At 32.9% G+C, this 282,085-nt stretch overlaps 3 protein-coding genes across 5 annotated transcripts; 2 read left to right on the top strand and 1 right to left on the bottom strand.

Annotated features, from left to right (window-relative positions):
* The first annotated feature begins 39,864 nt into the window (after positions 1-39,864).
* On the top strand, positions 39,865-94,632 carry LOC118185757 (purine nucleoside phosphorylase-like). Its single transcript, XM_035355661.2, has 7 exons — positions 39,865-40,065; positions 48,720-48,743; positions 81,261-81,430; positions 81,566-81,669; positions 85,145-85,320; positions 86,843-87,033; positions 93,632-94,632. The coding sequence occupies exons 1-7, from the start codon at positions 40,019-40,021 to the stop codon at positions 93,832-93,834; spliced, it is 915 nt and encodes a 304-aa protein (XP_035211552.1). The 5' UTR covers positions 39,865-40,018; the 3' UTR covers positions 93,835-94,632.
* A 5,441-nt stretch (positions 94,633-100,073) lies between these two features.
* AIMP1 (aaRS-interacting multifunctional protein 1) lies at positions 100,074-143,229 on the bottom strand. 2 transcript variants are annotated; one of them, XM_085820002.1, is made up of 2 exons: positions 143,076-143,229; positions 100,074-101,077 (listed from the first exon to the last, which is right to left on the bottom strand). In XM_085820002.1, the coding sequence occupies exon 2, from the start codon at positions 101,057-101,059 to the stop codon at positions 100,100-100,102; it is 960 nt and encodes a 319-aa protein (XP_085676128.1). In that variant the 5' UTR covers positions 101,060-101,077; positions 143,076-143,229; the 3' UTR covers positions 100,074-100,099. The 2 variants fall into 2 exon arrangements, with proteins under 2 accessions (XP_085676128.1, XP_085676127.1); XM_085820001.1 differs by lacking the exon at positions 143,076-143,229 and adding an exon at positions 142,829-143,049.
* Positions 143,230-143,585: 356 nt separating this feature from the next.
* On the top strand, positions 143,586-254,761 carry LOC118186690 (putative phospholipid-transporting ATPase IIB). Of its 2 annotated transcripts, none has more exons than XM_035356814.2 (25): positions 143,586-143,680; positions 152,300-152,470; positions 168,440-168,581; positions 175,182-175,295; positions 182,422-182,589; positions 184,962-185,108; positions 187,347-187,427; positions 187,551-187,700; positions 188,633-188,722; positions 190,606-190,676; positions 191,856-192,021; positions 197,681-197,737; positions 199,797-200,072; positions 203,677-203,838; positions 203,957-204,049; positions 215,266-215,349; positions 219,051-219,221; positions 222,454-222,642; positions 223,269-223,413; positions 226,879-227,032; positions 228,564-228,695; positions 230,216-230,324; positions 239,906-239,963; positions 242,678-242,881; positions 247,455-254,761. In XM_035356814.2, the coding sequence occupies exons 1-25, from the start codon at positions 143,676-143,678 to the stop codon at positions 247,586-247,588; spliced, it is 3,273 nt and encodes a 1,090-aa protein (XP_035212705.1). In that variant the 5' UTR covers positions 143,586-143,675; the 3' UTR covers positions 247,589-254,761. The 2 variants fall into 2 exon arrangements, with proteins under 2 accessions (XP_035212705.1, XP_035212704.1); XM_035356813.2 differs by lacking the exon at positions 143,586-143,680 and adding an exon at positions 143,716-144,219.
* Positions 254,762-282,085: the final 27,324 nt, after the last annotated feature.

Raw genomic sequence — 282,085 nt, 5'->3', positions numbered from 1 at the left:
CGAACTTTCGGAGCAAGAATCGTAAAACACACATTAAGGAAAATATATGTTTTCTTATATTCGAGCCAGGAAAGTGAATGATAAATATCTGATTGCATTTCTCGGCTTCTTAAAATCCAACTGTATTTAAAGATGAGTCATATACACATAGAAAAAGAAGCTATCATCAAGATATTACTTATCATGACAAGGCAGCCCAGCTCTCTTAAGAGGTATGCCTTCGCTGAGTTTATAAGGGGAACACTCTCTTAATTGTGCTATATGCGGGTAACACTGCAAAAATTTCATACTGATAACCCATTCAGCCATCGGGAGTTCGAACCAAGACGAGCTACCGTATATTCCAGTGTATAACGTGCACCTGTAATTTCAAACTATATTTTTTAATTTTATATATATTCGCCGGATAACCCGCTCCCTTTGCAAAGAAACCTGAAAAATACATGTGCGATGCTGTTGTCTTTTGAAGTCATTCATTCGAAGATTTTTCTCAGGGTTTCGAAGAATTGTATGGTGAATTGACAGGCGAGGGGGAACAATATGTATGTGGGAGAAATGCTTGAGTGAGTGAATAATTCTGCGAAGAGGGTGGGTTGTACTGCAAGTATGCACAAGAATGTAGTTCTAGGGTTTCGAGAAAAAGGCAAAATAGTATGGGATAGGAATTGTCATTCCGATTCGAATGAATTCTCGGAATTAGGCGTCAGATGTTTTCTCTTTCTGCAGTCATTAGAAGCCGTGATTTTGAAATGAACATCGAAGGCCTTTAGTAAATCGTATTTTCTTTAGCTGAAATACATTTGACGTAATATTCCTTTTAGTAGCGAATATAGCTCCTCGAGAACGAAAAAAATATAGTGCTGGTTTTAAATGCAAAGTGATTTTTCAATTTGAGAAAAAAATGCAAATACGCTACAGCAAAAAGGTTTAGTATTGGTGAAAGTAATCACGTACGTAACTGCGGTTCATACGTAAAATGGAAAAAAAAAATTATATCACAGTAATTAATATGCCGAAGAATGAATGCGCTTTTCGGAAAGGAGTAAAGAAATGGCTTATCCTAGAAGATATTGTTACGAACTAATTTATTAATTTATTAAGGACTAATTTATTAATAAACTTCAAAAGACTTGCCCAATGATAATTGACATTATTTGTTGCCATTGCATCTGAACTCGGTTTTCCTAAAATATCGTTTGCTTACAGATGGAATGTTCTAACCAGTTAATTGTTTGTTTGATCCAAAATAAGCGTGATTCGTTTGTTTAGAAACCTGCTCTTATGGATTCGAAAGCTGAACGAAGAATTGTTATAAGGTTTTGCTGCAATGCGGGAGTTAATAATAATTTTTCAAACAAATTGTAATCAGAGATAAAAGATGGAGCTTTGTTTATGATCCCGCGACAGAACTACAATTACATGCTCGACTGGAGTAATTTCATCACGACAGGAATTAATTCCTGAGAATCAGAAAGTAAATTTCGTCTTTCAGAAAGATGTAATGGACAGATATCTGAACAGAATTCAGCGCAACAGACCCGAAAACATTCAATCGAATTATTGGTTTCTGTTTCACGACAATGTAACTTTGTGTATAGGTATTACATAATTCCATTCTCATCAAACAGTTTCGAACAAAGAAAAGTATCGAAACTGTCAACCATCCTAAATGTAGCACCTGCAGACTATTCATTCTTATTCTACCAGAAAGTGAAGTACTCGAAGTTCTCTATTTTAGCACTGAGGTGATTCAGTACCGCGAAGGAATCTAGCAGCTATAATGAATGTCTCAGGCATTATAATGTCTCATCATTTACAAAAATCGCCTCATGTCTCATCATTTACAAGAATCGTATATTGAAGGCTATGAAGTAACAGCGTTATTACTTTTAACTTTATATTTTACATGAATTTAACCCTAATTCTAAGTATGAATAAATGTTTAAGTATTAAAAATTTTGTACTAGCTGAAATGAGTGGCATTTGCTCAAAAAAGAACAAAAAATATTTGCTGGAATAGTAAGCTAAAGAATTATGGAAAGAGATATAAAAACGTCTAAAAGATACATTTGAATGAAATAGAGGAAGAGAAAAAGAATTATATCTTTCATTGTGTGATAATATTTCACAAATTATGACATTAGCTTCTTACGTCGGACCTGATAACGACAGAGATAAGAAAGTAGGATTTCATACACTTTTATACGCTGAAGAAGTGTAACGATTTACGTCAAGAATAATTTATAGCATCTAATTTTATGAAACAATTAAATTCCTCATTCCGTCAACGTCAACGTATGATGATTTACAATTCTATTTTACGATTGTTTTATTATTTTTCGCATTCAGCTTTTTTAGTACAGAATGCCAGCCTGCCTTCTGCACAACATTTGTAACATTCCTCACGAAAGTAGCAGTGTTGCATTGCTTAGTGTAAAGGAAATCATTAAAATGTATCATTAGAATCGATGCTCAAAGATATGATTAATAGGCAATTTAAGGTCAGGAATAATAATCGACTGAAATGAAAAAAAAAAAAAAGAAAGAAAAAGAAAAAGAAAAACTGAGAGAAAAAACAACTTTTTTCATCATTCTTTTCTCTTTATATTCTATTCCAATTCTCGGTCATTGATTTTTCACTGATTTGCTCAGTTCTTGATGTCTTACTGTAAATGACATTAAAAAACATATACTTCATCCACAGTTTTAAAAAGTTAATCAAACTATAATCTACAACATTTTAGAATAAAATCGAAAGCTGAGGAAAAACATCTTTCAGTATACTATGCCTGGCACGTTCATTCAGTTGCTTGATTCCTTTACTGTTTAAGTCTTTAACTAGTTTTCTGACACTATTCAGCATTATTAAAATAAGGAAATTTGAGCTAAGATTTTTCCAAAGATTTTTCGCGATAATTTTGTAAGCAGGCTCAGTTATCATTCAGACAGATGACTTCAATTTAGAGGTGTGAAAGTAGTTTGGCGGTGCCAAATCTCTTGAGTAAAGCAGATGGTTGAAAATTACGATTCTTAAAAATTGTTTGAGAAGAATGAAATTGTCTTCTAGCGTATTGTCATGCAAAATGAGCTGATTTAATGAGCTGGTTTTTGTTTCGAAAAGCTACCTACTATATTTTTATAAAAATAGGAGTCGCTATCTTTTCTTCGGGAAAAATTGCTAGTGAGTTATCTTTTTCCAGTCAAAAAACGTTCACCAACAATATTTTTACTTGAGATTTCTGAAAGAGCTTTTGTGGTAAAACTTCTGATAATAAAACAGATAATTGCCGTTTTGTCTCAGCAAAGCACCAGGTTTAAACTTCAATCACAATTATTTTTTAAATGAAATCACTATATGCTGAAATTTGGTCTTCTTTTTTGTGCTGCAATTAATATGTGAAGGGCAAACACCTGACAAAAAAAAAAAAAAAAAAAAAAAAAAAACGTATATTTTTCCAAAGATTTTTCGCGATAATTTTGTAAGCAGGCTCAGTTATCATTCAGACAGATGACTTTTTTAGCAACAGTTGGTGAGCGTTTTAAGGTAATGTAATTCCCTCCTGTTCGAAACTGCAAAAACGATCCCATTTATGTTCATCATCAACACCTTCGTTTATCACGAAATCGTCCAAGCCAACGCAAAATCCTGGATTGTGTTTGTAAGGATTATGTTAATTTTATTAACAGTTAAATTTTAAGTTTTTTTCCTATCAAATTCTTAACTTCAATTTACTACTTCCGGCCAGAACGTAGTTTTGGAATTTTTCTGAATATTTAATGAGGAGGAGCAGTATTTAAACCGCGAAGTTACTTACAGAGTCAGAGAGAATCAGTTTCTGATTTACGCGCGTCTGCCTTTTGGCTACTCTCTCTCTCTCAAAGCTGTCATTACGCTCGGCCGTACTCAGGCTTTTGATAAGCTTCGTAGTCAAATAAAGTTAAGGGGCCAACTCGATTTGAACTTGATAGCTTCGGCTATATTTCTTTAGTTAATCTTAGTTGTTGACGCCAGAGGCGCCATCTGTGAAAAATATGTAATATTTGTGTTCTAAAACGATGACACTGACGTTTTTATAGCGCCACCTGGCGGTCACTTGTATTGAGTGTGTTCTGAGGCGCCGCCGAGAGATGTGAAGTAACTATGCGGCTTTTTGATTAATTAATAAATTTTAGTATACAGTCCATTTTTGAGTTTTTGTGTGAAGTGATTTATTTAATTATGAGTTTTACTGAGCTATTGACAGGCCCATTGTTGGTCCTTACCGAGCTGGAGTTCGAATTGTGTGTCAAAGTCAAAAGACAAGTGTCGTGGAAGGAAAACTAGCGGATTACTCTTAAATAGAAAGTACGTGGCCTTAATTGTAATAACTGTGTAATTGAAAAAGTAGCTTCAAAATGTTTAAAAAAAGAAGATTATTAGCGTATTGCTGTAGAGCTGAATTTAAATATTTCAGAAGCGAAAACTATATCAGATTTAACTGATATAATTTAAAAAAATGAAAGCTATAAGAAGGATACTGTATTAGTTGAAGGTATACACTGGTGTGCAAAAATTAAGGACGAGACGGTTTTTTCAATATAACTTTGTACAAAAGCTTTCCAAATCAACACATTTAATACCGTAAGATCCCCAATACGTAAGGACATGAGTAATGTAAGCAACACTTACTAAAAGAGAAATCAGAGGGATAAAAAGAAGCTTTATTGAAAAAGTAGCATGGAGCGCAATGCGACTGAAGGCCGAAACATCCCTGTGATGGGTGTCCAGCAAGAAACATCCGGTCTTTAATAGGGGATATGATCTTCCCTGACTGCTAGGCAGGTTTCACAGCGTCTGCCCATGCTGAGAATGAGGGTGTCAATGAGTTGTTGAGGCATTGCTGCCCATTCGTCTTGCAGCGCCAATCGAAGCTTTGGAATCGTTACTGCTGGTAAGGTACGAGCTGCCAAGCGTCTGCCTAGAAAATCCCATACATGCTCGATGGGATTGAGATCCGGAGATCGTGCCGGGCAAACCATACGTTCAATATACTCACTCTCTAAGAGCTGTTCGGCAGCTACTGTGCGATGACATGGTGCATTGTCGTCCATGAAAAGGAACTGCGGACCCATAGCGCCTCTAAAAAGACGCACATATGGAAGAAGAATCTCGTTACAATAACGGGTCCCGTTGACTGAACCTGCGTCGAAGATGTGAAGGTCAGTACGACTACCAAGCATGATGCCTCCCCAAACGAGAACAACGCCACCTCCATACCTGTCCCTTTCAATGATGTTCGAGGGATGATTTCGGCTTCCCCGCTCTCTCCAGATGAGTATGCGATGAGAATCGCTACTCAGACTGAATCTGCTCTCATCTGTAAAGAGTACTCGTCCCCATTCATTGTCTCTCCAATTCCGGTGTTCCCGGCACCACAGAGAACGCCTTCTCCGATGGGCAGGCGTTAGAGGTACACACCGTACAAGGCGTCGTGCAAACAGACCACCACAGTGCAGTCTTCTGGCCACGGTAAAACGCGATATCGGTCATCCAGTCGCCTGTGTCGTGTGTTTAGCGATTTCTCCCGCTGTCTGCCGCCTGTTTCTTCTGGCCTGTAAGGCAATATACCGGTCATCTGCGGGTGTGGTTCCTCGTGGACGACCACTACTAAACCCCCGGATAGCTGTTCCTGTAGTTTGAAATTGTCTCCAAAGTCGTAAAACGATGCTGTGAGCAATTCCGAACTCTGCAGCCACACTTGTCGCACTGCGGCCTTCCTCCAACTTCCCAATGATTCGACCTCGGGTAAAAGCATCCAGATGTCGTCTAACAAATTGATTATTCGCCATTTCTCGCTGAGGCAGCAACTCGGTGTGATTTTAACTGCTATACGGCGTGCAATCTCTTTGCCAGAAATACTGATCTTACACCGACAACATGCTTTATACTACTCAGACACTCCCCCATTACGTCTACCTGCATATCTACGCATGTGCTACCGTACATCACCTTACTTAATATCCTGATTGGTCTTTCTGTTCGCTCTGCCTCTTCGTTCAGCTGATATGCTAATTTTTCGACTTCGTCCTTAATTTTTGCACACCAGTGTAGCTAATAATATTATCGACGAAAGGAAAAGTGACGAGAGCCGATTGCTCGAACTTGAGAAATTGAAAACGGAACGAGCGAAATCGGAACTAGAACTCGCGAAGTTGCGAGCAGAATCAAAGAGTGAAAACCTCATAGAATATGAGAAAAGAGAAAATGTAGAATCTCTTGACTCTCTTATTAAAAGTATATGCACATTTACGACTAAAATTCCAATTAGACCGGAAGGTTGAGGTTATTTCTTTTCATCGTTAGAAAGGGCGTTCATTTCAAAAAGTGTTCCAGAGAAATTTAAATCGGAAATTCTTCTAAATTTGTTGGGAGATAAAGCCACAAATGTTATTACATACATTGAAGACGACGAATTAGGAGATTATTCGAAGGTTAAAGAAATAGTGCTAAGAGAATTCGAACCATCCCCCCAAATTTGTTTAGAAAATTTTAGGAAGACACATCGAATGATGAGTGAAACTTATGTGCAGTTCGCGTCTAGATTAACCACGAGTTGGGATTATTGTAATAAAAACAGTTATCCTGAAAATATGTCAAAAGTTTTTCTAACTAATATAAAAAATTCGAAATGTATTTTATCATGCAATGAAATTCATCCTTTGTACAAATGCCCTGTTTATAAAAACATGACAGTTAGCGATAGAGTTGGGCTAGTGAAATCGAAACAGCTATGTTTCAACTGTTTAGGAAAAGAAACATCACGTGACTCTTCATTTTCCTCGCGAACAAAAAATTAACAAAGACATAGTTGCGCAGGTGGTGAGTCATGAAAACAAAAATACTCATTGGAATTTGGACGCTTCGGCTCCATCATTTGAACCTCTGCATGCTAAAACGAGTACTGATCAGAATTTATTATCAACAACTTGCAAATGAATTAAAAGCTGTCTTACTCAGCACTTTTGTTTGTTTAATTAAAGATGCATCGAGTGACTTTTTTAAGGTTAGAGGTTTGTTAGATGTCGACGCTAATTCAAATTTTATGAGCAAAAGGTTAGCAGATTTGCTTCAATTAAAAGAAGAAAAGACTAACATTTCTGTTTCAGGAATAAATAATTTGTCTTTGAATATAAAATCTAAAATTAGTGCAACTATTTTAAATAGAGACAAGAGTTTCGATTTAAGTTTACATTTTTTGGTGGTTCCTAAAATAACAGAATATACGCCCTCTAGGCCTCTTGAAATTAATGTTTCATCTTTAGATAATATCAATTTAGCAGATGACAAATTTTTTGAGCAAGGCTCAATTGAATTTTTGATAAGTGCAGAACATTTCTATGAGCCAGGTTAAATTTCCCTTCAGGATTCCAATTTAAGATTACAAAATAGTGTTTTCGGCTATGTTATAAGGGGGACTCTTCCTGCTAAAGAGGAAAGTAAATTACATTGTGGGCTTATTACAGATAATTTAAAGTTGAACAGTAAGAGAGTTTTGGGAAATCGAAAATGTAGAAAGAGAGTCTGAGATTTCTAAGAGTAAAGAAGCATAAATTTGTGAACAACATTTTCTCAAAAACTATTACAGGACTGAAACCTACCGTTTAAGGAAGATCCAATGTGTTTAGGGAATTCGAAACAAATCGCGCTTAAGAGGTTGAACTCGTTGTGGTCTCGTTTAAGTAAGGATGAAAATTACTTATTATTGTACTCTGATTTTCTACATGAATATAGTGAACTAGGTCACACGACTGAAGTGAAAGATGAAGATGAGCAAAAGAGGAAATATTATATTCCACACCTTGGTATTTATCGCCCTGAGAGAAGTTCGACACCTTTGAGACTAGTGTTCAATGCTTCGACTGCAACGTCAAAAGGTAATTAACTGAATTCAATTCAGTATAATGGTGCTGTAATTCAAGAGGACTTGTTTTCAATTATGGTACGTTTCCGAAAACGTATTTATGCTTTTACAGCGGATATCAGAAAGGTGTACCGAATGATATCGATTCATCCTACTCAACGGCAGCTACAGAGAATTTTGTGGAAAGAGTCAATTAATGGTTCAGTTAAAACTTTTGAGTTGAACACGGTCACCTATAGCACAGTAAGTGTACCTATTTTAGCCATGAGAACATTACGTCAGCTTGCTATAGATGAGTTCATAAATTTTCCATTAGCAGCTGCAATTATACAGAGTGATTTTTACATGGATGATGTTCTAACAGGGTCCAGTTCATTGAGTTCGGCAATAGAGCTACAGCGTGAATTAATTTAGATTTTAAAAAGTGTAATTATGACTCTGCACAAATGGTGTAGCAACAATCCGGAGCTTGCAGTTAACGTTGATGATGAATACACATTTCAGTGGGCGAATGAAGTGTCAGCCCTTGGTGTTTCCTGGAAATCAGATAAAGATTGTTTTAATTTTAAAGTGAAACTAGAAAATGAGTCTAAAATTACTAAAAGGCAAGTTTTGTCAACAATAGCGAGAATCTTTGACCCACTTGGTTTATTGGGTCCCGTGATAGCTAAAGCTAAAATATTTCTTCAGAGACTATGGGATTTGAAGCTCAATTGGAACGATCTTCTACCTGATAAAGAAGCCAAAGAATGGCAACGGTTTTTCTCTGAACTACCACATATATTAATTCAGAAGTCAAACAACAAAAATCAGCAAAATTTTGTAAATATAACGCTGATTTTTGTTGTTTGACTTCTGAATTAGTATTTATTCGGCGTGTTATTGTGCCTTAATTACCACATATGTGTAAAGTAGAAATTAACAGTTGCATTCTTGTCGCAGAAGCAATTGTTATTGAGTTACACGGATTTTGTAATGCCTCTGAGTTAGCTTATAGAGCTGTAGTTTATTGTAAATCCGTCTCCCGATATGGTGAAGTGGTGATAAAGCTGGTAACAAGTAAATCAAAAGTTTCTTCTATAAAGCAAGTTACCATACCAAGATTAGAGTTATGCGCAGCTGTATTGCTTGCGAAGTTAATGACTCGAGTAATATTTGCTCTGAAACTTAATGTGAATAATGTATTTTCTGGGGTGACTCTTCGATAGTCTTGGCTTGGCTGAAAAAGGAGCCCTGTTGTATGAAAACGTTTGTTGCTAATCGAGTTGCGGTGGTTCAAGAAATGACGGAGGTGCGACAGTGGCATCACGTCCCATCTAAACAGAACCCTGCGGATCTCATATCAAGAGGTGCTGATCCGGTCAAACTTCAACTGTGTGAACTGTGGTGATGTGGTCCCCCATTTCTTCTTCAACCTGTGATGACTAAGTACCAAGATGATATCCCTGAGGAGTCCGAAGAACTGTATCTTCGCGAATTAAACCCACCAGCAGTAAGTGACTATATGCACTTATTAACACTTATGAGCCATTAGATGTCATCAATAATTGTTCATCTTACAACAAATTGCTAATAGCAGTGGCTTGGTGCAAGCGATTCATGCATAACACCAGGCATCTATTGCATGCTACACGCGGAACGTTGACAACTAGTGAACTTTCTAGTGCGTTATTGTGTATTGTGAAAAATGTTCAAAGGACTTCATTTGTAAATCAGAAATCCAGTGCTTAGAAAAGGGTACTCGTATTCCTAATAGTAGAACTGAATTATTGGATTTGTGTCCATTTTTAGATCATGATGGAGTACTCAGAGTGGGTGGCAGACTGAGAAACAGTGACTTAAGTGAAATGAGAAAACATCCTATGATTCTGCCAACAAAACATAATTTTACTGCAATTGTGATTAATCATTTTCATGTTCTTTATTTTCATGCAGGTGCTGAAACAACCCTATCACTTATAAGGAGTAAATTTTGGATTGTTTTTGCAAGAAATGTAATTAGAAAAATTATATTTAATAGTATGATTTGTAAAAAGGTAAATTCTAGGTCTGCGCAGCAACAGATGGCTGATTTACCAGCTGCAAGAGTGACCATATCAAGAATTTTTGCTAGAACAGGACTCGATTCTGTGGTCCATTTGTGGTAAAAAATTTTGTAGGTAGAAGTAAACAGTTAAGAAAAGTTATTTGTATGTATTTTTGTATGTTTCACTACGAAGGCCTTGCACTTTGAAATTGTAAATGATTTAACAAGTGCAACATTTATTAGCAGCACTTAAACGCTTTATTGCCAGGTGAGGTAAATCCTCAGATATTTTCAGTGATGACGGCAGAAATTTTGTGGGTGCTCATAGAGAATTTAGAGCGATTTTAAAATCTTTATTTAAGGATAAAAGCGAGGAAGAAATCAAAGGTTATTTGGCTACTGAAGGCATAAATTGGCATTTTAATCCTCTCTCTACTCCTCACTATGGAGGTTTATGGGAAGCTAGTGTGAAATCTCTTAAATATCACTTGAAACGTGTGGTGGGAAAAACAATTCTAACTTATGAAGAATTTTTTACTCTAATTGTTCAAATTGAATCTGTACTTAATTCTCGCCCTCTTTGTCTCGTATCAAATGATCCAAATGATGTAGAGGCATTGACAGCTGCTCACTTTCTTATTGGTTCATCTTTAATTGCACTTCCTGAACCTAATTTTACAGAGATTCCTATAAATCGGATAACTAGATGGCAAATGGTTTAAAAATTAAATCAAAATTTTTGGAAAAAATGGTCGTCTGAATATTTAAACAAACTTTTAAATAGACCTAAATGGTATAAAGGAAAAGTAGAAGGAGATTTAGTTTTAGTAAAAGATTCGGATAATTACTCTCTTTTAAAGTGGCATTTATCACGAATTATTATGTAGGGTTTATATTTATTTTAACTAACATTTATTTTAAGTTTAAACTATCTTTCCTGTCAAGCCTTACTTTTCCCTGGAATTGCCAATGCCAAGATGTAAATTTTAGTAGAACGCGCAAGGATTCAAATTGTCAGCGGAAGTAATCTGAGTTAAATAGAAGGGAAACGAGTTCGAAAGAGTGCTTTCTTGCTTCACGAGCGTGGAGGTTGCTAGTTAGAAATTGAAGAACCACGCGTTTCGGCCTGTGTGCTTGCCTCAGTAGATAGTTAAATCTTTCAACGTAATATTCAGAAGTTTGCTGAATTGTCAGCGGTATCTTAGAACGCGGTTAGGTTAGTTACGTTTAGAGAGCCTCGTAGTTAGTCACTTGTTATTATTCTTTTTTTTAGTTTCTTATTTTTATTTTACCGCCGGGTCGGCGTGGATTGTGAGCGTCAAGAGCACGCATCTGTAATTTCTAAAGTTGAATAAAAAGGGATTTAAACCCTTCTCAAGACTTTGTATACTTTCCAGTTCATAGCAGTCACCACTATTATTGCGTGCAGGTTGGAAGCGCGCAACATTGCATTGGCGCCCGAACACTTGTCGAACTGAAATGGCCGAAAATTGGATGGAAGCTGCTGGACAACAACAAGAAATGGCAAGCCAATTGGAAGGATTTGGATACCTGGTCCAGACGAAAAAATTCGGTAACTTCTAAAGTTGAATAAAAAGGGATTTAAACCCTTCTCCAGACTTTGTATACTTTGCAGTTCATAGCAGTCACCACTATTGTTGCGTGCAGGTTGGAAGAGCGCAACATTACAATTAAAACCCATCCAGGTCAAGATATTATTATTCGAGTTGTGACACTTAAAGATAAAAATGGAACCTATAAAAGGCCAATGACAAAAACCGTACCTTTGCCTTTTGTTAATGAAAAAGTTTCAGTTACTTAAATTTTATTTGTGGTTAATTACCAAGTTTGAGTTTTGTATAATTGTATAACCGTCATTATTATTATCTTGGAGTGTTGAGTTTGAATTTTATAACTCGTGTTCTAAATTTATTGTTGAATGTAACATTCAAGGCCGGGCTGGATGTTGACGTCAGAGGCGCCATCTGTGAAAAATATGTAATATTTGTGTTCTAAAACGATGACGCTGATGTTTTTATAGCGCCACCTGGCGGCCACTTGTATTGAGTTTGAGTGTGTTTTGAGACGCCGCCGAGAGATGTGAAGTAACTATGCGGCTTTTTGAGTAATTAATAAATTTTAGTATACAGTCCATTTTTGAGTTTTTGTGTAAAGTGATTTATTTAATTATGAGTTTTACTGAGCTATTGACAGGCCCATTAGTTTTAGTTTGATTCTTAGTCTCTTAAGTTCAAGCCCAAGTGTCGGCTTTGATTGTACACTCCAAGACGGAGTTTTGATAAATCTTATTGGAATAATAAAGGGTTAGTTACCCTTCCATCTTGTTGTTTCTTGTTACACGAACTTAAGCGATTATTCGCTAACTAGTATATACGCCCGGGGCAGTTAACGCATCGGCTGAGAAAGGCGTATATATACGCCCGCGGCAGTTAAGGGGTTAAGATTCGTCACTTTCTACAGTAACTGAGAATTACACTAGTGAAAATCTTACATTTTAATGCTTTATTCCCATGACATTTTAAAAGCAAATTTTGCAGTTTCCTCACTTCACATTAAAATTTTAATGCTATTCTTTGCTCAGCTGCCGAATCCATGGCAGCAGCTAAGAATTGGCAATACGAAAAGTTTTGTCCATAAGTAGACGCTATCTTAGGAAAGGCATGTTGAGATGTCATAGCAATAAATGCTGTCCATTACTGCTTGTCAGGTTGCTGGAATGTTTTAAAAACAGTCCTAAAACTTCGTAAACGCACTGTATATGTTAGAAATGCAACATAATTTAATCATTATTACTACTGCCGTCAGTGATATAGGCTTGTATAAAATTGAGATTATATTTCCTCTCTGCGTTAAGTAGCAGACTCATACATATACTCGAGCGTACGAAACTTAATGTAATGCAAACTTTATTCAGTTTACAGAGAGTTCATATAATAAATTATAAAATTAAAAATATGACGCAAAATATTTCGTACGAGTTTATTTAGCTAGCTGTTCCCCTACTACTAATTCTCCTAGCTGAACTAAACGTGCAAGAGGGTGTAAAGAAGGATTTATCAAATATGCATGTTTTTCCCCTCTAGGTATTTCTTGTAAATTTCAAGGACGAGTTCCCGAGATTCGAGAATAAATTTAAAATTGTACAAATTTAGCAATGTTTATTGTTTTCCTTCACATAGTAAGAAATGAGAATCTTTATAACTAGAGTAGACCAATAAATAGACCAGAAAAATACATTATCTTATTAGAAATTAAAATAGATTTCTGAAACAGTAATGCAAAATTAAGCATTTTTTTAATAAGAACTTTTTTCCATTAGATTTTCAAACTCACATGTGAAATACATTTTGATGCATTTAAAGAATCAGTTTCTATGCTTTTAATTATAATATTAATTCTCAGTTTTGTTAATATGGACCATGACTGCTGAAAAAAATTTTCCTCTCTGCTTAGGTGGCAATAACTGGAATGCGTTTCAGAGAACATTACTACGCGAAAAATACTGAAGTCTGTTCTCGCCCTCTCTCAAATAACTAAATATTTCTTCAAAGCTATACCTAATCAATATTTCTGATTTTTGAAGAAAATATTGTTTATATCGTAAAAGTCTAGAGAGCTGGTGAAAAGAAGACCGAAGAAACATTTCTATCGTAAAACGAAGGCCAGTTTCAGAGGCAAAAATGTGTCATTGGAGGAATAAGAAAGTAGCACATATTTGAGTATCTGGTTAAGTGGTTAATCTTAAGTCAGGAAAGATCAAACCCATTATTCGGTCCCATTATAAGTCCTTTATTCGTCTTATCACTGAGGGTGTTACACAGGATGTACCATAAGTAGACCGTAATTACACTTACAAGAAAGAAGGCAGGATAAAAAAAAATATCCATGCCATTCCTTAGGAATTCGAACTGTCAGCCAAAATTGTGGAAACCAGCTCTCATATTATATAATTCCAACTAGACTGTCCAACTTTAATTTAACTTTAAGTTCCCAGGAAATGTTATGAAGTGAAAAATTGCTAGGAAATTGGAAATAAATAAGTAAATTTCTTTTCTTAGGAAAAGAAATACAAGTGCAGAACACATCATATGCCATAAGTCAAAGAAGCCTAAAAAAATAGGTTTAATACATTTTTGCGGTTTACGGATCCCGCAACAAATTATCAAAATTCAAAGAAGCTCATAAAAGACTTCTTACCTCAGAACGCCACAGCGAGGGTCGCTCATAATAATATATTCGAATTTATCTTTCAAATAATACCACAAACGGATTTCTCTAAATTTTGCAACAATAGAGAAAATGTTCGAATGAATCCAAAAATTCGTACAGTGTTGCAAGAAAAATATGCTTTGGTTTAAATATCATGAAAAAAATATAATCCATACAAATGGTTCTCAATAAAATTAGCTTCTATGTTAACGTTCTTACTGTGTTGCAAAGCTGCATGCGCACATCTGAAATGGAGTAATTTATAATCGCGGGATTGAATACTAAACAAATGTCATTTCAATACAGAGTGCTATTTAAATCTATTTTGCAATGAAAAATACTTATTGTTCAGTTTTCAAGTTACAAACAAGAATAAGTAAATAAAACTCTATGCCTACATACCATGAAGTTTTAATTACGAGTATCCAATTAAAAGTAACTTGTAGGATCTAGCCGTCTTAGGTAACTTAAAATTGGACTAGAACTCTAAAAGGCAAGTAGCGAATTATCAGTATGTCTTGTAAGTACCATAGAGACAGAGAAAGGGTGTGAAGGACCTTTTATGAATTCAAACAAAGTTTAACAGACTGCACCAACTTGTGCTTACAAAGCCAAAGCCAGAGCTATTGGCCTTAAATAAGAGAAAATGGATGAACTAAAACTAATGAAATTTAAGTGTATCCTAAAGGCTTCACAATAATCAAAGTTAGCATCTGGACCCCCAAAACTTTCCTTTAAATGCTTTTTTCTTTTTACCTAATTTCAATATCGCGCGAGCTAGAAATTTACTTTCTGGTAGGGAAATGGACGCGAGGCTGATAGAAAAGGAAATTAACATAAAATAATCGCATAGAAATTTAAATGATACTCTAAAAACTCATTAACGAAGAAACGAAAAATTACCTTAATATTATAAGTACTTTCTGCAAATTATTTTTAACAAACAATTATTACTCTTGTTTTAATGCAACGGTTACATGGGGAAATTTTAATTTCGCATTATGATTTTAGAAGCAAGAGAAGAGATCTTTTTAAGGACCTTGGAAATACAAAGAGAATGGAAATGGGATACAGATTTTCATTGGTGATTTCTGTTCTTTTCTTGAGCAGGACTGTTGGGCTGTATGTAAATACTTAAAGAAAAGAAGAAACGAAGAATAAGCATAAAAGTTAGAAATCAAACAAAGAGTTATTGATGAACTTAACGACTAGAAGACCGGATTTCTAGTTGGTAATAAACAGCCGATAAACTCGAAAACAAACTTGAGGTTCAATAGTAAAATTTATCAGAACGTGCAAAGGACATTAAATGTTAGTTTAAGAAGTTCGCGAGAAAGAAATTAACTCTCATAACGTATTTAAATTTCGTATACCATTCGGCATTCGACGAACCACAGGTTCAGGTGAGGAATCTGCTGAAACGTGCGAAGGTCGTCAAATGTTCGCGTATGAAGTTCGCAATGAAGAAGTTATTCTTGACTTATTTAGACTTCTTATATCATATTCCAGTAATCAAGATTTCGAATCTTGATAAATAAAATTACATGAATATTTCAACACCGTGGTAAATATTCAAATTAATATTTGTTAATTATGACGCAATGCAGTGTGAAATCAAACTCCGATTCGACAGAATCACTGTTAATTCAACGAACCAGTCGTTGAAAATGAATTGCAGTATCTATATCGATATATATATATTTAAATGTGTTTTGCCTTCGCAAAAAAAAAAAAAAAAAAAAAACTGAAAGTTTTGACAGCTGACGGCAGAATCAAATGGGGTGGGCGGGTGAAAAACACTATACAATGAAGTAGACGGCCCCACTTTCATCTGGTTTAGATCATTTTTATTAATAAATTTGTAAACTTTATTTAATTAGTTTAACCAGTTATTTTATGTTCAGAATCTTTATTCTTACTTCTCTCTTTCCGCTTTCCCGCCAGAATGCAAATTAGCTCGTGTGTACTTAAATGGTTTAGTTTGATTTGATTTAGTTGATTACGGCAAAACGTACTAAGGCTATCTTCCGGTATTTAAGTGGAGGTTGGAGATTGTGAAGGCAGAGCGTGTTTTGCGTAGTAAAGGCCACGTTGCTAGATGTGCTATTCTAAGAGTTCCTGTCTTTGGTCGTACTGATGTGCTATTCTAAGAGTTCCTGTCTTTGGTCGTACTGGTCGTACATTATAATTGCCGATAATATTTCACGCCGGTGAAGATTTAAGAGCCAACTTCGCGATTAATTTACTCCGCGTAGCCTTTAAGTAGCTTTTTAGATTCGCATTTACACTGAATTTCTATTTTCAGTTCTCGCTATAAATGCTGACTGATTTGTAAGAACCAGGTGAGCCTTCTGTCCATCTTAATTAGCTTTAAAATAAAGGGTCTTTTACGACCTTATCAAGTCTTGTCTTTTAAGACATAGAGATAATTCATTTAGTTTTACTGAGGTATAGTCATAAGTTATAAAAACTTAATATATATTTTTTTAACGTGAACGATGCATATGCATGAAAAGATTCAGACGTCCAGCCCATATATTTACAAGCATTAATTTTTAACTTCTAAGATGGTCACTAACACAGAGAACTGGTTGTTAAATTACTTATACTCCGTTATTGTTTTTATACAACTGGACAAAATTAGCTACATCGAATTTTATGCGACTTATTTATGCGTAGTGATAACAGAAAATCGCATCATAACTATATTTAATATCATGTGCCGCGTCAAAGCACATTTGTCATTGCATCTGAGTGTAATATAAAACTTCGTTGTCATAACTACAGTCATAAAATTCATTATATCAGTTTAATGTTTACACTAAATATTGAATTACAGCAATTAAAAAAAATCTAGAATTAAAAATATATTGTGAGAATATGACAAACCAACCCTCATATCTCTTCCTATACCCTATTCTCCTAAAAAGAAAAAAAATAACACGCTTACAATTTTCTTAAAACTCGAGTTATTGCATTTAAATTCAATATCTACAAAATTACATTACTTAAAATTACATTACTGTTTTTATGCTAGTTTTACCCAATTAGTTTCGTAATGTCCCATTTCTATTTTTCCCACTTCAGGCTTTCTAGAGGGCTGCAATAAAAACGTGCACCTTCAGGGTTTTTTTTCTTTCCATCTGAAGTTTTTTAGGTGAGAACTTAAAAAAAAAAAAAAAAAAAAAAAAAAAAATGCAACTTCAGCTTTCTTTTAATATCGTGGAAGTATTCTTTTTTTTCTTTTTTAAATAATTAACCATGGAAAAGTCAAAGTACATTGTATTTCAAAATGAATATATAAAAGTTATATGCATAATAGAGTCTTCATCTACTTTACGTTAAATCTGCTTTGCTTCTTGGCCATGAAATGTTTGTTAGTGAGAAAATTTCTCGCTGTTTGCTGTAGAAGTAGAAATTCAAAAAATAAAACGAACGTATTTTAAATAAGTTTGGTTTTCTTAGCTATCATAAATTTTATTCAACTTCAGGCAGACTGACAGTGAATTATCGCTAAATCTAAATTAACAATTGAACCTTGAGAAATGTGTAAAGAACCCTTTATTGTAACTAAAATAGCACAGAAACACTCACCTGGTGCTCACACGATCAGCCAATGCATATGGACAGATAACTTAAAACAATAGACAAATGTAAATTTAAATTAAACAACGTAGTAGTAACAGACTACATAATTCAATTTGACGCGAAGTTGGCTCTCTAACCTAACAGAGATAGATAATTAAATATTGGCAGCAACTAGTGCAAAGCCGAGAAATTCAGCTATCAGAAATGGGAGAAAAGTAACGTGCGCGCGTGCAAGCAGAAACAGGCTCGGTCTTAGAATCGACCGTTAAACGAGACTTTGAAACTGTCATGCAACCAGTTGGTTTTTACCTAAATTTGAGGGAGCTCTAGGCCGTTGGCTTTATGTATACTCGTACATATGCGCAAAGGAGCACCGTGATCAGTGAGAAAATTAAACTCTATGACAAATTACTGTGGCTACCATAGCAAACTACACTTTAAGTAATGTAATTTTGTAGATATTGAATTTAAATGCAATAACCCGAGTTTTAAGAAAATTGTACGTGTGTTATTTTTTCTTTTTAGGGGGAAGCGGTATAGGAAGAGATGTGAGGGTTGGTTTGTCATATTTTCAGCTTTCTTTATATTTCTTTATATTATATATATTTTTAATTCTAGGTTTGTTTTTTTAAATTGCTGTAATTCAATATTTAGTGTAAACATTAAACTGATATAATGAATTTTATGGCTGTAGTTATGAGAACAAAGTTTTATATTACACTCAGATGCAATGAAGACTGTCCTATGACGCGCACATGATATTAAATGTAGTTATGATGCAATTTTAAGTTATCACTACGCATAAATAAGTCGCATAAAATTCGATGTAACTAATTTTGTCCAGGTGTATAAAAACAATAACGGAGTTAAAGTAATTACTCTTTGATTCCGTTGCAGAGTAGCTGCTAATCCGAGCTGGTGGTGATAAAAGTTTTCCGAATGGTAGATAGGAGATTTACCACTATGTGTCAGCTCGTAGCTGTAAGAAACATGGAATGGAGAGATGCAAAAATCCTTGAAGTCTGTGATGCACACAGTAAAGGGGTAATGGGATAAGAATACAAAAGAAGTCCAATGCAGTTTAGATGCTAAAAGATGATATGAAATATATGCAATACACAAGGAGCAATCACAACGCAGATTAATATGCAGCATTGTACATTGTAATGAATTGTGCGTGGTCGTTTAAAAGTGTTTTCAATTGTAGGATCGTAGTCGGCCAACTGAGCAATATGGGCATAATTAGAGTTCATAATTTTCCTGAAGAATTTATGAGAACTCGCAAAAGTATAATCTTGTACATGCGGAATTTCAAGATCTTAGTAGAGCTGTGGATTTTGCACGTTGCGTTACTAATTGCACTCAGGACTTTAAAAAAAAAAAAAATATTAGAACTTTCTTCCTGTAAGTCTTGAGCGCTGCTGCCCACACAGGAACGGCGTAGAATAAAACAGGGTGAATCAGAGTGTTATTTAAGTTTCTTTAGATGTTTAAAATCTAAGCTAGATTTTCGCCTTTTGAGACTGTAAAACGCAATGTAAGCAGCGCTGGCTTTGTTTGAGGGATATATTACATGCTGTTCAGAATTTAGTTGTTCATTCAAAGCAGCAACTAAATATTTTATCGAATGGACAACCGGAAGATCTTGAAATTTAGATTCACTTGTTGCTTCTTCTTGTAACATCTAAACAGGATGACGCTATATTTATCCGCATTAAGTTTAAATTTCCAGCGTGAAACTATGTACAGTATCAACTGCACGGTTAGGCCTGATCGATTTTGCCATAATAGTCGTATCAATAATAGAGTCAATTTTGTTAATTAAAGCTGAAAGATAAATATATTGCATTTTAGCAACAGTCTCGTGGCGCTGGAGATAAAAATGTTTTATTCCGAACAGTGTTACCACTGCTCGCTTTCAAATCGCCGAGTTTGTTAATCAAAAATTCCTTAAAGTTTTACAAAATATGAAATAAATAATAAAGCAAATTCAAAATTCAAAACTCGGCTTCCAGCTGCACATGTTCGGCTGGAGGACTACGTTATTCAAAATTTTATGGGTCTAGCTAGCGTCTTTTTTTACAGTTTGAGAAGCATGCATACATTTAGATTCTTCATTATTTAATTTCTTTAAAAATATTACAGGGCGATAACGTTTGGGGGCAACAATTTGAAAAGTGATACACCGTTTGTAGAAAACCAACGCAAAATCCCATTTCTAAATTAATAGCCGTGTATGGACAAAAAATATCGGAGTTCATCTTATTTGGAGATCGGAGAGTATTCGAAGACCTTAAGCCAAGGCTCGAAGTACCAAAGCTCCTGTGAGCTCAGGATGAATTTAAGGCCTTGCTTGTGCCGAAGATAAATTATAGAATATCTTGAAGAATAAATAAATGTAAGCTTAATTTAAGTACGAGGGTTGCTATTTATATTTCTCGCCTAATAATGAAAAATCAAATTTTTATGATCGAAACTAGTTTTACTGTTATTCAAAATATTCCCCATGAAGATCAATACACTTTTGCATGCGTATGAACCAATTTTTGAAGCATTTTTTCCACTCCGATTGAGGTAACTCCAAAACATGCGTTTTAAATGTATCAACCGCTTCTTCGGGTGTCGCAAATCGCTGACCACGTAATATATTTTTGATGTGCGGGAATAAAATGTCATCCGGTATAAAATCGGATGTACAACAAGACCCGTACAGTCGACTGCTGTTTTGTTTCCGGCTCATAGGCATAGATACACGATTCGTCGCCTATGTAGATGCTATACACAGCCTTTGATGCACCGATTTTCGTTGAATATTAAATTATTGGAACGCTTAAAATAAGAAGAAGTATATAAAGTTTTGCTTTTTCAGTTGCAGTGTTTAATCATCAGTAAATTTTAAAATACTGCTTTTAAATTCTTCTTTTATTTACTTCAAATTTTAGCACATTGTTTAAGAACTGGTCGATAACATTTATTTCTCACGATAATAACTACGTAATGATTAGGACACAGTGTTATAAATGTCATAATAATAGGAAGGAAATGAAAAATTGATAATAATTAACTGTGCTGAAAAAAATATAAAGGGTTCGTAATGTATCTTTACTTATCTAACAGTTAATTTTTAGTTAAAAGTTACTCTCCTGAATTTCAGCTTACAACTTTCAGCCAGAAAGTGTTTTCAGAATCGCGGTTGAATGCAAATGAGGAGAAGAAGTATTTAACTGTGAAGTTCTGCTGACTTCGTGAGAGAGCCAGAGATTCCATGCAGCGCGCGTTAGCCTTTTAGGCTATTCTCTCTAAAGCTATTTTTGGCCCTCCAGTGGCCGAGCGGTAAAGTCGCTGAACACTGGTAGTTCGGTCCGAGGTTCAAATCCCGCGAACGGGCTAGCTGCATGGGCGTTTTCGTGGTTTTCCCCATGTGTAACGTGTATACGAGCCAGTTTCCTTTAGAAAGTCCTCCACGAAGGCATTTCTCCCCTTAGGCAGGTAGCCCTCGAGGCTTTGCCATAATCACACACACACTGACACACATCTAAAGCTATTTTTACGATCAACCGTACTTTAGGGCCTTGATAGCTTCGACTATACCTTTTTAGTTAAGGTTAATTAAGTTTTATTTCTTAGTTTCCCGAGTTCAAGCCCGAGTGAAGGCTGAACTCCAAGAAAGGAGTCTTCTGTTAAACTTTATTTGGAATAATAAAGGGTAATTAACCCTTCTCTAGTTTCTGTTCTCTGTCTAATGAACTAGAGCAATTATTCGCTTAGCAGTTCTCAACGTTCCAGACACATTGTAGTAACTTCTAGGTTTGGAATAAAAGCTGTAAAAAATTAAGCTACACATGTAACATCACATGTAAATAAACTCTTGAACGTAAAACGAACAATACATTCTGAATGAAAAAAGAAAATAACACAAAAAAGCACACTTAATAACGTGCTGGACGTTATACATTATTATTTATTGCAACAACAAAAGGTGAAGGTCCGAATGTATAAGAATATAACTAAATATTCGGTTTTTCACCGACGTATTGAGAGAATGTTGAAATTCTCCGATTTCGGTCTTTCACAGTAACATAAACAAACAAAAATTAATCTATCTAAGAATGATAACATATAAATCAATAGATCCAATCTGTGAAATAAAACGATAAGGAAAAAAAATTGACCCTATCATGTTTTATATATATTCAGACATTCCCGTATTCAAAAAGTTTTTTCTTTACATTTTTCCTTTTAGAAGATATAAGGAAACTCAGGGAAGCTTCCATTTATATTTATCTTATATTAATTTTATAATTTTGATAAACAGTACAAAAAAGTTAAAATTTATAAATTAAAAGTAATTACGTTATAAGAAATAAGTTATGCATACTTTTAAAATACTACAAAATATTTTTTTCCTAAACGTTTGTCAGAACGTTTCCATCTTAAGAGCTAAAGATGAATGAAAAAGTTTTCAAAATGTTTCTTTCATTTTAGAGATTTAGTGGAAGTTTTCACTAAATTTCTAAAAATGTAAAGAAAATATTTTTAACAACGACTGAAATTAAATTTCAAAATTTAGTTGTTGTTAAGATCAGAGGAAGCAAAGCTTCAAGAGTAAATGTTCTAAGATTTTCTTATGATATTACCACTTCTTTCGTATCGCAGTTGATAAGATAACATTAGATTTCAGTACTTAAAATTAAAAAAGTTTTATTTCATTAATAAATAACTATGCGGTTTATAAGGTATTTCTCCAGCCTTCTTAGCATGCCTTAGTGGCGTAATGGCCAGCACACTCGGCGCGCATTCGAGAGGTCTGTGGTTCGAGTCCCGGCGAAGGCATTGCACATTTTTCATGTCTCCTGCTTAGAAATAATCTAATATCTCTACAGGTTATTATTACAAGTTTCGCATTCTTTTTATTTTCTTCAGATAATTTTTGTTTCAAAAAACTGTATTCTGGAAACTTTACTTTCTGGAGAATTACAATCTAACACTTCGAAGGTTTTGTAGAAATTATTAAGTTTTCGATTAATACGAGTAAAATCTCAGAAATCAATTTGCCTCCGCTAGTTTTTGAGCCATGAATCTTCCCTTTACTAATTAGGTATGCTAATCACTTGCATACTGAAAGCACTTACGGAGGAATCCGATAACTCAGGTTTAATTTTAAAAATTAAAAGAAGTACTTGTAGTCGCGAAAAATTTCGGGTATCATATTTTAACGAAAATATCCATTTTGACCGCTATTGAATGGAATTTAACGATGTTTTTGTGTAACATCTGTTCGTAAGGACAGAATAAAGGACTCGTTTTCCTTCAAAAAATTATAAAACTGATTTAAAATGAATTCTGAAGAGATTTTTTCGTGGCGTCTTTACGTATGTATATGTATCGCGCATAACTAAAAAACGATTAGCCGTAGAATGCTGAAATTTTGTGAGTGGGACTGCTATAACATCTAGTTGTGCACCTCCCTTTTTATTGCAATAGGTTGCACCAAACATATATATATGTTTTTTTATTCTTATATGTTGGTAAGTTGTGTATTTTTCCCTTTTTGTATGATTTAATTATATTGTTCTTGTATTTCGGTTAAGGTTTTTATGCTTTTAGTTAATAATCGGCCTGTAATAGTTGTGGAATTATCAACAATTTCAAAGGGTCGCTAGGCCTTATGGAGCAGCTATTTTTTTACATTTGTAACTCTTAGTAGTATAGTGAATTAAGTCAGTTGATGCCCAAATTTGAGTGTCTTTTCCTCAGTGGGACCAAAGGTTGACTTTAAATTTTAATGCAGTGAAAATTTTCTCTTTCTGTCCGTTGGCCATGTTATTGTTTGTTTCCCGTAGAAACCCTAATTTTAATTGAATAAAAAATTATATTATTTTAACTGTATTTGGTGTTTTACGGTTTATATATTTTACAATTTTTGATGAAGATGGTTTGAGTTTTTATGTTTTTTGCCTTCCCGCTAAGTGAGAACTGATTTATTTGATTGAATGAGAACTATATATATATATATAATGAAATTCTAGGAAACAAGTTTAAATTAAGTGCAGCAAAAATTGTGTGCAATTTACTAGGCCGTACAAGGAAATGATGTGGTGTCCACGTCATATTTTCTTAGTATTAGTTCCCTAGAAATTAAAGGTATAGAACATAAAAACTTATATTTGGAAATCAGCTTTCAAAAATTTGCGAAATCAAATAACAAAAAATAAAAAAAAAGCTTTATTACTATCTCATCGTACATTAATGCCACGTGAAGACTTGTGTACTTATTTAATCGAAAAAAAAATAATTATTCAAGATATACCAGTGGATCGTTTGCGCACGAAACCTGCAACAAAGATTTGATTGAAGTGACAATACTTTTTATTTTGCTAGAACGTGAAATCCGGTTACTGAAAACAATACCTGTTCTCCAACTTTTCTGGTTTTAAAAGTGGAATCTGCAATAGTCGTTCCAGTTTTTTAAGTTCTTGTGATATTGTTTTTCTCAGTTGTAACGAAAAAAATGTAGAAAGAATAAATATATAAGGTATTTCTTCTTAGCATCCTTCGTGGTGTAGTGGTGAGCATGCTCGACGCGTATTCGAGAGTTCCGTGGTTCGAGTCCCGGCCAGGACATTGCTCATTTTTCATGACCTTGTTTAAAAAAAATCCTAATGTGTCTACAGTCCGAACTAAAAAAAGGTGGTGGATGATGATTCTCTATCAGCAGGATTTGGTGATTAGGTCCCCTAATCCTCAGTCGCTCTTTAAAAGGGGGAGTATATAAGGTATTTCTCCCACCTTCATAGTATGTATTCGTGATGTAGTGGTAAGCACACCCCGCGCTTATTCGAGAAGTCCGTGGTTCGAGTCCCGGCGAGAGCACTGCTCATTTTTCACGCCTCCCACTTCGAAATAACCTAATGTCTCTACAAATAAAAAAGAATATATTACGCTGACTTAACAAACCAGAGCTGAAATATAAGAAACGATATACTTAATTATCGTTTTAATAGCTATATGAACGCATTTGTACTGACATCATTCTAACTCATTTTAATGAATTGCTTAACTGAGCACAGAAGGAAAGTGGAGATAAGAACTCATTAATTTGCTTTCCAGATAGCTCAACTACAGCTGTTGGGTTTCATGTTTACTGAAGCAATGAAAACAATACATTTCAAAAAAAAAAAAAAAATCTAAAGAAGAAACTACTAACATTTACTTTTTTTTTAAGTGAAGGACGAGTGTTAAATACTTTTCATTTTTTCCCCCAGGAACATGTTTACTGTTTCTGCAAACATTCATACTTTCCAAGGGCAAACATTTAGTCATTTTGCGTGCTGCATTTACAACAAAAGAAATCAATGAACGTTCAGGGCCAGCCACAGCCCAGTCTTAATGAGAGTGAATATTCATTTCTTCCTGCAAGTTTTTATCCGTTTCTAAAAGCATTTACCCATTTAATAGACTGGAAATTTTTTAGATGGTTCTAAACTTTATTTTTCCAAAGCTAGATTCTTTTTCTTTTCGACACCGCACAGAAAGTTTATTCTTTACACTTTGTGACTTAATTCTGGCAAAATAAGTACTGCTGTCAGTTCATCTGCATAAAATATTTCTTACGCATATCATATGCAAGGGACAGCTATGTCTTCACTAATAACTGTTTTCTTCATTAAATAGTGAAAACATCTACCATTTACCATGAGATAATATCATATCAGGTTACAGCTAAAACAGCATGCCGGAGAGCAGCTGTTAAAGATTCTTAGTGGCAATAAGATCAGCTTGCTGCACGAGTACGGGTTCGCAATAGATTGAATGCACAAGTCTGATAATAGGTTAATAAAATTTATTCTTATCAAAAGAAATATATTGGAACTCAGGAATTTTCCTCAGAGACATTCGTACAAGTGTTCATACTATCACGCAGTAGTTATACTTTCAAACTATTAAAAACGTTAAATAGAACGCAATGCACAGCGCAATTAAAGAGAAAATTAATCTGATTTATCTCAGTTCGCGCGGAACTACAACTCGCAACAACAATAACTAAGTAACTGAGCTGAGATACTTTGTTACTTTCTATGATACTGGTCCACAGCAGAAGATTTCTTATTGTCACATTCTTGCCACTAGGTGGCGGGCATCTCTTCCTTTTACTTTTTGCTGTAATTAAGTTCCGAGAACCAGTGGAGATTGGAACCGCTCTGAGGAGCGTAAAGACTCAGAACTAAAAATGTACTGTCTTAAAATAATTATCACCTACCTTGTAAATAGTGTATATTAGCTTATTATTTCAATAAATAATTAAAAAACAAGATGGCTTGTTAGCAGTAATAGAAACTCTTACTGAAAACGTGATTATTAGAAGCCTGGCGTCGTGAACACTGAAGATGCAGCAGGTAAGGAATTTTACATTAATTTTATTGTAAATAGAAGAACCTGATGCAACATTTTTATGGCGCCCGAACAGGGACGCCAGGTTTTCTGAAAAGTTCTAATAAAGTGAATTCAAAAGCTGAATATTAAAATTGAAGATTTTAATACTTGTTCTTGAAGTATTCAGCAAAAGAATAATTTTGTTTTCTAAGTAAGAGTTAAATATTTCTTTTTCATGAGACGTATATTTTGTGTAAGTGTTTGAATCTAAGAAGATAATGGCAGAAGAAAAAGTAGATAAATTAAAAAAGAAAAGAAGTATCTTAAGAACTGCCGTTACGAAACTATTTAGGAAAATCGAAAGTGAATTAAATAAATCTGAAGGTAGTATTAATGAGCTCGAAGAATTGTTAGAACAGCTTAATGCTAAAACCGAAACGCTATCTAATGCCGATGTGGAAGTTGAACCAATTCTGAGTGTAGATGAATTCGAAATTACAGAACAATATCGCGAGAAGATAACGTTATGGAAATTCAGGCTTAAGAAACGGATTAAGGAACTTAATCATGACTTAAATGCACCGAACACACAGCAAAATATAAAAGATACACCTAATGTTAAATTATCAAAACTTTCGATTCCCGTATTTTATGGGAGCAGTAGTCAATGGCTTACTTTTTGGAATAGTTTTGAGTCCTCAATACATAATAACGAATCATTGAACAAAGTAGACAAATTTAATTACCTGAAAGCATATTTAGGAGGAACAGCTGCTAGTTGCGTTCAAGGACTTCCGTTATCGCCGAAACATTATGATTCAGCAATTCAAATCTTACACGACCGTTTTGGAAGGAGAGACATTCTTATTAATGCGCACATGAATAATTTGCTGAATGTTGAATCATTAAAAAATGCGAATGACATAAAAACATTTCGTAACTTGTATGATAAAGTACAAACGCAGATTAGATGTCTCGAAGCGTTAGATGTTGTATCGGAATCTTACAGCGCTTTGCTGTGTCCGATGATTTTGAAGTTATTGCCTTCAGAATTAACTGAATTTCATAGAACACAAAATGTTGGCACCGATTATAACATAAAAGATTTAATGTCATTTTTACACGCAGAACTTTCATCCCGTGAACGCACGAGGTCAACGGTTTCGCAACAGCAAAAAGTATCCGATCGGCGACAGTCTTCTTTCCCCCCTGCAACGGAAAGCGCATATGGTTTCTCAAACAGACATAATAAACCAAAGATTCCGACCGCTACAGATTTATTTACAAAATCCGAATGCAGAGAGGAAAATATGAACTGCGTCTTCTGTAATCAATTCCACAAGACTTATGACTGTAGTTTCGTTTCCGGATTATCATTACAAGAAAATTGGGACATTTTAAAAAGGAAATCTGCTTGCTATAAATGCCTTAAACCACACCATTTGGCTCAAAACTGCAGAACAAAAATAACTTGTTCTATTTGTAAAAAACAACATGCAACTATTATGTGTAATAAACAAAATCCTTCTGTCGAGGTTTCGGAAATTAAAAAAGACGAACAGATAGAAAATAAAGTACTTTCAAATCAAGCAGGATGTTCAGAAGTATATTTGCAAACTTTAATTGTTCGCATATATGGAAGAGGGAATAACCAATTTGTTCGAGCGATAATTGACACCGGAAGTCAAAACTCATACATAAGCAGGTATGCAGCAGAAAGGTTACAATTAAGAAGCTTAGGTGAACAAAGTGTAACCCACGGACTTTTCGGTGGCATAGAAGTTTCGGAAAAACATAAACGTTATAGAATAAAATTGGGTAGCGTAGATAAACGGTATAATTGCGAAATCAATGTATTGGATGAAAGAAAAATATGTTCTTCGGTCCCTAAAATCAAAAATATACACTGGATTAGGGAACTTAGAAGAAGAGGAATTTACGTCAGTGATGTTTTTGAAAATGGAAATTGCAGATTATTCCAGGAGAACCCTCAAGAGATTCATTTGTTGTTAGGGGCAGATGTTGCTGCAAATTTATTTACAGGTAAAATCGAAGTTCTTCCTTGGGGAAGATTAGTTGCTGTAAGTACAAGACTTGGGTGGACAGTCATGGGGAAAGCGAACACTGACAATTATGAAATAGAAAATTCCTTTTCCACGCTTTCGTTATCTTTACATATTTCTGATACCACGCTGTCAGAACTGTGGAGGCTTGATGTTATCGGAATAACAGATCCAGTTACAAAAAAGGCTAGAGAGGAAAGGGATTTGCAAGCAAAATTGCAATTCGAAAATTCTGTATCTCTAAACGAAGAAGGGCGTTATGAAGTCGCACTTCCGTGGGCGGAGAATCATGTACCACTCTCCACCCACAAGGATTTAGCGTTGAAACGTCTACAATCTACCACACAGAAACTTTTATCTCAAAATTTATTTTCTTCATACAATGCAATTTTTAATGACTGGTGTAACTTAGGAGTGATCGAAGAAGTTAAAGAAAATATTGCGGTTGACTATGGACATTATTTAACGCATAGACCGGTGATCAAAGAAAATAGCTCAACACCAATTCGACCGGTGTTTGATGCGTCTGCGAGGAAACAATCGTCTCCTTCTCTAAATCAGTGTTTGGAGTGTGGACCAAATTTGATAGAACTAATTCCATCTCTTTTGTTGAGATTTCGGGAAGGCAAGTTTGCTGCTATAGCAGACATTGAAAAGGCTTTCTTACAGATCAGTGTAAGGCCTCAAGATAGAGACTGGCTTCGGTTTTTCTGGTGGAATGATGTGGAAGAAAGGAAAACGAAAATATTTCGTCATACTAGGGTAGTATTTGGGGTTAAGAGTAGTCCTTTCCTTTTGGCAGCTGTTATAGAATATTCCTTTTGGCAGCTGTTATATCTACAAAAGTACATGAAAAATTCTTCATATGATACGGAGATAATAGCTAAACTCTTGCGTAGCTTCTACGTAGATAACGTTGTTGCCAGTTTTGACAAAAAATCCGAAATGATCCAGTTCATCGAAAAATCTCGAGAAATAATGTGTGAAGGAAAGTTTAATCTTCGAGGTTGGTTACATAACGGAGATAACTTGAAACATGAAACGATTTCACCCGTATTGGGTCTGTTATGGAACTGTCAGAAAGATAATTTAACTTTGAATCTGAATTGGCTAGAAGATTTGAAATGGGTATAATAACGAAGAGAACAATTCTCGCTGTAACACACAAAATATTTGATCCTATTGGTATTGTGAGTCCTGTTCTCTTGTATCCTAAAGTATTGCTAGCAGAACCTATGGAAAACAGGAATTTCTTGGGATACTGAAGTCGACGAGAGTACAAAACAAAATTTTGTGAATTGGTATAAAAGCCTTTTTCTCTTAAAAGAAATATCCCTCCTACGTTGGATACATTCCAGCAAGGACAATAGGAAGTTCTGCAGCATTCACACATTCTGTGATGCCAGTAGTAATGCGTATGCTGCTGCAGTTTTCTTGAGAACTGTGACGAATTCTGGAGTTGAAGTTCATCTGTTGGCATCGAAGTCTAGAGTAGCTCACGTAAAATCTATTACGAACCCTCGTCTGGAATTGATAGCTGCCACGATAGGTGCCAGACTATGCTCTTCTGTTTTAAATGGTTTGCAATGGCAAAATGTGGAAACGCATTTTTGGACGGATTCTACAACAGTTTTGACATGGATTCAAAGGGAAGAGATTGTCTGGGCTGTCTTTGTGGAAAACAGAGTCAGGGAGATTAGGAAACTGACGGATCCAAAAACGTGGAAACATATTGCTGGAACAAAAAATCCAGCTGACCTCCCATCAAGAGGTTGCACCACCAAACAACTTTTAGTAGTTAGATGGTGGGAGGGCCCCGACTGGCTGAAGAAAAATCAGGAAGAATGGCCTAGAAAAAGGGAAATACCGGATATGGAAATAGTGAATTCAGAAAAAAGGAAATCAGTCATTTCTGCACTAAATACGCAAAGGGTAGAACATTTTTTTGAGAAATATTCATCTTACCATAAAATGTTAAGAATAACTGCTTGGATATGCAGATTTATCAACAACTGCAGAAGACCAGATTCTAAACAATCAGGAGGACTCACGGTCCCTGAAATAGAAACTGTAGAAAAGAAAATATGTAAGATAATACAGATAGAAGCATTTGGCAAAGAACTTAAAGTTAGAAACCTTTGTACTTTTTTTGACTCAGATGGCCTTATTCGATTAAAGACCAAGATTACTAGAAGAAGAGAGGAAGAAGAAAATTTTCTCTGTCCAATTGTATTGCCCTCAAATCATGAATTAGTTCATAGGTTAATTTTAGATTACCATTTGCGACTATCCCATGCTGGTGTGCAATTCGTACTAGCTAATATTCGACAGAAATTCTGATACTGAGAGGAAGAAAAACAGTACGTAAAGTTCTTATGAAGTGTGTTCGCTGTAGAAGATATAGCGCAAAGAATATAGAGACTGTTCCAGCACCTCTTCCTGAAGGTCGAGTTCGAGATGCTCTGGTGTTTGAAGTGACCGGAGTCGATGTAGCCGGTCCTCTTTATTTACGAAAAGGAAAAAAGGCATGGATCTTGCTCTTTACTTGCGCGGTCTATCGCGCGATACATCTTGAACTGATAGAAAGTTTATCAACAAATGCGTTCATCTTGGGATTAAGGAGATTTATTGCCAGAAGAGATCGTCCAAGTATTATTTACAGCGACAATGGCACTAATTTCGTTGGAACTGAAAATCTGTTAAGATCGATAGATTGGAAAGAAATAGAATGTCATTCAACTAGTATGAGAATACAGTGGAAGTTTAATCCCCCAACTGCTTCATGGTGGGGCGGTTGGTGGGAGAGGTTGGTACAAACAGTCAAGAAGATGTTGAGAAATGTTCTCGGAAAGTCCTGTGTCTCTTACGAGGAAATGTTGACTATACTTTGTGATATCGAATCAGTGATTAACTCAAGACCCCTTACGTACCTTTCAGAAGATCCAAATGATCTTACGGCACTAACTCCTTCAATGTTTCTACAAGATGTGCACGACGTCGGAGTACCTGACTTAGACTACCTGGATACCATTAATCTGACAAAAAGATACAAGTTCTTGCAGAACTTAAGAGAACATTTTCGCAAAAGATTTCGTGATGAATATTTAGCTATCCTAGTGCAAAAACCATCTAAACGATCTACTCGGACTATCAACAAAAATGACTTGGTGTTTGTCGGCAGCGACAACAAGAAGAGAATAGATAGCCAATAGGTCGTGTTGTAGAACTATATCCTGGGAAAGACAACGAAGTACGTGTTGTCAAAGTGAAAACTGCAACGGGTGAACTCCTAAGACCTGTGAAACGTATTTATCCTCTCGAACTTGATAGACCTAACTTGTTTAGTGACTTCACCATGAACAGAAAAAACTCTGCCGATAAGTGTGACAGTGATATGAACTATCATACTAGATATGGACGTAAAACTGTAAAACCTGTTACATATTTTTAAATTGCTATACTAATTTTTGTTTCTTTTCAGTATTTTAGAAATTTAATTGTCCTAACAGTAGTCAATTGGAACATGTTATCTGGATATGGTATGAATGTAATGCAGAAAATGTTTAGATGTGTAATCTTTCTTTGTAAGTATTAATTTTAGAGCATTAGTTACTTTTCATATTTGTGAAAGTTGTACTTGAATTTTTGTTTAATTATTGATAAATTTTGTTTTGATTTTCCCATCTTATCGAGGTAAAATCAAAAGGTGGGAGGATGTCACATTCTTGCCACTAGGTGGCGAGCATCTCTTCCTTTTACTTTTTGCTGTAATTAAGTTCCGAGAACCAGTGGAGATTGGAACCGCTCTGAGGAGCGTAAAGACTCAGAACTAAAAATGTACTGTCTTAAAATAATTATCACCTACCTTGTAAATAGTGTATATTAGCTTATTATTTCAATAAATAATTAAAAGACAAGATGGCTTGTTAGCAGTAATAGAAACTCTTACTGAAAACGTGATTATTAGAAGCCTGGCGTCGTGAACACTGAAGATGCAGCAGGTAAGGAATTTTACATTAATTTTATTGTAAATAGAAGAACCTGATGCAACACTTATCCTGCTATTACCAGTTCCAAACGGGCCTGGAGGAGGTGAAACACACCAGCAACGTTTTCTCCAGGGAAAGTAAGAATAGATGCAGCAAATAGCGTGAACCACCTCGCTTTCGTTTAGAGATGTTTGATTGGAGTGTCAGGGAAGGCGAGGTCCAGAAAGCAGTCTGCTAGTCACGTGAGGAGGAGAGATGAATCCGGAACATTTGATCACAAAATTACAGTGTATGTGTTGAAGTACTGAATGAATTCCTTGACTAAGTAGAAAATGAAATCTACGATTGAGGGAAGTCAGTTTGTGAGGTTTTACTTTCTGATTGGTTGGCCTGGTCACGGAGATCATAATGCAAAGCATGTGCAGCGAATGTTCTGATTTTCTTATCCTCTGGTAAAATTTCGTAGGCTAGAAACATTCGCAAAATTTGCACGGTTATTACTCATGGTCCTATTGCAAAACTTTTCATTGAGTCTATTGATGAGATCTTGTATTGTCTCTATTTTAACGTCCGAGTGAAGACTTTTATTCCTGGCAAAGTAGGGAGCATTGGTGGCGAAACGTAAAACCCTACTTTGAAGAGTCTGAAGTAGTTTAATTTTGTTTTCACTGGTGTTCGACCATGCGGGCAACGCGTAAGTAATAATCGGCCTGATGATTGGAACTATACAGTCTCTTTTTCATTAGGCTGAGATTATATCAATGTCTATGTTTATGTCTTATCACTTAGTAAGAAGCAATCGGCCATTAACGGCCTTTATCAATATATTACACTTGACTTTTAAATGCGTGAAGAATCGAATAAGTTGTATCCAATAATATGGAAGTACTTGTGCACATGCTGTGCTAGAACTCAGAGGTTACTAGCGACGAGGCTCCTGTGCCGCCGTCCGTAGAACAAGGAACTTTGAAGAGATGAGGCTCTCTTGGGGCGCCATCTATTAGTATGGATGAAAAGCATTTTAGTTGACTGGAGCTCTGGTGGCGCCATCTGTTGCAGGATATATTGTAAGGCATTTTTAAACTTTCATAAAAATTATTCTTCTGATAAGCAATAATTGGCATGAAGTAAAAATGATGAAAAAATACAATTTGCAATACATTGAAACACGGTTCACAAGAGTAAAAACTATTTACACACAAAGTGTACCTGCTTTGGCAGGAAAAAGTTCATAGCGCTTTGTAATTTGATAAGTAAAACTATAAGTAAAGAAAATGAAGTAAAATCTTGGCTAAATAAGAAGACAACTAAAATATATACTACCAAAATATTACCACCGACTATTATGGTGAATAGTGCGGGGCTTCTTGTGGCATTGTTCAATTGTGAAATCATATTTTCCTAGTTTTTTGATGATATTCTTAGGATGACTGTCACATTTCGTAAAAAAGTTAAGAGAAGCTTTTTTTTAGAATTTCAGAGTCCGTGGGTTTAATTTTGAAGTCACTGTGAAGAGTGCTGTTTCGTACGAACCAAGGTGCATTTGTAATTATTCGGATGGCCTTGTTTTGAATTCTTTGTATTTTTTCGCGTTGAGTTCTTGCAGTTGCAGCCCACTCTGGCGAAGCATACAGTAAAATCGGCGGATAAAACTTGTAGATAAATAACTCTTTTGTAGCGAGACTAAGATTAGAATTTATCCCTATGAGTGCATAGATACTGCCTATTGCTTGGTTGGCTTTTTTACAGATATTTTCGATTCATTAGCTGAGATGTCTCTCTCCGTCAGTTTTCAACTGACCGGCGCGAGATAGTTCTAGCATTTTCTGTTTCTCGAGATTTCTAGAAACCAATAAGAGTATGGAATTACGGTTACAGGTAACATAGTGGTCAATTACATTTATTTAGTTTCAATACAAATTACCGAGATATCCATGTATTCATTGTTAACTGCACGTGCTCCTGTATTGTTACTTTTCCGACATACTACGTATTATAGCTTTATCTTAAAGTCTCTCGCTGCATTGCACGAGGAAATAAAGCAATTTAAATTATAATTCTACTAAAATTAGCTATCTAAATACAAAGTTCGTAAAAATATCCAAGGGACAGTTATGTCTTCAATAATAACTGCTTTCTTCATTAAATAGTGAAAACATCCACATGCGGCTTTGATTTACGATGAGATAATATCATATCAAGATACGGCTACGACTGCGAGATGTACTCCTGTGATGATATCTAAATCTTGGTCCAGACGATCATTTATTTGCAAATAATCAATTTTTTGTTCTAAGGAATCTATTCTTGCAAATAAAGCATCATTAACGTTTGGTGAAACAGCATAATTTTTTTTTCCAGATTTCATCTTATGAATTTTGTCAGTCATCGTGGCCAAGTTCTGTAAAATCTTTTCTCTGACAAAAGAATATTCTTTATAAATTCGCGCATCTTATCCAACCATAAAGATTTTAGCACTTTTTCTGGAAAATCATCTGCAGCTAGACTTTTCATTTGCAGCAAAAGTTGACTTAGTTTATAATCCCCGAGGTCTAATCCAGTAACTAGACGCTGAATTCACTTATTTTCACTTTCTTTAAAAAAACGTTTAAAAGTTAAAAGCCATAGAATATTTGTTCGGCTTACTGTCTTCATATATTTTCAACATACTTCGGTTCAAGCTGGGATATCAGATAATTGAATTTAGTCTCTTCAGTCGTGATTTTGTTTATTTGAAATTGGGCTTCCACTAGGAAAAACCAAATGTCGGGTTTTTCACGCCAAAATGGTGGAATTTTAATGCTTACTTTATTCGCTTCGGCATCTATTAACGTAGTTGCTTCCGTTATGCGTTCCGTAGTCATGTCAAATAAACAAGTCGAACACTGTCGGGTCACCAAGTACACCTGTTATGAATCCTCAGTTGATACAACGTAATAAGATGTAGACAAAATTTTATTATTCCAAGGATGTTTGATTGAACTACGAAAAAATATAAAGATTACCATGTTAACACCAAATATAATTTTATTCACCAACTCAGTAGTAGTCAAAACTCATCTTCTATTTTTTTAACAAATTGGATTCCAAAGATAAAAACTACTGCCTACGATAATACAATAATATGCAAAGTAAACATTTATAATTATTAAAAATATTTGTGAGTTACTTTCAAACTAATTACTATTTACATTTTATGCCGTTACAGAGTTAATTAATTAACAGTGTGATGCAAATATTGCTCAAAGATTTAAAGATATAGATATTATTATTTTTTTCTTCGTACTTATCAAAAACAACTAAGCTCAGTTACAAATTTTTTCACTAAGAATGATTTCTTTCTTTTGGAACACATTTGTTTATTCCTGAAGAGCTTTTTTTTCACAGTTGAACATGTAAAGATTCTGTACTGTGTACTTCTAAGTTACAGTTGAATGTGAAGAATCTTAAGAACTAATAAGCGAATAATTGCTTGTATTCGTGAGACAGTAAATAAACTTGGAAACAGTTAAAAGACCTTTTATTATTCAAATAAGATTTAACAGAACTCCGTCTTGGAGTTGTACAATAAAGCAGACACACGGGCTTGAACTTAAGAGACTAAGAATTAAAACTTAACTAATATACTAACTAAAGAGATATAACCGAAGCTATCAAGATTCTAACGGAGTTGGCCCTTTAAATGACAACGAAGCTCTCAAGGGCCTAAAAATAGCTTGAGAGAGTAGCCTAAAATGGCAGACGCGTGCTAACCAGAATCTCTGGTTCTCTCTGATTTTCGCGGTTAAATACCACTCTTCCTCAATTTACATCCAGACGTGATTCTAAAACTATGTTCTGGCCGGAAGTGATAAGTTGAAATTAAGAAGCTATAGGAAAGGATGTTTAACTCAAAATTTAACTCTTAATAAAATTATAAGAAACACTTATAAGAAAAGAATTCAATTGACTAATGAGCATTTACAATCCTTGGTGAAGATAATTTTTCGTCAAGATTGCAAACTTTATAACAATTAAAACACAATCAAATTGCAAACTGTAGTAAGAAATAGTGAAGTTCATAATTTTTTATACATATACAGAGGCACTTTTATTGGTGCGTCGAAGAAAAATTTAATAAATAAAAGAAATATAAAACTCTGTCATTAGTTACTCTCAAGTTTTGTCCCACTGGGAAAATTTTCTCTGAAGTTTTCACAGTTGATTTATTTTTAGTTTCAATGGAAGTAATGATTAGCTAAACATGTTAGAATTATCTAAAACAACTGTCAGTCAAAAAATTCAATATTCAGCTATCAATATATTGAACTACAATGTGTAACCATTAAAAATATCTTGCAGGTATAAAACTTTAGATTTAAGATAGAAAATTAATATAAATTTGAATTTTGGGATATTATTATTATTGATTATGCAAGTTTTGATGAAGGTATTGTAAGCGAAATTTAAAACTTATTTAAAATATGTTTTTATATTTCATTAATAAAAACATTTTTATTTTGTTGAAACAAATTCAGGTCCATGAGCTATTTTCGATAAACCTCCAACTCTTGGAAGTTAATGGTTTCCTTTCGTTAAACAATATGCATTATTACTTTATACTTGATTATATTATTCATAAAATTTATATTATTCATAAAATTAAGCACGTATTTACCGTTTTGCATGAGTTTGCTCTTTACTCTTTTCTAAACTGCTTGTATCCAATATGGAAAATAGCGCTGAACTCTTTATTGCTGATTATTGTTTTGAAAGTTTTGAACAGTACAGTTTACATTTTCAGTCGTATCATTCTTAAAAAACAAAAGGAAAAAAAAAATGTACGCAACAAAGAAAATCCGAAAGCCTTCAGATTTTAAATTATGCCCAAGTGCTCTTTTTCAACGTTCTGTGGGCTTTATTTATTAAATATCATGTTCTTCGCACTTAAACCATAAAATTCAGTTCAAGAGCAATATCGCAAAATAATTTTAAATGAGTATATCTTTAGAATTTCCGATACACAGTCTCGCGCGCTAAAGATAAAAATGCTTTTTTTTTTTTTTTTTTTCCGTACAGTTTTGACATTGCTCGTTTTGAAATCGTTGAGTTCCTTAATCAAAAATTCATTTAAAGTTTTAGAAAATATGAAAAAGATAATAAAACGAATTCCAAATTCCAAGTTCGGGCTTCCAGACCCCCATATTCTAGCGGAGGACAACTTATCGAAAATTTGATGTCTGCAGTTACCGTTGTTTTTCCGCAGCGCGAGAAACATACATACATTCATGCAGATTCTTCATTATTTCATTTCTTTAACCCGCGAGCACACGCACCGATCCGACGAACACGAGAACACGCGCCGAGTATGTCATACCCGAATAAAAAAATTGTAATTAAAAATTTGTCAAAAAAAATTAATCGCTTTTTTAAAAGAAATTAAATGTAAAACCAAGTTAATACTTCATTTTAGACAAAATAGGAAACAATAAGGACAGGAAAAATTATTTACTTACAATTTTTTGAACATTGTTTACAAAATGAGGTCATATGTTCCATACATATACTTTTGCTACAATTTTCACAAATGAATCTAGTCTTTCTATCTTTTTTCTTGGGGCACTCTGTACCCCTCTTGTAAGTCATTTTAGGTTTTTGGAGAACAGTTCATTGTTAACATATTCATCGGTGGTCAATGAACATTTTCTATTAGCTGCATCCCTAAGGCTTTGAGAAAAGTACTCATCCCGTTCACGAGTGAAATTTTATCGTATTGAATCAATATAAATATTTGTATTGTCAACTACATGTTTTAACATACATCTTCATCGATAAGCAATAACAAGGACTCTAAAGGTGTTGAGACGTCTTTAGAATACTTTGTATTTCCAGGGAGTTTAGTTATAATATTTTTGGCGCCAATTCTAACATTATTCCGGAATTTATTTTTGTTCCATTTTACTCAATTTTTTCCAACATAAAACTCATTGCTACATTCCAGAATTTCATTTTCTGTTTCTGTATCTGAATCACTACTCTATATGGATGAATCGTGATTACTAATTATATTCTTTGTCATCAACATCTTCCTCTTCTTCACTAAATGAATCCTCATCAGAAGAAACTGTTTCAAGGAGATTTTTCAATCTTTTCATCTCTTCATCGTAAGGAATATACGGCGCCATGCTTACAGCTCAAGAAAAGCTTGAAAACGACAAATGCGAAGTGACTCACTGAGAAACGCCAGTACACGCGCGGGTATGACATGCCCGAACAATGCTGGTCCTAAAAAACCGTTGCACTTGCCACCTCAGGAATTTCCCCCATTTAAGTATGTGACCTTGAACTCAGCTACACCAAGTTTCGTCCTTTTATGAAATAATGGGCGAGAAATATACAAAAAGAAAAATGCACATGGGTATGACATACCCGCCGCTTGTGCTCCCGGGTTAAATATAATGCGGGACTCTAATATTTTGTGGCAACAATTTGGAAAGAGAACCGACATTTATAGTGAACCAGTGCAAAATGGCAAAACAAAATTAATAGCCCTTCTGGCTAAAAAAATTTAGAAAATCAAAATTCGGGCTTCCAGGTGCCCATATTCGATTGGAGGACTACGTTATTGAAAATTTGATGGATTTGATATCACTGCTCTGCTCTTCTCTAATTTAATTTGCAAAACATTGTAGGTTCCTTCTGCACAAGGCACGTTATTCTGATTGTGGATATTGAAACAAATTACTCCTACACATATTTGCTGCTGTTATATGTCATTTTAAAAAATAAAAATAAGTAAATTTCGACATAACAGCAAAACAGTCTCACAATATTCACCGAAAACCCGATAAAGAAAGTCTGTGGCATTAGGCATGATGAGGAACTACTGAAGATTTTAGAAGCCCTAATATCTGTTGGTCCGATCCATATCTTAGGGACCTAGGAGTTAATCAGGGTCTACAATAGGGTCACTGGGGGAGGAACTTAACTTGCAAAACCAAGATAGTGTCGTCAGCATTGTAAACAAATCGCCTTTACTCCTTAGAACTAATTCGGGTTACAAAATAATCGTTGATTCGAAGTTGAAAGGGCTTCCAGGTCTTCAGATCTAATCATACTAATAAAATGCTTATATAAAAATGTTATTAATATAATAGATATATTTCCTGTTTTTAAATCCACATGTTTTGTTATTTATAGTCTTTATCACTCTCTAACTGGTGCCCCGAGTACCAAATATGTGCACGAAGTTCTATATAAAAAACTACTCTTTCATTTAAAGAATCTGTTTCACAACTTCATCTTACAATGTTTTCGAGAATTAACTGTTTTATTCATTATAGTATGCTTCTATCGTTTTTAAGAAATCCATGTAATTAATTGTTCAGGAGTAATGACTAAAAGGAATAGTCGAGCTTATGAATAATTTAGGTATTAATAATTGCTGATCCTAATCGATCTTGTTTTGACGAATTGCTGATCCTAATCGATCTTGTTTTGACGCTTGGTAAATACTACATTACGAACGCTACTAGTTAAGCTTACGCGCTGCGCGTAATCCTTCGATCGAACGATGTCTACTGTCATTTTGCATTGGCATGATTCCAAAATATGATTCGTGTGCTCTTGACTTTGATTTTGGGAAGTAGGTATTTCCCTTCATAGAAATGGCAACCTCTACGCTCCTCGCGTTATGAACTCCACCTTTCCTTTTCTCCGACCAAATCATATGAGCGACCCAAGTCCAACGTTCGAGATAAAAGGCCGTAAATTGTAGCGCTTCATCTTCTCGAAAGCAGATAAACGGCATTTGCAACTCCGGAGAAAATTTTTAACAGGAGGAAGCCAGAATTAATTAGAACAGGGAAAATGATTGAAGTAATGCGCGGAATGTCTGTGGATATCGAAGGAGACGGGTAAGGATTAAAAACTGCTTGATATAATTATGGAATTTAATCGATACAGTATCTGCTATGCCAGTGGTTAATCTTTTAATTTTTAAATCATACGGCCCATATTCCAAGGATCCAAACATCACGTCTAACTTAACGTTTAATTAATACTGTAACTTAATAATTGATTTATTAATATTAATTAATTATTAGTATTATTTACATGCTGAATACTATGCATGTAATTTTCAGTGAACATACAAACTGCATTTATAGATCATTTCCCATAAACAGCTGAGGACGAATATTCGAAGAAGCATAATAATTTTATTTATGGATCTGTAGGATTCGACTGTAACGTTTGTAGGCAATTTTTTCCTGCATTAGTAAAAGGTTAATTAGTTAATTTTTACAACCGAAAGAATTGCGTTTATATAACTTTCAGTTCAGGTATTCTGAGGCATGTTCGGAATTGTAATTTAATTTTTAATTTATATTCTTGCAGTTGTATGCTAGGAAAAAATGGTGAGCTAAAATGTATTTAGAATCAGATTGTTTATGAAAATGAAAATTTGGATTAACTAGCTGTCATTAATGCCTCTCTAATGGCCTTTGTATTCTTGTCACTCATGTATGTCATACCTCAGAATACTATAACGGTAATAAAAAATTAGACATTAAATGTTTTGTCATGAATTTTTCAAGTAATTTTAATTTATTTACTTTATTATGTATCTATAAATTAAGATTGCAATTAAAATGTATAGTTTTTTATATTCTTAATTGAGAAATATATAACAGGATAAATTAAATTATAAATTAAGAATGTAAACATTCGTTGTTAGAAAACGTACGAGCAGGTGACTCAGTCGCACCCTATCTCACGTAATTATCTTAAATTAAGATTTTAAACGTTTAAGTTTAAAAATATGCAAAATTAAATATAAATGCTTTTTAACCTACCCTCTAGTAAAATTTCATTTCAGAAATATTAGATTAGATTATGTAGTCCAACTTAGTGATAAAAATGAGAAAGAAAAGTTTTTTTTTTTTTTTTTTTTTTTGCTTTTTCGTTGTCAAAGTGCAATTTTTTTTTAAAGCGACTTTCCTGTTTTACCATGTTTTTACATTTTCTCAGTCAATACCTTTTAACTTTTTATTGTAGTTATCTTTATGCTTTGTATCAGTTTAAAGATCCCTTAAATTCGTATCTCCACATCTTAGCGGAGCTGAATGTATTGTGCTGCCATCTGCATTTGAAACATGGAATGTTCATGTATTTTTACGTGAAATAAAATATAATCATTCAGAATGGAATTCGGAATAATTCTATTTAAAAACTGAAAAATTAAAATTTGCTCAATATTTAGTAGTAAACTTAATCCGGAAAGCAAAAAAATCAAAAAGAAAATGTTATTTTTCACTTATTCTGCGAAATCTTAAAACTGCATAATTTACTTGCATAATACTGGAGAAGCTCTTAGGTATGTTACTGGCAAACAGTGGCATAGCCATGGAGGGTAGGAACCTTTCTTACCTCCATGGGCATCATGGAGGTAGGAAGTAAGAAGGAGTCGCCCTAAACAAGTTTCTCCGTACCCTGCTCTGAAGCATCAGCGATCCCTATGTGGTGACCAAAACATTGGGTCATTTACCATTGAGTTCTATGGGATTTGACGCGTTCGGGTGTAAATATTTTGTAATTACGTCGCAAATATACATATAAATGTATATATTTTCTTTTTCTACAACACTTCAGAGTCCTAAGTATGTGAAAACAACATATTTTTAAACAACATTTCATTCTGAACGGAATTAAATGCTATACTTTTCACAGGACAGTTTTCTCAGAATGGTTTAATTTGAATGAAATATTTTCACAAGTTTTCGTTAATTACATTAGAAAAAAAAATTAACTAAAATAATTCGATTTTATTCGGTTAAGGTACAAAAATTAAGATCAAAGTTTATTGTATTATTAATATTAAAATTATGCATTATTTCTTTTCTATTTATAGAGCTTCTTCCTAAAATACTTTCTTAAATATGACATGATTTTTTGGCTTCTTTTAAATCGAAAAATGTAAGTCAATTTATAATTAATGCTCTATTCGGTTCATTTTAAATTAGAGAATAATTAGGAAAATAGTATTTGACTTTCTCTGAACATTTCTGAAAGGGAATAAAATAATTTTTTTTTTTTTTTTTTTTTTTAGTATTATTTAAAACTTGTAACTGAGTTATTATAAAATGTAAAGGGAATAATTCTTTTAATTATACTTATCAGATTTTTTTTTTACCCTTCATTTCAACAATACATATTCCAAAACTCTTTATTACGTTCTTAAGTGCGCATCTCGTAGCATTTGCTTTACAATACCTTTTAACAGATTGCTTTCCAATACGAACAATTCTTGCTTAAATAGTTTTATAACGTATTTGTCAATAGGATTTCAATTTATGTTTACAATTCAATATTAAGGTTATTATATATTTAGATAACATTTATAATCATTATAAATTAGATACATTTAATCATTAGATTTCTTCACAGTACTATCACAGTTGTTTATAAGTGAATAAATTCTTCATTTCAAATACATTTATAAATAATTTAATGAATATTTAAGTATTTTGTCAAAGGCAGATACATGCTTTTTGCAAGCACATGCATAAATACCCATACATATTTCCTATTTATCATTTCCGGCATGTGCAAATCTTTAATTTCTGTGCATTCACTATATTTTTCGTGTAAAGTAATTTACACTAATTTAGCATACACCCGAAAGTTTTACATAAAAAATATATATGAATATAATTTGAATGAAAATTATAAGTATTATTTTTAATACCCACTCAAAGGTTAGTTTTTCTTCAAAATTCCCCCACGATGGCATCTCTCTCTTTAGGCAGATAGCCCTTGCATGCGTTACTCTATTTAATAAAAACTTAATCTGACCTATGTGCCTAATTACAAATATTTTAACATACATAATTTTATATTTACATTTAGCCATCAAGTTTCAAACTTTTCAAATCTTCTAGAAAATAAATTTTGGCAGATCTCTTTTAGCAATTTTCTTAAAATCTATATTTTTGTAGTGCAACAGCTTAGGATTTTATAAAACAAATTCATAATCAAAATCGCTGTTGTTAGTTATCGAAAAATAACCAAGATGTGATTTTTGCGTAAATGTCAGTAAACTATACAAATTGCTATTATCCATCACACTATGAATGTTTCTTTCATGCGAGAGTGTCCCTTTTTCGATTTCTATGGAACTGTCGTGTGTCGAAATACTATCAGAATTTTGTCAAGCGAGCTTCTGAATGTAAACAAAAAACACCCCGTCTGGTGACCCAAGCTTCAAAGCAGTGCTTCACTTCTAGCGCGAAATGGCCCCTCCTCCCTTTCCTACCTCCATGATGGGCATAGCGAGGGGGGCAAGGGGGTGTATCATGCCCCGGGCGCCGCTCGCAGGGGGGCGCCAAACGGTCTCCAAACAAGATTTTCATCATATCACTGTTTTTTTTTCTGGGGGGGGCGGCGCTAAAAAAGGTATTCTGCCCGGGCGCCAGTTATGTTTGCTACTCCACTGCCGGCAAAGTATGAAATCTGGCATTCTAAGAATACCTAGGCATTTTATGGAATGGCGAAACCTGGTTGGCAATGTATGAAACGGTTAAACATTTCCCACATTTCCTAGGCATTCTATACCATTCCAAATCACAAACCGGCAAATTATGAAATATATCTCCATATTATATGCAGTGCCTAAGGAAAGTATATAATTATTTGTGCCTATGAAACAGCAGTTTATTTTATATTCTAAGAACTTAGAACTGAGGATATTTCTGACCACGAAATTCCTCTCTGGTTAGTTGTAGTTAGTTGCTCAGTCCAGTAGAAGTGGCCAAAGATTTTTCAAGTATACGTGTAAAACAAAAAGCCGAAGGGCTAATGTATGAAACATTTTGTCTGAAAAAAGTAGTGCAGTGAATTAAAAATGTTATTCAAACCTACCTCAACAAATATGTTAATTTTAATTTCTTGTTTTTATATGAAAATTTTGTTTTCTATAATAAGAAAGGCATATATTTTGTTTCTTACAACTTTCATTTTTCTTTATGTATTCTGAATAAAATTTTTGATGGCAAGCTGTCATTATTTTTTCAAAATAACATTTGTATTTTTGAGGAATGAACATCTTTTAAATCAGGGTTTCTTAAACTTTTTTCAGTCGCGATCCCTTTTTATCACTGAGATTTTTTTGGTACCCCCAGGACCCCACAATATTTACAAAAATTTTGTAGGACCCCATAAGCATTGCGCAAATCCGACACACGCGTGAGTGAAACTGTCAATTTTTTTATTGAAGTTTTAGGTCAATTAACTTTAATTTCTAATTTTAAGACATAGAATAAAGGGAAAATTTTAAATAAGTAACAGACGAAATGACAGCGTCACGTGCAAAGCAAAGAAAATGAACGTTTATATTATAAAAAGAATGCGTCAAAACGTTTTCGTTTTTTTTTTTTCTTTGTCTGTATTGTCTTATCCTTATCTATTTTCAGATACATTGTATAAAAATATTTGGTAATTGTAAAATTATTATAAGTTAAAGATATATCAAAACTGCTAACATTTTTGGCGAGCCCCTGCTGCAGGTCCCGCGAACCCCTTTGCGGTCGCGACCCACAGTTTAAGAAACCCTGTTTTAAATAATAGCTTTTTTTCATACTTTGTGTTCTATGCAATGCCTAGGTAAAGTATATAATAATTCTCATATTTCATAGTTTGCTTATAAATGCAAGGCATTGTGTAAAATGGTTAGGTATTCTATAGAATGCCGGCGTTTCATGCTAACAGATATAAGAAATAGATCTATCGTTTTTTAGTTAAATGAATTTAATGTATTTTGAAATCAAAATTTATATGGTTTTAGCAAATGTATGACAGATTTGTAGCATATTCCAGAATTAGGTATAAGAGCATTGTAAACGCGCGAGTGTAGAGGGGGAGGACTTAAACCAGCGGCTTCCGTTTTATATGGTGAACCTACTATGGCCGCAACACTGTTCAAAGAATTTCTGTTTTATAGTGAAATTCTGGTGATACTCGAGTGATCCTTCATCAGTGACTACGCGCTTAAGATCACTAAATACTCAAAGTTGACTCGGGTTCGATCTCCGGATGGCTGCATGATCGGTTTTCGTTATTTCTTCATGTGTAACATGAATGCAAACTAATTTCCATTAAAAAAAAATCTTCCCTGAAGGCATCCTTCTCCTTCAGCAAATAGCCTTCGTGCTCTTTGCCGTATTCAAGTAATTTAACTAGTGATAACTCCCTTAATTTTCTACTTAAGCGTGTGCATTCTTCACACGCAGCATTTAGGATGGAAGGTGTCTCGAAAGTTTTCAGCACTTGGGAAAGGCGCCTCGTGTTTCTCCAAGGGCTTGAATTTTAATTATCTGGCATCCAGTAATGATTTGATTTCGCTTCAATAGTCCCGTTGAAGTCTAACTCAACTGCAGTAGACTTGTAATACTCGACTTTGAAAAAGTGACTAGAATAGCTATAGAAGCTCATTGAGCTATAGAGTATGTCAACTATCATCGAATAATTTCCACGTCTAAACTTGAATGTTTTTTCAATTTTTTAAACTGGATCCTCATCGGCCGAACCTAACCTTTCGTACGATAAAGTTCATAACAGGCATATTATATCCGAAGTAAATTAATCAATTTTTATTAATTTGCTTAGCTTAAAGTAAAGCACACCTTATCTGAAGAAAAATATATTAAAATTTTTTATATGAGGTAATGGAAAGCTTATTCAGTTTCTTGAAGCGTATTGATTTCAGAACTGAAATGTCACACAAATTGAATTCTATAAATTTAACCTTTAGAATTACTTTTCCAAGAGAGGCATCCATAATATTTTTTCTTTGGCGGTCAAAAAAAAATTGACAGTATTTTCTTACGGAATTTATAAAAAATATTGTTAAATTTCGTAGCTAAAAATGCACCTGTTTTTATGCATACGTGAGTTACTTGTTATAATTGTGAACTATGGCCGATAAGAAATACAATAAAGCAAAAAGTATCTTGAAAAAATTTCAAACGTTTTAAAGGATGAGAATATGTTCAAAAGCTCAGCGTTTATATTAATAAAAAGACTCAAATTCTATAATACAAAAATAATTTTAGTAACAAGATTCCAATTCTACCGTCTCGTCTGTTCCGCTCGTTACACTGGCTCTGATTCTGGCCCTGTATAATTCAAAAGTTCGGAGACTGGATCTGTGTAATTGCATTGCTGAACCACACTGACACTTCAGGTTTAATACTCTCCAAACTATATACTTTTGAGCATTTGTAATGATTTTCTGAAGCCATTCTCTGTAACCCACATTCTTTGAAAAACATGAGTTGAAAACTGAAATTATTCTTTTAATCTTCACGTTTAGGGAAATTGATGATATAAGTGTTAATTTAGGAAACAAAAAACATATTGCATTCTGAACGAACGGGCAAAACGTCGGGTAGAAATACTTTTTCGCCAAGAAATTTGGAAACTAGATGTATACGGCGGGAGTGTATTCGCGAGTTATCAACCTAAGCTCAGTTACAAGATAAAACCTTGACGCGAAAAATTCCCTATAGGATAATTTCTCAGCGATTTTTGTGGAATTTCTCTTTGCGTGGAAGATTGCTGATTTAGCTGATGCCTTCTTGCTGTGTTGGAAAGATAAGAAACACTACTTTCATTCGTATTTTTTATGAGACGCCTCCGTAAGGACGTGGTTACCCTTGTCTAAAGTCAGCTAATATTTGCCGACTGAGAACCTTCCACAAGGATTCAGGAGCATAAAAGTGGCAATATCTTTATAAAGATGAATTTTTAACTTAAAAATAAAAGCAGTCTGTTCATAAAGGTATCAATACTCTTTATGCCAGGGCACTTTTATACAAGTATGATTTTATTTTGCTATTTTTATTGATAAAGCAGAACCTAAAATCCTTCTTGAACAAAAGTGCTCTAACATAAGGGTGCCAGAACCTTCATGAAGATTACTTTTCTCGCATTAAAAACTGAATTTTATAAATAGGCTAGTTCCGTTACGCTTATGGACCACTCTTGTGAAGGTTTCGGTTCTGAATGATTGACGTACACTCTTATGCAGTGTCTCGATTTTGCTAAGCAACTAACTGAAAGCCTGTACAGTATATCTTTGTAGCGACAGCTATTTTATAAAACATCAGAATATTCATCAACAAGCTCAGTGAATAAACTCTTTCACTGTTTGCGGGATGGATACTTTATGAAACATCAGAACATTAATCAAAGAGAATTAGTGAATAAACTCTTTTGTATACTAATGTGGAAGGGCTACTTTATGAAACATCAGAATGTTAATAAAAACCATTAAAGAATAAATTCTTTCATATACCATTTGCGACGGAACGTAAGACTGCAAATGTTTGCTGCTATTATTTATGAAATTATGCCGTACAGTACACAAAAATATTAAATATTATTAAAACTTTTTCCCTTCATTTGTCATAAAATAATTATTTTTTTATCTTCACTAGGTTAAAACATATATTTATACAAATTATTATATTTTAAATATTCCTTAATTTAGCAAATTCGTTTTTCCCTGATTAAATAGTTAAACATAAAATCGTTATTTGGTTAATAAGCAATGCCCGAAGTTGACGTATAATCTTCAAATAACGAGGTCTAGCCGAAACATTTTTTTACATGTAATCTAAAGTCACTACATAGAAGGCTGAAAAAAGAAATTTGAAGTTTAATTTCGAATAAGCCATTGCTTCATTCTTGCGATAATTCAACATACTTGATCGTAGTAAAAGGAGATGAAACGTGCCGATTTCTCGTAAGATTCTTTGCGTAACAATTCGCTGATAACATTATCACTGACAAGTCATCAACTTTCCGCTGTTGTCTGTATTACGTAAAGCGAAATAATGAGGTTGTCTTCAATGGGAATTGTACTTCGAAATTGGACTTGTTTTTTATTTAATAGTTGTTAAGGATGCACTCGGTCAAATGAAGGCAGATTATTTCGTCAAGAGCAAATCAGACGAGTCTTCTTTTTATTCAGTTTGACATGATACTGCTGACCAAATGCTTAACTATAAAGCTAGAAATATTAAACCTGGTGATCACATCCGGGTCATTCAACTGGTAATGACATCTGTCTGGAAAGAAAAAGTTCTGGTTTCGAATCTTATACAGAGCCAAAATCGATACAGTAAAGCAATGTATTTATTAGAAATATATATGGCTCTTAAACTTGGCCGCACTGATCCAACGCAAAGTAAAGGTTTTTCAAGCTGGAGTTTGTGAAAGAGTTATATGTACTAGATCGAGAGATTCCGTCAATCAAGGTCAAAACACGCAAAATATCTCGTTTAGAGAAGTTAATTAACGCAGATAATCGGAATTTTAGTGCATTTTATATAAATTTGCTGCATTCGGATTTTTTTTTTTTTTTGGTTGTTGTTGTTGTTGTTGTTGTTGTTTGCTTTAAGAACTGCGTAACTTTGTATGTAATGTGCAATTGATTCTTATGGTCTGTATTCTAACATTAAATCACATGTTAAAAATGAGTTATCAATATAATATTTTTTTTTCTTTCCAGGACTGTTAGAGAAGATGGCAGCAAGTAAGGATTTTTTTTCGATCATTATTTTCGAATGTTAATTAATACAGTAGTTATCGTAATGATATTAGCCACTTATATTCTGATTTATTGGACAATATTTTATGAAAAATTGCCAACAGGGTGATACTTCTAAAGTTTTTAATTTTTTCACTATAATGGTTTCAACCAGTAATTAATAATTTTGTTTTAACTTTGGAGCCTTATGAAAAGCTTTAATTAAACCAGGGATTCTTCATTAAATTATTTAGTTATCAGTAATTTGAAAACGAAGTATCACAGAGCAGTACATCTCAAATTAATGGAAAATGCATTGCTTTGTTACTGTTTGTAGTACTTAAAAACAAACAATAACAGCAATAACAAAGTTAAGAAGCTGATATGTATAACACATGACTTCCTTGTACGGAATATTAAAATATACGCATTTTTTCCTGCTTTTCATTTAAAATTACGCAACTAAGTCTATTTCGTCAATAGTGCTAAACCGCAATAGAATAAATGCACTGTTTAAAATTCAACGTATTTATTTTCCATAGTGACACTAGGTTACAGCGTTACATCTGATTCATTTTATAACTCAAAATGCACAAAAATTATACTAATAATCGATGCCACATATAATATTAATCGTTGCCTAAAATTCTATTCAAATACTACAATAAATCTGAAAAGATGTACAAAAATTAAAGAAATAAAAAAGAAACAGTTTTTCATAGATGATTCAGCCCTGCTGACGTAATGCGCATGCGCTACTCGTAAACATTTTCCTCTGTCCGAAACAGACTGCCGACAATATTTCCTATTAATACGAAACACTTATTTCCTTGAATTTCATTAGAGATATATTTCTCATTCAATTAATTCAATTTTTATTAGTCACATAAAAACATACATACATAATCTTACTTAAAAAGTCAAAATTCATTTAAAATTGAAAGATATAGAAAAACATAAAACACAAATACAGTTAAAAAAATATAATTAAAATTAGTTTCTACGCAAGAACAAGCAATTCGGCCAGCAGGCTAGAAGGTAGATTTTTCGGTGCACAACAGTTAAAAGTTTCTTTTTGGTCTCACTCGGCAAAAAGACACTGAAGTGCAGAAAAAGTTGATTTATTATTCTGCTAAGTTTCAAATATATAAACAAATATGGCTGCTGTAGTTAAAAAAATCTGATGTGTACACCACATGACTTTCTTGTACGGAATATTAAATTATACGCATTTTTCTTGCATTTCATTTAAACTTATTGGACTGAATTAAATCTACTTCGCCGACAGCGCATAAACCACAATAGAATAAACGCATTCTTTAAAATTCACTCTAGTATTTGTTTACCACAGCGACACTCTGGCGCTAGGTTCACTTAACAGTATTATATTTCGTTCATATTATAACTCAGAATGCACAAAATTTATATTATTTAAAGAATAGAATTATCTAATCGTTGCCACAAGTTCTATTCAAATACTATAATAAAGCTAGAATGATGTATAACAGAAATTAAGCAAACAAAACAAAAAAGAAACAGTTTTTCACAGACGATTGAGTATTTCTCATTCAATTAATTCAGTTCTCACTTCCCGAGAAGGCAAAAATACATAAAAACTCAAAATATCTATATTAAAAATTACGAAGTAAATCTTAAACACTTATTTCCTCGAAAAAATTCCAGAAAGGATTAAGCATGATTTAATTGGTAATAATAAATGAAGGCGTTATCTTTGTTGTTGCGAAGCTAAGTTTCTCTAGATTGGCAACAAATCCACTAGTCTGCTGTTTCAAATGTAAACAAGCAATGGCCGCCATCAAAAAAATTATTAAGCTTAGCGGCACTTAAACAACTTTTGAAAATTGTTGATAATTCTAAAAATATTGCATACAGATTTACTAAAGGCATAAAAACCTTAACCGGAAGATAAAAATAACATAATTCAATCATTTTTAAAGCAAAAAATGTACAATTTACAAACATATAAGAGTAAAGAAACTGGGATCACTGAGCCGGGTAACAGATATTATAACCGGGTAATATATAGTATATATAAATATATTTATATATGTTTGGTGCGGCCGATTGCAACCAAAATACGAGGTGCACATCTACATGTTATAGCAGTCCTATATACAAAATTTCAACGTTCTGAGGCTACTCGTTTTTGAGTTATGCGAGATACGTACGTACATAGTACGTTCGTACAGACGCCACGAAAAATTCTCTTCAGAATTCATTTTAATTTTTTTGGAGGAAACGAGTCTTTTATTCTGTCCTTACGTACAGATATCACGCAAAAATATCGTTAAATTGCATTCGATAGCGGTCAAAATGGATATTTTCGTTGAAATATGCTGCCTGAAACTTTTCGCGATTACAATACTTCCTTTTTACATCGTAAAAGGAAGTAAAAAAAGGGCTTAGCCGCATTTAAACATCTTTTAAATTGTTCATAATTCTTCAGATATTACATGCAGAGTAACTAAAGGCATAAAAACCTTAACTGGAAGATGAGAACAACATAATCCAATAATTTTTAAAGAAAGAAATGCACAATTTTCCAACATATAAGAATAACAAAGCAGTTCGTTGAGCCGAGTAAGAGTGGGTATATATACATATCGATTTATATACGTTTGGTGAGGACGATTGCGACGAATAAAGGAGGTTCATAAATACATGTTATAGCAGTCCTGTGTACAAGATTTCAACATTCTGAGACAACTTGTTTTTGAGTTATGCGAGATACATACATACGTATGGGCGCAGACACGCCACCAAAAAAATCTCTTCTGAATCCATTTTAAATCAGTTTGTAAAGATTCTATACTTGTGTACTTTAAGTTACAGTTGAATGTGAAGAATCTTAAGAACTGAGAAGCGAATAATCGCTTGAGTTCGTGCGACAGAAAACAACAAGATAAAAAGGCGAAATAACCCTTTATTATTTCAATCAGGTGTAACAGAACTCCGTCTTGGAGTTGTACAATAAAGCCAACACTCGGGCTTGAACTTAAGTGACTAAGAACTAAACTAAGCTAATCTTAACTAAAGAGATATAGCCAAAGCTATCAAACTTCTAACGGAGTTGGCCCCTTAACGCTATGACTACGAAGCTACGAAGGGCCTAAATTACGACCGAGCGTAATAATAGCTTAAGAGAGAGTAGCCTAAAAAGGCGGACGCGTGCTAGCCAGAATCTCTGGTTCTCTCTGACTAAGACAGTAGAACTTCGCGTTTAAATACCACTCTTCCTCAATTTGCATTCAAACATGATTCTTAAACTACGTTCTGGCCGGAAGTGGTAAGTTGAAATTAAGAAGCGATAAGAAAGGAAGTTTAACTCAAAATTTAACTGTTAAATAAATAAATATAATCCTTACAAGTTTTATGATTCGTTTGGGGAAAAAGAGTTCTTTATTCTGTCCTTACGTACAGATGTCACGCAAAACATCGTTAAATTGCATTCGATAACGGTCAACGTGTATATTTTCATTGAAATATGATATCCGGAATTTTTCGTGATTGCAATACTTCCTTTAATTCGTACAAGGAAGTAAAAATTGCACTTTACCTATAAATTAAACTCACTAAAAAATTAAAACTTCCCAGATAGTTAAAAAATCCAGTAAATACCTTTTTATTAATCTTTTTTGTGTCATTATTGCAAAGATTTAACAAGGGTGCTAAATTTGTCTTCAATAAAGTAGTGCGTGCAATGTCGTACTAAGAATTTAATTCTGTGGGGGTACAATCACTACCATAAAGTCAAAACATTGTTGTGCATTTTATCTTATTTATAATTTTACCAGTTAAAGTTTTAATTTAGTATAGAAATAAAATTTAAGCTTCATTCGATCTTTGTAGATTGATCAGCGCTGGCGATATCGACTGCATTAATACAAAGAAGTTTTCAGAAACAAAATCACAGATTCCAATTGCACAAAGTTCTATTTTACGTAATGCTGGAATGAAGCTACAATAAAATCAACGCTCCTCTGCGCGAGAAATGGATTTTCATTGAGAGATAATCGTCATTCTAGGAAAATGAATGTAAATGATCGCGTTTAATCTCATCAAAACGATGAAAACCTTTTATCATCTCTTCAAATTTCAAACAGATGCAGGAGATGTCGCATTAAAAAAATCATTTGGAATCTTGCAACAATAACACCACGTATATTTCGCCAAAATTTCAAAATAAAAACATAAATGTTTGCAATAAAATTATTTTGGGAGAGATCGTTGAAAAAGTGAATACAAACAAATACTTTTAAAATATTTTTTAAAATTAAACTACAAACACTTCTTCACAAGAGCGAGTATTCATTTTTGTGTGTATGTAAAAGAAATCCAAGCAAAAATTATTTTAAGAGAACATTTTTTACAGTCTATACCTGTAGGAGAGATATGGAAATAAGATATGTTTAATGCATTATTGAAAATTTAACATCAAACAGTACATGAAAATTTGTAAATTTGAAGAACATGGCAGTGATGGTGCCGAATCATGTCCGACATAATCAAAGGCGTATATCTAAAGTGAGAGAAAAATTTTCTTCAGCACTCTACGCGCTTTGTGCACTCTACGTGCATTGTGCACTCTACGTGCATCAGCACTCTACGTGCATTCCCTCAATTTGGCAATTTCTAACATATGTCACATTACATATATCACATTAATTACATGGGAGTGATAGGAAACTTCTATTCTTTTATAAATGGCCTCAAAAGAAATTCTATTTTGCAAGAAAGTATATCAAATTTGTGCCCATCCTTAAGAGGAAAATGTCTGAAAACATTTTGTCCCACTTGTTTGGATAGAAAGACACGAATTTACTATTTGGAAATGTTAGAATTACTAAAACCTTTGTGTCATGTGCTAGAAATAATACAGAACTGGCATGATAAAGAATCCTCTGTGGCTTTTATACTCTTTAGTTAATTAAAATATTTTGTTTTTGTTTTACAATATTCTAAGTTTCAAAAGTATTGTCATATACATTGTCATTAAGTATAATTTTAAAATTTAAATTGATAGCACTGCAGTAAATCTATATTTGGCGATATTTAAGAGAAGTATAAAAGATTCAGAAAGCATTTTCCATACAATTTATTTGGAAAATGTTCGGAAGAAAAAATATATGATAAAGAATTTGAAATTTCTCTTCTGAAATCGGCAAAGAAGAAAATATTAAATTTTAATATTATAACTGAATCCAACGAATGCTATTTTCGTATAACAGTTTTCTTTTTCAATCAGAGCAAAGTAGCTTTTAATTCCAGAGCAAAACAGTTAATCTGTAATACAGTTATTTAATATGTTTTAAGAACCTAATATTTTTAAATATATCAATTTTGTTTGTAAGCGCAATATAAAAAAAAATACAAAAAAGGAAAATGCAAGAACACTAGAAAACACAATAAAAAGGTACGAGAAAGAAAACCTGGAATGGAAAACAACAGGCTGAATATTTTTGAACGAAGTGACTCAAAAATTAAATTGAGCAAAGTTGTACCAAATATTAAAAAAATGCATCAATTCATCAGGCGTAACTATCACATTAATTAAAATATAACTTTAGTGGAATTAGAATTTGGGATTTTATTTCTGTAAACCTTTTCATATTAGCTAAATTAAAACTAATATGATAATGCAAATAATGATAAACTAAATTTGATAATGCAAAAATAATTAAGCATAATTCTAATAAACCATTTTTTCAAATCTTTTGTTCATATTCTTAATCTAATTGACATCTTTATATTATTTATGGGCAATTATTTGTATTATGATTATGTTGTACACGGTAAAGCAGAGTTTCTTAAACTATGGGTCGCGACCCGAAATGAGGTCGCGAAAATTCAATTCGATTGTTGAATTTAAAGAATCTGCATTCATAGGACTTTTAAAGAAATTACATTAATTGACATTAATGAGATTAGACTTTTAAAGACATTACATTAATTGATATTAATGCGATTAATTACCTGTTATATGAAGTGCAGAAGGAATTTGTGAAGCTATGTAGCGATTCAAACTTAAAACTTGAATTTTTACAAAAATCCATGATGAATTTTGGATCAGAGTTACAAGTAGAATTAAATTTCTCACTATTTCTGAAATGGCATTAAATGTTCTTCTCTCATTCAGCCCCACATATTTTTATAAAACTATTTATTCAGCTTTAACGCTAATTAAAAACAAATGTCGTTCAACATTGAAACATATTGAAGATGCTTTATCTCCAGCAGTGTCAAATATCGCACCAATATTTAGTTTTTTGTGCAGCAGAAAACAAGCACATCTATCTCATTAGAATTTTCTTTAATTTTGTTTGCTTAAAATAAATCCTAAAACTACTTCATTTTATATGTATATTGTTTAACAAAGAAGTAAATTATTGACGGGGGTATATTTATTTTTATATCTTTATTTTATATTTAATATCTGGGATCGAGAAGAAAACCTCAGTGATAAAAAGGGGTCGCGACTGAAAAAAGTTTAAGAAGCCTTGTTATAAAGAAATCTATAAAGGAATCGATAAAAAAATTCTTTCATTTAAAAGGGTAAAGTAAAATGCAAGTAAAAGGTTAAGAATCTTTGATTTAGAGTTAGAGGTTAGCTGTAGAAACTTTGTTTTTAATGGTTCTGAAGTATACTTAAAAATATAACTATGCAAGCCGTGCTTTCTATCGTGAAATTAATCTTGGCCGCAAAATTTTAAGCCTAGAACTACTGCCTGTAGAGACAAAAACAACATTATCCTAAATGATAGAAAAGAGGTACTCCATAGGTGGAATAAGCACTTTAGTAACTTTTTGAATGACCACACACGGGATGGGTCTTCAACCTACCCAACTACCTCTGTAAACATCGATAGTATCCCGCCACCATCTTTGACAGAAGTTAGAGAAGGAATTAAAAAGTTAAAAAATAACAAGGCGCCAGGCCCTGACTCGATTACTTCAGAACTTATTAAAAGTGCTGCAGGTCAAAACATTGAGGAAATACACCACATCATCGAATCAGTTTAGAACCAAGAAATTTTACCTGAAGATTGGTTGGAAACTGAGCATCATCTGTCCTGTACACACACACAAAAAAAAAAAAAAAAAAAAAAAAAAAAAAAAATTTGGAATGTACCGACTACAGGGAAATCAGTCTCCTTTGTGTTTTCTACAAACTATTTTCCAATATACTTTTTAGTAGACTAATAACTTATACAGAAAATATTGTAGGTGATTATCAATGTGGTTTCCGCAAAGCAAGATCTACAGCAGAACAAATCTTTAACATTAGGCAAATTTTGGAAAAAACTAATGAATATGGCATAGCAACGCACCACCTTTTTGTTGATTTTAAGACTGCCTATGATTCAATAAACAGAAAATATTTAATTGAAGTTATGAGAGAATTTTCAATACCTGAAAAACTTATAAATTTGCTCACCATTACTCTTACTGAGACAAAACTTAGGGTTAAAATCCAGAATAATCTTTCTGAGCCTATTGTTGTTTCAAATGGGCTCAGACAGGGTGATGCACAGGCCTGCTTGCTTTTTAACCTTGCCCCCAACATTCATACTCGTGGAACTATCTTTAACAAATCTGTTCAGATTTTTGCGTTTGCTGACGATATTGACATAGTCGCACGCACTCCCGAGTCACTTAGAGAGACTTTTACATCTCTAGAGGCTGCAGCCAGCAAAATGCATCTAGAAATCAACCAAAATAAAACTAAATACATGCTAAGTGGTAATAACAGCAGCCCCTATTTTGAATTTGGGAATTACAAATTTGAAACCGTTAACAAATTTAAATGTTTAGGATCAGAAGTTAATACTCTCAATGATTTAATGCCCGAGATCCGTAGTAGAGTCATAGATGCTAAGAGATGTTTTTTCGGTCTCAAAAAATACTTGAAGTCTAACTTCACTAGCAGAAAAACGATAATTTTAATTTAAAAATGCTTAATCAGACCCATTCTTAAATACTCTGATGAGACCTGGGCAATGACAGAAAAAGCTAAAAGTATCATTTCTGTCTTTGAAAGAAAAATTTTGAGATGTATTTTTGGTGGCATAAAATGTAACAATATCTGGAGTAGAAGAACTAAGTCTGAACTCTATAAATCCTTTAAAGAAAGAGATATAGTAAAATATATAAGGATTCAGAGAATTAAATGGGCAGGACACCTGTGCAGAATGGATGAAAATCGAGTAACTGAAAAGATCTTCTCGGCCAGACCATTAGGCTACCGAAAAAGAGGGAGACCTAGACTTAGGTGGCTTGACTATTTGGAAACAGACTTAAGAATTTTAAAAATAACCAATTGGGTGTCCATGGCCAGGGATAGAAGAGCTTGGAATTCGGTTCTGAGGAAGGCAAGGGCCCATCCTGGGCTGTCTGGCCATTGAAGAAGAAGATATAATATAACTAAAATGTGGATCATTTAGTTGACACATCCCATTAAGTCCTAGTGTGCACTTTTAGCAAATGTAAATAGCAACTTCTTAACCCACATTCAACCATCTTTCAGCCATTCACTAGCTTCTTCACTACAGTATCATGCACTGTAATGTAAGTAATAGGGATATGTGTTTATAAAATACTAATTGGATAGAAAGTTGTTGGATAGAATATGTGATTTCAAAGACGTCTTACAATAATAATAATAATATCAAATAATAAATAATGGCATTTAAAATTTTTTTATTTAATTAATCTTAGTTTAATTAATTTTAAAATTTCGGAGGTTCATATGGTCCTTTGCAGTCCTCCTGGTTACACACTGAATGCATGTATGGTACTAAAAGATCCATTCAGTTTCTACATGCACTCTTTATCATCGAACATGAGAAAGGTCTCACCTTACAGAAGTATATCTCTATGATCAAACGTTTCAAAGCGTAAATAAATATATATATATATATATATATGATCGTTATATAAGGTTAAATTCAGTTTTGCTTAAACTAGTCTAACTTGAAAGATAAATTTCTGTTTTTGTTTTTACCACAATATCAAAACACTAAAAGAATACAACAGAAATAAAAACAGCTAAAATTTATTGTACCTTCGGCATGAAGTACAATATTGTTGTGAATTTTGTATTTAGATATATAATTTTAGTAGAATTATAATTAAAATTATTGTATTTCCTCGTGCACTGCAGCGTGAGACAAATTTTAAGAAAAGCTATGCCGGGAAAGTAAGAATACAGAGGCACGTGCACTTAACATTGAGTAAATGGATGTCTCGGTAATTTGCATTGAAACTGAATAAATGTAATTGACCGCTATGTTAGCTGTAGCCCACACTCTTATTGCTTTCCAATAATTTCGAGAAGCAGAAAGTATGACAAATATCTCGCAGCCGGTTGAAAACTATAAAAGGCCGGAGAGAGAGAGCATCTGAGCTCTTTAAGCTAGTTAATTACACCAGCTACTTGCGACGTAATAAAGTCATGTCTCATCTGAGTTCAGGTGCTTAGTTATTGTCGTTGCGAGCTGTTTAGTTCCGCGTGAACTTACATATCTGAGTTAGCTTTCTCTTTAGATGCGCTTTGCATTGCGTTGTATTTAACGATTTTAGTAGTTTGAAGTATGTACTGTGTGATACTGTGAACACTTGTACAAATACTTCTGTGGAAAATTCCGGAGTTCTTTTGATCAGAATAAATTTTATTAATCTGTTATCGGACTTGTGAGTTCAATCTATTACGAACCCGTAATAGCTTGAATTCACAAGCAAGCATTAATATTAAATTAATGAAGAAAAGTTGATTTTTCTTCTTGCAGGAATAACCGACAACATGGAATACAAATTACAAGATATGATAATAAAGTTTGATGAATAGCATCATAGGATGCGCATGCATGGTAGAGGGTAAATGGCAAATTATACAGACCCTTTATCTACCATAAAATGTCCGGGCGTGGCATAATAATAAGCGTTACTGATTTCTTTAGTAAAACTCCATTATGCAAAGGTTTAGCAGTGGAGATAAAATGAAGTAGTGGACGAATTTAAAGTTCTGGAAACAAAACTCTGTCCAATATTTATCTATGGTTGTCTTCCACCTTACCATTGGTGGGCGCAAAAATTGATTAAATTTCTAAAGCTTAAAACAGAAACATTAATATTATTTTCAGTTACTAAGTTCATACATTTTACAGGATACCATATGAAACCCATACCATGCTAAGTTCATTCGTCAGGTAGACTCCCTTACATTCGATAGCTGACAGGATACATACTTGGTCCAGCATTTACTACGTTTTTCACCATTGTGACTAGTCAATTCTCAGAGGTTTTAGGCATTCTTGTGACCAAACAGATGTAGTGTGTTTCATAGCTGAATGTTTGATCATTAGACAATAATCCGGCTTTAAGAATTTACAATTGTTATGAGGATGTTTTCAAACAGTTTTTATCAAATTGAAGTAATTCGCCATTTTTCTCCCTTCCTGAGAAACCAATTTAGCCTCGACCTTTTACAGTTAATATTAAAATCAGTTCCAACATGCAAATTTCTCCAGAAGAGATGTTTTCTATGAAATTTAATTCTCGTTCATCTGTCAAAGTTAAATTGGACTTCGATGAGCCTGCAATAACAAGTTCTCCATGCAGTTTCAAGGTATTAAAAGCTTCTTTAAGACATTAACACATATCTCCCTAATATTTCTTTTTATATAAATAGCCATTACTTCGGAATAATTTTAGTTTTTACCTTGCTCATGAGTTCTCAAATGTTAGAGTTTCCCTTCTTTGTTTTAGTGTTTAAAATTCTAGATAAAGGAAGTATTAATTTGCCATTTAAATAGTACATGTAACAGGTATGCAAATGTACTTTTCGTTCATTTACTTTCCTTCGGGTAAATTCGATTAAAAAATTTTAACATATCGATTGTAACATCCATCAAGTTGAGCATATTTCCGACTTCCGAGAAAAAATGAAATTATATCGATGATTTTAATGATTTTCTTATTAAACTGGCTTCACTTGATTAAAAATGCGTTTAAACTTTTGAAAGGAATGAAAATTTAATGCATACATGTATATTTCAGTAATTTGCTTGCCGTTTAAAAATTGTAAATAATTTTCAAAGAATTAAAGGACCACTGAATTAGTTAACTGTGAACTAGTATACCGTAGCTAGCGTATTCTGAGCTGTAATATTACTAAACCCTAATGACTTAGACTCTATAATTGACCGAGCTATTGCGAAGAGCAATGTTGCCGGTTCCAGAATTAAAGCCCAAGGGCACTTGATATAAAGAAATCCGGACGTGGAGAAAATCTCAGATGAGAAAACTGAGAAAAGGGAAAGAAGAGAAGTACCAAAAGGAGCAAGACAATCCAATCGGACAAGTTGGCAAAACGTGACGAGCGATCATAGCTTTCAAGGAGGACCCAAGACAATGCAAATCAATGACAACAATATTAACCCTAATGTTTCATGAATCCTTTTGATATAATGCATCACGTTAAGGACGAAAGTGGTTACTAAGGCAACCCACATCCTCTGTGTTATTTATAACTAATGACGCAATCCTAAAACAAATTATGTAGTGTTTTCACTCTGACCTTGTTTAAGTAAATGTTTCGCCAGGCATTCTAGTAATTAACGTCGATTAGGAACAAACGCTCTGTTCGTATGGTCAAAATGGAAGCAACATATGTTAGTTTTTTTAAATTGGCATATTTATATAAAAAAACATTTAATTAAACGCTAAAATTAATTCATTGCACAAAAATATATATCAGTCTCATAAAATATCATGTAAACTTTCATTTAAAAATTATAACAGTATTTCAGATATTTTTTTATTTTCAAAGGTAAGAAAAAAATTACACATTTTAGTTAAAAACCGCAGCAAAATAATGAGAAGTTTACATTACTAAGTTATATTTTCATGAATAATTATTATTTGAATTATTTCAAACAAAACAATATTTCAATAATTATGCTGCTTGAAATGGCAGCAAGTTTAAGATGGAAGTTATTAACTTCGAAAATGAATAGTGTTTTGAAAGTAGTTTATCTATGTTTTACTAATTTTGCAATCAATCGTTTGAATGATATAATTCAAATAATGCCTTTGTTCTTTATAGTTGGTTTATACATTTTTTATATGAAAAGCAGTGCTATATTAATTTTACTAACTCAATCCTAGAAGACACTTCACAGATCAAGACATTGCTTACTTGTCTTAGGATTGGACACGCTTTCAGTAGAAAATGCAGATTTAAAATACACAAACATTCTCTAAATGCTTTCTCAAGAAATTTTGGATTTCTGAGTTACGTTTTCCAAGTTCCATTTGATTTTTGAATACAATTGGCTCTTTGCAACCTACTTCAGTTAATATTGTTACGTGCTGCGATTCGTAATAGATTGAAAGCACAAGTCCAATAAAAAGTTAATAAAATGTATTCTTCTTACAAGAAATATAACAGAACGCTGGATTTTTCCTTAGAGATATTCATACAATATCACACTATCACGCAATATAATCAGTAGCTATACTTCAAAGTACTGAAACGTTAAATAGAACGCAATACACAGCGCAGAGAAGGTAATGCAAACAACAATAATAACAGGAGCTAACTAAGCAACTGAGCTAAGATGTTTCGTTCCGGCTTTTTAAAGCTTTCAATCGGTCGCGAGAGAGTTCTAGTAATTTCTTTACTTCTCAAGATTTCTGGAACTCAGAAAGAGGATGGATTTATAGTTACAGCTAACACAATAGTCAATACATTTGTTTAATTTCAATACGAATAAAAGAGATATCCATTTATTCAATATTAAATGCATGTGCTGTTATATTTTTACTTTTTCGTCGTAACTTTCTTTTAAAATTTATCATGCGCTCGGTTGCACAAGGAAATAAAATAATTTTAATTATGATTCTACTAAAATTAACTATCTAAATAAAAAATTCGTAACACTGCCCCCTTCCCAAGTATTGCACGTCGCGGGAAGTACAATGCCTGGACTGGAAGCCAAACTTACAACTAAGGCATCAATGCAATAATAAACATTACATTACAGAAACAAACAACATAAACAAAAATTGCAATAAATTAAAGCAAATCAAATACTTAATAAATGAGTGCACAAATTTACTAATTTAGAAACAAAACGGACCATAGTCTTATACTATTTACATTATATACACTATGTACTATGGCCATAGCAAGGAGCTAACCTGTCGTAATGAACGACTTTAGGCTTAGAGTTTGATGATTTATGGATCCAAACCCACGACGTCGTTCAGCCTTTTCAGGACTGTGTATAGACCATCCCAAGGTGGCTGTAGTTTAGGAGTCGTCCTTTCGAGTCGGATTCCACTACACCTTGCCTCATCGTTGAATCAATGTCTACTAGCTCTCGTGTCGCATCAGGTCTTCATCTTCTCCGTCGCCAAGTTGTCTCGCTCTCGTGCAAAATTGTGCATCACTTCAAACCGGGCTAGGAGATCTGGGGTGTATTTCCTCAGGCGATGAAGACGCATTCGGAGGGAGATAAAACAGAAGGTCTCGACCGAAGAGCATTTGGGATGGGGAATAGCTGGTAGTCTTGTGGATAGCACTGCGATAAGCCAGTAAAAGTAAAGAAATTTCTTGTCCTAGTCTTGTTGGTTTCTGGAAATTATCAACGAGAGGTTATTAAAGATGGTGCGATTAAACCTCTTTACCATGCCGTCTGACTGAGGATATAAAGGTGTCGTTTGCGTTCTGTCAATGCCCAATAGCTTGCAGAGTTCTTTAATTACAGACGATGCAAAAGTTTTTCCTTGATTGGAATGAAACAGAAGAGGCAGCCCGAACCTCGAAATCCAATGCTGTATCGTTAGCTCTGCTACTGTGAAAGAAATAGGATACGCTTCAGGCCAGTTAAGTGAAGTAATCAATGACAACCAGGATATATTTATTTCCATCAGCAGTTCGTGGTAGAGGTCCCAGGATGTCAAAGGCGGTACGTATAAAAGGCGCTTCTACATTGTAACTTTTCAGCTAGCCTCGAGTGCGTTTCTTCGGTCTTTTTTCGACCCGCACAGACATCGCAAAATCGGCACCACTTTTGCACGTCATCCTTTGGAGTACTCCAATAGAAGCGTTCTCGAACTCTGCAAAGTGTTCCTTATTCCGAAGTGGTCTCCTATAAGGCTGCTATGTAGTTCTGTAAATACGTCCGGTATCCGAGAACTTGGAAGGATCAGCTGCCATCGGAGTCTTCCCATCATCCTATTCGAATTTCCGGTACAAGACGCCGTTTCGAATACGAAGTGAGTCCGAGAGAGTTCAGTATTGTTTTGTTGTTTGACTGTACATCGTAAGCCCTGCCCAGGGAGGTTTCCTGTTTGAGCACTTCAATAGGTCAATTATGGGTTTAATGTCGCAATCTTCCAGCTGGTCTTTCCTGATTTCTTTGTCACTCCATGGGTCTCGATCAGCCGATGTTGATGTTATAATTTGTCGTGCGACGGGGTTAAGCAGCTGGTATTTCACTTCGACCCTGGAATAATATCGGAAGTTTTCTGGGCAAGGTCTTCTAGACAGGGCGTCGAGATTTCCATGTGATGATCTCTTCCGATGATGGATAGCGATGTCATACTCCTGAAGTGTCTGCATCCACCTGGTTATTTGACCTTCAGGATTCTTGAAATTTAGAAGCCAAGTCAACGATGTATGATCTCTGCGGGGCAGGAATTTTCTGCGTAGAGATAATGATCGAAATGTTCTGCGGCTTTAACTATAATGAGCACTTCTTTCTTGATGACACTGTAATTCTTCTCTGGTTTAGATACCACTTGCTCCAGTAGGCTACGACACATTCTTGTCCCTTAAATTTGTGCGACAAAACAGCACCGACACTTTCATTGCTCGAATCCGTTTCAAGAATAAATGATCTGTCCAGCTGAGGATACGTCAGGATTGGAACAGTTGTTAAAGCTTCCTCAAGTTGTTAACTGTATCCTCACATTTCTCTGTCCACAAGAACTTTTGCTTGCTCTCTGTCAGCTTGTGAAGGAGTCTTGCGACGGAAGAAAAGTCCTTCACGAATCTCCTATAGTAGATACAAAGTCCTAGGAAACGTCTCATCTGATGGACATTTTCGGGGCGTCTCCAGTCTTTAACTGCTGACACTTTTTCAGAATCCGCACACACACCTTCAGCAGAGATGACATGTCGAGATAAGCAACTTCCTGTCTTCTTGCACCTTGCCCAGCAACCTTGCCCAGAAAACTTCCGATATTATTCCAGGGTCGAAGTGAAATACCAGCTGCTTAACCCCGTCGCACGACAAATTATAACATCAACATCGGCTGATCGAGACCCATGGAGTGACAAAGAAATCAGGAAAGACCAGCTGGAAGATTGCGACATTAAACCCATAATTGACCTATTGAAGTGCTCAAACAGGAAACCTCCCTGGGCAGGGCTTACGATGTACAGTCAAACAACAAAACAATACTGAACTCTCTCGGACTCACTTCGTATTCGAAACGGCGTCTTGTACCGGAAATTCGAATAGGATGATGGGAAGACTCCGATGGCAGCTGATCCTTCCAAGTTCTCGGATACCGGACGTATTTACAGAACTACATAGCAGCCTTATAGGAGACCACTTCGGAATAAGGAACACTTTGCAGAGTTCGAGAACGCTTCTATTGGAGTACTCCAAAGGATGACGTGCAAAAGTGGTGCCGATTTTGCGATGTCTGTGCGGGTCGAAAAAAGACCGAAGAAACGCACTCGAGGCTAGCTGAAAAGTTACAATGTAGAAGCGAAGTCTCAATGATTTACATTTGGCGGGACTTAATTCTAGATTGGATTCTTTAAGTTTTGGAAGCACCTTTCTAAGATTTTCTCGATGTTTTTCAAAACTCTTCCCGGCGATCATGATGATATCCAAGTATATCGGGCAGACTTCATAGGAAAGACCTTTCAAAACAGTCTCCATGAGGGGGTTCGAATGTTGCGGCGCATTACATAGTCCAAACGGCATCTTTTTAAACAGCCAAAGTAGGCGTCTGGTAGTAAATGCCGTCTTTTCTCTTTGATTAAGATGTACCTTTACTTGCCAATATCCACTCTTTAGATCTAGCTTCGAAAAGTACATGCTTCTAGAAAGAGTGTCCAGAATATCGACAATTCTAGGAAGAGGGTAGGTTTCTTTATTCGTAACCTTGTTCAACCGGCGGTAGTCAACGCAAAATTTTCATTGAACCGTATTTCTTCCTGACGAGGACGATGGGAGATGCCCATGGACTTGCTGAAGGCGCGATGACATCTCTTTTTTCCATGTTCTTTAGAAGTTTTCCTACGTCTTCCTGTGTAGCAATCGATAGATGTCTTGGATGTTGCTTAATTGGTGGATGAACTCCAGTATCGATTCTATGTTTGTCAAACTGTTTTGACCTACGTCAGAAGATGATGGGAGAAATCATCTTGAATGACGCGTTCGGCAGCATTCCTTTCGTCATCATTTAATTGGGCATTCTGCAATAACTCCAACGTAATCTCTGAAGACACAGATTCTGGGGTGTTACTGTTTCGCTTAATACTGTTTACTTGAGTACATGTTGCAACCACTTGACCTTTCTTAATAACTCTTGCCTAATCTCAAATTTTATGACGTATTGGCAACTCTCACCGGGATAACTGTCCTCGATAGGTTGACGAGTGCTGAGGCATCTAGAACTCTTTCAAGCTGTTAACAGTTCTTGTAATATTCCATGTCACTGTAGTGGAATTTTCTATTTTCGGCTATGGATCCAGAAAGTAAAAATTATGTTCTTGCTAGTGTTGTGATATCGTCTTGAATTATGTGGACACGTTTAACTCTCATTAATTCCGAATAAGGCTATGTCCTCTGAGGCAGAATGCATTTCTTTATTTTTAAATTCCAAGGAAAAATTGTGTTTCCTTAGAAAGTCTAATCCGAGTATGCAAGAGTCTTTTATCTCTGCCACATATGCCGTGCGATGGTAGGTGGCGCTTTCAAACGTGATGTTAACGTTTACTTTTCCGTCGATTCCGATCTTCTCGCCGGACACTATCTGGAAGGTGACGCAGGGCGGCGTCCAGATAAGTTTAACCTTCCAGTTCTTGAGCCAGATCTTTTCTAATGATGGTAACGTTGGCTTCTGTATCGATGGTCATATTGCAGGGAACTCCATTGTTGTGTCCCATGATGAAGAGTCCATTACTACTGCTACTCATTGCAGAAATCTGAAGCTCTTTAGTGAGGCTTCTCATTATATGGTAAGTAACCTCCGCCCCGAAAGGCGGCCACTAGTTTCCCTCCTTCTTGCTAGGAACCGTCTTAACATCCGTCCCCTGAGGTATTCTGCAGTTTCTTCATATGTGACTTTCAGCACCGCAGTTTCAGCACTTTAGGGTCAGTTTCTTATCAATAATATTCCGTCTCAAGGCATTGAGTTGTCTGATTAAATTGTCTAGACGAGCAGCCATTTGATTCTCTGTCTTTTGGACTTGAGCAGTTCTGATTGAGTGGCGGTCTTACAAGTTGCTTGGTGGGCTGCCTCGAATTGTATGACGTACTCTAGAGCGCTTTTTAAGTCCTTGACATCCGCCATTCGCAGAGCTTTTTGCATTTCAGGATCCCGGATGCCATCGATGAAGTACTGCAAGGACAGAATTTCCCTCGCTTCTGCTGGGTACTCCAAAAAAGCGAGAAGAGATAGCCTTTTAACACACAGCTTCTGAACTGAATCCGTGGACTTCTGTTGACGGGATTTTAATTGAAGCCTGCTGTAGTCTTTTAAGGGGTGTTGGAACCCCAAAATCTTCAAAAAATTGTGATTTCGGATTTTTGCATTGTCAAATTCTCTACACTTTTTATCTTTCTAAAAATACCATTCTTTAATCTCTATGAAAAATAGAACTGTAAAAAAACTTAGTTTTAATTTGTCATCTACTGCTCTGATCAGTGAGGATTTTTACATAAAAACGCGTTTTCCTCCAAACGTGATTTTTTTATACTCGATGTACCTTTTCTCAGAAACTACTGCTCACAGGTATCTAAACTTTTTATGGCTTATTTATTAGGTTTCCTAATATTTACTGAAATGAGCTTTTTGTAATAAACTTGGAAAAAAAAATTTTAAAAAATTTTTTTGTGTGAGAAAAGTGCTAAATTTTATTATGCTTAACAAAATATTCTGTAATTTTTCAAAATGCTTCAAAAGCTCATTTCAGTATAATCAGGTAGGTATACTTTAATTACAGAAAAAATTTCAAGCTTGTATCTACATCAGATTTTGAGAAAAGGTACATTGAAAATGGCCAGTTTAACATTGTCGGTATAGGGGTTTCTGATACCCGTTAAGCATTTCTGCCCGAAGCTCAGCTCCAACGCCCTGGATAGAGTTTCGAAATCTAGCCCCTGGTTTTCGGGAAGAGTCTGAAGAATATCCGTTGCGTCTACTCTTAAAGAAGCGGCGAGATGGAAGGCCTTAGCTTGGAAATCCCATCCATTCATTTCCACCACTATAGAAAATTGTATCTTATACACTTGTCAGGAGGTTTTCCCATCTAAATGTGGATAGCTTCAGAGACGGTCAAGCAAGCATGGACAAAAATTTAAAACCCTCAGAATTGCTTCCTGCTGTCGCTATGCACTTCTTTAAGGTGTCAACTTCTTTGGCGACAGTAACAGAAATCCTGCCATTGATTTATTGTTGGACGGCAGAAAGTCTCTCTTCGTTTCGTTGTTCCAAAGTAGAAACTCTTTCTTCTATTTGCTCTTTTACAGAAGAAACTCTTCGTTTTCTATTATACAGGTAATCTCTCTTTTCATTGCTTCAAAAGCCATACTCTCTCTTTTCATTGCCCAAAGAGACTGCCATAAGACCTGCTTTCATCTCTGCATTAACGGATCTAGGCCAGCTTTTATCACCTTCTTTAACTAATTGTTGGCGAGCTTTCATCACTTTTTTAACGGAATCTTCACTTACTTTCATTTCTTCTTTAACTCTTTCGCATCGAAATCGCCCGTAGCGCCCGTTCATTCAGGCAACGGCAAACCGCCCCAACACCTCGTTTATTTTCTACCTAGTTCTTTCCCCTTCACGTTAGTGTATGGCTCATTAGTTTCGCGAGTTGTTAAAAGACATGTCAATCATTCTTTTGAAGCAAATAAAGGAGAAATACGGAAAGCTATTGACGTTCGCAGGTGCAATCCGGCTCTAAGGTGAAACTGCACACAACGGATGAATGGATGAAAGCGCAGAAGGGGGAAAGGAAAACTATTCCAAGACAAATTCGTAAACACGGGCGTTTTCGATGTTTGTTGAAAACAGATTTAGTCGTCTCTCGATGCGAAAGAGTTAAATGCAGCAAAGACTGCCAGCAACTGCCTTAACTGTTCCTTTATCGCTTTTGTTATTGGCATTCAAATCTCACTACTGACTCCAAAAAGTGTTTTGTGCATACGGTTTCGTAATAGATTGAATGCACAAGTCCGATAAGAAGTTATATTCTTATTACGAGAAATAAAACAGAACGCTGGGATTTTCCTCATAGATTCGTACAAAATAACAATAGAATAGAGCTGCATTGCACGGGAAAATAAAACAATTTTAATTATCATTCTACTAAAATTAGCTATTCAAATGCAAAATAAGTAACAGTATATATATATCTGTTGATACTGTTGCTTAAGTAACGACGCTATCCTTTTATCTTTAAAATGCTAAGGCAGTGCGCAGTGTTGAGATTGTGAGCGATGCTTAATTTGTGTAAGTCTCTAGTAATTTTAAGTGAAAACAGATCACTGTGTATATGCACAATGCCAACTTTGTGCAGTTCTCTGATGTAAGTGAAACAGATCTTTGTGTACATGGGGAGAACCACAGTAATGTATCGTATATTATGGAAAGCGTTTAATATATTGTTTATGTATTTTAAATTGTATTGTTATTTTAATTGTAAATTATTATAGTTATCATTTTTAATATTTAAGTTGTATTTGTAATTGTTTTCTTTTGAAATGTTAATAATGTTTTCCCACTTACGATAAATATTGATAGCTCAACTTTTGTTTTAAGAACAGTAGGGAAATTGCAGACTTGGACCCGCTAAGTAACTTTTACTTTATTATTTTAAGACGTTGTGTTTTCAGTTAATGGTACTATTCCGTTAGAGCGGCGTCAATTAAAAATGAAGATAAAATGAAAAGGGAACAATGCTACAAGAGCACGCCAACAGTCGAGGCTCTAGAATTTAACATTTGAATATCGTGGCTCAGCTTTCCAGTTTTCGTTTGAAATAACATCGCACGTAATTTTTTGGGGGCCATAGTTCGCCATTTTTTTTTACAATGGACTACACAATTAGGAAATTACATAAGGACGAAGAGACTGCCATAAGATTCCTTGAAGACAAAGGAATAATTCATAGCAACTGACTTTATTCTCAAAATCATTCGATGAACTTTTGACTCAAACAAAGCTCCTATATGGGCGTTGTTACGTACGCTCTTGGCTGTGGGGGGTAAATAAAAAAGGGGGATTGAGAACCAAAACATGGTTTGAAGGCCGACGTCTTTATTTACTCAATGGCGTTCGTTTTGTCTATCTGTGGAGTGAGGAATTGATGTCGATTGAGTTTTGCCACCTTCAGTTAGAAATCAGCACAATACAACAGTAGATTGGAATAACTACTTGAAGGAGGTAGTATGTGCAAATAGCTTCACAAAAGAAATAAAATCGGTGGAGCCAACAAAATCTAGAAATAAAGGAAAGTCTTTTCACACACACACACAAAAAACAAAACAAAAACAGAAACCTTTGGATGTGCTCTTCCGGAATAATAGGTATTTGGGGGTGTACGCCGGGAAAGCAAAGAATGTTTCGCGGTTGCCTTTCCCGATCGTTGTGCTGCAACATTGATGACAGCAATTCACGAAAGCATCGCGGATGGCAGCATTATATTTTCAGACTGCTGGAAAGGATATAAGAAAGAGGAATTAAGAAATGTTGAGTATAAACATTTCATTGTGAATTTCGAGACTGGATGCCATACCCAAACTAAGGAATGATTGTGGTGCTGTGCTAATTGCAGAAATAAACGCCAGCGGAGCACTGCTCGCCACCATTTATATTTGATAGAATTTATGTGGCATCAGTTATATTTAAAAACTTGATAATATTGAGTGGTAGATGTAATAGTATGCCACCTGTTTGGATAGCAGTTCTTTTTTTTTTTTTTTTGTTATTTTTTATTTATGTGTAGAATATTCTTTATTACACCTGTTTAGATTAAATTTCGTTTTCTTTTGTTATTTTATATTTATGTGTAGAATATTCTGAATTTTAAAAAAAAGGAAAATTTACTTTTTTTTAAGAATTATGAAGTTAAGCAAAAAATTTACCTTTTACAAAAGCAATTTTTTAGTCTTTTGAACTCTATTATTATTTCATAATTTTAAACGTGGCAACAATTTGTGGCCAAAAAAATGACGCATTTTTAACTGATGCCGCTATAACGGTATAGTACCCAGTTGATAATAAGTTTTCTACTTGAAGCATTACTTATTGTTCCAGATTTATAGTTTTTCTAATTTTATGTTTTATATTGTGAGAAATTAGACTTTATCAGCTATTTAATTTACAGAATTCGAATATGCGTATAGAGAATATGACGTGATTTAGTAATTTAAGAAACGTCATATGAAAGCTGTTTATGATATTACCATAAAAATATTTTTGTTTTTTTCAGTTAATGTTAAAGTTTAAAAGTTTTAAAAAGTAATGAAGATTGTCTACTTACTAGTATGTAAGGGATTGTGACATTATATAACTATAAAGTTATTTATTAAAACGATAAAATTAAACTGTTCCGGAAATCGAACTTAAATTTTAAAATATTTTCTTTTATTTATATGAATGCTAAAGCTTAAAAATCTTGATATTGAAACTATATGAATGGCAAGTATGAGAGATTGCAGGCTTAACTGATAGACATGAAAATTTAAAATAAAGAATTTAATGTTAATTTACAATAATAAGCAACGGATTATTGTTATTTTCAATACAAAATAGTAAACACATATACAGTAAGACCCCGCTTAACGCTGTTTCGTTTAGCGCTGTTTCGGTTTAGCGCTCTTTTATTTCAACCCGGGGATTCTCCGAAATTGTGCGCAGCGCTAGGTTTCCAAATAACATATCCGAAACAGTGTAGTTGTGTTTCTTGCTTGATGGACGCATTTTTATCATTTGAAACATTTGTTAACATTATCGTAAGTTTAAATTTATATAATACCTATAACGATTAATACAGTGACACATATTATGATCTTTATTTTTTATCATGGGTGATAATAAAAAACAAGAAAAGAAAGCAACCAGAAAAAGCATTTCACTGGAAACTCAAATGCTAGTGATTAGAAGATTAGATTCTGGTGAACGTCAATCTCAAATTAGTGCTGCATTGAATTTGGCAACTTCAACAATAAGGACAATTTTTAAGAATAAAGAAAAAATACTGTCATCGGCAACTGCAACTACGTCAAGCTCTGCAACTAGAATTACCCGTTCTAGAAATAACATTATAGAGGAAGTGGAAAAACGACTCTCTATATGGATTGACTACGAAATTGAAAGCAATATGCCATTAAGCCAATCTATCATAATGCCTTCTTAACAAAAAGGCAGAAAATTGGAAACCCAGAATAGACTGAATGATCTGACTGAGAATTTTATTTGTTTTTAAAAGTATATTCGTTTATATTTTTTTTATTTTTGTAAGAAATAAATGTTTGATTTTATTTTTATTAAAAAAAATTATTCAATTTAATACCTAACCATTTTTTATCCGTCTTCCCCTAACCCCATTATTTACACGTTAAAATAGCCTCGCTTAGCGCTGTTTCGCATTACGCTCTACTTTGATGGAACGTATCCCCCGCGTTAAGCGGGGTCTTACTGTAGTATAAATGCGAGAGTACCATGGACCTTGTAAGAAATAGACTAACTTAACGGGTTTTCTCTCTTGTCTGAGGCGTTGCCGGCTTAATTAACGTTCATAATTATTGTTCCAAATAATTATAAAGCTATTGCATGCTTTCAGGACTGGATATTTTTTTAGCTTTTCCTATGCTGTAAGGAAATTTGTAACTACTTCTTTTAGAAAATAATATTTTAAACCTGAACTAATAGGAAATTTCAAACAAGCAATTTTCTCTTGCAATTTTTATGCTTTTTATTGGTGTAAATAAGTAAAAAATACCAAAATATTTAAAAACGAATTTTCGAAAGTTTTGTTTAAAATTCTAAATCGTGCTACTTTTTTTAAATTATAGATGAGTATTATAGCACAATTTCTATAAAGGAGTTTTATTTCAATTATATTTCGTAATACATCATAGTGATAAAGACTTTTGACTCCTTAAAAATTTTATACATTTGATTCTAATATTAAAATTGTATTTAACCGTAATAATTAATTTTGCTTGTATTTTATAGTGATTATTTTTTTAAATTTATTTTTAGTTCTGCATAAGATTTTTTATTTATTGTTAATTTAATTTATTAGCTCAAAGCGGCGGTAGCCTAGAAAGGCTGTTAGTTTCGAAGCGGCATTTTGCGCTGTTTTACTATAAATGTCCGTGTCTCTTTGCAAATTGTTGTTACCAAATATTATCGCCCTGTATTATATGTAAAGAAATTAAATAATGAAGAATCTGCATGATGATTAAATAATGAATATGCATGCATGTATGTTTCTCGCACTGTGACAAAAACGACAGTATCTAGAGCCATCAAATTTTGAATAATGTAATCCTCCACCCCAACATAGGCATCTGGACGGCCGAATTTCGAATTTGTTTTAATCTATTTCATATTTTGTAAAACTTTAACGAATTTTTGATTAACAAACTCCGCGAGTTCAGAGCGAGTATTGTGCGGAAAATAACAGTTTTATCTCCAGTGCGGAAATTCTAAAGATATGCTGTTTTCAAGTGTATGTGGTTTACGGGCAAAGAACATGATATTCAATAAATATAGGTAACACACAAAACTTTAAAAAAAGAGTGCTTCTAGATTTAATTTATCTTTTTTTTTTTTTTTTTCATCATTACGCTCAGAAAATTTTATGCTCCGAATTTTATGAAAGATTAAAATAACTAATCCACTTTAATGTTAATAATTTAATGATCATATAATAAATATGATCGTTTTGTAATGTTATTATAGTTTAGAAAATCACTGCCTGAAAATGTTCATTAAATTTAAAAATATATATATATCAGATCTTGTTTAATTTTACCTTATTTATTTCAAAGCATCACGTACTATCAATCTTATTTAATTTTACTTTATTTTTACGAAAAATTAAGTTCATAAATTTTGTGCTTAGTTTTTACCGTTTTACCAAAGTAAAGATGTTTGTACAAGAATTATGCGTGAAAAAAATGCGCGAAATGCAGAAAAAAGTGCTTTAATGAGATATATTAAATCCTATTTGGATAAAACTGTGGCTTTCATAATCTCATCAGTATACAACGTATCACATTTAATAATGAAAAAGAGTTATGTGATACAAACGCCATAGGTTTCAGAGTAAAGTAAACCAAATCGTCCCTACTCTTTCTTGCCGTCATGTCAGTGACGCACGCCCCGCCCACTGGGTTAGTCTATTTCTTATAAGGTCCATGGAGAGTACATTGTGACGTCATAAGCTTAATCCCACCCATCTATGACATCACTTAGCTCCACCTTCGCAGTTTTGTTTATGCAGCACATTCTGAGCTTTTACCGTTATATAATTTAAATAAAAGTAATTTCAATAAAATTTTCTTCAACTTTTAATCGACAATTCAAAATAGTGCTATTATGGGAGCAGCAACATCCAGGAAAGATAAGTATGTGATGCTTAATATTCACTAAAACGTATGATTTTACAGCGGTGTAAATTTAAAGACGCCTCGAATTAAATTATCTTGATTTTCAGTCAATACATTTGAATTTAATAGTTTGGTTATTTTCCACTGTAATCTCTTTTAGTTATTTAATTATGTGATTTTCTTTCTCAAATTAGCTTGAAAATTTTCAGTCGGTGAGATATGATTTAATTTCCCTATGTTCAATTTAGGAGGGGGGGGGGAAATCTGTAAGGATTCAGATTTTAACGGTCTCCCCAAAAGGGTTTGTTAAGGTGTTTCACTCTCTTGTTGAGCTAGCAGTCTACTCACTCCTACTAAACCTTTTTTATTACTTTTTTGCTTTATTTTCATCATTTTCTTTGCAAGTACGCTATGTATACTATGTTTAGAATTCCCTATGCAGCGTTAAGTGTTGGCATACATTTTTCTATTTTTTTTTCAATCTTTTCTGAGTTCATCATATTAGTGTTCAGTTTTCTTAATAAGATGGCTTTGCGAAGTTTCTTTTCGTGTTTTTATTATTAACTTTTTATATGTTTATTTATTAAATATCACGTTCTTGGCGCTTACGTCACATAAAATTCGATTCAACAGCAAAATCACCAAATATTTAAAAACGCTATATCTTTAGAATTTCCGATAGGCAGTTTCGCGCGCAATGAAAATATTCTTTTCGCACAGTGTTGTCAAATACTCACTTTGAAATTGATGATTTTTTAATAAATAATTCGTTAATGTTTTACAAAATATGAAATACAAAATAAAACAATTCGAAGTTCAAAATTTGGACGTTCAGGTGGAGGTCTACGTTATTTAAAATTTGATGGAGTATTCGAAATATTCAAAATCTGATGGGTGCTCTAGGTACCGTTGTTTTCTCACAGTGCAAGAAACATGCATACGTTCATGCAAATTCTTCATTATTTAACTTCATTAAATATAATACAGAGCGATAATATTTGCTGGCAACAATTTTAAAAGTGATATGACGTTTATAGCGATTCAACGCAAAATGCCGTTCCAGACTAATATCCCATTCGGGACTAATGTCCTTTTTGGGATAATTATAAAATAAAATTTTTGGTTAATTTTCAATTGTGGGTGTAGGATTGACAAAATATTAATTTGGCGACATATATAAAAGTTATAATCAGTGTCCACATGTCGCCAGCAATAGATAAAGCCAATCTTATCCGCAGCTGAAGATTAACAAACCATTTAATATTACTGGAATTATAAAAAGTATAACTATACTTTCACTTCTTATCTATTTTGTACTACTTTTGCATAAAATAAGAATGTTTGTTTAAAGTTAGTATTATTTTGTGATTTGGAAGAAAAAAAAGTGTTATTGAAAACAAAATGATTAAGTTTGGATATAATTCATTCTAGATGACAAAATTAGTATAAAAACGTGACATTATTTTAAACATTCTTCTCGGATAATTATACATAACTTTTACACAGCCCAAATGTTCCTTTTTCTTTTCAAATTAATAAATATCATTGTTATTATGGTACTTACGTATTAGCGTCCCCACCTTAGCACAGATTCACGATCTTTCATTGAAGAAAAGGAATGATGACTTAATAACTGACTACAATATAGAATGATGACTTACAAACATTATATTCATATCCTTACGTACATATTTTAATTTTTAATTAAGTACTTATTCCAAAAATTAATCAATAAATCTACGCTAGTGTGCAAAACTTAATTTTTCTTATTTTGGCCGTCAATCCACAAAAATCAAATTGAAGACATGAAATTTATACTATAAAGGCAAAGTGTAGTACTCAAAGGATGAGGAAAGTATAATAGCAAAAATAAATAAATTAATTAATTAATAGGGCTCATACAGTACAAAATAAAAAAAAGTTTTATTGACAAAATGGCATTGATTAAAAAAAAAAAAAAAAAAAAAAAAAAAAAAAAAAACAACCTCTATGCTGAAGAGGGAGAAAGAACCAAAGAGCTTTAAGACCTGCTCCAACTGCACTGGCTGTGTTGCACAATCTGTCGATACTCAATACCAAATTTTGTAACAGTTCTGGGAGTAAGAGTTCCCATTCTTCTAGGAAGACGTTATTCAGCTGTCTGGTTGGTGTTGTCCAGAAGCTAATATTGTGTCGCCAATTGCCTCCCTGAATTATCCCACTTATGTTTAATGGTATTGAAATCAGGGGAGTACACTGGCCAAACCATTCCATTGATATCTTCACTTTCCAAAAACTCCTCAACAGCATGATGTGTCATCAACATCCTCAACATGCATGTGGCCGTGCATTATTATCCATACAAACAAAGTCCGGATGAATGTCATTCCGGAAAAGACGCTCGTGAGGAAGGGTGGCATCAGCACAATTATGATCTGAGGTAAGAGAACCTCTGTCGAAAATGTGAAACTCTGTGCCTCTGTTCATCATAACGGAGCCCATGCAAGCACGCTCCAACTGTCTCTTTCCCTGATGTTAGTGGGATGAAAGTGTGTACCTACCTCTCTCCATATCAACTGGCACCGAGAATCGTTTGTCAGACTGAAACGACTCTCATCGGTAAAAAGGACGTGATTCCACTGGTGAGGTGTTCCGTCTTTGTGTTCTGTACACCACTGTAAATGGTGTCGCCGATGAGCTGTTTTAGATGGTAAGTGGCATTCAGTACGGCGAGTGAATAGGCCACATTTATAAAATCGTCTGGCCACAGTAAACCGGAACACCGTGAGAAACTTCTGAGCAGTGTTGCTCGCGTTTGGTTACGATCTTATTTCGTCTGCAGGGAGATATATCGGTCATCAGTCACCGTTGTTTTCCTTGGCCGATTACCACCGACCTTTCTTACAGCTATACTTGTCGTGTCAAGCTCGTAAAACAACACTTTTATCATTTCGCAACTCTTGATTGACAGACGTCAAACTACGCATTTCCTCAAGCTTGGCAATCATTCTGCCACGCGTAGAGGCGTCTTGGCTTATCCATTTAGCCATGCTGCGCGTACAGTCTCACCTTTCACTTGCAGAAGAATGCCTGGAAATGCGCCTTCCTTTCATCTTTTTAAATTGCCTTGCACTGCGCGCAACTGTCTTAAGTCCTTATTCAGCCTTTATTTTTTGAATCGTTGGTCGCAGACGTATATGTCCATTTGTAAAACTGCATTAAATGATGGAAAGACTCCCATTTTAGCGTTTTTGAATTTGAAAAAATGAATTTTGTAAACATTACGAAATCTAATTTTTTACACGTTTCCTCGGGCACTATACTTAGGAAAACTTTCTACTCGCTATAAAAAATAAAACAAAAAAAGTTCGACTCCTGTACATAAAAAATTGGATGAGATACTTAGTATTAATTTCAGGGATCATATTTAGGAACCGTACACAAATTCACGAGCGAAATGTTTACACACATACCCAATTAAAACTAAAATATCAATTTAGAGAAAGGTTTCTAATGTTAACACACTAACGACGAGCATTTCTATACAGATTATTTTGAAAAGTATCGATTAGTATAATTTTTTTTTTTTTTCCCCGAAATTAACTTCCTATTTACGGAATCTTGTAGGATTCGTGTTGCAGATAGCACTGGCGAGGTTTAAGTATTGGTACGTAGGCAACTTGTAATATTATTTGCCTTCATTAAAAATGAAAAAACTTATATAGTTTAATGAATTTCTTGTATGTTTACCAGTCCCCTCCCCCCGTAGTTCGACTGGAAGCAATCCCGACTTTCTGGCTAGGTCAATATCTAGACAGATTCGACTTCTGGAGAAAAATTAAGTCTTCACATTGACTAGAGCCATTGTTTATTCGGTGAAAGGTTCAAGCTCGGCAGAGACCATATGGTATTGTCTTGTCTGCTTCTTGGTTGTGGGAACGTTATATGGTTTTGATATCGAAGGTTGCCCTTGGGTGTTTGCCTCACCTTGGGCACTAATGACTATGACTGATTTACACAGACAGTGAAACAAAAATTGTCACCCTGGGTTGACCGGGGAAAGGGTTATGCCTCCTTGGATCATCTCTAGAGGTTGGGCCGCTTAATTGTGTTAAGGCAAGCACGGGCTAGCCAGGTCTGGGTGCGTCTTCCTCCTAGTGTATTGTATGTTTACCAGATTATGATTCTAAATTAATAAAATTTTATAAGAATGTTCATAACGAATTTTTAGACTTATAAACTTAGAGAACTTATAAACTACTGATGTGAAAATTGCTTCGACATGCCTAATGTAGTAAGATTATAAGATACTAAAAAATCGTAAAAGAATATCGTGGAATGGCATTTAAGGGGGGGGATCAACATCGGTTGATTCTAATGAATTTATTAACCAACCCCTTAATGCAAACTGAATACGACGTCAAAAACTGCAAATTTTGAAATTAAAAATCTGAGTCAGTTTTTGTCGTACGAGTGTCAAGCAGTTTGTGTGTTATTTTTCATAACGAGTATAAATTTTCTTAGGAACCAGACGAACATATAAAAAGTTAGATTTCTTAGTATTTACGAATTTCTTTAAATTAAAAAATAGCAAAACATGAGTAATCTAAAACATTTTTATAACTACAAATCTATGTATACGACCAGCGGTTGCAAAAATAAAAATCGGGTAATGACTTTTATAGACACGGTGCATATGTGTCACTTTTTTAATACTGTTAGTCGTCCTGTATATGAACTAAAATCATCCACCACTTTAGAGTAAGTTAATACGTCAGCTTCATTAGAAATGAGAGAAAATAGCGTTAGCGTAATACTTTTAATTGGATCTTTGTTCATTTTAGTTGTGTTCCATCTCAAAGCATGAAATTCACAAATGAAAAAAGACATTATCAAACAGCCACTGCGCCACAGTTAAAAACATTTCAAACTTACCTGACATCAGGTAATATCTAAGTAAATAAAATGGAATTTCATGCTTTTCTTTTATTTTCCCTAATTTTGAAAGAATGTAAGGAAACTTTCTACTTTGAGCAGTGTTTTCATGTGAAAAAATTTAAATTGGTATTTCTCATGTTTTACTCGTTCTGAAAAAAAAGAAAAAAAAAGGGGGTGGGGGAATTGCGAAATTTTTTCCTTCAATTGCGATGCTCTTTTACGCCAAAAGATGTATATAGGTATCACAGCAATGCTGTATTTTCACGTAAAAATAAATTCATTAGTTCACGAACTAACATAAATACATCTTGTTTTATTTTTATAATAATATACACAATGAAATATTTTTATTCTTTTCCCTGAATCGCAGATACTGCTTTTAAAATTTATGCCGTTATTAAAACGCAACAGAAGGCACCAATAGAATAAGTGTTAATTTACAATATAAAGAGATCACTGTTTTATAATCAAAATTTATTCTAGTAATAAAATTCAGCATAATTCATAGACTCATTCTTTGTTTTACTTAACTCAGTTGAATTTAAATTCAGCATAAAACGAGAAAGTGGTAACTATAACATAAAGATATTTTAATGTACTTAGGGCTTTGCGGGATTTTCAGTATTACGAAAATTTATTTTATTATTATTACAATTTTCTACTTCTTTATTTGACACTTCTGTTTAAAGACACCATAAAATCTTCCCACTTGACTGAAATGTCAGTTTGAATGTTGCGAAGAGAACAAAGTAATAAAACTAATAACTGTGTCTCACTAAAATTATGTCAAGAACACTAACAAGGTTAACAAATTTTATAAACTGGAATATAATTTTTTGTACTTGTTTCTAGTGTAGAGAAAAAAATTGTGACAATCATCAATATACTCTATGTTTTAGCTTCATTTCCGCTTGGTTTGAATTCCTGGGCCTCTTTTTGTATTGAAAATCGCTTTTAAAGAAACTACTATAGAATATATAAGTAAATAGATTAACATGTCAGACGACGTTATTTTGCAGTCTTTGGCCGAATATTTTCTTCCGCTTTTGAGCTATATATGTTTTTATTCTCAGACCCCACTTAGAAATATACATACTTTTGAAGAAAAATTCATTTACATCAGTCTCAGAGTTTATGTTTTTATGCATATTTATACATTTCAAAAAATATAACAAAGTTTTATAGCTAAGTTTCTTAGGTTCAGAACTAAGTTTCTCAAGTCGAAAATTGAAAAAAATTAATGTTTTTGCTGCTTAGCCTTCAATACATAACCTTTCTAAATTTATAAAACCCTCGGTACTTTCATTCAGCTGTCCGATTCCTTCATAGAACTATTCTTTTGGAACACAGTTTAAGTTTTGGAACAATGCATTTCTTCAATGCTATCAAAATAATAACCTTTGAGGTGAAATTTCAAGTTAGGGGAGTGAAAGTAGGATGAAAGTTAACAATACTGAAAAATACATTATTCATGCAATTTTTGATTATATGCACACTAGTTGCATAGGAAATCATTAAATTTTATATATATCTGTGTGATGAGAAAGGGCTTTGTTGATGATATCGAACGTGGAATGTTGAATCCGTAATGATCAGCAACCTTAGCAGTCGAAGCAGATTAAATATTCATCTTTATTTCAGGTGACATTTGGAGCCATAATTTACTTGCCACTCTATTCGTGCCTATTCAAGAACGTTTACATTTTTTATACTGTTGCGATAGGAAGAGAGCAGAGAAGCGTCTTATAGGGAACAGAGGTAGAAGAGAAAGTGCGCAGTTATCCAATATGGAACCTTACTAAGAGTAAGGCTTCAATTCTCAAAATTTTGAGTTCAAGTTCCGAATTAGTTACGTCAAAGTTTCGGCTTAAGCTCCGCATTAGTTACGTCATGAACGTCATGTCATATGTATGGATTGATCTAGAAATGATTTTGATGCATTGCAATGCTAGGAGGAGGGCATATGTAAATCTAAAGAAGAAACTTAAAGAGCTATTGATAATTAAGCTATTAATTTATAAGAGATTTATTTTGTTACTCCCTTTGTAATTTGCAATAATTAATAAATCTTTTAAAATGAGCTTCAAATAGTAGTCAAAATTATATTTTAAAATTATTAATGAGAAATGTGTTTAAAATCGCTTTTATATTGTTTCGTTTTTCTTTTCTGACACCAGTTGTTACGTCATTTTCTTCCTTCACATTCGCACGGGCTTCGTGGGGATTTGGAGTGAATAACAACGATGAAGTATCGAAACACATTTATTGGCCGTTATTAATCAGGACAACTCCAAAATCTCGTTTACAGTCGTCGAACTGTTATAAACTTGCTGACACGATCAGCGATACAGCTTTCAGGTTATCAAGCTATCACGGTGGAAACAGCTTCACTGCAAAGCACCAGAGTACAGCTCCCGACTCTGCTTGGTCGTTCTCGAAACGACCAAGCAGAGTCTCCACGCTACAACTCGCGATGCACTCGATGACACACAGAGCACAGCTCCTGACTCTTCGGTTCAGTCGTTCCCGGAGATTAACACACTCTCTCACACTCACACATCAGATGGATAGCTGTCATGGACTTTTCCGTATTCAGTTTAACCAATAAACAAAAATGTCATGTATCAAGCTGCATTTCCTAGATAAATAACTATGCATGCGTAATGATGTTTTTATGTTTCTTTGTGAACTGAATCCCTATTTCCTCTTCTAGGTATTCATACGAGGCCATGGAAAGTTTGACTAACTACCTATTGAAAAGGACAAAGCATCGTCCACTTGTTGGAGTCATCTGCGGTTCCGGAATGGGCGGTCTTGCTGATATGTTGGAAGATAAAGAATCTTTTCCATACCATGAAATTCCAGGTTTTCCTACAAGCACAGGTAAACATTATCAAGAACTAAACTTTCCTTAAAAAACTATGACAGTGGCATCCTTATTCTAGAGCAGGTTTCCTTGTAAGGCTCTGCATAATCAAATAATCAAGTTCTTTTCATTTAAATAATTTTGTATTTTAGTTGCTGGACACAAAGGAAGATTGGTTTTTGGTGTACTAAAAGGCGTGACGACTGTCTGTATGCAAGGAAGGTTTCATGTGTATGAAGGGTATTCATTGTGGAAAGTAAGCACGCATATGTAATTTAAATATTTTTTAAAAAATGAAAGTTTGTAGATGTTTCATATTTATTCTCACTAATTTTCTGCTAATCTTCTACCAAACGATAACTGACATTTATTACTGTGACACCTCAATTTGCCTTTCTAAAATATCGTCTGCTTACGAAGATCTACTGAAGGCAGTTAATCATTTGCTCTCTCTCTCTCTTCAAAGATCATTAGTCATTTGCTCTTTCTCTGCAGTTAATCAGTTGCTTTGATCCAGTGAACATTTGCAGATATGGATTTGAAGGTTGAATAAATAGTAGAAGTACTGTTTTATTGTAAAGAGGGGCTTGTTCTTGATTTTTTTACCCAAATTATGACTAGAAAGGAAACTTAGTGCTTTGTTTATGATTCTGAGGTAAATTGGTTATCATTTGGCTGAACTGCGAAGGTTCACTATGATTACAGCAAGTTCGGTTTCAGAAATCTCGACTAAAAAAAATTGTGCGCTATTTTTGTTATTGGAAAGAGATTATTTACAAGGAATTAGTACCTGAGAGACAGTTAAGAATTCCATATTTTATAAAGACACAAAAAATACACTTCTGAAAGTAATTCTATGCATACAAAAAGCTCAATTCAGTAATTGATTTCTGACTCACAACAATGAGCCGTCATAAAATTCTTTTTGCTTTGATTAGTTCTTGCAAAGAATCCTCGACCACGCTCTTTATTCTTCTGATTTATCATGTACAGACTGCTTTCTCTTCCTTAAAGCGAAATCTTTCCTCAACTATCACTATTTCAATAGCATTGAAGTGATTCCAAACACCGTAACTAGAGAGTTGAATAGTATTTCAAAAGCTGATTTCTACAAAGTAATCGATCAGCTGCATGAACGTGCCAAGCATTTTGTCAACTTCAAGTAGACTAAGGACTGTATGTATATTGAAGGCTAAAACCTAATAATGTAGTTTTCTCCAGCTTCTGATTTTGTACGAACTTGATCCTAAGACCTTGTAGATGCACTCTGTAAGTTCTTGAATTCTAACTGTTGCAGAAATATTTTGCAATGAAAAATAAAATAGCAGAATATATCGGAAATTTAGGGCATAAAATATTAAAAATCTATAAGAACTCATTCCAAAAGGTAGCATTGAATTTTGAATTAAAATTTTACTTGACTTCATTTTATGTGCAACATAATTTATTTTGCCGAGTTTAAAAATTATGCATTATATGTGTATTCAATACTTCTGAGTATATCAAATAATACATCAAAAATAAAAATAAAGTCATCTACTACAGAAATGCTAATGCCTTTTGATTGCATAACTTTACTGGTTTTCAGTGAGCTTCTAACTTTCTTAGTTTAGAAATGTTAGTTCAGCGCATAATTTAAGTTGGTTGATTATTTAAATATGGCAGTTCGTATGGAGGCTATCATCATAAGAAGAGGAATTTCTTCATTGAGGACGACTATCTAAGGAAAAGTGGACATGGGGAAAACTATGAAAGCCAACCATACAGCATCTCGTTCGGCCAGGTTTTTAGTCTGCAATTTACCATTTGGTACAGACAAAAGTCGTTAATCCGGACTCGTTGGGACTTCGGCGATTCCGGATTATAGATCATCAGTTTAAATCTCGTAAGATGGCATGCAGAAATTCTAAAATTAAAAATATGAAACCGTAATTTATGAAATAAAGAACAATTATGATCTAAAGGGTATCAAAATTTACAAAAAAAAAAAAAAAAAGCTTAATATTTATTTGTTTACTTTATTAAACATTTCTTTTAATGTAAGTTGTTTAAGTTGCTTCATTTTATGTGATAATACTTTCTCTTTAATTCTATAAACAGACATAATTTCTTGTTCAGTTACAAAGTCCCGCTCTTCAATCCCGTTAATTGCTGTGCCGAGAATACCGACTAACTTGTCAATAGAAATTTTTTCGTTTTCACTAACCTCTCTGTCACATTCTTCATGTCTTTATCCATTTTTTGCAGCAATTCCACTTTTTGTTTGTTGGACATCGAAACATACTTTCGTTTTGTAGATCCTTTGGAAGTTCCAGCATCGGAAATTCTATTTGACATAATCAAAAGTTCAAGTTTACTTTTATAAAATTGCTCTTACAGTCTGCAAAAAATAATAAGCGGGATCCAATTCGAAGATTAAGTAACAACAACGCAATCATTAACATTAACTGAAATAGATAATTAGATAATTTTAGCTTACACTGTCCGTTATACATTAAACGCGCAGGCGAAAACGTATTCTGCACTTGCGCACACGCATATGCGCAGTAGTCAAGGTCTTACGCGCACGCGTAAAATGCCTGTGCGCATGTGCCAACTCAGCACATGCGCAGAAAGTTTTTAGCTTTGAGGTCCGGATTATGGGTGTCCGAATTAACGACTTTTGACTGTATTAATTTAAAATACTGTTATATGATTAGGGAAGGAAAAAAAAAAAAAGGATTTTCAGCTTTGTTGATGAATTAGCTTAGAAAAAGCCATAGTGCAAATGAACGTTTAGTTACATAAATGTTATTATTGTATTCATTTGATGGTCTTGCAATCTAGGCTAAAGATGGGACGATTATCTCTCTGCGTTATTCACTGGAGAAGATTAAACAGGAGTTTAGATTAAGTGACATTAGGTTTATTTTACAAGCCGTGGTGCCAAAACAATGCAGTTTTAAATGTTTGGCCGCGTAGCTGAAAATTAAGCAGATGATATTTAGTTTTAACGTTATTCAGTCTAATGCCTCACGATAATGAATCTTCCCACTGATACCAATAACAACTTCGCAGAGCTACTCTATCCTCAGATTAAGTATGCGTACTTATTCATCACCCATGTTCTCCATATTTTTCTCCTTTCGGTTTGCGAAATTTCTATTTTTTAGATGCGGAAGTTACGTATCCTTGCCAATTGGCTACATAACTATGCCTGTTTTACGATCTTTTGCTTAGATGAGTTTTTGCTTTCACACTTAATTGAAACTTTAAATTCTCAATAACACGGACAAGAGGTAAAACATAACTAAAAGCTTTATGTTTTATAATACAAATAAAATATAACAAATATTAGTCACCATTGTTTGTGAGGTTACCGCAGTTCAAATGTAAAAAATACAAGTTATCTTTTTTAAACACTAAATTACTTGGTTGTAGGTAACATGGATCCTTGTCCTAAACGCTACAAAAGTCACTCACCAAATACGCAGATCGTTTATGGATAGGCATCTCAAGAAAAGCATGTTTATTGGTAGGTTGCCACAGCTGTCTTCCTGTATCTTACAAATATATTTATTACTCTCCACATTCATTGCAAGAAGTGAGTAAATAATGTCATCTGAGCACTGCGACCAACTTGGATATCCCGAGGATCATAATAAAAATATTTGTGCTGTAAATTATATTTAAGCAATATGAGAAATGTAAATTACTTTGCTAAGTTGTAAAGACATATTTTCTTTCCACAGTGTGCTATGCCAGTTCGAGTCATGAAACTTATTGGAGTGAAGACTTTAATCGTTACAAATGCAGCTGGTGGTCTTAATCCCAAATTCAAAGTTGGTGACATAATGATAATAAAGGATCATATTAATTTCCCCGGATTTGCTGGAGATAATCCTTTAAGGGGAAGGAATGACGAAAGGTATATAATGCATAAATGAAGATTTTGTACTTTTTGGTAATGACTCATTTTATAAGCTTATAAAAATTTTATTCTTTTAGATGCGCCAATTAGGATATTTTGAGTTAACAGATCAATGCTTAGACTACTAATCTGTGATATGTTTCACTACTGTTTAGTATCAATGAAGCTATTGGAAAAACACTAACGGTTACTTTATTTTAATAACGCTCTTATGTGGTAGGATTGCATGAGTTTGGCAAAATGTTTCCTAAACTATTTTAAATTCGGTGAGCTGTTTGTTAAAAATTAATTTTTATTTTTATTTAAGCAACTTATTACTTCTTAATGGCCACATCTCTAATTTACACAACGAACCGGTTCTTAAAATTTTCGAATTTTCCCACTGCCTTGTTTGTGCTTGATCTGGTGCTTTTATGTGCCATTTAATTCAAATTTCTTGTAAAATACAAGACAGGATTTAATGAAATTATATACAGATACAAAGTAATATAAAAGTGAAAATCCTCATTCATGATTGTAGCTCTATGTTTGCTAGATAATGCCTAAAACAAGCCAAAGCTATGTTTGCAAGATAATGCCTAAAACGAGACTAATCGGGAGTATGGCCACTCAGGCCCATATCACACACGCATTTATTTCACACGAACAACTGCATTGGACATTTTTTCTGCCTGGTTTACAATTGAAAGAAAGGCGCGCAATTTTTTCCTTTCTTTGGAAAAAAATTACAATTTGTTCGTTTTCAGGCAATCAGCTATCACTTGTTTGTAATCGAGAACCAGTTTTCCCAGTGTTAACCCCAAAGCGATCTGTGGTAATTGGCTGTTGTGACAAAGCAGAAAAATTGTTCCAAACAATTGTTCTTCCGAAACAAACCGACGTGTGATAGCAGCCTAACAGACACGCAGATTACACAGTGTGGTCATAGTGTTAACAAGATAGCTGATATGCCCGTGTAGCAGCCGCAGTGTTAACAAGATAACTGATATGTCCATATGGCAGCCATTTTCATTAAACAGTCCTTACCTCTTGGATGGCTTGTGAAGGTGATTGGCAAACTTCAGTTGTTCTTCTAAGTGCACTCTAGACATGTTCAGTCGGGTTCAACTACAAATCGTTTTCTGCTGTATAATAACAATTTAAATAATTTAGCTTGTATCATCTGTTGTATCTAATTGGTTTAATCCGATCTATGGACTACAAAATTAGTGCTTTTGAACTTACCTTTGCTCTGATGGCACGAATGAAGGTAAATTTTAACCGGACTCTTGTTTTGTTATTTTTAACTTCTTTACAGAACAATGATTCTTCTGGTGTTATGTTTTATAAAAGATATGTTATATTTCAAAAATTAAATTGACTAATTTTGAAATCTTATTCCAGTTAATATTAAAAATCAATACTAAATAATAACTTTTGATAGTATTTGTTCGCCAAAAGAGTGAAATCTTATATTTTTATTAGCATTGTTTAAATGCTTGATTAAATTAGATGTGAACAAAATTAAAACTGTTTGCAGGTGGGGACCACGATTTCCAGCCATTAATAATGCATATGACCTGCAGCTGAGGAATCTTGCCAAGGAGATTGCTATAAGTTTAGGACTTGGTGAGTTCTTGCGTGAAGGAGTGTATGCTATGGTAGGAGGACCCTCTTATGAAACAGTGTCAGAACTTCGAGCTCTGAGAACACTTGGAGCTGATGCTGTTGGTAAGTTTTCAGACTGGTGCCAAACTAATTTATATTGCCCAGTTATTTTTGTATTATAATTCCAACTGAACCAGAATAATTAAACGATTGAAATCTAACATGTGTTGTATGTCAAGTGCAATTCTATAGACTTGATTGAACGAATGGAACTTGTATGCTTTTCACAGTTTCGAATGTAATATAGAGAATCAAAACATAATTTAACTGATTATATTTCTGCTTAACTAATGTGTATGAATATTTTTACAACCTAGACATATTTTTCTCTGTCATCAGCTAATAGATCAGTGATGGCGAACCTAATGTAATCAGTGATGGTAAACCATCTTATGTGATCATCATCAGTGATGGTATCATGCATCACGCATTTCATAGCAGTTGACGAAAACAAAAAATTGTATAATACAAAAACATTTCCCTCATGCCAACGGCCTTGTCATAGTCAATATGCGGTGCGCATTCTTGGCAGACAGATGATTCTATATGTGATACTAGTTAAGCTAGGCTTTTTCCGAATTTTGATACGCCGAGCTCAAAAGTTTGCCATGATTGAACAAAACCAATCAATGTCTCGTGGCTCCTATACCCAGTCCAAAAGATTTATCAATGAGTGGCGATGAAAATGGTGTTAATATTTACAATGGGTGGGTTGTGTCATAATGAATTAAGTGACCCATTATTTATCAAAAACACTCTTGCTTCTTCCTGAGGTTCATTTATAGCCGCAATCAGATCTAAATGATTTGATACATGATCTAGATTTATCTAAATTTCAAGCAGGTGTACTAGCTTCAAGATTGAAAGATACGAACCTACAAAAAGAAATACAAAAAGCTACAGAAAGAGACAAAAGGCCTGTTTCTGCCGTTAATATTGAAAAGAATTTGAATATTGCTGTTCTAAAGAAGACAGATTAGTTTCCTGCAAAGACATCGAAGGTCTTTTGAAGTTATTGAGGCTACATCACAAGCATAAGAAATGGTTGGTATTCTATCTATTCCAATGGTTTCTAACCTTTCTATGTCCCTCCCCCCCGGCATTTTGTAAAAAAAAAAAAAAAATTGTGCCACCTTCAATTTTAGTAACAATCTTATTTCATAAATACTCACTTGATATTGTAATTTATTAAATAGGCTACAAATTAATACAGTCAAAAGTCGTTAATTCGAACACCCGTAATTCGGAATGATCTATAATCCGGACCTCAAAACTAAAAACTTTTTGCGCATGCGCAGCACTGACACATGCGCATAGGTGTTTACGCGTGCGCGTAAGACCTTTTACGACTGCGCATATGAGTGTGCGCAAGTGCAGAATACGTTTTCGCATGCACGTTTTATGTATAATGGTGTATAAGCTAAAATTATCTAATTATCTATTTCAGTTAATGTTGATGATTGCGTTGTTCCTTAATTTTCGAATTGGATCCGGCTTATTATTTTTGCAGACTGTAAGAGCAATTTTATAAAAGTAAGCTTAAACTTTCGATTATATCAAATAGAATTTCCGATATATATTTGTTAATATGTAAAGGATCTAAAGCAAAAGTATGTTTTGAAATCCGAAATCTGTTTATCAATTTCACGCTGCTCGGCGGGGGGAACGCCGCGGCGGGCACGTAATGAATTGGAAGTTGATCTGTCAGCACTATCCTTATCTTCAGCGCAGATGTTTTTATTTTATTTGGCTTGTAATTCCTTACCAAATGTAGTATTTCATCTCGATATGCTCCGTCTTTGATATGATTTAAAACAAGTTCCTCGTCATTATAATTCACTTCCGATAGCGAAGAAAAGTGACAGAGGTTATTGAAAACGAAAAAATTTCGATTGACAAATTAGTCGGTGTTCTTGACACAGCAATTATAGGACTTGGACAGCGGAACTTTGTAACTGAACAAGAAATTATGTCTGTTTAATAGAATTAAAGAGAAAGTATTATCACATGAAACGAAGCAAAACTTAAACAACTTACATTGAAAGAAATGTTTAATAAAGTAAACAAATAAATATTAAGCTTTTTCTTTTCGCAAATTTTGATACCCTTTAGATCATAATTGTTCTTTATTTCATAAATTACGGTTTCATATTTTTAATTTTAGAATTTCTGCATGCCATCTTACGAGATTTAAACTGATGATCTATAATCCGGAAAAATCGATAATCCGGAATCGCCGAAGTCCCGACGAGTCCGGATTAACGACTTTTGACTGTATACCTAATTATGCATAAATATAATTTAAAGTTAAGTAGTAAGAACAAATGAAAAAAGACCTATGTGGTCAAAAATTTTGCGCATTGTGCTGCAAAATTAAGGAAATTAAAAGATAAATTTTAGTATGCACGCTAAAAAGTTACCAAAAACTGTGGCTCCGTGAAAACTTCAACATAAGCATATTTAGTTGCTATGAAATGTGTGAAAAAAGAGAAATATACAACATTTGAATATTTACAAGTAAAATTAATAAAAATACTAAGCTGTTTGCTAAACGAATTAAGTAGATTTAAAACACAGTAAAAAACTAATCAATTGATCAAGGTAAAAATAAAAATAGTAAGCTATATGCTAAATGTATCAAGTAGATTTAAAACACAGTAAAATACTAATCAATTGATCGAGGTAAAAATAAAAATTAAAAAGCGGTAAATGGTTAATTAGCCCAATTTGAAATTCATTTTGGCTCGTCAAGGGAAATTTTATTTAAATGAATTTCGAACTAAGCTAACCCCATTACGCGTTTCGCCGAAACAGACAACTGAAACTGTGCACGACAAATTTTTCAATGATTTAAATAAACTATGTCAAAAACTTTAGTCTCAATTCTCGTTCCAATTTCCCGACACGTCCGCTTATTTTGACACATTAAGGTGTAGAAAAGATAAAAAATAACTAATGGAAAGGCAATTACGGCATCAAAATATATTTATTTATTATAAGTAATAATGATTTTAAATGTAATAAAAACAAATCTTACAAAAATATAAAATATAGAATATGTAATTAATACAGCATAATAATATTTTAATGTGATGATTGGGCTTGTTTTTCATCTTAAATTCACTCAAACTGTGGTATCATTGAAGATATCGTGGAGTTCCTTTTCAGTCACTAAACGAGATCGACACTTTGTCTTTAAAATAGTAACTGCAGGAAATTAACATAAGTTTAACATAAGTAAAATGTTACAAATGGTAATAAAATTTCTAAAGCTTTGTTTCTTAAAGTAGGAAAATTTTTCTTTACTCTTAGCCAAAATGTAACAATATTATTTTCTTATTCAAACATCTGCTTTAATGTGCTGCCACAGCATACTAAATCAATTACCATTTCTTGTTCTGCTGTTGGAAGGCCAAAATCATATTTTTCAATCACAAATGGTTTTCTTATCCACTCGTATTTCGACATGTAAAGATCTTTGCAGTAAAACGAGAATTGCTTCCATAGACTGGTCAAGTGAGTATTAATAAGAACTTTACTTTCTTCTATTTCATCTGCAGGACAGGTGATTTTAAAATTGGGAAACAAGTCAAAGTTATTATTTTTCAGACTTATTTTCCAGAGGTCCATTTTTTTTCATAAATGCAGTAATCTTGTCATTCTGCATTAGAGCATTTGAGGCCCTCGCATTGATTTATTTAAAGTTCTGAGTTTACGTAAGTGCTACAATTTTGTGTCATATAACAAGCTTGCATCATTTCTATTATTATCAGTCAGAAACATAGCCATCTGTTTTAACTCAAACATGCTTCGAAGTACTTTGGAACAAGAAAGGCAACATGCGTCACAGAAGTGATTATATTAGAAGATTATTATATTCTGCACCCATTTCATCACACAATTTTGTGAAGAACCTTCCTCTTAATGGGCTATTATTAATAAAATTTACAGTTCTTATAATAACTGTTAGAAGATCTTCGCGCATATCTTTTGAAACAAGTGATTGTCTTATGAATCATGCAATGTGTCCAAATTGCACGAGAAGCCGCCTTTCGAACTAGAGCCTGTAGACCAGCGTTTTTTCTTGCCATCAATGGAATGCATAGCCCAATACAGTTCTACAGAATGTCATTTTCATTAAAAAATTTATCAGTCATATTACAAACTTCCCTTGCTGTAGTATCAAATTCAAAAGTTTCACAGAAAAAATATCTTCTACAACATATCTTGTATATGTAATCAAATGTGAATCTTAAAGTACATCTGTTGCTTCATCCACTTGCAACTCAAATAAGATGGTTTCACTTTTTCTATTAATTGATCGCAAAGATCTTCAGCTATATCGGAAATTCTTCTTCTCACCGTATTATCTGCAAGTGGAATTATTTTAAAGCTTGCATTGTAGCTACCATGTCAATAGCTGCAGTCAGCAACAAAGTTTGTCCTACTGAAAGATTTTTTTTTGCAATTCTATAAGAAACCTTATATAATCATAATATTTTTTCAAATTTTAAAAATATTACGCTGATTTTTGTTGTTTGACTTCTAAATTAATATTTGTTCGGTGTGTTATTGTATCTTAAGTAAGCAATGTTTTAAATTTATTGGTTTTCATGCTATCTGCGGCCAATTTATTGTGCAGAGCAAACACATTGATTGTTCTTGGCGATTAATAACCATACATATTAATCCCAATAATAATTACATTGGATCATATTTTCTATACTTAGGGCTTACTATTTATATTACCTTTACTTGTTCCGGCTTCCTGTGCTTTATTCAATTTTCTTTCAATCCAGTTACATATTTATCCATTTAAAAGGATAGCAATCAATTAATACTTTACAGAAGTTTTGAAATTTACCTCAATATTCATTTATAAGTGGGCCAAGAGTGAAGTGTTTCCGTTCTTCGCATTAACGTGGCTCTCGCAGGCACTACTGACAAACCACAGAGTATTGAGACTCCATTTAACAACTATACTACGAAAGATCTCCACTACTGCATAGGAAATCTTACGTATACCAGCTCTTCACTTCCACCGAGAACATCTGAGCACTGTCTTACACTTCCTCGCCGGTGTTTGGGAAATATAATATAATTCAGATAATATTAATATTATATTATTATATATATTCAATGATTATTATATTGTTGCGTGCGTACGGGTTCGTTATGAAATGAATGCACAAGTCCGATGAAAAATGAACAAAAATTTATTATTATCACAACAAAAATGCTTAAATTTTCTCAAATTATCATGCAGTATTACAATATCTCACAGTAGTTATCTTTTAACTACTCAAATATCCAATAGAACGTAATTCAAAACAGCTAAAGAACGCTAATCCGCGAATTCGCTACAATCAACAAGAGCAGTTTTCTAAACAACAACAAACTAAGCAACTACTAACTACAAACTGAGATGTTTTCCTCCTTTTATAAGATTTTACGCGCTAGAATTTTCCAGTACTTTCTCGAAATCAAAAAGAGATATTTATTTATTTAATGCACGCGCTCTTGTATTTTTAATTTTCCGGCTTAGCTTTCTTTTAACATTCATCACGCGCTGCACTGCGCGAGAAATAAAACCATTTAATTTGTAATTGAACTAACATTAGCTTTTTAAATACCAAATTCGTAACAATATATTATTGCTGTTGAATATTATCAAATTCCTAATATTATTATGTATGTTTTATTACATATATAAAGTATAATTTGGGAAAGATAATTTAATAATAATATAAATTATATATTATATTGTACTGTATTATTATATAGTATTTATTATACATAATATAATTAGTTATAATACAGTTAAAAATATTATTTCATTGAAATAGAAAGAAAATATATTATTTTAATAACATGTTTGTTTTAGAATATTGCTTCATTATTTGTGTTTATTCTTATTACATCCTAAAAGTTTTAAAGCTAAAATATATAAAAGAAATACAATTTTTATCATTTACAAAACTGGAATTCATTTTTAATCTTGGTAAGTATAATTTAATTTTTTTCTTCTACCCCTAAATGATCAGCCAAACTGAACATGAATCTTTACACAAGCTGACCACAGTTCAGAAAGACCAAAATCTTCACAAAGATACCCTCGTATAAATATGTGCTCTGATTGTGTGCAGATCAGTTTCTCACATGGAAAATGCAATCTTTGTGAAGATACTTGCACCTTTAAGCCTGAGCATTGTTATTGAAGTAGATAGAACTTTCATTTGCTTTGCTGATGAAAATAGCAAACTAAAACCTTACTAGCATACTGGAACCTAAGTTGCCCTTACTTTTAAAAAGACTGCTTTCTTTAAGAGTGAAACAGATTTGCACAAGGCAGTAAGTAGTTTTATACAGGGCAACCTTAGGAAGGTTTATGTTTTTCTGATCAGTGGCTGACTTACATAAAAGTGCAAGTACCTTTTTCTACATAAGGCACATTATGAATATTTAAATATGTGAGACTGTTTGAATGTAAATCACACATTTTATGCAAAGCCTGATAAATAGCAAAGGTAATAAATAACAGATGCTATATTATAGGATTACGAAAAGTAGCTTTGAGAAGTGTCTGTAATACATAAGAAATTACCATGCCTTATTTCGTCAATTTCAATTTCTTTAATTATAATCTAAACTATTCTTATAGGTATGAGTACAGCCCACGAAGTGATAGCTGCAAAACATTGTGGTCTACGAGTTTTTGGATTGTCCCTGATTACTAACGAGTGTGTAATGGACTATGATGTTGAAAGAGCTGCAAATCATGCTGAAGTGTTAGAAACCAGCAATCGCCGCAAATCAGACTTAGAAAATCTGATAACAAATCTCATATCAAAAATTGACCAATGATCATCTCATAATTAATCTGTCATCTAAATAATACATAAGTATTATTTAGTTTTACTAACAAAAAGAAGGGGGGAACCATAACTGTTACTTATATTTATTCAAAAAAAAAAAAAAATATATATATATATATATATATATCCAATGACTTTAAATAATTTTATTTATGAAACTATTGATGTTTTTTTAAGCTGAACATATTAAAAAAAACTTAATATCATAAGTGATATGTCACATACTTATCTCTAGAGGCAAAGTTTTTACTTATTATTATGTGTATAGAACAGCAAATTCTAATGACTTTTTCCCTGTTCTCATAATCCAATACAATGTTTCATTTTCAATTTGAATAAATTATTGTATCAATTTATAAATATTGGAGGCTTAAGTAAATTATTTGACTGACTAATTGCAGCACAATTAATTGTAGCAAAATATTTCATCATCTGGAATATAATTTTTCTTTTGTAGATAAGTAAACTGTCAACTATATAATATATATATATATATATATATATAGAGAGAGAGAGAGAGAGAGAGAGAGAGGAAATTTAAGCTTAAGTACTGTATTATGTATAAAACAGAGATACACTGCTTTTATAAATAATATAGCTGCTAAGGAAAATATCTGCATAAACTAAGAGGCATTATGTTTTTATACTTCTCTTTATACATGAAAGTATTTTATTACAACTGATGTAATTTTTATGCATTGTATTTTATATAATGAAAATGTTAAATGCTTTATGTATGCTCTATGTGTAAAAAAATATGAAAGAAAAATAAAACTATTCAAGCTATTGTACTGAATGAATAAATATGTTTCTAGCCAACAAAAACAAAACACTTGCTTTAAAAAAGACAAACTTTTCCAGCAGTTTTCCTACATTTTATGTTCATCTGTGCATACAAAAATATCCTGAAAAATAAATATTACAAAGATAAAAAAAAAAAAAAAAAAAAAAAAAAAAGAAATTAACTACAATTAAATTTATTAAATTGAAGGGCCTTCAGATGAAAGAAAATTCACAGCTTCTCAGCACAGAATCTACAGCAAAATTACTTCTACCTAGTAGAAAGCTTTAAAAAATATTCTGCAGATTGTATAATTTTCATTTAACTAGATAATGATTTTAAATGCTTTCCAAGCTTTAGAAAATTATTAATTTTTGTAGCCTTTATTAAAATATTGATTGTGCTAAGCATTATTTTAAGACAGAATATAGCACCAATTCAAAATGATTGGCTAACTGAAATTCTCCAAAAAAAGTTTTTAATTAAAAATATAAAGTCAGTATTATTTTTGGATACCTATATTAATTTACAAAGCATTCATCTTTTAAACAGCAAAGTTATCCTTAAATTAGTTCATCTAAGTATCACATTTTTCTTGTTGTGTCTTTAATAAACTACTTTTGACAACAGATAACTTTAAGCAAAGCAAATTGCACATCTGGAGGCTGGTGTATTTATATACACAAACAATTTAATAAATGGTTTTACTTTTGATGTAACTGAATCATCTCCCCTTAAGTCAGCAAAGTTCTGCTTAAGCCACCAATTTAAATTTTATATGAATGTAAGCTTATGATTTTAGCACAGTGTTTACGTAAATCCAACAACAAAAGAATATTTCTTTAAAGGAAGTAATTATTCCAAACTACCAACAACACTTCAGACTTTCTTTTTTAATGTTGTTTTTACTTTAAATTACGAAATAAAAGTTAAATATAACGATGGGATTTGAGAAAGTATCGCAAGAACAAAAAAGTAAAATTTGACTTTTTTCCTCAGCAGAAATGATTTCATATTTATTTATTAACCATTAGAAGAATAGGATACGGATTACTTAAAAAGGGCTGAGGAAAACCTTCATAAAAGAATTCTAAAGGGAGACTAGGCCATAAAAAAAAAAAAAAAAAAAAAAAAAAAAAAAAAAAAAAACGTGCAGCTAGTCCACTGGGAATACAATGCACAGTGAAAATATTAGAATTCTGTGGTTTTAACTGCTTCATTAGTAATTGATTTCTTAATTAAAATTAAAGGCAGAATGAGTTCTACATGAGGAAAAACTGTGCATTTCTAGGTTATTCCAAAAATCATACTCACCCTTTATTTCCATCATGCTTTTAATCTTTTTAAAATTACATCAAATTTAATGATACAAATATTTGAGGTCATGTGACTAATTTAAAACTCCATTAAAGCAATTCAGAGTTTCAAATTAATAATTTCTTTAATTCAGAGTTTTGAAAATGCAAAAAATCTTGCATTAAATGAAAGAAATTACTTAACTGAATCTTGATCATTTCTAAATAAATATGCACACCCATTGCTATTATTTTGTTAACTTCATTTTGATAAAATTACTTTCTAACTTCCGTTATAATGCAGAATTTTGATTATAAATAATAATATTTTTTATTATTTATTTTCTGAATTAAAAATTAATTTCTACAACATATAGTAAATATTTTTATTCCAGTAACTGAACCAAGTTCATGATTTTCCTACGCAAGTTATCTAATATTTTCAAGTTTTCATATACAATGATGATAACAATCACATAAAAAGTGAAACTTGAAATGTACTGAAACAAAAATTTAAAGATGCAAATTTACTATAAAATGTACTGAGAATATATATATATATATATATATATATGTAATATTTGAAGTAGATCGGCACTAGAAATGATGAAGCTTAGCAATCTGGTCACATCAGTAGTCAAGGTGTGGTCGTTGCAAAGTGGGAAGGCAGCCAATCCAAGACACCGAAGAATTTAAATTTTAAAATTCCATATCTTTCTTCACTTAAGAATGGCAGGTCATATTCTTTCAGATTCTCCAAAAACTACATATCCAATAATTATTTAAATTACGATAAGGTTAAATTTAAGCTTTCAACTTCATAACTATTCTAACAAAGGGAAGAAGCGACAGAGCACTGCAAGGCCTTATAGCAGTGATAGCAGGGTGCAATCTCATGAAAAATGGCACAAACTTCTTCATTTATAGCAGTGGTTATGTAACATGTCCAAATGTTCTTGAAAGTACTGGTCTAGAGGGAAATTGTGGAAAGTTAGAGGTTGCCTGTTCGCGTAGAGCAAAGCCATCACGTTTTTTATATTTTACATATATACACCTATCCCTCAAATTTATGGTATCGTTTTACAGAGTTTAAAAATTAATGGATTTTAAAAACTTGGTAAAAATGTATATCCGGCTGCATATACGCAAATACATATATTTGAAGTCATATTTGAATCTCATTCCTTTGGTAACAATGGTAGCAACAACAAGGATGAGGATTCTCCCCGTGGGTTGTAAAAGATGAATCCCCGTAGTATGCATATATATTTCACAACAGTAAAGCTATTAGGTTTATGTGAATTAGTACAGTATCAGTATTTTAGCAGCAAAGCTTGCATCATTTTTATCAACATATTTGAATGTTTACTGGTAAGTTTTGAACTTTTTATATTTTTTGTGGCATTTTAATATTTTACATAAATTTTTTAAGGTTTTATAATGCCAAAAGATTTGAGGGGAAAAATCAAATAAAAAGATAAGTTATTTCTTTAGAAACAAAAATTAAAATACTAGATCGTCTACATAATAGAGAAAGAGCAACAGATGTCGCTCATTTTTACTCCATGAATGAAGCCACGATAAGGATAATTAGTTTTTTTACCAAAGAATACAACTTCCTTATTACAGCCGTTAGATCAAGGAATAATTGCGAATTTTAAGGCATTGTATATCAAACACACCCTAAGGTATATTTTAGAACAAATGGAGAATGATGAATTCCTTACCCTTATGGATGCTTGGAAGAAATGTACAATCTTAGATTGTGTTAAGCATGTTGGACTGTCACATACTTAGATTAAAAAATCAAAGCATGCTGGAAAGCAGTAGGGCCGGATGCTGCTAAAGATGAGAATGATAAATTACCATTAGAACATGAATATTCTCAGATCACTAAATTGGCCCAAATTATAGGAGGAGAAGGTTTTGGGGATTTAGCTTAGGTAGATATTGAAGAAATACTGGCTGATGAAGAACTAAATGAGAATGAATTAGTTAACAAGTTGAAGACAATGATTCTGATGAAGAGCAATCTGAACCAGTTGTATTCACAGCAATAGTCATCAACGTAGGACTTGAATTGGGAAGAAAATAAGGTAATCATTTTTTACAATATAACATGAATGTTGAACGAGCTCTCCGATTCAAATGGGAGCTTAGTAACTGCTTATATCAACATGAGGAGGTTTACAAAGATTTAGGGGAAAAAATTGGCAATTGTTGACTACAGATTTCACTACAAAGTCCTGTACATCTGAGATCTTCCCTAATTTGTCAACAATTGAAGCAGAATCTAATCAAGAACACTCAAGTGATGAAAGTGACATCATACAAATCAAGAAGAAAAGACCAATAGTTCATGAAAATGTTTAAGCTTATAACAATATTTTTGAATGATCTTAGTTTCCCAATGTAAAATAAATTAAATATGTACTTCTATTACCTACATATATTTGTTATTTTATGAAAAAAGTATAACTTTATTTATTTTAAGATGTCTTACTTTTGTTTTATGTAAATAAATAATTAAATTATGCACATTTAGTATGGTTTTCATTTTACATGGTTTTAACATAGCAAAATCCAAGATTTCGATTTACATGGTTTTGTGCGGAACCTATCTTCTGTGTAATCGAGAGATTGAGCGTATATACAAAAACGCAGTTAACAGCAATTACCTTAAAAAATATAATTGAATACTACTGAATTACTACAGAGATCCGGTTTAAAAAAAAAAAAACACATATAAAGCAAACATTGATGACATTTTAAAGCAGTTACTGGGATAAAACTTTTTAATTAGATATATATTTGTATAAAATTTGATCTCTTACTTATCTCTTGGTTGGAAAGAAAAAGCTGATATAGATTCCTTGTTTAAATGGCTATAAAAGAAATCATCTATAAGAAAGAATATAAAAAATAAACAATTAAAGAAGTCAACACTTTTTTTTTTTTATCCCAAAGTAAGGATTTGTGTGGGCAGATTGAAAAAATGCAACTGCTTCTATCACTGTTGAAGTGGATTATATGAAAGCTACCACTGGCATAAGATGAGATAAAGCTTATAGAATATATTACTTTGGGTTAAATGGGGTTTCTATGAAAATTTAGCAATTCTATTAATGAAGTGTAATTACTTTTTGTCCTATGATTAGTCATTTTCAGAAAAACCCAGCTGAATTATTTAGAAACACATTATTAAAGAAAAAAAGATTAATTTGAATATTTTTTCCAAGAGTCGTAACATTCATTAGATCCATCCCTTGCCATTTAAACAATATCCAATTTTTCCCCTAGCCCTTTTAATTATATGAAATTTCAATAACATGCACAAAATTTAATAGCTTTCCACAAACAATTATTTACAATAATGAATATTTATGACATTAATGCTTATCGCAAATAAATGAAACAATGTATTATTTAATTCCTTTGTATTATTTAATTAATGCCTTTGTATTATTTAATTCTGATGACCAATTGTACAAATAAAAATTATTCTAATTTAAATTTTCTATTTAAAATAAATTTATTATTTTACTATTTTTTAATTTAAAATTTCTGCTATGTAAAAAACTCAACTGACTATTCAACTGCCTATAAACAATTATTCTGCATCAAAATACAAAATAACCTCTTTTATTAATTACAATAATGATATGAAATTTAAAATAAAAATCAGTCACATAAATTAAATGCTTTATAAATTACCTTAAGAATATTAAAATATAAATTACTACAGAGTAAATACGATATTTTAATAATTTGTTCAGTTTGCTGACCAATATTTCATTTTAAAGACAAAAAGGTTATGCCACATCAAAAGACAGCACTTTTGAGAGCTGGCATTTTGCCATACTGCAGGATTGATAAATTTAAGATCTCAGATGTCCTGGAATGTTAATATTTGCCAGGCCATGTGGGCAGTAAATTCCCGAGTAGTGTACAATGCAATGGTATTAAAAAAATGAACATAGAACATTACAGATATTTCTAATATCAAAATTTATTACATTAAATACTCTGAACCTTTGCACAATCTTATTTACTCTGATTTTTTCCATTAAATTTCAAATTTCTTAATTACATGTTATTAAATGCTAACTTGGAAAGTTTATTAAGACTTGAATAAATCACACTGAAAAAAAGTTGGCAATGAAAATTTATTTAGTATACTATTTTATTTGTACACCTGCTAATGTAGCAGCTTTTATTTCTCCCTTATCAGCTACTTTTAAAGAGCATGATTTATAAGTAGCAATGCAGTTTGCATCTGTTTTAAGATCTGGGGCAACTTGCTCAAAAATTTTTTTCTTTGGTGGAAGAATAGGATCTGGTTCCCCAGGATATTCATCACATAGAACACGATCACCAGGTACACTATCTGCAGGAGGGCACAAAATTTCTACTTTATCTGGAGTTGAAGCACACATTACCATTGCTTCTGATGTAATACCCCTCATCTTTGCAGGCTTCAAATTACAAAGAACTACAACTAAGCGATTTTGCATTTCTTCTAGTGGCACATATTTAACTAATCCAGAAACAACTGTTCTTGGTTTTTCTTCTCCTACATCTATTTCTTCCACATACAAGCTCTCTGCATCCGGATGTTTTTTTGCTGTCAGAATACGCCCAATGCGAAGATCCAAACGGCTTACATTTATTTCTTTATCTTCAGTTGGTTGTTTTTCAGATTTAGGTGTTGCTGACTGCTTTTCTGGCTTAGCTGCTTTTGCTTTCAATTTTTTATCATCATTAGCTCCTTCAGCTACATCATTCTTAGCTTCAACTTGAAGGCTAGTTTTATTGTCTGGTTTATTAATCTTTTGTATCTCTTCATTCTTTATATTTTGGATATCACTTCCTACAATATTTATCTTCCTTATATCAGTTGGAAGTGTGTACTGTGCTATGCCATTCATAATTTCTAATTCTACTACTTTGTTTTTCCAATATTCCAATTCCTTTTTCAGCTGTAAATTTTTTTCTCTTAGTTCAGCTTCCAAATTTTTGCAGAATTTTTCAGCAGCAGCATTTTTAAGCAATGACAGCTCACTTTGTATAAACTTGACAAGTTCTTCACCTCTTTTGTTATTCTCTTGAATACGCTGAAGAATTTCCTCTTGTCCCATTCTGAACCAATTTATGTTCTAGAAATTGAAACAAGACACAATTTTATCCAAATGTTGGAATTTAAAATAAAACAAATGAATTACAAATATTTTATATAAACAGAAAATAATTTAAATCTTAAAACAATATTTTAATAGTTTCTCACAAAACTCTAATGAATGGCAAAGACTTAATATAGATGGAAATTTCCCCTAGATGAATTTTAACTAAAATTCTGTCAGCTACAATTATTCAGTTTAAAATATAAACATTATTTTTAGAAGGTATTGAATAAATTTTATATTTTAACATTGTTTTCTATTTAAATTACATATTAACCACAGATATAACTATGATTTTTTATAATGGATGGGAGAAAGCTCTTTTTTTCTGTATAAATTTTTCCATAGACTTGTTATTTAATTTTGCATCATAAGAGAAATACGTTTGGTTTGGATAAAAGTCTCTTTAATAGAAAACAATAAATTTAATTAATAAGTTTTTAAAACAATAGTTAACATTATGGCCTGAAATTAAAAAACATGTTATCAAAAACTTTAAATCCTAAACAGTATTTCATTATTCAGTTAAAATTTCTGCTATATAAAAAACTCAACTGACTATTCAACTCAACTGACTATCTAATCTGTTTTGGAAGGCCATTACAATGGCCATAGTGTTTCCTGTTTAAAGAATGGAATGTCCACTATACTGATCATGTGTCCTAGGGTGAAATGTCTGATTTTATGCTCTAGAGGTGTAACTATTTATCTCCTTCAAATGTCTTCTATTAAGAATCTGGATTTTCTTAACTTTTCATTACTGTTGCTACAGAATTTGTAAAACATACACAGTGCCTTGTGTTGCTTTTGAGTATTCTGCAATTTTACAAGATTTCTTGCTAGTTACTTTGCTTTGTTTTATAGCAATATATCAATAAGAAAAAAAAAGGACTGACTGAAGAAGAAATACAAAAGCTTTTTCAAGGCGGTTGTGGACACTTAGCCGATGAGACACGTAACCGACAGGACATTTAGCCGACATGGACACTTAGCCAAATCAGACACTTAGCCGACAAGGAAACTTAGCCAACAGGACGTTTAGTAGGACAAGGAGACTTAGCCGACATAGACAGTTAGTCAACAAGACATTAAACCGACAATGAATCTCGCTCTTCCCAATGCTTTCAGATTTCTAATACTTTCACATTTCATTACTACTTTGCTCAACAAATTATGCTACATTCCTTCCTGTATAAAGTTGTTTCCCTCCTCCCACTAATGAAATTTCCTTTCCCTATCAGAAAGTACAGTGATTCGCTCTACTCCTCGCTACACTGGAACTACCTTTCCACCCTGAAATGCTATTTACATGTTAGGCATCATATACTTATTAATCTGGGATAGGACTCCGACCCAGGAATTCACGCCTTGTGGCCTGTGGCCACCTAACAGAAGTAGGTTTGGTTTCATTTGGTTTATGTAATTACGTCAAAGCTAGACAGTTGTCTGCCTACAGAGAGGGATACCCTCATGGAGGACTTTCTAAGGAAAACTGGCTCGTATTCACCTTACACATGGGGAACACCCCCAAAACACCCATGCAGCCAGTCCATTCGCAGGATTCGAAATTTGGACCAAACTACCAGTGCTCAGCGACTTTACCGTTCGGCCGCTGCTGGGCCTAACAGAAATAAAGTGACCATTTTACCTAATATATAACCAGTCTCTTCCAATGAAAGTTGCTTTTTTAGGCTAGACCTTTATAAATGAGTTACTAGAAAATGAGAAGACTGTTCCAAATCTGAATACCGAAGTAAAATTCGCTATTATTCTTGAATTATGCTTTTAAAGGAAATATTGGCAGTGAAGTGTTAGATTAGCAACTCTATTTTATTTTGTTATTAAAAAATACTAAAAATGAGATCTTTTATGATTATGGTGACTGACAAGAAATGCTTAAAAATCACTGTCACCTCATCTTTTTTTCTTTAAGAATAAGCAATTTGTCTCGTGTTTGTGGGATTAAAGATCTTGGAATTAAATACGCAGTTCTGTAACCACGCCTCTTACTTAAAATGTTAGTTAAAATGGTTTAAGTTTAGAGAAATAAATTGTTGTATAATGTTGTATAATGATAAATATTGTTAAAAGTCTTTTTATTATTCAGTATTGAAGCAAAACATAAATTTTCATTCTTCGTACTTTGAAAAAGATGCTGACATACAACTCCAGCTAGACTTTCTTTTACTTTAAACATACCCGCTAAGCAACTTGGGTTGGATCGTGTACACACATTTTCCGTATTTTTTACCAAAATTTGATGGCGCTAAAACGTATCTATAATAGTTAATTTAAAGAAGAAGCTTTACGGACACATTTTGCAGATCCTATATTAAAATGTAACTAAGTGACCGTCGTACTTAGGAAAAAATTTTTTTTTTCCTTTTGAAAATTAATTCATACTCCCTGATGAGAAATTTCAAAGCTTTTTCAGTCTGGCCAATATACTCCAAATAGCATGATATATATCAAACTATGCTAAATTATACAAGAACTAAAAGCATGTATGGGATCTTTAAGAATCGAAAAATGAATTTTACTGATAAGTGAAAAAAATGACTTAAATATTGAACTTATTGAGAAGATGACAAATTTTGTAATTGGTAGTAAGTTTAAATAATTACTGGGTATGTATGCCGTCACTGTTGGCTTAATGTCTTGACAGTTAAACGTCCTGTAGCTAAATGTCCTGATGGCTAATTCTGTGTTGGCTAAGTGTCTTTGTTGGCTAAATGTCTTGTCAGCTAACTGTCCGTGTCGGCAAAGTATCCTGTCGGCTAACTGGTCTTGGTTAAGTGTCACAGACCCTTTTCAGGGGCTTTGAATTGCTAAATTATATACCATCATAGTACACAGAATAATAACATATGACATTGAACACAACTAACTATTGCGTAACGTTTTTTCTTTCAAAAACTGTACTTCACACATTCTTCCCATCCAATTTAAAAGTGTTTTGTTATAAAAAAATTGCTGTAATTTTAATAATAGAGTAAAATCCATTTATACAATAAATCATTCTTTCTTAGTACAGCAGTGAAAGTAATTATACTTAAAAAAAGGCAAAAGGAATTTCCCAGTTAAATATGAAGATTTTCAATAGAGTTTTGTATTACTAAATGAAGTTAATACTTTTTACGAACAAAACTCCTTCTGTTATTAATAACTGAAAAATAATATTTGCTAATTTTAAATAAAAAATGTAAAATAGTATTTGTTCAAATGAGCCTTCATTTTCCAATTTTTAAAACTATAGCTAAACTTCATGAAGATATGAGCTGCGTGGTAGTGTTCATGAAAATTTGAGAACCACAGCTGGGTTTTCCAAGAGCCGCAAATCTATACTTAATCCATTTCGAAAACATGCATGCCAAAGAAGGTTAATACTTACTCTTAGACAGCTATATAAACAAAAATATTGACACTTAAATTGGAAGATTAAGTATATGTTCTTATGAAAATAATAATGTAAAAAGTATTTTAATCTGAGCAAAGCATAAATTATTAATTTAAAAATTGCATGAGTGCTTTTTTTTATTTTACTTCATGTAGTCTTTTACACAGAATAAAGAATAAAATAAGTGATACTGGACAGCACAGATACTGTTGTTTAAGTAAGAAAAATTTTAAAATACGGTATCAATTTTTTCAGTCTTATTGCTTTCCCATACAATTAACATGAGTACCAGCATACTGAGATCAAATCTAACTTTGAATATTTGAATTAATTCATTATATTCAGTTGAGTTACACATTACATTGTTTTTTATGAGGTTAGAGACCTTAAAATACCAACAAATTAAAGAAGCGTAGTGCCAACACACAGCCATGACAACCATACACTTAGTAGCGGAATTAAGAGGTGAAAAGAAAATGTTAGATTATCAGGTGGCAAAAAGTCTAACATCGGCCCTAAATAAGTGCGGTATTTGATGGTTAGAAAGAAAGAAGTTCATCAAGCAATATGTAAGAAAATATCCTGAAGTAAAGTGATTTCATCAGCATCACTATTCTGTATTTCGACTGACGTTTGGGTTCAGATAATCTGTAACTGCTTGATGCAACATCATTGAAGTGAAGATTTGATGATGAATGTGAAAGACTTCTGTCTTGAGTTACAACAATTGACAAAACATGAACTAAAAAGCTTTCACTGAAACTGAAATGGCTGTCAATCCAATATAGAAGTCCATTTTCCCAGTTATCAAAACTTTAACATGCTCAAGCACTGATGACATAAATGATGATCTCTGCCTAGGATTACCAAAGAATTATCACGAAAGATAATAGTTTAACGTGGAAGAAGTGTGACTGTTACATGTTGCTATGAATGGTTGCAAAAAAAGAATAAAAATGAGCTGACTTGCTTAGGGATGGAGAATTAGCTTTGAGGAACACCTGCACATCAGAAAATTGTGACTGGTCTTCTAACCAAGCACCAGCAGAATATAATTTAAGAAATTAAATCAGGGTTCGTACACATTTCCTTACATGAAAATTAAGGACTTTTAAGGACCATCAAAGAAAAAAAAATTAAGGACCTATCAAAAAAAAAAAAAAAAAAAAAAAAAAAAAAAAGAATAGAATAAAGCAATTATCCATACAACCGACTTCATGCTTGTAATTTCACTTTAAGAAACTAACAGAAGTGTGTATTATGCACTATTATTAAATTCAATTTAATACTTACCATAAAACAATTTTGAAAATTAAACTAACTCCCTACAAGTTATGAAGTAGATAATATTAAATTAGGAACATAATTTCTTGAAAAACATGTATAAGTGTATTTTACACTAATAACAGTCACTATTTTAGAGATTTACATGATTATTATTTAACTTATTTGATATTTATTTAAACACAGACAACTACTATTATAATCACAATGTAAGAATATTTTGCAGATTAAAATAACTGATTTGTAAACATACAATTTATTTCCTTGGTTTTTTGAAAGATACTAGATTTATAAACTGTACAATAAAAGATACAAAACATTTGTGCTTTTTTTCAATCTGAAATCTTTTCAGCTATTTTAACATCTAATTTATTTATGTCTATTTCCTTTTCTTTAACTAATCTTCTAAGTTCATTTGCTTTGATAAACAAATCAATGTTCCTGCTGGTCTCAGTTTCATCTGCTAAAGCATCTACTTCTTTATTAATATCTTTAATGTCCCTTTGAAGAAATTTTTTCTTCTGCTTCATATAATCAATTTCTTCCTCAATAATATTTCTTTTCCTCTTTGAATTTTCAGATTTAGTTAAAGATTTTTGTTCTTCTAAATACTGAACGTTCCTCTAAATACTGAACTTCTAAATAACAAACTCCACATCTTGAAGAAGCTGCTGCTGATCTCATTTCTTTATTAATTTCGATATTAAGAACACCCCAGAAAATTTTATGTAATCAAATACTGTGCGTTGAAAAATGTATGATGAATCACTTAAATTTTCAATTTCAATTGCTTTTATTACAGAGAAGCCCCTTTCCACAGAGGCCTATTCATGTGACAAGATAAGAATACTTGTCACAGTGAATACTTGAATAGTGAAAATATATATACAGTACAAAGTCCGAGATCCGGACACCCAATATCTGGAATGATCTAAAATCCGGACCTCAAAGCCACCACCAACCAATTTTTTAGGGCTTTTTTGAAGGGAAGGGGTGTGCTTTACGCACGCGCATTAGATTTTTTTCCTCATCATAAAAAAACATGTCGGAAATCCCGATTCTTAATCTCAGTTTGGCACTAAATAAAATATCTCATTATTGAAGAAATAATTATTTTAGCATAAATTTGTGTGATTAGTAACTTGACTCCATAGCTGCGTATCTGCTTGGCATAATCTCAAACCGAAACATTTGTTAATTTTACACCAACTAATATTTTATATCCTTGATGCCGAAATCGCGAATCATTATTTATTGTATTTTGCTTTCATCACCGCATGTTTATCAACGGATGACGACTTGAGTGATGAATAATGCAGCGACGCCAAATAACAGAGTATTACCCGATTACAGATTTAAGTTTAATGCGCTAAAATGTTGGCAAGGGGAGATTTAGCAGAAATTTCTTTCCTTATGCTAAAAATAGATTTTGTTAATGATACTCATAGGACAAACGATTATTAGTGCTATTTGAATTAAGAATAACTGATTTGTTATTCACATAAAGCTAGAACCAGCGCCAGAGCTCGCATGGCCGCACCAGGCGGCAGAATTTAGCGAAGTTAAACAGATGTTTTTCATTGCGATGACAATGCCCAATCATCAATCAATTAACGGAGGGCGAAATCTGTAGTATGGTTCTAAATCCAGAAAATACAGCTACCGATAGTGAACAGAGAGGTTACTGAACGAGAAAAAAATTTTGATTGACAAGTTATTCGGAATTCTCGACACAGTAATTACAGGACTTGAACAATGGAACTTAATAACTGAACAAGAAATTATATGTCTATAGTATTAGTCTAAAGTATAAGCAGAGAAAACAAATCAAACAACTCAAATTGAAAGAAATGTTTAATAAAGTAAACATATAAATATTAAGCTCTTTTCTTTTGTAAATTTTGATACCCTTTAAATCATAAATGCTTCATTATTTCATAAATCACGATTTCATATTTTCAATTTTATAATTTCTACGTGCCATCTTAGTAGATTTAAAATGATCTAATATCCGGAAAAATCTCAAATCTGGGATCGCCGAAGTCCGGACGAGTCCAGACCTCGGACTTTGTATTGTATAAATATATATATATATATATATATATATATATAATACGGAATGTATATTTTCAGTTAAACTTCTACTCAATAACTTTAGTAATTCATGAAAGTTAATTTTGCGTCTAGTTAATTCAGGAAAATTAGTTTCAATTAGTTGTTTTCAGCTTTAAAAATATTTAAAAATTTTTAATTAGTTATTTTCAACTAATAATTGTATCGCCATTAGCAAAAATTATGCATTACTATCAACAACATAGGTTTAAACCAAATACTTAATTATCTATTGAAGCTTCAAAACGTATTTCCGAACTTCACTTTTTCTCGGCTAGCGTTACCGAATTTGCCCTTGGCGACCTAAAATCGAAATGGAGCCAACAGATTTCCTGCGAAATCGATAACAGACCTTCTGCAGAAATAAACTCATAATCCCAATATCCCATACATATAGTATGTGCAAAAGAGAATAAACTCCGTAGAAGGTGATAAAAAATTAATTTATGGCTTAATTAAAACAAACACAGAAATTAAGCTAAGCAAAACCGTGTAAAAACAAATTGAAATGATAAAACGAAACTTAATTTTCATGTGAATTTTCAGCGCTGACTCTCCCATTCTAGAAATTTCAATTTGTTTCAGACAAAGACCACATTTAAGGATTGCCATCCATCAATATCCAGTCTTTGTAGTCAGCTTGATGAAGCCACAGTTTATTGAAAATGCACTTTCCCGGCATCTCGTTACTATTGGCGTCGGTAGGGTTGTGGGCTTCCAGGTTGGGATTGCTCTAATTTTGGCAAATATTTTCAGAATCCCCCCCTTTTTTTTTCTCGAGCACCTTCATCATCACTTTCGCCTCTTAAAAAACTTCCGGCTTCACGCTTTCGTCATAATCTGCCTAAATTTATTACTATTATTATTATTATTATTATTTTATCGTTTGCAACGCAAATCCGCCAACAGATTGGTTAAGAGCCATGTGATTTTAATTCCATATACATGAGAAATCGTAATTCACACTTAGAATGGCAATCATTAGAAATGATAAGAAATGTCAATTGAGCAAAATTAAGGACCGTTTATTCATTCTGGCCAAAATTAAGGACTTTTAAGGACCGAAAATCATTTTTGAAAAAATTAAGGACTTTTAAGGACCGTACGAACCCTGTAAATTAGTGATTACTACAGAAATGTATCATTACATGATTTCTGTTTCAAAATGCAATTATATCTTGAAAATTAAAATACTGTTTGTTACAAAAAAATTAAACTAATCACATTTAAGAAGATAAAGCCAAACTTTGGCTAGAATTAAGGCATCAGAGAGCCATATGCGACTTGCAAACTGGAGTTTGGTCAAGCCTGCTATAATATATTATTCTAGAAAATATTTTCATAGCTTCTGTTTTATTCTGCTGATATTTTGAAACTGAATATTAGAGGCACTCGGGTAAAGACCATTACATTACAAAACATTCACAATATCAGTTTTAAGATTTTTACTATAGGTTAATCTTAGATGTTTTGTTAAGAACAAATACTTTAAAACTCTCAAAGCATATTTGAAATGTGTCTCATCATAACAATTTTGAAATCTACTTAGATAATTTACGCTGAAGGATATGTCTGGTCTAGTGCCATGACTAATATATAAGAGTGCTCCTATTAGATTTCTATATTTGACATTTTAGTTATTGGCTTAGTTTAAGATTAACCTCCTTTGGTGTATCATAAAGCTTTGAATTTTCAATACCATACAGTTTAGCTAAAGATTTAATATAATTTTCCTGAGTCAATGTTAAGATATTACTTTCCTCATTATCACATTCAATATCAATTCCAATGTAGATTTTACTTTATTTAAATCCTTCATTTTAAATTTATTATGCATACCTGCCAACCTCTAAAGATAAAAATTCAGAAGATTTCTTCAAAATTCAGAAGAACACGAAGAATTAATATCATGCTTTGATATTAAAATATATATATATATATATATATATATATATATATACAAATAGAAAAAAGAAAATTGTACTTACATTAGTAAATCTCAATTAAGTAGTAACTAAAAAAATTTATTAGGAAACATAAAACAAGAACTTAATGTTACACAAAAAAATTATTGCAATGAATTTAGAGAGCATTTTTTGGCTTTAGCCAAAAATTCTTTGGAAACAATTAGTTTCCTCAAAATGCATCTTAGTGACAGGGAAGTAAGTATCCTCAATACTACCTTTTTGCTAGAAACCTTGAACGAGTAATCTAGCTTTAAAAATATTGCCTGGTTTTCTTTTGAATACCCACTTCACATCCAGAATTGCTTTATCCTCTGGTTTAATCACTAGTGTACAAGTGTCATTTTTAACAAGACTGTTCATTTCACTGTCCATTGCCTCTTTCCAATTTCCTCGCTGAATGTTGTCGCCTCCTCAAAGTTACCTGGAGTATCACAAAAATTTGCGCTAACACAGTACAGTCAAAAGTCTTTAATCCGGACTCGTCGGGACTTTAACGATTCCGGATTATTGGTTTTTCTGGATTATAGATCATCAGTTTAAATCTGGTAAGATGGCATGCAGAAATTATAAAATTAAAAATATGAAACCATAATTTATGAAATAAAGAGCAATTATGATCTAAAAGGTATCAAAATTTAAAAAAAAAAAAAAAAAAAAACCCTTAATATTTATTTGTTTACTTTATTAAACATTTCTTTCAAAGCACGCATGCGTAAAGCATATACAGTCAAAAGTCGTTAATCCGGACTCGTCGGGACTTCGGCGATTCCGGATTATCGATTTTTCCGGATTATAGGTCATCAGTTTAAATCTCGTAAGATGGCATGCACAAATTCTAAAATTCAAAATATGAAACCGTAATTTATGAAATAAAGAACAATTATGATCTAAAGGGTATCAAAATATACAAAAAAAGAAGCTTAATATTTATTTGTTTACTTTATTAAACATTTCTTTCAATGTAAGTTGTTTCGTTTTATGTGATAATACTTTCTCTTTAATTCTATAAACAGACATGATTTTTTGTTCAGTTACAAGTCCCGTAATTGCTGTGCCGAGAATACCGACTAACTTGTCAATCGAAATTTTTTCGTTTTCACTAACCTCTCTTTCACCTTCTTGATGTCTTTATCCATTTTTTGCAGCAATTCCACTTTTTGTTTGATGGAAATCGAAACATACTTTCGTTTTGTAGATCCTTTGGGAGCTCCAGCATCGGAAATTCTATTTGATATAATCGAAAGTTCAAGTTTAATTTTATAAAATTGCTCTTACAGTCTGCAAAAAATAATAAGCCGCATCCAATTCGAAGATTAAGGAACAACGCAATCATCAACATTAACTGAAATAGATAATTATATAATTTTAGCTTGCATTGTCCGTTATACATTAAACGCGCACGCGAAAACGTATTCTGCACTTGCGCACACGCATATGCGTGTGTGCGCAAAGGTCTTACGCGCACACGTAAACCTCTATGCGCATGTGTCAACGCGGCGCATTTGCAGAAAGTTTTTAGCTTTGAGGTCCGGATTATAGATCATTCCGGATTATGGGTGTCCGAATTAACGACTTTTGACTGTATTACACATAGTTGAAATTAGAAAATTGCAACCAGAAAACTATTTGATGTGTATTCGTGATATTCATAATGACGAGGAATTTGATTTAAATCATATCAAAGACGAGGTACATCGAGATGAAATACTACATTTAGTAAGGAATTATAAGTTGAATAAAAAAAAAAATCTGCCTTGAAGATAAGGATAGTGCTGACAGATCAACTTCCATTTCAACCCCCTCCCCGCAAAGCAGCGTGAAATCGATAAACATATTTCGGAATGGTTAGAGAAACAAGCCTTTATCCATTTTTTGCAGCAATTACACTTTTTGTTTGATGAATATCGAAACATGCTTTCGCTTTGTAGATCATATGGCAGCTCCAGAATTGGAAATTCTTTTTGATATAATCGAAAGTTCAAACTTACTTTTATAAAATTGCTCTAACAGTCTGCAAAAAATAACAAGCCGGATCCAATTCGAAAATTAAGAAACAATGCAGTCTGCAACATTAACTGAAATAGATAATTAGATAATTTTAGCTTAGCGCATACCGTCCGTTATACATTAAACGTGCATGCGTAAAGGTATTGTTGCGTGCGTACGGGTTCGTTATGAAATGAATGCACAAGTCCGATGAAATATGAACAAAAAATTTATTATTATCACAACAAAAATGCTTAAATTTTCTCAAATTATCATGCAGTATTACAATATCTCACAGTAGTTATCTTTTAACTACTCAAATATCCAATAGAACGCAATTCAAAACAGCTAAAGAATGCTAATCCGCGAATTCGCTACAATCAACAAGATCAGTTTTCTAAACAACAACAAACTAAGCAACTACAACAAACTGAGATGTTTTCCTCCTTTTATAAGATTTTAAAATCACGCGCTAGAATTTTCCAGCACTTTCTCGAAATCAAAAAGAGATATTTATTTATTTAACGCACGCGCTCTTGTATTTTTAATTTTTCCGGCTTAGTTTTCTTTTAATATTCGTCACGCACTGCACTGCGCGAGAAATAAAACCATTTAATTTATAATTGAACTAACATTAGCTTTTTAAATACCAAATTCGTAACACTGCCCCCTTCCCAAGGTCTGCACGTCCCGGGCAGTACAATCCCTGGACAGGAAGCTAAACTTACAACTGTGGCATAAACATTACATTACAATATCAAACAACATGAACAATAAATGCAATAACTAACTTAAACAAATCAAATGCTATCAAATACTAAATACAAAACAAATACTAAATACAAATCAAATACTAAATGCAAATCAAATACTAAATACAAATCAAATCAAATACACATTTAAAAACAAAAAGGACCATGGTCTGATACTATTTACAATTATTTACATTACGTACTATGGCCATAGTAATGAGCTAACCTGTCGTAATGAACGACTTTAGGTTTAGAGTTCGAAGACTTACGAATCCGAACCACGACGTCATTCAGCCTGTTTAGAACTGTGTACGGGCCATCCCAAAGTGACTGTAATTTCGGACAAAGTCCTTTCCGTCGAGTCGGATTCCACAACCACACCTTGTCTCCTTCATGGAATTGATGTTCAGTAGCTCTTGTGTCGTATCGGGTCTTCATCTTCTCCGTCGCTAAGTTGACTTGCTCTCATGCAAAGTTGTGCATCACTTCAAACCGGGCCTGGAGATCTTGAATATATTCCTCAGACGATGAAGGAGCATCTGGAGGGCGGCCAAACAATAGATCACAAGGCAGACGAAGGTCACGACCGAATAGTATCTGTGATGGAGAACAGCCGGTAGTCTCGTGGACAGCACTGCGGTAAGCCAGTAAAAAGAGTGGTAATTTCTTGTCCCAGTCCTGTTGGTTTCTGGAAACCACTAATGAGAGGTTATTAAGGATGGTTCGATTGAACCTCTCTACCATGTCGTCCGACTGGGGATGCAATGGCGTCGTTTGAGTTTTGTCAATGCGGAGTAGTTTGCATAGTTCTTTGATTACTGCCGAGGCAAAATTCCTTCCCTGATCGGAATGTAACTGAAGAGGCACTCCGAACCTGGAAATCCAGTGCTGTATCATTACCTCAGTTACTGTGACAGCCTCTTGATCAGGAATAGGAAAAGCTTCAGGCCACTTGGTGAAGTAATCAATGACAACGAGTATGTATTTGTTGCCATCAGCAGTTCGTGGCAGAGGTCCCAAGATGTCAAAGGCGATACGTTCAAAAGGCGTCCCTACGTTGTAACGTTGCAGCTTGCCTCGGCTGCGTCTCCTCGGTCCTTTCCGACCTGCACAGGCATCGCAAGATCGGCACCACTTTTGCACGTCATACTTTGCATTATTCCAGTAAAAGCGCTCACGAACTCTCTGCAAGGTCTTCATTATTCCAAAGTGACCTCCAATAGGGGTGCTATGTAACTCTTTAAGGACATCAGGAATGCGGGATCTTGGAAGTATAAGTTGCCATCGGAACGTCTTCCCATCATCCGATTCGAATTTCCGGTATAAGACGCCGTTTCGAATGTGAAGTGAATCCCAGAGTGCCCAATATTGTTTGGTTCTAGGACTACAGATAGAAATGTCCTGCCAGGTAGGTTTTCTGTTTGATGACTCCATTAAATCAATTATGGGTTTAATGTCGCGGTCTTCCAGCTGGTCTTTCCTGACTTCATCATCACTCCACAGTTCTCGATCAGCCGATGTTGATGTTGTAATTTGTCTTGCGACCGGAGTCAGCAGCTCGTATTTCGCTTCCACCCTGGAACAATATCGGCAGCTTTCTTGGCAAGGTCTTCTAGACAGGGCGTCGGCGTTTCCGTGTGATGATCCCTTACGATGATGGATAGTGATGTCATATTCTTGGAGTCTCTGTATCCACCTGGCTATTTGACCCTCAGGATTCTTGAAATTTAAAAGCCAGGTCAATGATGCATGATTGGTGCGGAGCAGGAATTTTCTGCCGTATAGATAGTGATGGAACTCTTCTACAGCTTTGACTATGGCGAGCAACTCTTTCCTGGTGACACAATAATTCCTCTCCGGTTTAGACAGGCACTTGCTCCAGTATGCCACTACACGTTCTTGGCCGTCTATTTCTTGGGACGAAACAGCACCAACACTTTCCTTACTCGCGCCGGTGTCGAGAATAAATGGTCGGTCAAGCTGAGGATACATCAGGATTGGAGCAGATGTTAAAGCCTCCTTTAAGTTGTTAAATGCATCCTCGCATTCTTTTGTCCACAAGAACTTCTGGTTGCTCTCTGTCAGCTTGTGTAGGGGTCTTGCGATGGAAGAAAAGTCCTTCACGATTTTCCTATAGTAGGTGCAAAGCCCTAGGAAGCTTCTCAGCTGATGGACATTTTTGGGATGTTTCCAGGATTTAATGGCTGATACCTTTTCAGGATCCGTGCGCACACCTTCTGCAGAGATGACATGTCCCAGGTAAGTCACTTCCTTTCGGAACAATTTGCATTTAGCGGGACTCAGCTTCAGATTGGCTTCTTTCAGTTTCTGAAGCACCTTCCTAAGATTTTCTAAATGTTCTTCAAAACTCTTTCCGACGATGATGATGTCGTCCAGGTATATGAGGCAGGCTTCGTAGGAAAGGCCTTTCAAAACAGTTTCCATAAGACGTTCGAATGTTGCCGGCGCATTACACAGTCCAAACGGCATCACCTTGAATTGCCAAAGACCTTGTCCCGTAGTAAATGCCGTCTTTTCTCGGTCTTCAGGCTGTATTTCTACCTGCCAATACCCACTCTTTAAATCAAGTGTTGAGAACCACTTGCTTCCAGAAAGAGTGTCTAGAATGTCGTCAATTCTAGGAAGAGGGTAACTGTCTTTCTTCGTAACCTCATTCAACCGGCGATAGTCGACGCAAAATCTTGTTGAGCCGTCTTTCTTTCTGACTAGGACGATGGGAGATACTCATGGACTTACTGAAGGCTCGATGACATCGCTTTCTTCCATATCTTTTAACAGTGTTCGCACCTCTTCCTGTTTAGCAAACGGTAGACGTCTTGGATGTTGCTTGATCGGGGGATGATCGCCGGTATCTATTCTATGTTGTGTCAAACTAGTTCGAACCACGTCAGAAGACGAGCAGGAGAAAACAACTTGAAGATCTTTAATGACGCGATCGGCAGCATTCCTCTCTTTATCGTTTAATTGCACATTCTGCAATAACTCCGATGTAATTCTCTCTGAGGACACGGATTCTTGGATGTTACTCTTTCTTTCAACGGTGGTTACTGGAGTACATGCTGCAACCACTTCACCTTTCTTAATAATTCTCCCCTTCTCATTTACATTGGCGACTCTCACCGGGATAACCGTTCTGGATAGGTCGACGAGTGTTGAGGCTACTAGTACTCCTTTTGGGCTATTACAGTTATTAGGATATTCTATGATGCCATAGCGGAAATTTCTGTTTTCGGCTATGGATCCAGGAAGTAAAATTTCTGTTCTTGCCGGTATTGTGATATTGTCTTGTGTTATGATTTTATGGACAGATTTAACTTCATCATTGACTCCAAATAACGCTATGTCCTCAGATGTAGAATGTAATTCGTTATTTTTAAAGTCCAAGGAAAAATTGTATTTCCTTAGAAAGTCCAATCCGAGTATGCAAGAATCAGTGATCTCTGCTACATATGCCGTGTGATGGTAAGCGGCACTTCCAAACGTGATGTTAGCATTTACTTTTCCATCGATGTTGATCTTCTCACCGGACACAGTCTGTAGGGTAACGCAGGGCGGCGTCCAGATAAGTTTGCTTCCTAGTTGTTGAGCCAAATCTTTTCGGATGATGGTAACGTTGGCTCCTGTATCTATCGTCATATTGCAGGGAACTCCATTAATATGTCCTATTATGAAAAGTCCATTACTGCCGCCTCTCACTGCAGAAATCTGAAGCGCTTTAAACTGGGGCTTTTCATGATCTGGCAACCTCCGCCCCGCGAGATAGCCACTAATTAGTTTCCCTGCTGTTTGTTAGGAGCGGTCTTAGCATCCGTGCCCTGGGGTGTTCTGCAGTTTCGTCGTATGTGTCCTTCAGCACCGCAGTTCCAGCACTTTACGGTCGGTTTCTTGTCACCAATATTCTGTCTCAAGGTGTTCAGTTGTCTAGTTAAATCGTCTAGACGAGCAGTGACTTGATCCCCTGGCTCCTGGACTTGAACAGCTCTGACTGGATGGCGGTCTCGACGGGTGGCTTGCTGCGCTGCCTCAAATTTCATGGCATACACTAAAGCGCTTTTCAGATCTTTAACATCCGCCATTCGCAGTGCTTTCTGTATTTCAGGGTCCCGGATGCCATCGATGAAATATTGCAGGGACAGGATTTCCCTTGTTTCTGTCGGGCACTCCGAAAAGGCGTGATGTGACAGCCTTTCAACATCTGTGGCGAGCTCCTGAAGCGTTTCGGTGAGCTTCTGTTGACGAGATTTTAATTGGAGCCTGCTGTAGTCTTTTAAACATTTCTCGCCGAAGCGCAGCTCCAAAGCACCGGATAGAGCTTCGAAATCTAGCCTTTGATTTTCGGGAAGCGTCTGCAGGATATCCGCTGCGTCTGCTCTCAGAGAAGTGGTGAGATGACAGGCCTTAGCTTGGGAATCCCATCCATTCGCATCCGCAACGATAGAAAATTGTGTCCTATACACCTGCCAGGAGGTCTTCCCATCATATGTAGATAGTTTCAGAACGGAACGAGCAGGCATCGATAAAAATTTGAAACCTTCAGAATTGTTTCCTACTGTCGCTATGCACTTCTTTAGGCTGTCAACTTCTTTGGCGACGGCAGCAGAAACCCTATCATCAATTTGTTTTTCGACGGCAGAAACTCTTTCTTCAATTTGTTGTTGGAAGGCCGAAACTCTTCCTTCGACTCGTTGCTCCACAGCCGACACTCTATCTTCTATTTCATCTTTGACAGAAGAAACCTTTTCTTCAATTTGCCCAACTTTATTTTCGACAGCTCCTATTCTGTCTTCCATATCCTCAAATTTACTTTCTATTACGCAGGTTATTTCTCTTTTCATTTCGTCTTGACCTGCCTCAATCTTTTCTTGTACAGCTTTTATGTCTTCTTTAAAAGTTAGTTGACCAGCTTCCAACTTTTCGTGAACGGCTTCCATTTCCTTTTTAACGGATCTCATCTCTCCTTTAACGGAATCTTGGCCCAATTTCATTTCTTCCTTAAATGCAGCAAAGGCTGATATCAGCTGTCTTAACTGCTCTTCCATCGCTCTTGTGATTGGCATTCAAATCCCACTTCTGACACTAAAAATTGTTGCGTGCGTACGGGTTCGTTATGAAATGAATGCACAAGTCCGATGAAATATGAATAAAAAATTTATTATTATCACAACAAAAATGCTTAAATTTTCTCAAATTATCATGCAGTATTACAATATCTCACAGTAGTTATCTTTTAACTACTCAAATATCCAATAGAACGCAATTCAAAACAGCTAAAGAACGCTAATCCGCGAATTCGCTACAATCAACAAGATCAGTTTTCTAAACAACAACAAACTAAGATGTTTTCCTCCTTTTATAAGATTTTAAAATCATGCGCTAGAATTTTCCAGCACTTTTTCGAAATCAAAAAGAGATATTTATTTATTTAACGTACGCGCTCTTGTATTTTTAATTTTTCCGGCTTAGCTTTCTTTTAATATTCATCATGCGCTGCACTGCGCGAGAAATAAAACCATTTAATTTATAATTGAACTAACATTAGCTTTTTAAATACCAAATTCGTAACAGTATTATGCACATGTGTAGATGCATTATGGGTTTATGCATGCGCAGAAAGTTTGTAGCTTTGAGGTCCGGATTATAGATCATTTCAGATTATGGATGTCCAGATTAAAGACTTTTCACTGTAGTACCCGAAATTTTCATGAAATTGAACTGGTGGTTTGATATGCCTTCTTGGTCTCATTCTACTTTTTGTTTCATCTTTATTTATCAGAATGTCCTTGGAGTTATCCTTACTCGATTCATATGACACTTCTTGAGGTTCATTCTTCTTATTTCTACCATCATTCTCATCTTCATCGTCACAACCTACACACATTATGTCTTCTTCAATGATGTCAACATGCCTGGCAACTATTATTCTGTTATTAATCAAAACTCTATATCCAAATAAAATTCCAAATTCAGCCTTTTTATCCCACTCACACTTTCTCTTTTCTGATATTCTTATATACTTCCATATAATTTCAATTTATTTGCAGATGGTTTCCTAATAAAAAATATTTCATATGGTGTCTTCTTTACAACAGTATTTGTTAATGTCCTGTTTTTTAAATAAACAGCAGCTTTAATCACTTCAGGCCAGTAATGTCTGTCAACTTTTACTTCAGCTAAAAGACATCTTGACATATCCATTATAGTTCTGTGGTAACGCTCAGCAGTACCATTTAATTCATGTACATATGGTGGGCATGACTTTATCTTGATACCTTTTTCTCTGGCAAATTTGTTATGTATCTTGCTATTCATATATTCACTAGCATTACCACATCTTAGTTCTTTGATTATCTTCCCTGTTAAATTTTAAATTTCATTTACATATTCAATTAAGCAATCACAGACTTGATCCTTATATTTGATACAATAAATTTTTGTCAACTTGCTATAATCATCAATAAAACTCACAAAGTATTTCTCACCATTACATCCACTTGTTCTGCGAGGTCCATTTACGTCTGTATGTATAATCTCCAGAATATATTCTGTTTTTCTTCTATTATTCTTGAATGGTAAATTGTGCATTTTATTTTCAATACATATGGCACACTTCGTATATTCTGTTTCTACTTCTTTAGGGATTCCTTCTAATAGCTGATCTTTGCACATAATATCCAGATATTTAAAATTTACATGTCCAAGTGACCGATGCAATTTTTCTTTTAATGTTAACTTACTGTTGGTCAAATCTGCAAATATTTTACTACTTTTAACATAACTCTTTACTTTACATAATCTTTCTTCACTATTGCTACTAATGATCCATTGACATCATAAATTTTAGAGAACTTTCCTTTTGAAACTATTTTATGATTATGAGTAATCTTCAAATAACTTAATAAATTTGCTTTCATTTCTTTTACATAAAATATGTTCTTCAATGTTACAATAGATTCAGAGTTATATACAGGAAAAGAAACTATTATATTGCCAACCTTTGAAGCTTTTAAAATCCTTCTATCACCGACTTGAAAAGGATCCTTCAAAGTGACTTGCTCTTTGAAATATTCATCACTGTTTATAATGTGGTCTGTGCATCCGCTATCCAGTAACAAATGGATTTCATTTTTATTTGTCACAGTATTGGCACTGAAACTTGATATGTTACTTTCAACAACAGTGGTGTGAAAACTATTACCTTGACAGGCACGTAGCTGGGAGGGGGTGCCCTGTGTGCCCGAGCACCCTCCCGCTTCAACACTACCTTTACTTAAAAGTACTAATTAATTTTCAATAGATTCTTTCTTCAAACTTTTAAAATATTGCTTTCCAGCTTCCCCAAAACATTCATGTGATTAACAAAGAATGAACGGGAAGTCTCTGATTTTCAATTTAGAAGTAAGATCTGGAAAAGTCAACGTTCCTCACCAAACAAGCGGCGGAAAAATGCTTCGAAGGTTAAGGTGACGCTTTCAAGTCGTAAAGCTTTTGTTCTTTTACAGTTTTGAATAGCCCTCCATATCAGGTCCCACTTTCCCTCTAGCTATTAAGCTTATGTCACTAAAGAACCAAAAGCCCTTTCGTTTCAGACCAAAAGAAAATAAGTATTTAAAAAAAAAAAGTGATAAGTTGGGGTATTTCATTTTGAGATTTGCTACTTATTATCTAAATATAATAATATCTAAATATTGCACAAAAGAGGGAAGGAAAGGTAGTAAAATTATTGTTACTTAAAATGATTTAATAGGGTACTGTTAAATATGCAAATAGGTCATTCACTGCCAAGTAATTTATTTTATTTTATTATTAGCTCAAAGGGGCAAATTTCCGAGAAGGGCTATTACTTTCGTTTTGGTATTTTGCGTTTGTTTAGTATAAACGTCATTTCACTTTTCAAACTGTTGCAACCAGATATTAAAGCCCCGCATTGTATTTAAAGAAATTAAATAATGAAGAATCTGAATGAATGTATGCATGTTTGCCGCATTGTGAAAAAACAACGATACCTAGAGGCATCAAATTTTGAATAACATAATCTTTCAGTCGAATATGAGCATCTGAAAGCCCAAATTTGGAATTTGTTTTATTATCTATTTCCTGTTTTGTAAAACTTTAACGAATTTTTGATTAACAAACTCATCCTTTTCAAAACGAGCAATGGCAACACTGTACTGTCGCTCAGATTGGGATCACGGGAGGCTTCAGAAGCAGAACTTTCATCTGATTGGTTGTATCTACCCGAGACTGAGGTCCAGCCGATACATTTTCGGTGAGGTTTGAAAAAATCCTGTGAAGCTGCAACATAGCTTCCCTAGCTAGACCGAATTTCGCTTCAGGCGGGGCTCTTTTTTCTAAGAATCCTCCTGCTTAAACCGGTGCTACCAAAATCTCGTTTCTCAGAAAAGTCTAGCAGGGACTGTAGCCATGTGTGATAACCTCTTTAGTGAGAGAGATACCAGGTATTCTGGATAGCACACCGTAATGTTCCCCTCTAAAAGAACACTTGTTCACCCACCCTAAAAGAAGGGACAGAGAACCCTCTTCTCGCCTCGGCCGGAAGAGGGGAGTGGATTTTCCCCCCTGGTCGCAGGTGGGAGTATAGGAGACTGAGATGTGAAAGAGAAAAGAGCGGATGCTAGTTGCGTACTCTACTGAAGTGAAAATGTAAGCCTAGAACAGGTCTGGTTTATTGGACGGAGATATGACTATGGTACAACTGGTGGCAGCAGCAGTGGGATTTTAAAAGGCCCACTAGTCAAACGAAGAAGTAATGCTTCAATTCGACACAGTTGAGTAGAATCATCCTGATTCTATGAGGTTTGCAGTTTCGAATCATCCTGATTCAATGAAGTTTTGACAGCACCCTCGTCATTCTGTGCAGTTTAAAAATCAGCTAAGTTCTGATGTTGATCTATATAAGTTGACAGAACGAAAATCATCCTGATTCTAGTTTCTTTTATGAAAAATCATTCTGATTTTTGTGTTGTAATCATACCAATTCCAGTTTTTCGTTTGATCTAAGTGATATTTTAGAGAACCACCACGATTCTGCACAACGAGTTTTCTTCATCAAAAATCATCCAGATTTTTGTGTTGTAATTTTTCCAAATTTAGTTTCTTCGGTTGATCTAAGTGATACTTTAGAGAACCGCCACGGTTCTGCACAACAAGTTTTCTTCATCAAAAATCATCCCGATGTTGTGAAAGAAGAGTCAGCACGTTCTACAAAAATTGATTACATAAATTCTGTGTTTGTGGGAATCTTGTGATTCCGAAGATCGTGTAAAATAGATATAGTGTCAATGAATCTTCATCTAACAAGTCATCAAACGGGGTAAGTACCTTGATTTTTACATTAAGGCAGTGACTTATCCTAAGTAGTTAATTTTGTTAAAAGTTGATACATTGTCTTCCTTGCTATGCATTTTAACTCGTATGTATGTGTATGTTATGGTGTTAGTTCATAATGATTACTCATAACAATTTGCATATTTGTTGAAATAATAAGGTAGAAATTCAGTAGCATAGAAAATACTGAAATTCTTTTTACTGTTGTTATTCATTAGTCCTGTTTTAACATTTTTGAATGTAAGATCCAACAAAAATTAACTGTTTGGAATTAATGTATATTGGTTTTATTGTTATTTAACAATATAAGATTTATTGACAATTTTATATTGTTTTTTTTTTTTTTTTTTTTTAATGTTTAAGAAAACACATCAGCACTACTGTAGTTGTGAAAACTGAGATTTACTAAATTAAGTACAGTTGAAATTTATTTAATTGGTTTGTTACTGATGTTGGGTTTATTGTCTACTAATTGTTATTGAAGTTGTGATTGAATTACTTACTGTTTTTATTAGTATGTACTCAGGTAAAAACTTACTAAATCTCAATTCATTAATTCTGTAAATGTTGCCATAGCGTGTATTAGATTTTAATAATATTAAGGAATTTCAAGCGTTTTGAAAATTGTAGTACTGAGTATACTGAATTCTTGTTATATTAAGATTCAGATCATTTACGATGTTTGTAAAATCACTGTGCATTAATGGTTACTATTAGTAATGATAATTTCAGTAGCATTGTATTTTTGATGACAATGCGATAATTCTAAGTACAGAAATTGAGTGTGGCACAAAGCTCAAAGACTTTGATAATCCCAAATGGCTTTCTTGGGAAAGGGAAAACACATTGACTTATATAACCTACCGATAGAATTAGGAGAGAAGGCTACAATGAGTCTACAGATTGTGGAGCTAAAATCTCTGATTCAAAAAAGTGCAGTGTATGACGAAGAGTTCGTTAAGGGTGTCTTCGAAAGAATAATAAATGATAGGTTGGAGGAGGAGAGACTTCGAGAACAAGAGAGAGAGAAGATTGCCGGGCTATGGAGATAAGACAATTTGAATTAGAAAAGCTAAGGATCGAAGCAATGGGTAGATCGTCGCCTGCGGTATTGGAAGATTCAAGATCGAGTAATAAGCAGTTTCATCGTGAGATACAAAAAATTATTCAAAAATTTGATTCGGAGAGTGGGGATATTAGTTTGTATTTGACAATGTTTGAGAGACAAGCAAAGAGGTTTGGTATCGAGGAGAGTGACTGCGTAGCTTATTTGTTAGCACTATTGCCCATGGAAATCGTTCAACTTATATCTAAAGAACTCGAAGAAAAGGCATATGATTATTGAGATTACATATGTGTAAAGGCTTTGCTCTTAAAAAGATTCAAATTGAGCACCGAAAAGTTCCATCTTAAATTCATTCAGCATCACCGAAAATCAGATGAAGCATGGAGGGATTTGAGTTTTGCTCTGAGAAATTATTTAGATAGAAACTAAAGGATTTGATGGTTACCGATCAAATGAAACGTCCAGTCGCCAGCAAAGTCAAGGAGCATCTCTTGGACGACTGGGTAAAAGTTACTTTGGCAGCTAAGTTGGCAGATATGTTAGATGACTACAAAGATGTCAGAGGAATTCGGAAGAAATCAGCTCATCCGGGGTATCAAGACCGGAGGAAGAATGATAGGAATTTAACGGATCCTAAAGATAAAACGGGGGATGACGAGAAAAAAAAAATGTTTCGTCTCAGGCAGAACAAACGAAGACCAGCCGAAACAAAGCATTTGAAAAAAGAAAGGCTTCTAAGTATTTCGAATGCGGCTCAGAAAATCACCTTAGGCCCCAGTGCCCAAAACTCATACAGGATAAATCACCAGCCATGGTAAACAACATATACCAATATAAAAGCACAGAGGAATTGTTGTCTCCATTTATCACGGACACACGAGTGAATGGTCATCCTATTAAAGTGCTATGGGATACCGGAGCAAACCTCGATTTGGTGAGTCGTAACTATATCACTCCGGAAATGTTTACGGGAGAAATAGTATGGGTGAGAAGTCCTTTGGATATGGAAGTGAAATGTCTACTATTAGCATGCCTAGAGCTTGAGATGAATGAAATTGGGTTCATCCAAACTCAAGCCGCAATCGTTGGAGAGGATTTAGACAGAGGTATGTATATTCTGGGAAATCAAACCACAGGAAGATTGCACTAACTAGTTCCAAACTCCATAAATGCCGTAGAAACACGGGCTATGGCCCGAAAGAAAAGTCAAAACCCACAGGAAGTGGCGGATTGGGTTTCGAGAAAAGCGACTTCTTGGGAAGACGGGGTCGGTGAATCCCCCCACTCCAATCGACCCTACCATGGGCACAGAAATTTTGCTACCGTAAGCCGAGAGCAGCGGAGGAGAAATTGCTCTAATAAAGACTGACCGAAGGACATTTAGTGACTCCCAGAAAAGGTGCGAAACGTTAAAAGCGATTTACGACTCTATTAGTTCAGGAAATGGAAATCAATCATCGAAACATACTTACCGTATTGAGAACGATCTTTTGTTTCGAGTCCAAAGAGATCGTTATGGAAATGAGAAAAAAATGCTGGTAGTGCTAATAGAATTTCAGAAGAAAATCCAAGCATTATGCCACGAAGGAACTTCGGCTCATTTGGGGGTTACAAAATCGAAGGATAGGCTTTTACGATATTTTTTTGGCCTGGTTGTTATAAGGTAATTGAAGATTACGTTCGATCCTGTGACAAATGTCAACGAGCCGGGAGACCAAATGAAATTAAAAAAGCCACTCTGAAACTAGTATCCGTCATTCAAGAAGTTTTCTCTAAATTAAACATTAATGCAGTAGGCCCCCTGCAGGTCAGTTCATCGGAAAAACGTTACCTAATAACAGCCATATCCTTGTCGTCTAAATACCCTGATGCTATTCCAGTGACTGATGTGAGTTCAGTTTCTGTGACGGATGCCTTGATTAATATTTTTAGTCGTATGGGTTTTCTGAAAGAAATCCAATGTGATCTCGGAACGTCTTTGGTAAGTGCACTTACTACGGAATTTTTCGATAGGTTTGGGATTAAGGTTAGTCATAGTTTGGTTAGCCACCCCCAATCGAATCCGGTCGAACGTTTTCATAGAACAATCAAACGACTCTTACGAGCTCTATGTCTGGAAGCTGGAACGGATTGGGAAAAACACCTTCCCTCGGTGTTGCTTGCCTTAAGAACGGTAACCCATGAAAGCACCGGGTTTTCACCTGCCGAATTAGTGCATGGTAGGAATTTAAGAACAGCCGAAACCTTATTATTTGAGCATTGGACGGAGAAGCAGAATGAAGAAAATCCAGTAACTGAATATGTTTTCGAATTGATTAATAAATTAAAACGGTGTCAAGAGATCGCAGTGCAAAGAATGGAAGAACTGCAAATTAAATGTAAACTATGACAAAAACGCTGTGAAGCGTGAATTCAAAAAAGGGGATTCGGTGTTGGTTTTCGCTACATCGAAACCGAATAAGCTGGCAGCCCAGTGGTTGGGGCCGGGAGTTATCGAAAATAAAATATCGGATACAAATTACATTGTAAAAATGTCTGGAAAGAAATCTCATATTTATCATGTAAATATGTTAAAACCCTATTATAAAAGACCTGAGGAAATCAATGCTTTATCATCTCAAAGTAAGAATGAAGAAGGTGTGGATCAAGAGGTAGATTTTCCGTATCTAGATCCAAATCCTAACATTTACGATTTCGAAGACATAATCTAATCTAGCAGGTTAGAAGATCGGTTGGAACCTTGCCATGTAGATCAATTACGAGATTTACTAAAGAGATTTTCTAAGAATTTCTCCAAAGAGCCGGGAATAACGGAATTAGTAGTGCATGACATTGAATTAATAAGTGACACACCAGTCAGATCTAGACCCTATAAAGCATCTCTAAGGCAAACGGAAATTTTGAAAACGGAGATTCAGAGGATGTTAGATTTGCACATAATCGAGGTAGGGGAATCGGACTACACTTCGCCTATGATTCTAGTGGAGGTGCCCGGGAAAGACCCGAGACCGTGTATAGATTACCGGCACCTAAATGAAGTAATATGCACCGAGTTCTTCCCCCTGCCAAATATAGAGAAAAGAGTGGAGCTTGTTTCGTCTGCCAGGTACATAACAATTCTAGATTTGGCAAAATCCTCTAAGTCCAAGGGCCCACAGATTGGCCACTTTCGTCACGACATTTGGGACATATAGACCACTGCGTATGCCATTTGGGTTGAAAAACGCTCCCTACTTTTTCAGTAAGTTGATGGCTGAGCTATTAAAAGGGTGTGAAGGCTTCGCTGTCCCACATTTGGACGATGTTGCTATTTTTTCCAATACTTAAGAAGATCATTTGAAGCATTATATTGCGTTTGGGGAAAAATAACTGCGGCAAATTTGACCATTAAGCCGTCAAAATGTCGTTTTGCTCAAAATCATGTAACGTATCTGGGGCACATTGTAGGACAGGGATCCATACGACCAGCTGAGACAAAGGTTAAAGCAGTAGCTGATTATCCCACTCCGAAAACAAAAACTCAAATAAGAGCATTTTTAGGTTTGGCAGGTTATTACAGCAGATATATTCCCATGTTTTCTGTTATAGCTTCTCCACTGACGAATGCCTTAACCCTTTGCGGCATGGTGGGTCAATATATGTCCCACCTAATTAATATTTATTTTCTCAGTTAGCAATTTCCGTTAGAAATTTTCTAATCTTTAAAAATAATCTATTTTAGTTATTATTTTTCAAAGTAGATGTTACTACTATACCAGGGCTTAAGTTTATAAGCAAAAAATATTCAAAATAGGATCACAAGAGTGATATCCATATATCTCGCATTTTTAAATAGTTTAAAAATTTTGGTATACAATTTATGATATGTATGATTCTTTTTAATATTCAAAGGTATTTTATTTTCAAAAATCTTAATTGGATTCAATATTTTATAACATTAATTTTGCAATTGAAATAAGTGGGTTAAAATTTGTCCCACCACACACTTGAATTTCCGCTCAATAGATGGCAGCACTCACGATTCTTTTTCTTTTCTTTTTTGCATCTACATTTTTCGTGATTGCTCCCGCTTTTACATCCGTTGTATGCTCTGATGTGCTAAAGTGTCTAGAAAAAAATTAACAACTCAGGAAGCTTTGGATCTTTTTGCTGAATTGCCATCCGATTGCGACTCTGCTTCAGATGTCAGTTCTGATTCAGATGAAATTGAAATCCAAGATAGAATAACTGAGGTTAAAGTTATTGCTGAAGAAGAAAGGGAAGTAGTTATAATTTGTTTCGCTTTTTAAAGACACAGACCCATCTATGCATGTGGCACTGTAAATATGGATCGGAAGTATCTACCCAAAAATTTAAAAGACAAATTTATATCAAGAGAATATATAGACTTTTCAGTTAGCGATGATTCAATTTATTGCATAAGATGGAAGGATAAAAGATAAGTTTCTATCCTGTCTTGCTTGGAAAAGGCAACTGAAATGAAAGAAATTAATAGAAAAGAACGAGATGGAAAGACAAAAAAAAAAAAAGTACTGTGCCCAAACAGCATTATTTCATACAATAAGAATATGGGATATGTCGACTGATTGATCAACTGAAAGGACTATATGAAATAGACCGCAAAAGCAAGAAAATGGTGGCACATGATTTTTTTTTTTTACTTTTTAGATGCGAGTATAGTAAACACATTTATTCAAGTTTGTTCGCGAACCTGATCATGATGTAAAAACAATGAAAGATTTTCTTCTCTCAGTTACAGAAGATCTAATGGCACTTGCAGGCAAGAAAGAGCTGAAAAGAAAACTGAAATCCCCAGTTCAAATGAAAACTAAAAACCCGTTCGTACAACCAGAAAAGAGACTAAAAAATGTAAGTAAAACGCCAAAGAGAACGAGCAGGAGAAGATGTGCATATTGCAGTATATCGAAAGAAGAACGACAAACATTTTGGATGTGTGAAACATGTGAAGTGCCTCTATGCTTACAAAAGAATGAAACAACATTTTTTACAAAGTTTCATGAAAAATGACTTTTTTCAATTTTAATCATTTATAAATGTTTTTGAATCAAGTGCCAATTTTAATATTTTATTTAGTATCATATGTACGAGTATCAAATTTTAATCTTAAAATAATATTCAAGAAAATATTTTCTTTTGTTCCTAAAATTTAAAAATATTAAATATATACTATATGCAAAATGCGCATATGCAAAATTTTACAAGTCATGCATATATGCAATAAGTACAAAATGCATTTTAGTGTGTTTATTATGAATATTTTAGAATGCATGCTTTATTTTGTTTATTCATTCCACATATGATTTTTTTTTTCCTGCTATACACCAATATAAGACATGTGCTAGTTGCATGGTGGGACAAACGGTATCCCACCTTCCACCGTAAAAAATAAAAGCGCAGAATTTTTTCAAGCCTTAAAGGCACTTAAGTAAGTCCATCTGACTTACTCTAAGGCATTTTTTTAAAGATTAAAATATATTTTAAATATGCGTGTCGCAAAGGGTTAAAGGGCAAAGAAGGGGGAAATTCTTTGAACAAAGGAATGCGGAGACACATTTATTCAGTTGAAGGAAAAATTAATGAAGGAGCCTGTGCTACACGCACCGGATTTTAATAGAGAATTTATGGTGCAAACCGATGCTTCCGATTTAGGGATGGGAGTAGTATTAACACAAATGGATGAGAACAACAATAAACATCCCATCTTGTACTTAAAAAGTTTTCAGTGACGGAAGCTAAGCACAGCACAACTGAAAAAGAATTCACATGTATAGTTTTTGCTCTAAAAAAATTGCATGATTATTTGGACGGTCCAAAATTTACTATAATTACTGACCACAACTCCTTAGTTTGGTTAAAAACTAATGCAGGCTCTATTCCCAGGCTAATGCAGTAGGCGAGAAAAGGGCTCTCTGTCCCTTCTTTTAGGGTGGGCGACCAAGTGTTCTTCAGAGAAGGGAAACGTTACAAGCTCTTCAGTAACATTTACGTCTATATTATTATGAATTCTATATTTATGTCAGTAATTTTAGTGACATTATATGCATATTGTGGTATCTCTTGAATAATGTTATATGAAGTACCTTGAAAATGCGAAGCTCCGGTGGGAAGGTAAGATTACAGGGGCAGGTCTATTTAACATTGAGGTGAATAACTATTTTTTGAAATTGGCTCGATAGTGCCAAGCTGGTGATGATTTGGGTGACTAATTTTAGTCTGACCTCTATGTAACTATAATTGGTCTGCATGTAACTGTATCTGGCCCTATACGTAACTGAATATGCCTTCTAGTAATTTCAAGAAATTATCAGTACTGGAAATTTCTCAACAACTGATGGTAAACTATATAAGACAGAAGACAGCATCAGTTTTCAGATTTTAGTTCAGAGTTGACTTTGGAATACTGAGAGATCACTGGATGGGGTTTGGTTTTACATGCACTTTGAATTTCATTGCGTTTAGTTTTCTTAGTAGTTTAAAGTGGTAACTACTGATTGTGTTCTATCATACTGAGGAGAGCTGTACGAGTACTTTTGTATTCAGGCCATTACAAACCCGCACACTGTCAGCTGTGTTATAATATATGTTAATAAATGCTAGAGGATAAGTCAGCTTTCCTCCATCGCATTCCTTAGATACATCTTCTCTCTTCTATATCTCTGTTGTCACTAGTGTTATTGCAACTATTCTAAATATCTCATGTATGTTGGGAAACCTCTTTCTCATATTCATTTAACATTTAAATTACTGATGATTAGGCGTCTGGAAATTTACTCATTTGTCTTTTCCTTAGTAAATTAAATATTCAGCACGTATTTGTTCAGGTGGTGATGAAGTTGCCATTATTAAGATCATTCTAAAAAAATTTGATCAATATGTTGAAATCATTGATGTTTCCTGAGCCATATAACCAAACAGGAAAAGGAAGATAGAATATGTTTATGAATTAAAAACCTATTCTGAATTTATGTAATCATGGCATCCAGAAATGGAAGAAAAAAAAGAGACATGATAGTAAGATTTGAGATCAGTAATATGGTTGTCAGATGGTAAAATTTTGGGATTGTTGGACCGATCCACTTATCGTTTATTGGTCCTCAGAATAATGATTAGCATCTCAAGTTTTTCACACCTACCTGTTGCTTTAGAAAAAAAGTGTCTCAAAATGATCATCTACATCTAAATTTTCAAAATCATCTGTGAAATACTTTGTGCAGTTAGTTGTAGAAGTGAGAAGAATGAAAAACACAAAAAGAAATTTTCACAAATTGCTCCTGGTCAAACTAACTAAGGTAAAACATTTGCTCGATAGTTGCAACATCACTTGTTTCGTTCGTAATAAAATCAAAACTGAGAAATATTTTGATTTTATTACTTATTCTATAATTTATGTTTGTATTAGAGAACTGAAAGTTCACAACACTTGTATATAGTGCTTTTTTTTTTTTTTTTTTTTTTTTTTTTTTTTTTTTTTTTAGTTCATAGATCTTCCAGATTGAATGGAAATCTTAAGATAGCCCTGAAATTTTCTTCAATGAGGGTAAGTTATGTAGATCAATTGGTCCTGATCCACATGCTCGCATGAAGACAAACCTTGTTTTCCACACAATATTATAGTTTTTATTATGGGCTTCAGTTGCTGTCGATTTTCTTTGATTTTACATTGATCCAATGAAACATCCACAGATTTTCGTCTGTTGTTGTGTATTGTCTTAAGTTGGCCTAATGCGAAAACTAGTTTTTGATGACACCCCAAGGTATTATAGGTACTGAATGTGTTCCTATTTCTTAAATCCTCCTTGCACCAAATAGCCCATAGGCTGTAAATATGTGTGTCTAACATAATGCATAGCCAAAAATATGCAAATTTCCAGTACGCTGCATAGAGTACACCAGCAAGGAATATTTTCTAAACCATGCATCCTGCAGTTGTAATTTTCAGACATCTTCGTCTAAGCTTGAAAACTCCAAATAATCTGATCCTATTTGAAGGTTTTATTTTTTTTTGGGGGGGGTAAAAAATTACACAGAGAAGTTTTCCCTTTTTTTTTTAAATCTGGAACCCTTTTTTATGTTTTACAATAATATGCTAATATAGTTAATCACATAGGAATTAATCTTATCATAAAATTAAAATTTTAATGTGTGAGGCCATTAAGCAACCATACTAATTTAATAACATACTCAAATTCCCATAAAATCGTACTTAATCATAATAATAGTTATTTTCAGTAATGTTCCATATTGGAAATTAAGAAATTTGGCAAAACATTCATCTTTATTACCAAAGTTATTGAGTATCAAACCTCATGGCTTGTTATGTAAATCAAAACACAGACTTACAGAATCAAAACAAAAACTTGCAATAAAAATCATAAAGGACACACAATACTTTCGAAAATTTAATAAAAACACAAAACAACTAGCCAAAAATTGTTCTCGACGGAGTGGAATGACTAGAAAAGTGGGAAAATTTCAGAGCCTGTCAAGCCAGAAAGCAGTGTTGCCTCATTTTTTCTTTTATTTTAAAGGAGATTAAGAACAAACAGGTGTAGTGAATTACAAAAATCAAGGATTCTGGTTTAGGTCTGAGGGAAGCTGCAGCCCCATAATAACCCCTTCCCTGGATTTGCCACCGACTTGACCTTTCCAGCATATGATTCAGAAGATAATGTTTTATGGAAGCAACCTAACAGGCATGGATGAATGATCAGCATATGATTCAGAAGATACTGTTTTATAGTAGCAACCTAACAGGCATGGATGGATGATGAAGTACAATGTACAGTCAAAAGTCGTTAATTCGGACACCCACAATCCGGAAGGATCTATAATCCGGACCTCAAAGCTACAAACTTTCTGCGCATGCACCGCTTCTTTACGGCTGCGAATATACGTGTGCGCATGCGCATAAAACGTTTACGCATGTGCGTTTAATGTATACAAGACAGTATAAGCTAAGCTAAAATTATCTAATTCAGTTAATGTTGCAGATTGCATTGTTCCTTAATCTTCAAATTGGATCCGGCTTATTATTTTTAGCAGACTGTTAGAGCAATTTTATAAAAGTAAGCTTGAACTTTCGATTATATCAAATAGAATTCCCGATATATATTTGCCAATACGTAAAGGATCTAAAGTGAAAGTATGTTTCGAAATCCGTTTATCAATTTAATGCTACTCCGCGGGGGGAACGCCACGGCGTACAATGAATTGGAAGTTGATCTGTCAGCACTACCCTTATCTTCAGGGCATATGTTTTTATTTTATTTGGCTTATAATTCTTTACTAAATGTAGTATTTGATCTCGATGTACTCCGTCTTTGATATGATTTAAAACAAGTTCCTCGTCATTATAATTCGCTTCCAATAGTGAAGAAAGCGACAGAGGTTATTGAAAACGAAAAAATTTCAATTGACAAATTAGTCGGCATTCTTGACACAGCAATTATAGGACTTGAACAGCGTAACTTTGTAACTAAACAAGAAATTATGTCTGTTTAATAGAATTAAAGAGAAAGTATTATCACATAAAACAAAACAACATAACTTACATTGAAAGAAATGTTTAATAAAGTAAACAAATAAATATTAAGCTTTTTCTTTTTGTAAATTTTGATACTCTTCAGATCATAATTGTTCTTTATTTCATAAATTACGGTTTCATATTTTTAATTTTGTAATTTGTGCATGCCATCTTATCAGATTTAAACTGATGATCTATAATCCGGAATCGCCGAAGTCCTGACGAGTCCAGATTAATGACTTTTGACTGTATAAACAAAATTGGATGATACTGGTCGTAATAATTTTAATTGATTTCTTAGAAGTGTAAAAAGATAATCATATTAGTGTATCTACTTTCTTTAATCCCTCCCTTTATTATTTGCATATATATAGTGTTTTAGCTGTCGATTTTTAAGGAATACTAATTTTTAAAAAAAATGAAAGAAAGAAAGTATACGATTAATTACCATATACATGCATAGGATTCAAAAAATGTATACATAAAAACAGTAATGACAACATAAATGTAAAAAAATAGGTTTCAATTTCGAGTTAAGTGGTAAAAGTCCCTGAACATGGGTAATTCGGTCTGGAGTTCGAATTTCGGCGAGCAGGCTAACTGTATGGTAGTTTTCGTGTTTTCGCCATGTTAGGTGGATAGTGCAAGTTTCCCTCAAAAATATCAGACAGTTCATCTTCATGTCGCTAGATGGCGACACAAGTTCACCATTTCTTCAGCAAAGCGCTCGAAAAAATTATTTTACATTCAACGCTGTCTTAGGGCATAATTGCAAATTATGTATTATAGCATAATTATGCTATATGCCCACCAAATCATTATGGTCTAGGGTGTTCTGAAACACAGTACTGAAGTTTATGTAGAACAAAAAATTTTTTAAGCTATGCTACTGTACGTAGGTAGATCCGAAATTTTCTAGCCTTACATACGAGGGCTATCAAGAAAGTAGATTACGTTTTGGAATAAAAAAATAAACAAAGTATAGGAAACAAATTTTATTATATACAGATGAAAGCCACACTCAAATACTACTTTTCTACATAGTCACCATACAAATTAAGGCATTTATCGTAGCGATGTACGAGCTTGGAAATTCCTTCGTCGAAAAATTCGGCCGCCTGCGCCTTCAACCACTTCGTTACCTCTTCTTGCCTTCCATCTTGCACAAAACTTGTGGTAACCAAGCTTTTCGCTGATGATTTCGTGCAACAAACTTCGCGAAATTTGTGGAAAACTCAAAGAAAGTTCCGTTATTGTGAAATTTCGATTTTCACGGACTTTAGCATCGACTTTTTCGAGAAGTTCGGCGGTCACTATGCTGGGTCTCCCACTTTGATCTTCGTCGCGAACATTGGTTCGGCCATTTTGAAATCTTATGACCCACTGACGCACTCCACCTTCAGTGATAATGTTGTCCCCATACACTTCACGAAGCTGCCGATAGATTTCTATCGGTTTACAGTTTTTTGCAGTCAGAAACCTTATTACTGAGCGCACCTCGCAGGATTTTCAATTAACGCAGACATTTCAAACCGTCACAGTATCTGAACGGAGCACAGCACGAACCTCTCACTAGCACGGCTAGATGCAGACTGAGCTGCGCAACGCTCTGACCCCAAGATGGCCGCACTAGCCCCGCCCCTAGCGGACACAGACGGAAACGTAATCTACTTCCTGGATGGCACTCGTATAAAAAACTGTTTGGCAGTAAATTTCTCAGTGTGCGATTCTGCACTTTCCCCTCAGCTTTTTCTGTTACATTTATGCATTGTTTTAATATTTATTTGGATAATAACCATTAAAAGTAATAATCATTATTTACTTGCTTATATCAAATATTCATACTCTACAGTTTGCTATCATCTTTTTCTGTTACATTTATGCATTGTTTTAATATTTATTTGCATAATAACCATTAAAAGCAATAATCATTGCTTACTTGCTTTTATGATCACACTCTATAATTTGTATTATTAAATATTCATAATTGTACTAACAGTACATTCAAACAAATATGCCTAGCATGAAAATTGACTGCAAATATATAATTAAGGTTAAAATCTAACTTTTTCAACAGAAACCATAAAAAAAATTCCACATTAAAAAGGAATTTATTTAATTATAAAGCACAATAATAATAAAATTACAAACGTTAAAGTGGCTGATTGGGATGACATATTTAAAAGTCCATCGAGAAGTCTTAACACTGCTTATAGCAATGCAACTTTTTTATGATTTCGATACCTAAATTACAATTCACATTTTGTTTCTCTCAAGGGTAAAAAACTTAAATACAGAGCTTAAAGTTTACTGATAACCATACATTTTTTGCAACATTTTCGCTACTTCAAATATCAAAATATAGCAATAAGCATCAATTGAGATAAATGTGTATAGAATTCAACATTCAAGGAATTATAACAGAATTCATTCACAAAATAATAATGCCCTAAATAATGAAAAAACCTCTGTAAAATTTTTAAAAAAATACTGAATGAATCACCTGACTACTGAATTTTTATCAATATAATAATAACTTGAGAAAAGTTTCAGAGGTGCAATTAATGCAAAGTAAGTTTAAAGTCTTGGATATACACTGATTTAATGTAATAGAAGAAATTGCAAGAAACAGATTTCAGTTTGTGCTTTTAAGAGTTTTAAACATTACTTAAAATGTAATTGATTACACTAGATTTTCCATCTTAGTACGAATTCATTGACAACAATCACATTCTCAAGGTTTCATTGCAAATGATTTTTGTTAGGTGATACTTATTTTTTAATGACAATGATGTCAGTATTTGTTTCAAAATGTTCTACACATTAATATTGCTAAAAAAAATTTTTTTTCCGGCAATTTTATGAAAGCTTTATGTTTTAGCGCACAAGTGTTCAATGTAATCTGGAATAACTATATCAGTACGACACATAGGGCACTTCTTATCGTACTTCAGATATACTTTAATGCAGTTAACACACATGCATTCATGTTTGCAAGGAATTATTCGTATATTTGCTTGCCTATCACAACATATCAGGCACTCCTCACATTTGTGATCAGCTGCTATGGAACTGCTGATTGACGGCCTGTTTGATCTCGATCTCGATGGAACGGCAGTAGGACGCATCAGGCACTCCTCTCATTTGTGATCAGCTGCTATGGAACTGCTGATTGACGGCCTGTTTGATCTCGATCTCGATGGAACGGCAGTACGACGCCGAAGCCAAAGTATTAACAAGAGCACAGCGACACTAGCCACACCAAAACACACCATAGCAGTATGAGCCATAATGGCAAACCTTTTTTCTTTTTTTGTAGAAAATAAATTGCTACATCGTATGTTTTGACTCGAAATCCAATTTCGTTTTATATCCACTTTATTTCACTTTACGAACACACACAGACTAACTACAGCTATCAAATGATTCGTATATACTAATTCAGATTCGTATATCTTAATGATGGAAAACATTTATTTTTGTAACGTAACTTAACTGCACAACTACTGCTTACTTCTAACGGGAATTCCCCGATCGCATATAAGCAAAATGTACACTGCTATGACAATGGCTTGAGTTTGGCCAATGACAATCCAGATAAGACTCCGCCCACATGAGTGATGTCACATTTCTAACGTTTGTTTACATTCTGCTGTTCGAAGTTACGAAGTGCGTTCTTTCATTGAAAAACATTTTTAATCTGCAATGTAAATTTACTCTAGTGATGCTACTTTTTTAATATTTTTCTTTAAAGTATTATTTCCTACTGTTTCAGAAGGAATATAAATTTATGTCACAAAATTTCTTTTTATATGCGTGTGTGTGTACATATATGCATGCATGTGTATACACACACATACATATATTTTCAATATACAATCATATATGAATAATATGTATCATTATATGTGTCTGTATGCATATAAATATGAGTGAGTGTGTGTATGCATGTATTCATTTTTCAGGATGTCAGATTTCTAGCAATAATCTTCTTCACATCTAGCTAGGGAAGGGGAAAAAAAAAATATTAAGATAAAGCTTTTTTCTCTTAATTTTTCACATCTTCACATTCAGTTTTTGGTACTTACGTATTAACGCAACCAGGCCAAAATTCGCATAAATCGCCAAATTTGGCGACCCTACTTACGGCAACCCTAACGTGTTATGGGGCGTGTACTACCACAGCAATAGGTTTTCAGCGGAATTTGCCGAGAAAAGAAAGAGACTTTTTTGGTTACAGTACCTAACAGAAATGCCGTTACCCTCATGGAGAAAATTTGCGAAAATATCAAGGAAAGAAGCATCATTTATTCGGATTGCTGGAAAGGATACAATACAAGTGAGTTCGAAATGCTGGATTTCTGCATGGAACTGTTAATCACAAATATAACTTTGTGGATCCCAACACGGGTGTTCACACACAACATGTAGAGTGCATATGGGGCTCAGCCAAACGGCGCAACAAAAAACAGAGAGGAACAGCCCGTCATCATCTTGACTCATACCTTATCGAATTTATATGGCGCCAAGCTCAAGCTGTTAATGGCGAAGATGGTTTTCAATCAGTGCTAAAAGCAATAGCCAAAAGATTTCCGCCAAAAAAATAATTCTGCAGCTTATTCAAATTCGAAACCGGAAGGGTTTAATTGCTATTTTATATTTTAAAACAAAATAATATAAAAAACTGTATTAAAAATTATCTGTAATTAATAAGTGTACATTTTCTTTCTATTCATACTTTTTTACTCAAACTTACAAATCACGCCAACCTGGTTGCGATAATACGTAAGTACCGACGAAATCAAAGACTTACACAAACTCAGTGTGTACACAAACACATCAACCTAATTTCACTTAAAAAAAAAAAAAAAAAAAAAAAAAAAAAAAAGACTTTCACAAACTAGGCTTTGCGCACTGCCTTTATCCATGTACACATAGATCTATTTTGACTTAAACAAAATCAGGAAGCTAAAACAAAGTTAGAACTATTATGGTAACCAGAAAAAATTCGCCACTATCTTAAAACACAGAGATGAACAAATAACAAAAAATACACAAAAAGGAATAAATAACCAAAAATACATATTTCCTAATAAAAACATTAAACAACAAATCTTTTAACAAAAATTAACACAGAGAGAAGAATAAATAAATGAAATGTCAATTTTTTAACATACCCTTTTTTCACGTGCATACGTTTAAGCTTCCCACCACCATCTCCTCAATCCTCCACGTAAGCAATTAAATTAAATTTTTTGTCGTTTCAGCTCATCTGCTGTTAATTAACATTCATCCTCTTACTCATCTCAGACATACTCAAATGATGATATCCACAGAAAAATAATAGCAAGTTTAAAATCCAAGACCATAACCACGCACGTGCAAGCAAACACAGCAACTGAAAAGAATAGTAAGAACCAAAAACCTGGATCCATACGAAAGAGTTACTATTACAAGAAAGTGTAGTGGGCTTCCAGATTTCATGAACAATCAATACCGCTTGGCAATTTTTTCAGAAAAAACACCAAGGGGTATCTTAGAGTAAAGATTAACTGTACTCTCAATCAAAGCAATTATTCTCAGCACAAAAATTCATAACTGAACTTATTTATTTGTTGACAAGTAAAAATAAAAGTTAATAAAATCCATATTAAAATCTTTTAATAAGATTTATATCATACTGTAAATTCATTAGCTTCATTTATATATATTTTTAGTGCATCGTTCATTTCCTTTTTAATGGCAATCAAAGTAATGTAAACTCATACTTCAAGTAACTAAAACCTTGAAATCTTTGCAACATTGCATGTAAAAAAATTCACAATTGAAATGCATTGGCCGGCCATATAAAACTGCTTCAGAAGTCGCATGCAGTTCATGGGCTGCCAGTTTGAGACCAATGCTTTAGAATTCACTTCAGAATTAGCTTCTGTGAATAAAAAAGAACTATTGCATAATTTTAGCATTCCTAATATTAAAAGAAAAACTTTGATTTTAATTTTTATTTACTGTACCAAATCAAATCAGATGACCTTAATTTTTTTTTTCTTATGCAGATAATGAAAACATCTCATTTAATTTAAAATTATTAACTGTATGAAAAGTGACAGCATTTTATTCCATTTTGAATGATGTATAGTTTAAGAATGCAATTTCTCTCGTTGTTAATATTCAGGAATATTGTATAGTACAGTTTAAAAATACAATATTTTTCATAGTTAATATGCCGCAATACAGTACAAATTCAAGATTCAAACCCATTGGGATTTCAGCTAGTCCAGATTTTAGATCATCAGTACATATGGCAAGATGACATACATTCATAACAATATTGGGATTTTACTTATTGTTTAGTTCAGATAGAAAAATGCTAACTCCCACAATCACTCCAAGTCCGAAAGTGGGATCATGGGTCAACATCAATATATTGTCACTGGCCACGGTGCAATTCCCTAGACAGCAGGTGTTTGAAAGTGACATGCAGAAATCTCAATTATTCAGGAGAAAAACCACATTTATGGTACATCTGCTTATTTTTATTGAGTATAATATTGTCCATCCTTACGTTTTTTTAATGGGAAGGGAAGATCTTTTTCTTTTGTGTGATGATCCACAGGTCCAGATATTAGATGTACAAATTCTGGGATTTGTACTGTATAAAAAAGAAAATATACACATTTGTCCAACTGACCAAACAAATTTGTCCAAACAAGTGAATGTAAAATTTAGGGAAAAAAATTAGTTCAGTATAGATATGGAGGTACTTATGTATCGACTATGAAATTACCGGCGGGAAAAGTGCAGAATCGCCCACTGCTTGGCACGTTTTTAAGAATTGCTCTAACTCGGTATCCATGTGCACACTGACCTATTTTCACTTATAAAAAAATCCCAGAATTGCACAAAAATGGCAATGCGCACTGCCTTTATCCATGTACACATCGACCTATTTTCACTTAAAAAGTCGAAGAAAATTGACAAAAATCCAATTCTTACTCTTGTAAAAAGTGCCAAACAAACGCCAAATAAAGAAGTGGGCGATTCTGCACTTTAGCCTTACTGGCAAGCAGTATGATTTAGCATCAGTTATGAGTAAGTGTGACATAACAACACACTCAAAACATCTGCACTGTCTGTTGTACCCATGAATAAATCACAATAAGCTATCTTTTGTTTTTATGAACAGGGATATAAATTAACCGTTACTACTATATTTTCCCTTGCATTTTGAAAAAAAGGAATGACTAAAATTTGGTATCTGTTTGAACATGAAGCACGAAGTTGTGGATTATTTTCCAAGCCTAACAAAATTCTAGATATTGACGAAAGGTTTTCACAAAGCACAAAAAGTGGGTTGAATACCGACTATTTATTAAATAAAGAGATGTCAGTTCTTTCAGAGTTCTGCAGGACTGACTGATGCAACTTTAGCAGGATCTCAGACAATTTTCATGGTTTGATAGTAACCAACTTTCATGGTCAATGGAATAATATTCAAGTAATGATTGTGAATATAACTCTATCAGGTTTAATTGCAGTCAGATACATGCCTCTTTTTCAGAAACAAAAGAATTTATGACAGAGAGGCATCTTATCCTAAGATGTAAGGTATGTTTACTATTTTTTAAAAAATTAACCAAATTGATTGGCAAATTTACCTAATGTTGTAGAACATACTTGTGATCATCATTTTTAAAACTGCAGAACAGTTGATAAAATATTTGGTAAAAGTTTACAATTGGGTGCCCCTTCTTTTTTAACGGCAGGAAGGCACAATTTCAAGATGGCCACTACATAAAACCAAAATAAGAAGTCAAAGAATTGCACAAACTCTGTGTCCATGTACACACTGATCCGTTTTCACTTAAAAAAACATCCTAGAATTGCACAAACTATGCATTGCACACTGCCTTAAATTTGTCCATGTACACATCAATAAAATCAGGAAGCTAAAACAAAATTAAAATTATCATGGTAATCAGAAGTGAAGTTTCATCGACAAAATTTTAAAAAAAAATTTCTGTAATCGAAGGGCCAATACTACACTAGAACCGCCATTCCTTCTGTCAGGTAAATAATATACAGTCAAAAGTCGTTAATTCGGACACCCATAATACAGAATGATCTATAATCCAGACCTCAAAGCTGAAAACTTTCTGCGCATGTGCCACATTGGCACATGCGCACAGGCGTTTTACGTGTGCCCATAAGACCTTGACTACTGCGCATATGCGTTTGCGCAAGTGCAGAATACATTTTCGCCTGCGCGTTTAATGTATAATGGAATTATCTAATTATCTATTTCAGTTAATGTTAATGATAGTGTTGTTCCTTAATCTTCGAATTGGATCCCGCTTATTATTTTTTCCAGACTGTAAGAGCAATTTTATAAAAGTAAACTTGAACTTTCGATTATGTCAAATAGAATTTCCGATGCTGGAACTTCCAAAGGATCTACAAAACGAAAGTATGTTTCGATGTCCAACAAACAAAAGTGGAATTGCTGCAAAAAATGGATAAAGACACGAAGAATGTGACAGAGAGGTTAGTGAAAACGAAAAAATTTCGATTGACAAGTTAGTTGGTATTCTCGGCACAGCAATTAATGGGACTTGAACAGCGAAACTTTGTAACTGAACAAGAAATTATGTCTGTTTATAGAATTAAAGAGAAAGTATTATCACATAAAACGAAGCAACTTAAACAACTTACATTGAAAGAAATGTTTAATAAAGTAAACAAATAAATATTAAGCTTTTTTTTTTGTAAATTTTGATACCCTTTAGATAATAATTGTTCTTTATTTCATAAATTACGGTTTCATATTTTTAATTTTAGAATTTCTGCATGCCATCTTACGAGATTTAAATTGATGATCTATAAACCGGAAAAGTCGATAATCCAGAATCGCCGAAGTCCCGACGAGTCCGGATTAACGACTTTTGACTGCACATAATTAATTAACTAATGTATTACTCTTTAGTATGTCTCATGAAAAGAAGTTTAAGAACATTGGTTATCTTCAAAGGAGGTAATTATAGTTCATAAATACTTTTCAAAAAAGGTCTAAATATTTGGCTTTACGGCATTTCTATAAAACACTGTATTTTAATTACTTCATTATCTAAAATTATGAAATTTTAATTTATCAGAAAAATTATGACAACATTATGCAACTAACTCATTTGCTCAGCAAGAACTGAATTTAGAAAGAAAAAACCAATGCTTTAGAAATTTAGCTACTGGTAGACTGTACCGAAATGTTGAGATATTGCTAGGATTGCCATATATCCGGGATGGACAAAACTATATTTCTATTTACATATGGGGCAGCGTCCAGGATTGAAGAAAACCTGAGGTGATTAAACCTGAGGTGTTAAATGAAAATCTTAACAGGAAAAAAAAATAATAATAATTTGACGAATAAAAGGCGAAGCTGTAACAAAACTGTGTGTCTGGTATGCAGATATTTCAGTATTTGCTTGGGGTTTTCATCCGCAGAGAACCCGTTGGCGCTTCGGGTAAGAACCCGTTGCATTTTTACTCACCAAGCTTGCGGTTCATCGACGATGAGCCGAGCGAGCCGTAAACGTAATTTTTAGTGCATGTAAATTCAAGTTAGCAGATAAAACAATATATTAAGCATATTGTAGTAAAAATTAACAGGTAATAAGCTTGTAGATGTAAAACTAACCGGTTAAACGTGATATATGAAAATTGTATTAAATTCAAGTTAGTACAGAAAAGAATATATTAAGCATAAGAGCATTTATAACGAAAATAAAAATTAATTTAAAAATATAAATTAGTATTAATATACTGAAATTAACCGGTTAAAGGTGATATACGAAAAAAATTTGTCTTAAATTCCAGTTAACACAGAAAACAATATATTCCTTACTCCAGCAGTGGTTTGCTAATTTTGATGACCATGGTGATGCATCAAACTATTCTGTCATCCTAGATAATGAATAATATTTTTTTATTTCAATTTAATCATCTATTTATGTCACACCTGCCATCCTCTGAAAGGTTATTGTTAGAAAAGCATTAACAATATATTATCTTATTAAAATTTTACGCGATAAAAATTGATTTATTCTCAGAATTTTCGATGACAATAACCAATAATAAAAATAAAAACATTACTTAATTATTTAAAATGCACATGCACATTTTTGCGGTCTACGAAAACAAATTATTTTAGACGTTGGAAACCTCATGTTAATGGAATGTTACAGCAAAAGATTTACCTGATAGCTAGTTATTTTGCATGAACAATTAACGAATCGCCGACATAAATTTTTGACGATTTCATGAGACACCACGTAACTAAGCATGTGAAAAATTTGCTAGTATAATTTTATGAATTTCATACACCTGCTTCACAAGCACGTATATGTGATTGTAAAAAAAGGTTCTAATTGGGCTTATTTGCAATGAAGGAATTAGTCCATTATCTTTCAGTAAAAATATAATTATGAAGAAATCCTTGTTTACCTTTCCGGCAAAAACACCAGTCACGTTGTCAATTTAAGAGGAATTTTATTCCTGCTTCAAGAAACGGGTGAATTAGTGGTTTTCCTGGCGAGTTTGGTTGAACTGGTTTATCCAATTTAAATACTGGATTATACAATTTAAATATTATTGGAAAATTAAAGAAATTATTTTAGGCATAAACCTTAAACTTATTCATTAATATGATCTGAATCATATGAAGCGTCTTTTTTAATATCTTTAGCTTATTAACCATATAAAGAATCTTGTATGGATGTTTGTACAATAAATAATAACTTATTTACATGTTTTAATGTAGCTTATTTTATTCCTGCTCAACATAAAATACATTTATGAAGGGGTTAATTTATTTTTTATTTTTATTACCAAATTTTGCAAAACAAAACAATTTTTCGTAAATTTTATCGTTTCTTTCTTTCATGCATACGTTTTTCAGTATCAAAATATTTATAATGCGATGTTGTAATAATTAATAACTATATGAATTAAGGTCATTGGTCACTTTGCCTAGAGGCTACACTTTAAAGACATTCATGCGAGGCCACATTAGTGCTTTTTTAGTTTCACTTTCGATGGAAAGAAATGAAGTGAGTAGGTCATTTTTACCTTATTGTTTTAAGTTAATTTTGAAAACTTTATGAGATACTGAGATAATCATTCTGTAAATCAAAGAGAGGGATTTATTTAGAATCCACTGTCATTTTTAAAAATTTCTTTCTATTTTTTATAGCTTGGTTTGATATTCTTTACAGTAGTATTTATTTTATATTGAGGTGAACTGTGTGTTTACTTTCGAACTAACATCGCATTAAAAGAAATTTAATTAAATTTTCATCATCATCTTCCAAAAGTGATAAATAGAAAGTGGTAATCTGAATTAACCGTTTTCTGAGCCAGAGAGCTCAGTGGTTATACGTTAATGTGATTCAAAGATCATCTGAAAACATCACGTGAATATACCATTGCACTTAAACACCTAAAGAAACTGACAGGTGGTTTTGTGATGTCATACAAATAGTACATAATGGTGAATGCCAAAATTATTAACGCCGAGAAGCGAAATGATGACTCATAAATTTTCTGTGGAAGGTGAAGCAGAGAGTATAAGTCTTAGAGATCGGTCTAGGTAACTATGAGATTGGATGATTTGATGTTTTAAAGCGTATGATTAAATACGGTGCGCTTTTAAAAGTTGCATTTTTTTTACTGATGTTAGATAAATTTTTATGCTTCTACATATATATTAATACGCAGAATATATCTTTAAACATATATATTTATAATAAAAAATTATTTTATCAGATGTATAAAAAATTAAATTTGATTTCAGTTCTGTGTAAAACGTCATCTTAAGTTAGAAAAATTTTTATTTCTTAAACTTCTTTATAGTGAATTGTTTAAATGTTTATTTTAAATTCTTCAGTTTTGATATAGTGTATCTCAAAAAATTAATTGTATTGCTAAGGAAATGGTGATTATAAAAAATTTTAAAGATTAAGTACTAAATTTCAAAGTACGTGTACTATACAGTTGAAAATTTAAATTTCTTCATGTTAAAGGTAGTTTCAATAAGTTTTATTAAAATATATTTATGCCTGCCAAAAAGTAAATAATTGTGTGAAATATTTATTCAATTATTGTTATATGTACAATAATTGCATTCCCACTGTTGGGTTGCACTCAGTTTTCATTATAAAAAGCAGAGAAAATTCTGTTTTAAGTTGTTAAAAGTGTCATTTCAGTATCAAATGATTTATATTTATTAATCGACAATGTAATTATTCAGAAGTCATTTTACAGAAACTCGTTAAACTTTGCATCTAATTTACCAGTAAAAATTTCACTTTTATCTTTTATGTATTCTTTGAAATAGTTTTCTTAATGTCAAATACTTTAATTTTTTGTTTATGTCTTACCAACATTTTTTCTCATAGAAATTTAGTGAAAGCTTATGTTATTTTCTTTTTTTCAAATTTCAAATCCATAGTATTGTTTCTTCAATGTATTGTGTGTTTCTATATTAAGACAACATACTATTGAAAAAAGTGAAACTATTAATAATGTCAAGCACTCTAATTTATTGAAAAAAAAAAAAGCTTGTCTTTGATCAATCTCTTAATCATGCTATCAGAAAATGAAGTAATCAAGTGAATCAAAAGTGATAAAAAGTCAACAGTTGTAGAAGGAGCCTGTTTACAAATGCTGAGCTGTAAGTTATTTAACTATTAACTCTAAAGAAGAGTTAAATGACGACATAATAATTCAAATTGTATTAAGTCAAAGAAGCAGGTAGTAAAAGAAATAAGGAATGATGAGGAAGATTAAACCAAGATCATTTGAGATGGAAACATTAAATTATTTGTGAAACTGGTAAAAGTTTACAATTGGGTGCCCCTTGTTTATTGGAAATTCTTTTTTGATGCCAAGATCGGTGCCAGGAAGGCACAATTTCAAGATGGCCGCTGCACAAAACCAAAATAAGAAGTCAAAGAATTGCACAAGATCTGTGTCCATGTACACATCGATCTGTTTTTACTTAAAAAACATCCTAGAATTGCACAAACTAGGCATTGCGCACTGCTTTAAATATGTCCATGTACACATCAATCTATTTTCATTTAAATAAAATTGGGAAGCTAAAACAAAGTTAAAGCTGTCGTGGTTACCAGAAAAGAGGTTTCACCGGCAAAATTTAAAAAAAAATGTTGCCAATCGAAGGGCCACCCAATTCTACACTAGAGCCATGAAACTTTTTAAAAAACACTAATAAAATAAAATATTTGAGAAATAATGACTACTCATATTCTGTGATTTTTTTTTTTTTTTTAATTTTTTCCTTGTTAAAGCAGTCACTACTTTCTATTTTTTCACAGCTGGTGGAGTTAATTCCTTGATCTGCAATGTGCACAAGTCAAATGCATCCCTATTTTTATTTGGTAGCTGCTTTAATGAAGAAAATTGGTACTATTCGGTTTCGAGGGCCGTAAAAAAATTGCAGCGAAATTGTACGCGCAAAAGCGCCAAATCTAGCAAACGCGTCCATTTAACAGCGTAAGTTTATATAGTTCTATATTTCTTAAGACGCCATTGAAATACTAGTTTAATTTTTAAATCCTTTTTTGATTTTAAATCCTTTTTTGATATCCTATGGATTTAACAATATTGGAATTGCCCATGATGAAAACTCGGAAATAGAATTTTGGGTAAAGTGCAGAATCACCCACTGCAAAGAATTGCACATACTTGGTATCCATGTGCACATCGACCTATTTTCACTTAAAAAAAAATCCTAGAATTGCACAAAAATGGCACTGTGCACACCTTTGACTTTATCTATGTACACATCGACCTATTTTCACTTAAAAAGTAAAAGAAAATTGACAAAAATCCAATTGTTTTTAATTGTAAAAAGCGGCAAACAAATAATTGAGCGATTCTGCACTTTACCGAGAATATTTTCAAAGAAAAGGCATTGTTCATTATAGAAAATTACGTTTGAACAACCAACAAGATGAAATTATGCTTTAGCGATAAGACGGTAGCGAAATAGCGATGCAGGCATCCATTCAGTTGTTTAGCAATTTTTATGTAAATTATAATAATGATCTGAAATAGTTATTTACTCTTATGCTTCCATTCAGTCATGTTTAGCCTTTTTCATATAAATTATAATAATAAAAAAGTATTATATGAAATTAACCTTTCATCTAAATTAAAACATCAATCTTAAATAGTTATTTACTATTATACTTCCTTTCTTGCCACAATTATTTTTGGCAGCATTGGCATCAACAATAGTTTGACGATTTTTTACGGCCCTCGAAACTGAATAGTACCGGAAAATTTTTAAAGTAAAATCCATAAACATTTGAACTCTATTTAAAAAGACTTTGTGCAATACTAATGACTTTAAAAATTGATCAAAGAAAATTCAGGTGTGAGTAAATTTAATTGTTAATGAGTTTTACCCATTAATATGTTTGTAGAAATATTGCATATAACTGTTTTTCAGTAATGCAAGAAATATTTTACTATGGCATTATGCAATTTCAAGTGTGCAGTCTGATAAAGTCCCATTTGTAGATTATTGGACTTATGTTATTTTCTTTTTTTCAAATTTCAAGTCCATAGTTATAATTTGAAGTTTGTTTCAGTTTGATAATCTAGTTATAAATAATCTCTTATGTGTAAAAATCATGTATCATTTTATATCTGTGTAATTTATGTATGTTTTGAAACATAAAGATATTAAAACATTTTAAGAGAGAAAAATATAATAATTATGAACATTTTAAAATTTTATTTGTAAGCATATATGATTCATGTCGATTTTTTGATTTATAAAAATTTTTATTTTTTTGAATTGAATAATAAAATGACAACACAAACAAGAACAATGGCCTCTAGTGTAGAATTGGATGCTTCTTTGATTAGCAACATATTTTGCTCAATTTTGGCGATGAAACCCCATTTCTGGTTACCATGATAATTTTAACTTTGTTTTAGCTTTTTGACTTTTTTTTTTAAGTGAAAATAGATCGATGTGTACATGGACAAAGGCAGTGACAGGGCCTAGTTTGTGCAATTCTCTGATTGTTTTTTTAAGTGAAAATAGATCGATGTGTACATGGACACCGACTTTATGCAATTCTTCGACTTCTTTTTTTCGTTTTGTATAGCGGCCATCTTGAAATCGGGCCTTTCTGGCACCAATTTTGGTGTCAAAAAGGAATCGCAAAAAAAAAAAAAAAAAAAAAAAAAAGGGCCACCCAATTGTAAACTTTTATCGAACAATGGTTTTTTTATTTTTTTATTTTACGTTAAAAAAAAAATTCGCTTGAGACATAAATGTTCCTTTAGGTTTCCTTAGGTCCTGCCATTAACTTCTGGTTCGATATTTTTTTATTTTATTATTTTTTTTTTATCATTACTTGAGTTTTCCAGATTCTCCTGAAGAAAATTACTTGGTAAAAGTATATTTTAGGTACCCCTTGGCAATTTTTGGCGGTACATGAATACCAAATTTGTGCAAGTCCTTGTCTTGTTATTTTGGCTTGCATAGTGGCGATTTTTGTGCCAAAAATACACAAAGCTAAAATTACAAGACAAAGAATTGCAAAAACTCAGTATCCATGTACACATTGACCTATTTTCACTTAAAAAAAAATCCCAGAATTGCACAAAAATGTCATCGCCCACTCCCTTGACTTTATCCATGTAAACATTGACCTACTTTCACTTAAAAACAAATCAGACAATTGCACAAACTAGGCTTTGCGCACTCCCTGGAGTTTGTCCATGTACACATCGATATGTTTTCACTTAAAAGTCAAAGGAGCAGCCAACTCTACAATAGAGGCAAACAAAAAATACATAATCTCAATAAACTACATTTTAAACCAAACAATAAAATAACATAAAAAAAGAAAAACCTGTTATGCATTTAAGCATTACACAAAGCAAATATCCACTTACCTCTATGGCACACATTTTTAAGAAGTTTTTAACAGCATCCAAAAACTTCTTAAAATTATCTGAACTAGAATCTGTCTATCGGCGTTGCCACTTAAATTCACAAAAATAAGAGTAAAACATATCCTATGTATTCCGGACTGTCAGGAAAATGGATACTAAGTAAACCTTCATTTACACACCAGCCAATTAATGCACTTTTCTCCTTTCATTCCAAATCGTAAAGAAACTTCAAATTAATCTTACTACATTCAGCCATTCTACCGACTAAACAATGAAACAAGCAATGTACTTCCTAACCACACACATGACAAAAGCTCTTACAAAACATCCCATGATTCAAAATTTCCTATAGTAATACAAATGATTACGTCAATAGGGTTTCCATAACATTCAACTACTCAGATTACCATAAATGAAACAACAACTTTGTTATGATACAAGGGGTTTAACCAATTACTTTCGTCCTTGTTGGATTCTGAAGTCATCTCTGTAGTGGGAGGGACATGTTTGGAACCACTTTATTGTGAAACGGATTCGCATCATCTTGACTCGTCCCCAAAATGATTAGCAAGCTGTTGTTGTTCTCTTCCTCTTTCTGAAAATATATGTATGCATTTAACAAACATTCTCATTTCATAAAAAGCAAATTTAAAGTTAACCTGACCCTTTCAAAATCCCGAAGAGTCCGGATTTTGGATTTTGTACTGGACATATTTTTATTTTTGAGCACACAAACAACAAAAACCAGCTGGGTCACATTTATCTCCAATGAGAATTTAAGAGGGACGTATATGTCCCATGTTGAAATTTTCAGCAAAAAGGGAATAAAAATATAATAAAGGATGTACCTTTTCATTTCAAAAGTAATTTGCAGTTTTAGCCGCCAATTTACAGTAAAACAAGAATAAAAAAACAATAAACAGACTTGAAGGTATAATTTAGGACACATTCACTTTGTTGCTGGATGTAGACTGACTCGGAGAGCATGATGAAATTGAGAGGGAACCTTTAGTCAAAGTCCAATACTCCAGTGGGACACAGACTCAGGCGTTTGTTATAGAAGCATTTCCCTTTCGAATTTTTTTAATATGCTATGGGGCTTATATAACCCCTTAGACGCAAATGTGTTAAGGACAGTCTAAATTTTTTATTTTCATTCTTTATAACTGTAGTCAAAACTTAACAACAATCATGATACAGTAAATGCATTGGTAGCTATATGAACTGGTAACTAAGTCATTGTCTCCATGGCTTGCCAAAAAATTGGTTTAAATAAGCTGCTCACCTAATGTCAAGAGGTAAACAGCTTGATGTGTCAATGCTACATAGGCCGGTGTAAGCTTTTATCAAAGATGCCAGAATATCTTCATGTGTTATTAATCAAAACTATTAATCTCTTTCAGTTATATGTATTCACATTTTTTTTTAATATAATCAGGTATTTTTTGTTTAAATCATCTGAAATTAGTTTCTTTCAAAATCAGAAATATGTTTTATGTTTTTCTCCAATTTTTTTGAGGTAATTAAAGTGTGAATTGTATACGTTATTGTAGGGAACAAAGTATTAACGATCAAGTTGCTGATGAATGTAAGTCCAAAGGTAGTGACTGGACTAAGTCTGTCGTGTTTTTGCTATGCTTATTTTAAAATAAGAATCTTACTTTGGATAATTCTATTTTTAAACTTTTAAAAATTAACAAAATAAAATGGTAAATATTAAACAGATATCAAAGGATTATTTCTGAGTTTTAATATAAAAACAATAGAGGGTGTTAGTTTGTCATTAAAAAAAAATTGAGGAAAAGTGAATGTAGCATCTAAACAGCAAAACAGATTTTCCAGTGTTATTTGCATGTTGTGAATTGTACGTAGTGGATTAAAGAATTGGTTTTAAACACCTGGCTTGTTAGGCTTTTTGGAATTCAGGAAGAATTATCTAGTTTCATTTCTTAGAGTTCTATAAATTAAATAGTTAAATATTAAACAGATATCAAAGGATTACTTCTGGCCTTTAATATAGAAATACCAGAGGGCATTAGTTTATCATTTAAAAATTCTTTTCAAGGAAAAGTGAAAATAGCTTCTAAACAGCAGAAATTTTTTGTTTGCATCATGTGAATTGTATGTAATGGATTAAAGAATTAGTTTTAAATAGCTGGTTTGCTAGGCTTCCAGATAATTGCTTCTTTCTAAAGACTTCTTCCTTTGGGGGTATATGAAATCTCAGAAGCCATTCTCACCTAAGCCTTCAAACCTAAATTAAATTTGAAAATGAGCTTCTGCTGTTTTTGAAATGACGACTATTAACAAATGGATCACATTTGTGTAAAGCTTTCATATTGCCTTCACATTATAAAAATTTTTAATCAGATGAATTTGAATTACCTTGTGTAATAAATGGTTCTGAAGAGTTATATTAGGCTGTTTGGAACTACTCTCATATACTCTCTCGGTTGGTGGCAAATTTCTCACCAAAAATTTTTGGCGAGAAACTCCACACCGCCATATTACTACCTAAATTTTTTTTGTTTACATTTCAAACTTTAAGCCTAAAATGTCTGCAAAAACGCGATTTTCGCACGTGCAAAAACCATGTTTTAAACACACAATTTAAGCTAAAAACCTGAAACAAAAAGAAAAAATTTGGATAGCAAAAACATGAAGTTTCTAACCAAAAATATTTGACAAGAATCCATGTACACAACGATATGTTTTAACTTAAAACATCACAGAATTGCACAATTGATGCAGCAAAGGAATCTACGAACTACCCACACCTTGCTTAAATAAATTAACAACAATAAATTTCAAAGAATACCATGTACACAGCGTTCTGTTTAAACTTAAAAGAGCATCTATGAATTGCACAATCTGGGCAGCAAGGGAATCTATGAACTATGCACACCTCGCTTTAATAAATTAACATAACGACAATAAATTTCAAGAATACCATGTACACAGTGGTCTGTTTAAACTTTAAAAGACATCTACGAATTGCACAATGTAGGCATTGCACACTAATTGACAAAATAAACTAAAATACATTTCAAACAATTAAAAAAAAAAAACAACAATAATGACAGAAATTCATATTAAAAAAATGAACATAACATTCTACAAAATAAGAACAAGAATAAAATACAATGTACTTATCATGAACGAATGCTTCTCCGAACAGCAGAAATACCAATATCAAACCTCACCAAAACAATTTCACCACAAATTTGTTAAAAGCATTTTCTCTCATTTCAGAACAACGATGGAAAAATATGTAAACCACCAAATAAAACGCAAAATTGCGTTTTGATTATAAGTAGGCAACGTAGCTTTAACATGCCGCCACGTAATCTCTATTATATTTATATGACAGCCAGACTCACTATCCACAAAATTGATACTGTGTTTCTCAAATAAATGTTCAAAACCTTCTCCTCCTAAATACCTGTAGAATTTTCAGCCACCCGAAAAAATAGTTGTACCAGGCACACGACTAAAATTTTGCCATCACGTCTTTCGTTGCATCAAGTTTCCATGTAAAAAGGGTTGCCATAGAAACCAACATCATCCCCAAAACCATCGCAGAACATGCAATTGCGCCAAAAACCAGCGCACAACACACATCACCGCATACCGCATTTGGCTACCTGAGGGCACATTTAAGAGCAGTAACCGGCTGTTTTTTAAAGTTTATAAATATCTTTTAATTGTATGTATTTTTATTAATTCTTTAGGCATCATATTATAAATGAATCTGCAGAGAACATTTTAAGTAGTGATGAAGGATTTGAAGCTGGAGAAGATGATTCTTTATTAGAGCCTCATTATTTGCAACACAAAAAAAGGAGTTTCAAATACAAGTTTTTCTGTTGTTTGTGCCATTATATGCAAGTGTTTTGTTCAAAGTAAGTTATGCTGTGTTCGTGTTTATTTACATTTTGTAATAGTAAATTATAAGTTTGTTGAAAATGGCATTTTTTAACAAATTTTGTGCAGTCATATGTTAAAAAAAAGAATTTCTTCTTACCTAGCAAAATACTTCATTTCTTGTAGTGAAGTTATTAATTTAATTTATTTATTTACTAGCGTTAGTTAATCTATAGATAGATAGATAGATAGATGTTTCCACCATATTTACCAGCTATGAAAATAGCTAGTTGTATTGCAAATTAATCACTAATTTAAGAAAACGTGTTTATATTTATTGGATATTGTTAACTTAACCACATTAATTGAAGATGCCAAATTGTCTGAATGTCCCAGACTGGCAACCATGCACATAATAATTCTTCAATTTTAACAAACATCATTTTTCATGTTTTCTTGTGTTCTAAATTCCAATGGCTTTTGTTGTCAAATATTGTTGATTTTAGTCTTGAACTGAGTTTTAAAATATGCTTTTGTGGTACTTTCCGGAAATTGAAGAAATAACAGTAATATTCGTACAGTAATACATTATTTCTCACAAAATTGAAAGAACAATTGCTTTGAATCTATCCTTAAAGTTATCACCAAACTATCTTAACAGGAGGGCACAAATTAAAAGCAATTGGAACAATAACTTGGAAGATAATATTGAAAGTAAACAAAAGTACTAAATAAATGCTTATTTAGTAATGTTTGCTAATACAATACTAAATAAGTAAAATAAATATAAGAACAAGGAGTTGTTTTATTTCTATATTAATTATTAACATTTAATATAAAAATAAAACAGTCATTAAATACAACATAATATTTAGTATATTTTGAATAATATTTGATTATTCCTTGGTCTTTATCAAGAAGCAGCTAAAATGGTTATTGTCAGAGGCATATTTCTGAATAATATCTATATAAAGGAAAGGAGATTAATCAAAGGAATTCTTTTTACTTCCTTGTATGAAGTAAACGAAGTATTGTGGGTTTGAAAATTTTGGGTTGCAGATTTTGAAGGAAATATCCATTTTGACTATTTGTTTTAGCATGACATCTGTATGTACAGACTCTTTATTCCAGATTCTAGAGATAGATTCCAAATTATTAAGCTAGATATATAATAAAAGACTGATTAAGCTAGATATATAAAAAAATCCATTTATTCCAAAATGGATTTTTTTCGTGATGTCTGTACATATGTCTCATGACTCAAAAATGATTTGCCGTAGAACACTGAAATTTTGTATATGGAACTGCTATATGATATAGCTGTGCATCTTTCATTTTTATTGCAATCGGCAGTATCTAAATATTTATACACGCAGAACACACCCTTACCCAGCTTGAAGTTCTTATCCAGCCTTTATTTTTCACAGTAGTTAGTCATGGACATGGACTTGGACTTCTAGTTACAGTAGTGTTTCAGATGATGAAAGTATTCCTTTTTTGGCAATTTCAAAACATACTTAAAAAAAAAAAAAAAAAAAAAAAAAAAGTACATTTTGGACATACAGTCAAAAGTCTTTAATACAGACTCGTTGGGACTTTGGTGATTCTGGATTTTCGGTTTTTCCGGATTATAGATCATCAGTTTAAATCTGGTAAGATGGCATGCAGAAATTATAAAATTAAAAATATGGAACCGTAATTTATGAAATAAAGAGCAATTATGATCTAAAGGGTATCAAAATTTACAAAAAAAAAAAGCTTAATATTTATTTGTTTACTTTATTAAACATTTCTTTCAACTTGCACAGCATAGAGCATACATTACGCATAGTCAAAATTAGAAAATTGCAACCAGAAAACTATTTGATGTGTATTCGTGATATTTATAATGACGAGGAATTTGATTTAAATCATATCAAAGATGAGGTACATCGAGATGAAATACTACATTCAGTAAGGAATTATAAGCCGAATAAAATAAAAACGTCTGCCTTGAAGATAAGGATAGTGCTGACAGATCAACTTCCAGTTCATTGCGCGCCGCGATGTCACCCCCCCCCCCCCGCAGAGCAGCATGAAATTGATAAGCATATTTCGGAATGGTTAGAGAAACAAAGGATATGCCTTTATCCATTTTTTGCAGCAATTCCACTTTTTGTTTGATGGACATCGAAACATGCTTTCGCTTTGTAGATCCTTTGGCAGCTCCAAAATCAGAAATTCTTTTTGACATAATCGAAAGTTTAAGCTTGCTTTTATAAAATTGCTCTAACAGTCTGACAAAAATAATAAGCTGGATCCAATTCGAAGATTAAGGAACAACGCAATTTGCAACATTAACTGAAGTAGATAATTAGATCATTTTAGCTTAGCTTATACCGTCTGTTATACATTAAACGTGCATGCGTAAACGTATTATGTGCTTGCGTAAACACATATGCACATGCGTAAAGGTATTATGCGCATGCGCAGAAAGTTCGTAGCTTTGAGGTCCGGATTATTGGTCATTCTGGATTATGGATGTCCGGATTAAATACTTTTGACTGTATAATAAAATCTAACTTTTATTGCAGTCTCCTTGTTCTTATATTTGGAAACTTGTTATGAAAAAATAAAAATAAAAGAAATTTGACTCTTTGTGACAGAAAAAATGAATAAATTTGTAAATGAATATCATACAAGAATGGCATATAGTTCCCACACCAGATTTTTTTAAAATTAAAATTTAAAATAATTGAATGAGAATATAGTAATTCAAAATTTAAATATTTAAAAAAAATATAACCTGCTTCAGTGCAACCTGAATGAAAATATGTACTAAATAAAAGAAAATTAAAAAATTTTAACAGGTAACATAAGTACAGAAATAACAGAACTGGATATAACAAAAATATACTTTTTGATGAAAAAATAAAAAGCTGTTTAACCTTTAATACCCAATAAACTGGAATCAAATATGTCTGTAAAAGAGTAATTCCCAGCACAAAAATTAACCAGATTTTAAGAATTGAAAAAGTTTGCAGAGGAATTGAAGACTTTCTTAAAGAAATTCACCTACTCAGAGTTACACTTATTCATAATAAAAGTCCTCCATAATAAAATTAAATATTTTTTTTTTTTTTAAATTTCTAATTTCAAAAAATTCTTCTTTAGTCCTAGTATAGTCATGTAGGTGAAGAATTTTCAATGTTAATTTACTATCCTCCTTGACGTTCCTCCTTCCCTGAATCAACTGATTTTGTATATTTGTTCTAAAACAAAAATATTTTCTATTTCTCATTTTCATCTGCTTTAATTTAATATTAAAATTAAAAAAATTCCTTTCTTAATTAAAATGTAAGTAATATTTTATTTTTTCTTTTCTTTTTACTTCTTTGTATGAAGTAAAGGAAATATTGTAATCACGAAAAATTCTGGTTATCATATTTCAAAGAAAATATCAATTTTGATCGCTATTGAATGCAATTTAACAATGTTTTTCCACGACATCTGTACGTATGGGCTGAATAAAGGACTTTTTTTCACCAAACAAATTATAAAACTGATTTAAAATGGGTTCAGAGGAGACTTTTTCATGGTGTCTGTACTATCTCGCATAACTCAAAAATGAATAGCCTCAGAACATTGAAATTTTCGGTATAGGACTGCTATAACATGTAGTTGTGCACCTTCCTTTTTGATCACAGTCGGTTGCACCAAAAGTATATATATATGTCATATTAAAAGCACAAGGAAAGGAAAAGCCGGAGCAGTGTCGATGCGTGATTAGACCCATATTGAAGAAGAATTTTGATTGCGTAGTATTTAAAGAACTTGGCAGTCGAGGCAGTTTTAATTCCATTTTTATTTCCAGCTGATATTTGTGGCCACAATCACTTGGCACTCTAGTCGTGCCTTTCCACAGAAGATTTACATTTTTGATATTGTTGAGATAGAAAGCAAGCCAGCGAAATTACATCTTAGCAGAGTAGAGGGCAAAAGCTGAAGTGCGTAGTTATGAAAGATGGAAGCACGCGAAGAGAAAAGTTTTGGTTTACAATTTGGTGATTGGTTGTCAAGAGGCATCTGGTATTAACGGTTACGTAAGATCGCATGATTAATCTGAATGACGCAATGCAGATAAGTTATTACGATTTTAGAATAGAGAGGAAGAATTAATGTTTATAGTTATATTATAATTCTGATTCATACATTTTTATCTTACATATTCCCCCCTTCAAAAAGAAAAAGGCGTAGCGACAGAGAAGCCTTTTTAAAGAGAAAGAGTTAAAGCACTAGCAAATCAAAAAGAAAAACATAAATCATAAAATTTTGATTCTATAAAAGTATAATTTATAAATATCAATTTTTTTAAAATAAATTTTTAATTTTTAGAGTCCTATTGCCTTAATATGTAGGATAAAAATGTATGAATCAGAATTATAATATAACTATAAACATTAATTCTTCCTCTCTATTCTAAAATCGTAATAACTTATCTGCATTGCGTCATTCAGATTAATCATGCGATCTTACATAACCGTTAATACCAGATGCCTCTTGACAACCAATCACCGAATTGTAAACCAAAACTTTTCTCTTCGCGTGCTTCCATCTTTCATAACTACGCACTTCAGCTTTTGCCCTCTACTCTGCTAAGATGTAATTTCGCTGGCTTGCTTTCTATCTCAACAATATCAAAAATGTAAATCTTCTGTGGAAAGGCACGACTAGAGTGCCAAGTGATTGTGGCCACAAATATCAGCTGGAAATAAAAATGGAATTAAAACTGCCTCAACTGCCAAGTTCTTTAAATACTACGCAATCAAAATTCTTCTTCAATATGGGTCTAAAAACGCATCGACACTGCTCCGGCTTTTCCTTTCCTTTTGCTTTTAATATGACAATTAAGCCGGCAGGATAGTTTCCTGCAGCCTGAAACCTCAATGGAAAATTTAGTTCTGCTCTTCAAATCATCGTTTTGTGATAAATCCAAGATAATGTGAAAGAAGTGAATCATCAAGTTTGTTTTTTCAGTGTTGAAAAAATAACAGATCATTCTTCTGCTGTGGTGTTTTGCAAGTGCTTCAAAAAATAATCACGCATAGTGTTTATAGATTGAAAGTAATCTCTCGATAAATTGAGAAGTTCGAATGCCTAGTAAAAAGGAATATTGAATTTGCTTCGCCGATGTCTACAATATTTAGAAAAAAAAAATGCTTTAAATCATCAGTGTATTACCGTTTAGGAATTTAGCATTACAGCGAAATTACATCTTAGCAGAGTAGAGGGCAAAAGCTAAAGTGCGTAGTTATGAAAGATGGAAGCACGCGAAGAGAAAAGTTTTGGTTTACAATTAGGTGATTGGTTGTCAAGAGGCATCTGGTATTAACGGTTACGTAAGATCGCATGATTAATCTGAATGACGCAATGCAGATAAGTTATTACGATTTTAGAATAGAGAGGAAGAATTAATGTTTATAGTTATATTATAATTCTGATTCATACATTTTTATCTTACATATTCCCCCCTTCAAAAAGAAAAAGGCGTAGCGACAGAGAAGCCTTTTTAAAGAGAAAGAGTTAAAGCACTAGCAAATCAAAAAGAAAAACATAAATCATAAAATTTTGATTCTATAAAAGTATAATTTATAAATATCACTTTTTTTAAAATAAATTTTTAATTTTTAGAGTCCTATTGCCTTCATATGTAAGATAAAAATGTATGAATCAGAATTATAATATAACTATAAACATTAATTCTTCCTCTCTATTCTAAAATCGTAATAACTTATCTGCATTGCGTCATTCAGATTAATCATGCGATCTTACGTAACCGTTAATACCAGATGCCTCTTGACAACCAATCACCGAATTGTAAACCAAAACTTTTCTCTTCGCGTGCTTCCATCTTTCATAACTACGCACTTCAGCTTTTGCCCTCTACTCTGCTAAGATGTAATTTCGCTGGCTTGCTTTCTATCTCAACAATATCAAAAATGTAAATCTTCTGTGGAAAGGCACGACTAGAGTGCCAAGTGATTGTGGCCACAAATATCAGCTGGAAATAAAAATGGAATTAAAACTGCCTCAACTGCCAAGTTCTTTAAATACTACGCAATCAAAATTCTTCTTCAATATGGGTCTAAAAACGCATCGACACTGCTCCGGCTTTTCCTTTCCTTGTGCTTTTAATATGACAATTAAGCCGGCAGGATAGTTTCCTGCAGCCTGAAACCTCAATGGAAAATTTAGTTCTGCTCTTCAAATCATCGTTTTGTGATAAATCCAAGATAATGTGAAAGAAGTGAATCATCAAGTTTGTTTTTTCAGTGTTGAAAAAATAACAGATCATTCTTCTGCTGTGGTGTTTTGCAAGTGCTTCAAAAAAATAATCACGCGTAGTGTTTATAGATTGAAAGTAATCTCTCGATAAATTGAGAAGTTCGAATGCCTAGTAAAAAGGAATATTGAATTTGCTTCGCCGATGTCTACAATATTTAGAAAAAAAAAAAAATGCTTTAAATCATCAGTGTATTACCGTTTAGGAATTTAGCGTTACAGCGAAATTACATCTTAGCAGAGTAGAGGGCAAAAGCTGAAGTGCGTAGTTATGAAAGATGGAAGCACGCGAAGAGAAAAGTTTTGGTTTACAATTTGGTGATTGGTTGTCAAGAGGCATCTGGTATTAACGGTTACGTAAGATCGCATGATTAATCTGAATGACGCAATGCAGATAAGTTATTACGATTTTAGAATAGAGAGGAAGAATTAATGTTTATAGTTATATTATAATTCTGATTCATACATTTTTATCTTACATATTCCCCCCTTCAAAAAGAAAAAGGCGTAGCGACAGAGAAGCCTTTTTAAAGAGAAAGAGTTAAAGCACTAGCAAATCAAAAAGAAAAACATAAATCATAAAATTTTGATTCTATAAAAGTATAATTTATAAATATCAATTTTTTTAAAATAAATTTTTAATTTTTAGAGTCCTATTGCCTTAATATGTAGGATAAAAATGTATGAATCAGAATTATAATATAACTATAAACATTAATTCTTCCTCTCTATTCTAAAATCGTAATAACTTATCTGCATTGCGTCATTCAGATTAATCATGCGATCTTACATAACCGTTAATACCAGATGCCTCTTGACAACCAATCACCGAATTGTAAACCAAAACTTTTCTCTTCGCGTGCTTCCATCTTTCATAACTACGCACTTCAGCTTTTGCCCTCTACTCTGCTAAGATGTAATTTCGCTGGCTTGCTTTCTATCTCAACAATATCAAAAATGTAAATCTTCTGTGGAAAGGCACGACTAGAGTGCCAAGTGATTGTGGCCACAAATATCAGCTGGAAATAAAAATGGAATTAAAACTGCCTCAACTGCCAAGTTCTTTAAATACTACGCAATCAAAATTCTTCTTCAATATGGGTCTAAAAACGCATCGACACTGCTCCGGCTTTTCCTTTCCTTTTGCTTTTAATATGACAATTAAGCCGGCAGGATAGTTTCCTGCAGCCTGAAACCTCAATGGAAAATTTAGTTCTGCTCTTCAAATCATCGTTTTGTGATAAATCCAAGATAATGTGAAAGAAGTGAATCATCAAGTTTGTTTTTTCAGTGTTGAAAAAATAACAGATCATTCTTCTGCTGTGGTGTTTTGCAAGTGCTTCAAAAAATAATCACGCATAGTGTTTATAGATTGAAAGTAATCTCTCGATAAATTGAGAAGTTCGAATGCCTAGTAAAAAGGAATATTGAATTTGCTTCGCCGATGTCTACAATATTTAGAAAAAAAAAATGCTTTAAATCATCAGTGTATTACCGTTTAGGAATTTAGCATTACAGCGAAATTACATCTTAGCAGAGTAGAGGGCAAAAGCTAAAGTGCGTAGTTATGAAAGATGGAAGCACGCGAAGAGAAAAGTTTTGGTTTACAATTAGGTGATTGGTTGTCAAGAGGCATCTGGTATTAACGGTTACGTAAGATCGCATGATTAATCTGAATGACGCAATGCAGATAAGTTATTACGATTTTAGAATAGAGAGGAAGAATTAATGTTTATAGTTATATTATAATTCTGATTCATACATTTTTATCTTACATATTCCCCCCTTCAAAAAGAAAAAGGCGTAGCGACAGAGAAGCCTTTTTAAAGAGAAAGAGTTAAAGCACTAGCAAATCAAAAAGAAAAACATAAATCATAAAATTTTGATTCTATAAAAGTATAATTTATAAATATCACTTTTTTTAAAATAAATTTTTAATTTTTAGAGTCCTATTGCCTTCATATGTAAGATAAAAATGTATGAATCAGAATTATAATATAACTATAAACATTAATTCTTCCTCTCTATTCTAAAATCGTAATAACTTATCTGCATTGCGTCATTCAGATTAATCATGCGATCTTACGTAACCGTTAATACCAGATGCCTCTTGACAACCAATCACCGAATTGTAAACCAAAACTTTTCTCTTCGCGTGCTTCCATCTTTCATAACTACGCACTTCAGCTTTTGCCCTCTACTCTGCTAAGATGTAATTTCGCTGGCTTGCTTTCTATCTCAACAATATCAAAAATGTAAATCTTCTGTGGAAAGGCACGACTAGAGTGCCAAGTGATTGTGGCCACAAATATCAGCTGGAAATAAAAATGGAATTAAAACTGCCTCAACTGCCAAGTTCTTTAAATACTACGCAATCAAAATTCTTCTTCAATATGGGTCTAAAAACGCATCGACACTGCTCCGGCTTTTCCTTTCCTTGTGCTTTTAATATGACAATTAAGCCGGCAGGATAGTTTCCTGCAGCCTGAAACCTCAATGGAAAATTTAGTTCTGCTCTTCAAATCATCGTTTTGTGATAAATCCAAGATAATGTGAAAGAAGTGAATCATCAAGTTTGTTTTTTCAGTGTTGAAAAAATAACAGATCATTCTTCTGCTGTGGTGTTTTGCAAGTGCTTCAAAAAAATAATCACGCGTAGTGTTTATAGATTGAAAGTAATCTCTCGATAAATTGAGAAGTTCGAATGCCTAGTAAAAAGGAATATTGAATTTGCTTCGCCGATGTCTACAATATTTAGAAAAAAAAAAAAATGCTTTAAATCATCAGTGTATTACCGTTTAGGAATTTAGCGTTACAGCGAAATTACATCTTAGCAGAGTAGAGGGCAAAAGCTGAAGTGTGTAGTTATGAAAGATGGAAGCACGCGAAGAGAAAAGTTTTGGTTTACAATTTGGTGATTGGTTGTCAAGAGGCATCTGGTATTAACGGTTACGTAAGATCGCATGATTAATCTGAATGACGCAATGCAGATAAGTTATTACGATTTTAGAATAGAGAGGAAGAATTAATGTTTATAGTTATATTATAATTCTGATTCATACATTTTTATCTTACATATTCCCCCCTTCAAAAAGAAAAAGGCGTAGCGACAGAGAAGCCTTTTTAAAGAGAAAGAGTTAAAGCACTAGCAAATCAAAAAGAAAAACATAAATCATAAAATTTTGATTCTATAAAAGTATAATTTATAAATATCAATTTTTTTAAAATAAATTTTTAATTTTTAGAGTCCTATTGCCTTAATATGTAGGATAAAAATGTATGAATCAGAATTATAATATAACTATAAACATTAATTCTTCCTCTCTATTCTAAAATCGTAATAACTTATCTGCATTGCGTCATTCAGATTAATCATGCGATCTTACATAACCGTTAATACCAGATGCCTCTTGACAACCAATCACCGAATTGTAAACCAAAACTTTTCTCTTCGCGTGCTTCCATCTTTCATAACTACGCACTTCAGCTTTTGCCCTCTACTCTGCTAAGATGTAATTTCGCTGGCTTGCTTTCTATCTCAACAATATCAAAAATGTAAATCTTCTGTGGAAAGGCACGACTAGAGTGCCAAGTGATTGTGGCCACAAATATCAGCTGGAAATAAAAATGGAATTAAAACTGCCTCAACTGCCAAGTTCTTTAAATACTACGCAATCAAAATTCTTCTTCAATATGGGTCTAATCACGCATCGACACTGCTCCGGCTTTTCCTTTCCTTGTGCTTTTAATATGACAATTAAGCCGGCAGGATAGTTTCCTGCAGCCTGAAACCTCAATGGAAAATTTAGTTCTGCTCTTCAAATCATCGTTTTGTGATAAATCCAAGATAATGTGAAGGAAGTGAATCATCAAGTTTGTTTTTTCAGTGTTGAAAAAATAACAGATCATTCTTCTGCTGTGGTGTTTTGCAAGTGCTTCAAAAAATAATCACGCATAGTGTTTATAGATTGAAAGTAATCTCTCGATAAATTGAGAAGTTCGAATGCCTAGTAAAAAGGAATATTGAATTTGCTTTGCCGATGTCTACAATATTTAGAAAAAAAAAAATGCTTTAAATCATCAGTGTATTACCGTTTAGGAATTTAGCATTACAGCGAAATTATATCTTAGCAGAGTAGAGGGCAAAAGCTGAAGTGCGTAGTTATGAAAGATGGAAGCACGCGAAGAGAAAAGTTTTGGTTTACAATTCGGTGATTGGTTGTCAAGAGGCATCTGGTATTAACGGTTACGTAAGATCGCATGATTAATCTGAATGACACAATGCAGATAAGTTATTACGATTTTAGAATAGAGAGGAAGAATTAATGTTTATAGTTATATTATAATTCTGATTCAAACATTTTTATCTTACATATATATATGTGTTTGTAAAATATAACAAAATACGATGATTTGATATTTGCGAAAATTAATATTGGTGATTTGTAAAATTCCAGTTTTTTAATCTTCTTCAGTATGCTTTCAAACGTCAGTCATTATGACTGCAAGCTACTCAAGGTACCGGATTCTTCCTACGTATTAAAATATTACATATATATACTAAACAGTAGAAAAAGGTATTAAAAATCGATTGACCTAGTAGGTCAAAAGTAACGTTCATAGCTGCTGATTTTTCATCATCAGATTTTTCTTTTTCCTAAGAGTGGTACTACTACCACTCAGTTTGTTTCTTTCCAACAATATGACCATTTAACTTTCATTTTATTACTTGGTACTTTCTCCTTGTTACAATCTGGAAGCTTTGAAGATACTCTTTATGTCCATTTCACCGTTTCTTTTATACAGTTGTTTTGATTTCCTATTTTAAGTTTTGCTTGTATTTTGTAAATTGTTTTTGTTACTAACACTATTAAAAAATTACAGGACTTTCTATTGGAACAATTATCTTTTTAACTAGAATTATCTTTATTTCGAAATTTTATTTTTGAGACTTCAGTTTTATAGATTTAATTTTAACTTTAAATTTTACTTTGAATTTCAACAAAATTTGTTTTTGGGTTTGTTGGTACTTGGTACCATACTTTATTCTCTATTTTGGTTTTACTTATTGTCTATTCATTTCTTAAACTAGATTGAAAGTTAAATTTTGAAAATTTAAGTTGCTTTTTGTAGGGCTAAGGTTTTTTTTTTTAATTTTTTTATTTATTTATTTATTAATTTATTTATTTATTTTTTTTTTTTTGATTACCTTATTTAAAAGGCTTTTGTAATTTTGGTTTTTCCAGTTATCTTATTCTTAGCAACATGTACATTCTCCATCTTTGGTATTCCAAGATGCTATTTTTTTAATATTAAAAAATTAAAAATTTTCTTCCTCCTGTTTAAAAAATTTGACTTACTGTGTTTCTTTTTCTTCTCTTTCTTTCTTTTTTTTTTTCCTTTTTTATTTTTATAAATTATGCACATATTTTTATTTGAGTCCCATTGAAAGAGGTTATATCTTTATGATTGCTGTTTGAATATTTTATTTCATTAAGCTAAACTGAAATATAATTTTTGAGAAGTTTATACTTCTGAATATTTTTTGATTTCACATTTAAAAAGTTTTGTTTTTTTGTAATTTTGTTTTTTCTGTTTGTCTTGTTTATAGTAGCATTCATTCTACCTCTTTGGTCTACCAAGTTCTTGATTTTTAAAATTAAAAAATTAATAATTTTCTTTCCCTTGTTTTGAAATAGGGATTTTTTAAAAAAATATTTTGTATATTATATGCATGTTTTCATTCGAGTTGCATTGAAACAGGTTATATTTTTATAACTATTTCTTAATTTCTTATTTGAAGAAATGCTTTCTAAATGTTGCTTATTTGTAGTGCTTTTGCAATAAAACGTCATGGGAATTCCAATTTTAATCATGTTTGTATCAATTTTATTTACACAGCAGCTTTGCAGATAGCAGCACAGTGCTTGTAATTTGATTATACAGCAACATCATGTATATTTAGAGTATTTTTTCATTAGAGTATGTTTTGAAAGGATTTGTTTTCAATGCTCATTATTTTTTTCATGTTTAATATTTGTAAAATGAATAGCTGAAGTGAACAAGAGGATTTATGTCTTAAAGAACCAGAAAGTTATTCAAAAGGCAGCTTTGTTTGAGATGCTTTTGATTCTAAAGTGTCAGAATTTGAAGAGAATGATAATAGTGACTATCCCGTACAATTTTAACCATGTAACAATGGAATAAAATTATGCTGAATGTCTCAGATATTTGTCCTCCACGTTTTCAGTTCATATTTATTGAAGTTAATATTTCATTTCAAATCAGTTCATGTGTTTTAAAGTATTATGAGCATTTTATAAATGATGAAACAGTGGATAATTATAAAAGAGACTAATCCTTATGCTGAGCAATAAGATAATGTTGTTGGTAAAAGAAAACTGAAAGGCAGAAGAGAATGGAAACCTATATCGCCATATGAAATGCATTTGTTCCATATGCTTTCAGTTTTACAGGGTATAATGGAAAAAAAAAAAAAAAAAATCTGACGTGTGATGACCATATGATTTTCTTGCACAGAATATTAAATTACATGCATTTTTCTTGTATTTCATTGAAATTTATTACATTGAATTAAATCTACTTCGTGGATAGCACATAAACCATGATAGAATAAATGCACTCTTTAAAATTCACCATATTTGTTTACCATAGCAACACTCTGGCACTAGGTTTACTTAACAGCGTTACACTTCCATTCATTTTATAACTACTTGAAACCAAGATGAATATTCAGTTCTTCATTTCATTTTATAACTCGGAATGCACAAAATTAATATCATCTGAAGAATTATCTAATTGTTGCCACATGCTCTATTGAAGTACTATAATAAATCTAAAATGTTGTATAAAAGAAATGAAACAAACAAGCAAAAAAAAAAAAAAAAAGGGAAGAAAGAAAGAGTTTTCTACACAGACGATTCAGTATTTCTCATTCAATTAATTCATTTCTCACTTTGTGACTAGGCAAAAGTACATAAAACTCAAATATTTATATTAAAAATTACGAAGTAAATCTGCGACACTTATTTCCTTGAATAAATTCCAGAATGAATTAGGCATGATTTAATTGGAAATAATAAATGAAGGCGTTATCTCTGTTGTTGCAAAGCTTAGTTTCTCTAGATTGGCAACAAATCCGCTATTCTGTCAAGTTTCAAATGTAAACAAGCATGGTCGCCATGGCAAAAATAATTAGGCTTAGCCGCACTTAAACAACTTTTAAATTGTTGATAACTCTACAAATATTGCATGCAGATTTACTAAAGGCATAAAACCTTAACCGAAAAATAAGAACAACATAATTCAATCATTTTTAAAACAAAAAATACACAATTTACAAAAATATAAGAATAAAGAAACTGAGATTATTGAGCAGAATAACAGAGTGGATATATATATAAATATATTTATAGACTTTTAGTGCGGCTGCTTGCAACCAAAATATGAGGTGCACATCATATTTTGGTTGCATCGTATCGTACTACATGTTATAGGAGTCCTCTATACAAAATTTTCAACGTTCTGAGGCTACTCGTTTTTGAGTTATGCAAGATACGTACGTTCGCACAAACGCTACGAAAAACTCTCTTCAGAATTCTTAATTCAGTTTTTATATTTTTTATGGTTGAGAGAGTCCTTTATTCTGTGCTTATGTGCAGATGTCATACAAAAACATTGCTAAATTGCATTTATTAGCCCTCAAATGGATATTTTCGTTGAAATATGATACCTGAAATTTTTCATGATTACAATACTTCCTTTTTACTTCATACAAGGAAGTAAAAAACTGAAGAAAGCATGAATTGGTCTAAGGAAACATTACTGGAAACTTCTTTTTTTCCATAACATTATGTCATATAATCCATACCATGAAATTATAAAATACTTACATTTTGTGAACAGTGATTCTCGTGATCCAAAAAATCATCTTAACTCAAAACTGTACAAAATATATAGCCTGTGTGTAAGTGTATAAAACAACAATAACCCTTGTAAAAGATATTACTATAGCTTAAACTTAGTTAAACGCCATTCATCCTGGTGCCAGTATGTACCATCAAGAAAAACAAAATTTGGTATTGAAACATACATGCTAAGCAAATCTAGTACTGGTAATTTTTGGTCGTTTATTATATATATATATATACAGTCAAGCGTCTTTAATCCGGACATCTATAATCCGGAATGATCTATAATCCGGACTTCAAAGCTACAAACTTTCTGCGCATGCGTAAACGCATAATGTGTTAACGTATGTGCATAATACCTTTATGCATGTGCATAATATGTTTACGCATGTGCGTTTAATGTATAACGGACGGTATAAGCTAAGCTAAAATTATCTAATTATCTATTTCAGTTAATGTTGCAAATTGCATTGTTCCTTAACCTTCTAATTGGATCCGGCTTATTATTTTTTGCAGACTGTTAGAGCAATTTTATAAAAGTAAGCTTAAACTTTCGATTTATGTCAAAAAGAATTTCCGATTCTTTAGCTGCCAAAGGATCTACAAAGCGAAAGCATGTTTTGATGTCCATCAAACAAAAAGTGGAATTGCTGCAAAAAATGAGTAACCTTTGTTCCTCTAACCAATTTGAAATCTGTTTATCAATTTCACGCTGCTCTGCGAGGGGGGGGGCGTCGCAGCACGCAATGAACTGGAAGTTGATCTGTCAGCACTATCCTTATCTTCAGGGCAGATGTTTTTATTTTATTGTGCTTATAATTCCTTACTAAATGTAGTATTAAATCTTGATGTACTCTGTCTTTGATATGATTTAAATCAAATTCCTCATCATTATAAATATCAGGAATACACATCAAATAGTTTTCTGGTTGCGATTTTCTAATTTCGACTATGCGTAATGTATGCTTACGCATGTGCGCGTTGAAAGAAATGTTTAATAAAGTAAACAAATAAATATTAAACTTTTTTTTTGTAAATTTTGATACCCTTTAGATCATAATTGCTCTTATTTCATAAATTACGGTTTTATATTTTTAATTTTATAATTTCTGCATGCCGTCTTACCAGATTTAAACTGATGATCTATAATCCAGAAAAATCGATAATCCGAAATCGCTGAAGTCCCAACAAGTCCGGATTAAAGACTGTTGACTGTACCAAGTTTATTATATATATATATCAGTTTATTAAATATACCATTTCATCCTAAATTCTAATCTCTATTAGTATCTTCATATGTTATTATTACTTTGATGATATCATTATTGAAACAAGGCTACTGCATCACTTTAAATAATTACTATACTTAGCAGAATTATATGATATCCTTGTGATGTATCAAACAGATGTGGTTGGAACTGTTAGGCATGAAGTTATATCATTTAAACATGGAAAATAAACCTCACTCTGAAGTGGAAGGATAAAAAAAGAAAGTAACAGTGTTATCATTTCATGATTCTGAAACTGTTGAAGTAATGGCAAAAAATAAAAAAATTAAAAGAAACCAAAGGTTGTAACTGATTTGCAATAAAACAATGTCAAATATTAAAATATTTTTCATGTATGAGGGTGAAGGGGGTAGATTAAAAATTTTACTTGTCATCTTCCTATAATTCAAAGAATAATAATATAGTATATATCTTTTATTACCTGCTATTTAATTTAATTACATAAACTTCATTTTTTTATTCCCAGGTGTTGTAAAGTCATGCCAAAACTGTGTGGGGAGCGAGAACATAAAGCTAGAACTGTTTTTATCGGCCGAGCAAATAATGAAAATTTTCCACCAAATATCATTAAGAATCAAAAGTATAATATATTTACATTTATTCCATTAGTAAGTATTAAAAAAATTGCTTACTTTATGTAAATAATAAAAAATCTTTATTATAGTGATAAATATTCTAAAAACATTTCTTATGAAAATTGGCATTTTAGGTGACAAAACTCAGTAGTTGGTAGATATGCTTAGTTAAATTGATATGTTGGGGATGAAATAGTCAGAAAATTTGAGTGGGCTAATTCAGGTAAATTAATATGATTGTATCATATTGAATTTAACCTTATTTTTACTGCATGGACGAAAATGCAATAAAATCTGCTTTATTTTGAATCATGTGGGAACAAGTTAAAAACTTAAAATGCTGAATTTTTTAATATCTTGATGTGTATTTAAGTATTATCTATTGATAGTAATAAAATATATAGAGAACATGCTTATTTCATTAGTATCGATAGGTATGTTGTAGAGTCATTAGGTTAATTGGAAGCAGGAAAGATGAAAAATATGCAACCGCCTTCGCCAGGAATCAAACCACAGACCTCTGAAATACCGGCTCAGTGTGCCGACCACTATGCCACGAAGGCATGCTAGGAAAGCAGGAGAAATACCTTATATACTCCCCTTTTTAAAGGGCAACTAGGGTTTTAGGGGACTTAGTCACCAAATCCTGTGTGCAGAGAATTATCATCCACAACTCTTTTAGTTCGGGTGCCACTTGTAGAGTCATTAGGTTAATTGGAAGCAGGATAGATGAAAAATATGCAACTGCCTTCGCCGGGAATCAAACCACGGGCCTCTGAAATACCGCCTCAGTGTGCTGACCACTACACCACAAAGGCACGCTAAGGAAGCGGGAGAAATACCTTATAATGTAACAGATATGTTTATGTCAGGTATAAATAAAATGTGTGTTTTTTATATATGAATTGAAATCTAGTGTTACTTGAATCTGTTGCTATTAACTTGCCAGTAATGTCTGTTTCATTATTACAACAATGTATAGCTAGCTGTACAGGCATCAGCAATGAATAAATTTTACAGCAATCAAAAATGTGGTATGCTTCTTTCAAACTAATTTTCATTTTCTTCCCTTGTGATTTCTTTACGCTTTTAGGTATTATGCTGTCACTGAATATGCTAGTATGTTTTTTTGACTGATATATAATTTCATTATATGAGAGTTAACCTGCTCCCAACATTTGGTAAACTATAACCATGTGCTAGAGATGAAATACCCCTACTTATGGGTATTTAACTTGACCTTTTTATGACAAGCAACAAGCTTAGCTTGCACTCCAGTTATCCACTGCATAGAGCACAATTGAACACAGCTTGCATTACAGAATTTTGACTGACAGATATTGCATATGTCTGGGAAAAAAGAAGTGCTTAATCTCACAACTGCCAGAGGGATAACAGAGAGTTAAATTCAAACATTGATAACGTAGTCTAGCACTGCACATTAAACGGAATAAGCTTGCTGAGATATCTGGTTGTAACGAAAGTGTTCTGCCAAGAAATGTTCTTAATAATGTTAGGGGGAAAAAGCATGAAAGCAATACCTTTAGTGCGGGTAGTAATCACCATCCAATTCTATGATTTCTCTCAACATTTTTTAAAAATTTTTCAGACCCTTTGGCCTAGAAACTTTGTGACCACGAGTCCAAAATCGGATCAACCTCATTTCGGACGGGCTGTGCAGAGTGAAAGATAGCACCAGCAATTTGTAGCTGCAGGAGTGAAGAAAGGTAGCATTCCGAAGGAGCAATGTTGGGGCTATATGGTGGGTGTGGCAAAAGACCCCATTCGAGTCTGTACAGAGTCTAGCTGGTGAATGCAGACACATGTGGTGTGACATTATCTTGATGGAATTTTATCTTTTGGCACCAGAACTCAAATCAATGTTTTTCCTTGATAGCAGCATCAGCACAGACTAACATCTCGTACACCAGATAATCCCACCAGATAAAAAGCATGATCTTTTTGTTAGTCAAATTACACTTTGCGATGCTGCCGAGGGGCTCACTGGGCACAGACTAACCCCCTTTTTGGCCTATGTTGTTGAAGTAAATCCACTTTTCATCACAAGTGACAGTCCAATTCAGAATTTTGTTCTTGCATTGATATTTGGGCAGATTAGTGCAGGCCAGAATATGTCTGTCCTTATCCACTTGAGTCAGCTCATGTGGCACCTAGCGATTGAACTTGTACATCATGTTTATGTAATGCATAGTGTGACTAATGGACATGGCAGTAAGGTCTAGACACCTTGTACTTAATGATAATGATATTTCTTTTACAAATTTCATAACGCACTGTTCTAAAGCAAGTTTCTTTCTTTCAAATGCTAAAAACTGTTTGATAAAATGTAATTAAACACGCCAACATGAGCTGTTTGCGCAGAGGATATTTATGGTGGCGGGAAACTTTCATTAAGTCCTGATATTTGACTGGCGCATATTTAAAATGTTATCTAGCCAGAGTGCTAAAGCTGGAATATCTCTTTTGTGCAGAGCTTCCAAAAAATACTAACAGCAATACACAACTGCTAGAAGCTCTAATCGAAAAATTCAAAACCCTCAGTTTAAATACACACAAAGCTAATTTGCATTCTGGTAAAGAATATGGAAAAAAGAAGTTTATAGTAAAGATTTGAATAATAATAACTAGTTAATTAACATAAGATACTTTACAATTTTCCGTACCAGAATTTTTAAGTAATCACAAATGAATGTCTTCAACAACCTTGGGTAAGATTTTAAAATTCCAAGTTCTAACAACATAAGCTAACCCTTAACTTCTTAATTAAATTGTTAAATTTACATTCATGTTCTACAAAACCTGACTTTTAACATACTGAGATTTCTAATCCATCAGTTTTTCATGTTACACTTCTAGGACTCTGGAAGGAAAAATATTTTAACCTTAGAAATAATAAAGCTGCAATTTTTCAGCTTGCATTTCACAATTTTATGAAGGGTGAACCAGTGTGTGGGTGTGAGACTTTTCAAGAACTACCTACCAACCGAATTCCTATATGGTTAATAGCATTAGACACACTTTACTTTGAAGACACTGTATTTAAAAAATCTGTACCTAATGGTTTAGGCTTTGCTTTCATTTAACTTGAAAGTGTTGGCTGGAAAGCTTAAGTTTTAAATAATGTTATTTACATGAAACTAGCTTTTATTTTAAATCAATTCATACTATCTGCTAGCTTTTACATATTCATTTACAATGTGCACTACCAGAACACACATTTAAAATACATTTGTTCTTAATAGAATTAATGCCTACAAAACATTAAACTTCATTCAAAACACTACAATTCAAGATTACTTAGTTTAAACTTTGTAATATCTACAATAGTTGCTGTATTTGCTCTTTGCATGTGCTCCTAAATTTTCTATTCATTGACAGTCCTTTAAACTAAAGTAAAATGATCATGCTTAACACACAAACATAAAATTATTAAAGTTAGGTGAATAAATTAAACAAAAAAAAAAAAAAAAAAAAAAAAAAAAGAGCTTGTTTGCTAAATTAAACTTAGATGTACTGGTTTGAGGTAAAAATAACATAATATTAGTATTTGTACAATTACATAAAATAAACTAAATACCTAAAGAAATAAGATGAATGTTCACTGGCTAAATACTTAAGAAATAAGATAAACTAAATATTTAAAGAAAAGAAGATAAATCTTGTATTGTGTAGAATTTGGCCGTTCACTTCTCAAGGAATTCTGACCATGTCATGTAGGCACTGATCTTGTGGATTTTTATCCTTCTGTGCAGCTTTCCTCAACTTCCGTAAACCCTTTCTGCTTCTGCACATGATCCTTTATTCTTGTGGAGTTTGTTGGCTTTTCAGAGATTCAACTTGAGGTGGCCATTTCCTTGGAGTGCTCCTTCCCAATAGGTGATCTGCCATCTCTGGTTTTTTGTCACTGGTTCTTTTGATATCCATTGAATTAGTTCCTCTTCCAGTGTCTTTTGCAACATAAATTTTGCCTTGGTTGACGAGGCATTTTCTCATTACTACAAGTTGGTTGATGGCTTTGTTTACTAGAAATTCTTTCTTACCCTCCTTCCACTTGTTGTTTTTTCATACTTGAGTGTTCATAAAATCTCAGGGATCTTTAAACGGTTCCTTGACTCTTGTATATAGTCCTTTTTTTTTTTTTTTTTCTTGGCCTCCCATCCTCTATAGCTTTCCTTTTTGACATATCATCAAACCTTGGCCTTTTCGTTTTCATTAATGTATTTTTATCTGTTTCCTTGTGGTTTTTGTAATATGGACACCAATGCTGGATCAACCATGTTATTGAATGGCTCCTTCGGTGCTCAAGCCAGGTGTTTTTCGCAACACTTCTCTTATCAGTAGCATATAGCCCACTCATAGTACCATTTCACCTAATCCACATTTTCTTTTATAGCTTCGCCATTGCGTCCTTTTAAATACGTACACAGACTTGCCGATTTCTGCTTTTAAATACGTATACATACTTAAAAAAGGAAAGGAACTGATTGATGGCTTTTCGACCAAGGGGGACAGCTATGTGCTGCTTATGTTCAGAAAATAAAACACAAAAAGCACAAAGAGCAACTATGTGCATAAAACACAAAGAGAAGCTATGTGCTGTTCTGTGTGTTCAGAAACTATGTGCTGCTTATGTATGCCTATCAGTAATGCAACTTGCTGCTTAAATGAACCAGGGGACTATCATGATTGTGTCCAAAATAACAATTCAGCAAACCTTGCTGCATATACGGCACTACAGCAGATGAATGGTGATAGCATTTTACTAACAATTTTGTACCGACAGTTACAGGCTGAAATTTGCATAGCAATACCAACAGTGGACGCCCACTAATTGACAGATGGTTGCTTTTTCTGATGAATCACATTTTTTCATTATTAGATGGCTAGATGTTAGCAGTTATAGAGAGAAATATCAGAGGACTACTACCCTTCAACAATTTATCAATGAATATGAACTGGCAAAGGCTTATTATTATGGTCTGGGGAATGTTTTCGTGGCATTCTGTAATTCTCTCATCATTGTGAATGATTATTGACCGTATTAAGTATGCATCAGTACTTGCATACTATGTACACCCATTCATGAAGATTATATTTTTTTCCCTCTGGGAATCATGCATCTTACAGCTTGATAGTGTGATATGTCTTACAGCTAGGGATGTATGTGAGTAGTTGAAGAAGCATGAAGAAAGGCATTACTGTACTTCTGTGATTCTCAGATTCCTCAGACTTAAACCCAACTGAGAATCTGCCACATTACTTCGATTGGTTGTTGCTATCCAGATCATATGACACACACTCCAGTAACTCTCAGCTATACAGCAGTCAGTGTAATTCCATCACCATGTGAACACTTTCAATGCCTTATTAGAATCTCTCTCAGTTCGTCTAGTCACTGTCTGTGCTACAGGTTGTACAGAGTGTGGCAGAAAGAACTCGCCAATTTCATAAGCTAATAAAATCAGAACCAAATCCAAGAATTTTCTTTTTATTCATTGAAAGTACATGTAATACCATTTTACGTCATTGTGTTTTGTTTTAAGCAAAACTTTTAAATAACTAAGTGGTGGCTAAGACTTTGAGAGTTATTTCTGGCATAATGGCAGCAACTTCTTGTTGGATTCTTCACAGCTTTCATTGCACAGCTTCACATGGGCCACCCAATGTTTATTTATTTATTTATTTATTTTAAATCAAGAATAGGTCCTGTTGACTGATTGAGAAGTGGATGCAAAAGGCAAGCTTTTTTGCTATTGGCAACCTGCAGTTGTGAATGAATAAAATGTATAATGGAAGCAGAATGTCGTCCTGATCAAGCTATGATCTGTTCTGGAGATAGCACATTAAGTCACTATTTGATGGAATGCTTCCCCATTATTGTACCCTCTCCTGAAATGTAGCTATGCTACTCCCAAATCAAAGAGTTCCTTCTGCCGTACCCTGTAATTATATTTGAACAACAGGTAATCACATTAATGTGACTCGATTCTGTACTCCTCTAAAATACAAATTTGTAACTAGAAGATAAAGGTTCATTAAATTAATATAGTGGCTGCATAAAGTACAATTCATTCCTAGTGGTGTGGAAGAAAATATAAACACAGGTAGTAGAAAGGCTAGAAATAAGAAATAAATTAAGATTTTAATGACCAAGTTTGCCAGATGACAATGTAACTGATGTTGTAGAAAATATTTACCTTCCTATTTAACAACTTTTATAAATAAATCTAGTTGTTACTGCATATTTGTGCATGTAGAGTGAGAATACAATTGCACTTGCACAGAATAATTTTTTTGTAGAAACACTGTTTTTCAGCTTTCTCGGCAAAGCATCTCACTTTTGATTATATGAGATCATTATTTTGTCTTCTGAAATGCTTTGAAAGTTTTTAATCAATATAACTATCAAACACTGAATTTTTTTTATTATTATTATTGATGCTGCCATGCAAGTCTTAATATCTATTGTTGTATCAAGAAATGTAATTTTAGTTATTTTGTTATTTTATTTGTAAATAAATAAATATTTTTAAACTGGTATAAGTGCAGGTAATATTTTTCATATGTTAATATTTATATGATTTTCACTGGAATTTTTTCCTCATGTTCTAGGTGCTGTTTCATCAATTCAAATTTTTTCTAAATCTGTATTTCTTAGTCATGGCACTTTCACAGTTTATTCCAGATGTTAGAATAGGCTATTTATATACATATTGGGGACCACTAGTAAGTGTTTCGTGCTTTTTAAAGATGCTTTGCATTGTAATAAATTTTAATTTATTGTCATTACTTTTATTTATGTTTAAATTTCCTCGACTTTTTATCTCTTTTAAAAATTGTTTTATTCAGATAGCATTAATATTAATGTAAAAATTTGATTTTTTATTAGACTTGTGTGAGGTAGGGTGAACTTAATAATAATATACATAATAATAACATACGTATAATAATAATATACATAATATATATATATATATATACAATAAAGATCGTACAACATTAGATATATATATGTACTTAAGTTAATGACTTGTTTTTTATTTCATAGATAATAGATGCAACTTCTGATTGATAGCATAATATTTCTAATGAATTATTACTCATTTTTGCAGTAACATTTAGTTTAATTTTATCTGTCAATCTATTTGCCTCTCTCTCTATAATAGGTAGTTAAACTAGAAATAAATTCTAATCTATTTCCTAGGACTTAAAAATTCAAGAGATATTTAAATCAAAGCCATTGGCAAACTAACTAACAGGAGTAACATAAATCAAAGTTGAAACAAAAACAATATAATAAAACATCATAATGTAAAAAGATAACAACAGTTGAAAATCCCTTTGTCTTAATAACTAATGTTCATAATTTTGAAATTTCTAAACCTTATATGTATGTGTGTGTGTGTGTGTGTAAGGTTTTTGGTCTGAAGATCTTGTTGGCTAATTCATCCAGTTAAATATTTTCCAGAAAATCATACACCAAATTAGCCGTATGTGCATGAGAGTTGCCATTCCATAAATTGAATTGAGGACCAACTGCACTCTTAAAATGTCTTGCGTAGAGCTCGAGATCTATTTTCAAAAAGACCTGTTGTTAACATTCAGTTCCCTTTTTAGCACAAAAACATATTTAGCATGGTGCAGAAAACATCTGCTTTGGATCTAACATCAGTAAGCAGACCATTTTTCTTCACATATAAATCCTAATTCAACCTAAATGCTGATTCTTAAAATACTTTCATCTGGAGAGAACATGAGCTTGCTATGTATTCTCCAATATTGCAGAAGAGAACCAGTATAGTAGTGGAAGCTTGGTGATCTGTGCAGCCATCATCTTGTATGAGCACAGAGATCTTCATGTCTTCAAATGCTGTGAGTTATAGAAAAAAATCTTTGAGCCCTGTGTTGATATTTTTTGGGACACAGATAGTCCGTTATTCATTTTTATGGATGACAACATTCTTCCTCAGAGGGCTAATGTGGTAGATGATTTTTTAGAAAATGAAAATATAAACCTGATAGATTGGTCAGCCACATCCTTAGGCCTTATGGAACATGTCTAGGAAGCTCTTGCAATTTACTTTCCAGAAAGGCACATAAATTGCCTCATTTCCAGTAAGAAATTATGTTATGAGTGCTAGTCTGCTTAGACTAGTCCTTTATTAATGACTGCTAGAGTCTTGCACAGTGAGATGCAAAATACAGCAAATAAGGCATTGATGTGCCATATTAGCTTTATTTTTATTTGTTCTTGCATCCTTTGTTTTAGACCTTCCTGCATTAGTAAGCATTACGTACAATCATGCGTATGTACCCTGATTATTATATGATACATTTGTTGTGTATTATATTGTCATATGTCCATATCAAATTTCTTTAAAATTGTTCATTTGTTCTGGAGATACTTGACTAAATATGAAATTCTCTTAATTTTGGACAATGTGTATGTAAATAAAATTTGTTATGAGGAATGTCTTTTTATGTTGTTGGTTGGTAGGGTTGTCAGTTATTTGACTCATGCTATACTATCACTAATGATGTTTTGCATTCATGGGTTGGAAATAACCCACTATTTTTGTGGAATGTCTTGTTAAGGCTGCTGAGCATCATATGCTCAGCATTATTAGTTGAATACCTAGATTTTGTGATTGTACTAATCATAAACTGGTAAATAGCATGTATAGCATTACTTTTCTTAATAACTGAATGTGTATGTCTATTCAGCATAGCTGCTGCGTTTAAATATGCATATGTCGAATGCATAGCTGCTGCATTTTAATATGAAAATGAGTCGCCCTCGTCCGTCCAGCAATCGCTGGACCATTAGAGGCTTCATCACGACAATGTGCTGAGCCAAATTGCTTTGCTGCCATGGACTTCTTGACTGAAAATGGCATCACACAACTTCGCAGTCACCCCATAGCCCAGATGTTACTCCTTAAGACTTCTTCCTCCTCCTAGAACTGAAAGGCTCATGAAAGAACATGAGCTTGCTATGTATTCAAGGCCATTCAAGATGCTGTAACGAGTGGGCTGAAGAGCATTCCAGTTTCTGTGTTCCAGGGAGCCTTCAGTGGTTCACAGTCTCTGGAAAGGCTGTGTTGTTGCAGAAGGGACATATTTAACTATTAAGTCGATGTGTCAAAACTATGAATAATTTAAAAAAAAAAAAAAAAATTCAGTCCTACTATTTTCCGAACAAATCCTATATGCTTTATCATTAGTACTTTATTTAATTCTGGCAGTCTTGTATTATGCTAATTTATTAATTAAACTTTACTACACTTACATTTTTACACTTGTGTATATAAAACAATACAAAGTCCAAAATCCAGACATCCATTATTTGGAATAATCTTGCATATCTGGATGTGTAAGTCATTAGCCCCCCCCACCCCCACCCCCACTGCTCTACCCTGAAATCTGGGAAAATATAGTTTTAAAAAAATGTGCGTTGTAAAAGTGATTTTTCTCTCAGTTATCTGAGATACCTACATATCACTTTAAAAACAATACATTGACTTATGGATGCTTGGATACTTGTATAAAACTGCCATTCAGCTGTTAATTCTTAGCAGCTCTTTTTTTGTATCAGTTTATCCCATGAAGAAGCCTGATGAGTTTAAGGCTGTTCATGTAGTTTCTTAGGAGAATATGAAAAAAAAAAGGGAGGTACATTTGGCTCTGGAAAAATCATTGTGTAATGAGAAGGTGATCTCATCGAAGAGTAAGTTTTAGCTGAAACGGGAGATGAGTATCTAGATATGATGACTTGGCTTCCAGAGAGAGCTATGGTCACATGATCTTGAAAGGCAGCCAGGAGTCTTAACTTACTGTTTAGTAAGGAGCAGTATAAAATTGAGAAAAATGTGTGAAGCAGTAAGATGTTGAATATAATCTTGTGGATAAAGTTTAGTTTTAAAATGAATATCATTTACTTTTAACTCATGGAAGGTCTTAAGGTGATGGTATTTGTTTAGTAGCTCTGCAGCATTTCCTAAAGAATTATACTATAAATTGACATTAGCTTCCATCACACTTCCTCCTTTGAATGGTTGAGGGGGTTGGGAGCATTTTCTATCTGACTTGAACAATAAATGAAGTGCCAAGATATAATATTTGTTTAAAGTGGGATTGCTGTTATAGGTTATCTTTGTTGGCACAATAGTAGAGAGAAGAAAAGGAGTTAGATTCTGAAGAACTTCAGTTAACATTGCAAGTTGTGCTCTTCCTTTATAATTTGAAACAGGTTATTATTGTTTAAAGGCTATTATTATTATAGCTGCCTTTTCAGAATTATTCACTTTTATCAAAAAAAGTTTCTAATTCTGGAGCTGCAGATATATTTGATTCTTCAATGGCAGCCTTATATAATTTTTGTTTAAGAAAGCACAATTTCAAAAATGCGCAAAACAATAATCTTGTTTTGATGTGAATTTTGAATACTGTAGAAGGCAAAATTTTCTAATTAAGGGAATTTATGAAGAAATGTGGAGAAATGGTAATAATAAAAAATATATAATAGTAAGGTGACCAGTTCAGCAAATTTTCAGTCCCTATGCCGATTTTTTACAGCTTTTTTCAGTTCCGAATTTATAGCATTTGTTCTGAAAAACAGTAAAGTGTGAGGCAGTAAAAGTTTAAATGCATATATGTGTTTAAGTATTGTAGATTACAGACTGAGAATACAAGCTTAAGTTAAGAAGCGTGTGTCGTACTGGCCGCATAAACAGCGTTTACCTTAAAAATTATAGTAGGGGAATTTTGTTTCTCTCTTCAACCCTTCATCATACACAGAATTTTTGTTCACAACTCAAAGTTGCAGTTCAGACTTTCACTTACAGACAACACTGCAATTTTTAATTCATATATTAATTTGATTGTGATTTGAACTTATAATACATACATATATTTTTTAATTATCAACAGTGCATTACATACTTTGGTATCTATCATCCCCTTATGCATTATTACATGGTATCTACAAATAATTCTTTTGTCATTTGCTGAAATTAATTTGTAGATAGATCCATCTAAAATCATCTTTCTTTTATCACATTTAGATCCTAAAATTTTTACCCCATCGTCGTTTTGATTTTGCAGAAGGGTTAAAAGTCTTTAAAAGTTTGCCAAAACAATGATGTGTAATGTTACATTTCCCGTTTTCCAACAAAATATATTTATTATTTATCAATGGTGCATTACATACGTGCTAAAGGTATTTTTTTCAGCAATTTAATTTTATTTATTATTTATTTTTACTATTGATGTTTTTAGTAATATATCCCCCCCCAAAAAAAAAGGAAAGTGTGTATTTAACGGAGACCTACAGAAGGAATACCCTTTTATTGAAAAGGTATAAGTGATTCCGATGTATGGTGCAATATGTTTTCTTCAAGATTTTCATAATCCATAGTAGATGTGCAGATATTAAACTTCATATAAATAGTAAAAAACTCGAAATGTTAAAGTCTGTTGCTGCATCTAGCTTGTCATTAAAGACTTTCTTCAAACAAGAGAAAATGAGTAATAAGGTAGAAGAATTAGCTGCTATATAGAAGGGACTTTTGCATACCGTACTGTTTGCCACAACCGTAGCTATAGGTCTACGAATTGTATGTCCAGAGTGCTTCAAGTAGCCATGCAAGCCTAAATTTACATATGTGGGAACCAAGGCTGAAGCAATAATATTGTTTTCATGCCTTATGCTTCCATAGCTTTGTACAATGATTAGAAGAAATATTCATTTGTTTCAATCTTAACTGATACACCCAATTACAGTCAAAAGTCGTTAATTCAGACAGCCATAATCCGGAATGGTCTATAATCCGGACCTCAAAGCTACAAACTTTCTGCGCATGCGTTGCGTTGACGCCGCGGCACGCAATCAATTGGAAGTTGATCTGTCAGCACTATCCTTATCTTCAGGGCAGATGTTTTTATTTTATTTGGCTTATAATTCCTTACTAAATGTAGTATTTCATCTCGATGTACTCCGTCTTTGATATGATTTAAATCAAGTTCCTCGTCATTATAATTCGCTTCCGATAGTGAAGAAAGTGACACAGAGGTTATTAAAAACGAAAAAATTTCGATTGACAAATTAAGTCGGTATTCTCGACACAGCAATTATAAGACTTGAACAGCGGAACTTTGTAACTAAACAAGAAATTATGTCTGTTTAACAGAATTAAAGAAAAAGTATTATCACATGAAACGAAGCAACTTAAACAACTTACATTGAAAGAAATGTTTAATAAAGTAAACAAATAAATATTAAGCTTTTTCTTTTTGTAAATTTTGATACCCTTTAAATCATAATTGTTCTTTATTTCATAAATTATGGTTTCATATTTTTAATTTTATAATTTCTGCATGCCATCTTACCAGATTTAAACTGGTGATCTATAATCCGGAAAAATCGATAATCTGGAATCGCCGAAGTCCTGACGAGTCCGGATTAATGCCTTTTGACTGTATATGAAGAATATGTTTACCTTAAACAATATATCACGGAAGAAAAAATACTGGAATGGTAAAAAAAATAAGATGTGCCCAGTTCAGAGGTGGATGGAAATAACTCCATATTTTAATAGGAACCAGATTCTTGTTCGAATATTTTAAAACTGCCAGAATTTTTCTCCCGTCTTTCTGGCATTAATGCTGCAACTGAGTGAGTATTTAACGTTATGAACAGGTTTTGGACTAGAGATATGAAAGTGGACACTTTGAAGGGTATGTTAATCATTAAAATAAATTTTGAGGAAAATTGCATGGACTTTTATACGAAGATCAAAAAAGAAAAAGATGCTATAAAAATTATTCATGCTTCAGACGACTATAAGGCAACTTCATCAAAGTAATTTAGAAGGATTACAAATATATATATGTGTGTGTGTGTGTGTGTGCATGTTTAGACCTATATACTATCTCCATTGCGATCACAATAATAATAAAGTATTTATCTGTAAAAAAAATTAAATATTATAAAAATAGCATCCTGAATTTCGAACTTCAAAATCTGGTTACCTTAATAATATAAGTTTTCTGTTACAATGACAGTGCTGCAGTCAGCTATCTGTTGAAATAACTAGCAATCAAAATCTCTCTTATTGTTTTTATATCCAGAAAATAACACTTCAATTAGTGAAAAAAGTGACATAAAATTTCTGAGAATGAAAAGATTTCATTTTACAGTTTGTTAGGTTACGGTATTTGAACAGTGGAACTTTGAATAAATTATGTCTATTTATAAAATTAAAAAGAAAGTATTAACACAAAAAAGTTTAAATAATTACATTGAAAGAAATGTTTAATAACAGAAGCAAGTAAATATGAAGCTTTTTTGGTAAATTTTGATTCCCTTAAGGTCATAAATGCTTCATAAACAACTATTTCGTACTTTAAATTATATAATTTCTACACATTATCATGTTCCATTTAAATTAATCACGAAATTTCAAAAATCTGGAATTCCCCAGGTACTGACAGTTTAATATGATGACAGTGTACTGTACTAGTATTTTATTATATGTAATGTTTGCTATTATCTGTGATAGTTCATAGAAGATACGACCAGCAGTTACTGGGGTCACAACTTTTATTGCTCAATTCTAATATTTTTTTGGTTCCTTTTTCTTGGTATATGGTTCTTAGTTTACTTTATTTCTCATATATTTTAAAAGTATGTTAGGTAGTATTTTAAAAGTATTTTAATGTTAAACTTATTAGAAGTTATGAGTTTTGTTTTATTTAATGGTTTATTTTTTATGTATGTCTCTCTCTCTATATATATATATATAGATGTATATATATAGAGAGAGAGAAATCAATGACATTTTTAATCTCTTAGGGCTTTGTATTAACTGTAACATTGATTAGAGAAGCTATTGATGACTTCAGGAGGTACAGACGAGACAGAGAAGTTAACTACAGAAAGTATCGTAAATTAACATCACGAGGTGTTGTACAAGTTCCTAGTGCAAATATTAAAGTTTCTGACCTTATCATTGTAGACAAGGTATGATGAAAAATTTTAATTAGTATTTTCTATTTCTTTTTAAGGCCATTCTTGTGATTTTCATATATTTAATAAATGTAATGTGCATAGAGTAACTTGTCATGCAGCATATTTTGAAAAAGATGAAATAAACTTTAATAGGTGTTAAAACACAGGATCAAAAATTAAGCATAAATGCATTAAAAGACCCTTGTTGATAAAACCAACGAAATGAAGATCCAATTAATAAAAAAAAAAAAAAAAAAAAAAAAAAAAAAAAAAAAAACATTAATTGTGAATAATTACAGTAATTGCTTAAATAGCTATTGTCATCACATAGGAGTAATGGGAAAATTGCAAACTTTCTTGAATACATCAAGCACGTTTCACATAGCTACAGCACTAACTGAAATTTTGGATATGAATTCCTCATCAATTTCAAAGGAAGTGTTACAAAACATGGTATATCAGGCAATCATGAGAATGTGGTATATATTTCACTCACTCTAATAGCCCAGAAAAATTACATAATTATGTTTTTTTTTTTTTTTTTTTTTTTTTTTTTTTTTTTTTTGAAAATGGGCTCAAAATTACTAAATTCTTTTATTGTCATAAGCAAGAGAATCTTTATAAATGCATTTTTGCATAAAATCTGATCCAAAAAATTGTTTGTATGCTTATAAAAGTTTAGTACTTATGTCATTATTGAATCAATAGAGTAGAAATTTTTAGAATCATATCCTTTATTTTATTTTTTGCTATTCATAAAGTATTTTCAAAGGAGCTTTTCTTAGGTAGTGATTCAAGATATGTGTAGAATCAATAATAAACGTTATTATCAATAAATTAGAAACTTTCTATAATGTTAATTTTAAAACGATGTGCATTAGACATATTTCTCAGTTTTGTTTTTGGCAGATCATTGCAGTTTCAACTTATCTTACTGCTATAGCTCATTGCTATGAATTAATGCTGCTTATGACGTAAATTTTGTCTAATAATGGCTGATTAGATCAGATTGCTGAAATTGGATTCTGTTTCTGGCTGTGACTGAGTAAGCAGTCTGGTTGTATGTATTGTATCCATGTGAAACATGAATATGAGTTAGCTTCTTTCAGAAAATTCTCTTTGAACATATTCCATCTGAGATAGATATATGGGCTTTGAGTGTTTGGCCTAAACAAATAGCGTGCTTTGGCCTTTACTTGTGCAGCATCTTCTATCACAGCATACTTATTACTTTTTTTTTTTTAATATAAAAGTATGTATGAAGCTTTGAACTTCTTGTTGGGACCTGGGACTTTTTCTCAGAATCTAGAACTTTTTTAATATTTATACAAGATAGAACTGAATGTCTGTAAAAAGCAATTTTGTGTTTATAAAGGCAGAACATTTTTTAAATAAAATGTATCTTTTAGATTTTTTAATTGCTATTTATGTCTATAACTGCTTAAATACAGAGAAAGCTACAACCATTCTGTGATTCTGCATCTGTAAAAGATGGGAAGGGCATCAATAGGGGTTAAAAAAATGTTTAACTTCAACAGACAGTTCCATGTTTAAACTAGTCTTACAAATTTCATGCCTATAACTTTTTGCAGTATAAATTTATGTGCAAAAAGGACAGTTAGGCATACATTAATTTATCCTTTCAAATATGTATTCAGTCATTAATTAAAGTAATTGTGTCTAAAATCTGGTAAATAAACTCAAAAATTACATGTGCTTGTTTACTAAAGGCTTATATGTTGGATTTTGCACAGAAATGGTCTTTACTGGTAATTTTCAGCACAATTATCCTGGCCCTAAATTAAGCATTTATCCTAAACAGATAGGGATGGTATAAGTGATCACAACTGATCAATTTAGTATGTTGAGTAGCATATAATCCTTGTCAATTATTGTTTAATTAAGTACTTTCTGAAAGTTATCTGAAGGTTTAAAGCCTGTAAATTTCAGTTTATATTATACAGGGGGAAAGGGAATGTCAGAAAAATACTAGCAAATTTATTAGAAATAAAATTAGTTAAAATACAAGTAATACTAGTACGAGAAAATTGCTTTATAATACCAGTTTTATTTTTACCTGTAATGTTATCAAGCTATTAAAGTGTATTAAAAATATGCAGCTAAAATTTTTGGTATTTTAAAATTCACTGCAGAACTAATGTATGCAGTACAGTTTTGACAATCTTCATCCTTTTTCAGAAGTTTGCAGTTTGGTAAGCTTCAAATATTAGTCTATTTTTTATCTATAATAACAGATGTGTGTTAACTGTCATATGTGTGCTGAATATTTTTTGTCCAATAATTAGAGTGGCTTTCATATGCTGCTGTTACTAAAAACTGTGTAAAGTTTAAACTGCTTTTTAAATTAGTTTCACAATTAACAGGATCAAAGAGTTCCAGCAGATATGGTGTTTTTATCTACTACAGAAAAGAGTGGAGCATGTTTTATCAGGTCTGATCAGCTAGATGGTGAAACAGATTGGAAATTAAGGCTTGCTGTTTCTACTACTCAGAGATTATCTTCAGCTGATGTATGCAGTTTTATTACTATTTATAAATAGAATGCTTTAAGAATAGTTTTGCAGTTTTAAACTGGCACATTCTTTTAATGCTGTAAAATACATATTTAATATTGTAACTAATTAGTGAACCAAATGGTTATAATATTTCTAGAATGAAGATTTCAGTTTTGCTAATATATGCTGTGTTTTCAAATAGCTTGATGCAGTTATTTCTTCAGTAAGTGAACCACTCAAAGCAATTTCACAACAAACCAAAAGTGTCACAGAAGTGAGACCCTGTACATGGCTATTTCTTACAAAAAAATTTTATATCTGTATCGAGGATTCAATTTTCTGTTAACAATATATGTGTTCCGTTCTTAGTCTTATAAACTAAGGTTAACATGTTGAGGACGGTGTGTACCACCGGTGGCTCACACATGAATGGTTTATCTGGTGATGTGCACCACCAGTGGCTCGCATATGAATGGTTTATCTGCCGCTGTGTACCATCGGTGGCTCATACACGAATGGTTCATTTGGCAGCGTGTACCACCAGTGGCTCACATCAGCTATAGTTTTATAACACAGTTTTGCTAAATGAAAAAAAAAAAAAAAAAAAAACTCTATGTGTTAATATATTTATCTACTATATCGTATAACACTACTTTGCTAGACCCATAATAATGAGTATGCGAATAAACTTTTTTATTTGTCCTGTTGTAATTGGTGTTTTATGGTGGTGGATAAAGAACTATTTTTTACACCATCGTTTAGTTGTTCAACATATCTATTTGTTTCATTCACTATTAATTCTAGAACATTGTCTGATAAAAATAACTGGTACAACAGTAAAAAGGAACATCGCAATTAAAACTTTTGTGCAAAAATTGCTCGTCTTCCATATACTGACATATCACACTGCTTCTTTCTGTGACCTACTGTCATTCTGTCTCCTTATCACTTTTTCTGAATCAGCTTCTAAAAACTCTGGCGTCGTAGTATATTTATCAAATGTACTAAAGGAGTCACTTTCCTCCAAGTCATAAGTATCATTGTTACTCTCCTCAGAAGAAGATGCAGTATCATCTGCCTTGATATTTGTCTGTGGAACACAATTGTAGACTCATCTGATGAGTCATCTATTATTGTAAAATCCATTTTCTATGGGGTGAAAATTCTAATATATTACAAATTTTACTGGCAATGTCTTATATTCTGTTTACCAGAAGAAATCAACTTTTATTTTTTTTTAAATTTCAAATTCTTGCGTACAAATTGAAAAACAAAGTTACATGCCAACAGCAGTTCGCTATCTATTAGTAATCCGTAAAGAATGAAGAATTATTCATATACACTCAACTTTATATTTACAGAACCAACTAAGTGCAAGTGCTTGCCAAACACAGAGGGGGGGGGCTGATCTTGTAAAGAGCGCTGCATATACTAAACGTATAGTAAAAGGAAAGTACACTTGAAACATAGTACAATTTTTACTGTCGTCCAATGGCGCGATAGCAAAATCTGCTCTGTCCTCAACGTGTTAAATTTACATGAATGTTATTGTAATGTTGCGAGATTATATTGCTCTGCTTTTTTCATTTTTCTTCTTCATCGCTTTTTTTAACCGATTGTCCAAAATTTATATGAAGGATTGAGATGAGGGTAAAGGAAACGTAGCCATAAAATGAGTAAGATAAAAGCTGAAAAAAAAATTTAATCCTTTGGCATTACCAAGATAAGCAATTCTTTCTTCCCAAATACATTTGTCAATCACAAATTTGTAATGCGAGCTGCATTCATTTGTGCCCACTGTGGTGCGTAATTGGAATGCAAGCTGAGCTCTCTGATGATTCAAAGTTAAATACATATATCAGCACATATTATTATAAGAAGAGCCAAAATATAAGTAGCTTTAGTTCTGAGTGTTATGGCATTTAAGTTTGTATATAATTAGATGAGAAGAATTATGTGAATGAAGTTAACGTATCTAATATCCTTGAGTATTATAATATGTCTAGCTACATCTTGTAAAATAATCTTCATTTATATTATAGTCATTATTGTGTGGATGAATATTATGCACTATAGCTGAAGATATAAAGTTGCACTGTGAGCTTTGGTATTCATTGCGATAAGTTATGTGAAAGACTGGGCTGATCTTCAATAATTATATGTTTACATTAATCTTTACATCACTGTTGTTAGATAGATTAAACATGTACGCACATTCAATATTCCCTTTAAAAGTGTTTCGTTATATTTCAGGAATTGTTCCAAATGGATGCATCTATATATGCTGAAGAGCCAAAGAAAGATATTCATAGTTTTGTGGGAAAATTTACCAGGGTTTGTATACAGATTATTTAATTAAATATAATGTAAGAATATGCCATAAAGTCTTCTAGATGATGCATTAAAAATGTGCTACAATAAGGTTCTTTCTTGTTAATGCTCTGTTTATTATTGTAGAATGACAGAGATGGAGCTGAAGTTTCTTTAGGCATAGAAAATACCTTGTGGGCAAACACAGTTATAGCTTCTGGAACAGCCATTGGAATCGTGATCTACACTGGCTGTGAAACTAGGAGTGTTATGAACAATTCTGAACCAAGAACCAAGGTTATTTATTGCCATATAATCTTTCTTATTTTTTTCCCTCTCCCCCATAGTTAAAATTATGGTTTAATGATCATCTGAGTAATATATAGAATAATAGGTATGCATTAAGTTCTACATGGTAGATGATATTTGTCATGACAGTATTTATCCAACTGCTATATACTTCTTATATTTATTGCGTCATTTTTAAACTAGCTTCAAAGATATTCTATTATTGTTGAATTTGTTGCAATACTATTGATATGCATGAAGTAGTTCTAATTTTAAACACATGGCAGTTTGCTACTTCATTGCTTGTTCGAGGAATGATCTTTACCAATTTAACCAAATAATTAAACAGGAACATGATCATAGCTTACTCCTTATCATTACAGTAGAGCCAACTTGTGACAGACAGCATAAGACCATGAAACCCCAGTGAACATTCTGGCTTTATGGGTATTTTTGCCGTTTTCCCCCCAAAAAAATCATGAAAACTACCAACTTGCACCCGATAAATAACTTTTACTTTTTTATCTGTAAAATATGACCAGATTGCACTAAGATGATTGGGCTAATATGTAAGTACCAAAATTTTTGACATTCAATATTAATATCTGGTTTAGGTAATTTTCATTGTTATTAACACATCAAAAACACTCATGAAATCATTAAAATGCTGAAAAATACTTAAGTAGAAGTTTTTATCTATTATTTTTACATTTCATTTAACAATATATGGAGTTTGCTTAGTTTCACTTTGCAATAACTTTAAAATTGTAGCATGCTTACCTGTATCATGGCCCTGCATTGTTATAAGAATAATTATTTTTAATTAATTTTCGATGGGCTAATTGTTTTCTTGAATTGTCAAAAATTAATATGTATTTAAAAAGTTTCATAAATAATTTTAGCCATTTTATCTTTAACATTTATGTATTTTTAAATTACAGGTTGGAATCACTGATCTTGAACTAAATCAACAAACAAAAGTGTTATTTGCTGCTGTTATAGGTCTTGCTCTAGTCATGATGTTATTGAAGGTTCGATTTGCAATTTTTATATTTTCCTGAAATCAAATAAATTTTGTGTTTATAAAATTGATTTTAATTAAATTGTTGATATTACTGAAAGGAGAAAACCCCAAAATCTTATTAATTCAATAGTTATCTTGATATTTAATTGATTAACCTATTCAGTAGGTTTGTACTTTTTAGATCAGATGAAAATTTTGTAATGCAGTATTTGGATACATTGTTTTGAAATTAAAGTTACTGCAGAGCTATTTAAAACATTCAATAAATTACGGAAAACTGCAAATTGTATATTGTGTCAGAAATGCCTTGTGGTATAAATGTAGCAGCTAATGATAAAATTATGTTGAGGGTAGTAAGTTGTTGTGCTATAATTATTAACAATAAAAAAAGAATAGTACTTTCTTCAATTTTAATTTATAATATTAAACTTAAGGCTATGATGTCAGTAAGATACTGTTTAATTTTGATTTTTAGAATTGGTAATAATTTAATTTTCAGTATTTAACATTTAAAATAATTTTTCTCATGATAGTCTCCTGACAGTTAAAAAAAAAATAAAAAAGTGATGTTCATAAAATCAAGGCTTCACATTACCAGCTTGAAGGTAGCATATGTGAAAAAGTCTAGATGATGAGATATGCTGCTGGATATACAGATCATAAACAACCCTTTAGTACATTGCTAATGGTAAAGGGGAAAGAGTTTATTTGAATAATTAGTTGAAGTTATGAATGTTGTTAATTTGACTTTCGCTCTGATTAAGATAATGCTGCAGGTGATTTGAAATTATTTTATTTTTTGATCCAAAAATCTCTACTTCTGGAGCATTATAAAGTGATCTATTCATATTTTAAAAGATTAACACTTGTATCATAATTTTTATTGTTAAGTATATGTATTTGGAAATTATAGTATGGGAAATTTATGCACTTTCCCATGCGTATTCTTGTGGTTAAAGCTTTCAGCTAGCAAATAGAAGATCTGTGATTTACTTGCATACATACATGTGTCTCATCAGAGCATGTATTGAATTTTCATATTTCCCATGCTAGGAAGTCTCTACAGTAGTGCCTAAACTAAAAAAAAGGTGGGTAATAAATTGCCATCATCTGGATTTAATCAACAAGAGATTGTGCCATTGTGCCCCAGTCATCTTTAAGTGGGAGAAAGTGTTAAAAATTATTGTATTCCCCCATGAGTCTAAAATGGTTTGTACATCCAGATGGCAATTAAAAGACCTGTGGGTTTTAATCCCAGTGAGGACTTGATTGATTTTTCATATTTTTGCTTTGAAAAACCAAAGAATCTGTACATTGATGTCTGGACTGAAACATGCTGGATAATAATTTGTCACCACTTGGATTTCTTCAACTGGGTCTCATTCCTCTTTTCAGTTGTGTGTTAAATGGGGAAGTATGTCATGAATTATTGCATTCTATTATGTAAACCTGATGTAGCTCATCCAGATAGTGGTAAAAATCTTCTCAAGGGTAAATTGAGTTTTCACATTTCTGGTGCCATGCAGCTTAATAATTTATGTAATGTTACTTTATCTATTGTTCTAAAGAATAATTTTTAATTTATGCTATTACTTACACATCTATTTAAGAATTAATTAAGTTTTTTTTCTTAAATATTCAGTATTATTTATGATTATTTGTTAAAATTAATTTTAAAACTCTGTCATTAATGATTTGTTTTAAATTAAATTTTGTTGTTAGTTAATGGAATTTTTATATTGTTGTTAATTTTATTTTGTTAATTTTGTTTGTTGTTAATTTCATTCTATTGTTTTATCAGAAGTTATGCAGTATAACATTTCCTTAATTTTGCTTAAAGTATTACTTTATTATTGCACTTCACATACAGCATTTTCTTTATTTTTACAGGGATTTGATGGTTTGTGGTATCGATATTTATTTAGATTCATTCTTCTATTTTCATACATTATACCTATTAGGTAATTTTGTTTGTTATGTACTTGTATTAATATTTTATTTATTGTAAATGAAATTAATCTCAAATAAAAATATTTAAATAATGAATTAACAGTGTAGAACTTAATAGGTACTGTCTTATTTTAGATACTGTCTTATTTAAAATGCATTCTTTTTCGTTTAAATCAACCAGTATGTAAATGAAATATATGCAGAATTATCATGTATAAAGTACATACAAGTTTACAAGTTTATTTTTAATGAACCGATGCTATGTTAACATGAAATCTCTCCTGAAGTAAATTCTCTTATTTGATTGTCATCAATATCCTTTGGTAACTAATTGACATTTATGAAAATTTATATTATTTTGAAATAACATGAATCTTAGAATTCAGTTACATTCATTTATAGTACTTAGAATGTGAATAGTTTCTGATTGTGATATATAAAGCGATATCAAGATCTTTAGTAAACACAAGCTAATTTTGGAAGCAGTCTGTCTACTAGAAATTGTTAATCGGCAGTCTAGGATATCAAATCTCATTTTTTTTCCCAAGAATGGAACATCCTGAAGATGTTTGTTCCATTTTATGGCAGTATTATCTATCAAAGTTTGCCTGATACTTTTTTCATCAGCTGTAAATAAGTTATATGGCTATTGCAAATGTGATCTGATTACTTTCAAAGCAGTTTCCATTTTCATTCTTACCAACTGCACTTGCATTTCCATTGTACATTTCTCTCAGTGTTGTTGGAAACTAAAACAGTCTTGTCTATTCTCCATTATTTTGGGATTTGTAAAAAATGGATAGCCTTAGTTTCATTATTTATAAATACCAAAGACCCATTAAGAAAATTACAAATGCAGAAAACATACAACAAAGTTGAGAGCAGTAATAGAAAAAAATTGAATACATGGCTAAAGTAAGATTGTAAATAGAACATAGTTGAATGATCATAACAGACATTTATTTTTGCCATATCTTGAGGCTAGCTGAAATTTCTGGTAGCAGCTTTTACGTCAGTATTCAATTTCCACAATATCACATATACATTATATGTATATTATTAAAGACTAAACCATGATATTACTACAGCCATTTCATGCTATGTTATATTTAGATTTATAAAATATTTATCTTAAATAATTGAGTGTACATAATATAGCATTAAAAATGTAACAATATTTTTTAATGCAGTTTAAGAGTCAATTTGGACATGGGAAAAATGGTTTATTCCTGGATGATTCAAAAAGACAAGGAAATACCTGGCACTGTTGTGAGAAGTACAACTATTCCTGAAGAACTGGGCAGATTAGTTTTCTTATTATCAGATAAAACTGGAACTTTAACAAAAAATGAAATGGTAAGTAATTGCCTATATATATGTGTGTGTGTGTATATATAAGAAATAAATATTTAAATGCCAAATACTGGTATTAACTTAGAGCTTTTTTTTGTGGATGCTAAACTAAAACATTCCAATTTTAAAAATGTTTCAGATTTGCAATCTTTATTTCACAGCTGTCATTTTCTCTTGTATAAAATTGAAATACATTGGCACAGTGATAATCTGTACATTTAATTGTATGAAGAATATAGGTTGCAGAGATTCTATTAAAAATAAATAAGTAAATAAAACTTGAAGATTAAAAAAATGTTTTTATTGTAACATATTTGTAGAAGCACAAATGAAGGGAAAATAATAACTTCTCATGCAAGAAAATGTTCTGTAATTAAACTGCACAAAATGCAAACTCTTATTACAGTAAATTTAACTGTATAATATAAGGAATGTGGCCACAAGCAGGGATAACATACGAGAATGCTGTTTGGATGCTGCAGATTTCCAAATACCACATTGTGCTTTTGTAATCCTATTGCATCTTCATTAGTCAGACTGCAAATTAATATATTTTAGGGAAATGTACCTTCAGAAAAATAAATAAATAAAATAGATAGGGAGAAACACTTATCAGAATAAATGTATGATTAAATCCTAAAAGTAATATTGGTATCTTCTGTAAGTGGTTTTCCTCATAATACTGTTCCTAGGATATAATATAAAATATATATATATATATATTGTTAGCAGTGCACCAATTAATGGCAAACATAAACAGCATGAAATCCACTAGATAGCAGCCGTAATGATATGTAAAACTCCATAAAACGATAACTATTTCATTAAATCCAGAAAAATAGAAAATAATATTGCAAATAAAAAATACAAAATAGATATTACTGGTTTAATTTCAGGTTACACAAGAGTCATTACTGCTGATTTTATTTAATATTGTCAAAAACAATTAAGTCTTTTCATGCACTAGCCACATATGATGTCAATGAAGTAGCAGTCATGATGCTGATAGCCAGTGCTGATCTGATATTTATTTCACTGTTTTGCACATAGCAGATGTATTAGAATCAATGAAATTCTGTTTATAGTTAACTTGCAGATGGTCTGACAAATGTCAATCCATGCTTTAAACAACCGAAAATCTAAAAGTTCCTGGCTTGATGTTCATTCTTCCCACTTATTCACATTATTATCATTGCATAGTTGTTCGTGATGTGATATAAATAGGTTACTGCATTTGGTGATTGGTTGGTACCCAGGTAACAGAAAATTGCTGAATATTTAGGCTCTCCGTGATGTGTGTATGTACATATTTGGAAGTAGTCTTTGAATTTTTTGGTCACTTTTAACTCATTTTCAGTCCATGAAAAGTAATCTGACAGTTTCTCTGTATATTCGCCATTTTATTCAAACATAGCATTAGAATTTTTACTCTTTCTTGAGCTGAAAATAGGAAAGTATGTGAATTGTTATTTGTTAAATTATCTTCAATTTCAGCCTACATACTGTCTTCAATTCTGTACAAGATCCTGAAATAATTGCTGAGGCTTTTTTAAATTATGTATATGGGGATATAAAGCTGTGTGTAATGATGCTTGTTTGATTTATAAAGTAATATAATATATATGCTGTCTCACTATAAATGATTAATTCTCCATTTTCTGTTTATATATTATACTTGAAACAAAGACTGTAAATAAATTTTATCTTAATGCTTGGAGAAACTTATCTTTTTAGGTAGTTGAGCCTCTATTTAAAAAAAAAAAAAAAAAAAAAAAAAATATGCAACTGAATTTATGTAGCACTGTACACTATTTATTAATTCAAATGATTTAAAATTATCTAACTAGAAATGACAAAATGCAGAAAGGGGAAAAATTTGATGTGAATAATTGAAATTATGTATTATCCATTGTCTCATTAATCAAAAATATTTGGTAATAGTGATCACAAATTGCAATACCACCAAGAACAGAATTTTAACTTCCTGGATCCATAGCCGAAAATAGAAATTTCTTCTACGGCATCATAGAATATTGCAAGAACCGTAACAGCCCGAAAGGAGTGAGAGCAACCAGTGTAACTGACAAGGCGAGAGTTAATAAGAATAGTGAAATGTTTGCAGCATGTACTCCAGTGACCAGTGTTAGACAAAACAGTAATGTCTGAGAATCCATGTCTTCAGAGAACGTTATATCGGAGTTATTGCAGAATGTGCAATTAAACAATGAAAAGGTGAGTGCTGCCGAATGTGTCATTCAAGAACTTCAAGATGTTTTCTTCCACTCATCTTCTGACATGGGTTGAACAAGTTTGACACAACAAAGAATTGATACCAGGATTCATCTACCAATTCAGCAACATCCAAGATTTCTAATGATCACTAATCAGGAAGAGTTAGGAACATTTCAAAGAACATGCAAGAAAGCAATGTCATCGAGCCTTCAGCAAGTCCATGGGCATCTTCCAGCATCCTGGTCAGAAAGGTGGTTCAACTAGATTTTACGTTTACTATCGCCAGTTGAATTAGGTTACGAAGAACGACAGTTACCCTCTTCCTAGAACTGATGATATTCTTGACACTCTTTCTGGAAACAAGTGGTTTAAAAGTCAATATTGCAGGTAGAGATACATCTTGATGACGGAGAAAAGACAGCATTTACTATTGGACAAGGACTTTATCGCTGATGCTGTTTGGACTATGTAATGTGCCGGCAACATGCGAACGTCTCATGGAGACTGTGTTGAGATGTCTTTTCTACGAAGCCTCTCTGATATACCTGGATGACATCATCATTGCTGGAAAGAGTTTTGAAGAACATTTTGAAGCCAATCTAAAGTTAAGTCCTTCTAAATGTAAAATTATTCAGACAGGAAGACTTACCTTGGATATGTCATCTCTGCTAAAGCTGTGTGTACGGATATTGAAAAAGTGTCAGCACTTAAAGGCTGGAGATTCCTTGAAAATGTTCATCTGCTGAGAAGTTTCCTAGGGCTTTGGAACTGCTGTAAGAGTTTCGTGAAGGATGTTTCTTCCAATGCAAGACCTCTTCACAAGCTGACAGAGACCAAGCAAGAGTTTTTATAGACAAAGGAATGTGGGGATGCATTTAAGAACCTGAAGGAAGCTTTATTATCTGCTCCAATTCTGACATATTCTCAGCTCGACAGACCATTTATTCTCGACACGAATGTGAGCAATGAAAGGAGTGAGTGCTGTTCTGTCCCAAGAAATAAACGGCCAAGGACATGTTGTGGCCTACTGGAGCAACTGCCTTTCTAAACCGGAGAGGAATTTCTGTGTCATCAGGAATGTGTTGTTTGCCATAGTTAAAGCCATAGAACATTTCCATCATTGTCTGTATGGCAGAAAATTCCTGCTTTACATGGATCATGCATCATTGACCAGGATTTTAAATTTCAAAAGGTCAAATAGCCAGGTGGATACAGAGATTCCATGAATATGAAAACCCTTATGTCCAATGGGTTTGTTTATTAACTTTGCAATCTTCATTCTACCGAGATAAGAGATATGCAGGTTTGTCAACACCTTTGGCAGTAATGTTAGTCTTGAGATAACCGCAATTTTTGGCTTTCTTCAAAATGATTCTTGACAAAGACTTTTAAGGTTTCAGGCTGTTTGGGGATCCAAAAATAAGTAATTGTTGAGTCTCCGAAAACAGCATGGGATTTTCAGTTTCAATACTCTCAGAATATTGTAGTCTAATGTGGCTGATAACAGTGCCTCCATTAATTATAACTTCAGCTAAGTAAGAGATTTTAGTGAGGCTACCCTTTCTTTCATGTATGACAGTCTGTAGAAAGGCTTGCTTTATATATGCAGGGAAAGATATTGGATTGAACCAGAATCTTAACAAGATTTCGAATATTTTCGAGTATAAATTTGGCCCACCATATAGACAGCTATTTAAAGAAATGGAGCCTGAGGGATATGATATCACATTATAAATTATATATAGTTTGCTTGTAGTTCGATCCTCATGTATAACTTCCCAGTATGGTAAATAAGACATTACATCTTCATCATGGGCAACCTCTGTAACTGATTAGATGATATTTTGCTTTAAGTGATTTCTAATACATTTGTGTTTTCAAAAAATAGATTAAGATTTTTTTTAATCTTTTTTTTTTTTAATCTTATATATGCAGTGAAAGATATTGGATTGAACCAGAATCTTAACAAGATTTCGAATAAGATTTAAGAATTTTTTTCAAATCTTTTTTTCAAGTCATTTGAATCTTATTTCTGCAATTTCGTTATTATCATATAGATTTTATGTGTCATATTTCCAAGGCAATCTAACTTTGTAGTGGGAATTTTTATACATTATATTTGATTCAAAATATTTTTCAGTTAAATCCAAGTTTTCCTTCTTATCAACAAGTCCTGAATTATGGAAGTCCCAAAATGTTGTTACTTGTTCAGAAATAAATTCTTACCTCAGAATTACATTGAAAGTTAAACATTATTGTCATCTTTTCATCCTTATAGTCACCAGCCAATAGTAAAAATCTGTTCCAATTGTAATGGCAATGGATTCTCTACTATTGGGAGAATCGGTGAATATGAAATTTTTTAACTGTCTGCTTTGCCTAATTTCTTCTGATCTAGGAGGAGGAATGTTTGTACCTGATAATTGACCAGTTACTGACAATTCAACTTCTGTTCTAGAATCAAGAGAACTTCGGTGCCTTAAAGCATTTACCCATGTGTGTTTCTGATAGAAAGTGACAGAGAGGTTATTGAAAATGAAAAAATTTCAATTGACAAATTAGTCGATATTCTCGACACAGCAATTACAGGACCTTGAACAGTGGAACTTTGTAACTGAACAAAGAATTATATCTGTTTATAGAATTAAAGAGAAAGTATTAGCACAAAAAACGAAGCAACTTAAACAACTTACATTGAAACAAATGTTTAATAATGTAAACAAATATTAAGCCTTTTTTGTTTTGTAAATTTTGATACCCTTTAGATCATAATTGCTCTTTATTTCATAAATTATGGTTTCATGTTTGTAATTGTATAATTTCTGTATGCCATCTTACCAGATTTAAATTGATGATCTATAATCCGGAATCGCCGAAGTCCCGACGAGTCCGGATTACGGACTTTGTACTGTATATAGTGATGTTTCCAGAAGGGAATGCGTTAAGTAATCAAATTGGACTTGCAAAGCCAACTTTTAGCAATATCACAGTAAAAACAGTACTTGGCAGTTTGTTTTTATTGTAAATAATGTTATTTTATTAATTTCATGATTTTTGTAATATTTTGTAAATTCATAATAAGAATATTATGGAAAGTGTTTGGAAAAGGAATTTGTTTACATGAATTAATTTTAAAGATGATCATATTTAACTATATCACGTGATCATTTAGGTTTAGAATTTTTGTTGCCAAATAATTCTTTTGGGAATTCTTAGGTTCCCTTCCCCCTTTAAAAATCTAAAATCATTCAAAATATGTGCAGATTTCATCTATTGTAATAAAAATTTATTTTATGATAATTCATTATTTATCAAATGATAAGCAAATAAATGATAAATGTTTTATGATAATTAACAAATTACATTAAAATAAATGTAATTTGTTCAGAACCATAGGATTGTTTTAAATGATTTTTGGTTTTCTTAATAGGTGTTTAAAAAGCTTCATTTGGGGACAGTGGCATATGGATCAGATTCTTTTGATGAGGTAAATTAAGAATTTTTGTATTTGCAAAAATTATTCTACTAGATAATATTCTCAAATTCTTTCATGCATATCTAAATAGTTTTGAAAAACAGAGCTTTCATGAATATTTTATTGACAGATTAAAAGCATTTTATGAGCTTAAATGTAGTGAAGGCACATTTGTCATTTTGAACAGTAAGTGGTAACAATTTCAGATGTGTCCTCTCCTTCTTTTTCTTTTTATTTATGAAACTGCAGTTGTCAAGTTATACTGAATTATACTAATAATTGTAATAATGCATTAAATGTATCTCTATTGCGTAATTATTTATAAAAGCATATTTGGTATTTTAACATACAGTGCTTGGATGTTAAACTAATATAAATATGTATGATATGTGAAACATCCAGCTGTATCGTATGTCATATATATATATATTTGTACATATATGTAATGATTTTAAAATGCATAGATGAAAACAGTGGAACTTTTAACAGCTTACAATACTGCGTAGATGACCGAGAAGACTGTAGTGTGGCAGAGTGGAAAGCATGATGATGCAATTTAGCACAATGTATCTTGAAAAATCACAATCTTTATTTTTTTTACGTCTATCAAATCATTTTTTTTTCAGACAAGATGTTTCCTAATTATATTTGAATACAGTAAGTTGCATTTTGAAGTACAACGTCATTTTAAGCAAGTAAGCAGCAGCAGCGTACGTAAAAAGCATCTTGCCGGAAGGAGAGCTTATGTGGAAAAGGGAAAGAGTTATAGTACTTTCAGAGAAAAAGGTTGGGAGGCGGAAAGTTACAGTTCACAGTTTTGGTTTACAATCAATTTGATTGGAGAAGAGGTATCTGCATTTAAACATTACGTAAGATAGAAAAATCTGGAACCTGTGAGAAGAGATGAATTCAGGGGCAGATTACCAAATTTAGAATGTTACTTTTGAGGTCGCCAATTATTATTATTTTTTTAAACAGCTATCATATCTTGTTATATCTTGCATATATATATATTATAAATATCCAGTTGTGATTACTGTTCTAGCTGTGTTATGTTCTGATGTAATCAAGCAGTTAATGTAAAAGAGAAAAAAAAAAAAAAATATCATGCATGCAGTAGAGTATTTTAAAATTTATTTTAATTATTTTCTCTGAAATTCACAAAGTTTTTAAAAAAACTCTGAGGTGCATTTCCTGAAGTAGTTTATAAAATAGAAATAAAATTTTATCCCTTCCCCCTTTTTTTAAATTGTATTGTAAACTAGAAGTCATAAAAATGTTTTAATATTAGATTACTAAATCCCCTTAAAATTTCTTGTCTACTTAGCAAATATTGCATGATTTCTGGCTTTCCATGTATGTAAATAGGTATTTATTTGTTGTTTTTTTTAAATTGTGTATGCATTATTCCAAACATCATTACATAATTTTAAGGAATACCTTTTATTAATAAGTTTTTATGCATTATTTATGTAGTAACTTGATGATTAAGTAACTATGTAATTTTCCTCTCTTTTAGTATATTTCCAAACCAAATCATAAATTCATATCAAATTTTATATTTCTTTTGGTTTTACAATCATCAGATTCTTTAAACTCATTCATGGTCTATGACTATTTTTAATAATGAAATTTATAGACGTGCAAAATGAACTCTGAATCCCTTATGTGTCAAATTCACATCTAATGAATGGGTATTTTACTGGATGGATACTTTATTGGAGCTATCAATGTATGCATTTCTGCACGTAATTATTTTCAGTTATTTTGGTGTGGTTGTTAATTATGTTGTGCTTGTAAGATTTTTTAAGTTGAAATGTCCTAGCTCTAAGTATATTTTATATTACATGCAAACAATTTCTAAGGAAAAAGTTTCTTTATAAATTTACATATTACCAGAATGGTTATTATTTCATGATTTGTATTTTTAATTATTACCAGAATAACAAAAAGTTTTTCATTGGTAATCTGCTAGCTGTATTTAGATATGTAATGTTCTCAAACTCACTTTTATTTTCATTTTCAGTTGATTCTGTGATGTATATTAATAAAGTTAGTTGCCTATTTTTAGGTTGCATCACATTTAAAAACAGCATATGCACCACCTCCTCCTAGTTCATCTTCAGATCAATCTCCTGCTAAACTTGCTCTTCCCAAAATGAGGAGAACAATTGTGACTAGAGTTCAGGAAGCTGTAAGAGCTTTAGCACTTTGTCATAATGTAACACCTGTATATGAAGATGATTCTATTTGTTTAGAAAATATGGCATCAAATGGGACTGATTCTGCTGAACTTGATCAAGATTGTAAGCAATCTTTTGTGTACCAAGCATCTAGTCCAGATGAAGTACGTATTAAGTACTTTTAATGTTAACTTGAGTAATTTTAAGAATGCAAAACTTTTAAAAAGATGTTGAAACATTGTAAATGTTTAAGAATTATATATTTTAGTTAAATCGATTAGGAATTACTTTCATAAGAAATTGTAAAATGTTTGCATTATATAAGTTAAATTTCTTACAATGTATGAAATAAAATTCTAACTGTAATATTTAATAGCCCATTAAGTCTGCTACTTAATTTGGTTGTTTCTCCTTCCTGTCTTAAAAATTTTAACATCTTTTAAATCTCTGTAAACTTCATCATTTCAGAAATTAATCCTTGTTGCATGATTTTTATATAATGCTAATTATACAGGTTTATACATAATGTTTCAACATTAAATATTACATTTTCAAACTGAAAACAATTAGCTGTGAGGCAGAAAAGTCTTTAGATATACATAATATTTAGATTTAGTCTATATCAACCCTCTTGCTGCACATCCCGCGATTTCCACGGGCAACGTAGAAGTAGCAGAATTTGCGCAACCCATGATTTTTCCGCAGGGATAAATTTTTGCCATCTATTTAACTGTGCAACCTGCTTGATATACATAATATTTAGATTTAGTCTATATTAACCCTCTCACTGCACATCCCGTGATTTCCACTTCTGCGGAGATAAATTTTTGCCGTCTATTTAACTGTGCAACCCGCTCTTTCCCCGTTCAAGGTTTTCTTTCAGCTTTTCTGTGATATTTAATTGTTTATTTAGATGTGGGCTAACAGATGGCGTTGGTTGTCCACATTTCTGCCAAATGTACAAGAATACGTAATGTAGCATTTTGCATGCGCTTCAAAGATATCAAAAGATATCAGATATAAAATATCTTCAAAGATATCAGAGTTCAAAGATATCTGGCAAGAAGCATTTCGCGAGTGATATAACCTATTTCCTGATGATAGTTCCAACACTGATAGTAGTTTTGACTCTGATTTCAAGTATATTGAAGATAGTTATAGCGAAACTGATGCGAATTTCTCGGATTCCTCTGCAGATAGTGATGAATCTGAAAATTCAGTTTCTGTTGAAAACGTTCGACAGTAGTGCAAAATTGATATGCAAAATATTACATTATGCAAATATTTTCATTTAGTATATAAGGTTTACCTTTGTATTTTATAAAATAAATCATAATTTAACCAATATTAATTTTCAAAATTTTCCTTTTATATCATTATTCTTCAATTTCAGTATTCTGATAACCTTTTTCTATGATCTAATTCTATATTAAAAAAAACTCTTTTACAAAAAATTTTTTATATATTTTAACTCTAACATATATGTAGATTTGAAATATGTAATTAATTAAATACGCAATTTTTGAACCTATTTTGATCAAAAAAATATGCAGTGAGTGGGGTAAGAAAACAAAGTTTCCTATACTTGATAAAAAGGCAAACTGTTCTTTACTAGAGATGTTATTGTTCACCACAAAGGCATTTTGAAAAGGCAATATTTTTTCTTTCTCTCTTTATTTAATAGATGTACATCAAGTCATTAACTGATCCGAATTTTGGTTTAAAAACAGTAAGGAAATAAATTTTTGCCAGTTACTACTTTTCATCTGTAAATCCCATCTCCTATTTTAAGATTTGTTCAGTTTTTGATTTTCCTTTCATCCTACAGCATTTATTTATACCCTCATCTCCTCCTCTTTATTGGGTTTAGATCTTTTCTAGTATTGATAATAAATATTTTTGATGCAGCTTTAAAAAAAAAAGGGTTTGAATTTTTTATTTTAGGATTTTCAGTTTTTAATTTATTGTGATGTATATGTATATGTACTTGTTTATCAGTGTAGTGCATTTAATGTCATTTCTGGACTATTCAGTGTACTATAAATGCTGTGTGAATATGTTTTGTAATTCTTATATATATGTGCATTAATCATATGTTGTAACTACATACAGGAGTTGTACAAAAATATGGAAACACTGAAATAAAAACATATTGCTGGACTAATATGGTGTAGAAAAACTATTGACATTCAAAACAGCTTGCAGTCTTCTCGAAATAGATAAATAGAGGTCTTGTTTGCTCTGCAAGGGAACCTTGTAATATCCATCCTGTAAAATATTTGCAAATTTTGTTAATGATAATGCCAGTGGATAGCAGTAACACTTTCACTCCAAAAATAGCCTACAAAGGCTCAATATTGATATCTGTGGTGGCCATGGTAGATGTGAAAATTTTTCCTTGTGCTCAGAAAACCAGTCTTGGATGATGTGAACTGAGTGAACAGGAGCTCTGCTGTCTTGGAATACTGCATCACCATTGGGGAACAAAATTTGTACCATGGGGTGGACATGATCAGACAAAATGATCACATAATCCTTGGTAGTAGTATGACCTTGCACAATAATGACAGTGGCCAGTAGATGGTAAACTTGGCCAGAAGTGGGCAACAGTGCGAAGCAAGTCTCATCCATCCAAATGACAATCTTCTATTGCTGTACAGTCCAGGTTTTATGACTTTCTCCTCTTACTGGCATTTTGATCACTGTTGAGAGGCTTTTGAATTGCAGCTCTCTCAAAAATATGCTTCTTATGGAGCTCCCTTCATATCGTTTTGGTACTGCAAGATTTGCAAATGCAACATTCAGTTCAGCAGTCACTTTTGTGGTTATAATCCTCTTATTTTTCATCACAATTCTGTTCAGTGTTCGTCTGTCATAACTCAACACACATTTTCATCCACAATGTAATTTAGGGATGCAGTTTTTCCGGTTTTCCTAAATGAGTTAAAAATCTTAGATACTGTGCCTCTTAAAACAACAAATACTTCAGCTACCTTGGTTATGGAAGCACCCACCATACGAGCCCCAAGAATTAACCCATGATTGGATTCATTTAGCTGTGACATGATGCACTCACAACTGCACAGTCTCGATAACTAATGATACTTGCAATGTATTGAGGATATTGTACAGGTGGTGTTAGTGAGCAAATACATCAACACCACCAACAGCTTTTGCAAGAATAAACATTTCAGTTTAAACCCTCATTTTATGTGGTGTTTACATACTTTTGTCCAACCCCTGTATATTGTAATAACCAGATGGTTAATGAGTTTTTTTTAAATCCTCAACATATTCATTGTTAATTTCCCAGCTCGCTGTTGTTTTTGTAAAGGCAGTATCATAAATAACAAAAAAATCCTGGGTTTCAAAAACCTTTCAAGTTTCTGCCTGCAATACAATTTTGTCATAATTTCCTCCAAGCCATATTGATTATCCTTTAATACATTTGCTTCCAGGCTTTGTTATTGAGATTTAAGCAATGGAAAATATTAAAATAATTTTTCCAGAAGTTCCCGAGTATTAATTGTATTGATGTAAGTTAGTTTAAAACATGTTTGAAAAATCATTTGTTGTTGACTTCAGTGTTCATAACTCTAGACACCGTTTATCATATGAGATCCATTTTATTTAGATAGTTTGTGCATGAACCAAATTGTTCATGAAGAGGAGCATTCATGATCTGAGGTTCTACTGCAGTATTTATATATGAAATTTATTTTTGAGTTTTGAATATTTCTAAAATGTTATCCATCGACCTATATATAGGTTGCTTTGGTAGCTTGGACTGAAAGTGTTGGCCTCGCCTTAATACATAGAGATCTTACAAGCATGAAACTAAGAACAGCTCATAAGCAGTATTTGAATTATACAGTTTTGCAGATATTTCCATTTACTTCTGAAACTAAAAGAATGGGAATTATAGTGAAGGTATACAATTTTTTCTGTTATTTATTCTTAAAACTAGTATTATTGAAACAGAATAATAAATATGGTATTTACAATTATTTGTGGCTATTTTATTTACATTTGTTGATGAATTTCTTAGGAAGAAAACACAGGGGATATAATATTTTTTATGAAAGGTGCCGATGTAGTGATGTCTTCTATTGTTCAGTATAATGACTGGCTGGATGAAGAAGTAATTTTTTAATTATATAAAATTTTAATCTGGAAGTTTTGTAAAATCTGACTGATAATAAACATGTGTTTCTTAAATTTCTGTTTCATTGAAATTATACCTTCTTTAGACTTGACTGCATATGTACATGAGATTCATGAGATTTCTGTCAACTTTTTCATATACAGTACAATGTCTGAGATCGGGACTTCCGCCATTCTAGATTTAGGATTTTTCCGGGTTATTAGATCATCAGTTTAAATCTAGTAAGATAGCATTTAGAAATTATAAAATTAAAAATCTGAAATCGTGATTTATGAAATAATGAAGATTTTTAGGATATAAAGGATATCGAAATTTACACACACACACACACACAAAAAAAAAGCTTAATATTTTTTTGTATACTTTATTAAACATTTCTTTCAATGTAAGTTGTTTAAGTTGCTTCATTTTTGTGCTAATACTTTCTCTTTAATTCTGTAGACAGACAAAATTTCTTGTTCATTTACAACTTTCCACTGTTCAAGTCCTATAATTGCTGTGTCAAAAATTCCAAGTAGCTTGTCATTCGAAATTTTTGCATTTTCAGTAACCTCTCTGTCACTTTTCTCACTATTGGTAGCGGTATTTTCTGGATCTAGACCCGTACTACAGATTTCGCTACCCTATAATTGATTAATGATTGGGGCATTGTCATTGAAATTAAAAACTTCTATTATATCATCTTCATTTATAAACGCTTTTCCAAATTTCTTTACAAAGTTCATTAACTGGAAAATTTCACCTTTTGGTTTGTGATATCTGAAAACCTTCAAATTCACGGCTGTCATTTTCATTGTCCTCATGATGAAGCACGGTAGCTCGCTATAAATTATGGCAAGTAGTTTTTAAAGTATCTGGGGACACATCTTCCCAGAGTCCTGCAATGCTCCACACAGCAGGTTTCAAGCTAAAATATTTCAAACGTTCTTGCGTTATCTTGCTATTATTCAAGAATTCATGCAAATGGAGAGTACTTTGAAGGGGATTGAAGGTTTGTACTTAAACTGTGAATAAGTAAATTTTAAAAAAAAGTTCAGTTTCGCTAGGGTACCCCTATTCCTTATATTTAGGAAGATTTGAATTTAATTAAGTGCTTGTCAGCTTATTTTAAGTAAAATACCAATTATAATACAGTCAAAAGTCGTTAATTCGGACACCCATAATCCGGAATGATCTATAATCCGGACCTCAAAGCTTCAACGCATGCGCGTAAGGCCTTTACGGCTGAGAATATGCTTGTGCGCGTGAGCAAAATACGTTTACTAGTGCGCGTTTAATGTATAACGGGCGGTATACGCTAAGCTAAAATTATTTAATTATCTATTTCGGTTAATGTTGCAGATTGTGTTGTTCCTTAATTTTCGAATTGGATCCGGCTTATTATTTTTTGCAGACTGTTACAGCAATTTTATAAAAGTAAGCTTGAACTTTCGATTATGTCAAATAGAATTTCTGATATATATTTATTAATATGTAAATGATCTACAAAGCGAAAGTATGTTTCGAAGTTCATTAAACAAAAAGTGGAATTGCTACAAAAAATGGATAAAGGCATATCCTTTGTTTATCTAAACTTTGTTTATCTTTAACAGCGCAGCGCCGCAAATTGGAAGTTGATCTGTCAGCACTATCCTTATCTTCAGGGCAGATGTTTTTATTTTATTTGGCTTATAATTCCTTATTAAATGTAGTATTTCATCTCAATGTACTCCATCTTTGATATGATTTAAATCAAATTCCTCGTCATTATAATTCGCTTCCGATAGCAAAGAACGTAACAGAGATTATTGAAAACGAAAAAATTTCAATTGACAAATTACTCGGTCTTCTCGATACAGCAATTATAGGACTTGAATGGTGGAACTTTGTAACTGAACAAGAAATTATGTCTCTTTAAAGAATTAAAGAGAATGTATTATCACGTAAAAAATGAAGCAACTTAAACAACTTACATTGAAAGAAATGTTTAATAAAGTAAACAAATAAATATTAAGCTTTTTTTTTTTGTAAATTTTTATACCCTTTAGATCATAATTGTTCTTTAATTCATAAATTACGGTTTCATATTTTTAATTTTATAATTTCTGCATGCCATCTTACCAGATTTAAACTGATGATCTATAATCTGGAAAAATCGATAATCCAGAATCGCCGAAGTCCCGACGAGTCCGGATTAACGACTTTTGACTGTATTAATTTATTGTTAAAAAATTTGCTTAATGAATGAGATATGTATCATATCGCTTCATAGATCACATATGCAATGGAAAGTTTTAGGCTGTTTTAAAAATATAGGTTAATGTAGTAATAGCCTGGCTAATATAACAATAATAATTAATATGTATGTTTATTTAAAGGTGGATAAAAGAGCTGATATACTTTGTAAAATTTATAAAAACGAAAACATTTTCCTTATTGTTGTTTTGGTTATAGTATAAGAATGATAAAAATACGCATTTATACATTTTGGTTAAGCAAATTTCTATGTCTTTGAATAATTTTAGAAATTATAGGAGTAATATAAAAAGTATAAATAAAGTATTACTGTTATTCAAATGGTTTATTAGATCAAAACATCAGTTTTAATGAAGTTGTTATTTTAAGTAGACTACTTTTATTGAAGACTCATATATGAAAAAATATATATCTTTCATCTGTGATATATATTAAAAATACAGAATCTCCTTTCTCTAGATATTTAGTTTATTTATTAGTCTATAAGGCCAATCTTATCATTTAGCAGATTTAAGTGATCTTCCAAAGGCACCAGTATAGATGGGCAAACATCCTACTTATGAGCAGTGAAAAGATAGATTGTTATGTCTTTCTGAATTATAAAGGTCCAGCTAAATATTATTTCATTTAATGTTACAAATAAAAATATATTAAAATCTTTTTTAGCAAATTATTTCCTGAGACAACCACCACTAAAAGTGATCAGTATTTCTGAAATCATTATTAAATAATGATAATAAACATCATCAGTAGTCATGATCTGTAAGGCAATCACTTTTACTGAAAGCCATAGTCCTCTGGAGCTGAGAGCAGCTCTTAAAGATGTTTCTTTTTGTATACTGTATAGGTAATGTATACACATACCTACATTTTTTTTTTTTTTTTTTTTCCATCTCAAAGGCTTGTTTTGTTGCGTCATCATGGCAAGAGGCTGTTCCTGGACAGGATGCGTGAAGCACGTGGGGAGTTTTTCTCCTAGTAGGGCTACTGAGGGCATGAAGGCCACTCCATTACTTCCAGCTAAAGCTTAGTCGGCACCTTGAAAGAAAGTCAGACTTCAGCCTTGGTGGTTCCTCACCTAATTAAAGCTACTTCTTGCCCATAGCCATCAATCAGATGCATCTGTTTGATTACACTACAGCTTCACGCGTCACGCTGTATAAACAGAGACATGACCAGGATTTAGTTAGAAGGTACTGATTGACAAATAAGTTAAGTCTGCATCCAGATGTAAAATTGTGAAAATTTCATATTTTACAATGCAACATCAATGGCCTCTGTGTTACGGCATCTAGGGTTAAGCTTGAAAACTTGTAGAACTTGATGATAAATTATAAGCAATGATCATTTCTCTCCATGTGACAAAATTAAGAGCAAAACACTGGCTAAGAGCTAAGGGTTATAACATAATTCATCAGGAAAGGCCTTCTATAGGTGGTGGTGGTGGCCTCATATTTCTAGTTAGAGATGTGTATTATCAAAGGCTTAGCACCATCACTGCACGAATTTCTAGCCTGGAGTGTCAGCGAATCAAAGTCCTTCCAAGAAACTGTATCATTAACATCATAAAAATGTATCATCCCTCTAATAATGAGAACTTTGACATGGATGCTTTGGAGGGACTATTTAAGGACTTCTCACTTCTACTGGCAATTTCAATCCAAACACGTTGCTTGAGAGTGTGCCTTGGCTAATCATAGAGGACACGACTTGGAGAACTTAACTGACAATAAGGCTTTTCTGTTCTTAAACAATGGAACCCATACATATTGTTCCCACAGTTATAATACTACTGATGCTCTGGACTTGAGCATCACCAGTGCAGACTTATTTCCATATAGCTCCTGGAGAGTAGTTGACTGTGTTGGCAGTGATCACTACCCCATATTGATTGAATAGGATTTTAACATTAAGGTCTATAGAAACAACAATCTTTTGTGGAACTTTGAGTTAACTGGCCATTATTCGAGGAGGTCATAATTAAAAGAATTCTGAAGATCCTTACTTCAGAAGATCTAGAAAAGAAATGGTTCTTTTTTAACAAGTCTGTCTTTATGGCAGCAAAATATATTATACCAAGAGATAAATGTAAGAAAGGAAGACTTACACTTGTGATTCTGAGGCTATATAAAAATTATTGGCCTATAGGGATCAAGTGCTGAAGGGCCATGACATAAATGTTAAGAGAGATGCCAGGATTGAACTTTATAAACTGAATGCTGAGATCAAATGCAAGTTTAATTCTACTAAGAGGAGAAACTGGCAGGATTTATATGAAAGCTTAGATTATAAAACTCCTAATTCTAGATTTTGGAAATTAGCCAAGAACCTAAATAAAAAGCAACCTCAGGAGGAAAGCACAAGTTCTATCATTGATAGCAATGGTTCTCACACTGCAAATGACCAAGAAGCTGCAGAGGCTCTGGGGCATTTTTATGCTAAAGAGAGCAAGTTGACCTTTAGCAGAAAGGACAAAAAGTTTGGCAGGCAGGCCAGAAATCTGGTAAAATCTTGCAAGATGGCAGCCAGCGACCTATTATTTAACGGCCGTATTACTTCTTCTGAATTACATTATGCCATATGACAAATGAGTATTAAGAAATTCCTGGGACCTGATGGGATTCAGGGATAATTTTTGGCAAATCTTGGACCATGTGCAACTGAGAGACTCCTGCATCTTTATAATCTATCATAGAAGCTGTGTAGACTCTCCATTCAATGGAAAACGGCAATTATTATTCTTATTTATAAGCCAAATAAAGAAGCTAAATATATATATGTGTGTGTGTTTGTGTGTATAGGTAACTATTGCTCAATTGATCTCAGTTTGCACACCCTGTAAACTAATGGAGAGAATCATTCTGAGGAGAATTACTTTCCATCTTATGTATTATAACTTCTTGCTTGAGGAATGGTACAGGTTCCATAGTGAACACAATACAATCAACCAAATATTCTACTTCATCAAAAAGGTTAGGGCCATACATAATATGAAGCCTACCAGACTTACTAAGGCTGTTTTTTTTTTTTTTTTTTTTTTTGTCAATCTTACCAAAGCTTTCAACAGAGTTTAGAAAAATAAGCTATTGGTGAATTGCTTTTCTGAGTTTGGTATCAAAGGTCATGCCCTTCCATGGATTCCTGATTTTTTGAATAACAGATCCTTTCTAGTGAAATATCAAAACAGCTTGTCCAGAATTTTCAGAACTTATCAAGTTTCCTATTTATAAGCCAAATAAAGAGGCTATATATATATATATATAGAGAGAGAGAGAGAGAGAGCCTCTATAGTGTGTGTGATATTATATATAATATCACACACACACACACACACATATATATATATATATATTTTAGCAGTCGAGAAGCTTGGCATCAGTGTTCAGGCATGGTTTTTGCAGAGTAGTAAGGCTAATCCAAATGAAGAGGCAAGTTGATTTAATGGTACATCTTCATTCCATAGCTTTCAATGGTACATCTTCATTCAATTTTTACCATAGATCATGCTTTACTTCATATGAAATTTTCTAAATTACATATTCAATAGTAGTTTAAACCAAGTACGACTAAAGTTAAACTTTATGCATGATTACTATTTCTAACAAGGGAAAGATAGATCAAGCAGCAGCGATATCTATAGCACAGGAGGAGAGGCAAGCTTCTGACGCAAAATAGCGCGCATTCGTTATTTATAGTAGCGGTTACGTAATAGGCGAGCAAATTCTAGAAGGTACTGGTCTAGGGGGAAGATCTTGAATTGCAGAAAGTTAATTAATGTTGCGTGTTTGCGAAAACCAAAGCCATCATATTTTTTTATATTTTACATATACAGTCAAGAGTCGTTAATTCGGACACCCATTATCCGGAATGATCTATAATCTGAACCTCAAAGCTAAAAAGTTTCTGCGCATGCGCCGCGTTGGCACATGCGCACAGCCGTTTTACGCGTGCGTGTAAGACCAGGACGACTGCGCATGTGCGTGCATGCAGGTGCAGAATACGTTTTCGCCTTCGCGTTTAATGTATAACGGACGATGTAAACTAAAATGATCTAATTATCTATTTCAGTTAATGTTAATGATTGCGTTGTTTCTTAATTTTCGAATTGGATACTGCTTATTATTTTTTGCAGACTGTTAGAGCAATTTTATAAAAGTAAACTTGAACTTTCGATTATGTCAAATAGAATTTCCGATGCTGGAATTTCCAAAGGATCTACAAAACAAAAGTATATTTCCATGTCCATCAAACAAAAAGTGGAATTGCTGCAAAAATTGGATAAAGGCATACCTGTCTCAAAGTTATGCGAGGAATATAACATTGGAAAGTCAACTGTATATGACATAAGCAAAAAGAAAAAGGAACTTTTTGATTTTTTTGTGGATTCCGACACCCCACTTGCAGTGAGTAACAGAAAAAGGGTTCGTTATGCTAAAAGTGACGATCATGACAGAGTGATGATTGAATGGGTCAGACAGCATCACAGCGTGCCATTGACACGTCCAGTGGTAATGGCTCAAGCCAAAATATTTCATGAAGAAATGAACTTAAATGGAGAGTGCACATATTCGACAGGTTGGTTAACAAAATTTAAAAATCACCATGGTATAAGACAATTAAAAATTTCTGGTGAAAAATCTTCAGCTGATACTGAATCTGCTGAACTATTTGCAGATGAATTCATTGAATTCATTACTAGTGAATAATTATGTGCAGAACAAATTTACAATGCTGATGAAACTGGTCTTTTCTGGCAATATGTACTGCGAAGTAAGTTGGCAACCTCTACAGAAAAGGCTCCAACTGGTGTCAAAGATTCCAAAGCGAGACTAACAATTTTAGCGTGCGCAAATGCTGCAGGAACGCACAAGTGCAAACTTTTCGTAATCGGAAAACATGCACGACCTCGACCATTTAAAGGAGTAACAATTTTCCCTGTTATATATCGCGCAAATAAAAGAGCATGGATGACACAAGTGTTGATGAATGATTGGTTTGAAAATCATTTTATACCCGAGGCTCGGTGACATTTGAATTCAGTTGGTTTACCTGATGACTCAAAAATAGTTCTGATTGTTGATAACTGTTTGGCGCATACTTCACTTAAAGTTTTAGTGAAAGATAATGTATCCGTGTTATTCTTCCCTCCAAATTGTACGTCTATCATTCAGCCTATGGATATGGGAATAGTGCACGTGCTGAAATGCAAATATAAAACAGCATTTTTAAAATCTATGTTAAATTTCTTGAACAGTGGCAAGACTGTTCAAGAATTTTTGAAATTTTTTAGCATAAAATCTGCCGTGTGGAGCATCGCAAGATCGTGGGAGGATGTGTCTTCAAGTACGTTAAAAAATGCTTGGCATAATTTATGGCCATCTACCATATTTCATGGTGAGGAGGATGAAGATGATAGCGGCGAATTTGAAGGTTTTCGGACATCGCAAACTAAAGGTGAAATTTTTCAGTTATTGGATTTTGTAAAGAAATGTGGAGAAGCGGTAATAAATGAAGATGATATAAGAGAAGTTTTTCATTGCGACGACAATGCACCAATCATCAATCAATTAACGGACAGCGAAATATGTAGTATGGTTTTAGATCCAGAAAATATCGCTTCCGATAGTGAAGAAAATGACACAGACGTTACCGAAAACGAAACAATTTCGATTGACAAATTAGTAGATATTCTCGACACCGCAATTATAGGACTTGAACAGCGGAACTTTGTAACTGAATAAGAAATTATGTCTGTTTATAGAATTAAAGAGAAAGTATTATCACATAAAACGAAACAACTTACATTGATAGAAATGTTTAATAAAGTAAACAAATATTAAGCTTTTTTTTTTGTAAATTTTGTTACCCTTTAGATCATAATTGTTCTTTATTTCATAAATTATGGTTTCATATTTTTAAATTTAGAATTTCTGCATGCCATCTTACGAGATTTAAACTGATGATCTATAATCTGGAATTGCCGAAGTCCCGACGAGTCCGGATTAACGACTTTTGACTATATATGTATATGGGTAACTATTGCCCAATTGCTTATAAACTTATGTATCTTCTTTACAGGGATCAATACTAAGTCCTACTCTCTTTTCATTATTTATGACAGGTATGGAGAAAGTGGCCTTCCCTTGTCAAATAGGCATATTTGCTGATGATTGTGTGATTTGGAACCATGATTCGGACCTAAGTAAACTGGAAAATTTTCTCAGTGCTACGTTGTAGACAATCTAGTGTTTTGCAGAGGAGCATAAATTGATTTTTAATTCTGCTAAAACTCTTCACTACTAACAGACGGCTATCTCTTCACTACTAACAGACATTTATTTGTTCAATTATCAGCCATTGATTTATCTAAAGGGACAACTGCTTGAATCTACCAAGACACCCTGCTTACTTGGGGTTTACTCTGGATCCTGAAATCGGTTGTCATGAGCATCTTAATAGACTTGCATGAAAGGTAGAAAGATCTGGCAGGGATTGGGGAGCGGATTCTAAAACTCAAAATTACCTACACTGCACTCATTTGACCAGTCCTCGAGTATGGCTACCATATTTATCAGGCTGCTGCACTTACTAATTTTAAAAATATTAGAGCGAATTCAATTAAATGCAGCCAGAATTATCATTGGTCTCAGAAATTCTTGTCCCAATCATATTGTCCTCTTTAAGGCTGATCTTCAGCCACTTTCCTTGATAAGAAAAGCAAACTTTGCAGTATACATGGCCAAGCTTAAGAGTTTATGACCCTGTAGCAGAACATCAAACTTTTTATCGAACTGAACAAATAAACAGATGTTGAAAAAGGACAGCACTCTTGCTTTAATGCGGAAGCATGGTTTGGCAGACATTTAAATCTGTCCTCTTTTTAATCTATTGACACATACTGCATCTCTTGGTGATGTAACTTTTAATGAAGACTTGAACACCCATAGTTGCTTCATCAGCTGGCTCTTGATGTAATTAATAACATCCCTTCTCATGCCATGGTTATCTATACTGATGAAAACAAATCTTACTCTGGAAGAACTAGCAGTGGTAAATTCTTGACAACAAGTAAAGGGGAGTCAAAATATTGTCTTAGAAACCCAGACCACAGTTCAGATTTTTGCTCGGAATTAATTTCTATAAGAGACGCTCTGAGTCTTACTTTGGATTCTGGCATACCCAATGTATGGATGTTGACAGGTAGCAAAAGTGCAATTCAGTACTTGAAGAATTGGCCATACATCCTGGATAAGTTGGAACAAGATATTGTTTCCAAATTATCATTTTGACTCAGACTGGCCCTGTGTGGTTGCAGTAGATTCCTTTTCCTTTGAGTATTTATGGAAATAAAATTGTTTATCAGCTTGCTAGAAAAAATAGTGAACTCCTCACAGCCCCTTTTTCCAAGTTATGAGCTTCTGAAAGTCCATTCCTTGTTTTTCGCCAATGTTAATAACGTTTGGAAGATTATATATGAATGTTGCAAAGTTCCCTCAATTGTCCCTGCAGTTCTTCTGCCCCAGATCTGCTCAAACGTCTTTATCTAGGTTTAGGACTGGACATATTAAGAGTTTAATCTTCAGTGAAAATGAGATCTTTGCTCAGCCATCGCATCTCTTTTTCATTTCATAGAATGTATTGGTGCCTCTGTGGGGGCAACTGTTGAATAAGGGAGAGTTTGTTTACAACTTGCTGATGCATAAATGATCTTTTGGACTTGGTTTAGGAGTCTAAACCAAGACTCCTAAACCTTGGAGTTGTTGTCCTAAACCTTGTTGCTCATCCCCTTGGTTTAGGAGTCTAAACCAAGGGGATGAGCAACAACAACAACACATTTTCTTTCCTTTGGTATATGAGATATTCTTGAACTAGTTTTTTGTATATGTGTGTGTGTGCATGCGTATCATAAAATAGCTGCTGTGGGAAAATGTTTAGTTTTTTAATGAAGTGGGAGAATTAAAATGATTTTTAGAGTTTAAATATAGAATTAGAATAAAATATTTTATGGGAAACACAGCCTTCGGCATGGAAAACTCCTTATTTTTAGTTTAAATGTGCTTTAAACTTTCAGCAGTAAAATTTTAATAATAAGAGAATGACAGTGTTACAAAACGATCAGAATTTCGTTTGCTATTAATGCAACTAAATACAGATGAATCATTATTAATTTCTGCTTATTCACAAAACTGCTTTTCTGTAGAAATAGCATAGTTTACATCAAGTAGTGGAAACATGTTAATAAAATTTTCAATATAATAAGTATGCATATGCTATCATGCACAAAAGTTTCCTTATTCCTAACGCAGAAAATCCCTGCTGCAGTAAAATAAGAAGGTGTATCTGTTGTTTATCATGAATTTATTTTCTTATCTGTATGTAAGCTTAAATGTCTTCATCTAAACTCTGCTAACAAACATACAAGCCAAATGGAAAATCTGGAAACATGAAGGAAGCCAAATAATAGAAATAAAATGCTATGTGTTGTGCACATTTCTCTGAATTCCAAGAATTGCTGCATGACATGTGTAAGCTTTCAAGCTTGCTATTTCTGGCAGACATGGGTTATAACTTTAATATGTAAAATCTAAATAAGTTTTACTTAACATTTCCTTGTTATATAATTTTACCAAAAAAGAGTAGAAAGTGAAAGCATGTCTGCATATTTAAAAAATGTGGCCCATTGCAAATGTAAAACTTCAGATTATTCTTCTAAGTGCAATAAATCACATATTTCTAATTCATAAAATTACATTTCATTAATCATGTTAATGAGTCAATAATGTATAAACATTATAATGCATATTTTTAAACTAAATGCATCTCTTTATTATTTTCTATGTTATTTTTTTATATAAGGTGAGAATATCTTGTTTCTAATCATATGTGTGTTGTGTTATTTGTTTCAAGTTAGCAGTAGTTTAATTTGTAACATATTTATTTGACACTTTCTTCTGTAGTGTGGAAATATGGCTAGAGAAGGACTTAGAACTCTTGTTGTGGCCAAGAAAGTTCTTACTGAAGAACAGTATGCTGATTTTGAGGTTAGTTAGAAATTTCATCATTTATTTGAAATCATTATTAATGAAGTTCTATATTTTTTCTATTGATTTAAATATTAAAATTTTTAAAAAAAGTTTTTTCTTAATACTTTTTTTAATCAATAACAGAGTAAAAATTTTTAACATATCTTCATATTAAATTTAAAATTATGTATAAAACACTGTTTGAAGAAAGGAATTTGAAAATCGAGAAATATTTAAATCCTTATTTTTCTAAGGGTAATTATAATCCCTTTTTTATCTTTATTTTACTTATTTTTTTTTTAAATCATTTCTTTCTTATTTTCTGTATTGTTGCGAAATATACAGGCGCGGTAAGATGGCTTCCCCACAAAGCAGTTTTAGGGTTGCGATATTTGGTGAGAAATTGCCCATTTGGTGACAAAATTGGCGATATACCATGGACGGTTGGAGAACTTTCTGGAACGAATTCTTACCGGTTTAGCCCAGAATGTTCCCGAACACAAGCTGAAAGCTATATAAACCCTGCTGCTCCACAGTCAGTTAGTGTGTGTCTCGTTTAGCAAGTCAGTCCCTGCGGAGTCGATCGAGTTGACAGCCAGGCAGCGAGTGTCAAGTGGGGTCGTCGAGTGCACCGAAGGAGTCTGTTAAGTGTATCGCGGTTACTGCATCATTGAGAGAGCGGGTTGAGCTCCAGGAACGACTGAACCGAAGAGTCGGGAGCTGTGCTCGTGTGTCGTCGAGTGCATCGCACGTATTAGCGTGGAGAGTCTCGAGAGTACTTGGAGTTCCGAGAACGACCAAGCAGATTCGGGAGCTGTACTCCGGAAATCAAAGTCGGGTGCTTTGCAGGAAGCTGTCTCCACCGTGATAGCCTGATAACCTGAAAGCTATGTCGCTGATTGTTCCAGTGTGTTTATAGTAGATCTTCGACAACTGTAAAAAGTGTTATTGGAGCTGTCCTGATTAATATTGGCTAAATAAAGTGTGTTTTGATACTTCATCAAGTGTTGTCGTTATTCACTCCAAATCCACACAAAACCCCATACGAAAGTAAAGGAAGAAAATAACGTAACAACTGGTGTCAGAAGGAAGAAGAAAAATGCAACAATATCATTTCTATATAGTGTTTTAGCTTCAAATGTTGAGAGCTTTAATTTTATTTTCTTATCTTTCTAATGTCTGCTAAGTACTGGATATCAAAGATTTGAGCGACTTCCTGAAATTTTTAATATTAGTGATTATTTAAGAAAGTATTCAGGGTGATTTGAGACTAGAGGAATAAACCTGTAGGTGGGTTAGGGTACACCTAGATGACTCGGAATCCCATAACAGTGTAGGGTTGGAAATGCAATCCTAACATGATACGGAATATTATGGGCTGTCACAGGAAAACCATCAACAGTTTTCATAGAAATCAAGCACATAACCTATAATAACTCTTCAGAACCCTTACCACTAACGCTTGCTCATTTCTTAGTTCAACTTTTATTTTCTCTTCCAGTAACAAGAGTATGCGGAGAAGACCTGTTTGGGTCTAAACATTCCTTGATCAAAAGTTATAATGATCAACAAACCTTCTTAAATCATTCTTGGAATTATTGGAGGAAACATTACTTTCTTTCCTTAAGGTCTATTAGTTTATGTCCATCTACTAAAATATCTGGTTTAAGTTGAGGATGTTGTCCTTGTATATGACGACTGCTTCCCTAGGAATTTGTGGACAATAAATAATAGGACGATAATAGAGATTTATCCTGATAGAGATCGTTAGGTTTGCATCCTGTCTCATAAAAACTCAAACAGGTAATTTAAAGAGACCAATACAATTGCTGTACTGCCTTGAAGTGTATAATTAATAGTAAAGAGCAACTGTGTAATGATCTGATTTTGTTGTTTTGCATATATATCATTTTCATAGTATCTTTATTGATTGTTGTTAAATGTCATTTTTAGGTTGTAAAGTTTGTGAATTTTGATTTTGCTATGATTGATTCATGTCTCTTATTTAGTAATTAATTTATACGTTGATTTAATGTGTTTAAACATTACTTGATTGTTATATGCTATTTGATGTTGTTTAAATAGCATTTAAAATGTTGTGATTGATTTAGCAGTATTGATTTATTATGTATTCGGTTTGTGTGAACGTAAGAGTTCATATGTGGGGAATGTTGAATAGAAAGAATATAAATGGCACTGCTTGGCAGCAGAATGCATATAATGTAGAAAAGAAAAAGGGGAACCATGTTTCAGTTCATATGATTCCCAGAAAGTTAGCCCACCTTATGATAAGACATCTGTATGTATGTATATATAAAGGAAATAATAAATGATAAAGAACCAGCTGATGCTTTGTGTTCCTATACGGGCCACCATTGTTTTTAGGCAGTTTTTATAGCAACCATAAACCGGCATTTCTGTTTTATGTTTTTTTTTCATGGATGAAGCTCTCTGTCAAGAAGGGATCTTGCATCATTACTGTGTTCATGTAGGAGCCAAACAACCCACAAAGTAGGCACCCAAATACTGTCTGGTAAGGGTTTTCTCTGAATATATGTGTGGGTATTGTTGCTGATTATTTAATAGAGCTATATCTCTTAGCACACCTACTGGATGTTCGAAAATATCACATTTTTCTGGAGGAGGTATTGCCATAATTACTCAACAATGTTCTTAAGTCTGTTCGTTGAGCAATGTGGTACCACTACAGTGGGATCCAGCTCATTTTACCCACGTGCTATGGGGGTTACTTGAAGAATATGTTTGCACAGCAGTGGAATGGGCATGGAAGACCCATCCCATGGTCACCGTGATTACTTGATTTATCTAGCCTAAATTTCTTCTTTATGGGGGACCCTGAAAGCGATGGTCTATGAGCTGGCCATTAGTTGTTATAACATAGAGATTGTTTCAAGAATCTGTATGGCTGCTGCAAATGTCCATGACATGCCAGGTATTTTTGAAAGGGTTTGACAGTGCCATGTGTCGTCATTGTGAAACCTGCATAACGGTGAATGTTTGGAACTTTGGTCATTTGTTGTTAAACTGAAAGTATATACGTATTGTAAATTATCACTAAATAAAGAGTTTTTCTACCCATTATCAGCTTGTCACATCTGCATCTTTATTTATCCCCCAGCTGATCAGAGATAGTACGGGGAAAATGTGTTGGAATTTATTGCAAACTGACTCCTGACTCTCCTGATGATGAAGGTCCTTGACATTTTGCAGTGTCGCATGAGGTTTGAAATCTCAGATGTTTTAAAATGGCACATCTTTGTAGCTGCTGCAAATGTCAGACAGATGCCCATCATATTTCGAAACATTCGAGATTCCATAAGATGCCCATGTTACAAAACTTCGAGCAACTTCATTGTCAGGAAAGTCATCACTTATTTTAAGCTTATGGTCTTTAAATGTCAATTTGAGATTATCATGTATTCATATTTTCCATCCTGATACCTGTATGGGTAGCTGTTGTCGATTTTCCTGTGGCAGTCCTTAACAGACTTCTATCTCATTAGGATTTCATTTTTTTTATTCGAAGTCATCTACCCCTTCTAGAAGTTTTAATTTAAATATAAATAATATTTAATACATTATTTATAGTTTGTAATATATGAAAAAAATTTTCTCTGTTTTTTTAATGTATATTTACATAGTACTTAGTCATTAATGCATAGTTACATATTATTTTACTGTCTTAAAATTTTCTCTAGGCTCGCTACAATCAAGCAAAAGTTAGCATTCATGATCGAACTGCTAAAGTGGCTGCTGTCATTGAAAGTTTAGAGAGGGATATGGAATTGCTATGTCTAACAGGTGTTGAAGATAAACTTCAAGATAATGTACGCCCTACATTGGAGCTTCTTAGAAATGCAGGGATCAAAGTAATGTTATCTTTTCTGTACATAATCATAATAATTTATTTTTCTGGATTTGATGATGCATATTAATTTCTATACTTCTTTTTCAATGATTTTTACATAATTCAGAAACAGTTTCAATCTAATTCTTTGTACTTGTAATAAAACCTTTAACCCCATTTTCCTGAACAAAACTACTCTGAACTCTTGATTATTTACACACATATAGTTTAAAATAGTTCTATAAAATTCTAATTAATGTACAGGTGTTGCAAAATATGAGCCTTTTAAAAATTTTAAATGACTTGGTTTGCTTTATGATGTGAGGCCGCCTTTGTCTTTAAATGTAAATCAGTCTTAAAATCTTGAGTGTATAGTAGATGAAGTTTCTCATTATAAGTGTTTTGAATAGGTGTTATAATTTTTTTAAAAACTTTTTGTAAATTCACTGTTAATACAGTACAAAGTCCGTAATCCCGACTCGTTGGGACTTCGGCGATTCCGGATTATTGTTTTTTCCGGATTATAGATCATCAATTTAAATCTGGTAAGATGGCATGCAGAAATTATGCAATTAAAATTATGAAACCGTAATTTATGAAATAAAGAGCAATTATGATCTAAAGGGTATCAAAATTTACAAAAACAAAGCTTAATATTTATTTGTTTGCTTTATTAAACATTTCTTTCAATGTAAGTTGTTTAATTTGCTTCGTTTTTTGTGCTTGTACTTTCTCTTTAATTCTATAAATAGACATAATTTCTTGTTCAGTTACAAAGTTCCACTGTTCAAGTCGTGCAACTGCTGTGTCGAGAATACCGACTAATTTGTCAATCGAAATTGTTTCGTTTTCGGTAATGTCTGTGTCATTTTCTTCACTATCGGAAGCGATATTTTCTGGATCTAGAACCATACTACAGATTTCGCCATCCATTAATTGATTGATGATTGGGGCATTGTCATCGCAATGAAAAACTTCTGTTATATCATCTTCATTTATTACCACTTCTCCACATTTCTTTACGAAATCCAATAACTGGAAAATTTCACCTTTAGTTTGTGATGCCCAAAAACCTTCAAATTTGCAGCTATCATCTTCATTTTCCTTACCATGAAATATGGTAGCTGGCCATAAATTATGCCAAGCATTTTTTAACATATCTGGAGACACATCCTCCCACAATCTTGCGATGCTCCACACAGCAGGTGTTATGTTAAAAAATTTTAAAAAGTCTTGAATAGTCTTGCCATTGTTCAAGAAATTTAACATAGATTTTAAAAATGCTACTTTATATTTGCATTTCAGCGCGTGCACTATTCCCATAATCATAGGTGAATGATAGATGTACAGTTTGGAGGGAAAAATAAGATGGATACATTATCTTTCACTAAAACTTGGCATGGTAAAGTGAAGTATGCGCCGAACAGTTGTCAAGAATCAGGACTATTTTTGAGTCATCAGGTAAACCAACTGAATTCAAATGTCGCCGAGCCTCGTGTATAAAATGATTTTCAAACCAATCATTCATCGACGCTTGTGTCATCCATGCTGTTTTATTTGCGCGATATATAACGGGGAAAATCATTACTCCTTTAATGCTTGAGGTCATGCATGTTTTCTAATTATGAAAAGTTTGCACTTGTGCGTTCCTGAAGCATTTGTGCACGCTAAAATTGCTAGTCTCGCTTTGGAATCTTTGACACCAGTTGGAGCCTTTTCTGTAGAGGTTGCCAAGGCAACCTCTTGCCAGAATAGACAAGTTTCATCAGTGTTGTAAATTTGTTCTGGAGATAATTGTTCACTAGTAATGAGTTCAAGGAATTCATCTGGAAATTGTTCAGCAGCTTCAGTATCAGCTGAAGCGTTTTCACCTGAAATTTTTAATTGTCTTATACCATGTCGATTTTTAAATTTGGTTAACCAACCTGTCGAATATGTGCACTCAGTGTTTAAGTTCATTTCTTCATGAAATATTTTGGCTTGGCATTGGACCCGTCAATGGCACACCCTCGCTGCGACGCTGTCTGACCCATTCAATCATCACTTTGTCATGACCGTCACTTTTAGCATAATGAACCCTTTTTCTGTTATTCATTGCAAATGGGGTGTCGGAATCCACAAAAAATTCAAAAAGTTCCTTTTTATTTTTTGCTTGTGTCATATACAGTTGACTTTCCTATGTCATACTCCTTGTATAATTGTGAGACGGATATGCATTTATCCATTTTTTGCCGCAATTCCACTTTTTGTTTGATGGATATCGAAACATTCTTTCGGTTTGTAGATCCTTTGGCAGCTCTCGAATTCGAATTTCTTTTTGACATAATCGAAAGTTCAAGCTTAATTTTTATAAAATTGCTCTAACAGTCTGCAAAAAATAATAAGCCAGATCCAATTAGAAGATTAGGGAACAGCACAATCTGTAATATTAATTGAAATGCCTTAGAATCTGTAACGATAATTTTAGCGTAGCTTATATACCGTCCGTTATACATTAAACGCACCTGCGTAAAGCATACAAAAAAAAAAAAGTTTGTGGCTTTGAGGTCCAGATTATAGATAATTCTGGATAATGGACGTCCGGATTACGGACTTTGTACTGTATTTTCATTTTTGGAAATGCAAGATAAATGAGTGAAACACATCAGGCTGCCATAAGCAAAAGTCTATGAAATTAGGAAAAACATGGTACCATTACTTTATAGTTTTTTTTGGGTTCACTTCTTTAAATGAAAAACCCATGGAAAAAATTATGTATATGAGCTTTTATTTAGTGAAGTGAATCTGAAAGACTTACATCATTGAAAAATTAGATGTTTTGTAATCATATTTATTTGCTTCAAGTTATGCAAGTGTCTATTTTATAGAAATTATTTGCATAATTGGCAGAAGAATTATGATTTTTGTGTGTTACCATAAGTATTTTAAGTAACATGATGATAATTTATATATTTTAGCGGTTTCTCAAGTTACCATTGAAATTATTATTATGTAGCAACTTTTTTGTAAAATGTCACGGATATTTTATCAATAAATTTATTAGTGCTTAAAAGTGAAAGATAATCTTGTGCATCTTTTATTTTTGTAATGATTTTTTAATTATTTTAAAGCATACAGTATCATCATTAAAAAAAATTTAGTATCACACGAAGTATTTTGCGCATCAAGTGTTTTTGCATATAATTAGAGTCTTGTTTCATTAATTTCTGTGACTCCTTTTTACTATATGAGTGCTTATTTTTACTTGCTTCTAGATATGGATGCTTACTGGTGATAAACTTGAAACTGCTATAAGTATTGCAAAGTCTTCCCGCTTAGTTGCTCGAAATCAACAAATCCATGTATTTCAGAATGCATTATCACGTACAGAAGTTCATTTAGAACTTAACTCCTTTAGAAGAAAAAATGACTCCGTGTTGATTATTAAAGGAGAAAGCCTAGAGGTTAGTTTCAGAATTTTAATTCAAGTTTTCAAAATTTGAATATTCTTATTTCAATCATCTTAAGAGTTTTTTCTGGCCATTTAAAGGTGTGGTTAAATTTTGTATTTATAAATTCACTGGGAATTTTGTAAATTTTATATGACAAAGAGGGTTGAATTTATATCTGATGTTAAGAATTTTCATAAACTAGCTTTCTTGCAAATCCACAAGTTGTGTTTTCACAGGTATGCTTTTAGTTATGGTTGCATCAGTTAGCAGAAACAAATTTGGCATTTATTTTAGATAGAGGAATTCATGCAAAATAGAACTTGGAGAGTTTTCTTTTGGAAAAAATATAAGATATCATGGAAGGCATATTGGAAATAGTATAAGATATCTGAAACAATGTGTATGATTTTCAATAAGAATGTTCCTACCAACTTTAACGAATTTATATTGCCCAATTTGTGAAATGAATGTTGTGCAGAAAATATAAATTAAATTTTATAATGATGTATGCTTTCATTATGCTGAAATAATTTTTATGAATTTTAAGCTTTTCATACTGTATATTTACACTGTTATTTTATTTCCTAAATTTTGTGTATTCCGTTTATAAATTATTGTGTATTATATGTCTCTTTCAGTTGTGTTTAAAATTTTATCCTAAAGAGTTTATGGAACTAGCCTGTCAGTGTCCGGCAGTTGTGTGTTGCCGTTGTTCTCCCACTCAAAAAGCTGAAGTTGTCAGGTTGATTCATAATCAGACTGGCAAGAGAACTTGTGCTGTGGGTAAGAATTATAGTTGTATAATATTAAACTCCATTTAAAATTATATTTCCAGATTATTTATATTTTTTTAATTATATTGTATTCTAAATTTTGGTTATTGCACTGTTGAAAGTATTTAATGTTATTATGCCTTTTAAATATTGGTAAATAATGTTTTCATATTTAATAATCATAGATGCTATTACGTAAAGAATGTATTTGATTTCATATGTTATCAAATTTCCTTAACTGATCAGTTGTATAATTAGGGGAGGAGGAGGACCTATTATGTGAAGAGATCTGTTATTTGGAATTGTGCAAATAGATCTTTTTCAATTTAAGTAAGATAATTGTCAAATAAAATATAACTAGCATTAAAAGTATGTTTTTAAATAAAACTTCACATATATGTTTTCAAATTAAAACATTTATATCAAGAAAAAATATGTAGATAATATATACCATATCACTATAAAGAAAATTGTTATAAAAATGCAATTTTGTTGCTACTGTTGATTGTCATATCTCCTGCACTGGATTTTGAGAAGGAAGAAACCAAATTATTGCTTATTGACTGAAACGTTATGTGCTTATGTCACACATGTGCTTGTTGACAATACTCTGTAGCAGTGAGTATCATGGTTTGACTGTATTTTTTCCCCAAGTAACAACATGCTAATTCTGTATCATTGCTTAACTCAGAAACCAGCTGAAAGCCTGATAAAATCAGCAAATAATTCCTTCAGCTTACATGAAATTAAATATGGACTTACAATAAGAGCAGGAGTGCTGTTCTCGTACCAATTTTTATAGTCAACTTTTTTGTTTTTCTTTTCGATTAATAGATTTTAATTGATTTGAGAGAGTTCTAATGTATTACAGTTTGAATAAAAATTTTGGCTAAAAAGTAGTCTATTTTCTTTCTGGTGTATAAAAGAGAACTAGTTGCTTATTTCCATTACAAAGTGCAAAAATTGAACTGATCATTATTATTAGTTTTAAACTAAAATGTTTTAAGGTTTAATTATATTCATACTGCATGTTTGAATGTGAATTTATCATCTCAGTACTAGAATCATTTTTCCAAATATGACTTAATAATTGATATAAACTTCATGGTAGTAAAGTAGGAATTGGTTGAGACTGGGGGGAAGAAAACATGACCTGTCTGTGATTGTAAAAAATAGACACTTTAAGGTCATAGCAGCCCTCCTTTTATTTGCAGGCTTATATGTGCCCTCGTCACCTCACAGAGGGAACTGGTTAAGCAAATTAGAGGACTTAAATCCCCCCCGGCAGTCATTATCATGGTAACAAGGAATAGTTTGGGAAAGGAAGGCCTTGAAGGTGCTTATTCTAAATTGACACATTATAGTTAAGTCAAATAATCTATAATCTGAGTGACTTGCTGTCAGAATTCAACTGCTTATTGAAGACATTGTACTTACTAATTTGAAAATAGTTCCTAAAAAAAAAAAAAAAATTGCTGTTAGAAACATTGAAATATAAAATACAGGGTGACCCAAAAGTCAATTAACATGTGAAAATTCAATAGTTCATTGAATAATGTAAGTAGAGGGGTAAAAACTGACACACATGCTTGAAATGTCATGGAGTTTTATTGATAGCACAAAAAAAAAAAAAAAAAAAAAAAAAAAAGTCCTTAAAACGGCCAACAAATGCCCCTTCATATGGTAACAAAAGCAATAATTAGAATAACAAATGGTTTTTAGCAAAATCTGTGTTCTGTATAACAAATGTTCAGCATGTTGGCTGTCATTCATCAACAATACATATAGTCAAGGGATAATGTGAACAGCACTGTGTAGCATATCTGTAGGTATGATGAGAAATTGCTCTCAGATGTTGTCTTTTAGCATCTTGAGGTCGGACGATCGCTGTAGATTTGTGTTTTCAGGTAACCTCACAACCAATAATCACACAGATTGAAGTCTGGGGACCTGAGATACCAAGTATGATGGAAGTGGTGGCTCAGCAGGCGATGTGCTATAACTATTTCATATGTGTAACAATATGGGGTGAAGCGCCATCCTGTCATACAGGTCTTCTACAGGTCTGAATAAGCCAGACTAGATGATGCGATTCTGTAACAATATTTCAACTATTCAAATAAAGTTGAAATATTTCCAAAAGTTAATAGTATAGGGCTTGATTGCTGTCTGGGCTCATAATACCTGGCTTTAGGGCCTATGATTTTAGAGAGGTCCAAAATCTCTTATTATTTCTTGTAACATTCATTTTTCTGTCATGAAAACAAGGAAATTATTATATTGTGCTTTGACTGCATATTATGTCGAGAGTCCCAGAGTGCCTTAGTTATATGCCTTGGTTGAAAACTATTTAGAGTGTAATATTAAATCACTGTATGCTGTTTCCCTGCTTTATTTAAGTCAGAATTTATTATTCATAGTTTAATTACAGAATGTTAAAAAAAAAAAAAGCGCACCTTCTGTGAGCAGCAAATCTATGAAAATTCTGCTTTCAATTACAATAAACTAATTTTCCTTTGTCCATATCCTCTCTGAATTCTTTCATGCATCCTTGATTAAGTCAGTTTCAGCAAATATTCAACAAATTCACACTGCCATTTCAAAACATTTTCAAAATTGTTTAGTTGAAGAGAGTATAATTCTAATTAAATTTCATATTTAAGTTCATGATACATGTTCTTGGCTGGCTCATAAAAGGTTTAAGACCTTCAAGAAAAAATACAAAAGCACTTGAAAGAAATTGTGACTGCTTCATAAATAATAATAAATTTGGAATATTTCATATTACAATATTTTCCCACTGAAAGTGATTATAATAATCTAATCATTATTCTGAAAAATCACTCAGTATAATTATTTTTTATTTACTACAAAGAGCTAGGTAAGAACAAATTTCCATTGAAGTGTTCATATGTGACCTTCTTATCTTATCAGCAGAATTTTCTTGCTTCTCTATAATTTTATTACATCTCTTTTCCCAATTCTTTTTGTGGTAACTAAAATGCTTGTGTAGAAGTAATATTACTCACTTTTGAAAGAGTGTTCTATAATGTTTGTGGCAACACCCCCCTCCCCTTTAAGAAAGATTTTCAAATTAAATTAAGAAATCTATTTTAATAAACTTTAAAAATTAGTTAAATATTGTTGAATCATTGCAATTGTCACTCTTATTATTATCATTTTAATTTTTACACTATCTATTTCACTGAAATGACAGTTAAGTGAATTATTTTTAGTGATATTTTCCAAAGACAAAAGAGAAATTTACCTGAAATAGCTATTCATGTTTCACTTTTTGTAGTAAATTAAACAGCATGCTTTTCCATTGATCTTAAATGTTACATAAATGATATCTTTCATATGCACCAGAATAATAATTTATATATTTTTCAGATGTGATGAGGAATATGTATAGAGATTCACTGTTTTAATTTTTTCATGTTTAAAGTTTCATATATGTTCACCATTTTTGTAGGTGATGGTGGGAATGATGTGAGTATGATACAAGCAGCAGATGTTGGAATTGGCATTGTTGGCAAGGAGGGAAAGCAAGCATCCTTGGCTGCAGACTTTTCTGTCACTCAGTTTAGTCATATTGCTCATCTGATCTTAGTTCATGGGCGATACAGGTTAGTTTACTGTAAATATAAATTTATAGCATTCACATTATGAATTATAATTTATATTTTACCCATTGCTATCAATCACTATTTAATTTATTAATTGAATAGTGTTTGAAACATATTTAAGTATTTATCGATGTACTAATTATAATATTTTTGTTTATGTTGAATTTTAATTTGGGGGACATTGAGAGTTTTGGTGTAGTTTGAAACTTGGTGCCTTGTCAAAAAAGCATGCGTGCTGTAAGTTAAACTTTAATAGGTGCTTTTCATGAGCTTAACATAACTGATGAACATGATATATAAACCTAGGAGATCTGAGAAAAAAAACATTAACACAAGATGGGAGTTGGATAATGTGTGATTAACTTGACTGGTATGTCAGCAGGTACTTGGTTGCAACAGTTTCATACATTACCTCATATAAATGTTGTCTGGGACATTCAGTTGGATTCCTATTTCCTCTATAATCTTCGACACTTCCTTTTCGTGTTAGGATTCCATACATCAGATCACAGTACGATGCTGAAAGGAATTGCAGTTAATGGCCATGTCAATAACTAGATCAGGAGGACACACATCTTCTTATCTTCTGCTGCGAGACTATATAGTGTTGAACTTTGCACTTCTATTTAACTTGACTGGTATGTTGTAAAGTACTTTGCTGCAAAAATTCCATATATCAGATTGCCACACCATACTGAAGAGAATCGCAACTACTGGTGATGTCAATAACCAGAATGTCTGAAGGGCATATGGTCTTCTCAGACTCATCTTCTTCTCTTCTACCGTGGAACTATACAGCATTCAACTTTATGCTGTCCAACACTGTGTAGTTGCAAGGAAGAAATGCAAATTTCAAGTTACAAGTACTTTGTGTATTTTGTGATTAAGAAGGTGGATTAATTTCCCCCCTCTCTCTTATATATGTTCTGTGCTTATGGAATATATTAAGACCCAAAGTAATATTAAAAATCATGACTTCAGTGCTTTTTAGCTTGCAATTATATTTTGGTTGCTAATGAATGAAAATACTAATGCTATTTATAAAGCTATATATGATCATAAAAGCTAAATGAAAATAATTTTCAGTCTTTAATAGTTGACTTTATGTGTGTGTGTGACTGAGAGTGAGTGAACCTTTTTTCTTTGCATTGCATGACACATATATAGACAGACCACTTTTTTTATTGTTTTTAGATAATGTAAGATATATTATTCATATAACTTATCTTTTTTAAACTATGCAAAAGCATGCTTCAGTGATTATTTCTTTAAAAAAATCTATTTTAGGGTATTTAGTATACTCTAGGATTTATCTCTTATTGGAGGGAGTAGCGTATGAATATATTTCGAAAGTATCATTCATGGAAAACATTCTTTGTGTATGAAAGGGGGGAAAACAGTATTAAATTTAGCAGTTATGTATCTAGAAGGTAGCTTGTTGCATATACTACATGCTTATGTCATATTAATAATTTAATAAGCTCTTAATAAGTAAAGTAACCATAAGCTTATGATAATTTTCTTTTTTTAGTTATAAGCGATCTGCTGCCCTGAGTCAGTTTGTCATTCATCGTGGCTTAATAATATCAACCATGCAAGCATTTTTTTCTGCTGTTTTTTACTTTGCATCAGTGGCTCTCTATCCAGGTTTCCTTATGGTTGGGTGAGTAATGGAAACATATTTCATAGAAATCCAAATGTTTTAATATTTAATTTCAAATAAGCATTTGAAACGAAATGTAGTTCGTAGTATATTTAACAGCTTCAAGAAACATGTTTTCATCTTTAATTTTTAATAAAATTCTATGCTGATATAGTACAGGATAAAAATAGTACGACCACATAATTTTTTCTGTTATACTTGGTACCTAAATATGATTGATAGAATATAACAACATGAATGTGATTTCAAATTCATGTATAAACTTTATATTTGTTGTACATTAAGAATATGCATGTGCAGTCTGTTTCTTTAAAGTGAGAACTTCAAGGTTATTTTCTGCTGTTCAGTTTAACTGATAACCATGAGAACAATAACCTGCATAAAAAGGTCAAATTGCTTAATTTTTAACCCCCATTTCATTTTCGTTTAGTGTTTTTTGCATTATGAAAAAAAGCCCACAAATGAAGGCTAAATTGAACTACAGTCTCAAATGACATGGAGAAAATAATTGTTGTGTGGTGATGGTGAGTTACAACTGTAAATGGGGGTGGGATAGCAATGGTCTTATTTTAAAGTAGCAGACTGTAGGAACATAAGCTCTCAAAAAAGGTTCATGTAGAAAACTGTTTCTGAGAGGTGAGGTTTCTTAAGCATTTATTTTTTTGCTGTTGCACTGGCATCAATAATTTTTGTGATTTCAAAGTATATGATGTTTTCTTTTGAATATATTATTTGCATTCTGCCAACAATTAAGTTTTTTTAACAATTAAGTTTTGGTTAAAAATGGATGTACTAAGTGTAAAAAGGGAACTGTGTTTTTTATGTCCATTGCAGCTAGATGTACAAATAAAAGTATGTCGACTAGACTATGTTTCAGTACCTGGGTGTGATGTTTTTGAATATATGTTCCTACATGAATAACAATTTTTCTGTTGGATCTATCTTTAAAATTTGTGTCAGAAATTTTGAAATATCATGTATGGTAAAAAATAACATGAAATTTAAAATAAAATATTATACAAAGATTTTATGTGTTTCATTTTATGTATTTCTATATGAAATTTTTTTAATAATAATTGCTCCAAAAAGTGTATATTTTGTGATTTATTTTAATAAGCTTTTAAATCTGTATACCTGACTTCTGTGAAAAGAACTGCTAATATTTTTTTCATGTGTATCATGTGTTTTTAATCTTTAATCAAGTTAAATTTTTTAGTTTTTAAGGAATAATAATTGCCCATCTTTGTTATTGGGAATTACATGATGATAATTTGATGTACACTGCACCAAAACATTTTATTAGAAGTTTGTTTCGCATTGCTTCAGCTTGCATGGTTCTGTTGGATGGCATCTTAATTTTAAAATAGACATTTTTTACTGGGCTTTAAAAATATATATTGCTTTAAGAACAATGACAGAATAATCTCATTAAAAAGCCTTTTGTTTCCTAATTAAATCATTATTTATGTTTTGTACCTCTTTAGCATTTTTACGATGTGCTAAATCTTGATTTCTCTTAGATATGCCACTATATTTACAATGTTTCCTGTATTTTCATTGGTTCTTGATAAAGATGTTTCTCCAGAAATCGCACTTACATATCCAGAATTGTACAAGGAACTTTGTAAGGTAAGTTCAAGCAGCCGTCTATAACAGACATTAAAAAAATATGAAATCATTTCTTTTTATTATGTAATGTGTATATGAGATAAAAATATGCAAATCAAAATTATAACTTAAATTAGCAATATCCCTTTAATTCTTTATTTTAGTTTGGTTATTTTCCCTTTCTGTTTTAAAGATAGATTGCTTAATAACTTTTTTCGGGGGGGGGGGGGGGCGACTACTTCATTTCTGGATTAGTCCATATAATATGACTTTTATATAACAATGACAATATAGCTAATGTAGAACTTAAAATTTTCAACTAAAACCTTTCTCTAATAAACCCCCATACTGGAAAACTATGCACTTGCTTTTTGCACTTTGGCCTAACGAGACTGCTGCTTACTGCTTCTCTTTTTACCACAAAGCTATGAAAACGTGTAAACATGTTGAAATGGACATGATTAGAATGCAAAGTTATTTGTGGCCCCAAATAGTAACTGAAATAAAAATGAATATTTAACTTCCCTTGGCTGTCAAGTTTGCTGTGTTTTATGGATCATCATTTATGCATATTCATATATCTATAATGTTATATCCATCTAGTTGAGATCGTCTCAAGTATAGATACAGCAATGGAAATTCATCTGTAGAAAGAATTATAGAGTCTTAACTGCAAGGATTGAAGCTTTGCTATGACTACTAATTTTATTTTGCTCTGCATCCATATAAAACATCAATCTTAATCTATTCATTATCCACAAAAGAAAAAAATTCCAATCTTCTTCTGCAGCACTTTGAAAATTAATCCAGCCATAGTGTTTGCGTTAAAAGTCATGTAATGAGTGTTTACAAGGCTTGAACCTTCCAAATCATTGCAACTACTGCATTCCCAGTGCTTTTGAAAGTCATCAGTCTCTGTTTAAGAATATGCTTCAAGCCTTTGTGTGCAATAAATGTATTTTCGCTTCCTCTTTTCTTTATTAATGTTATGTTCATCAATCAAGAAACTCAAAATTATAATCTCCCACAGATATTTATCCATAATAGAACTCCATAATCATATTTTTCCAGTCATGATGTGTTACATTACAGTCACTTCATTGAAAAACTGAAATAATGCTATCGATTTTAAAATTTTACATGAAGTATTTTTTGAATAAAAGTAAGATTCTAATTAGTGCAGCTAGAATTATGTCATCATCATACAGAAAATTGCTAACATGTAATGCTATTTTGAAATGTTTAATATGTAATCTTGTTTTTCTTATTAAAATTTTAAAATGTTGCAATTTATATTTTGAATAATCATAAATCTCAAAATTATTCTATATTGCTCTAAATTTTATAGTATTAGTAATTTACTTTTGTTATGATGACTAAAATTAATTAACGAATTTAAAGATTTATAGTTATGTTATTTAGGGAAGTTATTAAAAATTACTGTATTAATAATTATATTTCTGAGTTATTATTTAAAAAGCCTTTGAATTATTTAAAAAATTTTATAGTTATTTTAAGAATGAGCTAAATGTAAAAATTGCGTGTGGTAATTTTGAAAAATGGATGCAGAAAATGGGAATAAAGTTGCGTTTTTAATATAATGTAGGAAATATGAAATGTTTTGATACTAAATATTATTATAATGAGTATAGAACAAGCATGAAGGTGCAAGTTGGCAAAAACAGCCAAACAACGCGCGGACACAAAATTACACAAAAACTAAATGCGCATGCGCGACCTCAAAAAAACACATTTTAATAAAATATCAACCTTTTAATATAAAAAGTATTAAACATATACATATAATTAAACTAAAATTATACTTGTACTTACTATTTTGCTACATTAATTTTGTCTTCCACTTGTTAAAAAAAATCAGTAAATCACCAAGAGATTTTAATGAATTAACCTTCTTTAAGATGCTCTTTATGTAACTTAATTTAACAGTTGATACATGGATACTGTACACAACATTACAACACACTAATATACATATTTATGTTATATATTTCTGCCCATTTTCAGGCAATGAAAAGTTTTAGAGATAAATATATATATATATATATATTTGTAATAATAAAATTCCATAGTCAAGAATACACTTAAAATTCTAACTATGTTCTTTTCATGTTTAATGGCGACGGTCTCTTATTTGAAAGCACGTGGAATTAAATCCACAGCCCCGTAGTCAAGTTGTTTTTCCTGCCTTTTCTACACGTACAGTTATATGTTGTTCTGGAAATATTTAAAGCAAACTGGATTGGCTGACGTCATTTCTTGGAAGCTCTGCCTTTCCAGAGGCTATAAAAAGACTCGCAAAAGGAATATCGGGGCTTTTTCTTAAATGTCATGATGCAGTAAACTTCATACAAAAAGTTATTAGTAATTCTTTTTATTTACTCCGGATATCTGATTTTTGTAACTGATATTTCTCCTAAATAATAATAAATGGATCCTGTTTTTTAAAACTATCGTCTGATTATTTAAGCTACGACTAAAGCTGATATATCACAAGGAGTCGGCAGGATGGGTGTACCTAAAAGGAAAATAATTCCAGTGGAAGAGAAAGAACTTTTTAAGTGCAAGTTAGGTCTGTTTTTTACAACTGAAGAATTGTGAATTGTGATACAGCTTTGTCTTCGAATTTTGAGCGCGTCTCATAGTTAGAACCGCACGATTTGGATATCGTCTGCTGGAAAGAAGCTGAAGAATTTCAATCATTTATGCTGTTTTTTTTTTTTTTTTTTTTTTTTAAACAGCACACAAACGAGCAGGATTAAATAGTGTACTCAACAGCCAAGTAAGAACATATTTTAAGAAATTATTTTTTCTCAGTGTGTGAACTAAGCTGCTACAACAATAGTTTGGTTTAAAATTACTATGTTAAAGTAATTCCGAGTTTATTTAAATTTCAAGTCTTATTCTAATTAATAGCATTTTAAGTAAGATTTGATATTATCCTGAAATGTGTATTGATAATCATAAAATTTGAGAATACAAAATTTTTATTTAAGTCTATTATTCTATGAAGTGTTGATAATACTCTGAAGAGTTTTTGGTTTTAAAAAAAAATTAACTATTGTAAAAATATTTTGAGAAAAGTGCACATTTTTTGTTCTCAAGAAAATTTTAAAGTTTCAGTTACAATGTCGACAAATCAGGAGCCTGTTAATCTTAATGATTCACTTAACGTGAATCAAGATACAATAGATTTAAATATTATTCCATTTGAAGATTCTAAGGACAGTGACATAATTTCTTGGTTAGGTTATTTTAACAAAGTCTGCCAAAATAAGAGACCGTCGCCATTAAAAATGAAAAGAACATACAGTTAGAAATTTAAGTGTATTCTTGACTATTATTTGAATTTTATTGTTACAAATATATATATAGAGAGAGAGAGAGAGAGAGAGAAAACTGTTACTATAGCTTTCAGTTATCTTCACTTTTAGTTCAATAAATAGTACTTTATATAACACCAGAAAAAGTAGTCATGTAAGATAATATAGTTGCAAAATAACATATAGTTAAAGGAGGAATATAAAAAATAACTATTTTGTCTCAGTCTCGCTCAATCCTGATTAAAAAATTTCTAGAGAAAAAGCTTTTTCTTTTTTGCTACTTTTGCAGCTAACTTTTCTAATTTCCATTTGTGAGCTAGTCTCAATTTCTTTTCAGTAGCTTTTATACAATCCATTGATACTTTTTTATTTTCTTCTTTATTTTCTTCAATGTTTAATTGCTTTTTTTTTTTTTAGATTCTTGCTCCTCCTTTTTTATCTCTAGCTCTTCTTTGTACAGTTTATGAGCATTCCTTAAATTTTTACATAGAGTTTTGTGTACTGGAGAATGCAAGTGGTCATCCCTTTTAAAAAATTCCTGAGTTGACTTATTGCAACTCAAAAATTTGTATTTTACTGTTTGTATAGCAGACAATGTGTCTACTCGGTCACACTCCTTGTCTAACACAGTCCTCATAGAACTTAAAGCACTCACAACTTGTGGCCCATGAAAACAACTTAAAATAGCTTTTACCATTTTGGATAAAGCTGGATAACTGCCATCTGCAAATGCTTTGGCCCACCACTCATCAAGTCTCATTATTTTTCCATCTATATCTAATGGTGAAGCTCATGTTTTATCAATTTGGTATTTATGCACTTCTAAATTATATGAAATTTTGTCTTCTTATATCAAAACATTCTGGATTAATTCAGGCAATCTTTTAAATGTAACTAAGGTACTATGGTGACCTCTGGCTGTAGGATCAATTCCTGATATGCTTTTTAATAATGGGTTGTTCTTTGGCAAAGTCTCCCTCTGGCTGTAGGATCAGTTCCTGATATGCTTTTTAATAATGGGTTGTTCTTAGACAAACACAGCTGATATTTTGCACAGCTGGTGAAAGCTTTGGAATTTTAAAAAAATTCTTTAACATATGTTTCACTAAATCTTTTTGAAATAAGTGTAATTATAGCTGCTCCTAAATACATATTCTCTGGGGATAAAAGATGAGATTCATCTGCAATATCTAAAGTCAAAATTTCTGCGATAGATTTATTTTGGAGAAATTCTGACTTAATAAACAGTGCTAAAAAATCAATAAATAGCTGCTTCTGCTCATCATGCAATTTATAAATCAAAGGCTCTTTCATTTGAAATAGACAAACATACTTTTTTAATAATGGCAATACAGACACATCAAAATGCATAATTAATTGCAGTTTTTTTCCTGTCATAAAATAATTTTGAAATTATTCTTTCTTTTTGTTTCCTCCCATTACTTGTCTAATGCTTTGCTCTAAATACCTGTGGATATCCTTAATACGTTCTCCACTTTCACTGCTCATATTTCTTTGTTTATAGATACTGCAACATATATTAAAATATAATAATCTGTCATGCTGATTTAAAAATCCATAATAAAAAATGGTTAAACAATCAAACATGAGTATATTACTCAATGTAACATCATATATGGACAGCCAGCAGTGTTTAATAAAATGTTCAATAGCAGTATATTTGACATTTGAAATCACACATATTTCCTCTAATTTTTCTTTTAAATCAGCAGGCCAATTAAATTCATTATGTATATCTCGCAGGTAATCTTCTACCCACCCACCAAATGGTTTAGAAAATACCTTGGATGCATTTTGTATAGGATGGCAAGAATCTCCATCAATACCTAACAAATGAGGAACCTTCTCAATACGAAGTCTCACCACTAATCCAGACTTTGATCCTCTCATTATATTGCAAGAATTCTTCAAAACAGACATGAGATTCTCAAATGGGTTGATTTGTGTCAAAAAGAGACACAATTTTTTGAAATAGTTGTTCAGCAGACACATTAAAAACATTAACAGATATTAAATGCTTGACCACTATTTTATTGTCTTCTGTAGAAAAGTAGCTGGCTAATATGCACAAAACTCTCATTTGATTACTACTTGTAGCTTCATCAATATTTAATGAAAATTTAAACTTTTTTAAATTGTTCACAGTTTCATTGAAAAATGTTTTTAAAATGCCTAATCTCATTTTATATGAAGCAGTAGTGCAAGCCATTGAGAGCTGTGATAGTGCCTTCTTATCAGATGCCATTGCTTTGGCTAAATCAATTATCACAGGTGCTACAGTATAAGGCAAATTATTTTCAGCCATAACTCCAAGCAGTTGACCCTCTAAGCTGGAAACTCGATCACATATTGGAATACTTGGAGCTGCTAATTTTTCTTCTGTTTTTCTCTCTTGCATGCTTATGTTTGTGTCTGTCAAAGATGAATATGATGATGGCATCCTGTAATTATCTCTTTTCACTACTTCTCTCCCACAATGTTTTTTGCTTTTGATATGGTTGGTAATAGCAACATATCCCTTTTTTCCATAATATATTAGATCAGAACACAATGCACACTTCACTTTTCCACTGATATCCACTTTCTGAATGCAACGACCACTTCCATTTCTTGTCCATTCATATGAATTTTTACAATGTTTTTTAGCCACGCAAATTTGAACTTATTTTTTTCTTCACTATGTATATGCCGAGCTTTGTGCTCATGATTCGGATTTAAAATATTCACACCAAAAAACTTACAGCAACAAACAAAAAAGAAATAACATAACGATCTACTCTCCGAATTACAGTATGCCACTTTACACACGCTAAAACTCGCACGTGCTCTGGATAACATCAGTAGGGTATATGTGTGTCCAACAGATGGTGCCAGCACCGATCGCTGAAATTATTGAAGTCAGCTCTCGTTTGATGGTTGCTTGCTCTTCTTTGATTCGATATTCGTAACGCATCTAGTTCCGCCTTTCCACATAAGCCCCACCTATATCGCCTTGATGTGAAACGACACATTTCGCGATCTCTGGCATGATGTAAAGTTTTTTTTTTACGAAGAAAAGAGGAAGAGAGAGAGCATGTCCTCTGTTTACCCCCTACCCCACACACACACATACACGCACATTTGCCGGTCGCGATTTCTCAGCGGTTCTGCATTGATCTCAGAAACAGCCCAAGTGATGTTCAAAAAAGCAGAATTCCGTGAAAATGCAGAAAACTTTCATGCCTGATAGAAATACAAAACAAAAATTAAGAATTGAATGATTGTGATAGTTTATATGATTAATGTAAAAATAAAAATTAATTTGAAATTATGGTAAATGAATGTGAATTGACAGTTTTATAACATAAAATTGATCACTAATTGTATATAAAGATAGAGTATATTAAGAATGCTGGTTCAAAACAAGGATCTGTTTTTACTCTGAATGTTACCCTGAATGGGCTATTAGTCTCAGAATGGGATTTTCCATCATACACGCTATGCTATATCACTTTTCAAATTGTTGCCACAAATATTATTGCCCTGTATTATTTTTAAAGAAATTAAATAATAAAGAATCTGCACATATGTATGTTTCTTGCATTATGAAAAAACGATGGTAGAGCCATCAAATTTTGAATAACATAGTCCTTCACCCACATATGTGCACGGGGAAGCTTGATTTTTGAATTTTTTATTTCATATTTTATAAAACTTTAATGCATTTTTGATTGGCAAACTCAACACTTTGAAAGCAAGCAGTAGCAGCATTCTATGGAACAAAACATTTTTATCTCCAGCGTGCTAGCCTGTATATCGGAAATTCTAAAGCTGTGCTGCTTTTAAATATTCTGTGATTTTGCTGTTTTGATGTTGCATAAGTGCAAAGAACATGATATTAAATAAGTCAACATACAAAACATTAGAAGTAAAAAGAAAAAAAAAAAAGAAGTTTTGGTAAGTGAACATTGATATGATGAACTGAGAAAAAGAAAGAAAAGTGTATGCCAACAATAAACACTTCATCAGGAATTCTAAACTCATGCTGCATTTAAAGATTTAAAATTTTCATACCTTTGCTATTGAATTGTGTGGTGTAAGTGAGAAGAAAATGTTGCTTAACAATTAGCTAAAAAGATGAAAAGAAATGGATTAGCAGAAGTGAGTGCAACAGCAGACTGGTAGAGTGTGTGCTCAGCGAAAATATAAAAAACTGTAACAAATCTTTTGGGGTTGTCATTAAAATATGAACCCTTTCAGATCCCCCCCCCCAATATATATTGGGATGTTTTAATGCAGTTTACAAAAAAGAAAATTAGAGGGGAGGAAAAAAGCAAAAGTTTGAAGGGCAATTCTTGTTTTAGAAAGTTGGGTGTTCAAAGAGAAAACACTGGGACGTGTACACCAGCAATTGAGCTTATGCTAACGGAAAAGACAAGAACGTTATCAATGCAGATTAAAGTTCAGCAACTTCACTGTTCGGCCATTTGTGGGCCCTTATGAAATGGAAGGCGATAACTTTATTTAAAATGAATGTCAGAAATACCAAGGTGTTTTAAAAAGTTGGTTGCTTTTTAATATACTTGCAGAATACCTGAAGAAAAAGAGCAAGCCATTAAAAAGAAAAAATAAATTTTTGCATAATATTTAGTATTTTTTTTTAATTTAAAACTTTTTTAATCATATGATATTTGATTCTTGCAATTTCAAAATTAAAATATTTGACTAAAATATGAATAACATTTTAAGAAACTAAATGTAGGATGATAAAATTGTGTAAAGCAATGTATGCAAGTCATCCTAAGTTAAAATGTCAGTTATACATCTCTTTTATTTATATATCTTTCCCAAATGGCCCATTAAAAGGCGTGTTAACTGTACTGTATTTTCTCTTTTAATATATGTAGTTTTCAAATGCATTGTACTCTGGGTCATCTCTGGGTCATAAAGAATTCTTTCAAAAGAAATGCAATTCAAATAAATAAAATCAAATTCTGGAAAATTTATATTAATAAATATATTTTGAATGTGCAGTATGATTGAATAAATAGAAAATTTTAAAACAATTATCTGAAGAGACAGTGCAGCACAAATAATTTAAAATAAAATTCTAAAAATTTAAATATTACCTAAAATAATAAGTATGACTAAAAAATATAGTATAAAGATAACTATTTGAAAAAATAAATGATGCACCTTTTATTTAAACTATGTAGTTCAAATGAGTAAATAGAAATTTTTAAAACAGTTATTTAAAAGAAACCATGCAACTTAAACAATTAAAATGAAATTGAAAAAGAAAACAATTATTTAATATAACAACAATTATAATAGAAAATATATAAAGAAAATTATTTGAAAGTAGGAACAATGTAATTTTTTTTCCACTCATACACAGTGTAAAAAGGGAAAGGGAAATAGGTTGTTGTATATTAAGAAGTTCGCCAAGTGAACTATTCTTGGTGCAAACTGAAAAAATTCGCCAAAATAATATTTTGAATTTCTTTGTAAATTTCACACCAAATTTTACAAAATTTAATATTTAGGCATAATTTGAGTCATAGAATTGAAATATGTAAAAAAAATTAGTATGTTATTTCAGAAAAAGTCCAATTTTGTGTCAAAATACCTATGTTAGAACAGTGCTATATATAAATTTAATATATATCCTACATCGTGCTTTCGAGACATGAAAAATGCAATTTGAATTTTGTCAACTGGCTCAGTAGAACTGGAGATATAGAATTATTCCCCCCCCCCTTTTTGTTGCACAGTTTACATGCATGCATTTATATTAGACTGGAGGGAGAAAAATAAAAGTTTTATAATTGAAAAGCTATACTTTTCAAAAGTTGTGTATTTATGTAGTAAAAAAAAAAGTTAGATTTATTAGAAATTCTCAATTGTAGCATACCATTACAAAATTTCAGTAAAATGAAAATGAAACAGATAAGGCAGTAAGGATAAAGAAGAAAATTTGAAAAAATTTGCGTGTTGTACTTTAATCCATACAAAAAGTTTGAGAGGCAATTTGTATTTATTCACTGGTTTTAAAAAAATTTGGTGGGTTTATTGTGCCATTAGAAAATATCAGGTTTTTTGCAGGAAATGATGACGATGATGTAAGTTTTTTAAGGGGTTAATGCATTTCATTCATATAACTTATTTCCCCTCCCCACCCCACCCTATTGCATGTATGTGTTCCTGTATGTTTTCAAGTAAATTATTATCTCTCAAAGTATTTTGTCTCATTGTTTTCAGGGCCGTTCTCTTTCATTCAAGACTTTTTTCATCTGGGTTATTATCAGTATCTATCAAGGTATTGTATTTAATTTTTTTAATCTTCTGAATTTGCAATTTTTAATAATCATATTGTAGTAGATATTCTAAATATTATGATTTGAGAAAAATATATATTCAGGTTATTTTGACACATTTAACTTTTAATTCAAATGTTTTTTATGATGTGAAAAAGCAAGATAAAATTTCACACTGAAGATAAGGGAAGATGTTTTAGAAAGGTATAAAAATTGTGCACATATACTGTCTGTACAAAATATTGAATGCTATATAGGAAAACCATAACTGGTCTGCATGAAGATGTATGTTCATAGTTTTCCAATTAATTGTATAATAATTGTAAGGAAAAATATTTATGAACAACGATTTTAAATAAGCGTAAGATATTTTAAATTAAATCATTTCAAATTGTGTGTTTTCTTTTTTTGTAATATACTTATTTTTAAATAGTTTGAAGTCTAATGTAATGCTTTTATCATTTCAAACTTCTTTTAATACTTTTAACAATTTTTGAAACTCCATTAAAATGTTTCAACAGTTTATTATTATTTTTTTGATACACAAAGGTATTTTGAAGACAGACAAGTTTTGCTCAGTTAGTGGAAGTTTAAATGGGATTAATAAACAGAGAAGTATTAGCTAAAATTTTAGTATCTGGAAAACAAAGAGTAAATGTTCATTTGATATTTATTCCTGTTATATGAAATAATGAGTCTAAAAAATGGTTAGGCATTTTCAGTGCAGAATAACTTTTAATATGTTCCTTCCCCTTGCATAATTAATTTCTAGGAGTGAAAAAGTTGATTTCCTTGCTACAAACACAATCTTGGTATTGCAGAAATTTAATTCAGTCATTGGCTTCTCCTCTTAAATGTTCTTGACAAATTTTACTTACAGATAGACTTTTCATTCAGAGGCAGTAGAAAGATTTAGAATGTTCATTGTACAAATCTGGCTCCACGAGCATTTGAGTGGTAAAAATCAAGGAATTTGGGTAGTTTCAACCTGGGTTCGATTCCAGGTGAACAGGCTGACTGCATGGGCATTTTTGGGGTTTTCCTTATGTGTGATATATATATTAGCTAGTTCCCTTAGACAGTCCTCCACGAAGGCATCCCTTCTCTAAGACAGATAGCCCTAGTGTACTTTGCCATAATCAACTAAGCCTTGTACAGATCTATCTCTTATTACAGATTTTCCTAAGACATGCTGCTTTAGCAAAATTCAGACTTATGGGCCGTGATTGCTTCATCAATTTGTATTTCGTGTTTCCCTGCTTGTGTTTTATATTCCTCTACACAACCAATAACAGATAATCATTTGCAAAAGTGTTCTACACAAATTCATTTCAGTTACAACTTCCAAAAATATTGGATAGCTAGAAATTTAATCACCAAGTAGTCAGTTGACTGTCATTTGTGAAATACAAATTATTCCTATTTGTAAGGTTGAGTATTATAAAGTTCTTTTTAAGCAACAAATTATTCTTATTTGTAAGGTTGAGAATTATAAAGTATTTTTAAGCAAAAATTGTTTAAGTCATATAATTCTGATAATTATTTTCAGCATCAGTTATGACATATTATGGATTCCCTCCTCCCCAATAGTCTTTGATGAAGAACTATGCATTAATTGGAACTTTCTTAAACTTGAACCATGGAACATAAGAGGAACTTTGCATTTACTTGTTTTTAGTCATTTTCTTTGTAGAATCAAATCATAGCACCCAGAACTATAGTAAAAAACTCTGAGAATTTTCACATTAAAATTGTTTCTAGTCATCTTTATTTGAAGAATCAGAATATATCAATAAGAATTGGAGAATTCTCTCTCTTTCTTTTTTTAATTTTGCCCTTGCTTTCTTGCAAAGTGGTCTCCTTTTTGAACAGTAATCAGAATATTTTCAGAGTTACAGTATTGGTTATATTAGTTTACATACTCAAAATAATGTTTGATTCTGGAGTTTGGCAAAATGGTGCAGCAAAAAACACTGTACAAATGCATGACACAATTTAGATTCATATTTAAGGGAATTCATTTTGCCTAATTCACTAAGAGGAGACTGCTTTGACTTGTGCTCTGTTGATTATTTATTTAAATAAAGAGTGATCTGTGATTATCTAACTAAATAAAGAACAATCTGTTCATATAAATGTCTGCTAGAATTGGCATAAGTTTGAACCCTCCCACTTTCACGGCAGATAGGAAAATAACTAAGTGCCATTCAGTAATTTAAATGCTTAACATATATTTATTTTGCTATCATTTGTTATGCTTTTAAAATGACTTTTTTTGTGTGTGTCTTATATGGGATTTTTTAGAAGTTCGTTTTAAATACATACACTACTACCCTGAAACTCATAAGCAGCAAAAGTTGCATGAAAATTAAGAAAATTATTAATTATCATTTTTACTAATGATGTGAATTGAGATGTCACTTTATTATTGATATCTTGATTTACACAAAAAGTAAAAATACTAATCAATATCTTATTTTATCCTTGTAAACATGACTGAGGTTTTAGTAAAGAACTTAAACGATTTATCATTTTTTTGTCAAACCTCATATGAGAAAATGGAATTTTGGGAGCTTGCCATTTTTATCAAAAGCAGTTCTATATATTTGATGCATATTTAATAACTGTTACATATTGCTATTTCAGGGGGGAAATTGCTATATTAGAATTTCATCTGAAAAATATTATATATCTTGTCTAATTTCCTCTTTTATAGGTGGAATTATAATGTATGGAGCCTTGCTATTGTATAAAGCAGAATTCATCCATATAGTGAGCATAAGTTTCACAGCACTGATATTTACTGAACTTCTTATGGTGGCTTTGACTGTGAGAATGTGGCATTGGCTAATGATATTAGCTGAATTATTTAGTTTAGTCATCTATTTGTTATCCTTAGTGTTTATGAAGCACTTTTTTGGTAAGACATTTTTTAGCTTTTCATATATAATAATCATAATAAATATAATAATAATAAATTTATAATTTTCACATATTTTGTGAATTTTGTTTGCTTTGTGAATTTTGTGTCAGAAACACTAGAATTGCAATTTTATAGCTCAATCAATGAAAAATATGAAAGCTCTTAATAGTTTCGTATATCTGTAACTAAAATGTGGTTTTAATTTTTGTCTTTTACTGAATCCAGGTTTCATTTCCATCTACTTTTCATTATGAAGGTTTCAAAGTTATTTGTTCTGAAAATTGAGTCACAATATGTATACATTTTGAGTGTGTGTCTGCGTTTGTAAAAGAAATAAAGTAATGTCTCACATAATGAACAAATGCAGAAGCTAAAATGTTTATCTTGCATAACAAATTCAGTCTTACATTATGAATCACGCGTGAATAGTGTTATACATACATTCTGGTGCAATAAAATGTATGCACCCAACAAAAATTAAACTACAGTTATAAAACTCAGTATAGTGCTTGAGTAGATAAACAAATGATTAAAAAATGGGATGAAAGAAGCATTTTATTAATGAATAGCAAATCAAAAAATGTGAAAGCCAGTTGTGGACATTTAACACATATAAGACATTGTTTGGAAAGTCATTCTGTTCTCTAGCATTCACCTACTGGAAAACAGAACCCAGAAGAGCTACTAGCATAGGCAGCATGATTGGCTGGAAAATGTCATCAACATACCTGTAAGCAGTCTGAGTACCTCGTGGCTAAAGGGTGAACAGCTGCCCAGCTTATCATTCCCCAGACTGTGACCTTCTATATTCTGGTTATATGCGGCTCGGTAACAAAAGACACGTTGGACCGCTCACATCTCATCTCCAGACAAATATGCAGTGGTCAACAGCATCGAGAAAAAAGTGGGATTCATTGCTGAAGATTACATTTCTACAATCTGCATTGTCCAACATGAACGAGAGTGGTACCACGCAAAATGACACTGCTTATGCTGGAGTCTCAATGCCAAGCATCTTAATGGATGTCAAAATCTGAACACAGTATCACATAGTCTTTTGAGAATTATGTCCTTGGATATCCCAATATACCTGCGGGTTGGTAAATGGCGTTGAAGCGATGATAGCATAACTGTTGATGTGAATCTGCCAACTCTTCTAATTGCACGATCATCTCATGCATTGGTGGCCCAGGAATGTCTCAAACCACTGAGGCAGCTGAGTATGGCTTTGAGCCACTTTTTCCAACAATGGTCTACGAATATATCACGGCCAATATGTTGGCTTGATCTGCCTGTTTAACCAGCCGGCCTCTTTTAGCCCTATGATGTGACCCATCTCAAAGTCAGATAACTGTTCATAATGCCACTGAGAATATCTTAAAGGCATCTTTCATTACAGTATCATGTATCCAAGACATCAGCGTAGTTGTAAGTGCTCGTCACTTGCCATACTTGGACCCTTTTATATTCTACCAGCTGCACACTTCAGATGCACATTTTATCGCTTCACAGTGCTGATTGGTTGTTGCAAGTTTTATCATTTGCATAACTTGCCAAAGCACATTTACATGCCATGTTTCATAACTGTGGGTCAATTTTTACAAGTGCATATATTTTTTTTGCAAGTGTTTGCAAGAGCTAAATTAGGTTTACTTTGTGTTCAAGTGGCTTATAAATAGGTAAATGTCTTATGTTATTATACTGAAGAATAAACTGCTCATGCCTACTATAATCAGCGACATTTTGAAGAAATGGGAAGAACTCCAGGTCGTAGCCAAGGAATGGCAGATCTGTTTATGACACTGTCATACATTGTATCGGAATCATCTTGAAGGAAAGGGAGAAGCTAACCGTTTTAAACGAGATCTGCGATTTTTATAACCTTTGTAACCTTTCAGAAAAACCTAAAAGATGTGCAACAAAGACAAAAACAGCTGAGTTTGCTCACCTCCAATGAAAAACTAAAGGAGACTTATTCTAAATAGAAAGGAAAACTAGAAAAAAGATTCAATACTTACATAGTAAGAAGGTTATTGCAATAATTATCTTTTAAAATTAATCCATTGGTAAATTTCTAGCACTTCCAACCTTGGTAGTATTTTAAGTATTCCCTGCATTGTGTGTAATATTTTGCAGTTTTGAACCAAGTATAAGAATGGATTAAACTTTTTTCCTGTAAACTTTGATTATCAGCACCCATGCTGAAAAGTTGTGAAAAAGTATTTATGAAGTAAGTGTATCACCAAAGTAATTACATAGCAATCCCGGATTAACATAATGACTTTCTGGCTGTAAACAAGACAAAGTGATGTATGCCTGTCTGACCAATAACTAATGATAATGCATTGTTTGTTCTCGCCTTGCTGCTGCTCAAGAAACCGTGTCTCTCACTTCGCCTTCTTTCTTCTTTATCTAAAATGTAACTATATACAGTCAAAAGTCATTAATTCGGGCACCCATAATCCGGAATGATCTATAATCCGTACCTCAAAGCTACAAACTTTCTGCGCATGCGTCGTGTTGACGCATGCGCGTAAGACCTTTACGGCTACGCATATGTGTGGAACGCCGCGGCGCACAATGAATTGGAAGTGGATCTGTCAGCACTATCCTTATCTTCAGGGCAGATGTTTTTATTTTATTTGGCTTATAATTCCTTACTAAATGTAGTATTTTATCTCGATGTACTCCGTCATCGAGACGAAATACTACATTTAGTAAGTACATTTGATCGAGATGAAATACTACATTTAGTAAGTACATTTGATGGAGTACTATTTACGATTGCGAATATGCGCGTGCGCAAAATACGTTTATGAATGCACATTTAATGTATAACGGACGATATAAGTTAAGCTAAAATTATCTAATTCAGTTAATGTTGCAGATTGTGTTGTTCCTTAATCTTCTAATTGGATTTGGCTTATTATTTTTTGCAGACTGTTAGAGCGATTTTATGAAAGTAAGCTTGAACTTTCGATTATGTCAAATAGAATTTCTGATATATATTTACTAATATGTAAAGGATCTACAAAGCGAAAGTATGTTTCGAAGTCCATTAAACGAAAAGTGGAATTGCTGCAAAAAATGGATAAAGGCATATCCTTTGTTTATCTTTAATGCTGCAGCGCGCAATGAATTGGAAGTTGATCTGTCAGCACTATCCTTATCTTCAGGGCAGATGTTTTTATTTTATTTGGCTTATAATTCCTTACTAAATGTAGTATTTCATCTCGATGTACTCCACCTTTGATATGATTTAAATCAAATTCCTCGTCATTATAATTCGCTTCTGATAGCAAAGAAAGTGACACTGAGGTTATTGAAAATGAAAAAATTTCGATTGACAAATTAGTCGGTTATCTCGACACAGCAATTATAGGACTTGAACAGTGGAACTTTGTAACTAAACAAGAAATTATGTCTGTTTATAGAATTAAAGAGAAAGTGTAACTTAAACAACTTATGTCTGTTTATAGAATTAAAGAGAAAGGGCAACTTAAACAACCGAAGTCCCGACAAGTCCGGATTAACGACTTTTGACTGTAGATGAAAATTGTAGAGCACATTTAGCAGCCGTAGTGACATACCAATTTTAAGCGAAGATGTACTTCTGAATAATGTTGTGCAAAATAAAAATGATGGTTTAATTATGAAGCCAGTTTAATTTTCATGCCAGTCATCACCTAAGCAACAGTCTCTTGGGCCATGACTGAAGACGAATTGATTTTGTCATGAAAACTACTACTACTACTACACACACACACACACACACATATATATATACGTGTAAGAAAGGAGGAATTATTAAGGGTAGAAGAAATTTGTGAAGAAGTAGAGTTAGTGGAAAGAGAGTAAATGAATTAGATAAGTAAAAGAAGTGTTATGTGATTATTTCAGCTGTTCCATGGCTTTGTAATTGTTTATGATTACCTTAAGAAATAGCTTAATATATTAAGCTGAAATTAAAAAAGTATTTAAAATTTTTTTTAATAAATAATTATGCTTTTAATATTACGTATATCTAAAATTAATCTAAAGAATTTAAGGTGTGCTTAAAATGAATAATAAAAATTTCAGAAACAGTTTAAAATTAGTCACAAAAAAAAAAAAAAAAAAAAAAAAAAAAAAGCCGGATTGGTATACAATTTTGCCAAAAGACAATCTGATATACATCCCTCTTCTAGAAGAGGTAAAACATATAACCTTTTTTCAGTTCCTAAAAATAGTTGAGAATTTATGAATATTTTGTGAGGAATATATGAAACTTTCGTACTATTTTAAAAAATTTCATTAAAACTGATATTTTTCCTCTTAAAAGCTTGTTTTAGCAGCTCCTTTATGGGAGCATTATGTACCATATAAAAATTTGGCCATTTGAATTAATGCAAATATTTTTCCTATAAACTTATGCCTTACAATGGCGTTTTAAGGTTAACAAAAGAGAAAAGACTGTTTTTAATATTCTTCTTTTTCTTAATATCTGAATATTTCCAATTAATTTAATAATTGCATATCTTAAGAATTTCATTGCTTTTATGAAAATTTATTTGTTCATATTTTCTCACAGATTCTGAATTTATATGGTCACTTACATTCCTGTGGAAGGTAGCCTTGCTGACAGTAGTAAGCTGTGTGCCTTTATATATTTTAAAATATTTACATCGAAAAGTGGCTCCACCAAGTTATACGAAACTCACATGATTTCTTATGTCTACCAATTTTTTACATGAAAGGTTCAAATATTATATGAAGATTCAAGTTCTGTGGATGTACATATGTGAATTCAAAATGAGGTTTGAATATGTTGATTTGAGGATGTCTGTGTAATTTTTATTTTTGCTGCAGTGCAGACAAATCTTTTTTTTCCCTCCTTAATTGTATTATTTATCAAAATTTCTATTAAATGTTGTAGTGTCCAAGATATATATAATTTTAAGCAACTGTGATTTTTCTGATTTAATAGTGCTGTAATTTGAAGCATTTTCTTTTAATTTTTTTCTTTTAGTGTAAGCATTCAAAGTGATCATTGTAAAAGTTTTGTTTTGTTAGTTACATAACTACTAAACTTACTGTCTTTCTTCTCCCTACTTCACTGGGATGTGAATTTTGAGTACTGTGATATTACTGTAGACTGTTTTGTAAATAAAAACTTTTTAAATAGTTGAGAGAAAAAAATTAAAGCTTAAGTTTTTCATGATGTATCTTTGTAAAATGTTACAAGTTATCTTTACAGTACTTCTTTTATTAACATATTTTCTCTGTAAATATATATCAGATCTAAAAAAAAAAAAAATTAAAAGAATGGAACACTAATCTATAAGGACTTCATTGAAACCAATTTTGCGTACATAAGAAAGCGATGAATGTTGGCAGAAAAAAAGCATTTTGTAATTTTTTTATTAGAAAATAATATGAACTAAATTGATGTATTTTATTGAAAATATATAACTTTTTAAATTAAATTCTGGAAATAAATATTTCAAGTTGAACTTTTTCTCCAATATAATATTTTTCCATTATAATGGAAGCAATAAAGTTCTACCTTAAAAATAAAGTCACTTGTGGACATCTTTGACAGTCAGTGGTATAACAAAGTAAATAAGCTGTGATCAAATTAAAATACAACCAGTTAGAGAAGAAAATTTTATGAAATAGATCTACTGAAGTCTTTATTAATTATACCCCCTCCCCAAATCTGGTAAACATTAATTGCTCAGTCCTGTATACAAAAATAAGAATATTCACAAAAATAATTTTTTTTTTTCTTAATTGAAAAGAGATAGATATTGTGTCTTATCAATTGATGAATAAATTTAGTATGATGCAGTATCCTTTCGCTTGCTACTTAAGAGATGTTATGATGAAAATGTAGTATGAAATACAAATTGAAGTTATATGCATCTTTTTACAAGTATAGTCACATGAAATGTGAACACAGTTTTGAACAAATTTTAAGTAACTGAAGTGGAAAAAAAAAAAAAAGTGTGAACCTTACAAAGTGCTTTTTACTTCCTAGAATATATAACCACTATCATTCATTGCTGTCTTCATGATTTGTCTCTCTTCAAAACATATTTCCATTTGATTCCTTTTTTATATGTATAAAATTATATATAAAAAATCATGATTTTAAAGTCTAATAAATCTTTAATTAGTATCCTTTTCTTATATATTGATTTTATTCTCTCTTTTTATGGAATGGGGCTAGTACTCATTTAGCTCCGAGAGCTTTTTGTAAGCTGAACTTAATGTTTTATTGACAAATTTATTACAGAATATATTTAACTTAATGTCTGAAAAATTATTTGCAAAAGATTAATTGATATTAACATTAATTTCGAAAAGTTAATATAATGTAAATGAGGAATATGGGATTGAGATGATATGCATTATGATTAGATCATCAGACTTAAAAACAGAAATCATTTAACTATGCCTGAAACTTAATGAAAAATTCATGACTTTGTGCCATACAATTATAATGAAAAATTGCTCAAGTTCTTTTATGATACATCAGTTTTATTGTATAGCTAATTAATTTTTCTTTTGCTTGTAAAGATATTATACATTAGAAAATTCATCTTTTTTCATACCCATAAAACATTTATAATATTCACTATTTATCTAGCTTTGAATATAACTATTACATGTTTCTTCCTTATGCTCAGTTTTATTGAAAAATATGACTTCTGTTGAATTGCTTTATAATATAGATAAGATTGAAATTACTTATTGTTAGTTAAACTTGTCTGTAATTCATATTTTTTTGAAGCCAAACTAATCCCTTGATGTACAACATGGTTTGGTGTGTAGACATCAACTGAGATCAACTTAGTTTTAAAATAAAGTTGCAGATAGTAACAGTTAATAAAATTAATTAGGTATTTAGTTGCCGATTTTTTAAAAAATGTGTAATATGAAATCGTATTTATCATTCATTCAGCTGTACTTCGATACACTTAATCTTTTCACTTAGTTAGCCATTATGCAAAGAAAAGAAAAACAAATTGACATCACTGATGTGAAGTTGATAAAAAATTCATATCACTTTGATGAGCTTATGTAAAATAATTTAAAATTAAGGTATATTTAGTTTTGATATTATTACTGTTAAGGCATATGTAGGTTTGTCATTATTACAAAATGGCAATATTAATTAGCAGCTATTGCTCCCCTTTTATATTTATAGGTCTTTTTATGTAATATTTTGTATTAATAATGATGAAATAATGCAACAAAATAAATTATTCAAAATATAATAATAAATGCAAGATGGAAGCATAGTTTTATTAACAGATCTCACTTCATTTACATATTTTGAATTTTTCTAACAATCACAAGTCATCTCTATGTTATATTTAAAGGGATAAAATAATTGTGACATGAAATAAATTATTCAATTTGTAGTATGTAACTGAAATATATAAGACGTGTACATTTTTAGTTTTGACTTAATTAACAAATATTAAGTTTATTTATGTTTAATGGGTTTCACTTTAAGGCATTCAACATTTAAAAAGCATTCTTTTTTTTAATTCAACATGAAGATTTTTTATAAATTTAGTCTGACAAAGTAATAGTATTTTCAAGGTATTTGGAATGCCAAAGCGTAACTAAAATTAATTATCAGGATTATTGAAATTAATACATGCCAAAAATATATTTCTGTAATGCTGTAAATCAACAGATTGATTTAGTTTTTCGAATAGCTTTATACAAAAAAATCCAGAGAAGAAAAATACTCTCTTTATATTACTTATTTTTTGGGGAGGGGGGAATTGGTTATTTATATTTAACTTACATGTAGTTATAATTGTTGTTATTAAAATAACAAGTGGATGTATCAGATAAATTTTTGAATGATGTGTAAATATGAATTTTCATGAAAGTCATTTGAAAACATGGATCAAATAAATTAATGAACAAAATATAATTGGCCTAATTGTCATAGTAGTAACAAAATTATTTTTTAGTTTTTTTCTATCAATGAGCTAGATGTGCATCAATGTAGTATAAAAAGATTTGCAGAGGACATCAATGCAGTATAAAAGACTAAAAGGAAAAAGTCATAAATTTTATTTTTTAAACTTTTTTTTCATTAATTATAGAGTAAAAAAAGTATTTTTTCCCTATATTTCTGCTATGAGTTTGAAAACTGACTATAGAAAAGTTTAAAAGCTAAGAAGGGAAAAGTTATTTGTTGAAATTTGTCCTCTTTTAAGAATGATGTAGTTTATTGCATTTAATTCAGCATTAGCAGATGAGTTACATGTTTTTTCTCAAACATTTACTAACTGATCTTTTTTTTTTCATTGCTAATTCAGTTAATGAAAAATATATATTTATATAAAAATTAGTTTTTTTAGTTTCAGAAAATAAAGGCTTATACATTCCTTTATTGTTTGTATGCCATTAAATAATATTGTATCTGTAAAGGAATAATTAATACACTTAAAATAATAAAGGAAGAAAGTTAAGTACAAAAAATGAAAAAAACTATTTCATTACAAGAGCTGTTCTGAAAGTTCATGGGTGCAGATCACTATTTGGAGTTTATTAAAAGATTAGATGTGGTTTCTGTGTGTGAAATATCAGACTTTTCATTGTATGCACTATTTCCAGAGGTGTCTGAGTTTCTCAAACATAAGTTAGAGCCCATTTTCTGAGAGTTTTTGCATTATAGAGATTGTGGCAGCTGTCTCATCCTACACTGTATTAAATGTTCATCTTTTTTTAACTCTCTCATATTCTCAAGTCTATGGAGTCTGGTTTTATAGACTATCCAATAATTTCCTGATTTCCCCTAAACGTTTTAATTAAGCTTCCACAATCTTCTTGCCATTGTAGTCTAGAATTATCTTGAAGGAAGAATTTCATCATTATAAAGTGCTGTGCAGTTTGACTTTTATAGCAAGCAGAAAAATATCTATGTATTAGCTGCCCTTACATTAAGAGACCATAATATAGGGTGTCTTCGTGAGTGATCCATAACATAACTGGGCATTATTGTCTTCCATAAATTGTTGGGACAGTCCTTGCACATTTTCTAATTTCTTCTTTCTTTCAGTCAGCATTTATTGTGTATTTTTTTAAATACATAAACACTTACTTTCAACAATTTTTATGGCATTTTTCTTCCATTTTTAATTTTTTATCTCAATTTCTAAACATTTCAAATATTGAAATATCTTTTAAAAGTATTGAAAAATAATATGATTTGTCTGAGCAAAAACATGAAATTCGTCATAAATATGGATTGGTGTACAGTATATAAATATCTGTTAGTACATGTAATGGGGTATGTTTTAACAAATGCAAGAAATATTAGGGCTTTTAATGATAAACCAGGATATTGATATTGTTGTAAAACATTTTGACTATGTGTATGTAGTGGATCATACATATTATTTAAAATATCACATATCTCATATATACTGCTTTTATCGAAAACTGGCCTAAATGTTCTACACGCTATAATGGTTCTTTATTTTAACATCAATTCTTGAGGATATGTGCACGCTTAATGTAGATCATGTTATACTCATAATCAGTTATTATTATGTACTTATTCGTATTTTTAGCTCATATGCATCAAATTGGCTTTGACAACACTTTTTTATTTATTCTCATAGTAGGTTTTTATTTACTCATCAGGTATCTTTTATTAGAGTTGTATTCATAACAGTTTTATTTTGTGGAATGCAGGAGGAAGAAAATGTGTTTAATTGTTTGTGACATTTTTTGGTTAGAAATCAAAATTAAGAAAGTTATGTGTATTTTGATTAGTTTCTTTCCTTTTGTTTATTTGATGTTTGGATTTTTAAGTTCTCTCAGAGACACAAGACCTCTCTTAGAAAGGAGAACCATTGTAAAACATGTTTTACTTTTTGCTATGGAGCTTTTATAGCTATATCTATTGTTTTAAATTTTAAGTCTTAAGTTTTTTCATGAATATAAAATTAGAATCTTTTATTTGTAATTTCTTCAAATTTTATTTACTGATTTCTTTATATTACTTAACGTGTGTAACTTCTAAGTATAAGTCTTTTCATTAAATTTAACCTTTTTTAGGTTTTATTGTATTTAATTATTAAAATTGTATTAATTATCTGCATAATTTAAAGCACTTTTGTAAAAGTTGTAATCATTAAAAATTGGGGAAAATATTTTCTTACAATTTATAGATTGAAGACTTGATAAGTATTTTCAAAAGTATATAGCTTAATCTTCTCGTATTTTCTAATGCAAAAGTTAAATATCATATCAGTTGTATAATATATCAAAATCAAGTTTAAAACAGAGGGCATTATTAGTTTTAGTTTGTTCATGAGATTCTGTGAAATTAACTTCTCTTTCAAATCTGTTTTTTCTATATTGTGTGTACTTTTCATTGATTATTCTTACATGTCTGAGGAATTAAAATATTTGAAACTCAAATATTTTAGTAGACATTCTTCTCTAGTCTTGTTTGTAACAACAGCGATGATGTATGTCAGTGTCAGAAGTATATTCATTAAGTATATTAATTTTTTATATTTTATGTTACTTTTGTTTCATTATGGAGTTGCTTTTTTCAGGGGAAAAATTACATGCGTTTTAAGTCTCCCACATATGTTATTGGGATACAACTAAATATGATTAACATTTTTGAATATGCCAATAAACTAATTGCTTCAAAAATAAACTTATCATTTTATCATTTAAAGGTAAGAATTGTTTAGTTGTACAGTGCCTTTAAGTACTGCAGAATCCTTTGGTGTTTGGCTGTGTGTTTTATTTTGTGAAATGTATCTTAAATTATATGCATTTATTATTCAAAGGTTTTTATTCATTATTTGGATATATTGCTCTCAGGAATCAGTGTTGGCATTTTGATACTTCTGCATATTTTCTTATTGCTGTATTATTTAATATGTCAGTTTGTTTTAATTATGTGCAAAAGAACCTGCTAGTCCTTTAATACATTTTTCACTTAGTGGTAAGATAGCTTTATCATTTGATTCAAACCATGAGTGTCTTTTTCTTTGTATTAACTATGCAGTGGTAAGATAGCTTTATCTTTTGATTCAAACTTTGAGTGTCTTTTCCTTTGTATTAACTATGCACTACCAGTTCTTTAGTCATTATATCAATTATTAAATTTTATTTGAATCAGTAATCACACTTATTGAATGGATGTTCATTAAATATACATGCTTTTTAGCTGAAATCTGGTTTTGGTATTTTCCCTCTAATGCATACAAAAATCTGAACTTTTGGATTATAATAAAATGTAAACAATTAAACCGTGTGCCTTTTCATGCTACCTTAGATTTAGAAAGTTAAATTTACTCTGAGTGTATAATTTTTTGTTCTATTTGTTTTTTACCAAAAAAAGTGTTGTGCTTTTAAGACATTGGTTTCTAAAATGTTCATTATTTAGAGATTCTGTTCATGGAAATAAGGTGCTCTTAGTATAGCAAGGGAGCTTTCAGATGTTGGTTTTGCTGTCACAGTTAACTTAGTCATGAAAGTCATTAGATTCATTCATGCCTATGGAATATGGTTGAATCTGTAGCCAATGAGGGAACGTAAATTTGTACATGGTGAATATGCAGCTGATGGAGCAAAATTGTTGACCAGAGATCAATTTGTGATTATTTTTAATGTGATTAGTCGATTTTTGTACCCGCTTGGAGTAAAATAAAAAAGTTAAAACATTTAAATGAAATTTTTGTACCAGTTCCCATGATGTAGTAAGGTCTGCCTAGCAACAGAAGTTCAGTTATACCATTTATGACTGTAAATCCCTCATCTGAATGCTCCTTAATGCTCCATGATGTTTTGGTGTAAATATGACTTATTGTGAATAAAGAAAATTTTTACATGCTTTAAGTGGATTTGAAGTTTCAAGTTAATGGAAGCTTAAGAGACAGAATCAGTTTAAATTTAAATGATGATAAATTTGTTTTGAATGTGTTATATTCTCATAATTTACAAATTTGAAACAAACACATACCAAATTTTCAGTAATTATTATTTGTTAATTGCATAAACATTTTAATATAGATTTATTTAAAATAAATATATATTCATAAAATTTGTGTTTATTTAATGTGCAAGAAGATCAGTCTTCAGAAATACAGAGAGGGCCAAAATTTGTATTAAAACTGAAAAAGTCAGTGTTAAAAACCTTCCTTCTTTATATGGCATATAGTTTTAACTGCTGCCTATTCTGTTGTGTGTTAATGTTTCAAATTTGTAATTAAGACTACTTGCATAGAAAAATAGATTTCCCAAAACTAAAGAATAAAATTTGAATAATATATTTGAGGTACAAGGAGTGCACATAAAGTAACCAGACAAATTAAAAGACCAAACTTAAAAAAGTGAAAGAATAAATGTGTGTTTCAAAAGAGTTACATCTCCACTATTGTTAAGGGCAGTTTAAACTGGTTATTTTGTCATATCCACATTTCTCCAGGGGTTAACTCAGACGAATGCCTGGGAAGTACTGCTTAGGATCTGTACCTAGGCAGTCTCAACCACGGAGTATATATAACCACTCTTCGCAGCAAGCCTGAGGGCTCTCGGGACAGAGTAAGGCTCGGCAGGGACCATACTGGTACTGCCTTGTCAGCCCTTGTGCTGTGGGGTCGTTACATGAGATTGATCCAAGGATGGGGCGGTATTAATCCTGTTTGGCACCCTCAAGGTTGCATTAGGTCAGGAGCCGTCTCGCTCCAACAGCGTTGTCATATCCACATTAAAACGTCAGAGTCATTTTATTTACTGACAAGACGTTGTACAAAAAAAATCTGCTTCAAGATAAAGCAATGTTCTAATATTCAATTTTGTTACAAATTAGGTGAATCTGCTGCCGAAATGTCAAGAGATGATTCGAGCAACATACTTTAATAATTAAAAATAAAAATATGAATACTTGCATTTTTTTTAGAGTAGAATGAGAATCTTTTCTACTATATAAATGGCACCGATGACGCGCTTATGCACAGTATTTTTTGCGGTGATCTTGATGACTTCTTATATCCTCCAGTCCTTCGAAACTGGTCTTATTCAAGACTGATTGGGGTCAGGAACAGCTGTAAATGACAGTTATCTTCGCAACAATCCTCAGCCTTTGATTGGTGGCTACTTCAGGGTATTTTAGCCCAAAGGGGCATTAGCCTAGAAGAGCTATTAGTCTGGAAGCAGCATTTTTTACGGTTCACTATAAATGTCCATTTCACTTTTCAAATTGTTGTCATTAAATATTATCACCCTGTATTATATTTAAAGGAATTAAATAATGAAGAATCTGTATGAATGTATGTATGTTTCTCGTATTGTGAAAAAACAAGGGTACCAAGAGCCATCAAATTCTGAATAACCTAGTCTTGCACCCAAATATGGGCACCTGGAAAACCGAATTTTGAAGTTTGAATTTGTTTATTGTCTATTTCATATTTTGTGAAACTTTAACGAATTTTTTATTAACAGCAAACTCGATGATTTAAAACAAGGATGTCAAACTCGCGGCCCACAACAAATATTTTTGCGGCCCGGCCAATATATCGGCAAATAATAATAATATAATAATAAAATAACATATCAACGAAGAAAAAAGTGAAATGTTTACTGCTAAGTAACTAACGATAATTTATTCAGTGTTGTTAAATTACTCACAGCGAGCTGACACACACACTACTTAAATTACAAATTCGTGTGAGTAGCTTGCGTTCAGCTACCTTCGGCTTTTGGGGGACACGTGCACTCAGAACTTGTACGCATCCCCCGATAGCCGAATGTGGCCGAACTCATGGTCTCAGTTTTCCAATCATAGTTTTGTACAATATATTGGTGCATGCATGTGCATGCACTTTGCTTTATTATTAATTATTACATAATTCATATTGTTACGGATTTCATAGTTATTTATTTAGTTAGGTTTTTTATTTAGAATTGTAATTAGATTTGCTTCATGTTGCCTTAGCAACGCAGACGATTTTTGAAAAGACAGCTGCTTTGGAAGGTTAAAAATAGAACAGTGCGTGCATTTAATACCTAATAAATAAATATCTCGTAATTGCTGTTGCCATCCACAAAAATCCAGATATTTATAGACGTTTCCTGTATATTCGAGAAATTAATTATAAAGCTTATAAAAGCCGAGAACAAACAACTCATCTCAGTAGTAGCTGTAGTTCTATCGAACTGTTCGTTTACTTAACGCTGTGATTGAGTTGTAGCGATTATTTACTTGTGTTTTTGGACTTCTGCAGAAATACAATCTACCTTTAGCAAAATTAAATTCTGTAGCTACAGATGGCGCTCCATCAATGACCGCGAAAAACAAGGGCTTCGTAGCATTACTAAGAAAAAAACTTAGTGAAATTCACGGTTCAAACATTCATCATATGCATTGTATTATGCATCAAGAAGTTCTATGCATGAAAGTAATAAATATGGAGAATGTTTTGTTATATATAAAAAAGTTATAAATTTTATAAGATCTGAAGGTTTAAATCAGCGTCAATTCACTGCTTTCTTAAGTGAATTAGATAGTGAATATTCGGGTTTGTCCTACTATACTGAGGTACGTTGGTTATCTTGCTCCAAGATTCTCAAACAATTCTGGGATTTGAAAGAAGAAATATGTCAGTTTTTAAAAACGAAAAATCAAGATGTAAGTTCGTTTTACAATCCAATATGGATACAAGATTTATCTTTCTTGGTTGATATAACCAAACACTTAACCGATTTAAATTTATCGTTACAAGGAAAAGATCATATCATCACGAAGGTATCCAGACATAATCCCGACAGCCGAAATCCCGATAAGCCAGAATCCCGACAGGGTCGAAATCCCGACAAACCCAAATCCTGACAAGCCAAAATCCCGATTGTATAATATCCTGACAGAGTCAAAATACCGACACGGGCGAAATCCCAATAAGGCCTAATGACCCCTTAACATACTTCAACAGCTGCGACTAGTATATGCTTTGATGACTAGCAAATCTGAAGAAAATTACAAAAGATTATTCCAAGATTTAATTGATTTCTCTGAAGAAAATAATATTGAACTGAGGCCATCTAGAATCATTAGTGATCTAGAAAAGGCAGCTATAAATGCTCCGCGTGCTCAAAATGCTGTCGAGGATTGACACAGAAGATGGGAGACCTTAATTGGACGGGCATGTTGGCGTTTATAACATCATAGAAGGATTTAAAAAAGAACAGGAGCATGTGGAATACCAAGTTGAATGCATTCTTCGCAGAGAACAACAACGAAAACATAGAAAGGTATATGATGACAGAGAAAGGAGAATTATGACTGTTGTGGACGATCGTGATAATCGACCTGTGATGGAATATCTTCGTGCTATCGCTCACAATGTGTCACTGTAAATATGTCGTTTGCATGTGTAAGTGATGTTTTCTTTTTCTTAATAAAAAGAATTTTATAAATCTTCATTTCAAATTTTAACGGTCATTTCAATTTGTTAAAAATTATTTTAAGTAATGACATAATTTTTATGATTTTTTGATTTAAACTTTTAATTAGTAATATGTAATAGTTAGTTAAAAATTGTATTTTATTAAGCTAAATTGAGTGTTTGTATTTAGATATTAACTTGTCGGGATTTCGACCCTGTCGGAATTCTGGCTTGTCGGGATTTCGACCGTGTCGGGACTTTAGGTTGTCGGGATTTCGGCCCTGTCGGGGTTTTGGACAGTCAGGATTCTGGCTTGTCGGGATTATGACCCAGACCCCATTACGAACATGTTTGACATAATTAAAGCATTCAAATGTCAACTAGTTCTTTGGGAAAAACAACTTGAAAATGAAGATTTGACGCACTTCCCGACCTGCAGCATGAACAAATCAAGTTTAGATGATACTTGTTCGTATCAAAAATACGCAGAAAAAATTGCAAATTTAACAACTGAATTTGAAACGAGGTTTAATGATTTTAGTTCCCTCGAAGACAAATTTTTTTTTGTTTTCTTCGATTTTCTCAATAAGTATTGACTCAGTACCCAGCCATATGCGAATGGAGGTGATCGAGATTCAATGCAACTCAAATTTGAAAGCAAAATTCATTGAAGTGGGCATGCCGGAATTTTACAAATATTTACCAGCCAGGTTTGAAAATACTCGAAAATTCGCATATGAAATTATTTCCATGTTTGGTAGCACTAATCCATGCGAGCAGTTATTTTCAATCATGAAAAGTAATAAATCTCCTATTAGAAACCGTATTAATGATGCTCACCTTGGGTCAGCGTTGAAAGTTATCACTGCAAACAAAATTTCTCCCAAAATAGAAAAGATAATAGCAGAGAAGAGATGTCAAGTATCAGGACGTAAACATTAAATTTTTCTTGTTGTTTTCTATATAAATATTGTTTGATGTTATGCAAATTGTATTTCTTTCTTTGTACTGAGGAGCGGCGCAGACGCAAATTTGTTAGGTTTTTAAAGCTCGCGGTTAGAGCTTTGAGGTTGCTGTGAATTACTGGAGTTTCAACTAAGCGGAGGTTCTTCTGAGTTTGTGTTGGTAAGCCGCCACTGAAGTCGGAGTTTGTGTGGTCTTCGCCGTTCCTCAACTAACTTACTATATGAAAGTCAATAAAGAAGTTTCTGTCAACGTTAGGAGTCTGAGGTTTTTTTGAGTTCTATACTGAAGTAATATCAAGTTAATTTACAGTCCACTATTTTTAAACAACAGTACATGTTTTATGGTCCGTCGGCTACGGAGTCACAGAAAATTTGGTGAGTCAGTGTGTTTTTTTATCTTTCTTATTAGATAATGGAATTTACAACGCTTAAGACTAAAAAGTGTGTAGCTAAAGCTAAGTTAAGTAAACTGAAAGAGAAAATTGCAGTGACTTACGATTCGGCTGATGTTGATCAGTTGGAACTTTTTAAATCTAGATTAAATGACTTAATGACTGAACTTTCGGATATTTTTAGTAACATATTTGTAGTGTGTGAAGAAAAAGATATTGATGTATTTATAGAAGAACAACAGGTCATACAAGATACTGTTGATGAGTTAATTTTAATGCTAACCAGAGCTAAGAATGTTAAAGACATTAGTGTTGAAACTAAATCTTGTGAAATAGCGAGTATACGCTTACCTAAGCTAACTCTTCCTGTATTTAGTGGCAGTACTGAAGAATGGTTATCATTTTTTGATTTATTTAAAACGGCGATAGTGGATAATGACCGTTTATCAGGTGCACAAAAGCTACAATATTTAAAGGGTTCTTTAAAAGGAGATGCTTTGCGGATTGTTCAAGCTTTAACTATTTGTGACAGGAATTTCGAAATAGCGTGGCATTTATTGTGTCAAAGATTTTCACATAAGAGAGAATTACTGTCATCGTTATTAAAGAAAATCTTGTATTTATCAAATTTACAATCTGAAATTTTTAGTCAGATATTAGCGTTAGTAGACACTGTAAGAGAGTGTGTATGTTCGTTTGAAAATCTAGGATTCAAAGTGGAGCAATTCGCGGATACTATTTTAATGTTAATAGTACAGTTTAAATTGGATTCTTCGACGAGAGGATGGTGGGAAAGAACATTAAAGAGTGAGGAAATACCAACACTTAATAATCTGCTAGAGTTCTTGAAATCTCATGCCAGAACCTTGCAAGCAGGTAAAACGCAAGGTGTTAAAAAACAAGTTACAAAAGACAAATTAACTTCATTGGCTTCAGAGATTCGCGTGCAGTGTACGTATTGTAAAGCCGGTCATTCAGTTTTTAAATTTGAATGTTCAGGAACGCGTTAATTTTGTCAAGAGAAATAATGTTTGGTTTCAAACCATAAAGCTTTCGAATGTAGAAGTACACATAAATGTAAAAAGTGCTTTAAAAATCATCACACACTACTGCATTTCGAAAGAGTTCAAAATGAACCAAAGGCACGTAAAGGAGTTACGAACAGTTCGAATGAATTATCAGTGACGGCTAAGCCATTTTTCCCTGGGCCAGCACCTCGCGCTCAATCAGCTGGGTCAGGGGAGAATATCGCAAGTTCTAGTCCAGTAATTAAATCTTGTGTTTCAGACTTTAACTTTCAGCGTGAAGTTTTATTATGTACGGCTGTTATTAAAGTGTTAGATTCATCGGGTGAATACCATTTGTGTAGAGCCCTCCTTGACCCTGGCAGTCAAGCAAGCCTGATTTCAGAAGATTGTGTACAAAGGCTAGGGTTAGCAAGAAGAAATGCCAAAGTTTTTATTTCATGTTTAGGGTCTTTGGATACGAAAACTAATGGGATTACGGAAATAAACTTCGTTCCGCATTTTCCGGCGAAAGTGTCATTTAAAACACCAGTATTTATCATCAATAGAATTATTGGAACTTTGCCGCATTTTACATTGGATAAGAAGTACGTTGAGGAATATAATGATTTAATGTTAGCAGATCCAACATTTTACAAAAGTGGGCCTGTTGATATACTTTTAGGCGTAGATATTGCCTTACCTCTTTTAAAGGTAGAAATAATTAAATGCGAAGAAGGTAAACCGGTAGCTTCTCGTTCTGAACTAGGATGGATTATTTCAGGTAGTGTGCATAATTCAACAGAAATTAATCCTACTATCTATGTTAATAATATACAAGTGGAAACTGATCAGATGCTGTCTGACTTTTGGAAATTGGATGCTGTACCTACGTTTGACATGCTTACTAAATCGGAGAGAGCATGTGAAGATTATTTCAAATCTACATATACGAGAGAGGAAAGTGGGGTATATACTGTGAAATTACCGTTTCACTCTCCGCCTTCTCAGCTTGGAGATTCCAGACAATTAGCTATGCGTAGATTCCAATCTTTAGAAAATTCACTTCTAAAAAGGCCTCAGATATATGAACAGTATAAGGATTTCATGAGGGAATACCTTGAGCTGAGACATATGGAGGGAGTGCCTGAGGGAGAGATTCTTATTGACTCTACGTATTACATGCCTCATCATGCCGTATTAAAGGAATCAAGTACTACGACTAAACTGAGAGTTGTTTTCGATGCTTCAGCTAAAACGACATCGGGTCTTTCATTGAATGATATTTTGATGGTTGGGCCAAGAGTTCAGCAAGAGCTGTTTCCAATTCTTCTACGGTTTAGAACTCACAAAATTGCAGTATGTGCCGATGTAGAGAATATGTTCAGACAAATTCGTGTCCACCCAGAAGATACAAATTGGCAACGAATGCTTTGGAGGGATAGTCCTAGTGAGCCCTTGAGTACATTTAGATTAGTGACAGTTACATATGGGACTGCCTGTGCGCCATATTTGTCTACTAGAGTAATGAAACAACTTGCATTAGATGAACAAGTGAGATTTCCTTTAGCATCAAAAATTGCCCTTCGTGATTTTTATGTTGATGATTTGCTTTCAGGGGCACAAAGTGAAGAGGAAGCGAATGTTCTAGTTCAGCAGTTGAATGAAATGATGAAAAGGGGTGGATTTCGCTTAAGGAAGTGGTGGATTTCAAACAATTCAGCTATTTTAGAGAATATTCCCGAGTGCTTACGAGAATCCAGTATTTCTCTTGAAATAAACAGTGACAAGAAAGTAAAAGTATTAGGAATTAATTGGAACAACTCTAGTGATACGTTTCATTTTTCGGTATGCATAAGTGATAAAGAGTTTACTAAGAGGACTATTTTATCAGAAGTAGCCAAAATCTTTGATCCAATGGGATGGTTAGCGCCAACAATAATATACGCGAAAATATTATTACAAGAGTTATGGAACTTACAGCTGGGTTGGGATGAACTCGTTGATAAGAGAATAAGTAGGAAATGGAAGCGTTTCTATCTAGAATTGCCCTTACTTTCAAGCTTACAATTTCCGAGGTATGTCTTGAGTCCGAAGGCAGTAGTGATAGATATCCATGCTTTCTGCGACGCTTCAGAAAAGGCTTATTGTGCAGTCATCTATCTCCGTACAATCGACCTTGATTCGTCAGTCAAAGTCAGCCTTCTGACATCGAAAACCAGAGTAGCGCCCTTAAAATCTCAGTCTCTTCCGAGACTAGAGTTGTGTGCTGCGTTACTTTTAACCAACCTCTTACATGCAGTATTATCATGCATAGAACTGCCTATTAACAATATTTACGCATGGACCGACTCGCGGGTTACATTGGCATGGGTTTCGTCCGAACCTCGCCGTTGGCTACCTTTTGTGGCAAATCGAGTTGCAAAAATCCAAGAAGCTGTTCCAGGTATTCAATGGGATTATGTTGCTGGGAAAGAAAATCCTGCAGACTGTGGGACCAGAGGTTTTATTCCATCAGAATTCCTACAATGTGAGTTATGGATGAAGGGACCGCAGTGGTTAAACGAATCCCTAATTCATGTACAGCAAAATTCAAGTGTAGAATTAGAGGGTGAAGTTATGTTGAAGGAATTGAAAAAGAGTTTCAGTTCAAATGCTTCCAAATTTGAAGAGCCTAGTGTGTTTTCAAGATTTTCATCATGGTTAAAGTTATGTCGAGTGTTAGCGTGGTGTTTAAGATTCAGAAATAATTGTAGTAAGTTACCTACAGAGCGTATAAAGGATTATTTATCTACTGAAGAATTCTGTGAAGTTACTTCTATGATTGTTAGGATTGTGCAAAGAGCCGAATTTCCAGAAGAATTATTCTGTTTAGAATCTGGTAAACCCTTGAAGACATCAAGTAAATTACTGTCTTTAAGTCCTTTCTTGGATTCCGCAGGAGTAATGCGTGTAGGCGAAAGGCTCAGAAACTCTACAGTTTCAAATAATCAGAAACATCCTATGATTTTACCTAAGAATCACAATGTTACGCGTTTAATTATTAAGCATTATCATGACACGTATCTTCACGCAGGTACGCAGCTACTCACTTCTGTCATACGACATAGATTTTGGATTGTGAATGATAGAGATATTATAAGAAAGTGTATAAACCAATGTGTTATCTGCCGTAGAGTTAGAGCGCAAACTGCAACTCAGCTAATGGCAGATTTACCCGCTTCAAGAGTTACTCAAAGTAGAGCTTTTTCTCGTGTAGGGATTGATTTAGCAGGACCATTTAACGTAAAATATCGTTCGGGTAGAGGAGTCAAAATCTTTAAGTGTTGCGTATGTCTATTTATTTGTTTTATTACAAGAGTAATACACTTAGAATTAGTTGGAGATCTGTCAACAAAATCATTCCTCGCGACACTTAAGCGGTTTATAGCTCGTAGAGGCAACCCGTGTGAAATTCACAGTGATTGTGCAACGAATTTTATAGGAGCTAATAAAGAATTAAGGAAAGCCTTTTCTATTGTTCAACGTGATGAACAGCTACAGGGTTATATTTCTTCAGAAAATATTAAATGGTTGTTTAATCCTCCCTCTGCCCCTCATTTTGGAGGGCTTTGGGAAGCGGGTATCAAGTCTATGAAACATCACTTAAAAAGATGTTTAGGAACACTTATTTTAACATACGAGGAATTTTTGACATTAATAACCCAAATTGAATCCTGTCTTAATTCTAGGCCTTTAGTACCAGCTTCAAGTGATTGTAGCGACTTGGAGGCGATAACACCAGGACACTCTTTAACCGGAGCGGCTTTAAGCGCTATTCCAGAATCTAACCAAATTCAAGAAACCATGAGCTGCAGTGACCGTTGGAGGAACGTGCAAAGGTTATTTCAACATTTCTGGAATCGTTGGAGCAGTGAGTATTTATCTAGATTGCAGCAGAGACCCAAGTGGTGCAAGGTACAACAAGACCTGAAGATTGGTGATATGGTTCTTATTAAGAACGAAAATCTACCTCCGCTACGTTGGAAATTAGGTAGAATTATTAAAGTGTATCCCGGTCTGGATGAGAAAGTTCGAGTGGTGAGTTTACGCACGTCTAATGGTGAAATAAAACGACCTATAGCAAAGCTATGCGCTTTGCCATTTAATTCCTGATTTAGAGACTTTAATTTTTATTTTTCAGGTTTATGCAGTTCAACAGTTTAAATTTATTGTTTGAACCCCCTTGGGACTTCAAGGCTGGGGGTATGTTCGATGTTATGCAAATTGTATTTCTTTCTTTGTACCGAGGAGCGGCGCAGACGCAAATTTGTTAGGTTTTTAAAGCTCGCGGTTAGAGCTTTGAGGTTGCTGTGAATTACTGGAGTTTCAACTAAGCTGAGGTTCTTCTGAGTTTGTCTTGGTAAGCCGCCACTAAAGTCGGAGTTTGTGTGGTCTTCGCCGTTCCTCAACTAACTTACTATTTGAAAGTCAATAAAGAAGTTTCGGTCAACGTTAGGAGTCTGAGGTTTTTTGAGTTCTATACTGAAGTAATATCAAGTTAATTTACAATCCACTATTTTTAAACAACGGAACGTACAAATATATATATATATATATATATATATATGTTTATTGTTGTATTATTCGAAATAAATCTATGTTTCTATGAATATTGATTTTTTTTTTTTCCCAGCCCGCCTAAAGTTAAACCTTGTTTGTTTGGCCCAAGTGTACCTATGAGTTTGACATCCCTGATTTAAAAGCATGCAATGGCAACACTGTACATTAAAAAAGTTTTATCTCTAGCACAGAAGACAGTCTATCAGAAATTCTAAAGATGTGCTGTTTTTAAATATTTTTAGCCCGAAGGGACTCAAATGCCCAAATGCTCTCAAAACGTGTATGTGTGTGTAAATGGAAAAAATGCCTAATTAGGCGGATTTTTTTATTTGAAGTATTCTAGTGCCATATATATAGTTTTTTTTTTAATTAGAACCCAAAGGATGTTAGCCCAGAAGGGCTATTAATTTCGTTTTGGCATTTTGAATTGAAAACTTTAAATGTCCGTTTTACGTTTCAGATTTGGTGCCACCAAATATTATCGCCCTGTGTTATATTTAAAGAAATTAAATAATGAAGAATCTGTATAAATGTATGTATGTTTCTTACACTGGGATAAAACAATAATACCTAGAGACATCAAATTTTGAATAATACAGTCTTCCAACCGAACATGGCCACTTGGAAACCCGAATTTTGAATTTCGATTTTGTTTAATTATTTATTTAAAATTTTGCAAAACTTTAACGAATTTTTTATTAACTAATTCAACGACTTCAAAGCGAGCAATGGCAACACTGTACAGGGGAAAAAAACATTTTTATCGCCAGTGGCGCGAGACTGTGTTTTGGGAATTCTTAAGATATGCTCTTCTTAAATTATTTTGTGATATTGCTGTTGAATTGAATTTTATGGTTTAAGTACGAAAAATGGGATATTTAATAAATAAAAGTAACCCTCAAAACTTAAAAAAAAAAAAAAAAAAAAATCTGAAATGTTTCAGATTTTAAATTACGTCCAAAGGGGCGTTTTTTAACATTTTGTGTGTTACCTTTCTTTATTAAATATCATGTTCCTCGCACTTAAACCATAAGATCCAGTGCAACAACAATGTCGCAAAATAGTTTTAAAACGAGCATATCTTTAGAATTTCCGATACAGAGACTCACGCGCTGGAGATAAAAATGTTTTTTCTGCACAACGTTGCCATTGCTCGCTTTGAAATCCTTGAGTTTGTTAATCAAAAATTCGTCAAAGTTTTAAAAAATAGGAAATCGATCATAAAACAAATTTCAAGTTTCAAATTTGGTCTTCCACATGCTCATATTCGTTGGAGGATTACGTTATTCAAAATTCGATGACTCTATGTACCGTTGTTTTATCACAATACGAGAAATATACATACATTTATGCAGATTTTTCATTGTTTAATTTCTTCAAATATAATGCAGGACTCTAACATTTTGTGGCAACAGTTTGAAAAGTGAACCGACATTTATGAGTCCGACGCAAAATGCCAAAACGAAACTAATAGTCCTTCGGGATTCAAATCCCTTTGGACTAAAAAAAACACTGAAAACCTTTAGATTTTACATTATGCTCAAATGGGCGCCTTTTTTTTTTTTTTTTTTTTTTTTTTTTTTTTTTCTTTAAAGCCGGAGAATGAGGAGAAAGTTGTCATAATATAAAATCTGAACGATTTCAGATTTCCTTTTTTCCTTTTTTTGGGGGGGGGGGGGTCGAAGAATGAGGAGAAAGTTATCTAATCTTTTCGCACAATATTCCTTTCTCCTTCACGCTTGGGGAGAAGGTCTTTTCACCAGTTCCTTCACTTCCTAATTCTCAGCTCTACGTGCTAAATGGAGGAGAAAACATGAGAACTTTTCTGCGGCTAACTTTTTATTCCTTGCGTCTTTAATCCCTAATAGTTTCTATTTTCAAATATGACTGTCTTATATTGATATCTACATCTACAATTACTAATAAATTATTTTAAAATTATTTTCGATTCATTATTTTTAACGTGTCTTTCTTATCTTCTTTTCTTTTTTATTATATTATTACAAATATTATATATTATTACTATACTTTACTATTATTATATTATTACTACGGGAGGAAAGACGCCTGCTCTGCTTGGTCACATAAAATTTACAAAAAATTGTTATTCGCTGCAGCGCCTATGGATGTAAAGAAAGTTTTGTAAAAAGAAGGACTTGTAACCTTTCATAGCTAAGTTAAAACTGCATGATTTATTATTTTATTTCCAGTATTTTTGTCAATTTTCTCTGTTGAATTGGTTGGAAAGTTTCAGCCATGCCGCTCTATATGACATTTTCAGCATGTATTAATAGCATCAAAATGTATTAAATACTTTCTTTCTTTCCACCGACATCAAGGCAGCCGGTCCACTGGGGCTGTTAGCATATCGGCCAGGTAGCCCCGCTAACGGAAATAACTTGATCAACATAACACACTTCAATATATATATTGTGCTCAAGACGAGTACTGGGGGGGCAGTGCAAACAAATACTGGACGAGACGATAGTGCAGTGATGGAAGAAGGGTGCATTGCGTGTGAGAAGAACAATTTCAGTTACCATATTTACAGAGTTATGGATAGGTGGTTACTAAAGACATCCACAACGTGAACAATAATGAGTACATTGCAATATATGAGCAATTAAAAGAGTGACGGATAAAACAGTAAAAGTAATATCTAAAATAGGAATAAATACTAAATAGCAATACTAAAAATAATAAGAAATAAAATATTAAAAAGCGAAATAATACATAAAATTTAAAAAAGGCAAAACAGTGAAAACAATACATAAAATAAGGCAAAATACATAATTCAAGGTTCATAATTCAGGCTTTACAGTTCAAAGAGATAAGTATATACAGGGAATAAACTAACTTAAGATAAAATTAATTTATTACAGGTACAGAGCATACAGGGGCTCTGCTGGTGACGAGGATGGCAGCTGAGAATTACTCCAGCCTGTCTGAGATTTTGCGTGGAATATTTATGCAATCGCATATGCGTTTCAATGCATTGCGATATTTCGAAGTAGTTTCGGCCTATGCATGGATGTGGTTTGCTACTGGTTGCCTAGATGATGTTTGGCAGTCTCTCTGCAAGCGAACAGATAGTGGTCTCCGGATCTCCTGCCATCCCGCATGAACAATGGTCGTTTTCGCGTCGTCTGAAGCGATGCAGGTAAGTCATGAAGGAACCATGTCCTGTTAGAAACTGACTGAAGTGAGACAAGCCACTTTTTAGAAGCCGGCAGACTTTTGGGAAAACATCTGTGAACTCTTCTGCCGGTGGTCTCTGCCTCCCACAGATGTTGCTAACGTTTGAGTAATTCTCTCTCGAGCTCGGCTTTTAAGAACGAGCCCGGGAGAGGCACGTCAAGGTGTGCGAACATAAGGGTCAGTTGCTGCTCTTTTGGCTATTGCATCTGCAATTTCATTACCCAGTATTTCGGTGTGGGCAGGTATCCACTGGAGTTCAGGCCTATAGTATTTTGGTGTTCTTAGTAAGAGTTTTTGTATGGCCCTGACGATTAGATTTTTATTACATGTGCCTTGGATTGCCTGCAGGCTAGAGGCTGAGTCTGGATATATACTGAAATAGTTATTTTCCAGTGCGTAGACAAGTGCAGCTTTTAATGCAATCAGTTCAGCCTGAAAAACTGAGTTGTGGTGCTTAAGCTTTCTTTCCCGGGTCTTTGAGGTCTGGCTCACATGTAGAACACGGTATCCGCTACCGTTGCCACATTCTTCTTTGGAACCATTGGTGTAAATTTCAGTGGCTTTGAACCACGTTGGTGCCCTGCAGTTAATCGAGATGTTGAATTCGGCCGGGTGGCAAAGTGGCTCGAGACTGCTTTGCTCATAGTCAGTATAAACATAAGTCCTGTCTCATAAATTTATTGTCTCTTTAAGTCGGAGCACTCGTACTATTGCACTCTGGCGCTGAGCTAAAATATGCAGAGGCGGCAGTCCTAAAATCACGTTTAGAGCATTAGTGGGCGAGGTTTTATATACTCGGATAATGCTTAGGAGGAATGGTCTTTGTACTGAACGTAGCAGATTCTCCATTTTAGTAGTGATCGTTATGCCCCACATGGAGGCCCCATACAGTGCAGTTCAGCAACTACAGAGTACCATGTCTTAAGCATCCTCGAAGAAACTCCCCATGTTGGTGCTGCTGTTGTGAGCATGGAATGAAATATCCTGTGAAGTCGTGCCTTGACCTCCTTTAAATGTGGCATCCAAGTCAATGTGTCGGCAATTATAACTCCAAGGTATCTCAAGTTTCTGATTATTTTAATATTTTTGCCATGAAGGTTGATGCACGGGGTTCTTCGATCGCGCTTACCTGGGCAGATAAGCATACCTTGGTTTTTTGAGTTGGCAATAATTAACTTATGGTCGTTAGCCTATTTGACCATCTAGTCCATTGCTTGTTGCGCCCTAGTCTCATGCGTTTCCGCTGTCCCCTTTGGTTACCAGCAAAAAGTCATTGGCATAAGCCATTATTTTCGTGTGAGTATCTGTGTTAAAGAGAGTCAGCCTTGTGTCGGCTACAAGATTTCAAAGCAGTAGACCCAGACAGGATCCTTGAGGAGAGCCTCTATCGATGGAACGTGAGTGCACACCTGCGTCCGTAATGGCTTGTAAGCGGCGATCACTTAGCTGTAAATAAGGCCAAAGACGATCTTAGGGCAACCCATGTCCTGTAATCTCTTCAGTACGTCGGGCCACTACAACGAGTCGAAGGCGCCCTGTATGTCCACAGAGATAATGAGACTTGCTAGTTATTTCTCCTGTTATTTGCTATTACTTTTCGTAGGTACTGCAGCGCGTGGTCCACCGATCTGCCTAGAATGAAGCCGTATTGTTTGTCACTTATGCTTTGTCCAGACAGGATATAGTGTTTAAGTCTTTGAAGGACGACTCTCTCTAGTACTTTACCCAAGGCAGGAAGAAGGCAAATAGACCGGTAAGACGTTGGTGCATTAGGGTCTTTTTTCGCTTTGAGGAAGAGCACCACCTCACCAAGTTTCGTGCCGTCTGGAAAATATCTGTTGCGCCAACACGCAGTAATGTAGGCATACAGTAACACCGGATGCGTGCTGTTAATGGCTTGCAGAATGCCATTATCTATCCCCTCAGGACCTGGGGCTTTATTGGTGTTTAATGCTTTAACAATATCGCTCATTTCTTCGGCGTTTGGCAGCGATTCAAAATCTGATTTCTTGGTATTGTAATATTGCTCAACACTGGCTCTGATATTTCTTTGTGCGGGATTATCTGTGTCTGTGTTTTCAGGTCTAAAGATATTGTCCAGAATGTGCGTGACTACTTCTGTGCTAGTTGCTGCTCCGTGGCAGTCAGATTAGTGGGTGTAAACATCTTATCATGTGCGATGCGGAAGACAGTTCCGAACTTATTCGCAGTGTTTGTACAGTACTCTTTCCAGGATGAAAACTTTGCTTTTGCAAGCAGCTCTGTGCTTCCGAAAAATTAGCGAGTGTATCACTCTTTCTATGCGATCCTTGCATGCTTTCATTCTGCGCCTTAGGGCACAGATTTTGCTGCGTTCTGTAGTCAGCGTGGAGCTCCACCAAGGGGTGAAATTCGGGGCAGCGTAATTTTTCCTTTTTAAGACTTTTTCGCACACTGTGAGCAGTGCTTGCATAAGATCTTCATGCATAGCGTCGATATCTTTACCACTGTTGCAACCGGTACATTGTCCGACGAGACTTTCAATATGGGTTGAGAGTGCATCTTTAAATTTGTTGAGGTTTATGTACTTCGTTTTCCATCTGTTCTTTGTTATAAATTGGTGCTCCGAATCAATTCTGAACTCAATGTAGCGATGGTCACTGAGCGAGGGGATTTCGCTAACCTTCCAATTGTAAATATTATTAAGTATACCAGTGGTGGCTAAAGTGATATCTGGCCACCCTGAGCTCTGGTAGTCCAGTATGTAGGAGGGCTGTCCGTGAGGTTTACGACTACGAGATTATGAGAAGTGATGAAGTCAAGAACAGGGGAAGCACGCCTGTTTTCCTCTGGCGCACCCCATAGAGGGCTAGCAGCGCTCCCAGCGATTATCTTATTCCTATTCGGAATCAGGATGACTTGTTCCACCTCCTGGAGTGCAGTGACAATGTCATGTGAAGGAGGAAAATACACGCTGGTGATGGCAAGCTGACCATAAGGCCCTTCCAGCTGTACAGTAACTGTGTAATCTCCTTTATGCATTAGCAGGAGCGTGAGTGGACCATTGTAGGCGATGGCTGCTTGATTGCCTACGGAATGGTAAGTTTTGAAGTTGCTGAATTCTGTAATCCTGTTGTTAGTGGAAGAAACTCTTGTAGTGCGGCTAGATCTACACTGTTTTCTAGAATAACCTGTGCTGCATGGACAGTTGCAGCTTGGCTGCGTTGCAAGTTGTCTTGAAGAACTGAAAAACCATGAACTGTTCTTGGATATGCAATGTATGAAATACTGTGACACTATTTACTGGAATCACCTTTTATAAATAATTGAATTCTATGTTCTTTCTCTGTGTACTCCGTTGAAATAGAAAGCTTCGCCAATTAGCGATAACTAGCGATAACCTTTTTACGCCAAGTCTTACGCGTTTAGGTTTCGTAAACAAGTACTGCCTGCGATAAAAAAAAAAGAAAATTGCTATTATTATTAAATTATTGAGATAAGGTTGTGCAAGATGTTTACTTTGTTAAAAAAAAAAAAAGCTGAAAATCTTGATTCATGCAATATTGAACATAAACATTTAAACAACATTATTTTAAAAATCAGATTACTTTTATAAAGCTCAGTGCTTTATCATTATTTTTTATAAAATCAATTAAAATAAAAATAATCGGGGCTGTAATTCTATCTCACCTACGATGCTGTTGGAAATTTATCGTAATTGAAAAAAATATGATGTGGAAATTTACAATATTTTAAATAGTAATTATTTTTTTAAAAAAAGAATTTTTAACTATAATATCGGTTTGTTTTGTTTAATCCTAATAATAAATGCTGAGTTGAAGTTAGTTATCGTTTGGTACATATTCAATATAAAATATTTAATAAGATGTATTGATCCCCCCATGACATACACATGAGTGTGAAAATCAGTAATTAAGATTGCATTATTTTGTTCCAGTAATATAATCTCAAGAAAAAGGAGGTGGTGCTCATTTTAGAAGTTTAACCTACATGCAGTGAAATATAATTGAGTTTTTCAATAGATTTTTATGAAGAAAGAGTTGTTGATGGCAAAATCAAAGTAACTTTGATCAACATTGCATTGAGCAGAAAATTTTTCCCATCTACTATCATCAATAATCTAATTTGAAAATGACTCAAATTTTCTTTTAAATTCGCACTTGACCCTCTGTTCTCCAGGAGGCACTCTTTGACCTGTAAGTTGATGTATTACAAATTCTGTTTTTGAATGTATGTGCTATTGTGAAAGAATTTTAAGAGGACTTTAAGGTGGTTCAAAAGGACCCTTTTGGTTTCCATTCCAATACAGAATTACAAAATAAAAATTCTCTAATAAAAAGTTAAGGGGGGGGGAGGAAATGCCACCTCCCATGTACAGAAAATTACATTATTGTTTTAACTCTAGTTGTAGGTATATTTACATTTCCTTCCAATGAATAATCACTACACTTTTGAAATTTCATGATATTTTTTAGCATGTACTTAAAGAATTCTTAAATCATTCTGAAAAATTACCATTCTTCTGCAGTATGCCTGTATAACCTGGCATACATATATGTGTTTAATTTAATACTTCATTTGCTACGTTAGTACAATTAAGTTTTTTTTTCATTTATAGTATAAAAAATAAAGTTTCCATATCAATTTCGTATTACAGTCAAAAGTCGTTAATTCGGACACCCATAATCCGGAATGATCTATAATCCGGACCTCAAAGCTACAAACTTTCTGCGCATGCGTCGCGTTCACGCATGCGCACAGGCGTTTACGAGAGCGCGTAAGACCCTTACGGCTGCGAATATGTTTGTGAGCATGCGCGTTTAAATTGTAACGGAGTTACACGCTAAGCTAAAGTTATCTAATTCAGTTAATGTTGCCGATTGCGTTGTTCCTTAATCTTCGAATTGGATCCGGCTTATTATTTTTTGCAGACTGTTAGAGCAATTTTATAAAAGTAAGCTTGAACTTTCGATTATGTCAAATAGAATTTCCGATATATATTTACTACAAAGCGAAAGTATGTTTTGAAATCCGAAATCTGTTTATCAATTTCACGCTGCTCTGCGGCAGAGGGGGAGCCAGAAACGTCATTATTAGATTATGATAGATTAGAAAGATTATGTCAAATAGAATTTCCGATATATATTTACTAATATGTAATTTGTATCTACAAAGCGAAAGTATGTTTTGAGATCCGAAATCTGTTTATCAATTTCACGCGGCGGATTGGAAGTTGATTTGTCAGCACTATCCTTATCTTCAGGGCAGATGTTTTTATTTTATTTGGTTTATAATTCCATACTAAGTGTAGTATTTCATTCTGTCTTTGATATGATTTAAATCAAGTTCCTCGTCATTATAATTCGCTTCCGATAGTGAAGAAAGTGACCCAGAGGTTATTGAAAACGAAAACATTTCGATTGACAAATTAGTCGGTATTCTCAACACAGCAATTATAGGACTTGAACAGCGGAACTTTGTAACTAAACAAGAAATTATGTCTGTTTAATAGAATTAAAGAGAAAGTATTATCACGTGAAACGAAGCAACTTACATTGAAGGAAATGTTTAATAAAGTAAACAAATAAATATTGAGCCTTTTCTTTTTGTAAATTTTGATACCCTTTAGATCATAATTGTTCTTTATTTCATAAATTACGGTTTCATATTTTTAATTTTGTAATTTTTGCATGCCATCTTCCTGATTTAAACTGATAATCTATAATCCGGAAAAATCGATAATCCGGAATCGCCGAAGTCCCGACGAGTCCGGATTAACGACTTTTGACTGTACTTATTTTAGATTTTCTTCCTAAAATTATGAAGTAAAATTTCATATTTAATTAAATATATTTTCATCAAATGCATAAATACATATATTACAATGTGATTTTCTTTTTCTCTTTAGGATGCAATGCATTAAAAATAAACGAGTTTTTTTACCCCCTCAAATATTACAACAGTATTGCAATTAATTTTTACTATTTTAACTTTTAAATGTTATTCAAAAAATAAAGTTTCCATCTCAAATTTTTATTATTTATTTTAAATTTTCTTCCTAAAATTATTTAACCTAAACATCATAAACGACGGTGCAAAAATTTTAAAGTGATTATTAAAAATATAGATAACATATTCACGAGGAAAAGCGTTTAGTTATATCTAAAAATAATTGTAAAAAAAATCGAATAATCCAATTCGAGATCGTTATCTGCCGACTGCACAGACGAAAATAAAAAACACGCTCTGCCATATCACAAGCGCTCCAAACCGGTAATGAACAGCCTAAGCTATCACTCCCCAAAAGCGCCAAGACCATAAATCACGTGGTTTATGTTGGGGTTCCGCTAGCAGACGAATTCCCAGTGGAATGTGGCGTCTACCTTTATATGAAGTCGTTGGTGGAGACTTAAATGCACGACACCGCACGTGGAACTACTGTAACTCTAATGGCAATGGACGCGTAATTTATAGTTTAGTCAATTCGGCTGTGTTACGCATCCAAGAACCCCAATACAGTATAGTATTGCATTCACAAGCATTTTTTAACGACTTCTTGCTGAACAGAAATATCAGTGATCCATAATAATAGTCTCATTATCAAGCGGAAGTCTCAAAGTTTCATGAGGACACGTATTTGCCTTTCGTAAAACTTGAAACACAAGTATATAAATATATGTAGAATTTACAGATAGCTGCAAGGAATGTTTATGTAACATACTTGTAAACTACTAAGTTCTTCACACTGCATTTTCTTTCTTTTATTACTATACTACTGCGAACTTTCCTCACAACTGCTGTAACTGTTGTTGTGAGAAAATTTTTCTAAATAAAAGTCGTTTAAGAGCTACAAATATTTATTCTGCATTGAGGAAATATTTCTATATCATCTACATAACTGCAAATGGAGCAATCAAGTAGACCTGTATAAGACATCTGTCTACTTTTTCTGTCTATCTGACTATGTCCTCAGTGGTTTTGGTACCAAAAAACAAGGAATATAATTTTAAAACGTTGCAATTAGAATGTTTTCTTCAAAACGAAACGAGAGTTTTAATTTATTGTCCTCAGAGTCTTAGCTAGGATTTTCAGCTCCCAGGGACAACTGAAGATTTCGCGTCCTTTACTGCTTGCCAAGGATGGAAAACATTTAATTCTAAAACATCAGTTTGGCGACCCTTGGATTCTGCGCCCGGGGACAGATGCCCCCCTTACCTCCCTCTAGTTACGCCCCTGATTGTCCTATATGCCGTTTCGGCATTTTCTTTTTTAATTATATGTTTTTATATCAAGAGGGGCGGCAAGCTAATGGAAGCTCTATCTACGCCACTGACTGCTACACGATCATAATCCAACAGTTAGGTTACTGAAGCGTTTTTGCTAGCTCAAGTAAAAAGATTTTGCTTTTGACTTAAACATTAAAAACCAATATAATAAATGCATAGCTGTATCATAATTCGAGGACCAGGTGATGAATAACGCTCTAGCAACAAATTGTTTTAAAACTGACACTATTCAGCTCTTCAGAGCCTTTAGTCAGGAACCCTTTGTTAAAATTTTCATAGCTCACTGCAGATTACAGTTTTTAACTAAGATATATAGTTATTGCAAAATTTAACATATTTCCTTGTTCTAGCTTAATACGAGTCATCTCGGGCCATAATTAGGATAATAAGGTATGATGAACACCAATTTATTAAAGAAACTATATACAGAAATAGAAAGTAAGAGATTCAGAGCTACCATGCTCGCGCGAAGTCCAAATCCAGCTTTAACGAACTGTTCATATGGTCACAAGATCTGTAAAAAAGAAATGAATATTCGTATTTGGACGAATCTCGCATCGCGTGACCCAGAGCAGATACTCTGTTTGAATAGTGACCATCGATACCTCTTACAAATAGAATTTCAGCCGATAATTTAGAATAGATTTTCTATTCTCCAATTTCGTTTTGAAAATAATACATTAATTTCGAAATCAAAAATTGGAACAAGTAGAAGTAGCCACAAAATTATATTTCCCTGACCATATTTATTAATTATTTGTAGAGTTGATACTCATTAAATTTCCAATTTATGAACATTCATAAAGAATTATCCAATATAATCGAGCCGAGAACCTAAAGTAATAACGTTTTGCTTGTCAAATCATAAAATTAAGAAATGTGTTAAATACGTTTCAACCACTTTTAGCTGTAAAGATTGTACTCACCGAACAGATATGCACCGGTAGCACGTGTTACTCGCGCGTAGATAGGTAATTTTAGTGAAATTATAAGTAAAATTGTTTTATTTCTTTTCTACAATGCAACACGAAAAATCTAGAGAGACGGGATATGCTGAAAAAGTAAGAATAGTAAGAATACTTGTCAAGTCTATTTAACTTTGAGTAAATGGGTAACTCGGTAATATGGCGAGAAACCTGTATCACTAACAATATTGAAATTAAATAAATGTAATTGAATAGTATATTAGCTGTAACCGTAATTCGATCCTAATATATTGCTTTCTAGTAATTTCCAGAAACAGAAAGTACTAGAAACAGTTCAACTGCCGGGTGAAAACTTAGAAGGCCAGAGAGAGTATCTGCTGTCAGTTGTTAGCGTGAGTTCGGAGTACTGAGATATCTCCGAGTAGCTTTCTCATTAGCTGCGTTTTGCATTACGTTGTGCTTAACGTTCATAGCAGTTTGAAGTATAACTACTGATTGTATTCTGCGATATTGTGAAGAGTCACATGACTACTCTTGTCGAAAGTTCCAGATCTCTGAACTGATTTCTTTTGATAAAGTAAATTTTATCAATCTATCATCGAAGCTTTGTGCATCCAATCTATTAGGAGCCCGTACGCACGCAAGAATACTTTACAAAACATTAGCAAACACAGAAAAAAAAAATTTTTTTTTAAATATTACGCCCAAAAGAGCGTTTATTAACGTTTTGTGTGTTACCTTTATTTATTCAATATCATGTTTTCATACTTCAACTACATAAATTTCAATTCAACAGCAATATCGTAAAATATTTAAATACAGCAAAACAACATATCTTTAGAATTTCCGATGCACAGTCCCGCGCGATGGAGATAAAAAATGTTTTTCCCGTACACTGTTGCCATTGCTCGCTTTGAAATGATTGAGTTTGTTAATCAAAAATTCGTTTAAAGTTTAACAAAATGTGAAGTAGATATCAGGCTTCCAAGTGCCTATGTTCGGTTGGAGAACTACGTTATTCAAAATTTAATGGCTCTAGGTACCGTTATTTTTTAACAATGCGAGATACATTCATGCATTCATGCAGATTCTTCCTTATTTAGTTTCTTTAAATATAACACATGGCGAAAATATTTGGTGGCAAAAGTGAAACGAAGCAAAATGCCGTTTTGAGACTAATAGCCCTTTGGGTCTAATGCCCCTTCGGACTAAAAATTGACAAAGCGTATACATGTAGTAACGTGTCAGAAATAGCGAAATTTTGTTGAATTCAAAGCTCCGTAAGCATATGCGACCGCATGTGAGCGTCACGATCGTTTGGTAAACAGTCGCGTGTAGACTGTCAGTGTATTCGGGTGGCAATTGCTGTATTTTAGCCAAGCTAGTGATGTTGAGGCTTATAGAAATTTGTGAGTGTAACTGAATATACTGTTAAGCAGAGTAAAAGAACACGGTGTTGCGTGCGAACGCGTTCGTAACAGATTGAACGCATAAGTCCGATAAAAGGCTAATAAAATTTATTCTTATTAAAAAAATATAACAGAACACTCGAATTTTTCTCGGAAATATTTGTATAAGTCGTTCACAATATCACGCAATAGTAATCAGTACTTATCCTTCAAACAACTAAAACATTAAATAGAACGCAATCCACAGCGCAAAGAAAGCTAATCCGAACAATAATAACATCAGCAGCTAACTAAACAACTGAGCTGAGCCAGTGCCAATGATTAAGCATTTCGGTGTGCCTATGGTTCTAAACCATGTGCCTCCACATCATAAAAATATCTAGGTAGTGAGCAGAAATAGGAAAATTACATAAATTGTTTGATACAAGCTAGAGGGAGCCACATTAGCTCGAGAGAGTTTAAGTATAGAAAAAAATCATTAAGTCAAAAGTTTTGATTTTTTTGTTTATATATATATATTGCATTATTATTATTATTAATTTTTTTTTGGTATTTTATATTTTTATGACATAGATAAAACACAAAGGCAACAATTGGAGAAGAAGGATTTTAGAAATTAAGAGGCTCATTGGCATATAGCGTTAAATCAGAATGTAGTAAAGTTTATGAAAACGTGAGGAAATATCCAAGGCAGAAATTAATTCTGGGGGCATGATGTGATTTTTAAGGGAACAGACTGATAACAGTGTGAAGGTCCATTTTCAGTTGAGTTGAAGACAGCAATTTGGCATAGTCAGTGAGGAATAGCAATTTTAGAAGATAGAGATGTCCATCCTTCACGGCGCGGGAGCTGCAACTGAAGAGGCGGGATCGTGTCTATGCCTTTTAGCAGGAGGATAGATGCCGTTGTCTCGGCTGAAGATGGCTCTTGGTCGTTTTTGTGAACTTGGAATACCAGGATCGTTGACAGGAAGCTGTTGAAGTGCTCGGTTATCAATCTGTTCAATCTTGAGGAACAAATTTTGACTAAGTTTTTTAATAACAACATCAATTGGTTTAATGTAAAAGTCCGAGTGACTCACATCAGTACGGACGTACCAAGCTGCACTAACGACTAACCGTAAGGTTTTACTTTGAAAGGCTTGTCATTTTTAGTCTTCGCAGAGGTACCCCAAATGGTACATGCCTACATAAAAATTGGTCGTGTAATTGAAGTATCGAGAAGAGCTTTGTTTCTGATAGACAGATGACTCTTAATAGGGAGTAAATTTGGGATCTGACGCTGTTCGCTTTATTGAGAGTATTCTCAATGTGAAGATGCCAGAATAGTTTTGAATGAAGTATCACTCCTAGATACTTATATGAGTTTGACCAGGGAATATAGTCGTCAAAGAATTTTAAATTAATGGAAGGGTACGAAAGTCGGGAGCGTGTGAATATCATGGCAGCACATTTAGCGACATTAATTTTGATTTTCCAAGTAATGATCCAGTGCTCAAGGCTTGAGCGATAACTCTGAATGTTGTGAACCAGTTTATCCAATATTTTGTGCTTGGAGAGAATGGCCGTATCATCTGCATAAAGTACTAGAGTGACACTGGGTGATTTTGGTATGTCATTACTGGAAATGTTGAACAAAAAGGGCGCTAAAAGACTACCTTGTAGGACGCCATTTAGAGTTGGGCGGGGCGTTGAAATGATAGCATTAACTCGTACTGAGAAGGAGCGATTAGTGAGATACGAGTTAATTATGTGAATAAGTTGAGCCGAAATATCAAATCGCATGAGTTTGATTATGATTCCCATATGCCAAGGTCCTATCAAATGCTTTGGCGATGTCAATAAAAAGTACGCCGGTAAGCATTTTGCTACGAAAGCCTTCGTGAATGAACTCCACTGTCCTCGGAACCTGGTGCGTTGCGCAGTGTTTTGCTCGGTAAACAAAGTGTTCGCCAATAAGCCCTTTTTGGCTCCGGAGAAAATTATTCAGACGTTTAAGTAGCACAGATTTGTATATCTTAGGTAACGAAGACAGGAGGCTGGTGGTCTGTAATTCTGAGGATTTGATTGGCATAGCCCAGGTTTTTGAATATTTTCGGTTTGAGCTTAGCTATATATTCGCTAATTTCGGTCAGTGTTGTGTATTGTAAGTCCTTCCTACATGGAAAATGGAGAAATTGTTTAACATCATATTGGAAGGAACTTGGGGTATTAGAAAAATTTCCTTCATTGTGTGGTGTGAATTGAGTTTGGAGGCTGTCAGCTAATAATTCCTTTTTCTCCTTGTCTATATGAGCCATCACTGCGTCCTTTGCTAAGGAAGGAATGCGGGATTTGTGTTTGCGTAGTCTGGCAGATGCACGCCAAAGGCTGTTATCTAAAGTCGTTAAAAACTGAATGTATTCGGCGTATCGTGATTGGCTGTGCTGGTCACATAATGCCTTGATCTCATTCTGGAAAGTACGAAGTTTTAATTTTAAGTTAGGACTCCTAGTTCTTTGCCAAAGTCTTCGTACTTTATTCTTTCTTCGAATTTTGTTTTTAATCTCAGTGGAAGTATAGAAAAATTGGGGCAAAGGGTGGGTTTGGATACTTCTTTGAAAGTATCTATTAAAGTAGAAGTTAATTGATCGACTGCCTTGTCAATATCATCACAGGATTTAATTTCAAGTGAGGGTAAACTTTTACTATTTAGTGTAAATCGAAAATTGTCCCAGTTTGTTAAGACGAGTGCCGAAGAATTTTGATTAAATGAATTGCAATTAAGGTCGATTAGTACGGGGTTATGATCTGAGGATAGACAATTTTGCCACAGTCACTTGGTAGTCGAATGGAATATTCTGAAAAAGAGCCAGATCAATAAATGAGGGGAATCCGGCACACTAATTTTAATTTGGACGCTCCGAGCCCATTTCAGAAGGCCACGACCAGCAGCGTTGGATCTCCTGCAACGCCAATACTGATGATGACAATTTAGATCACCAGCAATAATGATATTGTTTGAAATAGTGAGCAGCTTATTAAAATCTTCCAACGGAATTTCTCACCTTTTCGATTAAGTGGCGGAAGGTAGGCAGAGATCAAGACTAAGGAGGGTGAATTTTGAATAAAAATTTCGATCATCGTCGCCTCGAGTTTGCTCAGACTCTGGGTGTCTATTCTTCGGAGAGAAATATGATTTTTAATTAAGACACATGTACGACCATGATATAGAGCACGAGAATCCGGTGCTTGTCTGTCGTTAAGATAAAAATTGAAATTTGAAAACTTAGGAACTCTCCCTTTCTGGAATTTAGTCTCTTGGACAAAAATAATGTTAAAGCCCTTCTTTTCGACATAGTCACGAAACTCATGGAATCTGTGCATAATTCCATTGGCATTCTAGGTGCATAATCAAAAAAAAATTCAAACCTTTCAAAGTATTGAATTTTAGTGAATGGGAAAGCAGAAAATTGAAGAGCTACATAGCTCTAAAAATATAGTAGGCTGAATCATCGCCATAGGAAGCCATTCGCAGCTGAGGCAAAGCGTTTTTGAACGCTAAAAGTAACTTGCTGTGGTCAGTGCCAGGCTGATTTGAAATTTGAATAATTGCCAAAAGGATTTCGATGCAATTTTGGGTCGTATAGGCTCCTTGAGGGACCGAAAAATTTGGAAAACTGGGGGGGGCAGCATGTTACATACCCGTTAAAACACTGGGGTACGAAAGCCCGAGTCTAACTTTACTAGCATTGGATATTGCTGCAGCCGGATAAGAAGTATTATTTTTTGGGAGTTATTTTTGTGGGAGGAACCAACGGACAGGCTGGGTCGAGTATCATGTTTAGTTGCAGAGTTCTTAGATTTTGGAGATTTGGGACAGGAATGCCAGTTGGCCGCGTGGTCTCCAGAACAGTTCGCACACTTCATAGGTTCTTCGAATGGTTTTTGGAAGTCACGGACTTGGTGAGGTCCGGCACATTGAACACATCGTTGAGGCATGTGGCAAACTTCCGAG

The sequence above is a fragment of the Stegodyphus dumicola genome, chromosome 7 (genome assembly GCF_044657685.1).
Source record: "Stegodyphus dumicola isolate Sdum_Otavi_A_Nest chromosome 7, ASM4465768v1".
Lineage (NCBI taxonomy): Eukaryota > Metazoa > Arthropoda > Arachnida > Araneae > Eresidae > Stegodyphus > Stegodyphus dumicola.
Note: the sequence above shows the minus strand (reverse complement) of the source record. Positions and strands in the feature narration are given on the sequence as shown.

Excerpts from the sequence above, each read along its gene's own strand:
- LOC118185757 (XM_035355661.2), top strand. The coding sequence starts at position 40,019 with ATGATTGAAGTAATGCGCGGAATGTCTGTGGATATCGAAGGAGACGG. Across the intron at positions 40,066-48,719 it reads GTGGATATCGAAGGAGACGG|GACTGTTAGAGAAGATGGCA; the intron begins GTAAGGATTAAA and ends TTTTCTTTCCAG. Across the intron at positions 81,431-81,565 it reads AGGTTTTCCTACAAGCACAG|TTGCTGGACACAAAGGAAGA; the intron begins GTAAACATTATC and ends TTTGTATTTTAG.
- AIMP1 (XM_085820001.1), bottom strand. The coding sequence starts at position 142,915 with ATGCTTAGTTACGTGGTGTCTCATGAAATCGTCAAAAATTTATGTCGG. Across the intron at positions 101,078-142,828 it reads GCAAAATAACTAGCTATCAG|AACATAAATTGGTTCAGAAT; the intron begins GTAAATCTTTTG and ends TTCAATTTCTAG.
- LOC118186690 (XM_035356813.2), top strand. The coding sequence starts at position 144,125 with ATGCCAAAATTATTAACGCCGAGAAGCGAAATGATGACTCATAAATTT. Across the intron at positions 204,050-215,265 it reads ATGACTGGCTGGATGAAGAA|TGTGGAAATATGGCTAGAGA; the intron begins GTAATTTTTTAA and ends TTTCTTCTGTAG. Across the intron at positions 227,033-228,563 it reads TTAGTTCATGGGCGATACAG|TTATAAGCGATCTGCTGCCC; the intron begins GTTAGTTTACTG and ends TTCTTTTTTTAG.